At 55.5% G+C, this 241,929-nt stretch overlaps 11 protein-coding genes and 3 long non-coding RNA genes across 35 annotated transcripts; 7 read left to right on the top strand and 7 right to left on the bottom strand.

The window, feature by feature from the left end:
• Positions 1-338: 338 nt before the first annotated feature.
• PLVAP (plasmalemma vesicle associated protein) lies at positions 339-13,298 on the bottom strand. Its single transcript, XM_014781749.2, has 6 exons — positions 12,879-13,298; positions 8,482-8,578; positions 7,672-8,384; positions 5,425-5,482; positions 5,200-5,275; positions 339-1,111 (listed from the first exon to the last, which is right to left on the bottom strand). Exons 1-6 carry the CDS (start codon positions 13,245-13,247, stop codon positions 1,105-1,107), a joined length of 1,320 nt encoding a protein of 439 aa, XP_014637235.1. The 5' UTR covers positions 13,248-13,298; the 3' UTR covers positions 339-1,104.
• A 3,841-nt stretch (positions 13,299-17,139) lies between these two features.
• On the bottom strand, positions 17,140-23,365 carry CCDC194 (coiled-coil domain containing 194). 2 transcript variants are annotated; one of them, XM_014781549.2, is made up of 4 exons: positions 22,551-23,364; positions 21,115-21,211; positions 20,662-20,794; positions 19,844-20,074 (listed from the first exon to the last, which is right to left on the bottom strand). In XM_014781549.2, exons 1-4 carry the CDS (start codon positions 22,872-22,874, stop codon positions 19,924-19,926), a joined length of 705 nt encoding a protein of 234 aa, XP_014637035.1. In that variant the 5' UTR covers positions 22,875-23,364; the 3' UTR covers positions 19,844-19,923. The 2 variants fall into 2 exon arrangements, with proteins under 2 accessions (XP_087299723.1, XP_014637035.1); XM_087443597.1 differs by lacking the exon at positions 20,662-20,794 and having other exon boundaries at positions 17,140-20,074; positions 22,551-23,365.
• Positions 21,744-25,074, top strand: LOC147914657 (uncharacterized). The gene is made up of 3 exons (XR_015555144.1): positions 21,744-21,946; positions 22,247-22,457; positions 23,938-25,074. It is a non-coding gene; the product is annotated as an uncharacterized LOC147914657 (long non-coding RNA).
• Positions 25,075-26,350: 1,276 nt separating this feature from the next.
• Positions 26,351-28,917, bottom strand: BST2 (bone marrow stromal cell antigen 2). The gene is made up of 4 exons (XM_014781548.2): positions 28,534-28,917; positions 27,589-27,664; positions 27,323-27,383; positions 26,351-27,059 (listed from the first exon to the last, which is right to left on the bottom strand). Exons 1-4 carry the CDS (start codon positions 28,900-28,902, stop codon positions 26,942-26,944), a joined length of 624 nt encoding a protein of 207 aa, XP_014637034.1. The 5' UTR covers positions 28,903-28,917; the 3' UTR covers positions 26,351-26,941.
• On the top strand, positions 28,725-38,395 carry LOC147914656 (uncharacterized). Its single transcript, XR_015555143.1, has 3 exons — positions 28,725-28,791; positions 31,386-36,060; positions 37,341-38,395. It is a non-coding gene; the product is annotated as an uncharacterized LOC147914656 (long non-coding RNA).
• Positions 38,396-40,197: 1,802 nt separating this feature from the next.
• On the top strand, positions 40,198-46,632 carry MVB12A (multivesicular body subunit 12A). Of its 2 annotated transcripts, XM_004422977.3 has the most exons (9): positions 40,198-40,365; positions 40,453-40,551; positions 40,686-40,782; positions 41,857-41,983; positions 42,361-42,480; positions 42,557-42,663; positions 42,856-42,917; positions 43,251-43,307; positions 43,477-46,632. In XM_004422977.3, the coding sequence occupies exons 1-9, from the start codon at positions 40,276-40,278 to the stop codon at positions 43,537-43,539; spliced, it is 822 nt and encodes a 273-aa protein (XP_004423034.1). In that variant the 5' UTR covers positions 40,198-40,275; the 3' UTR covers positions 43,540-46,632. The 2 variants fall into 2 exon arrangements, with proteins under 2 accessions (XP_004423034.1, XP_087299724.1); XM_087443598.1 differs by lacking the exons at positions 40,198-40,365; positions 40,453-40,551; positions 40,686-40,782 and adding exons at positions 40,789-41,021; positions 41,104-41,173.
• Positions 46,633-51,849: 5,217 nt separating this feature from the next.
• Positions 51,850-59,461, bottom strand: TMEM221 (transmembrane protein 221). The gene is given in 5 exon segments (XM_087443596.1): positions 51,850-52,031; positions 52,034-52,331; positions 52,333-52,451; positions 55,088-55,173; positions 57,587-59,461. Coding segments are annotated over 5 exon segments (1,023 nt in total). The 5' UTR covers positions 58,057-59,461; the 3' UTR covers positions 51,850-51,981.
• A 319-nt stretch (positions 59,462-59,780) lies between these two features.
• On the bottom strand, positions 59,781-63,581 carry NXNL1 (nucleoredoxin like 1). Its single transcript, XM_004423053.2, has 2 exons — positions 63,256-63,581; positions 59,781-60,081 (listed from the first exon to the last, which is right to left on the bottom strand). The coding sequence occupies exons 1-2, from the start codon at positions 63,579-63,581 to the stop codon at positions 59,781-59,783; spliced, it is 627 nt and encodes a 208-aa protein (XP_004423110.2).
• Positions 63,582-71,193: 7,612 nt separating this feature from the next.
• SLC27A1 (solute carrier family 27 member 1) lies at positions 71,194-106,990 on the top strand. 7 transcript variants are annotated; one of them, XM_087443592.1, is made up of 14 exons: positions 72,787-72,918; positions 83,301-83,576; positions 88,920-89,040; positions 94,011-94,405; positions 94,525-94,686; positions 94,769-94,838; positions 95,572-95,663; positions 95,743-95,852; positions 100,641-100,850; positions 101,892-102,018; positions 102,107-102,244; positions 102,320-102,484; positions 103,143-103,289; positions 105,032-106,881. In XM_087443592.1, exons 3-14 carry the CDS (start codon positions 88,970-88,972, stop codon positions 105,187-105,189), a joined length of 1,845 nt encoding a protein of 614 aa, XP_087299718.1. In that variant the 5' UTR covers positions 72,787-72,918; positions 83,301-83,576; positions 88,920-88,969; the 3' UTR covers positions 105,190-106,881. The 7 variants fall into 7 exon arrangements, with proteins under 7 accessions (XP_087299715.1, XP_087299719.1, XP_087299720.1 ...); XM_087443591.1 differs by lacking the exon at positions 83,301-83,576 and adding an exon at positions 87,737-88,414 and having other exon boundaries at positions 72,833-72,918; positions 105,032-106,883; XM_087443589.1 differs by lacking the exons at positions 83,301-83,576; positions 88,920-89,040 and adding an exon at positions 71,194-71,274 and having other exon boundaries at positions 72,751-72,918; positions 105,032-106,882.
• Positions 78,809-81,076, bottom strand: LOC147914655 (uncharacterized). Its single transcript, XR_015555142.1, has 3 exons — positions 80,853-81,076; positions 80,724-80,761; positions 78,809-79,642 (listed from the first exon to the last, which is right to left on the bottom strand). It is a non-coding gene; the product is annotated as an uncharacterized LOC147914655 (long non-coding RNA).
• A 5,423-nt stretch (positions 106,991-112,413) lies between the features above and the next one.
• Positions 112,414-119,693, top strand: PGLS (6-phosphogluconolactonase). 2 transcript variants are annotated; one of them, XM_004422974.2, is made up of 5 exons: positions 112,418-112,873; positions 116,457-116,564; positions 116,985-117,086; positions 117,325-117,465; positions 119,340-119,693. In XM_004422974.2, the coding sequence occupies exons 1-5, from the start codon at positions 112,436-112,438 to the stop codon at positions 119,475-119,477; spliced, it is 927 nt and encodes a 308-aa protein (XP_004423031.2). In that variant the 5' UTR covers positions 112,418-112,435; the 3' UTR covers positions 119,478-119,693. The 2 variants fall into 2 exon arrangements, with proteins under 2 accessions (XP_087299714.1, XP_004423031.2); XM_087443588.1 differs by lacking the exon at positions 116,985-117,086 and having other exon boundaries at positions 112,414-112,873.
• Positions 119,694-122,936: 3,243 nt separating this feature from the next.
• NIBAN3 (niban apoptosis regulator 3) lies at positions 122,937-137,178 on the top strand. Of its 12 annotated transcripts, XR_015555140.1 has the most exons (16): positions 123,014-123,153; positions 124,437-124,567; positions 125,733-125,858; positions 126,459-126,573; positions 128,109-128,276; positions 128,895-129,010; positions 129,091-129,195; positions 129,396-129,558; positions 130,305-130,495; positions 131,380-131,538; positions 132,655-132,771; positions 132,848-132,955; positions 133,738-133,849; positions 135,239-135,322; positions 136,483-136,654; positions 136,776-136,920. XR_015555140.1 is itself a non-coding variant. In XM_087443584.1 (15 exons), exons 1-15 carry the CDS (start codon positions 123,099-123,101, stop codon positions 136,974-136,976), a joined length of 1,941 nt encoding a protein of 646 aa, XP_087299710.1. In that variant the 5' UTR covers positions 122,937-123,098; the 3' UTR covers positions 136,977-137,178. The 12 variants fall into 12 exon arrangements, 8 of the variants coding, with proteins under 8 accessions (XP_087299710.1, XP_087299711.1, XP_087299704.1 ...); XM_087443584.1 differs by lacking the exon at positions 136,483-136,654 and having other exon boundaries at positions 122,937-123,153; positions 135,239-135,312; positions 136,776-137,178; XM_087443585.1 differs by lacking the exon at positions 136,483-136,654 and having other exon boundaries at positions 122,937-123,153; positions 136,776-137,178.
• Positions 137,179-138,484: 1,306 nt separating this feature from the next.
• On the top strand, positions 138,485-157,226 carry COLGALT1 (collagen beta(1-O)galactosyltransferase 1). Its single transcript, XM_087443587.1, has 12 exons — positions 138,485-138,767; positions 139,942-140,052; positions 140,782-140,899; positions 144,814-144,948; positions 146,027-146,231; positions 147,385-147,504; positions 151,893-151,969; positions 152,046-152,152; positions 152,696-152,828; positions 154,084-154,211; positions 155,210-155,416; positions 155,580-157,226. The coding sequence occupies exons 1-12, from the start codon at positions 138,505-138,507 to the stop codon at positions 155,845-155,847; spliced, it is 1,872 nt and encodes a 623-aa protein (XP_087299713.1). The 5' UTR covers positions 138,485-138,504; the 3' UTR covers positions 155,848-157,226.
• Positions 157,227-169,140: 11,914 nt separating this feature from the next.
• On the bottom strand, positions 169,141-221,690 carry UNC13A (unc-13 homolog A). Of its 2 annotated transcripts, XM_004422973.3 has the most exons (43): positions 221,665-221,690; positions 220,933-221,032; positions 218,968-219,085; positions 217,192-217,315; positions 216,495-216,568; positions 215,641-215,695; positions 213,863-213,898; positions 211,038-211,245; positions 204,859-205,380; positions 204,241-204,349; positions 202,403-202,449; positions 200,777-200,855; positions 200,608-200,613; positions 200,067-200,138; positions 199,558-199,777; positions 198,597-198,824; positions 197,779-197,920; positions 197,486-197,655; positions 196,395-196,510; positions 194,932-195,095; positions 194,385-194,535; positions 194,005-194,073; positions 193,609-193,698; positions 193,259-193,393; positions 191,538-191,671; positions 190,238-190,323; positions 189,922-190,048; positions 189,080-189,176; positions 188,573-188,716; positions 187,806-187,889; positions 187,167-187,244; positions 186,850-186,938; positions 186,240-186,392; positions 184,759-184,882; positions 183,788-183,793; positions 182,147-182,185; positions 180,989-181,018; positions 179,614-179,670; positions 179,147-179,227; positions 178,161-178,308; positions 174,185-174,277; positions 173,300-173,459; positions 169,141-171,715 (listed from the first exon to the last, which is right to left on the bottom strand). In XM_004422973.3, exons 2-43 carry the CDS (start codon positions 220,935-220,937, stop codon positions 171,415-171,417), a joined length of 4,971 nt encoding a protein of 1,656 aa, XP_004423030.2. In that variant the 5' UTR covers positions 220,938-221,032; positions 221,665-221,690; the 3' UTR covers positions 169,141-171,414. The 2 variants fall into 2 exon arrangements, with proteins under 2 accessions (XP_004423030.2, XP_087299703.1); XM_087443577.1 differs by lacking the exons at positions 180,989-181,018; positions 182,147-182,185; positions 183,788-183,793; positions 200,608-200,613.
• Between the last annotated feature and the right edge of the window lie 20,239 nt (positions 221,691-241,929).

Here is a 241,929-nt window from a genome sequence, read left to right as displayed (position 1 = left end):
CTTTTTTCCCCCACCTGCTGGGTGCAATGTGATTTCTCCACATTCCTCTCATGTGTTTTCCCCGGCTACCTGCTCACTTAGTGCTAGGCGAGTTGAAGTGCTCCCAAAGTGGAGCCCTTTCTCACAGCCCATGTTGCCACAAACACAAAACAGAACAAACGTCCTGAGACTTTTGCCATCTTGTTCCTGGAATCATTTTGGCAAGGAGGAGTTCCTGCAGTTCGTGGGGGCCGCGGTGCCTCGGCGACTGCTGGCAGTTCCTGGAGGGATCTTTGCAAACCTAGACCAACCACAGCCACAGATGGGTGAGCTGCTTTTTCAGAAACTGCTTTTTTAATATCTGCTTATCAATTATTTTTCCATTGCTCTCCACATATGGGGGGAAGCTGGTGTCCCCCTGCGTTTGTTTCAGGTTGAAGGGTCTTCTGGCCTGGGATGCTGGGAGAGGGTTCCCTGGCTTTCATCTTCTTTCTAGTCTTTTCTTGCTCACGGCCATGTCGTGCCTTTTCAAAGCAGAAATCACGACGCTGGAGCCTTCGAAGGGGTTCGATAACGTTTATTTAGTGCCACTAACATTTATACGGGCCACAGGCCGGGCTGGAAGGGAGTGAAGGGGCCGCTGTCCTCCGGGCTATGAGGGAGCCCTTGGACTAGACGCTCCCTGGCTGGGGGGCCTGGAAACTCTCAGGGGGCGGAGGTGACCGTCTTCCTGCTCTCACTTCCCGGCCCGGTGCAGGGGTGAGGAAGCGTCGGGGCGGGAGATAGGAAGCAGAGAGGGGCGGCGGGGCTCAGGGCTGTGCAGAACAAGGGTGGAAGGCCGGGGGTGCGCGGCCGGTGCGTGGACGTGCAACGTTGGGGAGGGTCGGGCAGAAAGTGTGTGTGACGTCACTGCGCCGTCTGGGACGTCCTCCGGGCCTGGGGGAGGGACTGCGGGCGAGTACGGGGGCTGCAGGGAGGACGAGCGCGGGGCGCGGGCCGAGGGCGCCCGCTTTGGTGGGTGTGCGGGAGGTCGGCTGCGGGGGCCTTGGCGCGTCGCTCTCGCTGCACCGTGTCTGCGCACAGGCGAGTCGGGCCACCCCGCGGTCCTCGAGGCCTGGGGCCTCCTCAGCCACTAGGGCAGGAAGGAGACAGGAATACAATAGTCAGCCAGACAGACGGAAGGACAAACGTCGCCCACGCCTCCTCCTACCCCGGGCCCCTTCTTGCCTGCTAGAACCCTAAGGCTCCTTCAGGGTTCAATCTCCCCTTAGACTTCTCCTTGTCGAGCCTCTCTGGGACGGTGGACTGAGATGGTACCCCCTCATTATACAGATGAAGAGACTGAGGTTCAGAGAGGCCACCTCCTGTGCTCCAGACCTCTGCTGCAGTCTGTCTGACTCTCCTTTGCTCCCTAAGGCCCTGGAGATCCTGGGAGTTTGCCCCAAAGCCCCTGGACCCCCCAGCCCCAGGCAGGGCCTCAGTCTCCCTCTTTTGTTTACACAGAACTGACCTAGGGCTGGCCCCTCACTCATTCCCAGGAGTGCTTTTCTAATGAGCCTGCCCCTACTCACATGCTCTCCGTGGCTCCCCAGTGCGCCGAGGACCAAGCCAGAACCTTTCTATCTGGCGTTCAAGGCTCCACCCAGTCTGCCCCCACCGGACCTCCCCTCAGGGACTCAAACCCTGCCAAAGTCCTTGGAAATTCCAAGAACCATCCTTTGCCTCTCCCCATGCCCCCCTTTGCAGGAGGCACCCCGCTGTCTGGAATGCCCTTCCCCCTCTTTGGCCTGGCAAAGGTTCTTGTGAGGGGTCAGCGGTTGGCGCGGAGGCTGCTTCCTGGTGGGGGAGGTGGGGGGCCTCTGGCAAGTCCCACCTCCGCTGGCCCCTCCCTTCCTTCCCTGCCTCTTCCCTGGGGCCCGAGCCAGCTCACGTTCCTGACTCTGGCACCCCCCCCCCCACCCCGCCCGGCTCCAGCCTCTGTCCTGGGGCAGGCTTCCCCTGGCTCTGGGCCAGCCCTGACATGCATTCTTCACTCCCATTGCCCACCCGCCTGCAGGGAGGGTCAGCCCTGGGCAGTGTTCAGAGATGGTGGCTCCTAAGGCCCCAGCATGGCCTGCCCTGACCAGTGCAGTTGCCTTCACCCTGGTCCCTATCTCCCACCTTCACCCCCAGTAGCGACCAGAGGGCACCTGTAAATAGGAGTCAGGCCGTGTCCTCCTCTGCTCATAGCCACAAGGCCCTGGCTGATCTGCCCCTGTTGCCTCCCTGACCTCATCTCCTCGAACTCTCCCCCTAGATTACTCTGCTCCAGCCACACCAGCCTTCTCACTCAAACTCACTGAGTGGGCCTGCCTCAGGGCCTTTGCACAGGCTGTGCTCTCTGCCTGGTGCACGCTTCCCAGGATCTGCCCCGTGGCTCCTCCTTCACCTCCTTTAGGTTTCTGCTCAAATATCCCCCTCCCTTGGGGCAGGGAAGCCTGCCCTGGCCCCTGGTGGAAAATTCCAACCTCTTTATACTCCCTCGTCCCTTTTCTGTCTCTCCCATCAGCAAGGGGCCAAATAACAGCTCTTTCATCTGGTCCATCATCGTCTCCCCCACTAGACTGAGCCCCACGAGGGTGCAGGTTTCTGTGCCCCATTCCTCCATGTCCTCAGCACCTGGCAGCTGCTCCATAAATACGGGTTGAATGAACACACGAACCGTAAGCGGGATGGCACTCAGCTGAGCGGCACTCTGTGAGCCAGCTCAGAGCCGGGCCTGGACTCCCGCCTTCAGCCTCTGAGTTGTGACTTTTGCCACCTCCAGTCACACGGCCCCAAACCAGTATTCACTTAACATTTGTCTTCACATCAACTGTGTGGTTTTTTTTAATTTAAATTGATTGCCAAAGAACACGCAGTCTTACCCAGTAAAGGAAAGCTGGTGCGCTGCCAAGAGAAAATGACTTAAAAATGTTCAATTAAAAAGCAAGACCCAGAGCCGGCATGGTGGCATGGTGGTTAAGTGCGCATGCTCTGCTTCGGCAGCCCAGGGTTCGCAAGTTTGGATCCTGGGCACGGACCTACACACCGCTAATCAAGCCACGCTGTGGCAGCATCCCATATACAAAATAGAGGAAGATGGGCACGGATATTAGCTCAGGGCCAATCTTCCTCAGCAGAAAATAAAAAAGCAAGACCCTGGGCTGGAGCCCGGCTGATGCTGGCCCTGGGTCTGCCCAAGCTTTGTGAGCACAGGAGCTTCGGAGTCCGGGGGCGGCAGGGTGAGTCTGCAGCAGCGCGGCCTTCCTCGAGGCCCAGAAGGAGTAAGAGGAGAAGGAGTCCATCTCCCGATCACGGGCTAAGTGATTTGATGCTGACCTCGGATCTGGCCCCTCCTGGGCGCATCCAAAACGCAGATGTTAGGATTCTAAGACCCAGGGTTGCCCAGTGAGGGCTGCCGAGCCGGGACTCGAGCCCAGAGCTGATGCCTGGGGCTGCTTGTCCCTGGCCCTCTCTAGGGGGAAAGCAAATCAAGGCCGGAGCCCAGCGGGCCCAGCAGGGCCCTCCCGAGAGCCTGCTGAGAGGTGGGAGGGCCAGGCCCAAGTGCAGCATTGTTCTCTCACAGGGACGTCATTCGGGGTAAACAATGTCTAGAGCTTCCCTGTTCTCAGCTGGGCCCAGACAGACCTGGGCCGGGAGCCTGGCTCCGGCTCTGACTCGCTGACGCACTACCCGGCTGATCACTTCCCTGGGGCCTCAGTTTCCTTCTCTGAGAAAGGGGATAATAATAGAACCTCCTTCCTTGCCATGATGGCTTCAGGCCAAGATGGAGAAAGGAAAACTGTTTGCTCGGACCAGGGTCTTCTCTCCGCCCTCCCGCTTCCCTCTCTGCAGGCCGCAGGAGCTGAGGGATTCCCCCCAGGCAGAGCCATCCAGAGCGAGGGGACCAGCTCTGCAAGGGGGTGAGCCCCCTCCAGAGGGCTATGTAAGAGGAGGCGCAGCGCACACGGGGCTGGTGTGGAGGGCCCTGGGAAGCTGGCGACAGACCTCTGGGACTCTGGCCCCGAGGCATGCGCTTAGCACCCTGAGGGTGAAATGGAGCCAGGCTGACAATAGTTTGCTGGCAAAGCCGTTGAAGGCACAGGCTTTGGGGTCAGAGGGATCTGACTTAAAATCCTGGGTGCCTCCCTGAGCCTCAGGTCCTAAATGACAACGGGAATGCCTGTCCCAGACTCCTAGGTCAGCGGCGTGGTCCTGCAGGCGAGCGTGGCTGCAACCCTGGAGGGGGCACAGGGTGTTCTCGGGGCCGTGAGGTCACCTTCCCTGTGACGCACAGGGTCCAACGGATGACTGGGCCCCAGGGGTGGTGAGGGGGGCACAGGCATCAAGCCATGACCAGAGTGTGTGCCAGGCACCTCTGATGCTCCCGCTGAGGCCCCTGGCCCGTGCTCCGGCCATGCGTGGACAGCACTTCACGGCGGGCACAGCATCTCCATGCCCTTGGTTTCAGAGGCCCCTTGTTTTTGTAGAGGTAGAAGGTGAGGCTCAGAGGGTGGAGTGAGAAGCCCGGGTCACTCTGCGACGCTGCTCTCCCTCCTTCCCCCCTCCACTCCAGCCACCCTCCCCCACCTTAGTCCGGCCTCTGGGCCTTTGCCCTGGCTGTTCTTTGCTGCTTGGACCCCTGTTCCTGCTGCCCTCCCCCAGGCCGTCTCCTGCCTATTTTCCAGCTTAAAGTTCCCCTCTTCACTGAGGCCCTCCCTTGCCTGTCTGGAATCCAATTGCCTGGGTTCCTGTCCCAGCTCTGCCACTCCCTGGCTGGGTTACCTGGGGCGGGATGCACACCCTCTCTGTGCCTCGCTTTCCTCATCTGGCAAGCGGGGATAACAGCAGCTTACCCACTGATTAGAGTTGTGAGGATTAAATGAGTTAATAGAGCAGAGAGCTTAGAATGGTGTTGAGCTCACAGTAAGTGCCTAATAATTGTAGGCCCTTGGTCACTCTTCTTATCATGGCTCCTTCATTGTCTCTCTTGCCCACTACTCAGGGAATTTCATGAATAGAACTGTGTGTGTCTTGGTCACTGCTGTGTCCCCAGGGCCCGGCATAGGACCTGGTATACAGCAGGCGCTTAATTAAGGAAGCAGCAAGTGTGAGATGAGTCTTCCTCCACCCCTAATCCTCTCCCCAGCCTTGTCCAAAGTCCTGAGACTGAACGTCTCAGCCTGCCCAGTGCCTCACCTGGCTGCAGCGCTGCCTATAGAGGGCCGCTGGGACTCCAGGATCCTCCTCTTGAATTCCTCCAGGCCAGCTGGGTCTGCCGAGAGAGGGAGGGGTCAGGCCCGACGAACTGCCTCAGTAGCCCCCGCCTACTGAGGTGGGGGCAGACAGGGCGGGCGACGGGGCTGGGATGGGCTACAGGTAGAAGGACCTCCCCACCGCCTGGCTCTGCCCTCTGACACTCACCGATGGGCTGGGGGTTGGGGGCAGGGCCCACAGGTCTCGGCACGGGTATTGGCTGCGACTGTGGGAAGAACGGTAGAGACAGGTTGGCAGAAGCCAGGACCCCTGAACCAGAGTGCCAGCGAGCCTTCTGCCCCTCTGTGCCCCTGGAGCCCTGGGTCTGAGGTCCTTCCAGGGCAGAAAAACAGATCCCCGTGGAGAAGCGCACACCAGATGATGATGTGCGATCACCTGCACCCACCTGCTCTCAAATGATGGGGACTCCAGGGACTGCTTCCCTTGGCAGCCCCCCAGAGACCCTACTCTGCAAGGCTGGCCTGCCTCGGTCTCCATTATAGCCTCAGTGCTACCTGACCCCAAGCCATGACCCCCACTGAGTCCATCCAACCAGCCCAGCCCCCTCCAGACTGAAGGCGCCCCGCTCTGTGAGCCTCGATCCTCAATGCCATCCGTCAGACACCCCTGAGCTAATCCCCCCAAACCTGAAATTCAAAGCCAGTTCTAATCTCTGTCACCTAAAATCTGATCCCGACGTGGAAACAGAACGTTCCTGGGAATCAAACCCTGATCTAAACCCAATCCCAATGACAAACCTGATCTGACCACAACTTTAGATCTTTGGCCCCAAGCCGTTCTCTAGACCCGGCTGCCATGAAAACTCCACCCCCCAACCCCATAACCCAGCCCCAGCCCTGGGCTCCACCACGGCCACCCACAAACACCTTCCCAATGCCATGTGCAACCTCAACTCAACCTCAGACCCCAACCTCTACCTGAAATGGAATGCCAACCCAGCCCCACCCTGAGATCAATATCCACACAGCTTCTACTCTAGACCCAGCCTTGACCCTCACCCCAACCCCAATATACCCCACCCTAACCCAGGGTCACCTAATGCTTCACCTCAAATATATCCCAACACCAGCCCAACTCAACCCCAACAAGCCACCCTAAACCCAACCAACCTCAGCTCCTAACCTGTGGCCAAGACCAATCCCAATCCTAATGCTCGTGAAATCCTAAATCCACTCTTGGCCCCAAACTTCCAATCATCTGTAGACCCACCAGCCATCTGTACCCACCTAAGCTTCAACTCCAGTTTCTTTTTTTTTTTTTTTTTTTATAGAAATGTTTTATAGAGTCAATTCTTTTTTTTTTTTTTAAAGATTTTATTTATTTTTCCCCCCCAAATCCCCAGTAGATAGTTTTATGTCATAGCTGCACATTCTTCTAGTTGCTGTATGTGGGACGCGGCCTCAGCGTGGCCGGAGAAGCGGTGTGTCAGTGCGCGCCCGGGATCTGAACCCGGGCTGCCAGCAGCAGAGTGCACGCACTTAACCACTAAGCCACGGGGCCGGCCCTCAACTCCAGTTTCAATGCTTCAACTCAACCCAATCCCAGAGCCACCGACACCCAGCCCTGTGCCCAACCACCACCCTGCATGTGACTCCTGGCCCAACTTTTAACCTTTTCTCACAATCCAAACGCCAAACTCAACCCCAACTCTGACTAATGACATCGTAGATGGAGCCCTACCCTTAATCCAGACCCGCTCTAAACACAGCAGTCCCCGAGAACTCACCTTGACCCAGCCAGAAGCACAAGTTCTGCGTTTACCTCAAGCTTCCTCAAGACCTGCCTTAGCCCACTGCCACTCCCTATCCTAACCATTGCCCCTGCTCCTTCAGCGGAGCTCAAACACATCCTAACCCTGACACCAACCTGCGGTGAGTCCCTAGTCCTAACCCTAAACCAGTTCTGAGGCCCTCCAGCTGCCCTAAACTCAACCCCAATCCTTAACCCTTTCTCAATGTCATTCCCCACTCAAACTTCACCAACCTTAATGCCGATCGAGTCCTGCGTTGATATCTAACCACAATCCAAAAGCAGCTCTGGACTCGATAGCCACCTACGTGTGATCCCCGCCTCAATGCTAAATCCACCCTCAATGCTTCAACTCAGCCTGAGCCTAAAGCAACTGAAACTCTAGACTGCTCCTCACTCAACCCTGGACCCCACCGCCACCCACCTCAGACTCCCGTCTTAACTCTACACCCTTTCTCAACGCTGTTCCCCCTTCCAAGGCCGCCCCAATCCTAACGGCAGTGAAACTCGTGAGTGAGCCCTCACTAACCCACCCTAGATGGGGAGGCTGATCTCAAACCCAGGTTCAACCCAAGGTCAGCCTCGCTGCCGACTTGGTCTCTGGCCCCGGGCCCGAGATGGCCCGAGTGCGAGGCCCCCGCCCACCTTGGCCTTGATGCAGGTGTCCAGGGCCGAGTTGCTGCCGGCCAGCTGCATCTTGAGCTGCTCCACCTCCCACTTCTTCTCCTCCAGGAGCTTGGCCAGGCTGTCCCGCTCCTTCCGCAGCACCGCCTTCTCCTCCAGCACGAGCTGGGTCTGCCGGGCGCACTCGGCCTGGAGCTTGGCCTCCCGGGCCTGAGCCTCCCTCTCCGCCTTCTCCTTGGCCTCCTGGCTGGCCCGCAGGCCCCGCTCAGCCTCCAGCTTCTGGCGCTGGAGGTCCGAGTTCTCGCGGGCCACGCGGTCGATGCCAGCCCGCAGGCTCCGGGCCAGCTCCTCCACCTTGGCGCTCATGAGGGTGGGCATGTGGTCGCAGCTCCGCCGGATGGAGGCCACCTCCGAGCTGATGGGATGGTACAGGCTGTAGCCCAGGTTGTCAAGGGTGCGCGGGATGATGGAGTCTCTCCAGAGGTTGCGCAGTTCCGTTTCAAGCTTGTCCTTGTCCAGTGGGAGGCAGAGGGCCTGCACCTTCTGCAGCCGATCCTCGGCCAGCTGCCGCTCCTGCTGCTGCTGCTCCTGGGCCCTGCCGCACTCGACCAGCTGCTGCTCCGCCGTCCGCTTGCTCAGCGTCAGCGCCTCCTTGTCCTTGGTGCACACCACCTTCTCCTTTGCCAGCTCCACCTCCAGCGTCTTGATCTTCTGGTTCAGCGTGAGAAACAAGGCTACAGGTACAAGACAATGAGACTCAGGCAGGTTGGGGGCTACCAGGAGACTGGGCAGGGAGTCCACCCCCCACTCTGCACTGCCCGTGCCACTCACCATCACAGCTCTTGTTAGTTTCCTTGAGTTGCTCCTGACATTGCTTCTCACTCACGATGATGGCGGCCATGTACCGCTGGTTGCTCATGTAGATCATCTGTTCGGATGGGACGCGGGACAGAGCTCAAAGGCTGGCCCCTGTGGGTCCCCCTGCCCCCCGGCTGTCAAGACCCTCCCGGCTGGGGCCCCAGATCCTCCACCCCGTGGCCTGGGTTGGCCTAGTCACGAGGGCGCTGCTCCTTTATAGGGGGTGCTGGTCTGATTTTCAGAAGTTGTTACAGCTAATACTTTTTGGCAACAAAAAGGAAAGGAGCACTGATACATGCTATAACTTGGATGAACCTTGAAAACGTTAATTCACATTTATGGTCAACTAATTTTTGACAAGGATGCTATTATGAGCTGAATTGTGTCCCCCCTCAAATTCATATGTTGAAGTCCTAAGCCCTCCGAATGTGACTGTATTTGGAGACAGACTTTAAAAGAGGTGACTAAGGTAAAATGAGGTCATATGGATGGGCCCTGATCCAATATGACTCGTTTTAAGAGGAAATTTGGACACGGACCTGCATAGAGGGAAGACAACGTGAAGACAAAGAGAGAAGACTGCCAGCTACAAGCCAAGGAGAGAGGGCTGAAACAGATCCTTCCTTCATGACCCTAGAAGGAACCAACCCTGACAACATCGTGATCTTGTGTGTGTGCGAAAATAAATTTATGTTGTTTAAGCCACCTGATTTGTGGTACTTTGTTAAAGCAGCCCTAGCAAACTAACACAGTGCCAAGATCATCCCATGGGGAAATAAGAGTCTTTTCAGCAAATGGTGCTGGCACAGGTGGATCTCCACATGCTAAGGAATGACCCCTACCTCACACCAGATACAAACATTAGCTCAAAATGTATCAAAGACCGAAATATAAGAGCTAAAACTGTAACTCTTTAGAAGAAAACATAGGTGTTAGCTCTGCATGACCGTGGATTGGTTTCTTGGATACGACATCAAAAGTACAAGCAACCAAAGAAAAAGAGAGAAATTGGATTTCATCAAAATTAAAAACTTTTGTGCTTCAAAGGACACCATCAAGAAAGGGAAAAGACAGGGGCCAGCCCGGTGGTGCAAGCAGTTAACTGCGTGCGCTCCGCTGTGGCACCCCGGGGTTCGCAGTTTCGGATCCCGGGTGCGCACCAACGCACCACTTGTAAGGCCATGCTGTGGTGGCATCCCATATAAAGTGGAGGAAGATGGGCATGGATGTTAGCCCAGGGCCAGTCTTCCTCAGCAAAAAGAGGAGGATTGGCAGATGTTAGCACAGGGCTGATCTTCCTCACAAAAAAAAAAAAAAAGAAAAGAAAAGAAAGGGAAAAGACAACCCATAGATGGAAAAAAATATTTGCAAATCATATATCTGATGATGGGACTAGTATCCAGAATATATGAAAGTAAATTCTCACAAATCAATAGTAAAAAGACAACCCAATTGCAAAATGGGCAAAGCATCTGAATAGACATTTCTCCAAAGAAGATATACAAATGGTCAACAAGCATGTGCAAAGATGTTCACTGTCACTGGTCACCAGCAAGTGCAAGTCACAGTGAGACACCACCTCACAACCATTAGTGTGGCTATAAGTAAGACAGAACGAGAACGGACAGTGACCAGTGTCGGCGAGGATGTGGAGAAACAGAATTCTCAGATAGTACTGGTGAGAAAGCAAACATGGGTCAGCCGCTGTGGAGAACAGTCTGTCGGTTCCTCAACAAGTTAAACATAGAATAACAATATGACCCAGCAATTCTGTTCCCAGGGATAGACCCAAGAGAAATGGAAGCATATGTCCACTCGAAAACTTGCACACAAATGTTCATAGCAGCACTAATCACAGTCATCAAAATGCGAAAACAATTCAAGTGTCCATCAACTAGATGAATGGACAAAATGCAGTCCATCCACACACTGGAATATTATTCGGCCATAAACAGGAACGAAGCTCTGACACACGCTACAACGTGGATGAATCTTGAAAATATCACGCTGAGTGAGAGAAGCCAGACAGACGCAGAAGACCACATTGTTTATGATTCTACTTAGATGAAACATCTAGAGGAAGCAAACGCACAGAAACAGAAAGCAGATTAGTGGTTGCCGAGGGCCGAGGACGGGCAGAGGGGTAGTGACTGCTAATTGGCAAGGGGTTTCCTTTTAGGGTGATAGAAATGTTCTAAGATTAATTGTGATGATGGTTGCACAACTCTGTGAAAGTACTAAAAATTATTGAACTGTGCACTTTAAATGGGTTAGTTCTATGGCACATGAATTATATCTCATCGAAGTTGTACAGTTTTTACAATACAACAAAGGCTGTGCCTTCCAAACTTTGGAACAGAACCCTCCGCAGAAATAGAACAACCACAGATATGAAGAGAGCAAAGGGTCTGCCTTTCTGCCGCTCCTCATCCTTCCTCCTTTGGAAGCTGGCCCTGTCTGTGCTAATGCCCTGGGGTTGGGGGAGGCCAGAAACAGCTCTGGAAGTTCCAGTGACTTCTGCTTTCAAAAGTCTCAGCCACAGAAGAGGAAGATCTGCAGATGTAGACAAAGTGAGATGGATCCCAACATGATGCGGAAGAGGTGTCCTTCTAGTTGGAGGAAGTGACCAAAGGGGGTCCCAGGAGGCTGCTTCTGCCACCCTGACACAGGTAGGTTGGGGCAGACCCCCAAAACAATCACTGTGTTAAACTCTCCTTTCTCTTCCTGGGTCTCAAGGCCAGAAATATAGTTACTATTGCAGAGAAGTTAAGAAAAATCGTGTTTCTTAGCACCGCCAGAACTGGGCAAAGACCAAGATTCACCTGCTACCATCAGACACACAGGGTTACTCCCCAGCATCAGCGCCCCTCCGGGGGGGCGGTGTGCAGCCCGGAACCTGAGGAGCCCCAGGGTCGGTGGAGAAAACCCTGAGAGGCTCTAGCCCAGAGGAATTTGTGAACTCGAAGGGGAAAAAAAGCTATGGTTTTCAAATTTTAAAGTTATAAAGATCCAGATTCTTAGATTTCTAATATTCTGTGAAGGGGGAGTACAGGATTCTGGGATGCGTGTGTGTGTGTGTCTAAACTTTATGATCCTGGAATTCCTAACGGCTCCTGGGCCGGATGGCCTTGCGTGTCCTGGAAGATCCTGATGGGCCAATTCCCAGGACTGAGAAACCTGAGGGCTCACTCTGGCCGGGGGGAGGCCTTAGGGGTACATGGTCCTCTTTGGGGATCTGAGGGGGACCTGCCCTGTTCTGGGGCCTGTGGGGACCTGCCCTGCCCTGTCCTGGTCTGAGAGGGGACTCATCCCATTTTGGGGGCATAAGGGGGGCCCACCCTGTCCTGGGGATCTGAGAGGACCTGCCTTGCCCTGGGGGTCTGAGAGAGGACTCACCCAATTTTGGGGGCATAAGGGAGACCCACCCTGTCCTGGGGGCCTGCAGGGACCTGCTCTGCCCTGAGAGTCTGAGAGGGGAGACACAGCCCTTCCCTGGGCAGGTCTGAGGGGGGCCGTGCACATCCTTCCTGCCCAGTGACGTGGGGCTGGGTGGTCTGAAGCCCAGAAGAGACCTTTCCTTCCCACTGCCCCCTGCCCCACCCAGCCAGGTCACCTCCTCTGGGAGAAACCGAGGCTGCCCCCGCCCAGCCTTCTCTCCTCCTGCCCCCCATCTCTCACCCCATCCCAGCCGAGGCCTGAGGAGAGCCCCCTCTCCTCAGTGTCTCTTGGCAGCAGGACCTCCCAGAGGAACCGCGTGTGTGAGAACACAGGCGACTGTTGAGTGACTTTGGCAGGAGCTGGGGGTGTGAGGGGTGCCCGTCTCCGCAAGACGCGGGGCTGCCTGTGTCTATCCCCTTGAGAAAGCTGCCTCCTCTCTCAGGCCTCCATGTCCCTGTGTGCAAAATGTTTACAGCTTCTCCCTGCCCCCTGGGAGTCAATGATGAGATAATGTTTCTGAAGCAGATGCCCAGCGTACGGCAAATATGAGCCGTTCATACTTATTATTACTGAGTAAGAACCAAATGCTCTGAGTTTTTATTTAGCCGGTTCTTACTGGCAGCTAGTACGTGCTGGGACATTCTGGACGCCTGACACATGTGAAGTCAGGGCCCAGGTCTGTTAACAGACAGGATGCCCAGTTAAACTTGAATTCCAGATAGACAATGAATAGTTTTTTTTAGGATCAGTATATCCCAAATATTGCATGAGATATACTTACTCTACAAAACATGCATTGCTTATCTACAGGGACTCCTCATGGCAAACGTAGGGTCTGGGCCATCCCCATCTCAGGGATGAGGGAGCTGAAGCTCAGAGAGGTGCTGTGCCCTGCCCGGGGCCCCAGGTGAGGGTCCGGCCCGAGGCCTTACCAGGTCGGCCTGGCACTGGCGGAAGCTGGCGTTGATTCGGTCCAGGTCGCGACGGCCGGTCATCAGCCTCTGCATCAGGGTGTCCCTGGCGCTGGTGGTGATGTTGAGCTCCTTGGACAGGTTGGCCTGGGTGGCCGTGAGCCCCACGACCTGGCTGTACAGGCTCTCGGCCCGGCGCTCGGTGGCCTGGAGGTTGGACTCGGTGCTCACGTGCGCGTTGCCGTAGACCATGAAGAGGACGAGGCCCAGGATGATGAGGGCCTGGATGAGCGAGACGAAGAGGAAAAAGTAGCGCAGGTAGTACCAGCAGCCTCTTGGGCTGCCCCCCGCCCGCGAGTAGGGCCCCCCGCGCTCCATCGCCAGCCCCATCTGCTCCCGGAGCCTGCGGCTGGGTGCCCGCGCTGCTCAGTGGCTCGTCTGCCCCGCCTGGCCCCCGCCGGGGGTGTTTATATTACTCCTCTTAATACTTCCTCTGCCTGGCTCCTTCCTGGCCGGGAGGAAACGGGGGTTGTGGGTTATCACAACACTCCCACCCGGGCTGTGAAGGATGGGGGCACGAGGCACAGCCAGGCCTCTGATTAACACTGGGTGGGGTGCCTGCGGGGTGAGTTGGCTTCCTTGGCCTCTCTGAGCCTCAGTTTCTCCCCTGCCCTTGCTCTGTGCCAGGTGCTGTTCTCAGTACTTGCTGTATATTATCTCACGTCCTCGTCCCGTCGTGTGGAGGAGGAAACAGGCCCAAAGAGAAGGGACGGCCCCTGGGTCTCACGCTGTTAGTTCACAAAGCTGGACTCACCTCCTGGCGGGCTGGCTACAGATGTGTGCCCGCTCCCAGGCAGTGCTGGTTACATGAGCCAAGCCATGCTAAGCAGGTGGCCCAGGGCGGGGCACGCTGTGAGGGCTTCCCGGAGGGCTGATCTGTGGGTGGCAGGGGTGCAGGATCCCCAAGCTGTCATCCTACTCAATGCCCCACTCACGTATGTGCTTAATAAGTGCTCTGGGAGCAGCATCACCAGCAGCAATGGCCTTGGAGCCGGGGAGAGCCGGCTCGGCCCGTGTGAGCTCTAGTGAAGGGCTTCTCCTGTCTGTGCCTCAGTTTCCCCCTCTGTGGGATGGGTATGCATGGTGTCTAGGTCGCAGGGCCAGGGAGGGGCTTTGAGAAAGGACTTGCTGTTATTATTACTATCACTTCCTGCTCACAGCTTTATTTGGGGGCTCTGTGAGATGCTGAATGGGAAATGCCGGATAGGTGGGGGTTGAGTCTCACTGTGGGTCAGCCCTAGGTGGGCATGGAGGGGATTTGGGGACCAAGAAGCAAAGGATTCTGGGTGTGCCCTCCTGCCCATCCCCCCTGAGCCAGGAGCTCCAGGGAAGCCCTCCATGCCGGGTGACGCCCAAGCGCCACAGGAAGTGTCGGCCCGGCGGAGAGGGGCCCTCAGTCCTCAGAGACAGAGCAGGACCCAGTCCTTAGCCCCACAGGGTCAAGGTTGGCAGGAGGGAGGGATGGGGCCCAGGGGAAAGGGGCAGGGAGCTTGAAAGGAGGCTGGACCCTGGATGAGTGACAATGACACAATTGCCGCCCACTGACTACGCGGGGCACAGCAGGGTGAAGGCTGCAGCAGGGGACCCATCCCCCCATCGGCCAGGGTAATGGAGTGGGGGGCAGTGACCGCGGGGAGGGGTCCTCCAGGGTGGTGTTCATCAAGGAGGCGGGGGTTGGGCCGGGAAGGAGGAAGTTCCCAGGGGTGGGCAGGAAACCCCTGTCTGAACTTTGGCCTTTGCAACTACCCGGTGATTCCTGATTCCGGACCCTTCCCAGTGGCTAGTGGGGGGAGGTGGGTTGGGGGCTGCAAGTGGTGCCCAACCAGCGATTTCGCTGGGTTGGCCAGGCCCACTCAGAGTCCCAGGAGCAGCGTGGGAGGAGGACATCTTCCATCTGCCTTAATGGGGCCACGTAGGCAGAGCGAGCACATGCTTACAGTTGAGGGCCCTGGAGGTAAGTTCCAGCCGTGCCACCTACCGCTGTGTGACCCTGGACAAGTGACTTCCTCTCTCTGAGCCTCGGTTTCTGCTGTCTAAAGTGGTCACCAATTTGTCCTCCAAAGAGGTTGTTTCCATTGACCCCCCCCGCCAGCAGTGTCTAAAATCTCTAAAAACAGACTTTCTTTTTTTTTAAGATTTTATTTATTTATTTTTCCCCCAAAGCCCCAGTAGATAGTTGCATGTCACAGCTGCACATCCTTCTAGTTGCTGTATGTGGGACGCGGCCTCAGCATGGCCGGAGGAGCGGTGCGTCGGTGCGCACCCGGGATCCGAACCCCGGGCCGCCAGCAGCAGAGCGCGCGCACTTAACCACTAAGCCACGGGGCCGGCCCTAAAAACAGACTTTCTGAACACAGTCTGCCTACATCCCTGGCCAGAAAATTCCAGAGGGAGGAGGCGAGCGGCTGACTGGTCCTTGGATTCACATGAGGTCAAATGCATCAGCCCTGATATGAGCGTTCAGTTTTTTCCTGAAAACAATTTATCATGTTCACAGGAAATTTTGTGCATGAATCCCTCTGAATTCCCCTGGTGGGTCATCACAAAATCAGCCCTTGATTTTAAACTTTTTCAATTTGGTTTTATTTGTTTGTTTGGGCAGAGAAGGGAAAGCTGTCATTAGGAAGCCAACTCTGTGTCACTCTCTGAAAACTGAGACTGAAGTTCTCAAGGAGACACGAGGTTTTTAAAACCTCTCACAGAACTTCAGGTAGGTCCTTGAGCAAGTGATATTTCTGGTGAAGAAAAATTTCAGCAAAGTTCAGAAAACCCTTCACTTTTATGTCAATGTGTTTGGTTTTTGGTTAAATTCAAGTGAAATTAATTTTTGTGCTTGTGGAGGTGCCAGAGAAGGCAAAGAGAGCCCTTTGAAGAGGGACAGACTGTCCTCACTGAGGCTTCGTGTGCCTGGTGATAAAAGGTGGCCGACTTTCTTACCTGGAACTGGGGATCCCGCGAGGTCAGAATGCTGCTGTCCCAGGTGCCCCTCACCCACAGCTGCACTGGGGCTTCCCATTTCTGTCCCCCACTCCTGTCACTGCAGCCACGGGAGGGGGGCTCCTGGGTGACCATGAATAGGGGAGGCCAGTGCAGGGACCTGCCAGAGTGTGCTGGGAACAGAGGTGGAGACATAGAGATAGAGAGAGACAGAGAGATAGACAGAGACCCTGAGTGATAATTAGACAGGTGGAGAGAGGAAGGCAGAACAGAAGGGCATGCTGGAGGCTGGTCCTGTGGCGTAGGATGCAAGTGGGGCCCGGGAGGCAGGTCCCACTGGGGAGTACTGTTTGCTCCCCTGGGCAGCCAGGGGAACCTCAAGGCAGCCTGGGGCCTGGGCCTATTCTCCACAAGTAGCTCCCAGTCCTTACCTACTCCCTGTCCTGTGGCCTCCCAGGGGTTCAAAGCCCCCAGCCTCTGCCCTCCCTCTCTGACACCAGATCTGACTGTGCCCTTCCTGGTCACACACCTGCCATGGCTCCCCATTTCCCTCCATCCCTGGAGTTGAAATTCACAGTCTGGCAGGTAGGGCCAAGATGGAGACAGCAGAATGAGTGAATAACAATGATCATGTTTTAGGTCCCATTTACAGCCCTAAGCCCAGCCCTCTATGTGGATCAGCCCTTGGACCCCATAGCTGCACCATGAGGGGTCTTAAGTCTCTGGGGCCCCAGACAAGGCGAGGCTCTCTCTTGGTCTCAAGCTCTAGATGATTCCAGAAGGAGAAGCCATTTGCTGCTCACTTCTGGATTTATGCCAGGGTTGGGGGGTCTCAGACCCACGGTCCCACCCTCCCAAGTTCTCACCCGTCAGCTGGCAACAACCAGGTCTGCAGGCAGGGGCGACTCCTGGTGGCCGGATCCCTCCCCTCAGCCTCACTTCCTCCTTGGCGGAAGGGGGGGGCCTTCAGTTCCCCCTCCAGGTGGGCCCCCTTCCAGGTAAAGGCTCTGATCAGGCACTTCCAAGCCCCAGTTGGTGGGAGGATAATGAGTAGGACTGGCTGAGGGGGGATCAGAGTTCCAAGGGCTCCTACTCCCCTCCCTACACCAGCCTCTTAGGGATTTTTCAAAACAACTTTTAATTTATTTTAATGGTAATACATGTGCATCATTTTTAAAATGCAAACTTTACAAAAAAGGATACAAAGGAACACAAGACTGCCTCCCATCCAACCCCCAGCCCCCTGATTCCCACCCCAGAGGCCACAGCTGTGACCAGGGTTTCCTTCAAAGAGATTTGGATAAAGTCTCCCCTCATCCCGCATTTTAAGATATGTACACAAATTATCACTTTCCTGCTTTTTATATTAATGTGTCTTGGAGAAGGTCTGCTTTGGCCTTTTAAACAGTTGTATAGTATTCCATGGTGTGGATAGACAGATACTAATTTAAACAGTCTCCAGTTAGTGGACACTGAGGTTGTTTCCAATTTTTTGCAGTTATCCAGAATGTGGTAATAATTTCCTCATTCCTCCCCCGCCCCCACTCTGTCTCCTTTTTAAAAGTAAACTTTTTATTTTGGAATAATTTTAGATTTACAGAAAAGTTGCAGAAATAAGTTTAGATTTACAGATAGTCGCTGATCCGCCCTCACCCAGCTTCTTCCGTAGTTAGCATCTCATATACCATGGTTCATCTGTCAGCACTAAGAAATTAACCTTAGTACATTACTACTAACTAAATTCTAGACATGATTGGATTTCCCTGCTAAGTGTTTTCCTGTTCCAGGCTGCATCCCGGTACTGTGCAGTTCATTTAGTCCATCATTCTGTATGCATGTAAATACGGCTGTAGAAGAATTGTTGGAAGAGGAATTGATGGGCCAAACAGTATGTGTCTTTTTAATTTTGAGAGATTCTAGAAAATTGACCTCTCCAGCGGGCGTACCAATGAGCAGTACCCCCAGCACCACGTGGGATTGCTTATTTCCCCACAGCAGTGCTGACACAGTGTATGCACAAACTTTTAACTTGTTTTTTTTTTTTTTTTAAAGATTTTATTTATTTATTTTCCCCCCCAAAGCCCCAGTAGATAGTTGTATGTCATAGCTGCACATCCTTCTAGTTGCTGTATGTGGGACGCGGCCTCAGCATGGCCGGACAAGTGGTGCATCGGTGCGCACGCGGGATCTGAACCCGGGCCGCCAGCAGCGGAGCGCGTGCACTTAACCACTAAGCCACGGGGCCAGCCCTTGTTTTTGTTTTTATCTTTGCCAAATGATTGGGTAGAAAGTGATACCACGTTGTTGTTTCATTTTGCACTTCTTTTCCAGGAGTGAGACTGGGCACCTTTTTTGTACTTTTCTATGAACTGGCTATCGATGTTCTTTGCTCATTCTTTTATTGAATTGTTTTTAGAAAATTAATTTATAAGAGCTTCTTACATAATAAGGAAATTAGTTTATTCCCAAGAATAAATAACTATCTGAAATAGGATCTTTCTTTTCTTCCGAAGGATTTTCTAGCTGGTTGTTTATGTACAGGAAAGTTTCAGTTAATTCTCCTGCGTTTTATATGTATAAAATCATACCACCAGAAGATAATATTATTAGACTGAATCACTTCTGAGGCATTCCTGCCCCAAATGCCAACCTGAAATTAATCATGAGGAAACATCACGCAAACCTAAACTCTGACTCCACAAAATAACTGGTCTGGGCTTTTAAAAAATGCCAATGTCATAAAAGGCAAAGACAGATTGAGAGATGTTCCAGATTAAAGGAGATGAAAGAGACTTATAACAAGAGATTCTCTTGTTATAAAGGACATTGTCAGAACAATTGGCAAAATCTGACTGAGGTCTGTAGATTAGATAACAGTGCTTTATCAATGTCCATTTCCTGATTTTCATAATTGTACCACGATTATGTAAGAGAATGTTCTTGTTCTATGGAAATGCATACCCAAGTATTTATGGGTAAAGAGATATCACTTCTGCAAGATTTTCATAGTGGTTTAGAGACAGAGAGAGAGAGATGGATAAAGCAAAGGCAGTAAAAGTTAACATTTGTGGAATCTAGGTGAAGGGTATCCAGGAATTCTTTGTACTAATCTTCCAATTTTTCTGTAAGTCTGAAGTTGTGTCAAATACAAAGGTAAAAGACAAAAATAATGTGAAATTGAGCCATATGAAATTGTCTATATTTCAATTATTTTTGACCTATATAAAGAGTGTTTTCATATGAGTCAACCTATAAATCCCCTTCTTCTTTTCTAATATTCATAGCTTTTATTTCTTCTTCTTGTCTAATTGCATTGGCTACTACCTCCAGAACAATATTAAACACTTGACAGTGGTCATCCTCACCTTGGCCCTGATTTTGATGTTTTTTTCCAGAACTTTTCTCATTTAACCCATTAGTATGGTGAATTTTATTAACAGACTTCCAAATATGGAACCATCCTGGCATCTCAGGCATAAGTCCCCTTTGTTGTGGTGTATTTAAAAAATGTGTTACTTGGTTTTCTTTGCTAAAATTCCATTTGGGAGTTTCCTACCCTCCTCACAGGAAGAGGGGTCTGTAGTTTTCCCATTGTGCCATCTTTGTCAGTTTTTGGTGTCAAGGATAGGCCAGCTCTCTAAACATGATTCCAATCATTCATTTTACACCCAAGGTAACCTGAGGTCCGGAGAAGAGAAGTGACCCTTCCAGGTCACTGGAGGAAACATCAGTGTTTCCTTAGGTTGGACCCTAAGTCCTCATGTCTGCGGGATGAGGGCAACACTGTCCTTAGAGGGGACTTAAGTCCCAGATCAGCACTATCACACTGTGTGACCAAACAGACCTCGGTTTCCCCATCTGTAGAATAGGCACTAGGTGGTCGGGGAGAGAGGGTCGAGTCTCCTTTCTGCACAGTTTTCGTTCAGAGCGGCTCCTGGGTCTAAAGATGAGCGTTGATGGGTGTCGACTGGGCATCTCATCCAGCGTGGGCACCTCTATACGTGTCCCCGCTGGGCCTCTACAGTGTCTGTCCTCCTGGCCTCGAGCCCCCATCTTGCTGGGAGCTGATTCACCCTCGTGCGCGCCGCGCGGGCCGCCGGCAGCCCCCCGAGGATCCGGGGCGAGAGCGCGAGCGGGGGCTGGGCCGGGGTCGGGACCCCGAGCGGGGCCGGGGGTGTAGCACTCTGCGCTGGGGCCCCGTTTCGGCTTCCAGGGCTTTACTGCCGGGAAGGGGGGAGGGGCCCGTCAGCACCTGAACCCCCGTCCCCAGGGATCCCCCAGCACTATTCCGCCCTTCCTAGGAACCCTACTCCCCAGAGATCTCCATCCTCCAGGATCCCCCATCCCTTCTCCAACTCCAGCCATTCCCGAGACCCCTTCCCAGGGTCTCCCAGCCTCTTCCCCAGAAGCTCTGCCTCCAGACCTCACCCCGCCCGTCCGTCGTACTCTCTTTTCCTTGCACCCTTCTCTTCCGCTCCCCGCCCCTCCCCTGGACCCCCCCACATGCGCCCGATCCTAGGGACCCATGCCTCCAGAGTGCCGACCCCAACCTGGGGATTCTCTCCCCCAGGTAGCCCACCCCCTCGCCACCTCTAGGTTCCAACTCCAGGACCATCACTCCGACCCTCCCCTCACTCCTCTCCCCAAGGCCCCGCCCACACGGCCTCGCCCCCTCCTCCCTCCCCAGCGACCCTTCCCACCTCTCGCTACCATCCCCAAGTGATGATTGGCGGAAAGAACGAAGCCTTGCGCAGCCATTGGCCGCACACCCCGCCCGTTCCCCCCCTCGGGCCCGCCCCTCACTCACACGCGCTCGCGTAGCGCCGCCTCCCGGGCCGCGCAGGCTTCGCCCTGGGCCTCGGCTGCGCGTGCGCGCCGCTGCGCCTCGTCCAGCCGCCGCGCAGACTCCGTGGCCGCCGCTTCCCAGCGCACCAGGGCTTCTGCGGGCGCAGGAGGCGGGGTCAGGCGGGACACCCGGAGCGCGCCCCGCGCATAATATTTGCATAACTTTTGTGGGTCATTTGCATAGCTGTTCATAGGTTTGCGTTGCTTTTCCGAGTCGTTTACGTGGCGTTTGCATATTTGTTGCGTTTGTATTGTTTTTGTGATGTTTGCATGGCCTTTGCATGTTATGTGCTTTTCTTTCATAAGTTTTCGCGTTTATCTGCATGTCATTTGCATTATGTTTGCACCTGTGCGTAGGAACCTTCTAGGTTCCTCCCACCTCAAGCCCTGCCCACCCCCTTGCGCCCCAACACACCTGTGAGCTCCCCGTTCTCGACACCCATCTGGGTCCCCTGTGCCTTGGCCTCGTCCATCTCAGTCTTCAGTGTCATCAGTTGGGTCTGAAGCAGGCTCTATGGAGTGCAGGGAACAGGGGAGGGGAGAAGGAGTAAATTGGCCCCGCCCTTTCTAGGGGAGATTGAGACGACCCTGGGGTCCCCTGGGCTTTACTTAGAATGACCTTTGAGGTCCTGTAGTTGTGAAACACAGAAGTGGCCGCTGAAGTCTGGGGTACCGAGTGGTGACAGCTGCCTGCGTAGTAGGAGGTCTCTCCACGTCCCCAACCCCAAACCACCGGGACGTGGAAATGGTTTCGGGCTGCGGTCCCACTCCGGCTCCAGTCCCGGCTAAATCCAGACGCGCTAACCAGGCTTTCAAACCAACGCAAACTAATTTGGTGGTTGACAATGACTGGGTTTTTGGGGTATGCTTTGTCACCTAGGTGAGACATTCTACAGAGCAACTGGCCTGGCCTCCTCAGAGCATCTTCCGGTGAGGGGCGGAGCCAGAATTTGAACCCAGGGCAAGCTGCTCTTAGCCTCGGCTGCTCCAGGCCCTTCCCTTAGGCAGGCAGGAAAGAGGGAGGGATCTGTTTTGATTTTTAAAATTCACACACTGCCAAACCTCTGCTGGGCCCGGTACACAGTAGTTCCTCAATAAACGTGAATGGTTGGGACTTGGAAGATGGTTCTTCTGCTAGGTTCAGGGCTGGGAAGGGTTAAGAAAGAGTTTGAAGGGGGTGGCCAGAGGAAAAGGGAAGATCTGACCGGTACCTCCCCAAGAGGCCAACTTTAGCCTCCTAATTACAGGTGACATGAATGTCCCTCTCTGGAAATAGGGCTGCTGGAACAGGCTGGGGGTGGTGGTGGTGGTGGTGTGAATGGGAACCTTGGGGGAGGGTTAGCACAGGGCCTCCCCAGGTGGGCTCAGGGGTCTGGGGCCTCCCTAGCCACCACCGTCTATCCGGCAAATAGCAGAGGACAGTGGGGCCTTCTTGGTCAGAAGGTAGACTCAAGGGTGAACTGACGTTGTAGGAGTGGGAAGGGATTATGGTGCTATTCTTTTTTTTTTTTTAAAGATTTTATTTATTTTATTTTTTCCCCCCAAAGCCCCAGCAGACAGCTGTATGTCATAGCTGCACATCCCTCCAGCTGCTGTATGTGGGACTCGGCCTCAGGATGGACGGAGAAGTGGTGCCTCGATGCGCACCCAGGATCCGAACCCGGGCCACCAGCATCGCAGCGCACGCACTTACCCACCAAGCCACAGGGCCGGTCCTATGGTGCTATTCTTATTCACCTCCCTCAATTGAAGAATTCGGTAAGCCGAGGCACAGGGGGGAACGGTGGGGATGTGGGTGCGGGCCCTCTCCCCCACATTCTGGATGCCCCAGCCCCCACCCCGCCTACCTACCTGGCGGCCCTCACAGGCCCTCAGCGCTTCCTCCAGCTCCAGACGGACGCCCTCGGCCTGGTCCAGCTGCCCGGCCAGGGCCTCCTCGCGCTGGGCAGCCTCTGCCAGCCGGCGCCGCAGCTCCTCGACCTCGGGCGCCGGGGTCCCGGGCGGCGCCGTGGCGTTGGCCCCCGGCTCCGGGCAGCGAGGCCCCCGGGAGGCCGAGGCGGCCAGATTCCAGGCCAGCAGGGCCGAGCCGGCCGCCGCCGCCGCCAGGAACACGGCGGCCCCGCACAGGGCGAGCGCCCGCCATGCGCGCCCCGGCTCCGGCCCCAGCTGGGTCATGCCGCCCTCCGCAGCTCTGGCCCCAGACGGCCACGAGCATTTAATTGGCACCTTGGGGCGCCAGGGACACCCACAGTTCCGCCCCTCCCGGCCGTGGCTTCCCGAGTCCGTTGGGAGGGGCTGGACCCCCGCCAGGGCCTGCCCAGGCTACCCGAGCCGAGACAGGACCGGGGGTCCTCGGTGCCCGTCCTGCCTCTGCATGTCACGTGCTGTCCTCTGAGCCTCAGTTTCCTCAGTTTCTCCCTCTGGGAAGTGAGGATGGCTGTAGCTCCTGCCGCTTAGGGCTTACTGGGAATCACATCAACACATCCGCGCAAAGCCCTCATCTGCACAGGGGCGCTCCGCCAGGTTCCAGCGGCATATGGTCCCCGTTCTGTTCATGCAGAAACTGGGGCTAAAAGACGGGAGGCTACTCGACCTACTGAAGTTGGCCTGGCTCAGGCTGCCACACTTTCTGTGACTGGCTATGAGGGCCAGAGGGTAGACTTGAGGGTGGACCAGCCCCATCTCCCTGCCCGGTCTCCACTAGGCCACCAGGGGGCGATCTTACAACGTGAATCAGATCCAGGCCAGTCTACCCTTTGGCCCCCCCCCCCCCCCCCCCCCCCCCGTCCTCTTCCTCCCCCTTCATCTCCTCCCGCCCTCCTCCATGTCCATTTCCCCTTCCTCCTCTTCTTCCTCCTCCCTACTTCCCCCTTTCATCCCTACCCCTCTATCTCACCCTCCACCCTTGCCCCCTTCCTTACCCTTCCCCTTCCCTCCCAAGGCCCCCCCATCATGTCTTTGCCTCATTTCCTCCTTGTTGCCTCCCCCCAGCCCTCCTCAATTCTCTTCTGGCAAGTGCATTCTCACCCCAGGGCCTTTGCATGGGCGTTCCCTCTGCCTGAGTGCCCTCTCCTCCCTCTTTGCCCAGCTAGCTGTGCCTTAGCAGCTCTTTCCACCAGCCCACCGGTGTGTGCTCCACCTCCAGAACCATCCCTCTTCCCCACTAACCCAGGCCCCTTTGGATCAGCTCTCTCAGCTCTGCTGTAACTTTACATTTTATGTGTTTGACTGATTCTAGGCTGCCTCCGCCATCAGACTGGGTGAGCCCCTGGAAAGCAAAGCCCGCATCTGCCTTGTTCCCACTGCCAATGCATGGGCCTGGCACACCGTAGTCGTGCAGTAAACGTGAGCTGGGCGAACACTGTGAACTAGAATCTCAGTGTCCTCCCCAAGCCACATGAAGAAACTAGAACCCAGAGAGGCCAAGTCTCAGGCCAGGGACACACAGCAGCTGCTGGTCGCTGCCAGATTCCTGCTGGGGCTGGAGCCTCCTCAGGCCTGCTGGACCCTTCAGTCCTGACTACTCAACCCCTGGCCGGGTCACAGCCAGCGAAGGAAGAGGGGAATTTTTTAGGAAGAAGTTTATACCTGGGCCATCGTGTGGGGGTTTGGGGGAAGAAATTGAACAGGTCGAATCCATAATATTGGGCAAACATGCCCCCCTCCATCAGCAAAACACAGCCCCGGCGCTGGGGTGGAGGGCAGCACTGTTTCGGGACATCCCAGTGGCCCAGACTGGGGTGGGGAGTGGAGGATGGTGAAGGCGTGTTGGGGCACCGCTGTCAGGTGGGAAGGCTTGCTTCCTGGGAATCGAGGGAACCTGCTGGAAGCAGAGGGTTCAATTGCCTGAGCAGCTGAGGAACCCTGAGCAAGCCCGGGCACTTCCCTGGGCCTCAGTTCCTCATCTGTTACAATATGAGGCAGTTCTATATACTGAAGTCTATGGAGAAGCCATTCTGCTTTGAACTTGATTTGGCCTGAATTTTATTTGAGCCAAAGAAGCCTGACTTGTGGCCTGTCAAACCCACTTTGTCCATCGGCTTTGATCATCACCCGACAGTAAAGACCGGACACTTTGAAGATAAGAATTGATGGCTCGCTTCTTGTGACGCCAGTAATCTTTGAAGATAAGTCTCTCTTCCCGTGACACCAGGGTCATGTTGACCCGATGTGTCCATGTAATCTGTAACCAAAACAGCTCCTTAACCCTTGAAAGAACGCACCCCTGTCATGTTTGGTGCCTGGCTCTTTGTTTGGAGATGGTATATAACTGCTGAAAACCACTCTTCTCCGGAGCGTTTTCTTCCCGCGCAAAGGCTGCGATTCCCTGCCGGGCCACTGTCCTCAGTTTAGCTTGAATAAAACTCTCCTCTCTTCTCTACTATAGAATAATTATTGATTATTTGTGTTGGCAGTTAGATGGGGCTGTTGGGGGGTGAAATGATGCGGTCATTATACAGGACTCCACGAGCTCCTACTGAGCAAGCTGGGGACTCTGACACGAGGGGGCCCACACCTCACCCTCTAGAGCAGAGTTCCTCACCGGAAGCGATGCTGCCCCCTGGGGACACTTGGCCAGGTCTGAAGGCATTTTTGGGTGTGACAACCTGGGGTGGAGGGTGCTACTGGTAGCTGGTGGGTGGAGACCAGGGATGCTGTTCAACCCCCTGCAGTGCCCAGGGCACCCCCCCCCCCACAGAGGACAATCCAGCCCAAAGGGCAAGGGAGCTGAGGCTGGGAAAGCCTGCTCAAGAACTGTGGGCTGAGGAGCAGGTCACGGGGCTGTGAGGCCGGAAGGAACTTGACAAGGTCAGGGAGCAGAGAAATGGTCAGGGAGGGTAGAGCGGGGTGAACAGGGGAAGTGAGGGGACCAGAGCCAGAGGGGCCTGTGGCAGGGATGGTGTGTGGGGGACCCTGGGAGGACAGTGGGAGCCAAGGACGGGGGGTCTCCTGCACATCTGGGCTGGGGACTGTGGAACCTGAGGGCAGTGCACAATTCTGGGAATCCTAGTGCCCTGGACAGGAAGTTGCCTGAATAATAGTTGGGATTCCAGGAAAGCTGAAGGCAGGAAGATAACAGAGGAGGAAGGGATTATGGGGTATGGGAGGACCCAAGAAAGTGGGTGAGGGGTCTATCGGGATGGTAGCCCTCAATTCTGGAGAAGCAGACAGATTCTCTGGAGGAGGGCTTCCCGGAGCTGGGTACTGCAGGATGAATAAGAGTTTGCAGGATGGAGGAGGGAGGGACATTGTGACAAAGGCCTGGTCTGTGTGTGTCTGCAGATCCAGGTTTGAATCCCAGCCCCGCACTTTCTGTGGGAGGAGTTTGGGAGCCAGGACGAGGTGTCCCTCCGTGTCCCTTGGCACAGCCTGTTTCCTCACTGGAACCACGGGCGTCAAGAGAAGGCCAGTGAGGAGATGAGAGGAGAACGCTCTGCCCGCAGGGAGTGCTGATGAGGGTATGGAGTCTGTTAAGATGATCCCAGTGGAGAAGGCCTGGGAGGCAGTTGGGTGGGGGGGGGGTGCTGGGTGCCTGGGAACATTCTGGATCAGGGAAGGCTGGGTATGGACGTCAACGATATCCACCCTTGCTCGAAGGGCAGGCCCCAGATGCTTGAGGGTGACATAATGACACTCCAGGAACTTCAGAGTAAAGTCTTTCCCCCGAAAAGGGGTGTTTACTTTTTTGGAGCCCAAAGACCCCAGAACAAAGTGACCTTCCAGAAACCGTGACAACAAGAGGCAGGTGCCCCCACACTATGCCCTGCCCAGCTCTGGGGGGTGGGGGAGGCAGCCCTGGGCCAATTCTGCTGCTTCCTCACCCCCCAAGGTTGCCCCATGGTCCCCCTAGCGATGCACCACAGACCCCCACTGCTACTTGGGTCCCCCCTCCCTCCCCCTCAACAGTGCTGCAGCGTGGCCCCTCAGAACTGCCAGGTCAGGGAAGCCTCCAAGGTGGAGGCAGAGAGGGAACCGGACCAATCCAGATTGTGACCTCAGAGACATCATAAGAGGGACTTAGGGCAGACTCGGGGCAGACAGAACACGGGCGCCCTGCCCCAGGGCCCCCTCCCTCCCCACTGAGCTCTCTCATCCTTCCCAAGACCCTCTCCCCTGCACCTAGCCCTCCACCCTGCAGGCAGGCCACCTCTCCAGACCCTGGCCCTCCCCGACGCCCTCCCTCCCCTCCTCAGCTTTCTTCTCCCCAGGCCGCCCTCTGCTTAGGGCCGCTTCCTGGGATCTCAGCGCAGCAGAGCCTGGAGGCCTAGGAGCAGCAGCACAGCGACCACCAAGGGGCTGAGGCCGTTCAGGGAGCTGGCGGAGTCGTTGTTCCCGCCTGAGGCATCATCATTCCATTTTCTAGGGTAGAGAGGGGACGACTCAGGCAGCTGGCGGGCCTGGCTCCCCCAGCTCTGGGTCTGCCACCCCCTCGGGATCTCCCCTCCAGCCCCCCCCCCGAGTCACTGGGGAGGAGAGTGACAGTGGCCACCCACGGCTGTGTGCACGAGGGACAAGGCTTGGACTCAAACTTCGCCCCCTGCGCGATGGGGGTTTTCGGAACACAGGGGGTCCTGGCTCGGGTAGGGTGAAAGGGGCGTGCCCGGGGGGGGGTGGTCTCGGACCGTAGTCGCTCCGCCTCCGCCAGGGCGTTCTGCAGCTGCTGCCTCAGAGCCGACATCTCCTCTAGAGACAGAACCAGGGGGCGTGTCTATGTGGTGGCCACGCCCCACCTGGCCCCACCCCAGCCCCACCCCTACCCAGCCTCCCCTTGGAAACCTGGTGTGCTCCTTCACACCCTCCTCTGGATTCTGGCCCCGTCCGTCTCTCGCGACCCCAACCCTGGGACCACCCCCACCCCCACCATGGAAATCTGGCCTTGGGTTCTCACCCTCAAGCTGCAGCGCTCGCGCCAGCTGCTCCCGGCTGTGAGCCTTCTCCATCTCCAGGGAAGCCCTCAGGGTCACCTGAGACGGAGATGGGGGGGGTGGGGGGGTGGGGGGTGGGACACAGGCGGGACGGGACGTACGGACGGTCGGTCGGACACTGGAGTTCTGTTCCTGGGGGTCGGCTGCTGTCCCTGGGCCCTGGACCGCCTCCCCAGGCCCTGAGATCCCAGGAGCTCAGGTCTAAACCCCTTTCAGATTTCCCTTTCTGCACCTCAGACTCCCACCTTGAAGAATGGCCACAACCTCCCACCCTCCCAGGCCCACCGAGAAGGGTGTGATCCTCAAAATGGGAGTTTTAAGGCCCCTCACATGGGAGTTCAGAGGCTCCCCATGCCCAAACCCTAGGACAAATTTCCAGATCCCCTGGGCTATTGCCCAAGAAGATTTTGAGGCCTCCCTGACCCCCAAACACAGAACACAGGGAGATTTCTGAGCCCAAGTTAGATGTCCAGTGGGAGTTTCAAGGTTCCCCATATCAAGACCCATGTGAAAGGTTCAAAGTCGCTCGGGGATGTAGGGGAAGTATCACAAGCCCATTCCTTCTTCAGGGCCTGGTGAGGGCCCCTCCCAACCCTGAGAGAGATTTCTACTCCCCCAAGCCTGGTGCCCTGGGGAGTTTCTGGCTCCCCCATGCCAGTGCCCTGGAATTTGAAGATTCTCCCACATCCTAGTGGGGATACTGAGGCCCCTGATTTGGGTGCCCTGGGGAGTTTTAAGGCCCTGCCCACACCAGCCCCAGGGAGAGTTTAGAGGTCCCCAAACCTTGGTGGGGAAATTCAGGCCCCTGATATGGGGGCCTGGGGGCAGTTTCAAGGGCTATGTCGATCTCCACCTAGACCCTGGGGCCCCCGAGCACAGGGCCCTCTCTAGGAGTTGCAGTGGCTTACCACAGTCTGATTGCAGGTGGCGGCCTGGGCCTCGGCCCCCCGTAAGACTTCCTGGGCCCGGCTTAGCTGGTGGTCCAGAACGTGGGTGACGTTGCGACACTCCTGCACTGCTTGGAGACCGTCCCTGCAGGCCTCAGTGTTGGCCCTGACAGCGAAGATGATCATGGCCACAAGCACACCACCCCCCGCCACCACCAGGAGCAGCGTGATCCCCAGCCACCTCAGCAGCTGGTGGTCCCCCAGGGCCGGCTTCCTCAGGTGCTCATCCATGGGCACAGGACAATAGTCATAAACAGTGGGTGCCACCCAGATCTGCCCCTGGATGTAGAGAGCTTGGGCAGGAGTTAGGGGCTGCCCCCTTATTAGCATAGGAGCTGTCCTGACCAATGACAAGTTCCAGACAGTTTCCTGACCTGGAGGCTCTTAATGGGGCATCTGCAGGCAGAGGACTGCTGACTTTCAGTTTCGGTTTCCCAGAAGAGAGGTGGGTTTTTCTGCCAAATTATGGCCTCAGGCTCTTCTGGGCTGGGTGCCAGCCATGAGATCCTGTGGGAAGGGAGTTGGGGTTGCCTGGGACACCCCATCTCAAGTCCCTGCCCTTTGGACTGCTATTGAGGGTGACAGTTGCATTACTGAGTGCCCAGTGCATTGTGTTCATCTGTACCACAACCTGAAGAGGCAGAGGCCGGCGTTGGTCCAGTCCTCAGTTCAGTGGGTCCAGTTCACAGTGGGGAAACAGGCTGAGAGGCAAGTGGTGGACTAGGGGCAGGGCCTGGGTCTGACCCAAGAGGCTGGGTTTTGTGTTCAGGGGTCTCCGTGGTGACCCAGCAGGGCTTCACTTACCATAGAGGGCACCACAGGGAGCCATGGAGGGTGTCAGAGGAGGGACTGGAGCCTGACGATGGGGGGAGAGGCTGGGGCTGGCCCCGCGTGGGTTCCAGAATCTGCCCCTGCCTACAGGATGCCAAATAAACCCTCGGAACCTCCGTTTCCTCCTCTGTAAGTGGGACAATAACAAGAGCAGCCTCATCAGGAGGGGCCGGTGAGGAGCTGCCCGAAAGTGTCTCAGCGTGCAGTCGGCGCTCAGTGAATGCTTGGGCTGCGCCTGTGGCTCAGGGCAGGAGGAGAGGCGGATAACCCAGAAACAAGGCCGTGGAGCAAGGAGCACATTTTGAGGAAAGGCAGTTGGGTCCATTTGGGACACACGGAACCAGAAGGTTCTGGGGGGCATCCGGGGAGAGGCCCCAAAAGGCGGCTGGACCCTTGAGCGAGGCCCAAGGAGACTCAGGCCACACTGCCCTCCCCTCCTGTGGTCAAGGGAGCCAGAGCTTCCTGCTGGAAATCAGCCTGATTACAAGCTTCCGGCCGCCGGCTCTGACAGCCCGTGGGCAGCTGTGTGCGTTTCCTGTGGCTTCTACAGCCATGGCCTGACCACAAGCCAGATTCCAGCCGGATTCCCTCGGGTGGGCCATTTCCAGTGTTCATGGTCAGCTGAGCCAGATGGAAGGCAGGGGCCAAGGGCAGGGCGCAGGCCTCCCAGAAGGCCTGGAGAAGCAGCCCAGGTCCCCAGTCGGACATCCCTCAGCTCAAAACCCCCCATTAAAGCCACTCAGCAGCCAAATGACAAGAGATGAGGGACGATCTTGCTGGAGAGGCCCAGGGGGTGCTTGTGTGTCCCATGAGCAGGGGCCCCTCCCTGGCTGGGACCCCAGGAGCAAAGACACGACTCTTGGCAAAGCCGACTTATTTGAGCTGCACGGTGCTGGCCTTCAAACTTTAGGGTTGGCTTGGGACCCCGATTTTAGGTCAGAGCCCAAGGTTGTGTGTGAACAGCTCTGCCTCCCTGTGGGGCCCAGCACAAGCTATTTCCCCTCAGCCTCAGTTTCCATAGCTGTAAAATGGGGATAATAATAATAGAACCTTTTGGGGCCCCTCTAAGTTTTGCACCGCAAGGCAACCACCTTACTCACCTCACTCTAGTCCCCGCCCTGCAAACAGAAAGTTTGTGGTTTTTCCTCTAAAATTCCAAATGGAAAGTAATACCACCATTCTTCTGATTTTAGCTTCGTTATTTTTTTTTGAGAATCGTTTTATGTTAGAATAGTTTTAGATTTGCAGAAAAATAATGAAGACAGTACAAAATCGTTCCATATATCCCACACCTGGCTTCCCCTATTTTTTACCATCTTACATCAGTCTGGCACATTCGTTACAATTAATGAGCCAATGCAGATACATTGTTATTAACTCAAGCCCATGCAGGATTCAGATCTAAGGTTTTCTGTCCCAGGAGCCCACGTCACATTTAGTCATCATGTCTTCTGGGCTGTGACAGTTTCTCGGACTTTCTCGTTTTTGAGGAGAGCCGGTCAGCTGTTTGTAGGATGGCCCCGGCACAGCAGACAACGATTGGCCTCGACAGTGCCGAGGTGAGAGGCCCTCCCTGGGGGGGCCTTAGTGCAGGTCCAGAGTCAGACCTGACCTCAGATTCCCCTCTGGCTGGGACCCGCTTCTCGGCTTCGCTGGGCCTGTGCTGCGTGTGACAGTGGGCCCCCCCAGGTTATGAGGGGGTTGAAGTCCATCAGCATATGAAAAGTGCTTGGCTCAATGCTGGTGCCATCTAACGAACCTGTGAGAGCTCATCCTTGTTAGCATCTGACAAGTTTTGGATTTGATGGAGTGCTCTCCTCAGACTGAATTCCCTGAAATGCAGTTATTGGGTCCCACGGCCCTGTGTCTCCCTGGCTCTCTCTTTTCCTAAAGAGGAATCCAGAATTTAGTCTGATGCTCGCCCCTGTGGTGAGTGGATGCTTGTCTCTCCAAGCGTGTCACAGTTCTTGTTTTCCTTCCAGCTCCTTCCCGGACCCCGTCCCAGCAGCACCTGTTCTTAGGCAGTATACTCCTCCATCTGCTGTAAGACACACCGGCTCCAGGGTGTCCTCCACCCACTGCGGACATGGCCTGGGGCCACGGTTCAGTCAGCACCACCTTCTCCGTCCCAGCCTCTCACCCAGCCCAGGCTGAGTGTGGGCGTTCAGAGCATGTTCCTTGTTGGAGGAGGTCGTCGAGAGGACCACCCGAGGCTCCTCACCCCCTCCCCTGCTCATGGAATATACGTCCGCCCACTGTTCCTCCACTAGGAGCCACGAAAAGGCACAACCGTGAGAGAGCTGTGTGTCGTTGAGACCATCTGCATGTAGATGTGACTGAGCCCTGTTAAGGCCTCTATATAAACTCCTAAGATTCTGGCGGGCGGGTGTGAGATCTACTCGTCTTGTGGCGGCCAGGACAAGCCTCGTAAGTAAGTTCCCCTGCTTATTAAACCTGCCACCTAGCGATCTGGATTGGCTGCCTCTTCCTTCGGGTCCTCCCTTCCCTCTGCGTACAGGGCCAGTTTCAGATTTCCCCCTGGGGAATTCTGAGGTTGTGAAGCAACAACTAGCGGGCCAGCCAGGAGCCTGAAGAGGTGGTCTTGGGAAAGAGGCATATCCGCAGGGGAACTCCCGGGTTGGCCATCTACCTCTGTGTGGGGAGGGCTGGCCATGTGTTAGATGCTTGTGTTACCTGGCCCACCGACCCCATAAGCCAGTAACTGCAGTCCTGCTCAGAACAAGCCTGACACGTTCTCTTCAGCTTACAGGAAACCACAGCGAGAGGAAGGAGGAGATGCTGAGACATACAGTCCAAACCCGTCAACACTGGGTGAAGGCAACATGGCAGCCTGACTTGCCCTGACCTGGACCCCGCAGCTCATTACACGCTCATTGTAATGCATTACCACGCTATACAACACACCCACCAGCCCGATGACAGTTAACAATTGCCACGGCAACGGCAGGATATAGCCAGATAAGGAAAGAAAAGAGGTGGCACCCTTGATCCCCAGAAAAGCCTGCCCATGTCTCTGAAAACTATGAATTTTCCTCCCCTTCATTACCTGGACCCCTTATAACAGCTGCTTACATGCCCCACGAGCTGAGAAGTTGATTTGTGAACCTAGTGCCCACTTCTCCATTCTTTGGCCATTGAATTGAAGCTTGTGCCGTTGACTGCTCAGCTTCAGTTTCGTTTCAAGTCTGCGACTCTGAACAGAAAAGAACTCTCTGGGGAGGGGACGGACTGTGGGTCCCTCCTCAGAGCTCCTCCGAATGTGAGTCCCACCGGAGTGAGGTCAATTTGGTAACACTTGTGGACCATCACGTGAGTGCAGGGACACCCCGCAAACACTGGCTGGTGTAATGCGCTCGTTTAAGGAACTGCGCATCGTGCACTGCTGCGAAGAAAGGAAACGCACGGCTGCCGCAGTGGGCTGGTCTCGACTCTGGGCAGTCCGGCTGGCCCCCGATGCCCAGCTAGAGGCTGAAGCTCAAGTTAAGAAGTTGGAGGAAGAGCTGAGGTCAGAGAAGGATGTGTGGTGTCCCCTGCTCTGCTACCCTCGGGCTGGCAGACTGGAGAGCAGGAGGGTCAGTGGGCCTCAGCGTGCCATTTTGCAAAGCTAGGAAGGCACGAGCTGCCTCAGATTAAGGTCCGAGCACTTGTGACAAAGCCTGATTGGGACACTACGAGGTGGAACCCCTGGGAAAGTGAGGAGAGTGAAGAGGAGGATGTGGTGGTGATTGACTTGACGGCGAGTGGAGGAAGCGCCCCGCGTTGTCCAACCCCGAATACAAAGAAAGACAGACCACAGCCACAGCAACCCCCGCCCGCGGGGCCGCCCCAGTGCAGGGGATGAGAGAACGTGCTCCCACTGAGCTTACTGACACAGCCGCCGAGTTCCAGCGTAACCGAAATCACCGGGTCTGTCTCTCGGCGAGTGTGGAGCCAAAAAGCACAACCAAGGCTGAAGTGAGTGAAGAAAAAAGACGTACTGCTCGCACAAGCAGTGGAGGACATCGAGGATAGCTCCCAAAGAAGCGCCCACCCCGCCCCAGCTTAGTGCCGCTGGAGACTCTATACTGGTGAGTGCGGAGCATGTGTCACAGCTGTGTGACAGCGGGGCCCGGTCAGGGGGCACGTGCCCGACATCATGTACCGAGCTCAATGCAACATGCCAGTACCTACCAGGTCTAAGGTGACTTCTGGACACCTAGAGCCGGAGCAGTTTGCAGGGGGCCTGCTGCAGCCCTGTCCGTCTCACTGCAGGACGGCACCATCTGCAGAAACAAGGGCATCGACTTCTGGAAACAGCACATTCTGTTTTCTCCTTGTCTGGAAAACATTTGACAAACTATGTTTAGTTACGGATCAGATTTTCAGTAACCCTTTCCTGGCCTGGTTTCTGGTCACACCAGCAGAAGGCCAGGGAGAGTACCCAGGTGTGGTTAGTGCGGCTGTGGGGTACGGGGGGCGATGGCATTTCTGTGACTGGGCAGGAGGCAGGGAAAAGGAGAACCCTCACCACACACCCTGCCCTCTGGCGGCCTGCACGGCACTCAGGGGTTCACGGTACTCATTCCTTGAGGACTGGACTATGCTAGTCTGCAGGGAGGTGTGGCCCAATGAGGGGGACCGCCCCGGGCACGTGGGACCCTGGCAGTCCATAGAGGAAGTACAACGCGTCCTTAGGGAGTTGGGAGTGAGAATAACCATCTTTGCCCCGTCTTTGAGGGCCCTGAGCGGGCCACATTCATTGCAGGAATGGAAGCCAGGATCCTCCAGTCTGCCCCAGCACCTGGTGGGTCTCTGATGTCCGTGCTGAGCCGGGCCATGGGACAGGACATTTATGATGTTGGGTAGTCCTTTGCTGATCCGGAGGAAACTGACAAACCCGGGGAACAGATACCGGCTGTGGGAAAGACCCGAGACAGGGAGGGAGCGCAAGAAGCCAAAAAGCCATCCCAGTAGTCTGTAAAGTGCCTGGTAAAGGTAACCCGGGAGCAAATGTGGTTTGACCTCATTGCTGCCGGAATCCCCCTGAACAGACAGACCCGCAAGCCCATGCTGTGTTGGTCGGCCGCTGCCATCCTGATGCCCCGCCCGCTGCAGCTGAGGCCTCAGGGAGACAGTCCTATTTGGGGTGGGCGCCTCCCATGCCCAGGGACAGGGTGCAGGCCCAGATGGCCTCCAGGTGAGGGCGCTGTGGGCGACCGGAGGCCCCATGTGAGCTTACTCCTCACTGGTCCCCAGAAATGACACAAAGTGTTGGCTCTGGCTGACACTGGAGCCAAATGTCCTCTAACATATGGTCACTCTCAGAGCTTTTCTCCCCCTCTGTGCCATTGATGGGCACGGAGGGCAAAGGGTTATGCCAGAAAGGTCCCTTGACACTGCAAACTGGGCGTTCTTCCTCACGAGAACATGAGGCTTTTATCTCTCTGGTACCAGAGAACACATGTGGCACTGCCATCCTACAAGGTCAAACTCCGCAAAACTGTATTGGCGAATCCCACCTCCGGGTTAGAGTAATCAAACCAGTGCTAAGGGGGAAATGCCGACTGGGAACCAGTAAGTCTACCATCCTGCCAACGAAAAGTGGTAACCTGCAAACAGTATAAATTGCCTGGGGGTGGGGCATCAGGAAATAGGAGAGACCGTGCACCAACTGCACCGAGTGGGTATCATACGCCCTGCCGGTAGTGCCTTCAACAGCCCGGGAGGGCCGGTAACAGAGCCAGATGGCTCATGGCAAGGACCGTGGACAATGGAAAATTGAACAAGGTGGCTGTGCCCCACACTGCATCTTGGGTTCCTTGCCCACAGTCCTAGAAGTACACCGTGCTGTACTGGACTTAGCAACGCTTTCTTCAGTGTCCCCTGGCCACTGAGTCACAAGATCAATTTGCCTTCACGTGGGAGAGACAACAGTGGACCTTTCAAGTGCTTCCCTGAGGCCACAGGCACAGCCCCGCCACACATCATGGGATGGCAGCCCGAGCCCTGTCCCTGTTCTCCTTCCCATGTCAGTGAAATGCGCCCATCACATTGACAGTACAATGTTGACAGGTGAAGACTTGCCTCTGCCGCAGGGCACTCTGCAGACTTTGCTGGAACGTCTGCGAGGGAGAGCACGGGCCGTGAACCTGAAGAAAATTCAAGGCCCAAGTACCAAGGCAAAGGTGTTGGGAGTCTTTGATGGCTAAGACGCGTGTGACCCAGAAGCTGCGATTGGCAAGGTGCAAGCCCACCCATCCCTGAGGACGTGAAGGAGGCAAGCTTTGCAGGGATGGGTGGAGGGCTTTACTCCCCGCCTGGCACAGTGCCCCATCCCTTTGCCGCCTGTGAAGGAAGGGCACGTCTGGGGCTGGGGCTCAGAGCCGCCAGCCGCCTTTGAGAGGCAGAAATCCTAGGGGAGCAGATGACAGCTCTGCACCCCCCAAGCAGGCCGTCATCTGAGTTAGATGTCTCTGCGACTCGGAAGGCGTGGTGGGCGCTGTGGTAGAGACAACAGAAGGAGAAAGTCCCCCTAGGATTTTGGTCCCCTCTCTGGAAGGGCGCGGGAACCTGATGGACTCCATAGAGCAACAGCTCCCAGCAGCGTCTGCAGCACTCCTCGCGGTGGAGCCTCTCGCCGAGTAACAGCATAGTGCGGTAAGAAATTCCCTTCCTGTCACAGCAGGTGAGAATGTGTTCCCGTGCCCCACCTCTGCCCTGGCGCACGCCCCCACGTTGACTAAGTGGCGTGCCTGTCTGCAGCAGAGGAGCACCCTGTCCCCCACTGTCTCTAGCAATGTGGGTGCTCCTAGGCCCTGTAGCTTGTGTGGAGCCTCTAAATGCCTCTGCCCCTAACCCTGTGGTGGCCTCTGCAGCCTGTAGAGAAGGAGTGGGGGAGATTCCCGCTGATGCCTGGTGTACAGATGGGTTTAGTAGGGGCAACCCGTCCACGGGAACAGCAGTTGCTATTCAGCCCAACACTGACACCATCTGGATGGAAACGGGAATGACCCACTGCAACCAGCGGGCTGAACTCAGAGTGGTCTGGTTGGTGATCACTCAAGAGCCCTGGCTGTTCACCCTTGGCACTGACAGTTGGGCTGCTCTAAAGGGATTAACCCTTTGGCTTGGACAATGGGAAGCCGGGGGGGGGTGATCATGAATAAGCCTTTGTGGGGTCAGGATATGTGGAAAGACATTTCAGTCCACTTGCCAGAGCCTGAGGTGGCCCTCACTGTTCTCCACGTCCCCACTCATAAGGTGCTGACACCCCCCGCAATCAGGAGGCTGATGCCCTAGCTCCGGTAAAAGCCCTAGAAACTGCCCCTTCAGTAGACACCGCAGACTGTGTGCATAGGAAGAGCAACCATTGCAGTGCCGAGCAGGGCAGGGGCAGAGGGCAGGCAGATGGCGTATTACCAAGGATGCTGATTGCCCTTGAAATACAGTGACTTGGTTAATGCAGTCACAGCACGTCCTGTGTGCTAATCAATGCTCCAGGCCCCCAGTCTGGGGCCGTCCACCAGGGTTCCCAACTGGTGAGGATGGGCAAATTGATTATATTGGCCACTTCCCTCTGAGCGAGGGTTCTAAATATGCCTGGATTGTGTGGACATCGTGTCTGTCTTAACCCAAACTTTCCCTGTCACCATGCAAGCCAGGCTGCCACCATTAGGGGATTAGAGAATCTGAGTTCGACTTCATTGACTAGACAGTGATCGGGGGGAAGGGGTCACATTTTAAGGGTCATGATATGCAAGGTTTGGCAAAAGAAGATGAGATCAAATGGAGGTTCCATCTCCCCTATAACCCACAAGCAGCAGGGTTGGTATGGAACATTAAAGCAGCAGATTAAATTACTAACAGGTAAAACCACTGTGGCCAGGTGGACTAAAGTACTATCACAGGCTTTAATAGATTGGAATGATCAACCACAGGGCCCGTTGCCCCATGTGCCAGACTGGGGACCCCTGCTGAGACAGCCAACACCGTAAAGACATGGAAGTCACGGGAGACAGCCGTTGCCCTGACTCTGACTGTGGATCAACCTGCCGTGCTGCTGAGAATACCAAGCCTGTCACTCCTGGGAAAGGCGTCCTCTACTGGAGTTTGCAATGGGACGTCTCACTGGGATGGGTGAGTTACTTTGCACCCCTGGGTGAGGGGGAAATACTCATTCTCCACTGGGATCCCATTGTCCTGCTGCAAGCCCGACCTGTGGAAACACACTATACCTGAAATTGAACACGCACATCGAAAGAAGGGAGGAGGTGAGGGGTCCTGGGCTGGCATATCCCACCCCCAGGCCATCTCCTCATGCCTCCCTCCGCCAACATGTATGGTATGCACAACCAGGTCAAGTTCCTAAAGCTGCAGGCACATTAACATCTCAGGCTCTGGGCACACTGCAGAAGGGGGGCGGGCATGTGAGATTGCAAGAGCTGGTCACGTGAGGTGGAGTGTTGGAGAAGGTCCTGGAAAGGATGTGACCGTAGGCTGACCCTTGAGCTGCACTCAGCCAATCGGAGACTCATTACCTCCCTCCCCTGTCCTTGGAATGTACCTTCTGCCCACTGTTCTCACACTAGGAGCACTTCAAGTTCACAGCCTTGAAAGACCGTGTGGTTGAGACCATCAGGACTGTACATTTGACTGAGCCGCATTAAGGCCTCTCTATAAACTCTTAAGATTCTGGCAGGTGGGTATGGAGATCTACTCATCTTGTGGCCACCCAAGACAAGCCTCGTATATAAGTTCCTTTGCTTATGAAAACTGCCACCTACCAATCTGGAATGGTCTGCCTGTTTCTTTGATCTCTTCCTCCCCTCCATGTTACAGCAGCCAGTTTTGAATTTCACCTAGGAAGCTCGTGAGGTTGTGAACCAACATTCCTCTTAAGCAATAGGAATAAAGGGTGCTTCAAGGGGAACCCACAGTTTGTTCATTTCTGTATCTCATTATTGGGGCATCTTTTCCAGGACTTTTGTGTCTAACGGGCATTGACATTTGCATTTCATTTAATTTTCATGTCACTAAATATTATTCTTCTTTTGATCCCCCTCCCCCCACCAATCATTTCCAAATATAAAAACCATTCTTAGCTCATAGGTCACACAGAAAACAGGAAGTGGGCCAACCCATGATATTGTAGAAAATCTGAAAATATTCAAGAGTAGATAATATTCTGTTCCCTAGTTTTCCATATTTCCTCCCTGAGGAGTGTAAAAGCATGTCACCATACTAAATACTTTCGTGTCTCATTTTTAAAAACTAATTGTATCTGTGAACAAGTCCTCAAGTTATACCGAAGATTTCACGGCTCATGGTGGTCCATATTTTTCGTTATTTGAACTAACTGCTGACAGAAAAAACAAACAAATGGGACTACATCAAACTAAAAAGCTTCTGGACAGCAAAAGGAACCATCAACAAAACGAAAAGACAACCTAACGATTGGGAGAAGATATTTGCAAACCATATATCTGATAAGGGGTTAATATCCAAAATATATAAAGAACTCATACATCTCAACAACAAAAACACTAAGAACCCAATTAAAAAATGGGCAAAAGATCTGAACAGACATCTCTCCAAAGAAGATATACAGATGGCCAACAGGCACATGAAAAGATGTTCAGCATCATTAATTATCAGGGAAACGCAAATCAAAACTACAATGAGATATCACCTCACGCCCGTCAGAATGGCTATAATTAACAAGACAGGAAACAACATGTGTTGGAGAGGATGTGGAGAGAAGGGAACTCTCATACACTGCTGGTGGGAGTGCAAACTGGTGCAGCCACTATGGAAAACAGTATGGAGATTCCTCAAAAAATCAAGGATAGAACTACCATATGATCCAGCTATTCCACTGCTGGGCATTTATCCAAAGAAGTTGAAAACACCAATGCATAAAGATACGTGCACCCCTGTGTTCATTACAGCGTTATTCACAATAGCCAAGACTTGGAAGCAACCTAGGTGCCCATCAAGGGACGAATGGATAAAGAAGATGTGGTATATATACACAATGGAATACTACTCAGCCATAAGAAACAATGAAATCTGGCAATTTCTGACAACATGGATGGACCTTGAAGATATTATGCTAAGCGAGGTTAAGTCAGAGGGACAAGGTCAAATAGTGTATGATCTCAGGAATAGAAGACAAAAACAACAACAAACACCTAGAGACAGAGATTGGACTGGGGGTTACCAGAGGGAAAGGGGGGAGGAAGGAGAGTGAAACAGGTGATTAGGCACATGTGTGTGGTGATGGGCTGTAATTAGTCTTTGGGTGGCGAACATGACGTAACCTACACAGAAATGAAAATATGATGATCTACACCTGAAATTTATACAATGATATAAACCAACGTTACCACAATAGAAAAATAAAAAAATAAATTAACTGCTGCATAACCCATGAAAGTTTCCTTTGACCTGACTTCCTAGAACTGGAATTTCCAGTTCTTCATATATCTCGCCCAAATTTCCCAGAAACACAAATTTCCGCGAGCCATTTCGGCTGCAAGCAACTCTCGGGGGAACGCAGATCTTCTTTGCAGTGAGCGAGTCAACCGGCGCTGTGCAGGGACATTTCCGGCGGAAGTTGCTGTGCGTGAGAAGGAAGCGAGATAGTTTTCCGCAAACGCCTCTCAAGGGGGCCCCTGGGCGGGCCATGAGTACGTGGCTTCAGGTCGCCACGCGATTGGCTGGCGGCTTTCCAGGCACGCGCATACGCTCTTCGGCGCCCGCCTTCGCAAGGCCGTCTGGGAGTTGTAGTTCGGACTCTTGCCCGAACGAGGCCGTCGGGCGGCGACTCGGAGGTCCGAGGCAGTCCCCCGCCTTCCGCGCTTGGCTCGGAGGATGGATCCCGGGCCCGGGCCCGACGCAGCGCCGCTGAGTGGCCTGGCCTGGTCGTCGGCCTCGGCGCCCCCGCCGCGGGGATTCAGCGCGGTGAGCTCCGTCAGGAGGCGGGGGTTGAATGGGGGCCGAGGCGGCCGCAGCCGGGTGGGAGCCGGCCGCTGATCCGTGTCCCCCTAGATATCCTGCACCGTGGAGGGCGCGCCCGCCAGCTTCGGCAAGAGCTTCGCGCAGAAATCTGGCTACTTCCTGTGCGTCAGTCCCTTGGGCAGTCTCGAGGTAAGGGGCGCCCACCTTCGGGTTCCCCGGGGTCCGCCTACTCCCCCGTCCATTCGCGTGGCCCTGTGCCAGGCGCGCCGTCCCCGCTGCTGGGTGACTCTCGCTGTCGTGCCCCCCACCCCCCACCTCCCCAGAATCCGCAGGAGAACGTGGTGGCCGAGATCCAGGTTCTGGTGGACAAGAGCCCCCTCCCGCCCGGCTTCTCCCCGGTGTGCGACCCCCTGGACTCCAGTGAGGCCCGCGTCGGAGGCGGGGTGGGGGGTTGCCGTGGCGGGGCGCGTTTGCGTCCCTGCAGGGAGGACCAGGAGGGAATGGAGGGACGACAGGCGCGCGATCTCTGAGCCTCTGCCGCCCCCTCGATGCACTGGGTGATGACGGGTTGGCTGAAGACTTGGAGCCCTGTTCCAGGGCGGGGCGACGTGCCCTGCCCTGCCCTGCGTAAAAATGCGATTGGCACAGCCTGTACTAGAGTAAGAATTCCGTCTACGCGAGCCGTTTTATTACTGTCATTGCTACATCTTCTTACGTGTAGCCAAGCTGAACCCCGCGCAGTTCTTTTTCATTTCCAGGCTTTTGCACACGCCGTGTCCTCTGCCTGGAACATCCTCTTCCTACCCGTCGGGTTAGCTGATACTTCGTCCTCCCCGCCTCGCCTCTCCTCTTCCGGCTTCCGGAGCGTGGTGCTGCCCTCCAGCCCTGACCTCTCCGCTTTCTAACCACCTGCCTCTCCCTGCCTCCCGCCGTGTCTTGTCACTTAATTTGATTCTCAGGGTATATCTGTTGATACTCGACTTGGCAAACGTTTACTGTAAAGGGCCGGATAGTAAATATTTTAAGCTTTGCAGGCCAGATGATGTCTGTTGCAAATTTATTTTTTTTACAACCCGTTAAAAATGTAAAAACCATTCTTAGCTCTTGAGCCTTACAAAAACAGAGCTCGGGTGGGATTTGGCTCCTGGGCTATAGTTTGCCGACCCCGGAATTAGAGGACTGAGGAAAAATGAGGTTTGGGGGGCCAGGATGGGCTCCCAGTTCTGTCTGATTCCACAGCTACCCCCCCTCGCTGTGGTGCCCACGCCCACCCCATGAATGCTCCTCCAAGCCACCAAAGATGAGCCTGCCCCAATGGCTCCTAAAGACTCCATGGAGTCCCCTCCTATGGCTATTCCATTCATGATTCAACCACCGCCCTAACGCCATCCAGGTGGCTGTCTTAAACAGCGCCCTGGCGAGCATCATCTTGGAGCATCTTTGGGCCCCTTCCCTACTTTTCCCTCTTCTCACTCCCCTGCCCCCCACTCGCAGAGGCCTCCGTGTCCAAGAAGAAACGCATGTGTGTGAAGCTGGTGCCCCTGGGGACCGCGGACACGGCTGTGTTTGATGTGCGGCTGAGTGGGAAGACCAAGACGGTGCCCGGATACCTGCGAGCAGGGTGGGCTGCCCTGCCTCCCGCCTGCCCTCCCAACTCCCATGTCTGCCCTCTGACCCTCAGGGACGCCTTTGAGTCCTCTTGTCCTTTCTGCCTCCTCTCTGTGCCTCAGTTTCCACACATTAAAATGGGGACAGTTGTCCCAACCTCGTAGGGTCATCGTGAGGAGTAAATGTGTTGATGTGTCTGAAGTGTATAGTATGGAGATCAGACCCAGCAGTATGAGTTAGTATGTTGCTTAGGGTGTGGGCTGAGATACTGAAATGAAAATCCCCAAAGGCGGGCTCCCCCAGAGGCCCAGGTCCCGCCCTCCTGCCCGGGCAGTTGGTCTCAGCCCTGGCTGCACACTGAGCCAGAACCACTCCCCTCCCCCCATCTAGGGACATGGGCGGCTTTGCCATCTGGTGCAAGAAGGCAAAGGCCCCTCGGCCGGTGCCCAAGCCCCGGGCTCTCAGCCGGGACATGAGGGGCCTTTCCCTGGACCTGCCCGGCCAGCCCAGGTGAGTCCTCGGGCTCGGGGATGGGGTCGGCCACGGAGGGGTTCAGGCCTGACCCGGGCTGTCCCACCTCCACCAGCAGGGGCAGCTTCCCGGAGCGGGTGCTGTCGAGGCTGGGCTCTCGAGCTTCCACGCTGCGGAGGAGCGACTCCATCTACGAGGCCTCCAGCCTGTATGGCATCTCAGGTGAGCGCTGGGCGGCAAACGGAGGTGCTAGACGGTTGGCGCCACTGGCCCAAGGTCGTGGGGCTAGGAAGGGGCGGGGCCTGGGCTCCCCATTCTGTGAAGACTGGGGCAAACCAGGGCCTTCAGGGTGGGCGTCTCGTGTTGGGTTGGGCAGCAGGCAGGCTTCAGCTCCTTCCCCCCTGTTTTCCTCAGCCATGGATGGGGTTCCCTTCACGCTGCACCCCCGGTTTGAGGGCAAGAGCTGCGGGCCCCTGGTGAGTCTGGGCCCTGGGGAGCCTGAGTCTGCCCTGCCCATCGCCTTTCTAGGCTCCAGGATGTGGGGAGCGTCACCCGTGCATCCAGTGGCCCACCATGGAGGCCCCTGTTCCTGGGTTGGGGGAGGCTGAAGGCCAAGGTGGGGGCTGGAGGGTCTCGGTCCTGGAACATGGGAGTCAGGAGGGACAGCTGGATGCTGGTGGCTAGAGGCTGTGGCAGGAAGGGGGAGGGGATGTTCAGGCAAATATTGAGGGGGACCCTCCTTGAAGATGAGGAAATGAGGGTTCCAGGTTGGGGTCTCTGCTCAAAACTGACTTGCCCCTACCTGCCAGGCCTTCTCTGCATTTGCCGATCTGACCATCAAATCGCTGGCGGACATTGAGGAGGAGGTGGGTACAGGGCCCAGGATGGGGTGCCAGGGGTGCCGGGACTTCCACCAGGCCACTGAGTCTGCCCCAGCCACACAGCACCTCCCACTCAGTCCGTAATCCCCACCCCCTCACCATCCTCCGGCACCCCTGTGGCCGCTCTCTCACTCTGTGCTTTCCCCTCCCCCAGTACAACTACGGCTTCGTGGTGGAGAAGACAGCGGCTGCCCGCCTGCCCCCCAGTGTCTCGTAGCCCTTCGCCAGCCCCAGGGAAGAGCCCCCTGCCTGCCACCTCCGGCCGGGCAGCTGCCCGCGCCACCCCATTTTGGGAACCTTGGTGGTGCAGGGCATTCTGGACCCTCAGCCACCTGGCAGAGCTGCAGCCCTGGAGGGGGGGACCGACCTGTCTGCTTGGTGATGGGGTTTCTGCCCCTGGGCCCTGCAGGGCAGGGGTGGGGGCTGGACGAAACCAGTGCCTTCTAGTCATGCGTGTCAAAACTCTCCTGTGCCTGGAGGCCACGCGGGCGTCCTCCTGGCAATAAACATGGCCCCGTCCCGGCTCTCTGGTCCTGATCCTGGCCATGGCTTCTGCGGCTGGCAGTCCTCACCACGCACACTGAGCAAGCAGGTGAAATCGTGGCATGGAGGCAGCACTGCTGTGGCTCCGTTCACAGAGGGGAAACTGAGGCTCAGCGGGTGCCTGAGCCCGGATTCTAGGTCACAGAAAGGACCTGGGCCCGCCCGCCTGTCCATCATTGCACAGAACAGTGATAACAGTAATGGCCGCCGTTTACCTCACCTGGACCGCATCCCCGTCCCCGAGGCGTTGTCTCATTCTGTCTTCCCACAGCCAGTGGGAGGCCCCGGTTTTGTCGCCAGTTTACAGATAGGGAAACCGAGGCAGGCTAAGGTCACAGCCAGGATTCAAACCCAGAGCCTGCGCTCTTAACCCGCACGCTGTTGAACGCGTCCCTTTTCCTCCGCTGTGTGGTGGATACATGCAGTCGATTCTCATTATTCACGGCAAAATTCTGTAGAATCGGGAAAACTGAGTTAGGAATTAGGGAATACTGGATTCCTGGAGAAATACTGAGTTAGGTTCCCGTGAGCCTCTGGCCACATTCCTCAGGGGTCAGTTCACAGCCTTGGTCTGCGTGCCCCTGTGGAAGGGTGCCCTGTTGTATGTTGTTGATCTGCAGCAGTGACCTCACGGCCAGCAGCGCTGTGACTCGAGCCTGAACAAAGTGGATCCAGCCCTGTCTCCACAGGGCCCAGCCGGCCTCCTCACACGCAGGGACACCAGACAGCACTCTGCACTGTGCTTGGGGCCTTTTTAAACAGCGAAATCACCAACGAAAAGCACAAAAATGCAAAAATCGTGGCACTCAATAGACCTGGGAAAGGGCACTTATCTACATACAGTCTGAGAGCTGGAACCAGAAGGCAGAGCGTCACCTTCTCCAACTCAGATTGTCCCCTGCTCTGTGCGTGTCCTCCCGGGACCACGAAAGCACCACTGAGTGTTGATTTTGAGGTTACAGGTACATTTTAGCCCATAGGAGAATTTCCAAATACAGAATCTGCAAATGGTGCGAGTGGACTGTCTGTTAAGTACGCTGGCCCAGGCTCACACACTCCCGAGTCTGCTGCTTCCTCTCCTGCCCCCTCTGCCAAGGTCTCCGTAGTGCCAGGGTGTACAGGTTCTGCGGCAGTCAGGCTAGCCCCAGATCTCCGTGGCTGAGAAAGGCTAAGGCTTGTTTCTCATCCACACCATGTGCCTGTGGCAGGGGGGCAACAGACTGCTGGTCGTGCTCGAGGAAACATGCCTGAAGGAGTGGCCACCCTGTCGCCAGACAGTGGGAATGGACTCAGAAAAGTCTCCACTGTGAGTTAAGTGCTCTGGCCAGGAAGTGCCTGTCAAAGTTCTGCTCATAGCTCATTGGCCGGAACAGGTCTCTGGCCAGAAGGGATGTACCACCCACCCAGGCACTTGTGTGTAACATTCCCCTGGGGATGTGATGGAAGGCACAGCCCCGCGCTGGGGTCTGAGGGGGAAAACAGTGAGCTGTCCTGGAGGGGAGGTCAGGCAAATTGTGCCGCCTGTCCCACGCACTTGGGCTGCCCTGGAAAAACTAGGTCTCTGGTGCTGAGACATCTCCCCGCATCTCCCCCTCCGGGCACAGCCAGCACCTGCCAGGTCCTGCCCAGGCTGCTCTGGCACCGGCCACAGAATCTGATCCGGCCGGGAAGCAAAGGCTGTTTGTTCTCCCTGGCCGCCTTCTCAGCCATCCCGAGACCAGCCCCGGATCACTTTCCAGGGTGTCGGCATGTGACCGGGGGCTGCTGGATGACCTAGGCTGGCCTCGAATTTGACTGGACCGGCCATCATCGCCGAGCCACTGACCCTGCAAAATCCCAGCCCTCTGAGCCCTGCCGGGCCAGGGACAGCCTCATGAAGGGGCCAGAGAGTCCCCGTGGAGCCCCTGCACCACTCCTGATGGGTCACGTCAACACTGATAGCTCCAGCTGAGCTTACGTCATCTCAGGCTACGGAGGATGGAGCCGAAGCTCGTCCTCCCTGCATTTGGCTCGCTCCCGGGCGCTGAGAGCCAGGCGTCACTGGGGCCTGGGGACCGAGAGGGAACTTCTGGAGAGACGTGGTCCCAGCTCCACTGCTCACTAGCTGGTGACGCTGAGCAGTGGCCTGACCTCTCTGTACCTCAGTTTCTCCATCTTTACAGTGGGAGTCTCAACGTTCCTCACTTCATTGGATAGTTCTGAGGGAGAACGCGTGTGGTGCTGTGTCTCTCCGCTGCCCCTGCTGATGGTTGCAAAGACACTTCCTGGCTCTGACAGGCCTTCTCAGCTGGAAGCCTGAAGTTCAAGCAGGGTGGATGGAGACTGCAACTCCTGGTGGCTTCTGCTAGTGGCAAACCCCACACTTCCTGTATTCATATGTCACAGAGCCCAGCTTCGGCCCCTCCTGCCCTCTCCACCCCCAGATCAGAGCACCGACCTGTGTCAGCCTTGACGTCCCTTTGGGCCCCCTCCTAGCCAAACCCCCAAAGCTACTGTCTTCTACCCCATCATTTGTTTTGTCTGTTCTTGAACTTGATATAAATGCAATGCCCCAGTGAGTCCTCTTCTGAGTCTGGCTAATTCTGTTCAATGTTATGTCTATGACATTCATCGGGGTGTTGCCTGTATCAGTAACTCCCTGTTTTTGTTGCTGAGTAGTAGTCCACTGTATGGATGTGCCACAGTCTGTTCATGCATTCACCTGTTGATGGACAGCTGTGTTGTCCTCAGTTCTTGACCCCTGAGTAAAACTGCTCTGTGCACTCTTGTACGTGTCTTTTGATGAATACACACTCATTCTCGTTGGGTAGGTACCTTGAGTGGAAATTCTGCGTGGTAGGGGAGGCCTATGGTCAGCATTAGCAGATATGGCCAAGCAGGGTTCCAAAGCCGTTGTAGCAATTAAGCCGCCCACCTGCAGCGAGTGAGAGTTCCAGTGGCTCCACGTCTTCAGCAACACTTGGCATTGTCAATTTTGTTGATTTTGCCTACTCCTCTCACCAGAGTTTGAATTTCTTAGCAATCCTGTTCACTCTGGCCAGCCTAGAAATGTGAACTGGAAACAGATGATTTCCTGCTGGGTAGAAAACACCCCTTTCCCCTCTTGCTCATTCACCTGCACTTTTTGTCTTTGGGGAGAATGTGCAGAGAATTTACAAGACATTAGGTAGCTTTTGGGATGGTCCCCAAAGATCATGGCGTCCTGGCGTTCAGGCCAGTGTGACCCCCTCCACTGGAGTGTGGGCCGGACCTAGTGACTCACTTCCAACCAATGGAGTACAGCCAGGGGCATGGGGTGTCACTTCTGTGATTGGGTTATAAAAGACAGTGACTTCCAGCTCCTTGCAGACTCCCTCTTGCTGGCCTTGATGAAGCACCCTGCCCTATAAAGAGGCTCACGTCACAGAACTGAGGGTGGCCTCTGGCCAACAGCCAGCAAGGAACCGAGGCCCCCAGTCGACAGCTGTCGAGGACCCGAATCCTGCCCACAGTCACAGTGAGCTTGGAGTAGATCCCACACCCATTGAACCCTGACTGCAGTCTGAGGAGGAGGACCTCTCCAAGCTGAGCCCAGATTCCTGACCCACAGAAGCTTTCAGATGATAAACGTGTGCTGTTTTGAGCTGCTACCTTGTGGAGTAATTTGTTACTCAGCAAGAGCTAACTGATACAAGTGAAAAGGATATTCAAGGATATTCTCAGGGAGAGAAAATGTGCTGGGTTTTCAGGTAGCATTCATATGATGCTCTATTTATCCTAATAAACTCAGTTTTGCCTCTCAGGTGGTCTGAGACTAAGTTCAATTTGCACTGTACTTAGAACCATCCTGAAGATGGAGGGCTCATGAAGTCTTTTCAAAATACTTTTTTCACCCAAAATATCTTAAAAGGTGTTAATAAAGTGTTCGTTGTGTTCAGCAATCTCCTTCAAGGTGGCATCTGGCCTTCCATTCTAAATGTCATCAGCACAGAGGACCCCAACTCCATTCTGCCACTTTCTGAAGATTTTATGTGCAGAAGTAAAGGAGAGAGACCAGTTGTTGTATTGAGGGGTCAACAGTGGTGATACCTGTGTGATAGGCAGGGTGTTTGGCACACGATGGTCATCCAAAAATCTTAGCTCTTCTCGACCACAAATAGTGCAGTTAAGTGCCTCCAATATCCACTCATGCCTGCTGTTGCAAAAATGCAACACAGCTGGAGTAGATGCTATCTGTGCCTCCCTCCCCATCATCGCCTCCACATTCCTCTCTCCATGATGAAGATCACTGCACACATCAGGAGTGTGCAGAGCTGGTGCCCAGGGAAGGCCAGAAGTGTGAGGGGTTAATTCCTCCAGAAGCAGCTCTCAGCCAGTGCCTGATGGAGGTCAGAGGATAAACACCCCAGCCCCTGAGTCCCTGGGGTGGGACCTGGGACCCCAGCTGGACGAGACCTGGTTGCCCACAGTGTTGTGTGCTCATTGGTGCCCCCTGCAGGGCTCCAGGGCCCCCTGAAGTCACCTCCCAGGCAAATGAATAACATCCCGGAAATCATCTCCGGGTCTAATGACCCCAAATCAAGGCGGCATCTTTGACAGATGTCGTCCACACCCCAAAAACCCCAGGATGCCGACAGCTGCTTGCTTTGCGAGGCCTGTGGAATTACTGGAAATGTTGATGCCTTTTCCAATTTGGTCCTTGTAGCTGTGTTTGGTGGGTGGGGGAGGTTATCTCATTTTATGAAGAAGGAAACAGAAGTAGCAGGTCACACGATTGTTCCCTGAGCCAGGGCTGTCCCAGCTCCTGGAGCGCCAAACCCTCATCAGATACCCGGGACATGGAGAGACCTGAGCATTTGCCTGCAGCCCCAGGACCAGCCTCATCCCTCCTCCCCTGACTCTGGCCAAGATACGAAGATGCTGGGCGCCCGTCTAGGGCAGTGCCCATGAGGGGGGGCAGGCTTCAGTGGGGACTGTGGCCTCCCAGCCAGCCTCCCAAGTTGGAACCTCGCAGAGATTCCAGGGCTCCAGTTCTGGGTCCCAGGAGGATGAGCAGGGCTCAGACTGGGGTGAGGTGAGCGGATGCACAGGGCACAACGCCTAAGGGGCGCTCGTTTCACACTCAGAGGCCCGCCTGCGCCTGCAGGAGCCTGCGGGTGAGCGCCTGCTGATGTTTTCTCAGTTGAAGTGAAAGTCACACAGGGGCGGCCTGGTGGCGCAGCGATTAAGTGCACCCACTCCACTTCGGCGGCCCAGAGCTCACAGGTTTGGGTCCCCAGCAGGGATCAACGCACAGCTTGTCAGCCATGCTGTGGCACTGTCCCATATAAAGTAGAGGAAGATGGGCACAGATGTTAGCCCAGGGCCAGTCTTCCTCAGCAAAAAGAGGAAGATTGGCATCAGATGTTAGCTCAGGGCTAGTCTTCCTCACAAAGAAAAAAAAGAGGAAAAAAAGAAAAAATAAATTCACACAACACAGAATTCACCATTTTAAATTGTACAATTTATGGGCCGGCCCCGTGGCTTATTGGTTAAGTGCACGCTACGTTGCTGGCAGCCTGGGTTCGGATCCCGGGCGCGCACCCACGCATCGCTTCTCTGGCCATGCTGAGGCCGCGTCCCACACACAGCAACTAGAAGGACGTGCACAACTAGAAGGATGTGCAGCTATGACGTACAACTATCCACTCGGGCTTTAGGGGAAAAAATTAAATAAAAAAAATTTAAAGTGTACAATTTAGTAGCATTTAGTGCATTGATTATATTGTGCAACCATCACCTCTATCTAATTCCAGAACATTCCATCACCCCAAAAGAAGACCCTGTGCCCATGAGCAGTTACTCCCCCCTCCCCAGCCCCTGGCAACCACTAGTCTGCTTTCTGTCTTTATGGATTTGCCTGTTCTGGACGTTTCATGTAAATGTGTCTGTCTTCTCTCACCCAGCATGATGTTTTTGAGGTTCATCCACGTTGTAGTGTGTGTCAATGCTTCCTTCTTTTTTATGGCTGAGTAATATTCCAGTGTGTGGATGGACCACATTTTGTGTATCCTTCACCTGTTGATGGACATTTGGGTTGTTTCCACCTTTTAGTGATTGTGACTAGTGCTGCTGTGAACACGTGTGTACAAGGATTTGTTTGAACACCTGTCTTCAGTTCTTCTGGGCTTCCTTAAATTTTGCACCCCCACTCTAGTTTCTGGCCTTGGGGACGAGTTGAGGCGTCCAGCTTCTGGTTCCCCTTACCAGTCCAGGGGATGAGGCATTCCGTGCCCACAGCCAGCTGGGGTCCTTCCTCCTGGCGCTTCTCTCTCCCCCACCCTCAGAGCCCCCTGGGGCCTGCCCCATTCCAGAGAGTTCTCAAAAATGGAGTCTCCAGTGTGTCCCAGGTCCCTGCTATGTCCAGGACCCCTATGTGACGGGAGTCCTCACCACTGCCATGTGTTCTCACAGAAGTGGCCTCACTTCTTGGGCCTCAGTTTCCCCATCTGTAAGTGGGGTTTTTGTGAGGAGTGACTGAGGCCAAGAAAGCGCCTGGCACCTTCCAGCAGCACCAGGTGTGTGATGAAGAAGTGACACGGATTCTTATTTTATCCTCTTCGTTGATATTTATCATGCTTGCCAAGAGCCCATGCTTACTGGTGCGCCACGTGCCAGGGGCCAGGCGGGGCGCTCGCTTGCGTTAGCTCTTCGCCCACTCCACCAGCCAGGAGGAGGTCTGTGCAGCTTCCTGGGGCCCAGGGGGGAGGTGGCCGAGGCCAGCAGGGCACCCAGGTCTGTGTGATCTGATCAGCTGGGTCCCTGCTGGGCACTGTCACCTCTCTGCCCATTGGGAAGGGTCCCAGGGGGGCTTCGTGCCACTGTGTGGCTGAGCCTCCTCCACTCCCTGGGCCCCGGAGTCCCTGTGTGGCCCAGGAAGGGACTGGTTGGGAGACTTCTGGGGACACCTGTCTGTTTTGGGGTGGGGGTGGGGGCCAGGCCATCCCCACCCTCAGTGAAATTTACATGCGTGAAGATTTGTGGGACATGGGTCCCAGACTGGGGTCTACAAAGGCATACCCCTACCCCCACTCTTGCCCTCACACCCCACTCCTGTCACCCCACCCCTCACTCCAGGCCTGGGCTTGGCCACACAGCACGTTTGGATGTGGCTCAAGTGACATGGAGACAGTGAGTCGGAGTTTATTTGCAAGTGGTGCAGGACGGGAGGGGGCCAGGGCCTCTGGAGACCCTGGGGCTCCGTTATCCACTCCCAGCCCTGTCAGATCCGCGACCCCCGAAACTGGCCATCCACTGGCCTTTCCCTGTCCCCAGGCACCCTAATCGACAGCGGCACAGGGCTGCATTGAGGACCCACTGTGCACAGGCCCCCAGAACGGCTGACACCGAGTCTCACGGGATCCCCAGGAGAGGTACTGCCCCCCACCACTTTACAGATGAGGAAACTGAGACACAGAGCAGTGAAGCTCTCAGCATGGACCCACAGCCAGGAGTCTGTGTCCGGCCCTCCAGGTGCACCCGTGGCCCTGGGCTGCTCTGAGTTCAGCACACACAGGTTTCAAATGCTCACAGCCAAGAAGGAGTCGCAGAGTCTGAGACTTGCACTGTCAGCAGCATGGGGGTTACAGGACCCGGGTTCGAATTCTGGCTCTGATGCTCAGTACTGGCCATGGGACCCCTGGGGAGTCACTGCCCTCTCTGGGCCTCAGTTTCCTCATCTGTAAAATGGATAGAGACGTTTAGAGAACCACTGCCTCAGCCCCACCCTCCCCTCCTGCCTATAACAGAACCTCATTTATCTGGTCAGCCACATTTCCCAGCCTTCCCTGCAGGAAGGTGTGGCCATGTGACTGTATTCTGGCCAGTGAGGTATAAGCAGAAGGGTCCCAAGACCTCCTAGAAGACTTCCAAAAGATCCTGAGCCAGCCCTGGCCTCTGCCTTTCCCTCTGAGTTAGGAGGTGAAGGCTGGAGCCCTGGCAGCCATCTTGTGCCAAGAGGCAACATTGAGGACAAAAGCCAGGGATGCCGTGAACTGAGAAATCAAATCATACTGCTACTGTGGGTGAGCCTGGACTTATCTCTACAGGGTCCTCTTCCCGCTGTCTGACACCAGGTCTCTATTCCGGATCTCTGGGCTCACACCAGTGTGGAGTCCTTCCCTGAGCCCCCAGGCCTGTGGCCCAACAGCTGTGCATCTCATGGGTGACCCCTTCCCAGTGCACCCCACTGGCTGACAGTGTCCGGCGCATGAGAGGTGCAGGCAGGCTGCTCTCTCGGCCTCCCCCCAGGTCTGCAGGTGCTGTGGCAGTAACTGTGGGTCTGAGGGAGTCCCCAGGTTCTGGGCAGAATGAGTAGGGGGTCCAGCGGTGGGTACCCTGCTGGGGCTGAGCCCCGGCGCTGGTCTTGGAGACTTCAGCAGCGCGGATGGGGTCATCTTCAAAGTGCGGTGGGGACAGCTCATGGAGGCCATGACGGGTGGCCCGGGACAGCTCGGAGCAGAGTGTGGGTCAGCACAGCCACCAGGACCAGGGCACCTGCGCCGAGGATGGAGGCGGCCGCTGCACCTGTCTCGATCTCGAAGAGCAGCAGGGAATAGATGGACAGTGCTGGGGAAACAAATGGCTCCAATTTATTCAGTCAACAAACGTTTGCTCCCCAAGCCTTGAGAGAGCTCCCCCAAACCGGGGAGCAATCATAGAAAACCATACAACATGACAGGCACATAGATCAACTCATCTAATCCTCTCGCACCCCACAGATAGATCAACATGTCCATTTTACCATAAAATGGTAAATTCTGTTATGTATACTTTACCACAATTAAAACCCAGATCTCAGGCTTTCTGAATCCCTGTGACTGACCTGGAGTGACTCACAGCCCCTCTCTGGCCTCAGTTTGCTGATGGGAACGAGACAGTTGGTGACCTGATCTTGGGGACCTGTGCTGGCTCTCTGTTGCTCTACCCAGCATCCGGTTGGCACTATTCTTTTCAGTGGAGACTGTCCTGTAGGACATTTAGCAGCTTCTACCCACCACATACCAGTAGCATAACCCTTCCCCCACCCTGTCGTGACAATCAAAAATGTCTCCAGATATTGACAGATGTCCCCTAGGGGCAGAATCGGCCCCCACTGAGAACGGCCTGTCCAGTCCCTGCCCCTGCCCTGGCTGCGGGTCTGGGAGCACTCACCCACCCCTTTGGCATCAGTGAGGTGTATGGTGCTAGGCCTGGCCAATCAGAGCATGGCTTCCCCTGGTTGTAGTGATTGGAGCAGGGCTATCACATGACCCAAGCTCAGCCAATCAGAGTCAGCCCTGGGACTTCTGCTTGGGCTACGGGGATGGAGGAATTTTCTTACTGCAGCAGCTGGTGCACCAGTAGGACTGAAGCGCAGAGCTGATGGAGGACTTCTTGGCGCTTTGTGGGCTGTTTTTATGCTTTCTCTGGCTCTGCACTAATTTATTTATTTATTTATTTATTCCCCCAAAGCCCCAGTAGACAGTTGTAGGTCATAGCTGCACATCCTTCTAGTTGCTGTATGTGGGACACGGCCTCAGCATGGCCGGAGAAGCGGTGCGTCGGTGCACGCCCAGGATCCGAACCCGGGCCGCCAGCAGCGGAGTGCGTGCACTTAACTGCTAAGCCACGAGGCCGGCCCTGGCTCTGCACTCTTGCTTTTGAAGATGGCACACTGCATCATGTCTGACATATTAAAGTGAGGCCAAGGACTTTTTTTGCTCTGAACACTTTTAAAAAGGTCTTTATAATGATTCTTTCGGCTCTGGTTAGCAACAAATGGATGATTGGCTGGATGGGCTCGAGAATTCTTGCTGAGTGAGGTCACCTAACCTCAAAAAGAATCTAAAGGGGAGCTAAACCAATTCTTAATTTAACGCTTAATGAGGCTGACGTAGTGACCTTTTTTGCCCTTTGTGAGTTTTCTTGTCTTTAGGAATGAGGATATTTTATTCTCCAAGTCTCCAACATTTCTGTTGGCCTGTGAAAAGGCTCAAGGTCGTAAGCATTGTGTCAAAAGCACTTACAGGTACAGGCGTCTTTCTCAGGGGACAGCAGGCGAAGAGGGGAAGCGAGAGAATTTTTTTTTTTCTTGGTGAGGAACATTGTCCCTGAGCTAACATCTGTGCCAATCTTCCTCTATTTTGGTTGTGGGACACTGCCACAGCTTGGCTTGATGAGCGTTGTGTAGGTCTGTGCCCATGATCTGAACCCACGAATCCCAGGCCACCAAAGCAGAGCACATGAACTTAACCACTGGTGGTATACCAGGCTGGCCCCAGTGAGAGGCACTTCTGATGACCTCATTTGAGCACCTGGATCCAGCCATACCTGAGGCCAACAACCCCTGATCTTTTTAGATATACACCAGCCCATCCACTCTTCTTTTTGAAAAACCCACCTATGGAGTATTTTATTAAGTCAAACAACAAAAGTTATGCAGAACTCCCTCCACTTTATATACAAATTCCCACAATGAACCCAAGCTCACATCTCATCAATAATTTTAAACATATCTTCTAAACTTCTATTTCTCTATTGTGGGACTAAGAAAAAAAACAGTAATAGCAAATCTCTTTTTTTTCATTCAGCTGAATATTTTTTTCTTCCAGTGACACAGGTTGTTTATAGCGCTGCCAGGGATCTATGTCTCATTCAGCACTGAGTTTGCACAACCATCAACACGTTTTTCAGGATTACAACACAATATAAGAAGTCAGGAGTCTCTTTAAAGAAACTTGATGATTTGATTTCTTTACCAGCACATGAAGATAAGAGAACATCAATCTAAGAGAAGCTATTACTGGAGGTTCTGCTATTTGTAACCAAAACAGTTTTGCTAAGGCCAACACTATCTCCAGAAACCACCAAGGACATGGAGACTTTTGTTCAAGCCAAATGTAGAAAGCTGATGAACCGGAAGTGTTTTGAAGACAACCACCATCTGTGGAAGCCCCCATGGGGTCAGATGCCATCCATGGGCCTTGATGGGGATTAACTCAGAACCCCTCAGGACTTCTCCGAGGCAGGACAGTTATCACCCCCACTGTACCGATGAAGAAACTGAGGCACCGAGGGAATGTGCACAAGGCCCCACAGCAAGGAGCGCCAGAGCTGAGAGTTGAACACAGGCAGGCTGACTCCAGAGCTGCCCAGTTATGGGGCCATTATCCCTCACCCAAACCCAGGGCCCTACACCCCACGTTCTATCCCCCAGCACACACCTGCTAAGTGGACGGAGACCCCACAGCAGAAGAGGCCAAGGGCCATGTGTCTGAGGAGGCAGCAGTCATAGAGAAACCAGTCAGACCTGGGTGTGGGCGGGGGCAGGAAGGAAAAGGGCTCAGCAGGTGAAGCTGGTGGGGGAAGGCCAGGGAGGAAAGGGAGGGAGGGAGGCCCAGCTTTGGGGCATCTGAGATCTATGTGAGGACCCAACCATCCATCCATCCATCCACCTCTTCACGCATCCACCCACTCATCCATCTTTCCAGGTAAATGTCCACCACGATTTACCACCCATCCATCCCCATCAACTTTTCAACCATAGAGCCATCCATCCATTTAACCATGCCTTATTTTTTATTTTTTTTTTTTAAAGATTTTATTTATTTATTTTTTCCCCCAAAGCCCCAGTAGATAGTTGTGTGTCATAGCTGCACATCCCTCTAGTTGCTGTATGTGGGACGCGGCCTCAGCATGGCCGGAGAAGCAGCGCGCCGGTGGGAGCCCGGGATCCGAACTCGGGTCGCCAGCAGTGGAGCGCGCTCACTCAACCACCAAGCCACGGGGCCGGCCCTAACCATGCCTTATTAATCCATCCATCCATTTATTTCAACAGCCACCATCTATCCATCCATCTATCCATCCATCCATTTGCCAGTCACCATCCATCCACCCATCCATCTATCCATCCATCCGTTCTCTACCCACCCAACCATCCGTCATCTATCTCCCATTCACCATTCAACAATCCAACTATCCATGCCTCCATCCGTTCCCCACCCACCCATCCATCCATCATCCATCTCCCAGCAGATCCAACCGACCATTCATCTGTCCATCAATCCATCCCTCAGTCACCACCCATCCCATCCATCCACCATCTATCCCCCTCCCTCACAACCCATCCATATACATCAGTCCATTCCAACATCCAGCACTCACGAAGCAGCTGTTATGTATGGACACTTGCCAGACACATGACTCCCATTATTTTACAGACCATAAGCTTATTTGGGAGATGAGGAAGCTGAGACTAACTTGCTACCAGTGATGACAGAAACAGAGATTCCCGGGGGCTGACACCGACAGAGGACTTGGTTTTGACCTGGCATCATGCTATGTGCCTCAGCTGTGTGCACTCCCTCCCTCCTCCAGTCTCGTGAGATCAGGCACAGAGGCTGAGAGCTTCCATCCTCACTCACCTCCCACCAGCACAATGGAAGTGGCCTTCCTCCTGGTCTCCCTGCCACCTCCCCTCCTGGCCCCTTTTCTGCACAGTGGCCAGAGGGAGTTATTCCAAACCTGTCAGATCACAGCCCTTCTGCTCACAGCTCTCTTAGGCAGAGTAAAAGCCCAAGTCTTCCCCACGGCACAGGAAGCCCTACATCGTCCAGTTCCTCCCCCTTCCTGCCCTTATCTCCTCCTCCAGCCACACCAATCACCTCTGTCTGCCTCTAACACCCTAAGCTCATTCCTGTCCCATGGCCTTTGCACATGCTGTTCCCTCTGCCAGACAGTCCCCCAGATCTTTTGCCTCCTTCCCTCCTTCAAGTCTCAGCTCAGGCTCCCCTGATGGCTCCATCTCACCCCTATACCCTGTCCTTCTCCACCACATCAGCCCATTTTCTTTCCTTCCCAGCATTCGTCACCATTTGATGACATTGACCTGTTTTGTTTCTTTATTGTCTGTGACCCCATGAGGGCGGGTCTAGGTCCGCCTGGTTCTTGCTGTGTCTTCCAATGTCCAGGCATTTCAGCACACCTCGAACTATGGGGTGGAGGGTGCACAATGGTGGAAGGTCCTATTTGCTCAAATCAATGAAATCTTGGACCAGGATCCTGGCTCCCCTCCCCCAGCATCCTGGAAGGAAACACTGGGACGTGGGCCAACCGAGTCCTTGGCTCAAGGAAGGTTTCTCACTCCACATTCACTGCCCCGATAGACGCCTCTGTGGCACCCACGTCCCCGAGCTCCAGTGTCTCGTGAAGGAACCCCACCCTGAGCCTGGGCACAGGGTCTGGCTCTACTGGATTCAAGTTCAAATCCGGCCCACCCCCTTCCAAGCCTGGCAGCCTGAAGAGAGCAGCCTCCTCCGTCTGAAACGCAGTTAAGAAGGGAGACAGCAGCACCGCCGTCTGGGGCTGGCGGCCTTCACTCAGCTCATCCGCGCAGAGCGGGAGGCACGTAGGACTCAGGGTTCCGTAAATGACGAGCCTCTCAACACTGGGGCTAGCTGACTCGGCCCTCTCTGAGCCTCAGTTTCCACATCTGTAAAATGGGGTCGAAGCAGTAGTCGTACCTGCTGTAAAATTTCAACAAATATAGGATGGACAGAGAGAAGACAGAGGGAGGGACGGATGAACGGAGGGAAGGAGGAAGAGAGGGAGGGAAAGATGCCCGGAGGGAGGTAAGCAAGGTCTCCCCCGGCCTGAAGCCCGAGCAGGGCAGCGGGTCGCCCAGTCTCGCCCGGCCCCAGCCGGCGGCGGGCCGGTCCTCCCACCTGCCGGAGCCGGGCCCCCGCGCCAGCTCGGCGCCCAGGTGGCCGCAGAGCGCGGCGAGCAGCAGGCAGGCGAGGCCCAGCAGCAGGGCGAGCGTGGCGAGCGCCCGGCTCCGCGCCCGGCCCGTGGGCGCGCGTCCCGCCTGCGGGGAACAGCAGCTGCGCGCCCAGCAGGACCAGCGCGGCCAGCACGCGGCCGCCGTGCGATCGCGCCATGCTGGGGCTGCGGCCCGGGCCAGTCCAGGAGTCGGAGGTTCGGGGGGCATCCGGGGTCCCGAAGGGGGCGGGGCCGTGGGGGTGTCTGAAAGGCAGGGGGCCACAGGGGGCTCGGGCTGCCGGTCGCGGCAGGGACGAGGAAGCTCCGCGAACGCTGGGAACAAGGTCTTTCCTCCTCTCTCCGGGCACCCCGCGGGCCGGCGGGGCGGGGCCGGCCCCGAGGCCCAGCCCCGGAGCCCCCAGGTCCCTAGACTCATTAACGTGCCTCCACCCCCGCCCGCTGCCCTAAGCACCTGTTTGATTGCTTAAAAAAAGAAGAAGAACGAATTTTTAAACAATTCATTTTGATATTTGGTCTCTACCTGCGGACCTTGCAATCGGCTGTGCTTCCCCGTCGCTCAGCTTCTCTCAAAGCTTTGCAGAAACGTCGCCTCCTCCGCCAGGCCCTCCTGGACCGCCGCCCCGCGGGCACCCCGTCCCTCGCTGCTAGGCTTTGCTCTTCCCGGTGCGGTGGGAAGAGCAAAGAGCCGTTATGGCAGAGTCGGACGCACCCATTTCACAGATGGGCCTCACTGAGGTTCACAAAGAGAAAGCTGTTCCTGGAACCTGAAGCAGGTGGCATCACCCACCTGAGCCTCAATTTCTTTACCTGCCGATTGAGGGTAGGGGTGAGCATGAAACGAGGCGCTTGTCCAGTCCTCCGGCCTCTACAGCATCCCAGGCCGCAGACTCACCGCCTCCTAGAACGCCTTTCCGGAGACTTGTGTGCAGGAGGAGTGGTTTACATCTCATTTGCATGCTTGGCCCCACCCCAGGACGCGCCTCCCCATACCGCCGCCAGGGGGCGCCAGAGGCAACGCGAAGAAGTTGGCGCGCGGAGCGACCTCCAGCTCTGCTTCTTGGCGGACCTGCCCCGTAGGACCTGGCCTTTATTGTCATTTTCCAGAGGAAAGACGGGAGGCTTAGACAGGGGAGGTGACTGTCCTACAGTCACACAGCTGGGAAGTGGCTCTGGAATGAAGTTTTTGATTTCTATAGTTTGCGGTGTCCCCCGGGAATATTCGGGGTTCACCAGGGACAGGGAGACCTTGGGCCTCGCTGGCGGTCCGGGACCCCAGCACACACGGCACCGAAGATTGAAATGCATCCCGTGTAAACTGTAAATCTGCTGTTACAGGATTGTTGTAATTTTGCGTATGAAATATGCGGGCAACTCATTTCATGTACGATGGGCTGAGCGTCCTCAGCATGACTATTTGATTTTAGTCTGCATTTTCCCATTTTGGAGCTATTAACCACCCCACCTCCCCCAGGTCTTCAAAATATTTCTAGAGACCCTCGAAAAGCTCTCCCTAACTTCGCCGCCCCACGCGGAAGGCTCGGACGCGCGACTGGAGGACCAGGACGGGGCCCAGACCCGTGCCCTCCTGGGGAGGTCTCATGCGGGGACCTCCGCCAGCCGCCTCGCCCTAGGCCCACCGTCCACCTGCGGGGCTCAGAACAGGTCCCCCAGGTCCCGCCCTGCTTCTCTCTGGGATCTCATCACGGACCCCGGCCCCTCCTGGGGGGTGGGCCTCAGAAAGACCGTCCCTCTCCCCACCTCTCGGCCGTTGCTCCCCATCGGGGGAGCTCGGGACGGCGCCTCCGCCGCACCTGCTCCTGGTAGTGGGCTCAGAGCAGAGGCAGCGCCCTGGCCCGCGCTCCGGCCTTGCGCTCGGTCCTCCCCTCCTTCTGGCCCCAACTCAGAACTGCCCCCTCCCCTCGCCCCCCGCCCCCCCAGCGTACGGCTCGTCACGGGTTCCCCCCTGCCCGCCAGCCTTCCACCTCGCGGGGCTCAGAGCAGCCCCCGGGCCCGCCCGCCACTGAGCGTTGAGTGCGCAGGTCACCATAGACACGCCCTCCGTCCGTCTGTCCTCCCCCACTAGGAGGTCAGAGCAGCCTCCGCGCCCCGGCCCCGTCCTCCTCCTGGGGCCCCCGGGGGTCAGAACGGCGCCGCCGCCCCGCCGCCTCCCCCGCGGCCGCGTGCGCCCCGCGCCGCCCGGTCCACGCGGTACTTGCGGCGGCGCAGCGGCTCGGTGAGGCTGCGCGGCGCGGGGTCGTCCAGGTCCTCGGGCTGCAGGAAGCTGCGGTCCAGCACGTCGGCCGCCTCCCGCCAGCTGGCGAAGCAGGCGGGGCCCCGGCGCCCGATCTCCTCGGCCGCGTCGCGCGTGAGCACGTCCCCGCCCGGCGTGAGCACCACGACCGCCGGCAGTCGCTCCACGGAGAACCGGCGCCCGAGGTCCCTGCGGGGCGGGCGCGTCAGTCCGGCCGGACCGCCGGACCCGTGACCCCGAGCCGGGGAGCCCCACATCCCTCCTCCCGGGACTGACTGAGCGCTGGGGACGCCCGGGGACCAGGACAGGCCGGCCCCACTGGCCTCCGCGCTGTGCCTCTGACATCCTGGCCACGCTCCCACCTCAGGGCCTTTGCACTGGCCGTGCCCTCCGCCTGGAGCACTCTCCCCAGACATCTGCGGGTTAAGCCCCTGTATGCTGCAAACACCCAACCTCAAATGGCAACGCCTCGCCTTCCCTCTGCTTGCAGCTCCTCTCAGCATCAAACACACTGCATAGTTTATTTATGTCTCCTGTTTATCGTCCTCTCCCACAGTAGAATGTAGCCCCACTAGGCACGGATTTCTCTCTCTGTTCATTGGTATCCCCAGTGCCTGCAACAGTGCGGGCACACAGTAGGTGCTCAGGGGACGTGTGTGGGATGAATGAGTGACTCCTGAGAAATGCCATGAAGAAACATTAAGGGGGCCGGCTCGGTGGCGTAGTGGTCAAGAGCGCATGCTCCCTCTCGCCAGCTGGGGATTCACAGGTTCTCAGGCTCGGATCCAGGTGCGGACTGACGCACCACTTATCAAGCCGTGCTATGGGGCGTCCCATATAAAGTAGAGGAAGCTGAGCACGAATGTTAGCCCAGGGCCAATCTTCCTCAGCAAAAAGAGGAGGATTGGCAGCAGATGATAGCTCAGGGCTGGTCGTCTTCACACACACACAAAAAAGAAACATTAAGCTGGGTGAGGGACTCATGGGCAGGGAGGCGCCTCCCTGAGGGGGCGACCTTTGAGCTGAGATCTGCAGGATGAGGAGGGGAAAACTGGGGGAAGGGTGGCCCAGGAAGAGGGCACAGCCCCAGCCGAGGCCCGGAGGCGGGAGGGAATCTCAATCCACAGGCCTTGCAGGGTCATGGTGAGGAGCTGGGATTTTGTCCTCAGTGTGAGGGGAAGCCAGTGAGAAGCCATCCACAGCCCCAGGAGACTTCAGACCAAACCTCGCATCTAGGCCGGAACCTGCTCAGTCATCGTGGAGTAAAGGGGGCAGTCAGACTGGCCACATCGCCCAGAGTTGGTCATTTCCACCCACTGGGTTCTTGGGGCCCCTTCTCCGGGCCTCCACACACAGAACACACGGTACTTGCAAAATCCCATGGGAGTAGGTGGCCAGACTGAGCAAATGGAAATACAGGACATACGTGCACTGCGGGGACACACTTATACTAGAAAACGACTCGCTGCTGCTGTGACACCCGTGTAGCTGGGCCTTCTGTGTCTTCTCCGGCAGCGCCGCGTGTGGGCAGGACTCGCTCCCTGTCTGTGCAGATGCCAGCCTGGGAGAATGTTCTGTCGGGAGGACCCTGCCTCAGACCAGGGCAGCATTGGGCTGCGACATCCCCGCGCTTGCACTTCTCCCCAGGGAGGGCAATGTCGCCAGTCTGGGGGGAGACCGTCAGCTGAGAGTGCCGAGCCGTGGGGGCAAGCGAGCGCCCAGACCCGATGATGCTGGGTGAGGAGGAAGGTCTCCAGGCCAGAGACTCCCACCTCGTCATGTAACAAAATTTAATGAAATTGGTAAAACGTCATGAAGGCTGCAACTCACTTTCTTTTCTTTCTTTCTTTCTTTTTTTTTGTGAGGAAGATCAGCCCTGAGCTAACATCCATGCTAATCCTCCTCTTTTGGCTGAGGAAGACTGGCTCTGAGCTAACATCTATTGCCAATTGTCCTCCTTTGTGTTTTTGTTTTTTTTTTTTCTTTTTCCCAAAGCCCGAGTAGATAGTTGTATGTCATAGCTGCACATCCTTCTAGTTGCTGTATGTGGGACGCGGCCTCAGCATGGCCGGACAAGCGGTGCATCGTTGTGTGCCCGGGATCCGAACCCGGGCCGCCAGCAGCGGAGCGCGCGCACTTAACCGCTAAACCACGGGGCCAGCCCCTGCAACTCACTTTCAAATAGTCGGTGCAAACTCCCCCCGTGTGTAGATGAAGCCAACATGGCAAGATGTTAATACCTGCCGTGGGTTTCACTGTATGCTTCCTCCAACGTTTTGGTATCTCTGAAATTTTTCATAATAAAAAGTTCGGGTTTAAGAGGAATGAAAGTCGGCTGGCCCGTGGTGTAGCGGTTAAGTGCGCGCACTCCGCTGCTGGCGGCCCGGGTTCAGATCCTGGGTGCGCAAGGACGCACCGCTTCTCCGGCCATGCTGAGGCCGCGTCCCACATACAGCAACTAGAAGGATGTGCAACTATGACATACAACTATCTACTGGAGCTTTGGAGAGAAAAAAGGAGGAGGATTGGCAATAGCTGTTAGCTCAGAGCTGGTCTTCCTCAGCAAAAAGAGGAGGATTGGCATGGATGTTAGCTCAGGGCTGATCTTCCTCACAAAGAACAAAAAAAAAAAAAAAAAAAAAAAGAGGAATGAAATCCTTACTGTGGACAAGAGGAAGTTCTAAAATAGCCACAATCTAGGACACTTTGTTGGGCAGCACCTGGGAAAGCTTGGCTCCAGCCGCCTGGTCCTCAGCTCCAGGGCCCTCCGTGGCCCCAGCTGCTCTGAGGCCACGTCCACCAGTGAGGTGGCGTCTGGGGCGTGGCTCCTGTGGTGCCCGCTGAGCTCTCACACTGGGGTCACTTACAGTCCCCTGGATTGGCTGTTCTTTCTCTGACGGCCTCCGAGCCTGTGTCTGAGCTGCGCCCTCCGCCTGGACACCTTTCCCTTTCCTCACTCTTCACCCTCCTATCCTCCTTGTCCTTGGGGGTCTCTCTTTAAAGCCACTTTCTCAGAGAAGCATCCCCTGGCCCCCAAATCTCAGCAAGGTCTCCCCATTCTATTTCCATGAGGTGCCCTCCATCTGTCCTCCTGAACACTACTGCAGTTTGTTATTAGATATTTCTTGAGTCTTTGTTTCCTGTCTGTCTCCCCTACTACATTGTAAGCTCCCTGGGGGCTGGATGGAAACGGGCATGTGCCCCCCCCCACCCTGTGCCCCCTAGTTCTCAGCATGTGGCTGGCACACAGGGGATGCTTATCAACTCCAGATGGAACAGATGCATCAATAAGCAAACACTTCACTTTCAGCAGAAACAGCCTCTCTTCCAGGAAGCCCTCCCTGACCTCCCCTCCCACCTCACCTCCTCAGGTCATCCTTGAAGGGCAGGAAGAACCACTTCTTGGGCATGTCCCTGAGGAACAGGTCCTGCTGCTCCTCCGTGGGGTCCTGGGACACGTATACCAGGGTCAGCTGGGCCGCCCGTAGCACGTAGAACTCATCCGTGAGCCGCACGAAGAAGTCCCTGAGGACCGGTGCGAAGGCCTGGCACCGTGGGCACGAGCCGGCGCCAAAGAACAGCAGCAGCAGCCGGTTCTCCAGCCAGCGGCTGAGCTCAGCCTCTGTGTCTAGCTCATCCTGGGCGCTGTTGTTGCGAATCAGGACGCGGCCGGAGAACAGGGAGGCCATGGCAGCCCTGGCTGGGTGCTAGGGACAGGGCGGGGGGTCCTTGTGTGGCCCTGGGCTGCTGTTGGCTGCTGTCCCGGGATTAGGACTCTTAGGAGGCCAGTTAGGACCTCACTAATCTGCCTAAACCGTGACCTGATTCTGCGCTGCCTCCGAGGGCAGGACAGCCCTCCTTCTCAGGAGAGAGCTGCGAACAATTGCATTTTAAACAATGCACAGGAGCCAGCCCTGGTGGCCTAGTGGTTAAGATCCGGCACTCTCGCTGCCTGGCCCGGTTCGCTTCCAGGTTGTGGAACCACACACCTGTCTTTCAGTTGTCATTCTGTAGCGGTGGCTCACACAGAGAACCAAAACTAACAACTAGGACACACAACCTTGCACTGAAGCTTTAAAAAGAAAACAAAATCAAAAACTTGAAAAAACACACAGGATTGCAAAGGAAACCAGTCATACTGACACATAGGTGTGAAAGTATTTTATTAAATTGTGACGTGAAACTCTACGTGCTTCCTCATGAGTGCGTTAAGTCATCCTGATTCACGCGGGCTCTAGTAATTACCGTGATTTCTAAGTTGAGATGAGGAGGAATAATATTTCGAGTGGTCTGCCTGCAATGACGAGGATGTGAGACGAAATTATCTTTGATTTCAGCAGGTGACAAAGTCACAGGGCCAGCCTATACCTGCTTTGACAGGACGTGAGAAAACATGCTAAATTTTGGTTAGAAGTTAATGAAAGTAAACATGTATTTTTATTCTGCACGTTCCTGCATTCTGTCTGGACAGCCCACCTTAAGATCCTCTGGTGTGTAGGGTTGAAAATCATGCCCACAGTATTTTGCAGCTGCCTCACAACAGGAGGTGGAAACTAGCTCCCCTTTCATTGAATCCAGGCTGGCTTCCAGACGTGCTCTGACCAAGAGACTGTGGCAGAAGGTGTGAGTTTCGAAGATAAGCCTTATCTCCCGCCTCCCACTCGCTCTTTCTTGGAATGCCACCAGCAGATGCCCCATGTAAGGAAGCCAATCTAGGCAGGGCTTGGCAAACCTTTTCCATAAAGGACCAGGGAGTCAATATTTTTGGCTTTGTGGGCTATACAGTCTCTGTTGCAACTTCAAACTCTGCCACTATCTTGCAAAAGCAGCTCTAGACAATATGTAAATGAATTTATGCATCTGGGTTCCATAAAACTCTACTTACAGATGCTAAAATTTGAATTTCATAGAATTTTTGCATCACCAAATGTTAGTCTTTCAATTTTTTTCAACCATTCAAAAATGTAAAAACCATTCTTAGTTCGTGGTGAGCTGGGTTTGGCCTGCCAGCTTGGGTGAGAGGCCACATGGAGGAGAACTAGAGGCCCAGCCACCAGCCAGCATCAACTGCCACATGTGTGAGGGTCAGCCCAGCCACCAGCAGAATGCAGCAGAGTGACCGAGCCAGGTGAGACCAACAGAGGGACCGCCCAGGCAACCCATGGGGTCCTGAGAAGCCATCAATCCCTGTCCTCTGAAGCCACTCGGTGTGGGTGATCTGCTATGCAGCAACACCCAATCAGAACACCAGGTCTAGAGGATGCTTCTGGGCCTAGGAAAACATGAGAGACTCTGAAATAGACTTAGTACTGGCTTTAAAGAATAAAAAAGGAAACCACAAAATCCTCATTCTCAAGAGTTTAATTCAGATTGTCAGGGCTTTGTGAATGTGCCCTTTCTTGGTACGTCTCTTTTTCACTCCATTTAGAAATAATTTCCTGGTCTGGTTTTCCTCAGTCTGCCACAATGCTGGGAAGTCCCGGCGTGCTGAAAATTCAGGAAACTACTGAGAGCAAAATGATCTTGTTAACTTGGAAAACCTCAAAACATGTTTATTTTCGGATAGTCAAAGAATTGCAACACGGGATACACATGCTATAGCAAACCATAGGCAAATTCTGAAAGAAAGGAGGGAGTTGCGTTTATAGGGAAAAATGGGGAGTAGGGCGGGGCTGTTCTAAAGGAAAGTCCATTGGGAGAAAGTGACAGTTCAGGCCAGCAATGGCTGCTCATTGGCTGAGCTGCGGCATTTCTCATTGGCTGGGCTGCGGCATTTCTCATTGGCTGAGCTGCAGCGTTTCTCATTGGCTGAGCTGTGGCATTTCTCATTGGCTGGGCTGCAGTGTTTCTCATTGGCTGAGCTGCAGCGTTTCTCATTGGCTGAGCTGTGGCATTTCTCATCGGCTGGGCTGTCACCAGGTGGGGAGAGAAATCTTTCTTCAGTAGTAAAGTAGTTTTACTTCCTGTGGGAGATGCAGACGTCCATCTCTTCCTGTTTGTGATTGATGATGTGTGATGGGGGTGAGAGTGCCCCCTACAGGCTGTCCTGACCCAGTTTACTTAAGGTTCTTTTATTAATTTCCACAGTCTTAACAATGGAAAATTCTTCTATGATGTTTATGAGGTGCTGAGCTCCTGTTTTCAGAACAGCTCTACAAGGTCTGTGCAATTTATCCCATTTTACAGGTGAAACACAGAACCTTGGAGAAGTTGATTTTGTGGCGGAGTCACCCAGCGAATGACGTGTGTTGGACTGCAGAGCCAATTCTAACTTGACTGGGGCTTTCATTTATCCCAGCATTCCAAAACTGCAGAACCTCTGCTGTTAGGGCCCAGATCATTGTTTGTTCTGTGCATTGGAGGATATTTAGCCACATCCCTCGCCTTGACCCACTAGATGCCGGTAGCACCTCCCCTTCCCCCAGTTGTGACGATTAAAAATGTCTCCAGATGTTGCTCTGGAAATTAGTAGAAGAAATCTTAATTAAATTGGAGCCGGGAAGGCCTGTAGGGGGCGCTCTCACCACCATCACACACCATCAATTACACCAAACAGGAAGAGAGGAAGCTTCTATCTTGAGCAGGAAGTAAAACTACTTTACCACTGTAGGAAGATTTCTCTCCCCACCCAGCAACAGCCCAGCCAATGGGAAACATCACAGCTCAGCCAATGAGAAATGCTGCAGCTCAGCCAATGAGAAATACCACAGCTCAGTCAATGAGAAATGCCACAGCTCAGCCAATGAGAAATACCACAGCTCAGCCAATGAGAAGCCATTGCCACCCTGAACTGTCACTTTCCCCCGATGGACTTTCCTTTAGAACAGCCCCTCCCTACTCCCCCTTTTTCTCTATAAAGGCAGCTCCCTCCTGTCTTTCCAGATTTGCGTATGGTTTTCCCATAGCATGCACATCCTGAATTGTAATTCTTTCAGCTGTTCCTGAATAGACTCGTTTTGAAATAAAATAGGCAAATTTGCTTTTTTTTTTCCTGAGGAAGATTCACTCTGAGCTAACATCTGTGCCAGTCATCCTCTATTTTATATGTGGGTCTCTGCCACAGCATGGCTGACAAGTGGTGTAGGTGTGTGCCTGGGATCCAAACCTGCCAACCTGGGCAGCTGAAGTGCAGCATGCTGAACTTAACCACTGTGCCACAGGGCCAGCCCTGCAAATTTGCTTTTTAAGTTGACATTGCCAAGTGTCCCCAGGGGGCAGTTGAGAACCACTGCTCTAATCCTGTATCCTGTTGTAGTGGGTTGAATGGTGGCCCAAAACGAGATATGTCCAAGTCCTAACCCTCAGAACCTGTGACTGTGACCTTATTTGGAAAAAGGGTCTTGGCAGATATAATTAAGTTAACATTCTCAAGACAAGATCATCCTGGATTATCTAGGTAGGTCCTAAATCCAATGACGTGTTCTTATGAGAGACAGAAGAGAAGAAGAGACAGACACACAGAAGAAAGCCGTGTGAAGAGGAAGGCAGAGATTGGAGTCATGCAGCCACAGGCGACAGAGCCCCCAGAACCTGGAGGCGGCCAGGAAGGCTCCTCCCCTAGAGCCTCCAGAGGGGATGCGGCTGCTGACACCCTGATTTTGGATTTCCGGCCTCCAGAACGGTGAGAGAAGAAACTTCTGTAGTGTTTTTTTTTTTTTTTTTTTTGTGAGGAGATCAGCCCTGAGCTAACATCTGCCAATCCTCCTCTTTTTTTGCTGAGGAAGACTGGCCCTGGGCTAACATCCATGCCCTTCGTCCTCCACTTTATATGAGACGCCGCCACAGCATGGACTGCCAAGCAGTGCGTCGGTGTGCACCCGGGATTCGAACCGGCGAACCCCGGGCCACCACAGCGGAGCGCGCGCGCACACTTAACCGCTTGCGCCACCAGGCCGGCCCCAAATTTCTGTAGTTTTAAGCCACCTGGTTTGTGGTTGTTTTATGCTGGTCTCAGCCTATCAATAACCAATGTTATGGTTGGATGGCCCTTAGGGTTATTATGATTGCAAGACACCCTTCAGCAATAAATTAGGAAACTTTGAAAAAATAAAGGTTTATTACTCACAAGATCTGGAAATTACACAGCACCCATGGGGCTGTTACTGCCCAAGTGCAGGTGGGGTGACTGCAAGACATGCCAATAGTCCAGAGGCAAGGAGGTAGGAGAGAAAGGGCTTTATTACAGCTTGCTAGCAAGGGGAAGATGGCCAACTCATGTCCAAAAGAACCATCTTACAGGACAAAGACTACAGGCCAGTTATATTGGGGGCTGGTCTCCTGGTGGGGGCACCCATCTGGTCTCTTGGTGGAGGCAGACATCTGGTCTCAGTTCTGGGCAGTCTTTTGTTTTAGTGGATACGCATCAGAGACTGGAGCAGCGCCCTCTACCCTGACCTCTCAGTCGTCATTGATAAATAAATGGCGAGCAATAGGATATATTGGAGCATATGAGGAAGCCATTTGGTGTAAAACTAATTCAGCCTGACCTTGTTTTTCCAAAAGGGCCAGATGTGGCCTTTGAGCATGCGTTGTACATCTGCTTTAAGCATTTACTATGTCACAAAGACAAGAACAAATGCCCTTAAGATAAAGTAACTTCCCCCACAACAGCATTTCCTTAAGGATAAGCATCTCTCTCTCTAGGCTAGGGATTGATTGCTGACCTGCTGTGACCATCCAGCTGGAGACCACAGACCTGCTACCTGCTGTGTTCACCACAGCGATTGTGTGAGTCACTGTGCCGGCTAGGCAGGCTAGACAATCTCGTGACTGTCGTAAAAGGGACATTCCAATCATAAGTGATACATGCTCTTTGACGGTATATAACCACTCTGTACACCCCACTTCTTTGGTGCCCTTCCTTCCTTGGGGAAGGAAGGCCCTGGGCTATATGGTCCTCAAATTTGGCTGATAATAAACTCTCCCCAATTTTGATTTATAGATTGGTTATGGATTATTTGCATTGACATCATTGATGATGGCTGTCAGCATAGGCTCTCTGCCCAGGGGTTATCACATTCCTAAGGAACTCAAGAGAACAAAGTTATCGACTTATAGTAGCTGGGAAGGGCCACAAAATCCACAGAGCATGTCTGGTTAGTTAGTCAGAGGTCATTGAAAGTTACAATAGGGTTTCTTTTCTACAATATGGCTTCCCTCATGTCAACCTTGTCTTGAGCTGGTATCAGGGCCACACAGTGAGGTCTAGGGGCAGAGGCAGGGGTAAGGTGGAGAGGGCATGCACATGTCCTGGGGTTCTGCTTTTATTGGGATGGGGGTGGGAGCCTAGGGTTTCATAGGCTCACTCTTTATTGGGGAATTTAAAACTTAAGTAAAACATAAGAGCGGGAATTTAAAGTGCGGAAAGAGAAAAAAGAAAAAAACAAAAACAAAAAACCCAGTGGCCCAAATGGTTACTATTGAAATCAACCAAGACCTCTAAAACAAAGGCACTTCCATGGGGAGGTGGCCCAGCTCTTTATCTTGTCACGGGGCTGGCAGTGTGCTTGTTCAAGATAGCCCGTCCTTGAAGCGAGGCCTCTTGGAAGTGCATGCCTCCGCAATCAAAGCTGCAGTTGGCACTTGCATTACAAAAAGGAAAACAATAACAACTGTTGGGGCTTACACTACAGTGGTATTTTGTTAGTGCAGCCACAAGAAACTAGTATCTTTATCGGGGCGGGCACTTGAATTTGGCAGAGAGAAACTGTTCATATTCTATATTCTACTTTAGTGAATATATTCTACTCATTCTACTGTTCATATTCTACTTTAGTGAAATCCCCACCATACAATCTTTTGGTATTTTATTTTTAATGTATGTTTCATTTCTCTCCTTCTGGAAAGTTCCAACAACTCCCTTTGCTGTGGCCTGCAGGCCCTTGTGGTCACATCAGGCTGTGCCCCAACACCTACTATGTGCCTGGCCAATTCATTCTCCATATGAGAAGCCCGTGCAGTGAGCAATCAACAAATATTTGAGGCACAGTGCTCAGGGAGGCAGGTTCCCCAAGGTGCAGAGGGGAGAGGTGACAGGTGCAAGGCTGGAGAGGGGCAGAGCCTGTTTTGCCCCCCTGTCCAGGCCTCAGTTTCCCCTTCTGTGAAATGGGGATAGGACTATTCCTTAATGGCTCATCTGGAATCCCTGGGCAGTTGTGTTTTGGAATTGGCAATTTTTTGTATATTGGGAAGGTAACTGAGCGCAGAAGCAAAGGGAAAAATGAGGGATAAATAGACATACAAGGGACAATTGAGCACTGAGAACAGCCTGGGTCAGCGCAGGGGGAGGGCATCCCTCTACTGGAGTTCTGGCACCATCTTAAGAAAAACTTGGGTTTCCAGAGCCTTTTGGATGGCAGGACTGTGGACTGACTGTGGGGAGAGGTAGAAGATTGTCACAGGCGCTGCTTAGTCAGGGGTCAGTAGACTTGGTAAGATGGAGGGGAGGAGAAGGAAGGAGGAGGAGACTGGGAGACGGGGAGGAGAGGAGGAAAGAGGAAGAGGGGAGGAGGAGGGCAGCGGGAGGGCAGGTGAGGGGAGTGGAGGGGTGGGGAAGACAGACGGTGCAGGGAGGGGAGGAGGGGACAGAGTGGGTGGGGGTTGAAAGGGGAGGGGTGGGAGAAACATGAAAAGGGGAAGGGGATGGGATGAGAAGAGAGGGAGGAAGGCTAGGGAAGAAGGGAATCAAGGTAAAAAGGAGGAGGGGGAGGAGAAATTGAGGGAAGAAGGTGAGGGGGGAGGGAGAACAAGCACTTAGCCCACGTTTGTGAGTGAATGAATCTCAACCCCAGCCAGTGTGACAGCTCCAGCCCTCGGGTTTCTGTACCTGTAAAATGGGGTGGTCACAATAGTGCTACCTGGCAGGACAAGAACGCCGCTGTACTTACTGGTCATTGCTGAGTCTACTGACCCCTGGCCAACAAAGTAGCAGACCAGTGCTGGCTCGGGGCCTGTCCTCCGGATCTGCCTCCTCGCTCCCATTCCACCCACCCTGGGCAGCCCACAGGGACCAATGGCAGCGTGGAGGGGTGAGCGCCTTCTCCACCCTGTCCTCCAAACGGCGCTGGGGGCAGGCCCTGGCCGCCTCCCAAGGAAAGTACTGGCAAGGTCGGCCAGGCAGGGCAGCTACCCAGCCGGGGGTGGGGGTGGGTAGCGGTAGAAGACGGGGAGCTTGGAGGGAGGGATCCGAGGCAGAGGTCCACATGGGCACAGTGCAGGCAGAGCAGGGCCCAGGAGTCTGAGAAACAGATGTGCCCGAGGCCCACCTGCCGTGCTAGGTTTGGGTCCTCTGTCTTGTCCTCATTGTCCTCGCCCGCCTCCTGCCTGAACTTCTGGGAGCCCGCGAGGGAGCGGCCAAGGCTGAGGGTCTCTGAGCGGCTCCAGGTCAGCCAGGGAACAGGGTGGTGGGCAGCCAGGCCAGCAATGGCCCGCGCCTGATCTGGAGGAGGGCTTTCGGGCCTCTGAGTGAGCATTTAGGACTTTGGGGTGCAAATAAAGGACTCGTGGAGCCTCCTATGGGAAGGTGGGAACCTGGTGCGTGGATTTTGTCCTCTTTGGGCTCCTGGGTGTTACACTGAGACTTAACTGACAAGATTTGGGGATATGGATTTGGAATTAGCTGGGTCCTTTAAATAGGTCTCTAAGATTGAGGTGGGGTTTGAATTAGAACCTTCTGGGGCCCCTAAGCTGTGAGTTTAGGACGCCCCGGGTCCCTGCAATGTGTGTTTAAGACCGAAGAGGCTTTGGGGCTTGCATTTAGGACAAGCTGGGGCTGGGGCAAAAATCCAGTACAGGCAGGCCCTGAGTGTGAACTGAGATTTTCCGGTTCCCCGGGCTACGGATCCTGGATGCCATCTAGGTCTCGGGCTGGGAGCGCCCGGGAGCCACTCCGAGGAGCTGCGTGACGCACGCGTTCCCTAAACTCACGGCTGGAGGTCGGTGGAGGGGAGGAGCTTGGTTGCCAGGGAGACAGCGGCTGTCTGCGCCGGGCCGTTCTAGCCCCCGGTCTCGTTGGCCGTTGCCTCTCTGGCCGCAGCGCCCTCTCTATGGTCGTGGCTTCCGAAGGAGGCAGGCTTCGGCTACGCGGCTGAGGGGCTGTGAGCCAGGGAGGTCGGAAGAGAGCCTTGGGGCGGGCCTGGGAGGGCAGGTGGGGCGGGGCCTAGGGCGCTAGGTGGGCCGGAGTGAGGCCCGGGGGTGGACAGTGGGCCAAAGCCTGAGGGCGCGGCCGGTGGCCAGGGGTGGAACCCGGGCATGGGAATGTGGGCTAGGCCCGGAACTGGGGGCGGGGCTTGAGCTGGAGGGGCGGGGCGTGTGCTTATGGGCGGGGCCCAATGTGTGGTGGGGATTGGGGAGAGGCGGGACCTGGACGAAAGCCCAGGACTGTGGCTGGACACGATTGGGGACAGGAAGTGGGGGTGGGTACTGGGACCAAGGACAGCGGCTAGGTCGTGGCATGGGGGCGGGGCCTGATCGAGTGGTTGCGAAGGGCCTAGGTATGCGGTGGGGACAAGGCTTGGGAGCCAAGACTTGAGGGTGGAATTTGAGTCCAGAATCTCGCAGTTAGTTCAAGGCATTGGGCAGGGCGTGACAGTGACTGACGGGGGTGGAAGAACTGCGTGGGCGCGGCCTGTATTAATGATTGGCAGAGAAGCCTGGGCCGGGCTAGGGGCAAGGAGGCCTGCGCCCAACGTGGGACGAGGCGGAGTCTGGCCAGAACGTGGCCAATCCCGGGCATGGGGCGGGGTCTGGCTCGAAGCGGGCGGCCTGGGCTCGCCCAGGGGGCGGAGCCGGGGTCTGGGGGCGGAGCTCGCCGAGGGGCGGGGCCGAGCAGCCCGCGGCCTCAGCGCTCTGTCTCCGCAGGATGCGGGCTCCGGGTGCGGGCTCCGTCTCCGTGGCCTCGCTGGTGCTGCTATGGCTGCTGGGGCTGCCGTGGACGTGGAGCGCAGCGGCGGCCCTCGGCGTGTACGTTGGCGGCGGCGGCTGGCGTTTCCTGCGCATTGTCTGCAAGACCGCGCGGCGGGACCTCTTGTGAGTGCAGCCCGGGCCTGGTCCTGGGTCGCGGCCCGGCCGGGGGCAGACTGCGCGCCCTGGGGGCGAACAGAATGGGGCTGCATGGGCGGTGTCGGGGACTCTGAGGGCTTGGGGGAGAGGTTTTAGAGATGGGGCGGGGCTTGGGTGAGGGCGGGGCTGGGGCCTGACTGGCGGGTTGGGGGGCTCTGAGGGGACCTGCTGGGGACAGCTTGAGGGTCTCTAGAGGTAGATTAGCTGAGTAGGTTTCAGGGTTCTTGAGACTGCTTGGGAGACCTCAGGGGACTGGAGCACAACTTGGGGGTCTTTGGGCAGCTGGTAGGAGTTCCAGAGAGCTGGGACTAATCGGGAGGTCGTGGGGATTTGGGGGTCTCTGTGGGGCCTTGGTAACTGGGAGGCCTCTGGGGGCTCTTCAGGGACTCTGGTAGGTCCCTAGGGGTTCACAGGAGAGACCCAGTGGTTTCTGGGGACTACCAAGACACTTTGAGTCTTTTTAGAGCTTTTTTTTGGGGGGGTGAAGGGGCTTCTTGGGGTGTCTGTAAAGGACTTAGGGTCTTTGAAGGGTGTGTGTCTTCTCAGGGCCATTTACAGGTTTCTCTGTGTGTGGGGCGCTCTTTGAGAGTTTGGGGTCTGTGCGGGACTGGGGGTTGTTCAGGGTCCGTGGAGAGGTTGCTGTATAGCAGAAGACCTGTTGGGGTTCTCTGGAGCCTGGGATCTCTGGGGAGGGATTCTGGTGTGGTGTGCAGGCATCCTTGGAAGGTCTGGGGTGTCTCTGAGGGGCTTGCTCAAAGAAGCTGTTGGGGGTCCTCTTGGGGTATCTCTGGGAGGGGATTCCGGTGTTGTGTGCAGATATTCTTGGCCAGTTGTTTTACTTGCAAAATGAGTTTCTTCAGGAACAATCAAAAGAACTGCAATCTGGGATATGTAGGCCATGGTAGACTATAGGCAAATCCAGAGAAATGAAAGAAGGGGCTTGCTGTTATAGAGGAAAAGGGGGAGTTGGGAGGGGCTGTAATAAACAAAGAGTCCATTGGAGAAACCTGGGAGTCCAAAGTGTAAAGTCTTCTCATTGGTTGGTTGCTACAGCCTCTCATTGGCTGGGCTGTTGCTGGGTGGGGAGAGAAATCTTCCTTGCTCCTGCCGGGTAGGAAAGCGGAAAACACCTTCCTGTCTGAGATGCAGGCGTCCAGCTCTTCTGTTTCCGGTGATTGATAATGTGTGTTACGGTGTGAGAGCTCCCTAACAGGCCTTCCCTACTCCAATTTAGTTGAGGTTTCTCTTATTAATTTCACGTTTTTCCCTTTGGCTGAAGATCTTTCTCCAAAAGCATAGCTGATCAAGAGTCAGGTCTTCTGGGGCCGGCCCAGTGCCGTGGCACAAGTTCATGCGCTCTGCTTTGGCGGCCCAGGGTTCGCAGGTTCGGATCCTGGGCACAGACGGCCGCACCGCTTGTCAAGCCATGCTGTGGTGGCCTCCCATATAAAATAGAGGAAAATGGGCACGCATGTTAGCCCAGGGCCAGTCTTCCTCAGCAAAAAGAGGAGGATTGGCATGGATGTTAGCTCAGGGCTGATCTTCCTCACCAAAAACAAAAAAACCCCAAAAACAGTCAGGTCTTCTAAGTCTGGTAGCCTTTGTCCCTCAGTGCCAGGAAGGACCTTTCCAGGTTGTCAGGTCCTGCCTCGGAGGGAAAGTGCATGGACTAGAAACCATTTAGGCTACATTTGGGTAATAAGGAGGGGTAGGAGGGAGAACTCTCAGGCATTTCTTACCTAAAGTCTATATTTTTCCGAGGTTGTAAGCGTTGGCAATCATCTCGAGGTGCTGGGTTAGCATCACGTTATTCGGTACGTTATCTTTACAAAGGTTTGATAGGCAATAAGTACAGAACTTTACAATAAGTGTGCAGAGTAAGATTAAGAGCATTACTATAAGCCCAGTTTTCAGGATGGTTCTAAACCAGGAGCCCAGACCTGAAGGTACCCAGCTCAACAAATCAAAAGATAGGGGATTGTCAGGTGAAATTGGTTGTAGCCAATGTCCTTGCTCTCTAATCTTGTGTAATTGGGTTTCTACTTCCCCAGAGGCATTTATCCACGTGCAATAGGAGGTGTTCACCGCTGCACAGACACCTCCTTGCTCAGCAAGTAGGTAATCAAGAGCTATACGATTATCCAAGACTACCTTGGCCAATGAGCTAAGTGATCATTGCTGAACTGAAACTGCTTTGGCTGTGGAGTTGGCCAACTCTTCTAGTGTCAGGAAGAGATTTTTATGTATTCACTGGCACTCACTCTGATCCACGGAAAGAAAGCTTTCTCCGTGGAGGCAAACCCAGAATCATACATGCCTTCTGGAAGTTCTCGTTTAAGGCAGTTATAGAGGATTAATGCGACAGACTAATGAGAGGCCTCTGTTTGGTTATGCAGATAGAGTAGGACAGTGGACACAGCAGAGGTACACTGTCCTTGTCTTCTCCAGCCGTTAAGGCAATTAATTGTTCAAGCATAAAGGACATTACCGAAACCTCCACGTACAAAGATGTAGCCAGGAGGTGTACGTAAGGCTCCTACATAAGTGACAGTATCTGTGGACCCACTCACTGGCATGGAGGCATTAGCACCATTTAACCGAGGCTCAGACATTGTGTTGTTACATACCAAGAGATTGCCTAAATATATGGGTATGTCAACAAGTTTGCAAATGGCCCAGTTTACATTGACGGCTCCACAGAGTTTCTTATATAGATATTCGCGAGCTCTCATTTTCCCATCTCAGGGTTGGATTAGACTGAAGCAAGAAACAAGGTTGGGTGGGCTTAGTATCCTAACTTTATAGAAGGGACCTGTAGAACAATTTAGGCATACAGTGGCATTTGGAATTTCAGCAAAATTACTTATAGGGCGAACTAAGGAATCATTGCTATCTTGGACAGATGAAGGTTTTTGATGACAAATCCAACAGTTGGAGAGGTTTCTCCCTTTCACAATAGATTGGGAAATGCCGACAAGGGCATTGTCCTTCCAAGAAAGAGAAGGAGAAAATAAAGCGAGAGGCAACAGTGAGAAAAGGGTGTACAGGCCTGGTCTGGTCCTCTTGGGAAAGCTGTCTGCCTCAGGTGTCAGGTGTTGGCCGCTTCTCTTCCTCATCCACTTGATTCAGAGGTCCCCGCGTTTGTACAGGACCAGAGGTCAGGTGGAGCCTTCTTTAGCTGTGAGATGTGTACCCCAGCCTCAAGTCTCTCAAGTTTGGCAGCCATCTGGCTAGTGAGGAGGACCTGGTCTAGTCCCTTCCAAGGAGATGTAAGGGCATTAAAAATTTGAAACGTTAATTTGGAGAATCATAGCGAGATATTTGAGGAACTAGAAGAATTTGGTATTCAGTCCAGCTTGCGGGTGTAACAAAACCTTAAAGACAATTAGTAGGACTAGAAGCTAATATCGACAAAGGTGCAAACATAATTTCTCTCTCCATGGTTACCCCCATTTTTATCACAGTAAAACTAATTTGTTTGTATTAAACTTGGCCTGATTATTTACATAAATGTAGCAAGAATAGTGACTGACCGTATAAGCTCTTTTTAAGATTGCTTTGCTGGAAACTTGTAAGCAAGGTACTAGGCTGATTTTTTCCAAGCAGTTGCTTAAAGCTGTCTTGTCATATCTGAGTCTACATATATCTCTCTCAAATATGACATTCTAGTCAAAGCCTTGGTAATGTGTCCAGTATTTCCAATTGTGTCCTGCTATAAGGAGAACAGACTCATTGAGTTTATGCAAATTTTTATATTGTCATGAAAAGAATACATAAGAGTTTCCAAATTCTGGAGGGATCAGGTAGGGAGAAAAAGATAAATGCTTCAACCTTTGTTGCAAAGATACACTTTCCCCAATTGCTGTAAGTTATGGATAGCTTAAAGGAGAGGAGAAAAGGGGTGCTTCACATCTGGAAAAGAAAACATTAAAGCAATCAGTTTTCCATGCGAGTTTTAGAAATTCTTACCCAGCTCAGTGTTATGATCTTAAAATTATCAAAAACCTGTATTGCAGAGTACTTGTCCAAGTCTTTTCCATGAATCTCTGTGAAGATGAAACATTTGTAAGAACACTGGAGTAAAACAACAGCTGTCTGTAACTGACAGAAGACAAACAGAGAGCACTGGGTGAGGGTCAGATGAGGGGTCATTATAATGCACTTGACAAGGAAAGTGGGGATTTTTTGTGACATACATTTTTAGATAGTAACTAGAATTAAAAGTGATAACATATCTATTTGACCAAAGTAACAATAAAAGATTTCAAATGCGAATACAAAAGGTTACATAGTTGTAAGCAAAACTTTAATATTAAGAAGACTCAGTTTTCCTAAGTAAGTAAAGACCTGATAAGAACAACACAGGAAATTATTTTGATAAAACGCAAAATCTCTGCTTTCTAGGCATATTACTTAAAAGGTAAAGAAGCTTTCACAATCTGTTATCAAAAGCAGATTAACAGTCCAAGAAAACCTTGTCCTTTTAACAGAAAAGAAAGCCAAATTTTAATTTTGCATCAGCTTACTTTTGCTATTAAAACTCATTCACTCAATTAAATTGTTCCAATCTTAGCCAGCTTGACTACATATTAAATTTTTTTTCTAGAGATTCTTTTTCATCAACCTTTTCACTTTTTTTTTGTTTTTGTGAGGAAGATCAGCCCTGAGCTAACATCCATGCTAATCCTCCTCTTTTTGCTGAGGAAGACCAGCTCTGAGCTAACAACTATTGCCAATCCTCCTCCTTTTTTTCCCCCAAAGCCCCCCAGTAGATAGTTGTACGTCTAGGTTGCACATCCTTCTAGTTGCTGTATGTGGGAGGCGGCCTCAGCATGGCCGGAGAAGCGGTGCGTCGGTGCATGCCCAGGATCCGAACCCGGGCCGCCAGTAGCGGAGCGCGCGCACTTAACCACTAAGCCATGGGGCCGGCCCTTCACTTTTTTTTTACATTCAGACTTTGTTGGGTTTTTCCTCTTTCCTATTCTGAAACCATCAGCTTCACTTTAGGACAAAATTATTCTCTTTTCCCTCAACAAAAGTACATCTCTATTCCTCATACCTTCTTCTACTGAAACACACATCCTACTTTCCTTGCATCCAGAAATGTTTCCCTTTTTGTTTTTAGTAGCTTTAGTTACATATATTAGAATTCTTAACACGTAGAATCCTTAACTCCTAGAGAAAACTAAGACGTAAGCAATTGTGGACTGGCAAATTTATAATCTTTCAATGTGGCACAAGACATGGTTATTAACAGATCCAAATTTATCTTTAGTTTCTTTGCAATAAAATGCCACAAGTAGGTAAACCTATGTTCCGTAATTAATGTTTTAGTATTTTATCTTGTTTGGAAAATGATCCAGATATTCAATGAAATTCCATCATTTAATTTAGCTTAGCAAAACTCTAAAGTTTCAAGTTGCCAAAAAGATTTTGGAAGCTATTTTTCAAGTATACATACCATAAAACATAATTATTGCACCCAAAAACTCTTAACCAATTTTCATCTACCTAAATCGTTTGTTCCCAGCAATTATGTTTAGATTACTCACAAAACTTCATGTGGCATTAAAGCAGTTAGTCATCATCTTAAGTTATTGTTATTATTTTATTTTTTTTGCTGACATATTTTATAACAGAGATAACATGAACTTAATAAACCCAGGTAGGTTGAAATATGTGTGTCTCTGCATCACATTCACCATTGGTAACTAAAGACATGCCTGTTTTTTTTTTTTTTAATTGATGTTTTAATAGTTTTTAACATTGTGAAATTTTGGGTTGTACATTTTTGTTTGTCCATCACCATATATATGACTCCCTTCACCCCTTGTGCCCACCCTCCACCCCCACCCCCACTGCCCCTGGTAACCACAATACAGTTTTCTCTGTCCATGTGTTGGTTTATATTCCACATATGAGTGAGATCATACAGTGTTTGTCTTTCTTTTTCTGGCTTATTTCACTTAACATAATACGCTCCAGGCCCATCCATGTTGTTGCAAATGGGACGATTTTGTCTTTTTTTATGGCTGAGTAGTATTCCATTGTATATATACACCACATTTTCTTGATCCAGTCGTCAGTCGAGGGACACTTAGGTTGCTTCCACTTCTTGGCTATGGTGAATAATGCTGCAATGAACATAGGGCTGCATAAGCCTCTTTGGATTGTTGATTTCAGGTTCGCTGTATAGATTCCCAGTAGTGGGATGGCTGGATCATAGGGCATCTCTATTTTTAATTCTTTGAGGAATCTCCATACCATTTTCCATAGAGGCTGCACCAGTTTGCATTCCCACCAGCTGTGTATGAGGGTTCCTGTTTCTCCACGTCCCCTCCAACACTTGTTGTTTTCTGTCTTGGTGATTATAGCCCTTCTAAGGGGCGTGAGGTGATATCTTAGTGTTGTTTTGATTTGCATTTCCCTGATGACTAGTGATGTTGAGCATCTTTTCATGTGCCTGTTGGCCATCTGTATATCGTCTTTGGAGAAGTGTCTGTTCATTTCCTCTGCCCATTTTTTGATCGGGTTGTTTGTTTTTTTGTTGTTCAGTTGTGTGAGTTCTTTATATATATAAAGAACTCCATAATATTATGGAGATCAACTCCTTGTCAGATGTATGTTTTGCAAATATTCTCTCCCAGCTGGTGGGTTGTCTGTTCATCTTGGTTCTGGTTTCAAGACATGCCTGTTTTAATTAGACCAACAACCTTAAACTAGCTTTTATTTACTAAAGATTAATCCTAGATCACGTAAACTTGGAAAGCATTTGGGTTAGTTTCTCTTATATTTCTGAGATTTATGAATACTTAATTTATAAGGAGTTAATTTCAAGCCAATTAGATAGAGCTCTTTTAGAAATGAATTTTAGTAATACTGTCCAGAGGTAAAAAAAGAAATATCACATCTCTACAACACACATACATAGACATACATAACATACAGAGCTCTTACAGCTTTTATTTAAAAAATTTTAGCTATGTCTCAGGTACAAACCTCAAAGAAAGAGTTGGATCCAAATTGTATTTCTGGCAGATAGACCTAGTTAAGGTTGCCTGCTCACCTGGCCAAAGAGGTTTTTTTTATTTATTTATTTATATTTTTTTACTAAAGACTCTTATTCGCATGTCTTCGCACGTCAAATTCTAGAATTATTTCCCCCTTTTGAGAAAAAGAAATTCCAGCATGGTATTTTTCTAGGAAATCGTGGCCTAGTAAATGAATAGAAGTGGAGATGCAGAAGAGAAAGAGGAAGACGCTGTCGGGGTAGAGCCTGAGACAAAGGAGCCGGGGGACAAACAAGGCGGTGCTGGGCTGAGGCTTGAGCACAGGATGGACAGCATATGTCTGGAGACAAAGAAGAAGTGGGAGGGGAAAAAGAGGCTTCCAATTTGGTTTTAAGAAAAACAAGTTTGGGGAGATCAAAAGTTCCCCATGACGGCCATTGTAATTCTGGACGCCCTTGGTTTGTTGGGCCCGCTGACTTAAAGTGCACATGTGGATGCCCATCCACATAAACCCGACTGGGGCCCTGATGGAGGGCTGCCCTCAGAACATTTAGATGACTGGGATCTCACTTCTTAAATTCTTCTGAAAACTCAAGAAAGTTGCTAGAGTCCTACCCCTGATTCCAGAAGGATGTTAAAAACAAAAGAAAGCTGCTGGATTGCCATCCCTGATTTCAGAAAGAACCTGAAAACAAAAGAAGATTCCTGGATTCCCAGCTAGCCCAATCCCCACTGTGTGCTTCAGAAAATAACAGTACTCACCAAGGATGAAGCCTTGAACCCAAGGACGAAGTCCTTCCCTGGAAAAGACAAAGCCTTTCCCAATCCCGAATAAAGCCGAGAGCTCAGAGCACGAAGGGAGCGGGGCTTGGAATCTGAGAGGAGACTCACCAAATAGGCAACGGCTCCTGGAAGTAAGAAGCACAAGGCGCTCGGCCGGGTACCTTGCTAGATTCCGGGGTCATCATCTCTTGGGGGTTGCCTCCTTTGGATTCCAAGTAAATTGGCCAGTTGTTTTACCTGCAAAATGAGTTTATTAGGGAATAATCAAAAGAATTGCAATTCAGGATATGCAGGCTGTGGTGGACCATAGGAAAATCCAGAGAAACAAAGGAAGGGGCTTTCTTTTATAGAGGAAAAGGGGGAGTTGGGGGGTGGGTTGTAATAGACAAAGAGTCCATTGGAGGAGCCCGGGCTTCTCATTGGTTGGGTGCTGCAATCTCTCATTGGCTGGGCTGTTGCCAGGTGGGGAGAGAAATCTTCCTCCCTCCTGCTGGGTAGTAAAATAGAAAACACCTTCCTGTCCCGGGCACACGTGTCCAGCTCTTCGTGTTTGGAGTAATTGATGATGCATGTTAGGGGGTGAGAGCGTGCCCTGTAGGCCTTCCTGACTCCAGTTTAGTTGAGGTTTCTCTTACTAATTCCAAAGGCAGCTGGTAGGAGTTCCAGAGAGCTGGGACTGATCCGGAGGTCCTGGGGATTTGGGGGTCTCTGTGGGGCCTTGGTGACTGAGAGGCCTCTGGGGGCTCTTCAGGGACTCTGGTAGGTCCCTAGGGGTTCACAGGAGAGACCCAGTGGTTTCTGGGGACTACCAAGACACTTTGAGTCTTTTTAGAGCTTTTTTTGGGGGGGTGAAGGGGCTTCTTGGGGTGTCTTAAAGGACTTTTAGGGTCTTTGAAGGGTGTGTCGCCTCAGGGCCATTTACAGGTTTCTCTGTGTGTGGGGCGCTCTTTGAGAGTTTGGGGTCTGTGCGGGACTGGGGGTTGTTCAGGGTCCGTGGAGAGGTTGCTGTATAGCACAAGACTTGTTGGGGTTCTCTGGAGCCTGGGATCTCTGGGGAGGGATTCTGGTGTGGTGTGCAGGCATCCTTGGAAGGTCTGGGGTGTCTCTGAGGGGCTTGCTCAAAGAAGCTATTGGGGGTCCTACAGGGGTGAAATAGGTGTTGCCGGAGATTTCCACGGGAGCAATATCAGTAAGAGCCCCCCAGGAGGGAGCATGTGAGCGCCTGCTGTGGGTCTGCCAGGCGCAGTGCCTTTGCGGGCACTCCCTCCTTTCGGGATCCACGGTGAGGGTGAGGAACTGAGTTTCCGTGAGTGAGGGTGAGGAACTGAGTTTCCGTGAGCGGCGGGGATGGTGTGGAGCTGAGAAAAGTTCCTGCCAATTGACTGGTTCCGAACCTTCTAGAACCCATCCCTTCCTCCTCCCCTGCCCTCGTTCCTTCTGACGTGCGGATCTGACTGCACCGTCTGTTCACACACCCTCCACTATCCCCATCCTCTGCGGGAGAAGGACTCAGCCTTTAGCTGCTGACCTCTCCCCTGCCCACTTGCCACTCCCACCTCCATGTTCACCTGGCCCCCAGATCGACTCGCCTTGTCAGGCTCAGGCTGCTTCCTCTGCCTGGAACACACTGGGCTTCCTTTTGCCTGCTGACACTTCATGATGTTGCCTCCCTCAGGGCACCCTTTCCTGAGTTTCCTGCTCAGCTCCCTCCTGTGGCTCCTTGTTGCCCTTAGAATCTAGACCATAGGAGGTTCCTGGTCATGTCCCCAACCTCCTCTCCTTTCCTTTCTCACTCTTCCAGCTACACTGGCCTCCTTGCTGTTTCTAAGCAAGCTTAGCCTTGTTTCAGCCCCAGGGCCTTTGCACTTGCTGTTCCCTCTGTCTGGATCACTTTTCCTCTGCTCTTCATTTTTGTCATGCCATGGCTCACATGTCACCTTCTCAGAGAGCCCTCTCTGCCACTGCATCTCTGTAGACCCTCCCACCTTGTTGCTCTCTGGCACAATGGCCGACATTTAGAGGGCTCCCTCTGCGCCAGGTACCGTGCAAAGCATGACTGCTTCAAGCCCTCCCAACAACCCCGTGAGGTGGGTGCTCTCTTGTTCCCACCCTATAGATGAGCAGACTGAGGCACAGCGTGGTTTTGTCACTTGCCCAGGGTCAGAGAGGTGGCAAGTAGTGGGGGCAGGATTTGAGCCCAGGCAGTGTGGCTCCAGAGCTCGGCTTGTAGCCACCAGCAGCATCCGTTGTTCGTGATTATCTTACGCGTCTGCTTTCCTGCCTTTCAATTCTTGGGTTTCTTTCCCCCCCTTAGACTGTGGCTCTGTGGGTCCCAGATGGAGACCTTGGTCTTTGTGCCCCTGGGGGCCTGGCCTCCGCTCAGGATGGCACACCGAGGAGCACAGGATACCTTTGTTGGTGGGCAGGCCTTGCCTACCTCATTGGGCTCTGCGCCATGCAGCCGGGGCCTCTGCCCGGCTCTGTGTCCCCTGAGACAGGGCAGGAGCTGGGTCCACTCCGAGTCCCTGACACAGGGCCTGACCCACCTTTCTGTAGGAGCAGCCTTGAAGATGGCCCCACCTTCTGGTCTTCACACCCTCGTCTGATCTCCCTTGGAGTGTGGGCCGGACCTAGTGACCCACTTCTAATAAATAGGACCCAGCAGCAGTAGAGGGCCGTTCCTTCTGAGGTGCAGTCCTGAGAGGACGGTGGCCCGTCTGGAGTGCTCGCTTGGATCTCTCCGGGGAAGCGGCTGCCAGGAGGTGCAGCGGCCCTCTGGAGAGGCCACGTGCATGAACTCAGAAGTGGATTCTCTCCCCATGAGGCTCTGAGGTGAGTGCAGCCCCAGCTGACACCTTGACTGAAGCCTCGCAGAGACCCTGAGCCAGAACCAGCCAACTAAGCTGCTCCCGGATTCCTGACCACAGAAACCAGGAGATAATAAATGTTGTTTCCAGCCGGTAATTTTGGGGCAGTTTGTTAGGCAGCAATAGCTAACTATTGCAGCCTGTTCTGATGCTCTCACAGTCCTATAAAGAAGGACTAATCCCATTTTACAGGTTGGTGAACCGAGGCACAGAGAGGTGAGGTCACTTGCCCAGGAGCACACAGGACGGGAGGGGCAGGGCTCTGGAGTCTGTGTTCTTAGCCGCTGTGCTGTGCTGAGGGGGTGGTGGGGACCACATTTAGACCCCGGGTTCAGAAAATATTTAAGCACCCTGCCCCAGTTCTCCCAACTCATCCTGTATTGCGGCATGAAATCGGATCATGTTCGGCCTTGGTTTTTTCCTGTCGCTGCGCCCTGGAGCTCGGGGTGAAAACAGGAGGGCCAGAGGAGCAGAGGGATGAGAAGAGGACTTGGGAAGGGCCAAGAGGCAAACAGTGGCCTCTTTGTCCCAGGGTGGGGGTGGCTCAGGCGTGTGGCTGGAGCCGAGCACTGGAGCCCACTGCCTGCTGGTGTGGGTGTGCTGCAGAGAGGCCGCGGGCGCGAGCAGGCCGGGCGGCCGTGAGGGCTGGGCCCGCGGTGCTCACGCTGCCCGAGCATGGCCAGCTGCAGCCGCGCTTCCTGTTTCTCCTGTCGCCTGTGGACGGGGAGCCCCTTACAGGGGCTGCTTCCTGTGGTCCCCGGCCTCCTGCTGGCCCTCTCCCCATGGCGGTCCCGCCAGTCCTCTCGCGGGGTCATCCAGGGTGGCAAGGGGGTCGCTGCTTCTTTTTTAAACTTATGGAGGTGTAATTGACATATAACATTACATTAGTTTCAGGTGGCCGACAGAATGCTCCGATATTTGTATATATTGTGAAGTGATCACCACATAAGTCTAGTTAACATCTGTCACCATGCGTAGATACAAAATTTTCTTTCTTGTTATGAAAACTAAGATCTACTCTTGTAGCAACTTTCCCATGTGTAATACAGTGTTACTAACTGTAGTCACATGCTGTACATTACACCCCAGGACTTTATTTTATAGAGGGGTTGCTTCTTAAACAGATTTCCACCAGCCCCTTACTGCAGCCCAGGATTCTGCTTTCTCCCACCCCCCTGGGGGCACCGCCTCGTATCTGCTGCTCCCCAGCTTCCAAACATGGGGTGATTTGGTCTCTGCTCCCATTTTTCCAGTCTTTGTGAGTTCACACTTTAGAAAAACCTCCCTTTACTGGCTGTTTTGGGGGAGGCGGTGAGGCCTAGTGATCAGTCACCGTCTGGGTGTGCGATCTGCCGTCTCTGCCACGAGATCACTCCTGACTTTCCCACTTACCTCGAGGCTCCTTCCTCCTCCAGGTGCAGTGGGGGCACCGTTCTTGTGAAGGCTGAGCGGTCTTCCATTGTAAGGATGAGTCGCTGTTCATCTACCCCTCCTCTACTGAAGGACATTTGGTTCTTTCCATCTTCTGCCCATTGGAAGCTACAAATGAATAACACTGTCATTTCCCCCATGCGACTTTAATGTGCCCAAATCAATACTCCAATTAGTGGAATGATCCGGAGCCGTGGAGAGAGATTCCCAACACTGTGCTGTCTCCTCACACTCTGCTTCACTCCCTCCTCTCCAGCCTGCTCTCTTTTAAACATGCCAGTCTCCTTCCTGCCTCTGGGCCTTTGCACTGGCGGTGTCATCCACCTGGAATGATTTCTCCCAGCTTTACCCACGGCTGGCTCCTTCTCATCCTTTCAGACTCAGTGTGAAGGTCGCTTCCTCTGAGAGGGCTCCCCTGCCCCCAGGGATAAAGTCTGTCCTGGCTTTATCTGATCACATCTTCCTGTTGTTTCCTTCTTAGGAGACTTATCATAAAACTCTCATTGTTTTTGTTTGCTTTTTCTTTGGTTATTAACTGTCTCCCCCTCCCTAGACTGTAAACCCCACAGGAACAGGGATCATGCCTGCCTTTGTCACTTGTGTGTCCCGTTCCTGTCATGATATCCAGTGTGTGGTGGTGCTCAGTGGGGGTGCACTGCATGAGTGGATCAGCCTCTCCTGGGAGGGGTTCTCTGTGAGAAGGCTTTTGGCTGTTAGTAGTGGAAATCCTAACCAGAAGTGGCATTGATGGTAAGGAACATTTATAGCTATGTGTAAACATGGAGTTGGGGCATGAGGTGGCTTCAGTTTGCTCAACTCATGGCTCAGTGTGTTGTCATTGACCCAGGTTCCATCTGTTTTTCTGCTCTGCTATCCTCACTGCGAAGGCTCGGCATCTCTGGTTGGGTACCCTCACGGTCTCATATTGGCTGCTGTGGCTCCAGCCATCACATGCTGATGACAGCTTCCCTGGGCAAAAGAAAGGGAACATGGCACTGCCATGTCCCATGTTGCAGGGGTTTTGAAAGGGGCTGATGTGTTGGGGGGATGTGTATGAGTTGGGCAGTTTTATTTTATTTATTTATTTTTTGGTGAGGAAGATCAGCCCTGAGCTAACATTCGTGCTAATCCTCCTCTTTTTGCTGAGGAAGACTGGCTCTGAGCTAACATCTATTGCCAATCCTCCTCCTTTTTTTCCCCACAGCCCCAGTGGATAGTTTTATGTCATAGCTGCACATCCTTCTAGTTGCTGTATGTGGGACGCGGCCTCAGCATGGCCGGAGAAGCAGTGTGGTGTGTCGGTGCGCGCCCGGGATCCGAACCCGGGCCGCCAGTAGTGGAGCGCGCGCACCTAACCGCTAAGCCACGGGGCCGGCCCTGGGCAGTTTTAGAGTTGAGGGAGCCAAGGGGGTGAGTAGGCAGAGCTAAATTTCCAGGGCTTTGAATGCTGAGAGGAGGAGTGTCCTGTGCCCAGGGGAAGGGTTCTGAGCAGGAGAGCAGCACAGCTAGGCTGGCCTGCACTGAGGAGGAGGAGGGTGGCTCCATGAGGAGGGTTTGAGGCAACCAGGCAGGCACTTGTGCCCTGACAGTGGGAATGGAGACATTGTTCCCCTGTGGGGGGCACTGGGCTGAGAGCAGTAAGCAAGACAGACCAATGTCGGAGATGAAGCGCGGTGTCTGCGTTTCACGTGGCTGTCATAACAAAAGGGCACAAACAGGGTGACTTAAGACAACAGACATTTATTCTGCCACAGGTGTAGACACCAGGAGTCTGAGATCAAGGTAGGCAGGGCTGGCTCCTTCTGGAGGCTCCGAGGGGGACTCTGTCCTAGGCCTCGCCCCCAGCTTCTGGGGGCTGCCGGCGGTCCTTGGCAGACCCTTGGCTGGCGGTGGCGTTGCTCCCATCTCTGCCTCCGTCTTTACATGGCCTTCCTCTCTGTGTCCGGGCCTCCTCCTCTGTCTTTTATAGGGACGTTTGTCATTGGATTTAGAGCCCCCCCTAGTCCAGGATGATCTCTTCTCAAGACCCTGAGCTTAATGACATCTGCAAGGACCCTTTTTCCATGTCTGGTCACAGTCATAGGTTCTAGGGTCAGGACTCAGACACATCTTCTGGGGGCCACTGTCCACCCCGCTACGCGGGGAGTGGGGCCTGGCCCAGGGCAGAGCCGGGAGAGCGGGAGGAGGTGACTGCACTGGTCCAGTTGTGTGCAGTGGGGGCCAGGCTGGGCTGCTGAGATGGTCAGATTCCGGAGAGTCTGCACTGGAGAAAGTCGCTTGTTCAACCCATCCCTGAGGACCTCCTGGGCGCCACACCCCATCTGGGCTTGGAGGACAGCATGGTCACCGTGACATGCTGTGAACACGTCAGATGCTTTTCCTGTCCTGTGGAGCCCACAGCCTAATGAGGGAGAAGGACAGCTGAGAAGGAAATGAGGAAATAATAAAGCATCAGAAAGTGACAAGAAGAAGAGCGTGGGGGGAGGGGCGGGGACAGTGGGTGGCTACTTCAGCCAGAGTGGTCTCAGCAGGGCACCCTGCACAAGTGGTCAGACAAGAAGGAGCCAACCTTGTAAAGACCTGGGGGAAGGAAGAGTGTCCAGGCAGAGGGAACAGCAGGTGCAAAGCAGAGGCAGGCCCCTGCTGGGCAGAGTACCGATGGATCCTTCTTATTCAAGCCTTCTTCTCGGCCAGGCACTTGATACACTTGGGCGCTGTCACGCTGAGAATGGCACCGATCCCCCATTGACAGACGGGTCACTGCTCTGGGCCCCGCTTCCTGTTCGTGAGTAGCGCAGGGGCGGTACCGATGCCTCGTGTAGCTGGAGACACCTTGGGGTCAGTAGGCTCAGCCTCCTGGTGTTCCAGGTAAGGAGGCCCAGAGAGGGCTGTGTCTGCCCAGGCCCCACAGCTGGTAGGCGGTGGAGTGGAATTTGAACTCCAGGCCACTTTCCCTTCCCCTGGGCTGTGTCGGGGCTCCCTGCTCCTGCCGGGGGGGCACTCGAGCAGTCGGTGTTTGCATGAGGCCCTCAGATGACGCCCTGCCCCCTCCCCTGGACCTTCCCCGGGACTTCCTGGGCTGACCCCTGCTCTCGGGACTTGCTTGTTCCTCTCTCTTCCTTGCAGGGTGGGTATGAATCAGGTTGCTGGGCAGATAAAATGCTAATTCACTTCAGATTTCTTACTGACTGCGTGCCTCTGTGGGGAGAGGATAGCAACAGAGTTTACTGAGAACCTAGGACGTGCCAGGCCCCATCCTCCAAAATCTGCGTCCACCTCTTTTGTCCCTACAGTGACCTAGGAGGTGCAGGATTTTATTGTCCCCATTTACCATGAGGCCCAGAGAGGGAAGTACCTGCCCACAGCTGCCGTGTGAGTGTCCTGGGGCTGCCACAACAAATTATCATAAACTTGATGGCTTAAAATAACGGGCACTTGTTGTCTCACGGTTCTGGAGCCCAGAAGCCCGAAATCCACGTGTTGGTAGGGCATGCTCCTTCTGGAGGTTCTGGGGGAGGACCCTTCTTGGCCTCTTCCAGTTTCTGGGGGCTCCAGGCGTTCCTTGGCTTGTGGCTGCGTCCCCAGTCTCTGCCTCTGTCTCCACGTGGCCTTCCCCTCTATGTCTCTGTGTCTCCTCTTCTCACAAAGTCACTGTCGGTGGACTGAGGGCCCACCCGGGGAATCAGGATGACCTCATCGCCTGCTTACCTTAATTACATCTGCAGAGACCCTGTTTCCAAATAAGGTCCCAGTCTGTGGTTCCGGGGGAACATGAGTTTTTGGGGACACTCTTCAACAGCTGCAGTCACGCAGGCAGAGGGGGCTGGGCTGCGACTGAGCCAGCCTGTGAGACACCAGCGTCGTCCTCACTTTCCAGGCCCCGTGCTTGGTGCCGGAACTGCAGCCCTGGACGCGACAGACAGACAGATGGGGAGCCTGCTCGCCTGGACACAGACAGCAAGTCCAGGAAACACTGAAGGCAGACCGCCGTTTGGATTGTGAGGCTCGCTCTGAAGGGGTGAAATGGGCCGGAGGGCATCAGTCCCCACGGCTGCGGACGAGCTGCCCAGAGCCTGGGGGCAAAGCAATGGCCACTGTCACCTCCAGGGGCTTCTGAGGGTCAGGAGTTCAGATGTCGCCACCTTGTCTCTGCTCTGCCGTGTCTGGGGCGTCAGCTGCAAGACGCAAAATCTGGGACGAGAATCACCTGAAGTCTCGTTCCCTCGACGTGTTGCCAGAACAGTCGTATGTGCCTCTCCACGTGGTCTGGGCCTCCTTACAGGCCGGCGCTGGGTTCCAGGGCCAGTGTCCGGAGAGCACGAGCAGGCCTGCGTGCCAGGGAGGGGTGTAGCCTCTTCGTGCTCCAGTCCCCAAGGTCACACAGCGTCACTCCTGCCACTTTCTCTTCCTTAGAAGCGAGTCCCCGAGTCTGCCCACACTCAAGGGGGGAATCGAACCCACTTTGAAGGGAGGACCGTCAGAGAGTTTGCAGGCGTATTTTAAAACAGTCCCAGTGATCCAAACTGGGCGGAGCTGGGAGGGCCTCTCTCAGCAGGCGACAGTGGAGCTGAGAGGTGAAGGATAAGAAGGAGGCCATGAGGGGCCTGGGGCAGTGGAACTTCATGGGCAAAGGCCCTGGGGCAGGAACCTTTGCTGTGCTGAAGATGTGGGAAGGAGGTGAGAGCAAGCTAGGGGAATGGAGGGTGAGGAGGCAGGCAGATGATGGGGCCAGGCCGTGCAGGGCCTCACGGGCCACAGAGATGGGAAACAGTGGGAACCTTCAGAGGGTTAACACATTATTTTTGGGGGTCCGTCCCGGTGGTGCAAGCGGTTAAGTGCGCGCTCTGCTGCGGCGGCCCAGGGTTCGCCAGTTCGGATCCCAGGCGCGCACTAACGCACTGCTTGTCAGGCCATGCTGTGGCGGCGTCCCATATAAAGCGGAGGAAGATGGGCACGGATGTTAGCTCAGGGCCAGTCTTCCTCAGCAAAAAGAGGAGCATTGGCAGATGTTAGCTCAGGGCCAATCTGCCTCACCAAAAAACAAAAACAAAAACATTATTTTTTGAAGAACATTTTATTATGGCAATTTCTAAGCCTACAGAAGCAGAGAGAACGTAACGAGCCCATGTGCCCGTCTCCCAGCCTCCATGAGCGCACGCATGTCTCCTCGTGTCCACCCACTCCCTCCTCTGTCTGACCCCATGGCACATCCCTTCTTCTGTTGGTTTTCCAGAGTGTATTTCTGGGAGCCAAGGACTCCCCTTTTCAACTTTGCTGTAATACAGTCTTCATGGGTTTCGTTCATTCACTCATTTTTACTGTAGTAAAATACACGTAATATAAAATTTATCATTAGTGGCATTGAGTACATTCACAATGTTGTGCAACCATCTCCTCCGTCTAGGTCCAGAACATTCCATCACCCTAAAAGGAAACTCCGTCCCCATGAGCAGTCACTCCCCATCCCCCTCCCCCAGCCCCTGGCACCCACCAATCCGCTCTGTCTTCAGGGGTTGTTTTTGAGGTGTAATTTACATAGAATAAAATGCACCCGATCTAAGTGTACAGTTGGGCTTCTGACAAACATCCACACCCAGGTGACCACGACCATCAAGATACAGAACCTTCCCGTCTCCCCAGAAGACCCCTCCTGCCCGTTAGCTGTCAGCATGCCGCCCTTGCCCCTGTGATCGGACTTCTCACCCGGATCAGGGTCACCTGTACACAGTGGGTGCTCGCCCTTGGGGGGATGAATGGAAGAGTGTGCCTCTGTGCCGGGCTCTGGGCCAGGGGCGTGGACACAGGCCTCCGGCCTCTGTGTACCAAGCGCCCACCACGTGCTGGGCTCCTGGTCAGATGCGGAGGACGTTGCCTCTCCCAGGCGCTCTCCCCTGGCCGCTGCACACGGAGGCTCTGACCTCTCTGATTGGAAGCGGTGGTTTACGTGGAGCTCGTCAGCTACCCCGAGTAACAGGGTGGCACCCGGAGGGGCCTCGTGGGCGAGGCCGCCAGGACTCCTTGTCCTCGCTCCTCACGTCTGTCCCTGTGCCTGGCCCCTCCGCAGGGCGGCCTTGCCCCGAGACCCTGCCCATGTGTGGCTGCCCCCGCTCTCGGCAAGCATCCGGGCAGGCCTGGGCAGTGCTCCCTCGGGCTGCAGGGGTCAGGCCTGGTCCGGGAGCCCCAGACAGCTCTCTCTCCCTCCAAGACTGTCCATGGGGTTCACTGCACGTCCTCCACTGCTGTCCCTCCAGGGCCTAGAATGAGACAGACGTGAGTCCCCTTCCACCCAGAGCAGGGAGAGAGCCCAGGGGCGATACAGTAACTGAGTAAACTGCATATGGCGTTTGAAGGCCATGAGTGCCGAGGTGAGAAAAACAAAGCAGGGACCAAAGAGGGGAGGGCAGGAGGTGGTGCAGGAGCAGACTTGGGTCCAGGAATGGCCACCTGAGAGGGCTGCAGTTGAGGCAAGACCTGACGGAGGTGGGAGAGGAGCCATGTGGATGTGGGGGGAAGAGTGGTCTAGGCAGAGGGCACAGCCTGTGCAAAGGCCCTGAGGTGGGAGCATGCTGGATGTGTTCAGGGAACAGCGAGGAGGCCCACGTGGCTAGAGTGAGGGAGTGAGGGGGAGGATGGAGAGGGAGATGGATTGGGGGGAAGATGAAGGGGGTGGAGGGTCTGTCCTGGTCACCGCTGGGTCTCACCTAGCATGGGCCTGGCACACAGTAGGTGCTCACCGTTTGGGGGATGAATGGAAGAGTCTGTGCCTATGTGCTGGCTGCTTGGGAGGGAAGGCACATGGGGCTGCAGGTTCAGGGGCGTGGACACAGTCACCTGCTCTCTGTGTACCGAGCGCCCATTACATGCCAGGCTCCTCGACCGACACAGATGTCACTTCCCCGGGCGCTCACAGCCCAGGGGGGAGCGGACCCATGACTGGGTGGCTTTGCACAGGGTCTTTGATGGGGGAGTATAGGCAGGCAGGGAGGGCTCCCGGGGTGGACAAGGGAACATTCCCTGAGCCCAGACCCATTTGTGGGAATCTCTGCTGTAATGGGGGAGCAGTGAGCACGGTACAGCCTGCCGATCCCTGGAAGGCTTCCTGGAGGAGGTGGTGAGGAGGCTGGGAGGACCCCAGGGAATGGCCAGGCATGGGGGGCTACACATAGCTCAGTGTGCTGGCAGGTGGCATGTGTGAGGGTGCTAAAGTTGAGTGGGGTCCAAAGGGCCACAGAGCCCTGGTCCCTTCCTGGGGGCAGCTGGAGGGCATTCCCGGGGCCCCCAGGGTAAGCGGCTTGACCCAAGCAGGAAGTCTCATAAACCTCATCAGAACCCTGACCCCTTGTTTTTAAAACCTCTAGGTGTAGGCAGCTGTGTGGACCCCGTCCATCCTCTCCTCTGACAGACTCTGCCTGCCCACCCAGGACCTCGCCACCCTCTTGTCCGATCCCCACCACACTGCCTCTGCTCTGCTTCTTAAATGCTCCCTGTTCCCCAGGCCCATCCCCACCCCAGGGCGTTTGCACTGGCTGTGCCCCTGGCTTCACACCCACGGCCACTCCGTTTTGCTTTCTGAGGCCCTGCTCAGACTTGACCTGCCTGCCTCTCTGGAGGGCCTTCCCTGCCCCCGCCCCGGCCCATGTCACTGTGACTGCATTGCCCATCAGGGCCTTGTCACCATTCAGTACCTCCCTCACGCTCGTTCATGTACATGGAGGGGGTCTCTCTCCTGGGAGGACTGTGAGCCCCTGGGTGGTGGATCTGGTCATCTTTGAGCCAAGACCCAACACATAGTAGGTGCTGGTCCACACTGGCTGCCTGCATGCATGAAGGAGGGAGGGAACGAGTGAATGTCAGTGCTGAGGTCTGCTGGGGACTGTCGAGTCCAGGGCTGTGAGGAAGCCACTGCAGGAAATCAAGGAGGCACAGGGGAGGCAGCAGCGGGTGGGGGGTGGGGGTGGGCAAAGGATGGGTTTGATAACAAGTGGTCACTGAAACTGTTGGGACACGGTGGCCAGCTGAGGCCGAAGTGGGGCAGAGTTGAGACCATGCGAGGTCAGGGCAGAGCCAGCTGCTGTGACAAACAGGCCCCCGCTTGTCAGTGCATCCCCCAGCACTAGGTTACCTCTCAGAGCCAGGGGCTGGCATGCAGGGCAGGGAGCCAGATGAGCAGGGAGACTTCGCATTGCTTGAGCTCCTGCACCGAGATACCCTGGATTTCTTGGTTCTGTGATCTCAAGCAATTTTTGTTGGCTTCAAACAGCAAGAAAAGTTCTTGTCTCACTCATCTAACAGCCTGGTGTCAGTGGCGGCTGCTCACCTGCACAGTCATTCAGGGACCTGGCTCCTTCCACAGGGTTCTGCTGCCCCCTACGGCCTCCGATGCCCTTGCATCCACTGGCAGGTGGGGCAGGGGAGTGAGACACCTGCCACCAGGGCCTCTCACCAGCAGGTCTCCTGGTCCCCCCTGGGGCAGAGGCAGCCCCTCCCCTGGGCCGGGGGGCGCATGTGCTGGACGGTTCAGCCATCTGTGCCTAGTGCCATCCAGTGACCTGGGGGTGGGGCAGCCGCGCAGCTCAGGGCCGGACCCTGGGGCCTGTCGGGGTAGGCAGAGCACGAGGCGTCCGGGCTGGAGGCGGTAGGGGGTCAGGGTAGAGCGGTCGGGACATCCCAGGAGAGAGAAACAAGGATAGGACAGGGCCCTGGCTCCCTCAGAGTCGCCGAGCAAACTGGGGTGGAGGACAGGGTGACTGCTTTACAGTGTGTAGCCTGGCCGGTTGGTAAATGGCCCTTTGCCCTTAGTGCCCCGAGAGACCCAGCAACCAAAAGGTCCTCCTGGAACCCTCGCCGCCCGGGGGGTGCAGGGACCTTTTCCTCCGCCTTCTCCAGATGGGGATGCCGAGGCTTGGGGCGGTCTCCAGGAGGCCGGGCAGGGCGCCCGGTGACGCCGTCCCCTCCATCCCCTCCTCAGCGGCCTCTCCGTGCTGATCCGCGTGCGCCTGGAACTGCGGCGGCACCAGCGTGCCTGCCACACCATCCCGCGGATCTTCCAGGTGGTGGCACGGCGGCAGCCCGAGCGCCTGGCCCTGGTGGATGCGGCCAGTGGGGCGAGCTGGACCTTCGCGCAGCTGGACGCCTACTCCAACGCCGTGGCCAACCTCTTCCGCCAGCTGGGCTTTGTGCCGGGTGACGTGGTGGCCATCTTCCTGGAGGGCAGGCCTGAGTTTGTGGGGCTGTGGCTGGGCCTGGCCAAGGCGGGCGTGGAGGCCGCGCTGCTCAACGTTAACCTGCGGCGCGAGCCCCTGGCCTTCTGCCTGGGCGCCTCGGGTGCCAAGGCCCTGGTCTTCGGAGGGGAGCTGACGGCGGGTGAGGTGGGGTGCGGGCATCGTCTCGGGGGGGCCTGGGGCTGCCGGGGGCAGGGAGGTGGTGACCCTAGGCCTGGGGGGCTGCCTGTCCGTGACCATGCGCTATGCTTCGGGCCGCAGCGGTGGCCGAGGTCAGTGGACAGCTGGGGAAGAGCCTGCTCAAGTTCTGCTCTGGAGACTTGGGGCCTGAGGGTGTCTTGCCAGACACCCAGCTCCTGGACCCGCTGCTGAAGGAGGCCTCCACAGCCCCTCTGGCACAGCCCCCCTGCAAGGGCATGGACGGTGAGTCCAGGGTGGCCCGCCCCCCGCCCTCGCCAGTCCCACCCGTCCAGCCCCCAGTCCCCAACCCTCGCGTCTCCTGCAGACCGACTCTTCTACATCTACACGTCAGGGACCACGGGGCTGCCCAAGGCCGCCATCGTCGTGCACAGCAGGTGAGGGGCCCATGGGCATTGCCCCCAGCCCTGGAGAGTGACTCCCGGTGGTCTCTACAGCCTGACCCCTTCCCACAGCTCCTGTTGGGGTCTTGTGGGCCTCCCGATCCCAGTCTGGTAAAACCCCAGCCCATCTCAGGACACAGTGCTGCCCTGTGCCCATCCTTGGCCTCCTGCTGCCCCCACTCCTGCCCCCAACGGCCTTGCTCCCCTCAGGGGCTACAGAAGGTTTAAAATCTTAAATCCCACCTCACCTGTGCCCAAACCGTCCTGTGCCCACCTTAGCCCTCAGAATAAAACCCACACTCTCGTTGTGTGGCCCCTGCCACGTCTCTGGTGCTGTTTTCCTCCTCTCCACCCCTCCTCCTTCCTCAAACCTGCCAGGTTCCTTCTGGCCTCAGGGCCTTTGCATGTGCTGTGCCCTCTGCTGGGCGCCCTTCCCTAGCTCGCCCCCACAGCTCCTTCTCACCATGTCTCAGCTCATGTGTCACCTCCCCAGACCAGATACCCTAACCTCCCTGGCTGTGTCACTTTCAGCCCCTCTGTCCCTTCTCCCTGTTATAGTCCTCATGGCACCTAGTACCATCAACAGTTATTTTCGCTATCGGCTGCACGCTCCTCTCCCACCCGCAGCTGGCGCTGCCTGGGTCCCTGCTGTGTCCCCAGGTCCCAGCACGCGCCCCCCCATGCCCTCGGCGATGTAGGTGCCAGCCCTGTACCCCTGCTCCCGCAGGTTCTACCGCATGGCGGCATTCAGCCATCACGCCTACAGCATGCGGCCGGCGGACGTGCTCTACGACTGCCTGCCGCTTTACCACTCGGCAGGTGGGTGGGCGCTCCGGCGAGGGGGTGGGGTGGGGGGGCCTGGAGTCCCCAGGACCCCTCACCGAGCCGCCCTCTGCAGGCAACATCGTCGGTGTGGGCCAGTGCCTCATCTATGGGCTCACCGTCGTCCTCCGCAAGAAGTTCTCGGCCAGCCGCTTCTGGGACGACTGCGTCCAGCACAACTGCACGGTCAGCCTCCCCCCGCCCCAGCCCCACAGCGCCTGCTGTGGGCGGGGACAAACCTTCCACGTGTGCACTCATTGGATCCTGTTACCTGCTTGGGAGGGGGCAGAGGCGGCACATCCATTTTGTGGGTGGGGACACTGGGGCTTGGGGTGCAGCTGGGATTGTGCACAGGCGGCCTGAGCCCCCGAAGTCCTGTGCCCCGAGGGTTTTCTCTGCTGGTGGCTGCAGGGACGCAGAGGAGTGGGTGTGGTCGGCACCGGGGCGGGTTAAGCCCACAAGGCGCCCCTAGGGCTTCCCGGTGGGGAGCGGATGCACGGAGTGGAGCCCATCCACTGTCCTGGAGAGCAGGCCGGGGAAGGCTGGGAACACAGTGCTAGCGCCTGCCTGCAGAAGAGCAGGGCTGTGGAGGGCAGAGAACGGGCTGTGTCCAGGGACTGGCACGTGGGCAGGTGGGGCCAGAGAAGTCCAGCCGCCTGCCCGGGTCACACAGCCACGCGGGCCGGGCCCTGGGCATCCTAGGGCGCCTCTTGGGGTGAAGACGGTGCTCTGCTCCACTTTTGTGGATTTCTGTTTTGCTGGGAGGGGTCTTGGGGAAAATCGCTAATTTGAATCTTGAAATGCAAAACAGTCTGGCTTTTTTAACTTAATTATTGAGAGTTGCAAACGTACATAAACGTGGACAGAAAGTATAGGGGTCGCCGAGCACCCGTCACTGGCCCCAGGAGCCATCAGACACCCAGTCCTGCCCCCCGCATCCTTCCTTCTGCATCGTGGTGAGGCAGCCCCCAGACAGCAGTGTTTCCTGCATAGGTGTTTCAGGAAAACTGAAAGATGAGGACTGGTTTTTTTCTTTTAATTGAGATAAAATTCATGTAACGTAAGATTAGCCATTTTAAAGTGAACAGTTCAGTGGCATCTAGCACATTCACAATGTTGTGCAACCACCACCTCTATCTAGTTCCAGAACATTTCAACACCCCAGAGGGAAACCCCATCCCCATGAGCAGTGAGCAGTCCCTCCCCATCCCCCACCCCCAGCCCCTGGCACCCACTAATCTGCTTTCTGTCTCTGGGTTTGCCTGTTCTGGACGTTTCATAGACATAGAATATGTGACTTTTTGTGTCTGTCTGTGAGGACTGGTTTCAAAATAAAAGAATTCAAAGCAGAGTCTCAAATTGATATTTGCACACCCATGTTCGTTGCAGCATTATTTACAGTAGCTAAAACGTGGAAGCAACCCAAGTGTCCATCGATTGATGAATGGATAAACACAACGGGGTCCATCCGTACTGTGGAATATCATTCAGCCTTAAAAAGGAAGGAACTTCTGACACGTGTGACAACATGGATGAACCTTGAGCACACTGTGCTCAGTGAAATAGGCCAGTCACCAAAGGACAGATACTGTGTGATTCCACTTATATAGGTCCCTAGAGGAGTCAGATTCACAGAGACAGAAAGTAGGATGGAGGGTGCCAGGGGCTGGGGCAGGGGGAGTGAGTGTTTAATGGGACAGAGTTTCAGTTTGGGAAGAACAAGTTCTGGAGGTGGATGGTGCAGATGGCCGCACACCAGTGTGAATGTGCTTAATGCCCCTGAACTGTGCACTTACAAATGGTTAATATGGTAAATTGTATGTTATATGTATTTTAACATAATAAAAAAAAGAAACAACAAAACCATAACCCTAGTACCACCCTCACAGCCCAAAAGTGACAGCGATTGCTCGGCGTCATCAAGAACCTGGGCAGTGACCCAGTCCCGTGTCTCACCATGTCAAAAATGTGTTTTTTCCTTTGCTTCTATAATCTAAAAAACCAATAGAGAGATAAGACCCACACATTGTGGCTGGTGGATGTGCCTTATCAGCATCCTTTTGTCTGCAGGCGCCCCTTGTGTCTCTGTCTCGCCTCTCTCTTGATTTGTTGTGGAGGAGATGGTGGTGTGTGTCCTGCAGTGCTTTGCCGGGTTGGGTATTGCGGAGCACCCCTTCACGCGCTCCTCCGTCTCTGGGGTCTTCTGTACGTGGGGAGCCGGGTCCAGCACAGCGTTTCTCAGCCACGGCGCTGAGGACATCTGGGGCCGGATCACTTGCCGTGGGGGCCGACCTGGGCACCACAGGGTGTTGAGCAGCGTGCGTGGCCTCAAACCACTAGATGCCGCTATCACCCCACCTTCCAACTCGGACAGCTAAAATGTGTCCAGACATTGCCAAGTGTTCCTGGGGGACAGAACCACCGTGGTTGAGAACTCCTAGTCTAGATATTTGATCAGCTTCAAATTCAACTTTTTTGGCAAGGATTCTTTGTGGGCTGTGCTGTGTGCTCCCACTGGGAGTCCCGTGGTGTCTGGCAGTCCCTCTCTCTCTGTCCTTCACACACCACTTTGCCTCGGGTGCTGTTCCCTGTCTCCGGGCTCCTGATGATTCATTCTGTTTCCTAGAAGCAGAATTTCTGTGTCCAAGAGAAGGCACGCAGTAAACAATGAGATGCTGTTTAAGGAATGGAGGACGGGCTCCTCCAAGGTCGAGTTTAACAAGGATGCCGAGAACACACGAGATGCACTTGGTTCCGATTCCCGCCTCATGGCCGTGGGATGGGGAGACTGCTGGGCTGCTGTTTCTTTTGCAGCGGCCTCAGGCCCTGGCCCGCAGTCTAGCCATCCTCCCGGGAGGTGGCAGATGGGCACACAACTGGCGACTCAGCCCATCCTCATCCGTGGGCACCTTTGTCTTCCCACACCCACTCGAGTGTGTGCGCTCGGGGTGCACCCTGACAGGGGAGTCGTAGTGGGCATCCTGGTCGCTGATCTGCTCCCAGCTCCTGTCCAGGTGTGGCCCTGCAGACTGGATGTCATGGCACGGGGCACCCGGTGTCTGCCTGTCTCAGCTGACCCAAGTTGTCTTCCCCTCAGCCCTGGGTCTGTCTGAGGGTCCAGGCCAGAGGTAAAGTTCAGCTGTTTGCTCTCAGTGTGTGGACGTGGCCACGGCAGCACCATTGTCACCATCAGCTGCCTTGGTCACAGGTAGGTTGTCCCTCTCCCGGTCTGATTTCTGAAGAGGACAGTGAGAGCTGTTCAGAGCATGGCTGGGACTACCTGGTGGCAGCCTGGAAAGTGGCTCTGTATTTAAGCAGGACTTTGTCAGTTGAAAGGAACCAAAACCCCAACCCCAACCTAAACCCTGACTTTCCTAAAGAAAGGGATTTATTAGCTCATGGAACTGAGGAGGCCACACAGTGACAGCTTCAGGCATAGCTTGATCCAGGTGGGCCTCAAGCTCTCTCTATTTCTTGTTTTCTTCCTTTCTCAGTGGGCAGCTTCCTCCCTACCTCTGCCTCTCTAGGAAGGTTTCCAGCAGCTCTAGTAGAGAAAGAGTCTCTCTTCCTACTAGTCCATCAAAAGTCCCAGGGCTGATTCTCATTGGCCTAGCTCTAGTCACATGGTCATCCTTGAATGAAGGATGAGTGGCTGGGAATGGACTGGGTTTATTGGCCAGGCTGTGTCACGTGTTCTGTCTTGGAGATAAGATGGGCTGGACCACACCCAAGGCATCTGGGGTGGGGGTGGGGGTCCTGGAGGCAGAGGGAGAGAACTTACCACCACCCAGTTCTGATCTTGCCCCACCCTGGGCTTACCTCCTCGCCAGTAGACAGTGATCTGGGTAGGCTGCTCCCCGTCTCTGGGTCTCAGGGCCTCCATCTCCAACATGCAGTGTTGGGAGGATTCAACAGATGAGTCAACATGCAGAGTTGGGAGGATTCAACAGATGAGTTCTGTGCTTGGTGGGGGTAGGGGTGGGAGTTTGTACGTTTGTTTATTCATCAGATACTGAGCAAGTGCCTGCTCAGAGAACACCTCTCAGCGAGACCTGAGGGCCCAGCTACATCCAGGGGAAGAGTGTTCTAGGCAGAGGGCACAGCATGTGCAAAGGCCCTGAGGAGGAGCTGGGTGTGGCAGAGCTGAGTGAGCGTGAGAGATGGAGGGAGAGGCAGTGAGGGCAGGGGCCAGATGGAGTTGGCCCCAGGCAGAGATGTGTCCTTCCTCCTGTGAGTGAGGGGAGCTGGGAGCACTCTGAAGCTGTGATGATCAACATGTCAGTTAATTCTGAGCATGTAACTGCTTCACTCCGGCTCTGGGGCCAGGATGCCCAGATTCAGATGGAATTCTACCACTTATCAGCCCAGGTCCAGTTTACTTACTGTCTGTGAGCCTCAGTTTCCCCATCTGTAAAATGGGGAGGGTAATCATTCAGAAGCCAGCCCAGTGAGGAGGACTCAAGGGCACCTGAGGTGTCCTGGAGATGACCCCAGGGCGTTGGCGCCGTGAGACCGGGAGGGAAGGAGCCCTGCAGGAGGCGCCACTGAACAGGTGACTCTGTGGGCCACTGGCCTCAGTCCCTCTGCGGACCTCGGGGAGGCGCCCTAGAGCACGCTCCTGAGAGCGGTGCCCGCCCCGGGGCGGCGCGGTGGGCGGCCTGGGCTGCGTGGCCCAGGCTCTGGGCTGAGGGTCGCCTTCCTGCCCTGCGTGCGGCGCCCGCGATGTCCCCAGGGAGCGGCGTGGGGGGATCGAGGGACCGCGGAGGGGCGTGGGGGGTCCGATGCGTGCGCTCGAGGGAAGGCACTTCCAGGCCCCTCGCCAGGACTGAGCGAGCGGAGAGGAGTAAAGGGCCTGGCTGTTCCGCTGCCACCATCATCCGTAAGGCCGTTTGGTTCCTAGCGCCCAGTTCGGGGGCGACCCGGGGTCGGGCAGCCGCCACGCCGGCGGCCGCCCAGCGCCCGCTCCCCCCGCAGGTGGTGCAGTACATCGGGGAGATCTGCCGCTACCTGCTGAGGCAGCCGGTGCGCGAGGCGGAGGGGCGGCACCGTGTGCGCCTGGCCGTGGGCAACGGGCTGCGGCCGGCCATCTGGGAGGAGTTCGCGGAGCGCTTCGGCGTGCGCCACATCGGCGAGTTCTACGGCGCCACTGAGTGCAACTGCAGCATCGCCAACGTGGACGGGAAGGTGGGGGCGCCGGCTGGCCCGGGCGGGTCTCGGGCTGGAGGGCGCCTGGGGCAGGCGAGGGGTGCTCCCGGCACCCCGGGCGCGCGGGGACCCTCCTCCAGTATGCAGTTTGTCATGTGACTGTCACCCTTGAGTTCCAGTCCGCGGTAGCGCTGTGTGCCCCAGGCAAGTGCCTCGGCCTTTCTGAGCCTCAGTTTCCATCTTCAGAGGTTGCAAGGGAGAGCAGGGCTCTGCGGGACCCCAGGACGAGGTTGGGGTGCTCATCACTTCCTACTGAGCGAGCCAGGCAGGCTCCTTGGGCCTGAGTTTCCTCATTTATAGAAGGGGGTAACAGTTCATTGGGTTTGTTCTACTCACCCGACATCAAGAGGTCAGCACAGGGCCCCACCTTGGCAGGCTTTCCGCAGACAGATGCTTTCATGATTAGCAGTTGTTAGCATCTCCATTCTGCCTCTTCCTCCTGCCTCCTCATCAAGCCCCTGGCGCCCCACCACCCCGCCCGGGAGGGATAAGGACAATAATAACAGAGCAAGCGCGGGGGGCCGGGATTCTTTCTGTCTGGCAGGCTGCTGGGTCCCCAGCACCTGAGAACACGATGGCTCCAACTGTGTGTGTCAGTTGACCGGACAGCCCAGAGGACACTCGGGCCGTGCTAACAGGCTGCGCCGCAGCGGTGTGCCAACCCCAGACGGCAGCACTCGCCCAGTAGTCAGGCATTTCTGCTCCTGAGGCTGAGCCAGGCAGCGGGGCGCGCAGAGGCAGTGGGCAGAAGCTGTGCCAGAGTCCCCACTACCTGCCGCAGAGAGTTTTATGGACCAGGAAGTGGTGGGCGGCTGGGAAGGTGGGAGGCTGGGCATGAGGCCTGGTGGGGCAACTTGCACTTGATACCCCCCTTTTTCAGATCCCTCAAGGTCACAGAGTTGGGGTGACATTCAGGGTGCTCATTCCAGACCCTGGGGCAGGAAAGGCAAGGTGTCGGGGGTGGGGGAGGACGCTGGGCTGCCATGGGCTCTTTGCTGACTCAGTCTACCCCCATCCCAGGTCGGCTCCTGTGGCTTCAACAGCCGCATCCTGCCCCATGTGTACCCCATCCGGCTGGTGAAGGTCAATGAGGACACCATGGAACTCCTGCGGGATGCCCAGGGCCTCTGCATTCCGTGTCAGGCCGGTGAGTCGGGGCCCACCCAGTCCCCCAGGGCGCTGGGGCCTCTATCCCCTGCCTGCCCAGCGCAACCTGAGTGCAGCTTCCTCCCCAGGGGAGCCCGGCCTCCTTGTGGGCCAGATCAACCAGCAGGACCCACTGCGTCGATTCGATGGCTACATCAGCGAGAGCGCCACCAGCAAGAAGATCGCCCACAGCGTCTTCCAAAAGGGCGACAGCGCCTACCTCTCAGGTGTGCAGACCCTGGGGGCTGGCTGTAGGGATGGCAGGCTGCCGTCTCACCTCCTGCTCTCCCCTTCTCTGCTAGGTGACGTGTTGGTGATGGATGAGCTGGGCTACATGTACTTCCGGGACCGCAGTGGGGACACCTTCCGCTGGCGTGGGGAGAACGTCTCCACCACCGAGGTGGAGGGTGTGCTGAGCCGCCTGCTGGGCCAAACAGATGTGGCTGTGTATGGGGTGGCCGTGCCAGGCAAGCTGGGGCTGTGGGGGTGGTCTTAGGGTATGGCAGCCCCAGAGGAGCCCAGCCAGGAGGAGCTTGGAGGTACAGGTGCCCTTGGGCAGTGCACAACCTGGACAGCTGTACACGACAGCTTGGGTGGGAACACTGGATCCGGAGTCACCCCTCATGGGTGATGTTGAGCCTCGGTTTCCTCATCCAGAAAATGAGATTACAAAAGTGACTCTGAGGGGTCAGCCTGGTGGTGTAGCGGTTAAGGGCGCGTGCTCCATTGTGGCGGCCCAGGGGTTCACAGGTTCAGATCCCGGGTGCGCACCGACACCCTGCTTGTCAAGCCATGCTGTGGCAGCATCCCATATAAAGTAGAGGAAGATGGGCACAGATGTTAGCTCGGGGCTGATCTTTCTCAGTAAAAAAAAAAAGAGAGGAGAGTTGGCAACAGATGTTGCTCGGGGCTGGTCTTCCTCACACACACAAAAAAGCAAAAGCGACTCTGTCTCAGGGTTGCAGGGAGTGCAGCAGGAGCTCAATAAAATGCTTGCTGCTTCGGCAAGTGTTATCCCAGGTGGAAGGGACTGGAGGTCAGAGGCCAGGGGCCACTATTTGAGGGTGTGTCTGTTCCCACAGTGGGGTGAGTGGTGGGTGTTCTCAGCCGAGCCTCTGTCTCCAGGAGTAGAGGGCAGAGCAGGCATGGCAGCCATTGCGGACCCCCACGGTCAGCTGAGCCCCGATGCACTGTACCAGGAGCTACAGAAGGTGCTGGCGCCCTACGCCCGGCCCATCTTCCTCCGCCTCCTGCCCCAAGTGGACACCACGGGTGCGGCCCCCTGCCCCTCTGTTTGTCCGTCCATCCGTCTGTTGGTTCAGCAACCATTTACTTATTTGTCCTGCTTCTGGCTCCTGTGCCAAGTCTAACACTTGGTTTATGGCCAGCGGGCACTGTGGGCTCATGCAGGGCCCTTCTCTTGTTTTATTCATGCAGTTAGTTATTTCCATTCCTCACTCCCACCCCCACTAGGCATCCTGAAATGTGTGGTGTGTTTCTTCATTTTCTGTATTTTTCTGATGACTGGGTAGTTTGAGCAACTCATCTGGCACCTCTGAGGTTTCCTCTTCTGTAAATCACCTGTTCGTATCTTTCGCCCATCTTTGCATTGCCTCACTTTTTGATTTACAGGAGTTTGTAATAGTCTAGGTATTAATTCCTTAGTGGTTTCAGACATTGGAAGTCTCTTTTCCTATTTTGCAGTCTAACTTAGCTTTGTCCATGGCAGCCTTCATCCAAAAGAAACCTTTAATTTTGATGCAAATTTATCCTTTTTAAAAAAATTTTATGGTTTGTACTTTTGAAGTTTTGTTTTTTTATTTATTTTTTTTGTGAGGAAGATTACCCCTGAACTAACATCTGATGCCAATCTTCTTCTTTTTGCTGAGGAAGATTGGCCCTGGGGTAACATCCGTGCCCATCTTCCTCTACTTCATGTGGGGTGCCCCCACAGCATGGCTTGATAAGCGGTGCATAAGTCCACACGTGGGATCCAAACCTTCGAACTCAGGGCCACCAAAGCAGAGAGTGTGAACTTAACCACTACGCCACCGGGCTGGCCCCTGAAGTTTTGTCTTTTTAAAAAAACCTTCCCTGGGCCGGCCCCGTGGCTTAGTGGTTAAGTGTGCGCGCTCCACTACTGGCGGCCCGGGTTCGGATCCCGGGCGCGCACCTACGCACCACTTCTCCGGCCATGCTGAGGCCGCATCCCACATACAGCAACTAGAAGGATGTGCAGCTATGACATACAACTATATACCGGGTCTTTCGGGGGGGAGGGGGGGAAGGAGGAGGATTGGCAATAGATGTTAGCTCAGAGCCGGTCTTCCTCAGCAAAAAGAGGAGTCTTAGCATGGGCTGATCTTCCTCACCAAAAAAAAAAAAGAAAAAGAAAGAAAAAATAAAAAAAATTAAAACAAAACAAAATAAAACCTTCCCAGCTCTAGAGCACCCAGGTATCCTCCCTCGATTTTTTCTGCTAACCCTAACCCTTCGCCTTATCTTTCATAAAACTCTTCTTTAATTGTCCCCTGCAGGGAGTGCAAACTTTTTCTTAAAGACTCAGAGAGTAAATATTTTCAGTTTTGCAGGCCATACAGTCTCTCTTGCAACAACTCAGCTCTGCCATTGTAGTACAAAAGTAGCCATAGACAGTGTGTAAATGAATGGGTGTGGCTCTGTGCCAATGAAACTTTATTTACAAAAACAGGTAGTGGGCCAGATTTGGCCCTCAGGCCACATGTTGCTGACCCTTGACCTACTGTGCGACAGACCCAGCCCTGGTCTCCTTGGGGGTGGACAAGAGTTTCAGGCTGTGATGGGAGTGGTCAGGGAGACCTCCCTGAAGGAGGGGGCATGAAGCCAAGATCTGAAGGACAAGGGGGATCGGGCAGGCAAAATGGGGAGGAATGTTCCTGGCCGAGGGGATGGCCTGTGCAGAGGCCTGGAGGTGCAGCAGAGGATGGTGAGTTGAGGGTCCCCACCCTCAACCCCCCTCACATCCACCCCTACAGGCACCTTCAAGATCCAGAAGACGAGGCTGCAGCACGAGGGCTTCGACCCACGCCAGACCGCGGACCGCCTCTTCTTTCTGGACCTGAAGCAGGGCCACTACCTGCCCCTGGACCAGGGTGTCTACACCCGCATCTGCTCCGGTGCCTTCGCCCTCTGATTCTTCTCCTTTACCAGCCAGAGACCCCCAGCGAGGCCCGGAGAGCGAGGCGGCTTGAGGCAGACAGCCCTGCCCGGGGGCGGCCGAGCTGCACCAGGTGGGGCCGTCCTGGGGCCGAGAAACCGGAGCCTGGACTTCGGAGGAGTGGCGTCTCGCTCCCACCTTCACCCTCCTCTCCCCGGTGCCTGCGCTGCCCTCCTCCCGCTCCGCGTCTGTGCCAGTCTCTCCTCCCTGCTTCTCGGCCTCCCTCAGTCCCGCCGGCCCTCACCTCTTTCCGCTCCCTCCGTCTCTCCTCCTCCCGCCCTGTTCTCTCCTGCAAGGACAGAGTGGACATTTCCTGGGGTTGTGGCCTGTACAGGGCCAAGCTGCCCTCCGGCCTCCGTGAGTCATCCCCGCGGGGCCCTAGACCCAGAGTGGGGTCTCCCTCCCTCCCTCTCAGCTGTGCCTTAGCGAGCCCCACCTGGCCCAGGCTGCTGTCTCCAGGACATTGTAGCCTTGTCTGTGTGAACTCCAGGCAGGCCCTCTGGCTTCCCTGCTGAACGGAGGAGCCGGGGGTGGTCTGCCCGGCCCTCCTGGCTGCAGGGGGGCATTGGCAGGGGACCTCCAGGTCAGCTGGAAATCTCTCCCAGGCTGGGCCAATTGCCTTTTGCACTTCCCATCCCTGGTGGGTCTCCCCTGCTCTGCTTGCCTTTTCTGATGCCCCAGAAGCTTCCAGAATTGACTGGGACCATTTGGATGTCACCCCTGCCTGGGTGTCCACGTTCAGGTTTCTCCACGGAGCTCCTGCTGGAGGGCCCCAGAAGGCTGTGTTGGATGGCTGCTGGGCCCACTGCTCAGATGCTCAGCCCCGCACAGGACTCTTGGGTGTCCCCATCGGCGTGGCTGCTGGTGGACCCATGGGAGTGGCAGAAGTGGGGTGGGGGAGGTCTCCTGCCTGGAGTGGGGTCTGAGATGGCCTCTGCGGCCTTGGGGGTGCCAGCCTGTTGAATGTCCCCACTGGCCTTGCTAGTGACAGCTCAGACCCTGTGTTGGTGGTGACATCTCAGCCCTGTCAGGATGGCTCGGACATCCCCACTGGCTTTGTTGGTGGCTCATCCCAGACACCCATCGTTAGGGCGGGCCACCCAGCCCGCCCTTCCGCCTGGCACTGGACGAGCGGGGCCGGTAGCGAGTGCCCCTGCGCTGTTGCACATGGGCCTTTCCAAGCACCGAGGTTTCGTTTCCGACTTGAGGTTAAGAAATAAAGCTGCAGGGCCGGCCCCGTGGCTTAGCGGTTAAGTGAGCGCACTCTGCTGCTGGCGGCCTGGGTTCGGATCCCGGGCGCGCACCGACACACCGCTTCTCTGGACATGCTGGGGCCGCGTCCCACGTACAGCAACTAGAAGGATGTGCAGCTATGACAGACAGCTATCTACTGGGGCTTTGGGGGGAAAAGATAAATAAATAAAATCTTTAAAAACAAAAAGAAAAAGGCTGCAGTGCGTCGTTGTCTGTCCCGTGTGGCACGGAACCCTTTCTGAGTTGCAGAAGGCTGGGAACACATGCTCGCCTGACACAAGCAAGACACACTCGGCCTTCTCTTGCTGCCCCCTGTTGCCTGCTCCCCCGCCTGCAAGGCCTGGGGGCCAGGGCATGCCGGTTCCTGCTGCCTCCCTGTAGCCTCTGGGGCCTCCCAAAGCCCTGTGCCAGCCTCCGTGGTCCCAGAAGAGGGCCGGCCGGCCTGCCTGTGTTTCCGGCAGGTGCGCAGGATGGCCCAGAGGTGCCCTGGAACGTCTGGCTGCCCCAGGAAGGGTGCCCCTCTGCGTACGGGGCCAGCAGGTGTGGCCATAACTGGGTGAAAGCCTCTGGGCCCGCGAGGGTGACTGTCTGAGCTGGGATTCGAACCCAGGACATCAAGCTTTGGAATCTGTACTCTCAACTCCCACCTTGTGCTGTCCCCTCCTGAATTAAAATGTCTGTCTCCTCTGGTCTCCACTTCAGGAGACAGGAAGAAAGGCTTGTGATGACAGAACCTTTGCTGGAGGGGCACTGAGGGAGCAACCTTGGGGATGCGTGGGGGTGGACGAGGCCTTGGCCAGCTCAAGGATGGACGAACCATCCAGGTGTGGGGCTGGTCCTTGGACCCCCCAGTCTGCAAGGAGATGGATGCAGGGTGGAACATTAGAGATGCCTCAGGGCGGGGGAAGGATCTGCCAGTGGGGATGGAGCCCCCTGGTGTGCTGACAAAGGAAGTGCATCCTGGATGACATCCCTTCAGACGTCACAACCACCTTTGAAGGTGTCATCGTGGTCCCCGTTGTACAGATGAGGAAACTGAGGCACAGGGAGGGGGAATGAAGTCACGCCGGGGGCTTCTGGCAAGACAGTGGCCCAACGGGGACCTTTCTGTTCCAAAGCCTGCAACTCTGGCTGCAGCAGCCTAAGATGTTATCTCTGGGCTGGTGAGAAAATAATCCTGCTGACTCTAAGGATCAGGCTCGATCAGGCTCTGTATTTGTTTTTTATTTTTTTATTTTTTTATTTTTATTTTTTTTAAAGATTTTATTTATTTTATTTTTTGCCCCCAAAGCCCCAGTAGATAGTTGTATGCCATAGCTGCACACCCTTCTAGTTGCTGTATGTGGGACTCGGCCTCAGGATGGACAGAGAAGTGGTGCCTCGATGCGCACCCGGGATCCGAACCCGGGCCGCCAGCATCGCAGCGCGCGCACTTAACCACCAAGCCACAGGGCCGGCCCTGTATTTGTTTTTTAGATTGATTAATAGACTTTATTATTTTTTTTGTGTGTGAGGAAGATCAGCCCTGAGCTAACATCTGTGCTAATCCTCCTCTTTTTGCTGAGGAAGACCGGCTCTGAGCTAACCTCTATTGCCAATCCTCCTCCTTTTTTTTCCCCCCAAAGCCCCAGTAGATAGTTGTGTGTCATAGTTGCACATCCTTCTAGTTGCTGTATGTGGGATGCGGCCTCAGTGTGGCCGGAGAAGCGGTGCGTTGGTGCGCGCCCGGGATCCGAACCCGGGCCGCCAGTAGTGGAGCGCGCACTTAACCACTAAGCCACGGAGCCGGCCCAATAGACTTTATTTTTTAGAGCAGTTTTAGGTTTACAGAAAGATGAGTGGAAAGTACAGAGAGCTCCCGTCTACTCTCCCACCCCGCAGGCACCACTCTTTCCCCTCTTATTAACACCTTGCATCGGTGTGCTGCATTTGTTACAATTGATGAGCCGATGTGGATACATTATGATTAACTCAAGCCGCAGTCTCCTTTAGGGTTCACTCTTGGTGGTGTACATTCTGTGGGTTTCAACAAACGCATAATGACCTGTATCCGCCGGTCTGTTATCATACAGAATAGTTTCACTGCCCTAAAAGTCCCCTGTGCTCCATTACTTCATCCCTGCCCCCCAGCCCCTGGCCACCCCTGCTCTGTTTACTGTCCCCATAGTTTTGCCTTTTCCGGAATATCATACACTTGGAATCACACAATGTGTAGCCTTTTCAGACTGGCTTTTTTCACTTAGTGAGATGCAGTTAAGGTTCCTCCATGTCTTTTGGGGGCTTGGGAGCTCCGTGTTTTTTATTGCAGGTGAGAAGCTCTGGGACTTGTCCCCAGGGGCCCTCGGTAAGGCAGGGGGAAAGCTGGGATCAGAGGGCACTCTGCCCCGAGCCTTTCCTTTATGGAGGGGCTGGAAGGATGTACACAGAGGGGATGTGTTCCTGGGATGTGGGAAGAGAAACTCACCCCAGCCTGGCAGCGACGTGTGGGCCCTGAGAGGCAGGGCTGAGCAGTACCTGAGGGTTGAGGGAGAAGCAGCAGCTGCCAGAGGGGGCGTGAGAAGGAGCGAGACTTGGGGCGACCAGAGCCTTCCCAGGAGAGGCGACTGCAGGCTGAGTTCCTGCCCCACACCCTTTGAGGGTCGCCATCACTCCAGGGGAGAGGCCACGCTCTGGCCAGCACTGCCGTCCTGCAGGCTCTTTTCCTTCTCCCACAGATGGTCATTTCCAGCCTGTGTCTGGCTTCCTTGCCTTTGCCCCTGCTGTCTCTTGTGCCTGAACCACTGTTTTACCCTCTGTACCTGGCCAACTTCTACTGGTATATTTCTTAATTAAGGTATCATTCACATACCACAAAATTCTCCCTTTTAGATTGTACAATTTAGTGGCTTTTAAGTTGTGCAACTGTCACCTCTGTCTGGTTCTGAACATTTTCATCACCCCAAAAGGAAACTTGATACCCATTAGAAGTTGCTCCCCATTCCTCCTCCTTAGCTCTGACAACCACTAATCTGCTTCTGTACCTATGGATTTGCCTGTTCTGGACGTTTCAAATACATGGGATCATACACTGTGTGGCCTTTTGTATCGGGCTTCTTTCACTCAGCATGATGTTTTTAAGATTCATTCAGGTTGTAGTTCATTCCTTTTATGGCCAAATAATATTCCATTGTATGGATATACCACATTTTGTTTAACCATTCACCACCTGATGGCATTGAGTTATTTCCACTTTGTGGCTATTGTGACTATACTGCTGTGAATATTCATGTACAAGTCTTTGTGGGAACATATGCTTTTAATTCTCTTGGGTATAAACCTAGGCTTGGAAATGCTGGGTCATATGGTAACTGTATGTTTAATCTTTTGAGGAACTGCCAGACTGTTTTCCAGAGTGACTGCACCATTTTACCTTCCCACCAGCAGCAGTGTATGAGAGTTTGAACTTCCTGTCCCTGCCAGCACCTCTTATTGTCTCATTATAGTTGTTCTCGTGGGTGCAGTAGTATCTCATTATAGTTTGGATTTGCACTTCCCTGATGGCTAATGGGCAGGACAAATTTTTTTTTTTTAATTTTTTTGGTGAGCAAGATAGCCCTGAGCTAACATCCAATGCCAATCCTCCTCTCTCTCTCTTTTTTTTTTGCTGGGGAAAGTTGGCCCTGTGCTAACATCCACGTGCATCTTCCTCTATTGTATATGGGACGCCGCCACAGCATGGCCTGACAAGCAGTGTGTCGGTGCGTGCCTGGGATCTGAACCTGCGAACCCTGGGCCGCTGAAGCGCAGCGTGTGCACTTAACCACTTGTGCCAACGGGCTGGCCCCTGCAGGGCATCTTTTCATGTGCTTATTAGCCATTTGTATATCTTCTTTGGGGAAATGTCTATTCAGAACTGTTGCCCATTTAAAAATTGGGTTGTTGGGCCGGCCCCTGGCTCAGCGGTTAAGTGCACGCGCTCCGCTACTGGCGCCCTGGGTTCGGATCCCAGGCGCGCACCGACGCACCGCTCATCTGGCCATGCTGAGGCCACGCCCCACATACAGCAACTAGAAGGATGTGCAGCTATGACATACAACTATCTACTGGGGCTTTGGGGGAAAAAAAAAGTAGGAGGATTGGCAATAGATGTTAGTTCAGAGCCGGTCTTCCTCAGCAAAAAGAGGAGGATTAGCAGGGATGTTAGATCAGGGCTGATCTTCCTTACACACACACACAAAAATTGGGTTGTCTTTTTACTGAGTTTAAAGTGTTCTTAATATATTCCGTATTCTAGACCCTTACAAAACATATGATTTGCAAATTTCTCCTATTCTGTGGGGCGTCTTTTCACTTTCTTGATAGTATCTTTTGAAACATATAAGTTTTTGTTTTGATGAAGTGCAGCTGATCTGTCTTTTGTTCCTTGTGCTTTTGGTGTCATTGTCTCACCGAGCTCATAGATTCACACCTCTGTTTTCTAAGAGCTTTTTGGTTTTAGCTCTTACCTTTAGGTCTTTGATCCTAATTTTAATTTTTAATTTTTGTATATGGTGTAAGGTGGGGATCTGTATTAGTTTTATATGTAACAAATTACCACGAATTTACTGGCTTAAAATAACACCAATTTATCTTACAGTTCTGAAGGTCAGGAGTCAGAAGCAGATCTCACTTGGCTAAAATCAAGGTGTCTTGATTATTGTAGCTTTGTAGTAAGTTTGAAATCAGGAAGTGTAAGTCCTCCAATTTTGTTTGTTTTCAAGATTTGTTTTGGCTATTTGGGGCCCCTTGCAATTCCATATGAGTTTTAGGATCGGCTTGTCAATTTCTACAAAAATGGCAGTGGGAATCTTGACAGGGATGGTGTTGAACCTGTAGGCCAATTTGGGGAGTACTGCCATCTTAACAATATTAAATCTTCCAATCCGTGAACATGGGATGTCCTTCCACTTACTTGTATCATCTGTAAATTTTTTTCAGCAAAGTTTTATAGTTTTCAGTGTACAAGTCTTGCACTTCTTTTGTTATATTTATTCCTGAGTATTTTATTCTCTTTGATGCTATCGTAAATGGAATTTTCTTAATTTGCTACTGATTTTTTTGTGTGTGGGTGTGAGGAAGCGTGGCCCTGAGCTAACATCTGTTGCCAATCTTCCTCTTTTTGCTGAGGATGATTAGCCCTGAGCTAACATCTGTGCCCGACTTCTCTATTTTGTATATGGGACACCTCCACAGCATGGCTTGACAAGCAGTGCATTGGTCCACGGCCAGGATCTGAACTTGCAAACCCCTGGTGCTGAAGCAGAGCGCACGGACTTAACCACTACACCACCAGGCTGGCCCCCCAGCTACCGATTTTAAAGATGCATTATTTATGCAAGTTTTGTTGCACTTACTACTCTACTGAACTGTCTGGTCCGGAGAAGTGGTCCAGCCACCTAAGTCCACCAGGCCTTCCCCCGCTGCCAGCCCTCTCTGCCCATGCTATTCCCTGAATCTTCTCTCTTATCAGCCAAGGCCCACTTGCCTCAGTCTGGGAGCTTCTCCAGGCAAGGGACCGGATGGAGGATTCTCCGGGTCCTCAGAGAGACACAGAGAACCCCACCAAGCATTTGCAGAAGGAATTCCACAAATATGTTTTCAGCCCCTACTCTGCGCCAGGCACAGCCCAGGGCGCTGTGGAGCTATCAGTGAACAAAATAAACCCGCTCTTATGGAGCTTATTATTTTAATGAAAGACAGAGACAACAAAGAGCAACAAGATAAATACGTTAGAAGGTTAAGGAACTTCCAAGTCCACCAAAACGCGCCCTCTTCCAGGAAATCTCGCGTCTCCTCCCTCCATCCCACACACCCCTCCTCCCCTTCTTGGGGTCCCCCGGCTCCAGGTTCCTCTCTCCGGCCCCGCCCTGAGACCAGGCGGTTGAGAGCACTTGCGCCAGCTCGCCCGCCGCAGCCCAAGAGAGAGCTCCGCGCGGCGTGCCGAGAATCAATGAGCGCGGCCCCACCCACCGCCCGGCCCTGCGGGCGCTTCACTCGTGGGACTGCGCAAGTGCCAGAGGCGGCCACTGGGAGCGGCGGCCCGGCGGCCTTCGCACAGGCGCGCTGGCGGCCGTGGGAGCGCTACCGCCTTCCCGCCGCCATGGCCGCGCCGGCCGCCGGCGTCATCTCGGTCTTCTCGAGCCCGCAGGAGCTAGGCGCGTCGCTAGCGCAATTGGTGGCGCAGCGGGCGGCGTGCTGCCTGGCGGGGGCCCGCGCCCGCTTCGCGCTCGGCCTGTCGGGCGGCAGCCTCGTCTCGATGCTGGCCCGCGAGCTGCCCGCCGCCGCCGCCCCCGCCGGGCCCGCCAGCCTCGCGCGTTGGACGCTGGGCTTCTGCGACGAGCGCCTCGTGCCCTTCGAGCACGCCGAGAGCACGTACGGCCTCTACCGGGTGAGAGCTACGGGGGTCGCCGGGGGTCACGCCGCGAGAGCCGCGCCCGCCGCCTGAGCCCAGCTACGGGGCCGCCGGGGGTCATTTCGAGAAGGCACGCCCATCGCCTGCAACCCACCACGGGGGTCACGCAGGGTCATACCGTGCTGTCTGCCTCTATCTGGACGGGAGCTGGGAGTGGTCGGCTGGGCGCCCCGAGCTCCCACCTGGGCCACGCCTCCACTGCCGCCCGGGTGGGCCGGTGGGGGCCGTGAGTCCGTCGTCGTGCTTTATCCGGTGGCCTGGTAGAGGGAACGGCGTGGACAGAGGCGGGGAGGTGAAGCGGAGTGGCCCATTCCGGGGACCTGGAGCAGTTCAGGCGCCGCAGCCTCGTGGCCTGCAAGGGCAGTTAGGGAAGAGCCAGGCAGGAGGGAGCTGGTGTAGAGCCTGGGCCTCAGTTTCCCCGCCTCCAACCTCGACGAGTGCTCAATGGTCTCCACGCAGCTTACAGCGCTGATGACCTCCGATGACCTCCGGGCTCATTATTTTGAGCCTGGGCCCTGGGCTCCTATAGAATCGGGGGACACGCCCCGTTTTACAAGCAGGGAAACAGGCTTGGAGGAGCCTTGGTCGACCCTGGGTTGGTCCCCCGCCCCCCCTCCACTACATCTGAGTCAACCCACCCTGCTCTGGAGGAAGAAACCCGGCCAGGGGGATGTGGGAGGGCGGCCTCCGTGGGAGCTCTGTCCTCAGTCCTGGTGTGGTGTTCTCTTTGTGTACCAGCCTGAGCTGGTGGTGGTTGTTTTCTGTAATAAGGAGGAAGGTTTACCATTGCCAAGTGCTTCATTCACCTCATCTCAGGAAACCCCACAACAGCCTAGGAGGCGGGGGCTGTTAGTACTCCATTTCATAGATGGAGAAACTGAGGCCGGAAGAGACCTTACTACCTGCCTGCCCGAGTCACCTAGTGACCAGTGGGGGAGCCCGGGTTTGAACCTAGACCTCCAGACCCCTCAGATGGCACCTGAGACACATCTCAGGGGCAGGGGCCACTCTTAGCATCCACCTTCCTGTGTATCTTCCCCAAGAGCTTAATTAAAAAGTGGGCTTTTGGGGGGCCAGCCCAGTGGCATAGTGGTTAAGTGCGCATGCTCTGCTGCAGCGGCCCCGGGGTCACAGGTTCGGATCCCGGGTGTGCACTGACGCACCGCTTGTCGGGCCATGCTGTGGTGGCGTCCCATATAAAGTAGAGGAAGATGGGCACAGATGTTAGCTCAGGGCCAGTCTTCCTCAGCAAAAAGAAGAGGATTGGCAATGCATGTTAGCTCAGGGCTGATCCTCCTCACACACACACAAAATAATCAAAAAGTGGGCTTTTTCTCACTTTGTGTGACTTTGAAAAACTTTTAATTTTTTTAAATTAGAAAAACTATGCTACTCAAGTAACAAAATTCTAACAAAACAGTAAAAGAAAGTTGCATAGATGTTCGTTGCATGTGCCTGTGCCCAGCGCTGGGGACACGGTGGGGAGCTGGGCAGTTCTCTCATGGGGCTCAGTGGGGCACCGGGCACTGACACGCACGGTGGTAAGGAGGGAGGTCCCCTCAGAGCATTAATGTGATGCAGTGTGGACCAAAGACAATAGTGTGAGACAAGGGAAAGTGCCTGGGAAGAGGGGGTGAGCACCCTTCAGCCAGGACGTTGAGGGGTGGGCGCTCTGAGGAGGTGACATTTAAGCTGAGCCCTGGGGGGTGTGAGGACCTGGCCACGGGCAGAGCTGGAGTAGCGGGTACAGCAGAGGCAGAGGCAGAGGCTGTGGGGTGGGAACGAAGGTGGGGTAAGGATTTGCTCCTTCTGCTGGTTCCCCTGTGATGGGAATCACGTTAGTTCCCTGGAACTGCCCTGACAGAGTTCTACAGACTGGGGGGCTTAAAACAATGGGAGTTTCTTCTCTCACAATTCTGGAGGTCAGAGGTCCAAAATCCAGGTGTGGCAGGGCCACGCTCCCTCCGGAGGCTCTAGGGGAGGAGCCTTCCTGGCCCCTTCTAGTTTCTGGGGCTCCAGTGTTCCTTGGCTTGTGGCCACATCACCCCAATCTCTGCCTCCATCTTCACACAGCCTTCTCCTCTGATTTTCTCTGTGTCCTCTTCTTATAGGGACATCAGACATTGGATTTAGGGCCCCCCTAATCCACTATGACCTCATCCTAATTACGTCTGCAAAGAGCCTTTTTCCAAATAAGGTCACGTTCTGATGTTCCAGGTGGACGTGAGTTTGGGGGGCCACTAGTCAGCCCGTTAGAGGGATGCAGAGGCACCCCTCCTGGAGGACAGACTCCCGGCCCCTTGGGGCTCTCAGCGTGAATGTTGTCCCACACACCCTGTGCCGTGGCCTGCTGCTGCCGAAGCCAGGGCTTTGTCCACTGGAGAGGTTCCCCAGCGCCTCCAGGTTTAAGAGAACGGGCCCCATCAGCCAGCAGTTCCACTTCCCGGAAACTGCCCAACCGACGCCCCGGCCTTGGGCTCCCTGGAGGCCCAGCCAGAGAAGGAGGGATCCGCTCTGAACCTATAGGGAGAGGGCAGCTAAGGGGGGGACTCAGGTGACAGAAAAGCGGCACCCGTGCTCCCTCCTGGCTTTGCTCAGTGCCATCCCCGTGGTAGTGTGAAGATGAGGGCGTTGGGCAAAGCAGAGACGTCTCCAACAATGGATCTGATGGTGTCCCTCCACAGCTCACACGCCCTCCTTGGCTCCCCATTGCCTTCAGTATAGAGCCCACACTCCTCAGGCCAGCATTCAGGTGGTCAGCCCTGTGAGATGTAGTGGGTTTACCCCACGTGACTGCCACCTTCCCCTTCTGCTCCAGACAGGCTATATTTTTGCTGCTTCCGTTTTTCCTTTGTGGCTCAGCTTGGCATTGCCCCGGCTGAGCTAGTCCCTGCCTGAAGGGAGGCTCGGCGTGGGGGTCGCCAGCATCTGTCCCAGGGCAGATCAGGCCCTGGGGCTCGTCTCAGTGGGAGGGACCTGGAGCCCTCCACCTCGCGGGAGGCCTGACTCCAAGAGCTTTTGTGTTAAAGCCACTGATCTGAGGCTGGGGCGCCTGCTGTGTGCTGGGCATGGGAACCCTGTAGTGGCAACCCAGAAGAGAAATCAGTGCTTATCACAGTTACATGCAGTGCCCCCAAGCAGCAGTGAGAGGGAGGTGCAGACAGGGGTGGCTGCTTGGAGGAGATGGCCTGAGGGATGTATAGGAGTTTCCCAGACAGGGGCCGCAGCTTATGTACAGGCTAGGGTGGGAAGGGCCTGGTGGAGGGCAGAGAGGGGCTGGGTTTTATCCTGAGGGCCAAGGAACCCTGGGGGCTTTGAGACAGGGCCATGGTGTGGCCAGATGGGTGCAGGCGGGGGCCGAGAGGCCCCCAATCAGAATGGACTTGAAAGACCTCTGGCAGAATGCCATTGGGCTCCACAGGGACCCCAACTCACACAGGAAGTGGGTGTAATGACAGTCGCATCCTCACCTGGAGGACGCGGGTGTCACATTTGGAAGCCCTGCTCCAGCGAGAGCTGTGCATTACCGTTGGTGACGCTGTCCCTCCGTCTGCCACAGACCCACCTGCTCTCCAGGCTGCCCATCCCCGACAGCCAGGTGATCACCATTGACCCCCAGCTGCCCGTGGAGGAGGCGGCCGAGGACTATGCCAAGAAGCTGCGACAGGTGAGTCCTTTGGGGCAGCTGCAGGGAGGCCTTGTCCCCCAACGGCTGTTCCCAGGGCGAGGCGACAGCCCTGCAGGTGACACTGCCTGATAGTCACCAGAAACTCCCTTGGGGGCAATGGGCAGACCCAACCCGCCCTGGGCAGAGCCCTTTGAGGATCCCCCCTCAAGGGTGCCTCTGATGCTCTGGTAGTGGGCCTGGGTCCTCACATCTTGGGGATGGTTGTGTCCCCAGACTCTTGTGTGGTGGGAGAGGTGGAACGTAGAGCCTCGTAGATTAGAGTCCCTCTTTTCGCAGGTGAGGCTGAGCATCACTCCCCGTGTCACAGCCACTTGCAATTCTTTTTCTGACCACTCTCTCTTTGTGTCTTTCGAGCCTCTCCCTGACAACCTCTCTGGATGGTCTTCTTCCTCCACCCAGGCCTTCCAAGGGGACTCCATCCCAGTTTTCGACCTGCTAATCCTGGGGGTGGGCCCCGATGGCCACACCTGCTCGCTTTTCCCAGACCACCCGCTCCTGCAGGTGAGCACGCCCATGCAGGCCCTGCTTTCCCCGAGCCCTGGCCTCTGTTGTCTGGGGCTTCAGGGCGAGGCTGCATCCTTCTGAGCCTCAGCTTACCCGTCTTAAAACAGGGGCCTTAAATCAAGTTCCATGGCGGGGCGGGATGACAGATGGACTGTGCTGGGCATGTGTGCACCAATACTCAAGAAGTTGGAAGGATGTTGTTCTCCTTTCTCCGCCCTGGGGCTCCCTCCTCCAGGAGCGGGAGAAGATTGTGGCCCCCATCAGCGACTCCCCGAAGCCACCACCACAGCGCGTGACCCTCACACTGCCCGTGCTGAACGCAGCCCGAACTGTCATCTTTGTGGCGACCGGAGAAGGCAAGGCGGCTGTTCTGAAGGTAACGGCTGGGGGCCCCATTCCCAGGCAGGTCATGGGCATGTGGGCCCAGGGGTAGAATGTGACCCCACCTGCTCTTGTGCTAGAAGCACCAGATCCCAAGATGCTTCAGTAATTCTTGGGTTGAAGGGAAGATGGAAACTGTGATTACAGGCTGGTTAGGAATGAGCGATTATGAAATGAAATTGGTGAGATGAGCCCAAAGCTGCACTCAGAGGTAAATTCACAGCATTAAATGCATTTAAAAATACATTAAATAGGGGCCGGCCTGGTGGCGTAGCAATTAAGTTTGCGCACTCTGCTTCGGCAGCCCGGGGTTCGCAGGTTCAGATCCCAGGTGCAGACCAACACACTGCTTGTCAAGCCATGGTGGTGTCCCACATATAAAGTAGAGGAAGATGGGCACAGATGTTAGCCCAGGACCAATCTTCCTCACCAAAAAAAATAAATAAATAAAAATAATAATAATACATTAAATAGAAAATAGTTGAGGGTGCCGGCCCCACGGCGGAGCGGTTAAGTGCTCGCACTCCACTGCTGGCGGCCCGGGTTCGGATCCCGGGCGTGCACCAACGCACTGCTTGTCATGCCACGCTGTGGCGGCGTCCCATATAAAGTGGAGGAAGATAGGCAGTGATGTTAGCCCAGGGCCAGTCTTCCTCAGCAAAAAGAGGAGGATTGGCATGGATGTGAGCTCAGGGCTGATCTTCCTCACACACACACATAAAAAAAATCAGAAATTAATGACTTGGTTAATATACTTAACGAGTTAGTGGTAAACAGATCCAAAAGATAGACCCCTGGCAAAGCTAATCAAGAGGGAAAAACAATCATATGTAGTAGGAATAAGTAAAAAAGTAGGAATAGGAAAAAAGGTATAGTTATGAATAATGTTTTAGGAAAATATAAAATAAGACATTAAAAGTAAAGAAAATAAAAAAATTTTAATTGCCATCATTGAAAAGACCAACAACTATGGAAGAAACTGGAAATATTTTTAAAGGTAAGTAAATAATAATTCTCTCCCCCAAAACCTTGGGCCCAGATGTCTTCACAGAGATGCTTAGAGTTGGGGTTTGGGAGGCAGACCCTAAAGAGTCCAGTGGACAGTGTCCTTGCCAGAGATGCGCAGCCTGGCCTTGGGCGTCCACTTAACCCCCAACACCTCAACTTTTCCATCTGCGAAGTGGGTTGGGAGGACCCCCTGAGGGTTGGTTGAGTTGGTTCCAGCTCAGAGTCCGCTCGCCTGAGGCCACCCTGGCTGTAAAGTGAGGGTGAGAAGAGGTGACCTCCCAGGGCTGTAGTCAGAAGTGAGTGAGCTGACGGATGCAGAGAGCTTGGGGCAGGCTGGCCGGCAGGAAGCAGTATTTCTAATTCCAGCTAATCATGAGGTCATGTCAGGGGCCAGCACACCACAGCCAGCGGGGTCAAGTCCCGCCTAAAACCCCTAAAAAGAGGTTTTACGTTTCTAAGCGGTTGGGGAAAAAGTCGAGAAAGAATAATATTCCTTGACGTGTGAAAATTCCACAGAATTCAGACTTCAGTGTCCGTAAAGACAGCAGTACTAGAACCTGGCTGTGCCCGTTTGTCGCTGCATCACCTGCCGCCATTGCTGCTCCGTAACCACAGAGCCGAGTGGCTGTGACAGACGGGGTGTGACTGCAGAGCCGCCAGGGGGGCTCTCCGGTCTTTGCAGGAAAGGTGTGCCAACCCCAGTATCAAACAGTCACAGATGACAGAAGGGAAGGGACCTGTCTCTGCTGGTCGTGTGAAGCAGGAGCAGCTGGAAGGGTGGCATCAGGTCTCGAGAGCAGCAGAGTCTTGTCTGTGGGGGGCCCGGGTGCGAGGCCTCATGCCCCTGCCCTCCCTGCACAGCGCATTTTGGAGGCCAAGGAGGAGAACCCGCTGCCCGCCGCCCTGGTCCAGCCCCACACCGGGAAACTCTGCTGGTTCCTGGACGAGGCAGCCGCCCGACTCCTGACTGTGCCCTTCGAGAAGCATTCCACTTTGTAGCTGGCCCCGAGGGACACGGCAGCTGGGACCATGAGAGGCCCGAGCGGCGGGACCTTCGGGAGCTGGGCCCCGCCGCCACCACGCTCCCGGCTTCCTTTCGGAAAAGCAGCATGGTGCCACTGTAAGCCGATGGGTCCGGCTTCCAGCCCTGCCTGGGGCTCAGCCCACGGCTCGGGGCTTTGGGTGACTCAGTCATTAAAGGGGCGTTTGTTTGAAGTCTCTAGTGTCTCGTGGTCCTTGGTGGGCAGCAGAGCCGGGGTGCCCAGGCTGAGCACCTGGTCTGCAGGCCTCGTCCCAGCCAGCGGAGAGCAGGAACGGGCACCCCAGATGAGTGTCCTAGGGCTGCCTCAGCGAAGTACCACCGTCCAGGGGCCTTAAACAACAGGAGCTGCTTCTCGCACAGTTTTGGGGGCCGGGAGTCTGAGATCAGGGGCGGGCAGGGCTGGCTCTTCTGGAGGCTCTGAGGGGAACTCTGTCCTGGGCCTCTCCGGGCTCCTGGTGGCTACTGGCACCCCTTGGGGTTCCTTGGCTTGAGACACGTCACCCCAGTCTCTGCCTGCATGCTCACGTGGCCTCCTCCCGTCTGTGTCTCTGTGTCCTCTCCTCTTCTGATAAGGACACCTGCCATTGGATTTAGTGCCGCCTTAAATCCAGGAGGAACTCATCTCAAGGTCCTTAACTATATCTGCAGAGACCTTTCTTCCAAACAAGCTTCCATCCTAAGGGTCCAGGGGTTAGGATGTAGACACATCTTTTTTTTTTTAATTGTGTTAAAATACACATAACATAAAATTTACCATCTTGACCATTTGTAAGTGTCCAGCTCAGTAGTGCTACGCACATTCACATGGTCGTGCAGCCCTCCCACCATCCGTCTCCAGGACTCTTCATCGTCCCAAACTGAAACTCTGTCCCATTAAACACTAGCTCCCCTCCCCCTCCCCCAGCCCCTGGCACCCTCCATCCTACCTTCTGTCCCTGTGAATCTGACTCCTCTAGGGACCCCATATAAATGGAATCATACAGTATTTGCCATTTTGTGTCTGGCTTATTTCATGGAGCGTAGCGTGCTCAAGGTTAATCCATGTTGTAGCAGGTGTCAGAATGTCCTTTTTAAGGCTGAATAATATTCCACTGTACGTGTACACTACATTTTGTCTATCCATTCATCCACCTGTGGACACTGGGGTTGCTGCCATGTTTTGTCTACTGTGAGTAATGCTGCTGTGAACATTGTGTACAAATATCTCTTTGAGACCTTGCTTTCAATTCTTTTGGGTCAGAAGTGGGATTGCTGGATCTTATAATTCTGTGTTTTAACTTTCTGAGGAACTGCCATACCATTTTCCATAGCGGCTGCACCATTTCTCATTACCACCAACAGTGCACAAGGGTTCCGATTTCTCTACATACTCGCCAACACGTGTTGTTTTCTGTTTTTTTGATAGTAACCTGTGACATATCCTTTTGGGGGACACAATTCAACCCACTACCCGCTTGGCCAAGCCTCCTGCACACACAGGGCTGGTAGCGAGCTCTGCTAGCAGCCCCGCTGCAGGCCTGCTCAGAGCCTTGAATGTGCCGAGGCGCCTCTAGCCTCCACTGTGCCAGGGCTGCAGCGTTTTCCTGGAGAGCGCCTGCTGGCAGCCCACCCGGCAGCGGCCCCTGCTCCAGGGGCTGCAGTGGGGGAGCTGGTGGCCGCTCAGGCCACTCAGCCATGCTCGAGCTTTGCCAGGTTTGGGGGCGGGGGGTGTCCCACAGAGGCACCTGAGGGGACGTGGGAACTGAAACCTCGAAGCCGAAACCACAGAAAGTGACGTTTCCTTCAGGTCTGGTGTGGGCGGTCACTCGTGTGAGAGGAGCAAGTGCGACGGGCCGAGCGGAAACAGTCGAGAAGGCAGTGGAGAGAGCTGGGGGGAAAGTAGCCCGGGGCGGGGTGCGGTGCGGCTCAGCGACAGCAGGTGGCCGTGACCCCCGCAGCTGCCGAGAAGCCAACGGAAAGTGAGGAGACGAGCACAGACCTGCATGGGGCCCCTGCTTGGGGCGTGTCACCTCTCCTGTGCCCCTGTCCCCGTAGCAGCAGCCAGCTCCACTCCAGACCTGCCTGGGGCTCCCCTTTGCCTGCAGAGTGAAGCCCCCCCCTTCTTACTGGTCCACGAGCCCCCGTGTGGCCCCTGCGACCCCCCACTCTCCTCCCCTAACATCTGCCCCTCACTCCCCCCTCCAGCCCGCCCACCTTTTGCTGTTCCCAGAACCCGCCAGGCGCTGTCCCACCTCGGGGCCTTTGCCTGTGCTGTGCCTGCTGCCCGTGCTCTGTCCTCCAGCTTTTTGCAGGGCTTGGGCCCTTACTTCCTTCAGGTCTTAGTGCAACATCACCTCCCTGACCTCTCCCTGGCCCTAGCATTTTCTACCCGCTCCTGTTCCATTTTTCTCCCTTACCCTTATCATCATCTGACAGTTTTGTGAACGTGCCCACCAATGGTCTGTGGGGGTGGATCACGGTCTGTTTTGCTCATTTCTGCATCCCCAGCACTCAGCTCAGGGGCTGGCATGTAGTGATGTTGAAAGAAGAAATGAATCCTGGGGCATTGGTGAGGATTACAGGTAGATGTTCCCAGTGGCTTAAACAAAATGGAAGTTTAGCTCTTTCTCTGAAGAGAGGCTATCCAGGGCTGGTGCAGCAGTGTCATGAACTCTTTGGGGACCCCACTTCCCGAAACTACGCCATAGTTTTGCTATTGTCATCATGTGGGTTTCACCTCATGGCCCAAGGTGACTGCTTGTGCTCCAGCCATCATGTCCCATGTTCCAGCCACTGGAAGTTGACACTCCTCTCATCTGAAAGCCTGTGAGACCCCCTTTAGATCACAATTCAGCCTGGAGTGCAGACCCTTCCTCACTCCCTCCCTTCCCCCCTGCCTTTCTTCCGTCACAACCACTGAGGGCTGCTCTGTTCCAGGCACTGGAAAAAAAGGTGAAGGAGTGGGGAGACCCAACAAACCCGACCCAATCCAGTGCTATATGCACCGATGGATGACGGGCTGGCAAAGCAGGAACACAAGAGACACGCCCCGCCAGTCCAGGGCACAGCAACTGCTCCCCACCCACTGTCTCTGCCCCAGCACTGCCCCCAGGGACTGGGGGTGTCTGTCCAGGTCTGTCTCCCCAGCCTTGGGGCTCCTGGGGGCTGGGCCAAGGCTGGATCCTCTGGGGACCCAGCATTGCCCAGCATGGGGTAGGCACAGCAGGGGTGGGCACCAGGATGTAGACCTGCATCCCTGCCCACCCTCCTTCCCTGCCCTGGGACTGCCCCTGGGCCCTACGGAAACCACCAGCTGTGGGGGCCTCAGCCCTGGGAACCGGAGGACGCAGGTGCAGGGTGGGGCGCGGCAGAGGGCAGAGCGGGGCGGGGCGGGGGGTGGGCACCCCCACCCCCCCCACACACACAGACACCCCGGACCACGCTCTGGCTTCTCACCCCCGGCGGCCGGTGTCCGCAGCATCCAGGCCCCTCACAGGCCGCCCTGCTCCCGGAGCGCCCCTGAACCCAGGAACCTGGGCGCCGTGCGGAGGGGAGAGGTGTCTGCTTTGTCTCAGGGGAGCCCAGGAGACAGCAGCAGGATGGGCGGGCGGCCCTCAAGCCCCCTGGACAAGCGGCAGCAGCAGCACATGAGGGGTGAGCGGGGCGGGAGTGGGTCGGGGCTGCGGTTGTGAGGTGCAGGGGATGTCGTGTTGATGTGAGGTCTGGATAAGCAGTGAGTAGTTTGTTTAGTATAATAAGTCCCAAATGTTGCATGATGGTATACACGTGCTAAAAATTATTCCTTATTTACCTGAAATTTAAATGTAACTAGTGTCCTGTATTTTTATTTGGTAAATCTGGTAGCCTTATTCAAGGCATGGGTTTTGGGTGGAGGGTCATGGGCCCAGGTGGGAGGTGCCCCAGGCCCAGCCAGATCTCACAGATGATCCTCTCCCTGCAGGGATCAGCAGGCCCCTCTGTGTGGACCCCAGGGACCGAGTCAGTCTCCGATTTCAGACTAAGAGGGGCTGGTGCCTTCCATCCTCCATACACATGGTTGAGAACCTACTGTGTGTTGGGCACTGGGGACACAGTGGGGTTGGGAAGGGCCCCACCCTTGTGGGCTCATGATCTAGACCAGGAAAGAAGGTCAAGTTATCATTACACAAATGGATTCAACAAGTTACTCTACAGAGTGTCGGGATTTTTTTCTGTAGTGGCTTAAACAAGATAAAGATTTATCTCTCTCCCCTATAGAGGGGTACGGAGTCAGGCAGGTTGATAAAAGTTAGACACCCGAACTTCTTCCACCTCATGTTTCTACCGTGTGTGGCTTGTGTGTCTGAGGTCACCTCATGGTGCAAAATGGCTGCTGAAGCTCCAGTTATCGGGTCCACATTCTAGGCAGCAGGATGGACATATATTTTACATGCAGTCAAGTGCAAACATCTTAGGGGAACAGCTTGAGGAACTTTAACACCTGTGTGATCACCTCCTAGATCAGGGTGCAGAACACTTCCATCACCTCAGAAAGTTCCCTTGTGCCAGGGTGGGGCTTTTAAAAGATTTTCAAAAACCTTCCCAGGTAAAGGGCAAGAGGAAACTTTCAGGTGGGATGGATCTGTTCATTAACTTGATCGTGGTGATGGTTTCACAGATATGTACATGTGTCAAGGCTCATCAAATTGTATACTTTATGCAATTAAAGTTTACTGTAGGTCAGTTATCAGTTAAGCCTGAGTCGCTTAGCTCCCCTCACCATGTGGGTGGAAACCGGCAGTTGGGGGTTACGGGTGAATGGAATTCGGAGCATGTCTTGTTGGGCAGCTCTGGGGTCAGGGTAGGAGCCCACAGGTGGCTTCCCTACCGGCGCTGCCCTCCCCCGGCAGGTCCTTGGGGCCTGATTCTGCTGCCTCGCCGTCCCCTTGTCCCTCCAGGCCGGGTGGACGCCCTGCTGAGGAACTTCCTGCCCTGCTACCGCGGGCAGCTGGCCGCCTCCGTCCTGCAGCAGGTCTCCCGCGAGCTCGGCCCCCAGGAGTCAGCCGGATGCCAGCTGCTGCGCAGCAAAGTGGGTGCCGCTGAGGGAGGAAGGGGCCGAGGGGTGGGGCTGGGGGGGGCGCGTGTTCGGGAGCCCCCTCATGCCTTGCCCGCGCTAGAGCCAAGACCTGGGCTCCTCGTTAGAACTTCAGCCACTGGACAAGCATTCACGCCACGGCCAGGGCTGTCTGCTGTGGACGCAGCCCCTCCCGCTGGGACCCTCCCCGACCCGCTCGGGGCGTCGTGGCCCTGGGCGTCACCCCACCCGCAGCTTTTGCCACCTGCTGGTTCCAGCTGCTGGGCTGGGGCGGGCCGATGCTGGGCTCTGCGGGGTGGAGAGGGTTCCCCTCGCTGCAGTCTGAACATTCTCTTTAATACGCGGTTTATACACTCATTATGTGCGTGATTTCTATAGTAACGTTTGAACAATATGATTATGAAAAGTCTGAGATGGAAGAAAAGGCCCGGAATCATGTAACAAACACCTGGGTTCCCGCCACCCTGCCGAAGAATCACAACGTCACAAATGCAGTTGATTTATTCATCAAGTATTGGTCTTGCCGCATCTGTGCCCCGGGCCCTGCTCTGGGCCCAGTGGCAAAACAAAAAGCACACAATTCAGGTGGCCGGGTGGTGAGAAGAGTGACAAAGAAGTGGAAACAAGGTGACGTCCCAGCCTGCCTGAGGGAGGGCTCTGTGGACGGAGGCCGGCCGTTCCTCAGAGAGCTAAACCACACCTGCTCCGTGTCCCCTGGAGCCCCTCGCATCAGCTAGCTGTGCTGCGCCACGGGCGCCACGCCATCCGGGCCTCAAGAACACACCTGCGAGTCGCCCGGGTCAGGAGTCGGCTGCGGCTGCCCTGAGTCCTTTCTGTCAGTGTCCCTCACAGGCTGCAGACAAAACGTGGGCTAGGGCTGGGGGCTCATCTGAGGCTCGAGCGGGGACAGGTCTGCTTCCAAGCGGAGCGAGGATGGCAAGAGTGTCTGCCTCCCGGGGCTGTGGGAGGATCACATCAGCTCATGTTTGGAAGTGCCACAGACGAGAGCACGCCCTGAGCAGGCTTGACACGGAATAGCAGCCCCACTTCAGCAGTGCCTGAGTGCCCTGTACTCGGTGATGCCCAGGACACGGTGGGTGGTCCAGACATGGGGACCTTGGCCCGTGCCCCCGACATCTGCCAGCCCCTCCTCCTGCAGAAGCTGCCTCGAGTCCGAGAGCACCGAGGGCCCCTGACCCAGCTGTGGGGCCACCCACCCCAGTGGCAGCCGATCTTCTGTGTCCTGCGTGGGGACGGCCGCCTGGAGTGGTTCAGCCACAGGGAGGTGAGTGAGTGGCCTGTGTCCCTTTGGCCTCCGGCCTCTCCATCCTGCACTACCCATCCTGGGTTTGGGGTCCAGCTCCCAGCATAGACCCCTCCGCTCTTCAATCATCTAGGATGAATCGAGGTCCCCTGTGTGCTTGGCCCAGGGCTAGGTGACCATCTCCTGCTGTGCTGGGTGGGTAAACTGAGGCCCAGGCCGGGAGTAGGGACTCACTCGCAGTCAGCAGCGGAGCTGAGGTTGAAACCATGTGAGGCCTTTGTGAGTCACGCCTGAGCCCTGCTTCCAGGCTGGGGAACTCCTGCAGGTCACTGTCTCCCTGGGACTCAGTTTCCACCCCTGTGAATTGAGGGGATGATTGTCCACACGACATGGGCTTGAGGATTCGATGACAGTCCTCATACAGCACTTGGGGCTGGCCCCACACGCAGTGGGTGCTGGCGGTGCCACTGTGTGGGAGGGAGAGCAGGAGGGGGCGGGGGAGTGCAGGGGTGGGTGGGGGACTTCCTCAGCTAACCCAAGACCTTACCCTGGTCCCACAGTTGGGACATGGAAGCTATAGTTTAGACCTGTCCCAACCGCTTCTCTCAATGCCTTTTGTAGGAATATGAAAATGGGGGCCATCCCCTGGGCTCCACGGCCCTGACGGGGTACACAGTCCTGACTTCTCAGCGTGAATATCTCCGCCTGTTGGATGCTCTCTGCCCAGACTCCTCAGGTAAGGCTCCCGGGGACCCCAGGAGCGGGTTCCTCGACTTGAGCACTGCTGGCAGTGGGGCTGGACCATTCTGTGCTGGGGGGCCCCTGTGCATTCCGGGGTGTTGAACAGTATCCCTAGCCTCCACCCACTTGGTGTCAGTAGCGCCCCCACCCCAAGTATGACAACCAAAAATATCTCCAGACACGGTCAAGTGTCCCGTGGAGGGTAGCACGGCCTCTGGGTGAGCACCCCAGCTCTAGAAAGGGAGACACCCACTCTCCTCAGAACGAGAGAGTCAGGTCACCGGACCAGAATCCAAGTAAGCAAGAGCAAACACAGTCAAACCTGTGTCAGCAAGCGTGTGCGGAGGCGGGCCCTGGGGCCAGGAAAATCGCGCAGACTTGCTGCGGGGTGTGCTGTCCGGCCCGGCGTTTCCAGGAGGGTTCTCCCTCTGTCCACCCTTCACTCTCACGCCGCCCAGGAATAGGGTCAGGAGCAGCTCGGGCCCCGCGTTGTCTCCTGAGTCCGCAGGAGGCAGCCCCACCACTAACTACCCCATCCACCACGAGGACACTGAGGCTGAGCATTGTCACACAGTACGGGGCAGCAGCCAGAACTGCAGCCTCTGCTTCAGTGTGGAGCCATCCCGATGCCAAGTGACACAGAGATGCAGCAGCGTGGACCGTCTGCAGAAGCGGTGACGCTGACGACGTCGGGACTGCCCAAACACCCGTCCTCTGGGGTCGATCACTAAGTTACAGCCGGGCCCTCAGACAGGAAAGCGCAGCCGCTGAACGTGGCCCAGCCCTATGCCAAGAGCGAGGGCCAGTTATAGGCCGGGAAACGCCACCTCGTTACAAAAACACACGCCACGCAGCTCTGTGCAGGTTTACAAACCTGGAGCGATGTCCCTCCAAACGCCAGCAGCTGTTGTCATCTCTGGGGCTGCGGGGGAAGGGCCGAGTGAGCGGCAACTGCCCGATTACGCGTCTTCCCGCAGTCTGTATGTGCCACTCGGGAATCAGGACAGCACACTGAGGATTCAGGAGACCCCAAAGAGACTAACCCAAGGTAAAGTCCCTCCTCTGTCCTCCCAGCAGTTCTAGATCATTGGTATCACTTTTGAGCCCATGTTACAGGTAGGAAAACCGGTTCAGAGAGACGGAACCTGGGCCCTGCGCAGAGCTGGAAAATGGTGTGGCCGGGTTCCAGTCTGGGCCTGGCTGACCGCAGCGCCCCGTGGCAAGCAGGGCTCAGGTCGCATGCCGGCTGGGATGGATTGCTGGTGGTGGCCCAGGCTGCTGCATCAAGGAGCGTGCTGAGGCTGGGAGCAATGCTGGGACGCAGTGCCCACGTCCGCCCTGGGGCACCTCTCCCTGGGGCTGAGCTGGAAGAAGGACAAGGCGACTGAAGCAGCTGGCTGGCGCTTACGCTTACGGAGCAACCTCCTTGCCAGGGGCTCCTCTGAGCGCGTCGTTTATTTTCTGCTGGTGAATGGGTGCTTCTAGAGTGCGCGAATGAGCGAAGATGCACCCTCCTCTATCTGCTTTCAGAAGACCACATACAGGGAGAGCCTGCCCCCCTCCTGGAAATGCCCGTTAGCTGCCCCCTGTTCCTGCAGCACCCTTTCCGCCGGCACCTCTGTTTCTCTGCAGCCACCGGGGAGGCACAGCATGCCTGGAGGCTAGCCCTGCAGGGTGGCATCCGGCTTCGCGGAACAGGTGGGTCCCAGGAACGGCTGGGCAGGAGTGGCTCCGGGTCTGCCGTCGGATGGCTCTGCCCCTGCTGGCTGTGGGACCCTTTCCAAGCCTCAGTTTCTTTATCTATAAAATGGATCATTGGGGGAGATAAAGGGGACAACAGGCAGTTATGAGTGGCCAGGGCTGTGATGGGGACACATGGGCCCTGTGGAAGCTTAGCCTTGGGGATCAGGGAGGGCTTCTCAGAGGAAGGGATGTCATAGCTGGGGTCTGAAAAAGATAAGGGGCCAGCCAGCTAAAGAAGGGGAACAGGACTGACACATACAGTTGAGTAGGTTGTTGACTGCACAAATGTACCTAACAAGAGGGGCAGCTGGGGACTGCAGTGCTGCCTGGGCTGTGACTGCCCTCAGGGGATGCCTTTTCCTAAATCGTATAAGCACCTTATGGGCTATGGATGGTCTTGGGGGGGCGTGTTCCCTGCAGAGGGCACTGCCTGTGCAAAGGTCTGGAGGTGGGTGAGACTTGGGTGTTGTGGGGCCTGGGGAGGAGGCGGAGGGCTTCCCCCTCAGGCGATGGGGAGTTAGGCAGACGTGGAATGGGGGAGGTGTGGCCGGGCACTGAGGAGTCGCCACTCAGTCCTGCAGCGAAGCCAGGCCCCAGCCGCCCGAGCCTTCCTGGAGGCCGTTCGGCTCTATCGGCAGCACCAAGGCCACTTTGGCGACGACGACGTGACCCTGGGCTCGGACGCCGAGGTCAGTGCCGCCCGAGGCCGCACCCCGGACCTCCAAGACCCCTGTCGCCGGCCGCGGCGCCCACGCCCCCTCTCCCGCAGGTGCTGACCGCGGTGCTGATGCGGGAGCTGCTGCCTGCGCTGCGAGCCCAGACCCTGTCCGGCCTGCGGGGGGCCGGCCGAACCCGGGCCTGGGCCTGGACCGAGGTATGCGCGGGGTCGCGGAGGGGGACAGGGACACGCGGGGGTCGCGGGGCATGGGGGCCGGATCCAGGCGCCCAGGTTCCCCCTCCCCACGACTGTCGCCTGAACTCTCTCCCCGTCTCTCTGCGTCTCTGTCTCTCTCTCTCTGTCCCCCCACCCCCGCCCCCTGGCCCGTGTGGGGTCCGCTGGACGGGTCCGGGCAGCTCCTGGACGCTGTCCACGCCGCTGTCCTGGCCGGGGCCTCCGCGGGCCTCCGCGCCTTCCAGCCAGAAAAGGACGAGCTGCTTGCGGCCCTGGAGAGGACGATCCGCCCCGACGTGGACCAGATGCTGCGGCTGCGGGAGGGCGTGGCGGGGAGGCTGCGGGGTGAGCCCCGGGGCGGGGCCTAGACGGGGAGGGCGGGGCCTAGAAGGGTGGGCGGGGCCTAGACAGGGGCGGGGCCTGGGCAGAGGGGGCGGGGCCGGGAGCCTGGGAGGGAGAAGGGGAACCGGGTGTAAGGGGCGGGGCCTGGAGCCTAAGAGGGAGGAGGGGAACAGGGGTGTAAGGGGCGGAGAATGGGCGGGGAGGGGCGGGGCCGGGAGCCTGAGAGGGAGACGGGGAACAGGGGTGTAAGGGGCGGGGCCAAGAGTCTGAGACCCGAAGACCCGGCGGGGCATGGAGGGCGGAGCCCAGGTGCGAGAATGGGCGTGGTCTGGAGCCTGGGGCTCCAGGGGGCGAGACCAGGGCAGGGTGAAGAGGAAGGGCAGGGCCGTGAGAAGGGGCGGGCCCGGGACGGAGCAGATGAGGCCGCGAGAGAGGGGCAGAGGCACTGGCAGTGGCACGTGTGACCTGGGTTGTCCGAGTTGTCCGGGTCAGATGGCAGAGGTGGCTCCCACTCTGCTCAGTAACAGAGAGAACTGGATTGGAATCCGGCCTTTGCCTCTCTGGCCTGTGCCTTTGAGTAGGTACCCACCACGCTCCAAGCCTCAGTTTCCTCTTGTGTAAAGTGGGTAGAAGAAGGTGCTCAGAGTCTGTGCTCCCGTCCACCTCACGCTGCTGAACCCAGGGTCGCCCCCCCTCTGTGTGTGGAGCACCTCGCAGAGGAGACCCAGGCCAGTGTCTTCCACTCCCAGCCTCGGTCCAGGGCCCCCTGGAGTCGTGCCTGCGCGGGAAGGTGGCCACGCAGCTGCCCCGGGTCACGCAGACGCTGGTGAGCACCGTGGAGGCCACACTGGCGGCAGTGCAGACCCTCCTAGCCCAGGGCATGGACCGCCTCTCTCGCCACCTGCGTGGGTGCCCCTCGGGCCTGCGGCTGCGTGAGGAGGTGAGCTCCAGTGGGTGGGGGGGGAGGCATCGGTCCATGGCCAATGTATTAACTTTACAGGAGGGTTCCGTGAACCTTACATCTTCCTTGTTTGAAAACCTTTTTTGAAAATGTTCTCTGAACTTTGTTCTAGGCTGCTTTTTACTTATTGTGGACCACCATGCTATATCGTCATTGGGGCACAGTTTAAAACGTGGGGGGAAAGGAGTAAGATGACAAGAGTAGCATTTTAGCAACATCAGTCTGGAGTCAACTTCCCCCAAACCCCTCCTCCTCCCCTTCCTCTGTTTGGCCACAGCCCACCCTCATCCCCTGAGCCAGAGAATTCTACTCCATGCAGGTCAGCTCAGTTCTTCTGATGTTAAATGAGCACCTACTGTGTGCCAGGAAACTTTCAACTGACTAAGCCTCCATTTCATAATTGCCTCCTCCAGGAACTTTCCCTGGTCCCTTTCTGCATCCACAGCCACCTGTGCTTCCCTCCTCGCAGAAGCGTTTACACACCATTGTGGTTGTTTGTCTACAGTCTATCTCCTCCAACTTTTCCGTGAGCTCCCCAAGGGCTGGATTACTCCATTTCTGCAGCCCCGGGGCCCAGTACAGAGAGGGCATCAGGCGGTGGGTGTAGGTGCGACAAGGGCTAAGTGTACCCATTTCCCCTCCGTCCTACCAGCACCCCATGTTATCATTTTTTTAAGGTCTTACTGTTTTATGTCCATCAGATTGTACCTCACTGTTACTTTATATGCATTTTTTTGGTGACAACTGAGGTGGGATGTGTTTCCATTGGTGCTCCTCCTTTGATTAATTGGCTGTGGGGTCCTTGGCCCTGCGTTTCCATTGGCTGATGGTGCTTTTCTCACCTGACTGCCATTGGAGCCCAGGTTTACGCATTTGGGGAGATGCCGTGGGACCCAGAGCTGATGCAGATCTGCTACCGCGAGGCTGAACGGAGCCGGGGGCGCCTGAGGCGACTAGTGGTGCCATTTGGCTTCTGCGGGACTCGAAACCTGGTGTTTGGGGCCCAGGATCTCGCACAGCAGGTGAGGGGCAGTGGGGGGCTGGGAGGGAGAAGGGGAACAGGGTGGTGTAAGGGACGGGGCCAGAGCAGCAGCCTGCACTGAGCAGGTGCCAAGTGTGTGTGGGAGGACCACGATGACACAGATGACTGGGCCCCGCCTTGCCAGGCTCCCAGTGTCGTGCTGACACAAGCCCATGACCAGACGGTGACCGCACGGGGTGGACAGGGCCGTGGTGGGGATGCACAAGGTGCTGGGGGAGCCCCGAGGAGGCGCTGACCCATCTGCAGGGTTGGAAGACCTTCCAGGAGGAGGGGACTTCCAAGCTGGGGCAGCAGTGGGAGGACTGGGTGGTGGGGCATGTCCTGGGTGGAAGGAAGAGCGTGGATAAGCACTGGGAGGTGAAAGAGCTTGTCTGCATTTGGGGAAAATGAAGCAATTTGGAGATATTGAGTTGTAGGTTTTGAGGGAGGGCAGAAAGGTGGGAGATGTGCCCGTGAGGTGGGTGGGCAGATGGGTCAGGGCCTTGAGTATGGGGCTAAGGGACGGGCTCTGTCCCGAGGGCAGTGGGGAACCACAGCAGGTGTGTGAGCAGGGGAGAAGCGAGACCAGACTCAAGGTTTGGGAAGCCCCGCCGGCTGTGGGGAGCAGGGCTGTCAGGGCAGCAGTGGGGGAGGCAGGGAGGAGGCCTGAACCAGGTAGGGTGCTTTTAGTGGAGAGAAGCGGGGTGTGTTTTGAAGGCCAAAGAGATGGGACCTGCTGATGGACATGGTGAGTGAAGGAGACAGAAATTGGGATGACCCAGTGCTGCTTGGCTCAGTTGTTCAGTTTGTACACTGCACAAGAGTACTCAGCCAAGGAGGCTAAACTCTGGCCAGCTTTCTACTTCCCAGGCTGGGCACCCTGGCACCATCCTCCGGAAGGGAGGGCACTTGTTGCCTGTTTGCATATAGGTCCTCACTGACTGGATGGCCCCCAGGTCCTGAGAGGCGAGGGGTGCTGTTTCTTGAGACCAGGGGGAGGTTGGGGGAAGTGGCAAGTTGGGGACAGGCTGGATGCTGAGAAGGGATCAGCAGACAGGCACAGGGCCAGAAGGCCAGAGCGTGGATACCAGGGCTGTCCCAACTCCTGCTCCCGCAGCTCATGGCCGACGCTGTGGCCACCTTCCTGCAGCTGGCTGACCAGTGTCTGACCACGGCCTTGGACTGCGGCCAGGCTGCGCAGCAGCTGGAGAAAGTCAGGGGCCGCGTGCTGAAGGTGAGGCCCGGGAGGGCGTGGCGGCGGGCCGCATGCTCAGACGGCCGCTGGACCGGCCGCTGGGTGTGTCCTGCAGAAGTTCCGGTCGGACGGCGGCTCGGCGCGGAGGAGGCGCGTGCGCGGGTGGCTGCTGCGCATCTTCCTGCCCTTCGTGCTGAGCCAGCTGGAGCAGAGCTGCAGAGCGGTGAGCCGCCGCGGGGCGTCCGCGTCTCTCTGCGAGGCGGGCAGGAGCTCTCCCTCACAGAGCGACTGGGGCAGTCAGGGGCTTGTGCTCCCCGGGCCCTGGGGCTGGGCCAGGCGGCCCTCCTGGGCTCCCCCAGCGCCCTCTGCCTCTCCCACACCTGCGCTCAGTGCTGGCCGCCTGGGAGCTGGGCGGTCCCGTGCGTCACACGTCAGCAGAGGACACCGGCTTCAGAGACAGGAGGAGGCAGAGGGGGAGTGTGCGTGTGTGGGTGTGTCGGGGGTGCCAGGTGGTCAGGGAGGCTCTCCCTGAGAAGATGAGCCTTGAGAAGCAGCACGCTGACGGCGGGAGCCGTCCGGGGAAGGGCGCTCGGGGCAGAGGCCACAGCATGCTCCCTGAGGCCGGCGGGGCCGTGAGCTGGAGGCACGGTGAGGAGGCGAGCGTGGCTGAGCTGGGGAGCGAGGGGCGGGAAGGACATGGGAGAGGTCCCAGGGCCTGGCGACACGGGGCCTAGGGGCCCTGGGCAGGGGTCTGCCCAGGTGCTCAAGACCCTGTGGAGGAGGCAGCCGTGGGGGCCCAGGAGACCCTGCACTGCTCCCGCTGACGAGGGCGGTGCCTTGTCTCCACCACCCTCGCAACCACCACGGGGAATTTGGGTCAAGGAGTCCATTTGAAAGACAAGGAAACTGAGGCCCAGGGCCTCTCAGCTAATCAGGGTCAGGGCTGGGGCTGGAGCCCGTGTCCCAGCCCAGGCCTCCAGCCCAGCCTCTACTCCCTTGTGGCAGGAGCTGCCTGCACTGGAAGCGGACGTCCTGGCCGCGGGCAGCCCGGCCCTGACCATCGAGGGCGTCTATGAGGACGTCGTCCGGGGGCTCCTGCTGCAGAGGATCGACTGGGGTGAGCCCAGCCCCCAGGGCTCAAGGAGGCCGGGTGACCCTGCTTGTACACTGAGCCTCCCAGGGCCTGGCACCGCTCACCTCCTGTGAACACTGGCCCTCAGCCTGAGGGTCGCAACGGGGACAGAGGGAAACTGTGAGGGGCAGTGATGGAAGCTCCCTGAAGGAGAGGGCATTGCAGCAAGGCTGTGAGGGGTGTGTAGGAGTTCTCAGGATGAGAGGAAGGAAGCAAAATTCAAAAACTGAGGATAGACATTCACATTTATCAATTCAACAACCACCCCCTGTTTTTCTCTGAGCCGGCACTGAGGTCTTGAGAGTTCTTGGACTTGGGGTAGGCCTCTCAGGATCTCTGGGGCTGGGAAGCGGCTCCAGAACCATCTCTTCTCCCTCCCACCTCGTCAGTTCCCTCGTGACCCGATGCCTGTGACTGCTGAGACCTGTGCACTAATGGGATGAGCAGTGTGAGACGGCGACTCGGGATGTCGCGGCATCCGCGTGGCCTACGCAGAGGGCGTGAAGGGGAACGGCAGGAAAGGAGGCTGGAGGCCGCCGGGGCAGACACGCAGGGCTGTGGGTGACAGGCAGAGGAGTTGAGCCTCTTTTGGGCAGGCAGTAGGGAGCCACGGAAGGTGTGTGAGCAGAGGTCAACGGTGGCCAGACTGGGAGCGAAAGAGGGAGGCTGAGGGGATCGTCCCGGGGCCACCAGGAGGATAGAGCCGGCCTGAGGACGAGGCAGGAGCCGGAGTGCCAGAGTTGTTGACCTGGGAGGTCACTGCGTGCACAGGAGGGGCCCAGCCAGGCATGGTGTGTAGAGATAGGAGAGGCACCCCAAAGAGCCTGTGTTTGAAGGACACAAAGAGGAGGCAGGGCTGTACAAGGAGTGGCTGGAGAGGTGGGGGAGACCCGGAGACCCCAGGGCTCTGGGAGCCAGGAAGTAAGGATGAGGACGTGTCCTTGGTTTGTGGGCGTCCAAATAAAAAGAACCGAGTTCCCTTAGAAAAGGGGACATATTAAGTGGAAAAAGGCTGTTCTTTGATTGGAAAAGAAAAATCCGGAAACAGGTAACCTCAGACACCACCCATTCCTGGAGGTTGTACACGTCCTTAGGGGGCTCCATCTTCAATTGATGTGTGATGTCTGCCTGGAGCGCTGTGTGGGGAGGGAGGGCCGGCAGTGTCCAGGCTCAGTGAAGCTGTGGGGATTGGCTAGCAATGTCTGCCACGGTCACGGACATGGGGAGAGGCTTGTGTGAACCACTTGTTGAGGGCTCCTGGCTGAGGCATTTCCTCCCGCCTTTGCCCTCCTGTGGCCTCTCGGGGAGAATGTATGGAAGCCGTGGGATGCCAGGCTTCTCCAAGTGGGTACCAGGCTTTATCTCTTGTTTTAGAATTGAAGAAGGCCCTTGATGCCGGTGACGTGTGCTGTGCTCTGGATCGCTGCTTGGTGGCTCCGTGGGACCAGGTGGGAGCGGGTGAGGCCCTCACAGGTTCTTGGACTATGTCAGTGAACTGCTGGGGGCTGGCGGCCTGTGCAGGGTATACGGGATGGTCGAGAATGTAGGTTCCTGGATGGAACAGCATGCACCTTGTCCCATGGCGTGGCTGGGTTGGCCACGCTCACAGTGAGCAAGGGTGATGGGAGCCACGGAGTGTGTCAGAGCCATCAAGGGACCCTCTGACACGCACATGAATTTGTGTCCCCTCTCCTCTTGCCAGGACTCAGTGGGGCCTCTGCCAGCAGTTGCTGGTTCCCAGCACTTTAGGGGAGGCTGTGGTGATGGGTGCCTTGGGTTCCCTGTGAGCAAGGGCAGCCGGGCCTCCTACTACAGGCCCCCGTGGCAAGCTCCTTGTTGGAACGGTACATGCGTGTAGGGCCCAGGCTGACACTGCTGGTGGTGCAGGGACCCTCCCCTCCAGCCCTGAGATGGGAATGTTCCATGGGGACCTCTCTGAGCTGGGGCAGAAGACAACTGGTCCTCTGGGCAGGATGTCTGTCGTCTGGATGCTCAGCACCCAGGGCAGATGCAGGGATCCTGGAGCAGCTCCCAGCTCAGCCCCCGTGGGTATTGCTGCTGTGAGAGCCTTGTGAATCCACCCAGCTAAGCGGCTCCCACATTCTTCACTCACAGAAAGTCTGAGATAATAAACGTGTGCTGTTTTCAGCGGCTAGCTTTGGGATTATTTGTTAGGCAGCAGTAGCTAACCGATACACTCCCCAGCTGATCTGGGGCAGCATCTCATAGTTGATTGCTGCAGATAAACTGATGACTATTCACACTCACTGGGATTAATGAAGATTTAACAGTCTTAGAAAGACTTCTGGGTGTCAGAATACTTGGGGATTTGCAGTCGGGGATGGGGGATGGTAGATGGGCCCCTTAATCTATTTCACCGAATCTAACTGATGATGGGCGCTTTGCTTCTCGTCTGTTGCACTAACAGCTAACGCCACAGTGTATGAACTTGTACATGCTTTCCGTGGAAGCGCAGGTCTCGGCGGGTGAATTCCCAATGTGAAACCTCAGGGTAGATGGTGTGTGTTTGTCATTTCAATCGCGGTCTCCAGAGCACTCTCTGCCGGGGTCCTGCCTGGTGCCCCTCACCTCTGTGTGGGTGGCCCATTTCCCCACAGGCTGCCCGGGCTGCCAGCTGACTCGGGATTTCTCAGATCTTCTGGGTGAAAACAGTGTCCTGGCTTCACTGTAATGAGCGTGTCCTCGTGGGGATGAGGGCGGGAGTCTTCCATGTGCTTGGAAGCTTCTCTGTGAACCTCTCTTCGTCTCCTTGGCCCACTGATCTTCTAGGTGCTTACAGATTTCTATGAAGTTTTTATTACTAAGCTTCCATTTTCTGAGCATTTATTATGGGCTAGGCACCTGACGTGTCCAATGTTTTGACCTCCTTATGACACTTTCCATTTTACAGATGAGGAAACTGAGGCCCAGAGAGGGACTTGCTCCAGGCGACCAGGCCCCGGTGCTGAGGTCCAGCCACTCTGCCCCCCGCCTACTCCAAGGACATTCCCGAGCTGAATCCTCGCCCACATTCATCCTTGTTCCCAATGGAGGCACATCTACTAGTGGAGTTTCTAAGTCAAAGCATATGCACCATCGCAAGGCCTTTTAACCCCCATGCTTCCACCACCTCCTCTCCAGAAATGCTGTGCTTTTCCCCACTCCCACCAGCATGCTTTGTGCGTATTCTCCATATCCTTTTCAAACACTGGGAATTTTCATAAAAGAAAAAATTGTCAATTTGATAGACACACACACAAATTTCATTATTTTATTTTTAATTTCTTTGATGAATAAATTGAACCTAAAATGTTTATTGGCCATTTATATGTTTGTGGGTTTTGCTTTGTTTTGTTAGTGAATTGCCTACTTTTGTCTTCAGGAGATTTTATCATTTTCTTATTGATCTCTAAGAACTCTTTGTATATTAAGGATATTAATGCTTTGTTATACAGGCTGCAGATATTTTTTCTCAGCTTGCTGTGGGCCTTTGGGGTTTGTTTACTTGCTCCAAATCTTAACTTGGTATCAAGTTTCCCAGCTGAAAGTAGAGCTTTTACTGACTTCCCTCTGCTTGCCAGAAGAATCATCTCTCCACTTGGGGTTGGCAGCTTCTCCACATCACAAGCCTTGCAGCTGCTTCCGGAGCAGGTTCCGGAGGGATTTCCCCAATGTTCTTCTCAGTTCAGGTTTCAGAGGGGGACATGCACGCTCCACGGAGACGGTTTCCTCCTATTCCGCCCTGGGGATCTCAGCGTCCCCCAGGAGAATGAGATTTTCCTCAACTTTCCTGATGTTCGCCCTACTGCCCCTGCACACCCTGAGGACACACTACCTGTACCCTGAATTTTACTCTACAATATTGAGTCTCCCTACACCACTCACGTTCATAAATATACATCTGAGCATCATTCTTAAAACCTATGTTTTAAGAATGACACAAAAACGATCAATCAGAAACTACATGAAAGTGTTGGAAAACAACCCCTTGGTAGCATTTCTATGGGAACGTCCAGCACGTTCAAGCGTCATCGGCTCCATCTGCACACCAACCCTGCGGGGTCGGTCGTGACCGCATTTTACAGGTGGACAAACTGAGGCTCACACAACGAGCCCAGGGGGCCTGGATTTGAAGCCAGGTCTGGGGACGCCGGGGCCCGTGTGCTTAATACACAACAACCCCCGAGGACACCTCAGCGAGGTAGGAACCAGGATGGTAAAACCCAGGTTGCCGCCGAGGAAACTGAGGCTCAGATCTTTCCAGTCCCAGACCAGGTCCTAAGTATCCGGGTCCGCCTGGTGACACAACTCGGGTCCTGTACGCATGGAAGTTGGACAGCGGATCGGGTGGGGGTCTCGGCGGGAGCAGTCGCCCGGAGGCACGGCAGCTTCTGAGCCCAGATACCTTTAAGGCATGGAGCCACGTCCGATTGGAGGCTTCCGTGCGTTCTGTGCCTTTAAGGCCGTCCGGAGGCGGGGCCTGGGAGGCGGGCCCTGGGAGGCGGGCCCTGACGGCTGATTCACGCCGGGCGCTCTCCTCCCCTTTAAGGCGCGCGGCAGGGGCGGGGCCCCGACGGCCTCTTTAAGGCGCGGTCGGCGTCTGCCGGCAGAAAAGCGGCTTAAAGGCAACGCGTGGCGCGATGGCGGCGGCCCCACGCGCGTGCCGGCGGCGCGGGCGGCCGCTCCCGGCCTCGCTGCTGCTGCTGCTGCTGGCGCTGCCGCCTCCGGGGGGCCCGCCGGGCGCCGCCGCCTACTTCCCCGAGGAGCGCTGGAGCCCTGAGTCGCCGCTGCAGGCGCCGCGCGTACTCATCGCGCTGCTGGCGCGCAACGCGGCCCACGCGCTGCCCGCCACGCTGGGCGCCCTGGAGCGGCTGCGGCACCCGCGGGAGCGCACGGCGCTGTGGTGAGCGCGCGCGGCCCGCCGCCGGCCTGCGGCCCCCGCCGGGCGGGCCCTCTGCCTGCCCCCTGTCCCCCTGCCCCGTTAGGGCGGCCCGGACAGGCGCTCTGCCTGCGGGCCCCTTTAGGGTGTGTCGGGCCCCTGCCCTGCCAGCTGGCCCCCCGTTAGGGCAGATCCGGGACCACGCGTGCCAGCCAGGGCGGGGCTTCCCTGCCCGGGACTAACCCCTACCCCCTTGGGAGCACACACAGCTCCAAAGAAGGGGCGCCTGGAGCCCCGGCTGGGCCTCGCCACGGCCCGCTTTGCACTTCCGCTAACGGGGAGTCTTCCTGCTCTCGCTGTTGCCTTGGTTCCCTGCCTTCTGACCGGAGTGGGCCGGTGGGGTGGGAACCAGATGGCCGAGGGGGGAAGCGGATCCTTCCTGGAAGGGGGACGGGGCAGAGCCGCGAACAAGCCTGACTGATGACCTCCCCGCTGCTGCCTCAGTTTCCTCATCTGGAAAACCGGGGTATTAATATAACTCGGGTTGGTTTGTCTGTGAAGATAACACAGTTAATGGGTGTGAAGCCCTGGTCTGGCATCGCGGGCTTGACGCCCAGTGACCGGACCCGTGGTGGTGGTTACTGTCATCCCTGCTCTCCTTGTCTGCTTAACAATTCACCTGGAGAACAGCCCTCAGCTCCCTCCTCAAACTCCACTCCCGAATGTCCTTCTTCCCTCCACCCCAGATTCCCCAGCCCAGATAATCCAACATAGGCTTGGTGCTTAAGAAATGTTTGTTGAATGAGAGAGTGATCACAGCCCGCCATAAGGTGGTGTTGTTCATAGGAGAGAATCGAGGAAGGGGGAGGTGTATGACATATGTGTATGTTTATTAATTCTCGCTTATTTAGTTCTAATGTGGTTGTAAGATCCTAAATGCTCAGTAGTACTAATAGTGTCTAAAGTGTTTTTCCACAATTAGCTTGTCTAATCCCCTCTGCCCGTGACTGCAGAGTGAAATGGGTCCTGCCCTCACTCTGAGGTACACATGAGGGAACAGGCCCAGAGAGGGAAGCATCTTGCCCCAGGCTGTGTAGCTGATGGCGGCCAAGCAGGGTGTGGAGCCCAGGTTGCGTTGCTGCTGCCTGGTCCTGCCTCAGTCTCCCCAACCTCGCTGACTGTCCCCCTCCCCCTGCAGGGTGGCCACAGACCACAACTCAGACAACACGTCGGCCGTGCTGCGGGAATGGCTGGTGGCCGTGAAGAGTCTGTACCACTCGGTGGAGTGGCGGCCGGCAGAGGAGCCCAGGTGAGCGCCAGGCTCTTCCTGGAGCCCCGCGGCGGGACTCGTCTGCACCCGTGCTTATACCCCCCGTGACTCCCCGTGGTCCTGGCACGGAACCCCAGCCCCCAGCCCCTGACTCTCCAGCCCTAATCGCCGGCTCCGGCTCCTCTGAGCGGCCCTCAGCTTCCCCAGCGGCCATGATCCCCCTCTGGACTTTGCCCCTGCCCTTCCCTCTGCCTGGAGTTCCTTCCCTCCCCATCTTCCTGGCGGATGCCCGCCGCTGTGCCCTCTCACTCTCGCCCCAGCACCAGCTCTGCTCCTCAGCTGCCCCGGGGTCCTTTCACCCTGTCAGGGTTTATTTCTGTCCCACCCGCTGCCCAGACCAGATTCTGAGTCTGGGAGGACAGGCTCCAGATTTCCTTCTCCTCCCCCAGTGGGGCTCCCCCTCACCCTCAGGGTCGTCCTCGCGTGGCATAAGCGGCCCCTTCCTCCCTCTCGGGTGCTCTGAGCTTTCTACCCTACAGATTGCCTTGGGCTTTCTTCCTTCTGGGCAAAAAGTAGTGGGGACCCCTGGACCTTCTGTGCCCCTGCCTCTCAGGGACACATCTCCCTCCTATTTTCTCCTCTTGCTTCTTCTCTGCCTTCAGATCCAGCTTACACACCCCCTCCTCCAGGAAGCCCTCTTTGACCACCCCCACAGCCGGTGCTGGGCCAGTGCCCCACGCTTCCCCCATCACGGCTGCCTTTCCACAGGTCCTACCCAGATGAGGAGGGCCTCAAACACTGGTCCGACTCCCGCTACGAGCACGTCATGAAGTTGCGCCAGGCGGCTCTGAAGTCAGCCCGGGACATGTGGGCTGACTACATCCTGGTGAGTTCCCACCGGCCAGCCCCGGCTTGCGGCCAGAGGCCTGGGGCGTCCGAGGGAAGGCGGGGCAGCAGGATGCGGGGACCATCCTTAACCCTGTTTTACAGGGGGGGAACTGAGGCTCTGGGAGGGGAGTGTGTTGTTGGAGGTGACACAGCCGGTTGGTGGAGGAGGTTCTGGTCGTCAGGCTGGTCCCCAGCCATCCGCTGTGGTTGGACACTTGGGTCATCTCCGCCTTTTTTGCCGGCTCTGCACGCCCCATGGTGATGCCCTCTGGGTCATTCCGAGAGAAGCAGGAGGGGGGTTGGGACCGCTGAGGCCTGACTTTCGCTTCCTCCGCCTGGGCCTGCGTGGCCTCTGGGAGGAAGGGGACGTTGAGGCTGAACGCAGTAATGTTGGGACACATGCCCGCAGGCCTTCTGCGAGCTCCTCAGCCTGCCCCCTGACCTAGGAGCCCCTCTCTGGTGCGGGCGGGGAGGGCGGCGCCGCCAGGCTGGCTGCTCTGGAGGTTGGACGCAATAACGCCAGCCTGGCACTGCCAGGCCCGGCTGGGGACTGGACCTCCTTTATTCATCAGTCGACATACATCTGCAGGCCCCTCCCGGGGCCCTCCTCCCACCAGACCCTGGGCACACAGTGGGGACGGGCGCAGGCTGAGCCCCTCCTCCGAGTGTCCGGGAGAGGGGCCTGGCGAGAGAGCAAGCAGAGCTGAGTGAGGAAGCAGTGGAAGGCAGGCAGCCGGCGCCGGGGGAACGGCAGAGAGGCCTCGGATGGCGTATCGGTGTTCTGGGGCGTCTGTGCCGCGGCGGGGGGGTGCAGCTTATTGTCTCGGTTTTAGAGGCTGGGCGTCTGCAGTCCCGGTGTCACGGGGCCGAGCTCCCTCTGAAGGCTCCAGGGAGGGTCCTTCTTGGCCTCTTCCAGCTTCTGGGGCTCCACGCGTCCTTGGCGTGTGGCCACATCACTCCAGTCTCTGCCTCTCGTCACATGCCTTCTCTCTGTGTCTCTTCTCTTCTCATGAGGTCACCAGACATTGGATTCGGGGCCCACCCTAATCCAGCGTGACCGTCTTAACTCACATCTTCATGATGTCTGCAAAGACTCTGTTTCCAGATAAGGTCACAGTCACAGGCTGTGGGTTAGAACTTCAACGTATCTTTTTTGGGGGCCACCATTCAACCCAAAACAGCCGGCATAACCAGGGCGGGGTGGCGAGCGAGCAGAGTCTGGGTGCCTACCTTGAGGAGGGGTCCTGGCGGAGACCTGAAGGAGCAGAGGAGCCAGCCTTGGGGAGCTGAGGTGCAGCGTCTGGGGCAGAGGGGACACACAGGGAGAAAGCGTGGGGCAGTTAAGGCCCGGCAAGGAGGCCGGCGTGGCTGGACTGGAGTGACGGAGGGGGCGACGGAGGGAATGATGCTGAAGTGGTGGGTGGGGGCCGGACTGCATAGGCTGGGGGAGAGATTTGGCTCTTACTGTGAGGGTAGTGGGGAGTCATGGTGGGTGTGTGAGCCAAGGAGCTTGTGTTCTGATTTATGATTTTCAGAAGCTCCCGTGGCTGCCGTGGGGAGCAGGGCCCGTCGGGGCAGGAGTTGGGGCAGCAGGAAGCCAGGGTGGAGGCCTGTATGGGGCAGGGGCTGTGGAGAAAGGCAGGCGGGTTCAGGAAGTGTTCTGAGGCCGAGGGGACAGGCCCTGCTTGGGGACTGGATGTGAGGGTGCCGGGAGGGCCCCACGTCCCTGCGTGAGCCGGCGGGGAGGACGGAGCAGGTTCTTCCCGGGAGCCTGTGGTTGGTGCCTCCTCTGACCATTGTACAGATGGGAAGGTGGAGACTTTGGGAGGGCGGGGGTCTGGGAACCAGGGAGGCAGAGAGGGGCACAGGAGTGCCGGCCCGCCCCCCTGGGCTTTGCTTTCGGTTGAGGTCGGCTGGTTTTCACATTTTTCCCTCAGCAAACGTGGGTGGAACTCCAGGTGCTGGTTCAAAACTCTGAACAGCTTTGGCGAACCACGTGGTGGTGTAACGGGGGCTCCGAGAGTCCACGCGGACGTGAAGTCGTTCGTCTAGTGTTTTTAAATGGTTATTAAAAGGGCCTCTTTTTATAAACACTGTGCGTGTCACTTGTAAGAAAATATACAAGAAAAAATAAGGAGCTTAGGCAAGGAAAACAAACTGCAAACCTTGTAATCCTGCCTCCCAGACATTCTTGCTTTCTGGCTGCCTTTTGTGTTTTACTTGAGGTGCAGTTTACGGAACATAAAATTAACCATTTTAAAGTGTGCAATTCAGTGCATTTAGTGTGTTCGTTATGTTATGCAACCACAGCCTCTATCTAGTTCCAGAGCTAGTTTTCATCACCCCAAAGGAAACCCCGGCCCCCTGAGCAGTCGCTCCCCGTCCCCCTCCCCAGCCTGTGGCCATGCTGATCTGCTTCTGTCTCTCTGGGTCTGCCTGTTCTGGACGTTTCACATAGATGCAGTCTTACCGCATGATGCCTTTGTGTCTGGCTTCTCTCACTCAGCATGAGGTTTTCGAGGTTCATGCCCATGCTCGGGTGTGTGAGAGCTTCATTCCTTGCTATGGCTGAGTGATATTCCACTGTGTGGCTGGAACTGCATTCTGCTCGTCCGTCGTCTGTCGGTGGACACTTGGCTCGTTTCCGCCGTGTGGCTCCTGTGGAAAGTGCTGCTGTGAACGTGCTGCACAGAGGTCCGTTTGAGTCCCTGTTGCTGGTTCTCTTGTCTCTATGTAGGAGTGGAATTGCTGGGTCCTATGGTAACTCTGTTTAACTTTTTGAGGAACTGCCAGACTGTTCTGGCTGTTTGCACTGCATGTGTATTCAAAGGTCGCAAATGCAAACGTCCGCAGAGGCTGGGCAGGGAGAGGGAGCATAACACACCGCACGGCTCGTCCCAGGGGGCAGCCGCCTCCCGTCTCCAGCTGAGGGTTGCCGTGTGGGAAAGCCGTCCCATGTTGCCGGAGAAGGCTGGAATTCTAGTTTTTGTTGTTGTTTACGACCAGTGATTCAGATGTTCCAAAAGTGCCACATGGGTAACAGAAAGCATATCTGTGGACCAGATGCAATAAAAAAACCCCACGTCCTAATAGTTCTGTAATAGGCTGTGACCTGCGTGTTCCCAGGCCGGTTGACGGGAACGGCCTGACCTAGCCATCTCTGTGCCGTGGTTTTCAGTTGCCTGTGCTGGACATCTCCGATAGGTGGGCCGTGCAGTGGGTGCCTCAGTCTGCAGCAGGCGGGGCCAGAATTTCTTTAGCTGACTTGCCTCTGCCAGACTCCTGGCTCGTTCCCAAGTTTGTGGGATAAGCAACATGGCCGAGAGAACATCCTGGTTGTCCTTTCTGGAAGGGATTGGTGACACTGTTTTGGGGGGACCAGCAGGCACCCCCCCCGGTGGTGACACTGTTCCTGGGTTGGTGAATTTCCCTCCAGGCTGCAACAAACAGGTTATCATCTTTTTACCCCAACATTCAAGGTGTTAAAGAAAAAAATAAAAGAGGGTTATGTAAAGATCCTATTTTTATGAACTTTTAATTGGCCTCTAACTCACAGAGAAAAAGGTGTGTTCCCCCAGCCGCTGCCCCAGGGGGCCCGCCCCGCCCGGCCTCCTCATCGACGGCACTGCTGTTGTCAGGTTTCCATACCTGCAGCCACGCGGCGCCCACTGCCACGGCCAGTGTCTCGCCAGCGCCGCGTCTGGGACCCGCTCGTGTTGCGTGAATGGCGGTTGGCTCGGCACTGAGGGCAGCGCTGTCGGTGGAGGAGCCAGGCGGTTTCCAGGGCCGCGGGTGCTGCCCCGCCTTCCGAGCCCAGGACTCCGGCCCCGGCCCCAGCCGCGCCCCAGTCGCTCCGGCCTCGGCCAGGTCGCTCCTGCGGCCCACACTGACGCTGTGTCGGGTGTTTCACAGTTTGTGGATGCGGACAACCTGCTCCTCAACCCGGACACTCTGACCCTGCTCATCGCCGAGAACAAGACGGTGGTGGCCCCCATGCTGGACTCCCGGGCCGCGTACTCCAACTTCTGGTGTGGCATGACGTCCCAGGTCAGCGGCTGTTGGGGAGGGCGGGGCCCAGGGGCTGTGGCTGGAGTCTAACTTCTCATCATACTTACAGCACCATCGTGATGATCCTTAAACAGCTCCCTGAGAGAGGGTCCACGATTGTGTTCTCTACCCCCCAACCCTCACTACTGAGGCAGGAACAGAAACACAGAGAGGGGAAGTGACTTGTCTAAGCTCACACAGCTCGGAAGTGGTGCCAGGATGGGACTTCAGGCACAGCTTGATCCAGGTGTTCAAACAACAGCCCTGTCTTCCTCCATCCCTTGGGTGGCTTCCTGTTCAGACTCCTGGGGAATGATCCCAGCAGCCTCCAGCCAGAATCCTCTCTAATTTGGCCTTGTCCAGTCTCTCCTCTTACCCCTGAACCAGTTACTGCAGCCAGGAACATACCAGGCTGTGATTGGCCAGGCCTGGGCCACAAGTCCCACTCCAGGGTTGAGGGTGGGGTTGCAGGCAAAGCCAGAGGGAGTGAAGGGGTGGGTGTTGGAGCCAGTACTCTGTCCCATCCTGTCTCCTCGTCTTTTTGTTTTGAATTGATGTTCGAGTCACATAGCATAAAATTCACCATTTTAAAATTCAGTGGTTTCTATTTTTTAAAATATGTTCCATAAATTTAAGTGTTATACGCTAACAATTCCAATTTCTAAAGGGAACGAGGAAGAGAGGCCAACTCTAGATTATTCCAGAAGCTTTTAAAACTCTTCTAAAAGATTCCTCCCCACTTCCTTGAAGTCACGCTTCTGACGTTCAACTTCTGTGTAAATCAAAGGATCTCAAATGTCTGGTCCCTTTTCCGGCTGTTTAATTTCTCCCTCAGACACTGCCTTTCTGGGCTGAGGGGCTGGGCTGGGTCTGCTAGTGGGCGACTGTCCCCCTTTGTTTACCTGCCATTGCCCGTCACTGAGGCCCTGGGGGAGACTGTGCCCGAGCCCGGGGCTCGGGAAATGCCAGGGCAGACAGGAGCTGGCGCCCGGTCCTGCTCTCCAGGGTTCCCGGCCCCCATCTTGCGGGCCTCCAGCCTCACCGTTAGGGCCCATGTAAGACTGCCCACCCCCCACAGGGCTACTACAAGCGCACGCCCGCCTACATCCCCATCCGCAAACGGGACCGCCGGGGCTGCTTTGCGGTTCCCATGGTGCACTCGACCTTCCTGATTGACCTGCGGAAGGCGGCCTCCAGGAACTTGGCGTTCTACCCTCCCCACCCGGACTACACCTGGGCCTTCGACGACATCATTGTTTTCGCCTTCTCCTGCAAGCAGGCAGGTGAGCCCATAGGAGGTTGCCATCATGGGGCGTCGTCTGGCTGGTTCTTCGGGATCTGTGCTGAGCAGGTTCAGACAGAGCCCACAGAAGGTTCACAGAACCAAAACTGCAGGGTGCAGGGATGGCTTCAGGTGTGGCTCTATCCGGGGGTTCAGATGACGTCCCCAGGACCCAGTTTCTCTCCAGCCCTGGCTTTGCGGGTTGCTTTGCTCCTCAGCTGTTTAAAACCTATTTATTGAAGGTTATCTCCATCTCAACGTTTTTCTATACTCTCCCAGTTTTCTGTAGTTGAGCGTATATTAATTGGATAATTAGGGAAAAAAACGTTTAAAAGAGAAAGAGAACACAGCCATGTGCTGACTTGTCATTTATTTTAAACCAGAGGCGGGCACACTGTGGCCCTTAAGCCAAATCCAGCCTACCATCTGTTTTTGTAAGACCACAAGCTCAGAATGGTTTTTACGTTTTTAAATGGTTGGAAAAAAAATGAAGAACAGTATTTTGTGACATCTGAAAATTAGCTGAAATTCAAATTTCAGTGCCCATAGGTGAAGTTTCGTTGGCACACAGCCACGCCCCTTCATGTGAGCCTTGTCAGGGTGCTCTCGTGTCCGGTGGCAGAGCCAGGCGCCGCAAGCTGAAGATGTGCACCATCTGGCCCTTTATGGGAAAGTTAGCCAATTAAAATGGAAATCATTTTCACGTTAAAAACTGATATGTCCTCATTATAAAAATGTGAGCCATCTGGAACAGGGCAGGTGCGGGAGGAGGTGGCGTTACTGCCCTCCTGTTGGGCTGTGTCCCCTCTCCGTGCGTAACCATGCCTTTGCTGTTCTCACTATCTGCCGTTTGCTATGTTGCGGAGTCCTGTAGGGACCAGGGCAGCGTGGTGCAGTGCGCTTAAGGGTTCCAGAGTCTTCCATCCTGCCCAGCGACGTCTGGACATCTCTGACTGCCCAGCTCTGTGCGGCCCGGGAGCACGCAGGGTGTAGGCTGCCTGCCTGCGGAGGCTCCATCCCAGCTCTGCGTCCCAGGGGAGCGCTGAGGGGCCTCCGCGGGCAGCTGGGGATAGCAGGCTGTTGGCGCTCCCTGCGCAGGTGGAGGGTGGCTGCCTTGCTCTGCCCCCGGTGTTGACCGCTGTCTCCTGGCCCAGAGGTGCAGATGTACGTGTGCAACAGGGAGGTGTACGGCTTCCTGCCTGTGCCACTGCGGGCACACAGCACCCTCCAGGACGAGGCCGAGAGCTTCCTGCACGTGCAGCTGGAGGTCATGGGTGAGTCCGCCCCTCTCTGGGCCCTCTCACAGCCCTCCCTTGGACACTGATCCAGCGCCTGCTGGGGGCCGGTCCCTTGGCTGGGCCCTGGGGACCTGGTGGGAATAAGGTGGATGGTTGTCCTGCTCTCTTGGAGTGCTGACTTGCAAGCAACTATGTGTGGTGTGCTTGGGACAGTCAGGATAGGCTTCCTGGAGGAGGTGGCATTAAGGTGCAGGGTGAATAGGAGTTAGCAGAAAGAGAATTGCAGCCGGAGGGAGCAGCGCATGCAAAGGCTGGGAGGCTGGAGGGGACGTGAGCTCAGGGAACAGGCAAGGTTGGCAGGGCAGAATGGGGCTAGTGAGCTGGGCAGGGCCGGCAGGCAGGGCCGGGGCAGGGGCCTCAGACACCAGGCCGAGGAGCGGGCCTTTTCCCCAGGGGCAGTTGGGGGCCATGGAGGGTGTGGGAGCAGGGAGGCAGAGGTGTTCACTGAGGAACCTTCAGGTGCGGGCAGTGTCTGGGACACAGCCATTTCAGGCTTTTTCCACACCTCAGACCCACTATTTATTTAATATTTATCTTAAGCAGACATCTTTTTTTTTTTTTTTACTTGAATACATTTATTTAAAAAAGGAAACTACGTGTTTTTACTGCAGTTGCTAGCTTATGTTCTTCTAACACTATGTAAGTAAATCCATAAGCTGTGAGACTAGCAGCCGTCCCTCTGGTGGGCCCCTGAGGTGGGAGGAGTGCAGAGGGCTGAGCTGCCCTCGGGGTTGTTTGAGGAGGGGCTCTTCCCAGCCAGGGTCTCTGTCTGCTCCCCTGTGGGCCTTGCTTGCACAGCCATGTGCGTGCCTGCGAAGGCCTTTCCTCCCACTGCACCGAGGGAGAGGGGCTGGGAGGGCCAGGCCTCTGCCTGGGGCTCAGTCCCACTCTGACCTGCTTCTAGAAGGTTCTCTGTGTGTCTCCCCCTGGTGGCTGAAGATGGAATAGCACCCTGCGCTCTGGTTTGGGGAGACTTTTGGGTCTTTTGAGGTGACGCCTGGAAGCTGCAGGGTCACTAGGGTGGAGGCCCCCCCAGTCCCTACGTGTCTGTTACACGTAGATGCCTGGGCCCAGCCCGCAACCCTCCTGGGCCGCAGTCCTAAGAGGTGGGTCCCTGCCTGTCACCAGCACCCTTCAGGGGCTGGACCCTGAGAAGCATCACTGTGGCTGCCATAGTTTTCCTGGTTTACTGTCCTAGTTTAAATTTTCACGTTTCTATTGTTATTTCCAGTCAGGAAACCGTTCATGCTGCTGTTATAAACTCAGACATGACAGGGGCGTGAATTTTCCGTTTCTCGAGGGCCAAAGCAGAGCACACAGAGCAGACGGGGGGAGGGTCTGGACGTTTCTGACGTTTGTGCAGGTCCTTCCTCGTGGTCCGCATGAAAACTGCCTGTTCTCTCCCACCCATGTGTGGGTCCCCGGACCAGGCTGTGCATGATTTTTCATGAGTTCGAAAATCTTTCTTGTGACGAAGCATCGGCCCTGCAGAGAAGCTCCGAGTGCTGCCCCCTGTCCGGGCACCCCGCAGCTCGCATCCCTCCCCACCTGCTCGTGGCCCCAGGGCATCTTCCCCAGCGGCCCCGTGACCCCACTCAGTGTGACTCCTCTGTGCTGAGTCCCGGCACACGGCGGGAAGGGTGACAGCAGCGTGACTGCTCACACCCTCATCGTCAGCTGTGGGCCAGGCTCCCCTGTCCTGACTTCATCAGCTGATAGGTTTTGCCCGTTTGGTGCTTCACATAAGTGGAATCGCACCGTGTGCCACTCCGGTGTGCGGTGTCTTCACTCAGCATCCCGTCTGTGCCGTCACGGCTGCTGTGTGTGGCTGTGGCTCGCTCCCACGCCTTGCTGCATAGTGTTCCATGAAGGCATTCAGCCACAGGATTGTCCACTCTGGGCTGTGTCACGTCACTTTACCATTCTCCTGAGGGACGTGGAGGGCGTGCGAGAGAGTTCCAGACATGCACCAGTGGGTGTGAGTTAGGAAATTCCACAAGATCGCCCTCACTTCTCACACCAGTTGCAAGACCATGCTCAGGTTTGATAATTCGCTAAAGGGACTCAGAACTCACAGAAGCTGTTATACTCACGGTTGTAGTTTATTACGAGGGAAAGGACACAGTCAGCCAAGGGACGGGGTGCATGGGGTGACGTCCAAGAGAGTTCCATGCACGGAACTTCTGGTTGTCCCCTCATCATGGAGTCATGGGGACAGCACTTCTCCCAGCACCAATGTGTGACAACGCACATGGTGTACTGCCATCCAGGGAGGCTCCTTGAGCCTCAGTGTCCAGAGTTTTTATTGGGGCTCATACATGCAGACCCGGCTGACTGCCCACGTGGCTGACCTCCATCTCCAGCCCCTGCAGAGGGGAGCTGATACCACATGGCCCAAGACCCCCACCCTAAATCACACTGTTGACACACACCACCCAGTGTGGTCCCAGGCCAACAAAGACTCTGTATTAAAATATCAAGGTCACATGGGTTTATACATTCTGTAAATTTTAGGTGTACGTCATTGTATTTTGACTTGTATGTAGACTGCATCATGCTCACCACCAGAAGTCTAGTATTTACCCATCACCATACAAATGTGCCCCTTTCCCCTTCGCCCTCTCCCACCCCTTTCCCCTCTGGTAACCACTAATCTGTTCTCTGTATCTGTGTGTGTGTTTCAAGCAAAGACACTCTTATCAAGCAGGACCTTCCAAGGGCTCCCACCTCCCAGGAGCCAGGGGCAAAGGCCACTCCTCTTTGGGCAAGTTTGGCTTTTCACCCCATAGTGGGTCCGAGGGTTTTACGTTGTTGTAATCACTGTGACGTGGCCTCTGGGAAGACAGCATTGCTCTGCTCCTTCGGGATGCCCAAAGTGCTCTGTTTTCCCAGAACTGACAACAGAGAGTGAAGAGACCCCCACCCCACAACAAAGGGTGAAGAGATCCCCACCCCACAGCCAGGTCTGTTGCCATCCACACCCCTACTGGGGGGGCAGAGACTCAGAGAGAGAAGGGAAAGGGCAGCTGGGATTTGAACCCAGTCTTTGGATCTCAAAGGCTCACCCTGGGGTCTCCAGCTCCTCCAAGGAGGACGGGGGCGACCAGGAGCTGGGAGGACCCTGGGTCGGAGGAAACCCCTGGGTATGGTGTACCTGGGGGAGCTCTGGGCTGCAAGGTGGGAGCTGCAGGTAGGCTCCGGGCCTCACCCAGACAGAGGGCCAGAGTCTGTCCCTGGAGCTCACCTGGGGCCTTTGTTCTTGGCACTGCGGCTGCTACACTCACTGTTGTGCTGGGCTTCTCGGGGCCAGCCTGGTGGGCGGGCAGGGACCTCGCCAGGCTCGCGTCCACCTGTGGATCCAGCCCTTCTTAGGAAGCCAGGATGCGCCAAGACAGGGCCCGGGATGTGGTCTGAGCACTGCTCATGGCAGCTGCAAGGGGACAGCGTGAGCACTCTGAAATCCTGCACGCCCCTTGGCTTGTAGACACAGCCATCTTCCCCTGGTGTCTTCACACCGTCTTCCCTCTGCGTGTGTCTCCGCATCCAAATTTCCCATTTTTATAAGGACCCTAGGCCTGTTGGATTAGTGCCCACCCTAATGACCTCGTTTTACCTTGATCACCTTTGTAAAGACCCTATTTCCAAATAAGGTCACATTCTGAGGTCTTGGGGGTTAGGATACTGATGTATCTTTATACAGGGCACAGTTCAACCCACAGCCTGTGATTTCCTGGCATCTTTTCATGAAACCTCTGAGAGATTTATTAGCCCATTTTATAGATGAGGAAAGCCAAGGCCAGGTCACACAGCTCGCCATCATTCCTTTGTTCATTCAGAGTAATTATTAAGCGCCTGCTGTGTGCTGGGCCCTGGGGACCCAGTGTGAGTGGACAGACCTGGGATCTGTCCTGGGAGGCTCAGAGGAGACAGACAGGGAGCCAGGGAGTTCGGACAGCAGGGTGGGGGTTTGACAGTAGAAGCCCAGGCACTGTGGGGCCAGGAGGAGGTATCTGTACGGCTCAGCCTGAGGAGGTCAGGAGATGTTCCTCCCTCATCAAGAGGCCATCTTAGCTGGGAACTCGGGGGAGGAGGGGAGGGAGAAAGGAAGGGTGTTCTTGGTAGAGGCCCAGCATGTGCAAATGTCCTGAGGTCAGAATGGGTGAGTTTGGGGTGCCAAAAGCCAGAGTGAGTAGGGGTGGGGGAGAGAGACTAGCACCCGTGTCGTGGGTGGCGCCTGGTCAGGCAGGGTCTCCAACACCAGGCTGAGGTGCTTGGGGTGCTATGGATCCGTGGAGGGGGCACTGGAAAGGGGCTGGAGCCCTGCCATGACTGCAGTGACTCCTGGGCTTCTCTCTGCCCTGCAGTGAAGCACCCACCGGCGGAGCCCTCCCAGTTCGTCTCAGTGCCCACCAAGATGCCTGACAAGATGGGCTTTGATGAGGTGGGCCAGGCCTTCCCTGGAGTGGGGGCGGGACCAGGGGCTAGCCAGAGGGTGCGACGGAGGCTCTGGGCCACAGGTCTTCATGATCAACCTGAAGCGGCGGCAGGACCGGCGGACACGCATGCTGCAGGCTCTGAGGGCACAGGAGATTGCGTGCCGGCTGGTGGAGGCTGTGGACGGCAAGTGAGTCCGGCTGGGCGGGAGGGTGGTCAGCACGTGGGTTAGACCATGGTGTGGGGGCCATGGAGGGGCGGGGAGTCTGGCCTGGGAGGGGAGGGTGGACCGCACGTGGGTTAGACTGTGGTGTGGGGGCCGTGGAGGGAGGGGAGTCCGGCCTGGGAGGGAAGGGTGGTCCGCACGTGGGTTAGACCGGGGTGTGGGGGCCGTGGAGGGGAGGGGAGTCTGGTTTCGGAGGGGAAGGTGGTCTGCACGTGGGTTAGACCCTGGTGTGGGGACCGTGGAGGGGAGGGGAGTCCGGCCTGGGAGGGGAGCGTGGTCCGCACGTGGGTTAGACCCTGGTGTGGGGACCGTGGAGGGGAGGGGAGTCTGGCCTAGAGAGGGGCTGGCAGATGGCACTCAGGGTGGACACTGCCCTGGTGTGCCTGGGCACGTCAGGTCCAGGAGGGGTGCTGACAGTGGAAGAGGGAGGGGAGGCTTGGCTGGAGGGGAGCACTGATGGTGGACTCACAGAGTGGGCTTCCACCGACCCCTCCTTTCCGCTTCCAGAGCCATGAACACCAGCCAGGTGGAGGCGCTGGGCATCCAGATGCTGCCTGGCTACCGGGACCCGTACCACGGGCGGCCTCTCACCAAGGGGGAGCTGGGCTGCTTCCTCAGCCACTATAACATCTGGAAGGAGGTGGGTTCTGCTGGCCGGGGGCCCTCCTCAGCCTCCTGCCGGCTCAGGGAGGGAATCGCCTGCACTCCACGCAGGCTTCCAGAACCACAGCAGGACACAGGGCCTCTTCAGTGGAGGCCTCTCCTGACGCGTCACCTGAACCCTGGCGGGGTAGCTCCTTTGTGCACTTGTGGAAGCCACCTGGGGGGGATCCTGGGTCCTGGAACAGGGTATCTGAGGCCTGGGACCTTTTGGCGAGGACTTTTCATGCCCAGCTTCTGTCAGATGTCTGTGGAGCCTGAACTCTATGTTCATCGCTTACTGATAGAAGTAACAGCTATGGTGACATTAACCACCACGGACCCCACACGTTGGTACCCCGTTAGCCTGGGGGCTCGTCAGCCACCCTTGGAGGGAGAGGCTGTGATGAGTGAAGTTACCAGCCTGGGGTTTGAACCTGGGGCCATCAGGTGTGAGGCCAGATGCCACGTCTTTCTGCAGGGTGGGAGGACGTGTGGGGAGGAGCTCACCCAGGTTGCCCTCCTTTCCTGAGATTAATCATGGATAGCATGGGGCAGAGGTTGAGGAGTCCAGGTGGCCCTGGAGCTCGGGGGACCCTGCTTCAAGTCCAGCCCTGCCTCTTAGAGGGGTGAGCTCTGTGAGCAAGGAAGGCACTTCCCAGTCTGAGCCTCAGTTTCCCCACATGACACAGTCACCATCTCAGGGCAGTCGTGAAGATTCAGGGAACGTTTGCCAAGCACCTGCTGGGGACACGACAGCCAGCAAGACAGACCCTCCCCCCCACAGGGGCCTCACAGCCCCAGGAGGTGGGGAGACTGATGATAAACCACAAAGACATAAACTACAATAAAACGAGTGAGATGTGTTTACAGGAGAGGCCCAGGGCTATGAATTGTCCTCAGCTGGCAACTTTGGATGGTGGTCAGGGAGGATCTCCTGGGTGGATGACATTTGAGCTGAGGCCTAAAGGGTGAGAAGGATCCTGCCTGCTGCTGCTTGGAGGAGGGTGTTCTATGTCAAGGGCACAGCCCAGGCCCAGACCCCAGAGTGGGAAGGAGCAGGGAGGCCAGGCTGGGGCATCTGCTGCCAAGTGTGTGAGGAGCTGGTGGCCAGGAGGGAGGTGGATCCAGACAGTGGTGGGGAGGGGGGTGCGTTTACTTCTGTGCTGCTGCCCCAGAGCCTTTAGGCAGAGCTGGCTTCAGGGTCGGGCTCAGCCTTGATCTCCCCGTGACCTGGGCGGGGTGTCCTCCCTCAGGTTGTGGACCGGGGGCTGCAGAAATCGCTCGTGTTTGAGGATGACCTGCGCTTCGAGATCTTCTTCAAGAGGCGCCTGATGAACCTCATGCGGGATGTGGACCAGGAGGGTCTGGACTGGGACCTCATGTGAGTGTGGGGTCTGCTGTGTGGCCTAGACCCTGTAGGCCTGAGGGCGTTTGCAGGTTAATAGGTGGGGCCAACTCTCAGGAGTATGGCAGAAGGAGACTGGGGTGTGGCCTGTGTGATGGGCTCCGTGGTCCTGGGCCTGAGAGCAGTCAGGGCTTGGGGCTTGGCCTAAGGCGTATGGGGTAGGGTCTTGGGAGGATGGCCTGGAAGTTTAAGGACTTGGCTGTGGGGAGGGTGGCTCATCAGGGCTTAGAGACTTGAGTTCTGTAGTGGGTGGAGTGTGGCTAGGATTTGACAGGAAAGCCTGTGGGCATGGCTGAGGAGCCTGGGATGGGTGTGGTCAGGGCTCGGGAGCATGGCCAGAAGCTGGGGGCATGGCTGAGTGTGGAGGTGGCCAAGGAGCTTGGGTCTTAGACTAGCACTAGGTGAGGTGTGGCCAGCATATTTTTGGAACAGTCTTTTGGAATCTGATTATAGGGGGGTTGGCTCGTACTCTCTCCTTCTCTCTCCGTCCATCCTTCCCTCCCTGCCTCCCTCCCTCCCTCTCTCTCTCTCTCTCTCCCCATCCCCTGTGCAGGACTCTGATCCAGGTCTAGGCCCCAGACTCTGGACCGTGCTATTAACGTGAATAGTAACTGTACCCATTCATTCTTGACTATCCTCCTTGCCCTACTGCCCAACAGCCCTCTGAACCCAGAGCATCCCTCTCAGGCCCACTCTCCTTTGTCGTGGCACAGCCTCAGAGAATGTCAAAGACATCCCAGGTCCAAATCCTCTCATGGCTCCCTAGTGCCCTTGGAAAAAACCCACCCTCCTTCCTGTGGGCCCCAGACCCCAGTGGTCCTGCCCCGTCCAGCCACGCCAGCCTCCGCGTTGCTCTCCAAATTTGCCGTGCCCACTCCCACCCTAGGGATGGGCTCACCAGATCCCTGGCTTTCTGGGTTAGCGTTCTCTGGCGAGCAGGAGAAGGGTGACGGGGTGCCAATTCTGCACCCCAGCTATGTGGGCCGGAAGCGGATGCAAGTGGAGCACCCCGAGAAGGCTGTGCCCCGCGTGAGGAACCTGGTGGAGGCCGATTACTCCTACTGGACGCTGGCTTATGTGATCTCCCTGCAAGGCGCCCGCAAGCTGCTGGCTGCCCGGCCGCTGTCCAAGATGCTGCCTGTTGATGAGTTCCTGCCCGTCATGTTCGACAAGCACCCAGTGTGAGAGGGGCTGCCGCGGGTGGGCGGGGGTCTCACTGTGTGGCTGTCCTGGGGGCGGGGGGCTCACAGACCCCAGGGAGGTGTCTTTTCCTCCACCACTTCCTCCCTGCATCTGTCTCTTCCCCTGACCCACTGCCACCCCTCACTCCCCTCCTCCCCCCAGGTCTGAGTACAAGACCCACTTCTCCCCCCGCAACCTGCGCGCCTTCTCTGTGGAGCCCCTGCTTGTCTACCCCACGCACTACACAGGGGACGACGGGTATGTGAGCGACACAGAGACCTCAGTTGTGTGGAACAATGAGCACGTCAAGACCGACTGGGACCGCGCCAAATCCCAGAAGATGCGGGAGCAGCAGGCGCTGAGCCGCGAGGCCAAGAACTCAGATGTGCTGCAGTCCCCACTAGACAGTGCTGCCCGTGACGAGCTCTGAGGGGCAGCAGCCACAACACCAAAGCAGCCATCACAGGCCCGGCCTCCACGTGCTCGCCAGGGTCAGCTGGGCCCCTGTGGGTCCCTGGCAGGCCAGGGGGCTCTCCACGCAGGGCGGTGTTCATCCAGCGTTTGCTCAGCAATCACATGCACGCAGGCAGCATTAATGGGGTGCCTACTGTATGCCAGGAACAGGGCTTCCCACCTTGGGTGGGAACAAGCCAGCATTCATCTCTCTGTGTACCCAACACTTTTTAAGCATTTACTGTGTACTGGGTTCCTGTGTTATGGCAGTGAAGGACGCGTAATTATCCCCTCAATCAGTGATTGAGTCAGTCATCAAGCATTTATTGATTCCCCCCCAAGAATCAGGCACTAGTATACACATTCATTTTTTAAATTAATTCAAGTATTTATTGAGTGCTGACTGTATTTTGAGCACCATTCCAGGCTCTGGGAATATGGAGATGAACAAGACACTTTCATTCATTTATTCAAACATATTGAGCACCTGCTATGTACCTGGTACTTATGATACAAAGACAATTCTTATTGGCTCAGTGCATTTATTGAGTGCCTGCTGTGTTCTGGGAGCTGAGCTCGGTGCTGGGGATGGAAATAAACAAGGTGCTTTTTACTCTTTAATTGGTTTCTCCCCCATACGTCTGAAGAGTGCCGAGTGTGCACCAGGCACTAGTGATACAAAGCAGCATGACGGTTGTTCATTCAGCATCTGATCACACACATGTGCTGGGCCACAGAGATGAACAAATGAGTCCTTTCCTGTCTTCATGCAGCAGGCATTTATTGAATGCCTACTGTGTACCAGACCTGATGGACCCCCAGTGCGGTTGGAGAATGGTTGACTGAGTCTGGTTCCTCCTCGTCCCCTGTCACCTGAGCTCTGTGCAGACAACATGCCCCCACCACCCCAGAAGGGAGGGTGACTCTTCCCCCATCAGGGGCAGCTATGGGTCTCAGTGGCCACATGGACACTGGCAAGCCCCCCTGGACCAGCCCCCTTGGAGGGGGTGGGGGGTGAAAATGGGGGCTGGGTCTCCCGTGCCTGCTCCTGATCCTGTTTGCTTGACTTCCCTGGCCTGCATCTCAGGTGTGGTCTCGGCCTGCTCAGTGGGGCTCCTCTGTCCATTGGTGGGGTCACGTGTGTGGGGCTCTGCATGGGCTCAGCTGCACTGGGGAGCTGACCGTGGCCTGGGCATGTGTTCCCCAGCACGAGCCAGAGGACTTGCTGTGCCTTCAGCCAGAAACGAATGTCAGAGCCAGCCAGTGGTGCTTCGCTCTCTTAGGGGCCACTGCTCGCCGGCTCGGGTCTTGGATGACTTGCTTATTTTTTTATTAAATATTCGTGGTTGGTTTTCATGTGAGTCTGCGTTGTCTTCTTGGTCCAATGCTCTGCTCCCCGCCACAGGCCTCTCACCCCCACCCCTGCTGCTGGCTGAGATGTGGGAGGAAAGCAGGGGCCAGAGAGAAGCTGGCCGGGGAGTGAGCCTGGGGCGGCCTTCAGTAAGAGCCCCCGTGTGCCAGCCGCCCTGTCAGTCTTCCCTGAAATAGCCCAGGACAGAGGGCCGGTCTTCCTCCACCCTGTGGGGCCGCTGTGGTGGAGTCTCAGATGACAGGATGAGGAGGGGGCCTGTCAGGGTTTGGAGTCCGCAGAAAACACCCCAAGATGAGGATTTGAGGGCACGTGGGTTATCCAGGAGGCGGCCCCAGGAAGCCCCCCGGCGGGGGAGGGGGGTGGACAGGAGACGGAAGGGGTCCTGCAGGGGGCACCAACAACCTACTGTGTGGTGGACGGGGGCTGGGGACAGCAGGGAGCATGCGCCTCAGAGGGGCCCCACCCCTGCGGCCAGCCAGGTGGGGTGTTGGTCACACCCGGCGGCAGTTGGATTTTCTGGGTACAGCACTTGAGGGTTCTCAAGATTCTTCAGCCCTTCGCATGCTTGGGCATATGTGAGGCTTTGATAAAAGAACACAGAGGGTGTGTGCTCCTCATGGAAAAATTAGAACACAGCCGAGAAACTGAAAAAGCAGAATTAAATCACACGTCCTTAGAGACAACTCCTAATATTTTGGCAAAAACCCTTCCAGTCTTACCCATTTGCGTGGTGGGAACATATACACTTTTTTTTTTTTTTTTGTGAGGAGATCAACCCTGTGCTAACATCTGCCAATCCTCTTTTTTATTTTTGGTGAGGAAGATCAGCCCTGAGCTAACATCTGCCAATCCTCCTCTTTTTGCTGAGGAAGACTGGCCCTGGGCTAACATCCATGCCCATCTTCCTCCACTTTACATGGGACGCCGCCACAGCATGGCCTGCCAAGCAGTGCGTTAGTGCGCACCCAGGATGCGAACCTGCGAACCCCGGGCCACCACAGCGGAGTGCGCGCACTTAACTGCTTGCGCCACAGGACATTTTTAAAAGGAGGGTTGTGTTATATAAACTGCTGAAACCTTTCTTTCCCCACACAACACATTTCTGTTTCATGAACATGAGATGCAACTGTACGCATTTCTTCAGCAATTTTCTTTTTAAACTTAACAAGGTATCGTGGGCGTGCTGATCAGCGCAGACGTCCCCGTTCTTTCTGGATTGCCGCACACAGCACTCCGGGAGGGGCCGTCGTACTTGACCCTCTGACTGCAGAGCGGCGGCCTGGCCACGAGTAGTGGACACAGCACGTCCTTCCTGGGGACTTTGTGCTGCAGTCAGCAAGCTGGTCCCAGGGTACTGGCTGGGCTCACAGGCACGTGCACGCGGCGTTCAGCAGAGGCCGCCATATTCACTCTTGCGAAAGCCTCTTCATCCCGTGTGGACCAGGGTGGGTGATCCGAGGTTATTAACCAGTCCTCTCCACTGGAACACTGGAGTCGTTCCTCATGTGCTACGGGCGCTTTCCGAATCTTATTTTAACCTGGTGGATCTCACCAGGGGTGATTTGTCCCTCGGGACATTGGGCGGTGTTTGGAGACTTTTCTGGTTGTCACGACTGGGGGTGGGTGCTCTTGGCATTGAGTGGACAGAAGCCAGGACGCTGCTCAATGCCCTACTGTGGCAGAACCGCCCCGTGACAAAGACTGAGCCAGCCCCAGGAGTCCGCAGAACCGTGGTCGAGGCTCCCTACCCCCAGTTCCATTCAGCCTCTTGAAGACGTGAGTCTCTAGAAGGGTCATCTTCATGGAATGAAGTCTACTTTGCTATGAGATACCTCTGATTAAAGCCTCGATTCTCAGGTTCTGCCTCCAGGTGAAGAAGTCAGAAGCTTGGAGGTGGTGCCAGGGAATCTAAATTTTATTTTGAATGCCCCGATCCAGTTATCTAACTCTGATCTTTCCTCTGCTCTCTGAACCTCCAGGAGAACCACATCCTTCTTTCTGGAACATTCCATATATATAGTGTGTATTTTTCTTGCCTTCATTTTATTAATCTGTTATTTTTAGTTGAAAAGTGTTTCATGTTGATGGGAAAACCCTTCAGTTGGTCCATTGGCTCATTGTCTTAGTTTTCTACGGCTGCAGTAACAAATTTCCACAAACTTAGAGGCTTAAAACAACACAAATTTATTGTCGCGTGTTTCTGGAGGCCGGAGTCTGAAATCAGTTTCCCTGGGCTACAGTCAAGGTGTTGGCAGGGCTTGGTCCTTCTGGAGGATCTAGGGGAGAATCCGTGTCCTCGCCTCTCCCAGCCTCTGGAGGCTGCTCGCATTCCTTGGCTCACGGCCCCTCGTCCATCACTCCAGCCTCTTGCTTCCATCGTCACAGCTCCTGCTTCTTCATCTGACCTTTTTCATCCCTCTTATAAGGACCCTTGTCATTGATTACATTAAGAGCCCACTAGAATAATCGAGAATAATCTCCCCGTCATCTCAAGATCCTTAATCACATCTGCAACATTCCTTTTGCCATTTAAAGTAACATTCACAGGTTGTGGGCAATAGGAGGTGAGTATCTTTGGTGGGGGACATTATTGAGTCTACCACATTTGTCCTTTAGCATGGCTGCAGTTGTGTCTGGATCTATGGATGTATCATAATTTATTATGTATCATAACATAGTGTATCAATCAGGATTAAGGCAGGACACAGAAACCACATGAAGTCTTTTAGCAGAAAGGGGTTTAATACAGGAAATTCACAACAACGCAACTGCTGTTGCAGCGTGCAGGCAGCCACAGACTGAGTTGAATGAAAGAATGAGCGTGGCTGTGTGCCAATAAAACTTTATTTACAAAAACAGGCAGTGGGCCGGATTTGGCCCAGGGGCTATAGTTTGCCAGCTCCTGGTGCAGAGGAGCAGGACCCTGAACCACCTCACCAGGGGAACCGAAGCTCTCACAGTGGAGGAAGGCGGGGAGCCAGGAGGTCCTTGCAGCTTCTAACTCAGGGCACACACCCTGTGTCTGTGATCCAGGGATCAGATGCTGCCTTCGCCTCCACAACTGCTTTTCATTGCCTGCCAAGCTTGTCACTGGACGCAGGAATGTGAATTCCAAAACACTAGGTGTTTCCACGCCTGGACCAAGACAGCTCTGGTCCCTTCTGCCTTCCAGACTGCTGCAGGCGCCTCTGCCGGTGGACCCGGACGCCCAGCTGCAGGGAAGGCTGCGAGCACGGCTGCAGCTTCGCAGCCTCTGCCTGGAAGGGGTTGGATTAGGGGGGGTGTTGATGTCAACCCACCACTTCCCCTCATTTATGTGACGGTAAGAATGATTGTGTAACTGTAGCATGCATAATCCTGGAAACCATTGTATGTAATTGCAGGATAAGGAGCAGAGTAATTATAATGCAACATAGTAAGTTATGTAATGAAATGTAGTCTCACACAGATGGTGAATCACATAATTGTGTTACACCCTCCAGGAAACTGAGTGTGCACCTTGGTGACGTCCCTGAGTGATCCTGCCACGTTGGCAGGTGGCGTGATGAGCAGTAAACAGGGGTGGGATAGGGTTGATTGTGGGGGTGGGGGCAAGAGAGGAGGGTGGGGTGCTAGAGTTTAGCCTACAGTTGAGAGAAGCAAGGAGCCTCAGGAGGGGAGGCTGAAGAAGCATGGATTAGGTCAGAGGTGGCAACCAGCGGCCCACGGGCCAAATCTGAGCAGCCACCTGGTTTGGTTTTCTTAAATATTTTTTTGGGGGGCCGGCCCCGTGGCTTAGCGGTTAAGTGCGCGTGCTCTGCTGCTGGCGGCCCGGGTTCAGATCCCGGGCGTGCACCGACGCACCACTTCTCCGGCCATGCTGAGCCCGCATCCCACATACAGCAACTGGAAGGATGTGCAGCTATGACATACAACTATCTACTGGGGCTTTGGGGAAGAAAAAGGAGGAGGATTGGCAATAGATGTTAGCTCAGAGCCGGTCTTCCTCAGCAAAAAGAGGAGGATTAGCATGGATGTTAGCTCAGGGCTGATCTTCCTCACAAAAAAAATAATAAAATAAATAAATAAAATTGGTTTTAAAAAAATATACATTTTTTTATTGAGGTGAAATTCAGGTAACACAAAATTAGCCATATTAAACTGTGCAATCCTGAGGCATTAAGTACATTCACAATGTTGTGCAGTCGTCCGCACCATCCACCTCAAGGACTTGTTCATCGCCCCACACTGAAACTCTGGCCCCATTAAACATGAACTCCTCACCCCCTCCCCCAAACCCTCGCGCCCCCATTCCACTTTCTGTCTCTGTGACTGTGACTCCTCTAGGGACCCCATATAAGTGGAATCATATAGTATTTGTCCTTTTGTGACTGGCTTATTTCACTCAGCATAGTGTCCTCAAGGTTCGTCCATGTTGTCACGTGTCAGAATGTCCTTCCTTTTTAAGGCTGAATAATATTCCACTGTATGGATGGACCACATTGTGTTTATCCGTTCATCTGTCAGTGGACACTTGAGTTGTGTCCACCTTTTGGCCATTCTGTATAATTCTGCTGTGAACACTGGTGTGCAAAAATCTGTTCTATATTTGTTTTCAATTCTTTTGGGTCTATACCCAGAAATGCATTGCTGGATCATATGGTCATTCTATATGTAAGTTTTTGAGGAACTGCCATACTGTTTTTCACAGTGGCTGTGATTCTTTTTCAACTAAATTTTTAATTTATTATTGTTTATTGAGGTGAAATTCACATGACATCAAATTAACCAATTAAATTATACAATTCAGTGGCATTTAATACATTAACATGTTGTGCAATTATCACATCTATCTAGTTCCAGAACATTCCATCACCCCAAAAGGAAACCCCGTCCCCATGAGTAGTCACTCACCATCCCCCTCCCCCAGGCACTGGCAACCACTGATCTGCTATCTGTCTCCTACTGTGGACATCTTATATAAATGGAATCATACACTATGTGGCCTTTTGTGTCTGGCTTCTCTCACTCAGCGTGAGGTTTTCGAGGTTCATCCATGTTGTAGCGTGTGTCAGGGCTTCATTCCTTTTTAAGGCTGAATAACGTTCTATGGTATGGATGGACCACATTGTGTTTATTCATCATCCGTCGATGGACACTTGGGTGTTTTCAACCCTCAGCTATTGTGACTAGTGCTGCTGTGAACCTTGGGACACAAGGATTTGTTTGACTATACCTGCTTGGTTTTCCGAGTAAAGTTCAGTTGGCACACAGCCCTGCCACTCACTGATGTGTGGCTGTGTTTGTGCTACAGTGGCAGAGTTGAATAATTGTGTTAGAAACTGTTTGGCCTGCAAAGCCTAAGATATTTACTATTTGGCTCTTTACAGAAAAAGTTCATTGACCACTGGGTGGATGGGTTTGGGAGACAGGTTGGGTTGCAGAAACCTCTAGTCTAGCTCCAATAACCATGCTCCCCTCCTTCTATAGGAACTAGAACTGTAGTTGGGAAAATGGCCACCCAGAAGGAAGAGTACATTTCCCAGCACCCTTTGCAGCTAGGCACCTGCAGTAACTCGGTTCTGTCCAAGGTCTCCTGGTGCAAGTGATGGTCGCAGCCTCTCGGTCTTGCCTGAAGGGCAGAGATTTGCCCTCCTCTGGCCTCTTCCCCTTACCGCCAGCTGGAGCAGCCGTGGACCCGGAGGTAGAAGAAGCAAGGTGGGGAGACCGGGCCCCCCACGGCCACGTCAGCTCCCGGGAGCGCTGACTCACCGTGGCTCTCATTTTCAATTCCCTGATTACCAAGAGGGCTGAGCATCTTTTCATATGTTTGTCAGCCATCGAGTTTTCCATTCAGGAAATGTCTATTCAGGTATTTAGTCCAGTTTTGTACAGGGTGCGCTTTCTCTCCGACTGCTGCGGAGTTCTCTGTAGACACTCTTCCTTGGCTGTGTGCACTGCAGACCCCTTCTCCCAATGCTCGGCTCATCATCTCATCCTCTTTACAGCATCTGTCAATGAACTGAAACTCTTCATTTTAATGCAGTTGATCATCTTTTCCTATAGGTGCCATTTATGTTTTTTGTGTCTTGTTTAGAATTTTTCCTGGTGCCAAGGTCATGAAGGTATTCTTCTACATTAACTTCTAAAATCTTCATAGTTTTGCTTTTCCCATTCAAATCTTTAAGACACTCAGAATTGGGTTTTGTGTATAGTTTCATGTTGGGTAGGGCAGGGTTTCTCAAATGCTTGAATTTTAATTTTTGACATTTCTTTTTGATGAAAATCACCGGTGCAGCCCCTGTAAACCTGTAGCTGGATCATCCCTTCACCCTATTTCTGATGTCGAATTGTGCTTTGTTGTCACTCAGTTCCAATGCATTTGTTGCAGCGGAAAAACCAGACAAAAATGCCACAGGCTCACAAACCAAAGTCCTGTATGCCTCAGAGTTAGGGCAGCAATCTGAAACCAAAGAGAATGTCACCATGGTTAGGGAGCCCCCAGGTCTGCCCCCAGTCCTCTCTGCCTGGTGTTTGCGCCCTTGTGTATTCTCCTCCTCTGGATGTGGGCTGGACATGGTGACTCGCTCGCTTCTAACCAATAGAATATGAGAAAAGTAATGGGATGTCACTTTCAAGGTTAGGTTGCAAAGGACGTCTCTCTCTCTCTCTCTCTCATTCTGATGAAGCCAGCTGCCATGTTGTGAGCTGTCCTATGGAGAGGCCCACATGACACGGAACTGAGCAGCCTCCTGCTCATGGCCGGCAAGGAGCTAAATCCTGCCAGCAGCCACCTGAGTGAGCTGGGAAGTGCTCCTCCCACAGTCAAGCCTTCACATGAGACCACAGCTCTGGCCAACATCTTGTTTGCAGCCTGTGTGAGGCCTTGAGGCAGAGGCAGATTCCTGACTCAGAGAAAATGTGAGATGATAAATATTTGTTGTTATATGTTACTGTGGTTGGGGACAATTTGTTACATGTGATAGATAACCGATGGATAACTAATACAGTGGCCATCAGAGTGTGGAGCAAGGATGAGGAACATGGCTGGACCTCGGGGCTGTTTACCCAGGAGCCACCATTTGCTTCACGGGCTGGGCAGCCTGGTAGGAGAAAGCACAAGCCCTGAGGGCCAGCCCTGATTGGTCTATGCTGACCACGGTGACCCATCTCCCTTGTCAGCGATTGGTTTAGGAGTGGGCATGTGACCCAGCTCTGGCCAATGGTGCATAAGGGAACTTGTGGAACACGTCAACTCCCTGATTAAAAAACATGTGTGTGGATGAGTTTTGGAGCTTTGACAGCCATCCTGGGATTCAGAAAAATGCCAGTAGAGTCAGAAAAAAGACAGCAAGCTCTGTCCAACCTTGGACCTGCCCAGCCCTCCCTTTAAGGGTATGGCCTGGTATTGCCCGTGTGTCTTCTTCTCACATCCCATTGGCAAGAACTAATCAAATGACTACAGGTAGCTGCAAAGGAAGCTGGGAAATGTAGTATTGTGTTGGCCAGCTATGCCCACAGATGAAGCTTCTATTATTATATTAAAGAAGGGAAGAAAAAGTGTTGGGGTAGGGAGGTGATGAGTGTGGCAACCAGCTTCCTCCACCACAAGAATGTATGTTGTAAATTATAAAATAAACTCCTGCAAAGCCATTGCCCACTGAAGCAGTAGACCTTCATCATGTCATCACACACACTTCCCTGCTGCCTTCTCCCACATCCCTGCCTCTCCACCCCCCAGGCAACCACTGCCTTTGGTTTTGTGTTTCTCATTTTTTTAATCCTTGATTTTTTTGTTGTGTTAAACTACACATAACATAAAATTTATGTTTTCTTGACCATTTGTAAGTGTCCAGTTCAGTGGCATTAAGCACATTCACACTGATGTGCAGCCATCCCCATCATCCACCTCCGGAACTTGTTCATCATCCCAAACTGAAACTCTGTCCCATTAAACACTCACTCCCCCTCCCCCTCCCCCAGCCCCTGGCACCCTCCATCCTACTTTCTGTCTCTGTGAGTCTGACTCTTCTAGGGACCTCATAAAAGCAGAATCACACAGTATCTGTCCTTTTGTGACTGGCTTATTTCACTGAGCATAGTGTGCTCAAGGTTCATCCATGTTGCAGCAGGTGTCAGAATTCCTTCCTTTTTAAGGCTGAATAATATTCCATTCTATGGATGGACCACATTGTGTTTATCCATTTATATGTCGATGGACACTTGGTTTGCTTCCATGTTTCATCTGTTGTGAGTAATGCTGCTATGAACACAGACGTACAAATATCTCTTTGAGTCCCTGCTTTCAATTCTTTTGAAAATCCCAAAAGTGGGATTGCTGGGTCATATGGTCATTCTATGTTTAATTTTTTGAGGAACCTCCGTTCTGTTTTTCACAGCAGCTGCACCATTTCACATTCCCACCAACAGTGCACAAGGGTTCTAATTTTTTCACATCTTCACCAACACGTTTTATTTTGTTGTTGTTTTTTTTAAATAATAGTCATCCTGGTGGGTGTGAGGTGGAATCCTCAATTTTTTAAAGCTTAGTTTCATGCTTATTATTTTTTATTAATCACATTCACGTGTCCCCACACTACCTCTTTGTGGGTGCCTCCTGTGTGTAAATATAAATAGCCAGTTTTGAGCTTTATCAACACGGTGTCATGCTTTTGGAAGCCTTCTGGGCTTGTTTGTTTCCACGCACCATCACACTCCTGAGATTCCTTCCCATCGTCTGTCAGAGAAGCACCCCACTTCCCACAGGATGGCAGAGGTAAGCCTGTCCCTAGTCCACAGATGCCCGAGTTGACTGTGAGACTCCGCGGATCAGGGCAGGATGGTTTATTTCTCGCAGCACAGCAGGCAGCATGAGCCTCGGTCCCCAAACCCCAGAGTGACACGATGTACCACACATGCTCAGGCACACAGGGCCAAGGGCTGGGCACCTTTCGTGGCGGGGGGCAAACAGTCCAGCTCCCCTCCGTCACAGCGAGCTGTTACACGGAAGTCCTGCTGGGTAGCGTGTGTCCCTGGCTGTGGGAACATCTCGGCCTCAGGAGAAGGCAGGTCTGGTTTGGCACAGTCGGCAAGGGAGCGCAGGGACACTCGGGACCCCTGCAGGCTGCCTCTCCTGCCGTCACGCAAACAGTTGGGGTTCCTCCCTTTTCACAGCTGTATACTGTTTCCTGGTGTGAAGATACCACACACTGAGGCTGCCCCCAGCCTTTTTGCCCACGTGCAAGTCTCTGGAGGGGGGAATTGCTGAACTATGGGGTACTTTTGTGGCTCAGCCACTTTTTGCTCCACTTTTAGCCCTTTGGGCTGTTACTTGCAGCCAAAAACACTCATCGACCCCACTCCCAGGGTGGATGCCACGGCCCTGCCCCGGCCCCAGAACTATAGGAACAAGCCCAGATTCAGCAGGGCAGTCCCCGAGTTTCCGGAGGAACCCCGGGCTGAGTCCGACTCCGTGTCTGTTCCCCGGTGGGATGGGGCTCGAACAGAAAGTACAGTCAGCTGTAGAAAAACGAAGTTTCATTCTTTGCACATCTGAGTTTCTGAAATGAGATTCTCACCTGCTACATCAGAAAAACCCGGCAAACACGGGAGTGCAGGTTCAGTTCGGGGGTGTGCCCTGGCATGTGTCCTAATGTGCTTGAGCTAAGAGCAGCAGCTGCCCAGTGTCTGGGTTCCAATCCTGGCTCTGCCCTTGCACAAGATCTTGGCTTGTGGGCCTCAGTTTCCCCGCTCTGTAAAATAGGGCGGTGCTAGTTGTGGGTGAGTCTGTGGGCAGAGGAGTGTTCAACAGTGTCTGCACTAGCAGATGCCACGTGAGTTCTTTGCCAACTTGGGCGTGCAAGGAGGCCACTGCCAATGTCCGAGGCTGTGTGCTTTTCTTTTTTTAATGTCTGCTGTTAATAAAATATTTTTACAGAGACCAAAAAGTCAGAATAGTGCAAAACATCTCAACACATGCATTCATGACCACTTCTTGTTGGCTTTAAACATTTGTTCCAAGTCACGTATTTACAGAGAAACAGGGGCATCTGTGCAGACGCCGGACCGACGGGATGGAATGAAAACAAACAGTGCTGCATTTCACAGCTGCAATCACATGCGAAGAGAAGGCGTGTGGAGGAAGAGCCTCCCTGGACTGTGGCTGGGGTTGGGGCCTTAGGGCCGCCAGGGCCAGGGGTGGGGTCCAAGTCACCCTGGTGGTGTGGCCAGGGACGCACGGGGGACCCTCCGCCCATGACCCGTGCCTCAAGGGAGCCACTGCGGCAGGGCGGGGGCAGGAGATGGGGTGTCTTGACACCGTCAACTTGATTTCTCTCTTTAAAAAAAAAAAGGCAAAGAGAAAAGCAACACGTGTCAGCGAAGACGACTTTGGTCCTTAACAATTCCTAGGAAAGGATGTTCAGGGGGCAGATGGGGTCCTGATGCAGACGGAGCCCCCGGGGAGCTCTCTCCCTCTCCACCTGGGCAGCAGAGTTCAAGGTGACTCTGGGCTGTCCCCACTCTGCTCCGTCCCTCAGTGTCCCCATCTGCAAAATGGACAGCACAGGGGTGGGGCACAGAGAGGGCCCAAGGATTTCTGGTTGGGTGTGAAGTTTTTTGCATCTCTGATGGGGGCATGGGGAGGTCTCAGGCTCTGGGGCCTGATGCTCAGAGGGATTGGGGGACGCAGCCGGCTGGATTTATTTTTTACATAAATCCTTTGAGGCGGGAGGTCCCTCTCCCTCTTGATCCTCTATTGTGCTTTTTCTCTGCTCTCTGTCTCTGCATCTTCCGTCTGAGTCTCTCTCTGCTCCCTCGGGATGTGATCTCATCCTTTCGATTTCTTACCTTCTCTCTCTGTGTCCTTGCTCTGTGTCTCTGTCCCTCTTGGAGGGAGGACTGGCACCGCCCAAGACGTCCCTAATGTTACACCCCTCTACCTTGTCAGGGGCTAACCCTACCTTCTCCTTTCCCTGATCCATGGAAATCTGGGGCCGGTTCCTGGTATGCAACCCCAAGACCCCACCAGGACTCAGGACCCCGGGCACCGCAGGTGAGGTGGCGAAAGCCCAGAGGTGTCATCCGAGGCGTCCACTTGCTGGGTGGCCTGGGAGAAAGCCCTGCTCCTCTCTGGGCTCTGTTCTGATACAGGAACTTCCTGATTTCAGATGCTTCCAGCCCCTGGATTCTTCTCTTGGCTCCTCCTCATCCCCTCTCAGCCTCTCTTACTCTGTCTCCGTGGCTCAGCCACAGTCTGGCTTGAACATCTCCTGTGTGTCCCGCTCTGTGTGGGAAGGGAAGGTTGGTACGGACAGACAGGGACAGACACACACATGAATGCGTGGACACACAGAGACCCCCACCCAAGACATAATTCAAGGAGGCATACCCTCCCTGCCATCCCCCTGTGCCCAGTCTGTGCTGGGTGAACTTGGGGCTCTCGAGAGGCCTCAGACTTCCATCTGGGGAGAGACAGCCTATCACAGACACCACCAGCCCCATGGCATCAGGGACAGAAGGCGGGACAGAGGCTGGGGAAGTCCTGAGGGGGAGCAGAGAGAGTTTTCTACATGAAGGATATTTGTGGATGAGTAGGAGTTTTCTGGGGATAGCAGAGGAAGAAAATTTCCAAAACAATTCTAGCCTGGGAGTCAGAAAGAGTCATTCAACAAATACTCCCTGAGGCTCCCTCTACGTCCTGCCAGTCACTGAAGTCTTTCTGGGCCCACCTCAGATCACAGACCATCTCCTCTCGGGCGTTCCTGGTGTTCCTGACTCTGAGTCAGCCACTTCCCCTACCCCCCACCTCTTGAATGGTCTGAATTTCAAGTCTGCCCCTCAGTCCCCTTGGTGACAGAGACTCCAAGCTCCCCCCTCGCCACTGCCCAGCTTGCCCCTTGCCCCTGGCTGAAGCCCCCCTCTCCCGCTGTCCAGAGTGAGAATCTGTGTCCTAATCTCTGGTTCAGAACCTTCAGTCACCTGAACCTGCCTGAATTTAGGGGACAGCTGGCACCTCCAGGTAAATGAGAAAACAATGCCACTTCTTCCAGAACCTTGGTGTCCCTGTGCCAGGAAACCATCACCATAAACATACAACTCTCAACGCCTGGGATTTGCACGTGGCCTCTGTAGAGACACCAAACCCTTGTGCAGTGCACAACTGGGACAACCGTACCCAGAGGCCCTCAGGCTCATCTAAGGGCAGAGTTTGTTTTTCCTTTTTAATATAGCCTCCAAAAATTAATTTCAGTGTCCTGAGAGCACTCTGTCCTCTCCCCCCACACTGCACTGGGACATTCTCCATGAGGTAGCTAGAGGGAGCTTTTGAAACCTGAAATCCTCCACAGCTTTAAAATGTCCTGGGGTCCCCATGCCTCTTAGGGTAACATTGGAACTCCTTACGGCAGTGTAGGAGGTCCTGTCTGGTCGGATACCTCTGCAGGTCTCCCCAGTCTCACTGGCCCCTCGCTAGCTCAGCTCCAGCCACATCGACCTTCTTGCCGTGCTTCAAGTCTGCCCACCTCCTGGCCTTTGCACCTGCTGTTCCCCCTGCCTGGAGCTCTTTTCTCTTCAATGGGTGGTTCCTTCTCATTTTTCACCTCCTCAGAAAGCCCTCCCTCACCTTTCCCATCTGATGCAGCCCTCACCACTCCAGGAGCCCAGCTACTCATCTCATCCCTCTGTTTTAATTTCTCCCTAGCATAGCACGATCCTGTATTTAGCGGTCTGGCAGGAAAATCCATGGCACACGTGCGATGGTCCAACGTGGAAAAGCAGATCCTGGGCAAAGACAAGCCATGCCAAACTTTCCCAAAGGTTCTGCCTGCGTGCACTAAAATGGGGAAGCTGGGCGCTGGCCAAATTGCCTGCAGCGTGCTGAGGAAGAGCTCCAGGCAGGTGGAGGCCCCGCCTGGAGGCAGCCTGGGGCCTGGAAGTCTGAACGAACCAATGAGATCTTGGAGACTAAGCTCCAAGCATATTACGTGTGTGCACACACCCACACCCACACATCCTTAGAATTTCTGGTCTCTCTCTTTCTGTTCTTTCCTGCCTGCAGAATTCTGGGAGAGGAAGAAGGGGTTGGGGGAGCCTGGGTCCAGAGAATCCCAAATCCTCTCTTTTTTGGCGTGAGGTCAACAGTTCTTAGGGTATCTCCCCGGGGTCCCTCCCGGGGGGAAAGGGCTGGGGGCAGGAGTTTTGCGTGGCAGCCAGAGGTGGGAGGGGGCAGTGGGGGCCTTGGCCCAGGACCCCCATCCCTTATAAGGATTGGGGAGGTCCCCTGGAGGGAGGTTAGCAGCAATGGGGAGCTGTGTCTGGTCATCCAGTCGCAGCCCACCCCTCTATGTGGCACACAAGCCCATAGGCCAAAGGGAGTGGGGACAGGCCGTGGCGCTGGAACCCTCCCCTGAGTCTCAAGCAGCTCTGTGGGCCTCAGTTTTGCCCTCTGTCAAATGGGTGGGTTGAATTCTATGATATGAGGACTGGGTATGTGGGCGGAAAACGGGAGGCAAACCCCCATAGAGAAGGGGGCAGCGCCGGGTGCCCAAGAGCCGTCCCCTCGGCCCCCAGGGTTTGGGCGCCCGAAGGCGCATGTGCTTTTAAAATCTCATCCTCCCCCCTTTCCTCGTTTATTTTTTGCACAAACATCAAAAGGGGCTCTGGTCCACCCAAGGCCCTCCAACCAGCATCCCAGTCACTCCAGACTCCAGGCCACCCCAGGGGGTGCCCCAGGAAGCCCAGCCCCTGACCCATGGCCCGCTCCTCGAGAGAGCTGAGAGTTCCATACTTGGCAATTGGTCTTGGGCCCCAGGGGTTGGGGACCCGTCTTATGGCTTTTCCAGGGGACAGGAGGCGGGGCCTCCCGGTACCAAAGCCCTGGGACCTGGCCTCCTCCATATGGGGCGGGGTTCCCTCCCATCCCAGCTCCAAGGGCCCCCTAGGCGGTGCGGGCGTGGCCTCAAGTAGGGGATGTGGCTTCTTCCTTCCTCGCGTCCTAGGGCGTGGCCTCCCGAGGGGCGGGGCGTCGTCCGTTCACAATTCCCCGGAGGGAATGGGGCTAAGTCAAGGGCGCAGGCGCAGCCCGCCCTCGGCACAGAGCTCGGATGCTCCACATCCGGGAGGTGCCAGCACGCAGGCGCTGCCCCGCCCGCGCGCCCCACGCAGGCGCAGTGCTGCCCGCCCGCGCGCCCCGCGCTAGGGCGCAGGCGCAGCACCGCCCTCCTCGGCGGAGCGCGTGTCGGACTTGAGCTTGACGAACTCTTTGGCCACCTCGTCATTGCTGCGCTGCGACAGGATACGCAGCACCGTGAGGCCGGTGTCGTCCATGTGGATGCGGCGGCCGAGCGGCAGCCAGCAGGCGGCGCTCCCGCGCTGGGCCAGCTCGCGCAGCTGCAGTACGGCCAGCCCCACCGTGCGGTCCTCGCGCGCGAAGCAGTAGTCCTTGACGCACACCTGCAGCTCGTAGCACTCGGGGCCCGCGTCGGCGCTCAGCGTGCTGCGGGAGGGCGGGGCGTGAGGGCAGGCCCCGCCCACAGGCCAGCCCCGCCCCGGCCGGCGACTCCGCCTCCACAGGGGCCACGACCACACTGGGTGATCCTCCCGTTGGCATAACCTCCCACTACAGGTGGGGCCCCGCCCCTGCTCCAGGTGACCCGCCCCACAACCCTGCGCTGGGCCACACCCACACCAGCTGATATCCCACCTCCACCCCAAGTAATGTCCCTGCCATGTCTTTCCTCTCTCCCACCCAACGATGCCCCCACCAGCCTATGCCCAGCCCCCCGCCAAACCACATCCCCACCCCAAGTAACTCTCCCCCCAGGTCCCCCTGGCTAGGCCATGCTCCCACTCTGAGATACCTGAGCCCACGCCCTTGGCTGGCTGGGCTGCTGCCCCCACCACCCTGGCCCAGATATCCCTCCCAGAAGCACCCTGACCAGGCTCCCACCTGAGCCCCAGTTCTCCCTTGGACGCAGTCTCTCCCCCATGCCCCCTAGCCTACCCCTCGTACCCCCAAGATGCCCTCTGTACACAACCCTGCCCTGACCCCCCCTTTCACCATGCCTCCCCCTCCCCCTATGCTTGGACCCCAGTGACACTGGGTTCCTGCACCCAGGTGACCTGCCTTGACGCTGGCTGATCAAAAGCGCCCTGTTTTGGGGCCACATCCACATGGCTCCCTTGCATCCCCCTCCCAGGCTGCACTCCTGCCCACCCCAGGAGACAGCTGCCCCCACCAGGCCCTGCTACAGCTCCCAAGCATGTGTCAGCAGACCTGCCACTCCAGTGTCCTCTGCCCAAGAGCCCTCTCCTGACACGACTGGCCCCGTTCTTGTCCCTCAAGGACTCACACCTCCCCCCAGCTCTGATGCCCTCTTACAGAGCCCTCTGCACTTCTGTCCCCCAAGAATATCCCCCAGCGAGGTATATGCTACTGCCCCAGTCAGCTTCACACCTGATCCCAAGATCTGCCCACCCCCGCCCACCCCGAGGAACCCCTCTGTACACCCTGATCAGACTTATTTATGCCCCGCCAGGTTGCCTGCCCTTCTAGACCACTAATGCCCCTGACCAGGCTCACTCCTGCTCACCAGGAAGCCCCATCTGGATGTGATCCCACCCCCACCCCCATGCTCTGGACTAAGCCACACCCCACTCTGTCCCTCAGAGCAGACTCCACCAGATGACCTGCCCCACGGCCCTGACAAGGCTCGCCCCGCCTCCAGGAGTCCCTGTGCCACGCCCCTCAGCCCCTCACCCGCAAGCCTCCTGCCCCAGCATGAGCACCTTGACCAGACCAGAGTCTCCAGCCCCTTCTGCCCAGACTCGCCCTTCACGAGCCCTCATCATGACGTTACATCACATTCGCCGCCTCCCCTGGGACCTGCCTGTCCCTCGAGGCGGTCACCTCCACCCCCGTGGCCCCCACTGACATCGCTGCTGCACTAAGGTGCGCCCTTCCCAGGGCGGCCCCCCATTCCCACACCCAGGTGCCACTGGTCCACCAGACATTGCTTCTGCCTTGTGGCAGAGCTCCAGCCAGCAGACGCCACCCGTGCTCCCCAACACCCCGACTTACAACTGGAAGCTCTCGTTGTACTTGGGGGCCCAGCTGTTGTTCTTGGATTTGGTCGCAAACTTGCGTTTCTTGTCACTGAGCTGGGGCCCAATGATGTTGACCTCGATGAATGGCCGGAAAATGCCGGAAGTCTGCCACTTGAGGTCATTGGCAGCCACCACTGTTGGGGGAAGTGGAGGGTAGGCTAGTAGAGGTAGAAGGTCAGGCTTCCCCCGTATGTGTTTGTGGTTTTCAAAGCATGTCTGAAAGACTACAGTTCCCAGCATGCTCCTGTAGCTGTGTGGCCATGTGACTAAGTTCCAGCCAATGAGATGTGAGAGGAAGCGATGGGTACAACCTCCCAGCTGTGACTTAAAAGGCAGGGAAAGTGCCCTAAACTACCTCCTTCCCCTGGCTGCAGGCTGGAATGCTGGTGGGGGCTGAGTTCTTTGGGACCCTATAGAGGCGGAAAACACATTAGGGATGAAATTGCAACAAAAGATGGCAGGATCTAGGATCCCCAACACTGTGAGGCCTCCATATCAGCTCTGGCCTGACTGCGCTTAGAGTTACCTTAGAGAAAAATTCATTCTATCTTGTTTAAGCCACTATCTTCGGCCTTGGCTAAAACAGCCCAACCTGTATTCTAATTAACAAAATAAAAGCCAACAAAGGACAGCAGAGCAGAGAGATGGAGAAAGGGGGATTGAGTCCTATAACACTGTTTGCACCCCTAGGTCCAGCCATGCCTGAAGGTGGTATACTTCTGGAATTTTCAGTTTTATGGAAAAAAAATTTTTTTAATGAAAAAAGTTTGTCTTGCTTTAGCGGGTTTGAGTTTGCTTTCTCTCTTAGAACCTAGTGCATCCTGATGAGGCACTCCCCCTCCCAGCTCAGGCTGCTCACCTTTCACTGTGACCTTGTGTTCCCCAGTTCCTGGATGAGTGAAGAGCTCAACGTGGACGGAGACCTCACCCACAGGGTCTTCCACACCTGAGCCTGGGCAGGGCAGGGGAGGATGCTTGGTGTGAGTTTCATTCTTTCCCACCCACCAGAAGGGACCTGGACCCCTCCCACCCACCATGTGCTGGTGGCACCAGGTCATCAGTCCTGACAGGGTGGCACTGAGGCAGGGCTGAGATGGTAGGTGCTTTTGGTTGAGGCCAAGAATCTGGGCTCTGGCCTTTCACTGCCCTGGTGTGTGATCTTGGGCAGATCTCTTAACTTCTCTGAGCCTAATGCATCTGCCCCCTGTTTTTATCATTCCACTGATTGCCATGTTGTCAAAACTCGGTCTTCATCTTACACACCATCTTGGCAGCATCTGACACCCTGGCTTCCTGTGCCTCAGTTTCTCTTCTTGATTGAAACAATGCCACACTCTCCAGGTTCTCATCCTGCACACTAACCGCTCCTCACCCTCTTTTTGTTGCTTCCTTCTCCTCTGTCGATCCTCAAACTGTTGGGGCAGCCCACGCTGCACCCTTGACCCTCTTCTTTCTCTCCACTCCCTCCCCAAGTACTGGACCCTGGAGAATCCTGCTGCTCTACCTTCAAAGTGCATCCAGAATTGGACCCCCTCTCTGCCCTCCATCCTGGCCCCGCCCCATCACTGGCCACCGGGACTACGGCAGTGGCCTCCTCCGGGTCTCCCTGCCTCCTCCTCCCAGCTTCTCTCAATGCACCAGCCAGAGAAACCCCAGGAAGTCAGACTGCATCCCCGCTCTGCTCACGGCCCGCCCAGCGCTCCCATCTCCCTCTGAAACCGTCAGTCCTGTTTGTGACCTGCAGGCTCACTCCTGAGGCGGCCTCACCATCACTTCTCCTGCCTCTTCTCCATCCACTCTCACCCTTGAGGACTCTGCTCCAGTCACACACTTGATAACCTGACCCAGAGTCCTCGCTTCTCTGGAAGTGACAGCTTCTAGGGACATCTTTTATCTTCCCTGCCCCCACACCACTCATCTTTCAATAGACAATCTCCAGTTTCCAGAGAGAAATGCCCCCAACCCTCACCTCAGGCCTAGTGGCTCTGCCCACACTTCAGGTATGGCTAAATGAACCACGGCTGCCCAATCAGAGCGTTTTCTGCCCTTGGTTGCTGTGAGTGGCTCAAAGATGGTCATGTGACTTGAGCTGGGCCAATAGGAGTTGGCCCTGGGACTTTGGCTGTAACTGTTAGGAAAGAGTGTCTCTCTGGCACTAAGCTGGCAAGGCTGTCTCTGCCCAATGAGGGAAGAGCCCACCCCGCAGAGGTCTCAACAGAGACCAATGGCATTGCTGGAGACCCTGGATCCAGCTTTTCCTGATGCCAACACAACCCTTAATCTTTCAAGTTCCAGAGCCAACAAATTCCCTTGTCTGCTTGGGTCAGGGTGACGTGCCCTTCTGTTTCTGGCCACCACAAGTGCCCTGATTGTGTGGTTCTGATGGGGATCATTGGAGGGGCAGCTTAAGAGCTTCTGTCCCTGTTCCTCCCTCTGTGACTCTGGGAAGGGCATCCTGTGGGGTCTGGAGACCTGTGACCACCAGCACCCCCACCAGGCCCCTTCCCCAGCCCTCAGGAAGCTCCCCACACCTGGAGCACCCCATGCATGGGAGGAGGCACAGGGGGAAAGTCGGGCGTGGGGGAGGGAAGGAGAACGGGTCAGTCCAGGATTGATACAGTGCTGGATGGGAAGTGACTGAGGCTCCTGGGGCAGAGGGGCCTGGAGACCTCCATCACCCCAGTACGGGGCAGAGGGGCCTGGAGACCTCCATCACCCCAGTACTGGGGCGCGCACACCCCCTCTTCGCTGCCCACCCCAGGCCACCTTTCTTGTTATCTCGGCCCCCCCACTCCCCAACCAGTCACATGCTCAGCCTCACCACCCCCCAGGCTGATGCTTCACAGCAAGCTCAATCCGGGCCAGAGTGAGGGTGCCGGGGGAGTGCGGGTGGGGGTGAGGGGTCAGACCATGGCCAAAGCTAGTAAGAAGGGGGAGGGGGGAAGTGCTGGGCGCCCCCATCCCGTGGTTTGCTGGCTCCAAGGGGAAGGGTCTTTCCCGGCCTCTGTGCTTGCCCCCTCCCCACCCCGCCTTCCCCAAATCCCGGGTCCCCTGCAGGGGACGATTCCTGGGGCAAGCGGCTTAATCTCCTTCGAGACTCAGCCTCCTCACCTATGGAATGATGGACCACCTTGTGGGGCAACTGGAAGGAATCTTTGCCAGAATCCTCAAGAAATGCTTGGCACAAGGTCTGGCTCAGAGTTAGAGCGTGAAAAATGCTGGTTTTCTACGCTGGGAAAAGTGGCATCAAGAATAATAATAGTAGCCACAATAATAACTAAATAGCTGCGAGAGATTACACGTCGGGAACTGCTCTAAATGTAATTCATCTAATCCTAAAAATAATTCTATGAATTAGGGTTCTTGACTGTTCCCATTTCACAGATGAGAAAACCGAGGCTCAGGGAGGCGGGCGCTTGCCGGAGGCCCCCAGGGCGGAGCAGCGGAGCTGGGGTCTGAGCCCACTCTCGACGGCGCAGGCGCCTGTCCGGGACCCGGGACCCGGGACCTGTCTTAAGAGATGCCCCTCGGGAGACACGGATTCCTGCTGAGTCGCTCTCCTCCTTCCCCGTGTGGAACCAGCAAGCCGTCCTTCCCCCTCGTCCGCCTAGGTCCCCGCAACCGGTCGGGCCTGGGCGGGGCCCCGCAGGCGGGGAGGCGGAAGGACGGCCTTTTACTAGCCGGGCGGGGAGGGGCGCAGGCACCGGGCACCGGGCGCGGGCGGGCGGCGGCGGAGGCACGTACCCTTCTCAGGATAAATGTCTTCACTAAGGGTAAACCTAGTCCCTTTTCCACCATGGACTAATCACCGGGGGAGGTGGAGAAGGGAGGCAGGGAGGGTGGAGGGAGAGACGAGCGAGCGAGAGGCGAGGATGGAAGGCGAGTGTGCGTGGCGGGGAGCAGGGGGGCGCGGAGAGGGGCGGCGAGTGAGAGGGAGGAGAAACAAGAGAGAGACAAACGTCAGCTGCAGGCGGACGGACAGACGGCCTCCCGCTCCGGGGGACACGAAGGACACTAAAAACGGCAGCGTGGACTGGGCACGAAGCTGAGCGCGGAGGCCCGACGCCCAGGGCGGGTCCTCGGCCCTGGGCTGACTAGCGGGGACGGGCCGCTGGTGGCCCCGGGGCTTGGCTCCCCTCACCCCTGCCCCTCCACTGCCGGAACTAAGTCTGGGTCGGCGGCCAAACTTCTCTCCCCCGTCTGCACTCTTAGGGCCAGTTTTGAAAAGTGGGGTCCCCAGAGAGCGGAACTAGGACCCTGGAGTCCTGCCCCCCAGCTCCAGCTGCTGTGTGAGCTCAAAGAGGGACAGGAGACAGGCAAGAGAAGAAAGAGAGAGAGACTTTGAGCAAGGGGAACTCCCTCTCCGTCCAACGCCCCCCCCGCCCCCCCGCCTCGAGGTCGGGGTCCCTCCCATCCCTGGGGCTGTCAATCATTCCTTGGCCCCAGACGTTTCAAAGGTCCCTACCCCAGGGGCCTTCAACCTGTCCTCCAGAGGCCCCTCCTCTGGAGCTGCCAATCATTCTTTGGTCCTCGCAGTCAAAGAGGTCCCGCCCCAGAGCTTTCAATCACCACCTGGCCCCATGCCGTCGTAGATTTTCCCAGGAGATGACAATCACCTCCTGGCCCGATGACGCCAGAGGCCCCGCCCCCATCAACTGTCGATCACTCATTGGCCCCGTGAAATCATGGAGCTCCCATGCGCTCTGGAGCTGTCAATTCGCCCCTGCCCGTGAAGTCACCCGGGAGGTGAGCCCATGGCCGCAGTCCCGGCGCAGGGCGGGGCGGGGCTGCCCCTGTGGGCGGGGGTGTGCGGCGCGCTCACCGGCCGCCCTTACCCTGGGCCGCCTGCGTCTGCACGAAGGTCTTGATGAGCAGGTCGGTGGCCTGGGTGTAGAGGGACAAGGCGTAGCGCAGGGACTGCAGGTCTGGGCTCTTCTCCAGGAAGGTCTTCTTGAGGCCCACGCCGCCCGCGTGGAAGTATTGCTGTGGGGGCAGGGTGGGGAGAGGAGGAGCTGGAGGAACCCCTGCCTGCTCTTTGGGCTACGTCGCCCCTCCTCTCCCCCGCTGCCCTCCGCGGTGGTTCGCCCGATGACCGGGGCTCTTCAAAACACTCAAGTCAGCTACTGCTACTCCCCACCCATGCCTCGAGCCCCTCCCTAGGCCCTTTGTGGCTCCCACCCTGCAACCTCCCAACTGTCTTCCCTAGAACATTCCTGTCACAGGGCCTCTGCATGCACTAAGTTCACTGATAGGAAGGCCCTCCCTCTCCTTCTGACATGGCTGGCTCCTCGTCCTCCTCTGCAAGCTCCCTGTGACCACCCCTGCTTACTATGATGCCAACCCTATTTCACTGTAATTCTCCATCTCAGCAAAACATTCCCTTCAGGGTAGCTGTCATGCTTTTCGCTTCACGGAGATCACAGCCCCTTTCGTGCCTCCTTGTTCTTGCATGGGCTGGGCCCTGCCTAGAATGCTCTGTCTGCTTTGCCTTGTGAACTCCTATGCATTCCTCAAAACCCACCTCCCACACGCCTTTTTCCAGGAAGCCCTTGCTGCTCCGTCCCTGGGCTCCCCCAGCTTCCATCCTTCCCTCTACCCCATCCTAACCCGACAGGGCTGTGCATGTCTGTATCCAGCTGTCCCCCCAAGACTGGGGCTCCTCAGGGCCCTGCCATCAGCCAGCCTGGCACTGGCACAGAAGGGCCATCAGGGAGTGTTTATAAATTGAATGAATGAAGGTGGGTTGGAGCCTAGGTCCATGTCCCACTAGCCACCCCTCTGCCTGCCCCACTTGGGATGGGGTAGGGGTGGGGCCTCTCACCTTGATGGTGTCTAGGGCCAGCTCAACGACTGCACACTGCTTCGGGGTCAAGCTCTTAGCTTCTTCTCGTACCATGTGGTCCTGGATGGATAGAGAGAGGGGGCCAGGTGGGCAGCGCAGGCCCTGCCTTGGGGATCTGCTTATCTGTAGGTCTCATCCCTGTAAAACTCTGAGGAGCTGGAGAGCAGGTCTGTCTTTTCATCATTGTGTCCCTGGCGCCCAGCATGTGACTGGCACACAACAGGTGCTCAATAAATATTTGTGGAATAAACGATTTGTACCCTTGATCAAGCTGTATCTGAAGCTGGACCATGCACATCTTTCCAACACACTGGAGCAAATAAATTGTGCTTAAGCCAGTCTGAGTAGGGTTTCTGTCCCTTGAGCTCACAAGACACGTCACCATTCTGGGACCTCTCCCCCGGGAGCCTCTCCACCTCAATCTCCTGCCCACCCCCAGGCTTCACCTTGAGTTTAGACAGCTGACCCAGCTCCTTGGCTGCATTGAAGATCATCTGGGTTCCCTGCAGGTAACAACAGACAGACCTGGGATGAGGGTGGGGGTCCTCCAGCCCAGTCCCCAAGCCCCTGTGACAACCCAGCCCTGGATGCCTTCTTGGTTCTCGTCCAAAGGCTCTGGGCAGGACAATGGTTGTGTCTGGGGACAGAGGTCTGAAGCCCCCCAGGAAGTGCTGGGGAGGAGGTGGTGACCTTATCCCCGGAAATCCCAGTGCCATGGGGACGCTACCCCCCTCCCACCTTCACTACGACTCCAGGTTTGTGGGACAGAGAAGAGAAACAGACAGAGAGCAGCTGTGAGAGGCGGTGGGTGGGGGAGCCCCGGGTGGTCGGCATGGGTGGGCTAGCCAGCTCCAAGTCAGGGAGTCTTGAGAAAACGCTGAGATGGGCTTGGGTGACACCCCCCAACCCCCACGGGCCCACTCCCTCTGTGGGAGGATTTCCCCAGTAATCTGGGGGCTGTTAGTCTGACCTTTTAAAGGAAGAATCGCCCCCCACCACACACCTCAGTACCCATCCCCTGCTCCTCCCCAGACAGACACCAGCAAGGTGGCATTCTAGTTATGGCCCCATCAAGCCAGGTGGGCCTGGGTTCAAATCTCAGCTCTGCTGTGTGGCCCCGGGCAAGTCACTTAACCTCTCTGAGCCTCAGTTTTGCCATCTAGATGTGGGAAATCATATCTACTTTGTGGTTTAGCAGGGACTAAATGTGTCTTTATTCAGTGTTCACTGCTTATCACTTGGTCTCAAGGTCACGGGCAGTGCTGCTGGGAGACGGGGGCTAGACTGGAAGCCACATGTCCTGCCCCCTCCATCACTGTGCTGGGTGACCTGAGGCACTTCCCCGGCCCTTTCTGGGCCTCAGGTTCCTCCCCTACCTAACAGAGGCAGCAACACTAGCCTGGGGGCTGGGGTGGGGCTGAGTATCAGCGAGGTCACGAGTCCCGCATTACCGCATTATCAGGCCTGGGGTGGTGTGGGGATCCTGGGCAGGGAGGGGGCCGTTTACGGGGGGAGGTTTGGAATCATGCTAACTGTCTACCAGCTGTCACTACTCTTTGTATTCCTTCTCTGTGCTTCCACGAGGCACAGTTACTCAGGAGTCAGCTGTCTGGGCCTCAGTTTCCCCTGCCACACCCTCCTCCCCACCTGCCTCCCCCCACCCTCCAGCCCTCACAAGCAAGCTAGACAGACAAGGAAGAAGAGACCGACAGACGCGTTCACAGTACGCCCCCCGATGGCATGGACCACAGAGGTGGACAGAGGCACGGGTGGGGTGGGGTGGGGTGGGGAGCCGGACAGACAGTGAGAGGCCAGTCTTACATCTGAGTGGCTTGGCAATTTCACCCTGCCCTGTGGAGAGAATCAGGTGGAGGTCAGAGTTCGGGAGGCTGCTGGGAGGATACTCAGTGGGACTTCCTTGCCCCCTCAAAGCACAGTCCCACTCCCCAGCACGTGAGCCCCCTCCCAAGTCCTGGGTCTAATGCTGGGCCCCCTCCCCAGCTAGGCAACTTCCCTTGTCCTCCAGGGGGCTTGGGGCCAGACTCCGGACTACCAGGAGGCCAGAACCAGTCTATGACCGGGGGACAGGTGCCCAATCCCACAGCCAGCCTGCCCCAGGATGGGGCACCTTGGGGAGGGGGAGAGAGGAGGGAGGGCTCGGGGTCTCTCCTCCCCAGCTCCCAAGACCTTATCCCCCAGGTCTAATGCTGAAAGAACTGTCCTAACAGGTGTCACAAGTTCGCTCAGCACAGAGACGCACACCAGGCACATCCGTGCATGTGCAGAGAGTTTATGTGTGCACACACCTGCATCCACATACACACACATGCAGAAGAACTCACACATTAAAACACACATGTGCACTCCAAAACGTCTACACGCGTGTGCACACACACAACCCCGCACACTCGCCCCTCCATGGATGCACACACGTGTACGGCGCCTGGCACACTGAGTGTGCCCCCTGAAGGGCTGAGTGAGGGAGCAGGGAAGCCCTACAACCCCCGCTCGTGAAGCAGAGACCCTACTTGTGTGCACTCGCCTGCACGAGTGCACAGCAAGGGCAACTGCTCACGTGTTGCCATAGCACCCATCTCCTTGCAATAAACACCCATTAGAACAAAAAAAATCTACAAACAAAACAACACATCTCAGTCCAAGGCAGCGGTCCAGTGTCTGGGCCCTTCTCAAAGCCACAGAATTTCAGCTGAGCCCAGGGATAGGGTAAACCCTTTGGATATTGTGAGAGGGTGGCAGCCACTTGCACACACATTTGCTCACACATGCACACACACGCCAAGCCATGTCCCTGGGGAATCACCTTGTTTCTGACTTCTGGTTTTGTGGGACTTGGTTAGACCACGCACCTCCTACCCGTGAGCCCCAGCTGACCTTCCTGCCCATGCCCATGGACACACACATGCACACATGCCCAGACACCAGAGCTCAGGATCTCAGCACAGACCAGGCCCTCATTACCTTTTCTAATCCCTTGCCATGTTTTCTCAAGAGGGTGCCCTGCAGAGACAATGTTACAGGGTGATCAACCTGGCAAGCCACGTGGGTGGGCACCCGGGGCGATCACGCATGAATTCACGGGGACAGGAGGAAAGGGTGCCTGCACTGCACAGGGGCTGGTGACGGGGCTGCATGGGGGAATGTGTGTGCTTAATGACTGACTCTTAAAAGGTGCGAGAGAGTCAGTGAGACGGGAAAGAGAGAGAAGGAGAAATAGAAATACAGGTCCAGAGAGAAAGGAGAGAAGTCACTGCCAAAATATAACTCATTTACATTTATTGTATATATGAGGCTCTTGGTTCTCGGGTCAATAGGAAAGCAAAGGAGCTCCACATTCAGACAGACCTGAATTTGAATCCTGACTCTGGCATATATTTACTATGTTGTCTTGAGCAAATGACTCCTCCTCTCTGAGCCTCAGCTTTCCTCATCTGCAAAATGGGAATAATAATATCCACCTCATTCAAAGGGTGGTCATGAATGTGAGCTGAAATAGCAGCTAAGAGAAGGTGTGGCATACAGGGAATCATCAATAAATGTGAAAAATGTGAATTCCCTTAGCTTCCTGTCCACAAATGCATTATCTGTGGTTAGGTATGCTGCCACTAGGTGTTTACAGCCAAAGACCCAGACTTCAGCCACCAATAAGTAAGATAAGCACTTGTAAACTTTTGACAAAGTGAAATCTTGTAACAGCTTGTCTTGCCCACAAAGGGGGACTCTGAAGTGGTTTTAGTGATCTCTGCCCTCGTATGTCTACATACTATCGCCACCAACAACAACCATAACGTTAGCTCCAACTTACTGCCTCAGCTAGTCACTGAGATGAGCATGTGAACGCATCTTTCCACTTGCTTCTCACAACCCTCAGTGAGTTGCTACAATTAACCCCTTTTTCCAGACAAGGAAATGGAGATTGGGAGGTGAAGCGACTTACCAAGGTCACAGAGCAGAGAGTGGCTGGGCTGGGATTTGACCCCAAGTCTGCCCGACACCAAAGTCAATGCCATCTCCCACGTGGGTGCCTGGGTGTGTGTCTGGCATTCGTGTGTGTGCATGTGCAGCAGGAGGGGTAGATAAGGCCCAGGGGGGCGGTGACGGACAGAGCCTGGGGCCTTGGGGGCCTGCACTGAGCAGCTGAGTAGGGACCCCGGCCGTGACCGCCTGTGTTTTGCAGGGGCTGCTAACAGTTCAGAGCCCAAAGGGGAGTTTAGAGGGGCTGTGTTGACTTTGAACCTCCTTCCGGCTCCAGGAAGAGACCCAGCTATCCTGGCGGCGTCTGAGCATGGGAGGACAGGTGAATCCCAACTAAAGGACAAGGGCAGGTAGGAAGGCGCTGGGCCAGGGATTTGGGAGCGGGAGGCGCCCCCTCCGTACTTATAACGGGGCCGGGTGAGTGGGCGTAGCCTCCCTCCCTCCAGGCCCCGCCCCCTCCCTATGCCCCGCCCCAGACAGACACAGGCACATCTAGGCGGGAGGTGGGACAGCGGGTGGGGGCCGGTGGGTGAGGAGGGGCGCTGGGTAGGGGGTGCAGCCACGCGGTGGGCCGAGTCCAGACACAGAGCGGACGGACAGACAGACGACAGACGGGCCTCTACTTACGATCATCTGTCAGCCGTGAGGGGGCGGGGCGGTGGGGGAGGGGGGAATAAGTCACCATGAGTCTCCCGGGAAGGCCTGGGAGGGGGCAGAGCCGGCACCGAGGGGCAGACCCTGTGCTCCAGCCCAGCCTGGAGGTGCCCTGAGCCGCCCACCACCATCGTTGCCTCTTGGCGGCCCCGGGACCACAGTCCCCAAGCCTCTCCCATCCACCCAGGATCGCCCTCCCACTCTGTGCTGTGCTGTCAACCCCTGTGCCATCACTGTCTTCAGGCCCCCAACGCCTCCTGGGAGGGACCCACCCTCAGCCACACCCTCTGCAGATGTCACCCGTCCCTCCACTCCCACCTGGCAGCCTGATCCCTGGGCATCACTGTCTCTGTTCTGGTTCCCAGAAGGGTCCCAGAGGCACGGTCCTGGTCTCTGTATGACTGCTGACCTCTGCTTGACCTCTCTGACCTTGGATGCTCTCTGTGACCTCTGGCTGACCTCCAGGAGCCCTCTGGTCTATCAGTCTTTGATCTTTGAAGTCTGTGGTGTTTCCCCTCCTTGTCTCTTGATTGACCCCCCCCAAGCCCTCTGATGAACCCGCTGACCCCTATGACCTCTGTGACCCATGGGTGGCCTTGATCCCCAAGCTGACCTCTTGTTTTCTGGGTGACCTATGACCTGTGAATGACCTCTTGACCTACATGTGACCTTTATGTCCCTTGGATGTCACCTGACTCTACTTGGCCTCTTTGACCTTTGAATAACTGACTCCTGAATGACCTCTTTGACCCTTTGATGACTTTTGACCCATGTGTGACCTCTCTGATCTTTGAATGGCCCCACTGATCTCTAGCGGCTTCTATGACCCTCGGATGGCCCTTGTGCCTGGATGACCAGAGCCCCAGTGCCTTTGGCACCAAGTTTTCTGGGCTCCCGCAGGGGAGGTGGCCCAGGTGTTCCCTCTGGCCCCCTGTGGGCCTCACCGTCTGATCAGTGAGGGGCGGCAGGACAATGGTCTTCTCCATGGTGTTCATGACCAGCTTCCATAACTCCTTCAGCACCCGCTTCAGCACCGTCTTCTCGCAGATTTTGGCAAAGAGAGTCAGGCTGCGGGCGAGGGGCAGGTCTGAGACAGGGCCCAGCTGACCCTAACCCGCAGAGCCCTTCCTCTCAACACACGGGCGAGGTGGGAAGGCATTCCATGGACACACAAGAGGGCACAGAGGCTGTGCAGGAACCTCTGGATGGTCTGACGGGGCTGTGATGCAGGAGGCATGTGGAGAAGAGTGAATGGTGGCTGGACATGTCAGCAGGGGCCAGACTGGAAGGGGCCTCAACGTCCAGGAGGAGGGCCTGGGCCTTAGCATGAGGGCAGTGGGGAGCCATGGAGTGTTCAAGAGAGAGACACAGGGGCTAGCCCGCATTCTGCTTCAGCCGCCCGGGGTTCACCAGTTCGGATCCTAGGCACGGACCTATGCACCGCTCATTAGGCCATGCTGAGGCAGCATCCCACAAAGAAGAGCTAGAAACACCTACAACTAGGATACACAACTATGCACTGGGGCTTCGGGGAAAATAATCTAAAAAAAGAGAGAGACAACAGCCAGGCGTCCTTTCGAAAGAATGGACTAGGGGGATAAACTGGAATAGGAAGGCTGGAGACCAGGGACTATGAGGGGGCTGGGGCCGTGCTCAGGAAGGAGGGGAAGGGAATGGTAGGAAGACGGCAGACGTGAGAGGGAAAACAACAAAGAACTCATGGTTGGATGTATGGGGGTTGAAGGAGAGAGGGCAATCCACCATGATCCATCCAGCACCTGACCCACCCAATCACCAAACTTTCTTTAATGCTCCATCCATCTCTTTTTCCTTCCTTCCTCCCTCTCTCTCTCCCTGCTCTCTTTCCTTCCATCATCCCATTCAAGCATCCACCATTCATCCTCTCTCCCTTCCTTTCTTTTTCTTTCCTTCTTTCCTTCCATCATCCCATTCATTCATCAATCTTCCTATCTCCCTTCTTCCCTGCCTTCCATCCATCCTCACATCTATACTTTCAGCCATTTATCCTTATTTCCTTCCTTCCTTCCATCCATCCCTCCATCCAGTTATTCATCCATCCAAATACTTACCCAACTGTCTACCCATCTGTCCATCCATCCTTTTATCCACCTACCTTCCTAAGCATTTATCTTTTCATCTACTCATCTATCTACCTGCCCACCCCTCGTGTCATCTATCCATCCAACCACCATCCATTCATCCATATATGTATTTACTCACCAATCCTGCCAATCATTTGCCCACCCATCTTTCCATCCCTTCATGCCTCCACCCACCCATGCATCCAAACCCTTCCACTACCAACCAGCAAACGCGCCCCAAGTGTCCTCTCCAGGCCAGACCCTGGGTCTCTGAGGCCCCAGCCCCGCCCCCCGGCTGGCCCAGTCCACCCGGCCTGGCTCACTTGCTGTCCAGCAGGTCCATGATGGGCTGCAGCACATTGTCGGCATCCTGGGCCACGCTGCTGCAGGCACTGGCTGGCACGTTGCCCGTGCCCTTCACCTGGCTAAGGATGTCGCCCATCTGCTTGACACATTCCTCGATGTGCGGCTGGAAGCTGGGGATGCGGAGGGGAGAAGCTCGGGCCAGAGTCTCCGGGCCTCTGAGGAAGGACTGGATGAGGCCACAAATGCTGATCTGTGGACCTTGACCTTTTCTCACCAGCATCAGGGAGCCACGGAACACAACTGAGCAAGGGTGGGGTGTAACGGCAGCATCGGCCCCCAGGCTAACACATTTACCTGTGTTGTTCGTTTCATTGCACAGTCCTACTCGGGTACTATTGTTATCAGCATCCCCACTTTACAGATGAATAAACTAAGGCTCAGAGAGGTTAAACGACTCACCCAAGGCCACACAGCTAGTAAGCGGTGAAGCCAAGATTGAACTCAGCTTCGTCTAACTCCTAGCCTGTGGTTTTTGCGATTACATCTGCTGAATCTCTGGATGCCTCAGGTGCAGAGGTCCGGGGGCTGCCCCCTCCCTTCTGCTCCCAGCCCTGGAGGTGCCCCCACCTGGTAGCAAAGACTCGGCTGAGCTCATCCAAGACGTTGTTGAGCTTCACCTGGAGCTCCTTCAAGATGTCACTGGCCTCGGCATCCAGCTGAGGAGGGAGAAGGGACATCAGGTCAGGTTTACAGGGCATCCACATGGCATTTTCCCATCCAACCCAGGGAAAGGGACACCAAGGGGCTAGAGAGGAAACTGAGGCACAGATGGTGAAGCTGCTTGCTTGGGTTAAGGGAGTGGCTGAGCTGGAATTCTTTGGTAGGAGCTCTGGGGCCTGCAGGGACATGGGGATGGTGGTAACCCCACCTGGGCCCCCCCTTACCTCCTTCCCTCCCATGGCTTCGAACATCTTCTCTAGCTGAACTCGCAGCTGCTGAGTGTTGTTCATGAGGATGCAGGGCTGGGGATGGGAACAGAGCAGGGAGTCAGGGCTCAGGACCCCTCCCCAGAGCCTCCCCCACTCAACGCCAGGGACCCTGGGACTGTTTCAGGGTCTGGGTCTGGAGGAAGCTGAGGTCCCATAGGGTCCTCTGAGAATGGAAGACAGTATTTGGGATCAGATTCCTAGGAGTGTTGGAGAGGGGGGTCTCTGGGGACCATCCAGATTTCCCACCTGGGTGGGCAGGCCTGGTAGGTGCAGGAGAGGGGTTGGGTCTCTGGGAGTAGCAGGAAGGGGACTTCTTGTCACACACCTTTATTCTCCTACATTCTCCTTTTATTCTCAAAGCCTTGCACACTTACATACACACACCCTGAAGTCCTCATTCACAACAATAGACAATGGCACACTGAAGGCATGTCCCCTCATGTCCAGATCCCCTCAGACACACACAGTCAGACACACGGACACACATAGTTGGACACACTCACAGACACAGGTATCAGAGCCCAGGGAAAGATGGAGCCCTGGGGGTGCAGAATGGGGCTGGGAGGGGACAGGATAGGGGCCCCCGCAGGTCACCACTTTCTCCTTCTCCTTGGAGCAGTAGGAGGCGAAGTCCTTGGAGATGATGTCTGCATACTGGAGGAGCACGTTACTGATGGTCTGGGGAGGACGCAGAGGGTGGGTGAGAGGAGGGGCTGGGGCGGGACGGGCCCCCAGTCACCAGGTCCCATCAAGAGCCACTAGTGAGATTAGGGATGAACCCGAACTCCTATTAGCACCTGAGATGGACCCCTGGGCTGGGTGAATTCTCTACCCAGGATGACCATCACGACCAAGGGGAGATGCTACCAGACAAAGATGATTATTTTACATAGACCCAGCTCTTTTTCAGAGCAACCAACCATTACATCAGCCCAGTCCCAACCACAAGTATGACTCGATCCCAAATGGAATCTCAATTCCTACTTGCAATCCTCAACCTCAACTCAGTCTAAAGCCAAGCCAACTGAACCTCAACCCCGGTCAATGGTCCCAACCTCCAAACTCACTCCAACGCCCACTCAAATTCTACATAAATCCCAACACTCCAACCTCGACACCAAATACAATTCCAATCTGAATAGTAACCCTAAAACCAACTTCAACTCCATCCCCAACCCCATCCCCATCCCCATTTGGACCCCAGCTCCAAATTCAACTCCAACTTTAATCCCAACCCTGACCTCAACCCCAATCCTGACCTTGACCCCAATCCCAAACTCAACTCTAACCCCAACCTTGACCCTTTCCCACCCCCATCCCCCGCCTGGACCCATCCCTGACCCCCACCCACACTCCTGCACCTTGGCAAACCGCCTCATGTAGTGCCCCACAATCTGGGGGTCGGGGCACTCGAGTTTCTTGATGATCTCAAAGCTCTGGTTGAGCTGGGAGAAGACATCCACCACAGAGCAGGAGAACAGGGCGTGTTCTGAGGTCTGCTGGAACTGCAGAGGAAGGAGGCCGGGGGGAGGAGAGGGGTCAGAGCCAGACAGTGCCCAGAGCCCAACCCTCCTGCTGTCCATGGGGAGAGCCAGAGACCAAGTGCCCCGGGGTGAGATGGATAGTGTGCGAGGCTGACTTAGAGCCAAGACTTATGGGTGGACGCAGAGGCCATGGGGCGGGTGGAGGGTCAGACTTGATGAACTCGCACTCATTTGTTGAATGAACAAAAGACTTTCAACACTGTGAACAAGACAAAGATGGTGGCCACCTTTCAGACTGGCCTCAACCCTAGGGCACTTTTTGCCCGCAAATCGGATCCCAGTGAACCCCGGAGGAAGTAAGGCCCCTACGGGCAGACCGCTCACCCCGTCCTTCTTGTCCCGCTCCAGGGCCCCGTGCAGGAAATCCCGGGACACCTCCTCGTTCTCGTCCAGCCACTGGATGACGAAGGGCTCAAACCACCTGGAAGGAGAGCCCGAGTGGAGTCCCGCCACCTCTTGTCCTCGACTCCCTGCTCCACTTGGTTCTGACCAGGTGCTGGATGGTGCTGGGGCTGGTCCTGCTCTGCCCTGAACTCACCCTGTGGCCTTGAGCGGCCACCTCTCTGCTCCCCTCCCCACCAGGCCTCAGTTACTTTGTCCCTGAAACGGACCAAGTGACCACTGTGAGAGCACAGCCCACACTTGGGAAATCCTGGTTCAGATAAACTGCCCAGGCAAGTGGACTGACCCTCTGGGGTTCTGTTCCTGTATGACAGAGGAGCAGCTCTCCCACAGCGCTGCCATGAGCGTGGGTGACACAGCACACAGGAGGTCCTCGGTGCTTGATGGCCACCTCCCCCTCTTCAACACAGCCCATGAGTCAGACAGCCCCATCACTTATTGGATGTCACCTGGGGCATGTACCCCTCCATTTCCTCATCCACAGAGTGGGAATTACAATGCTCCCGTCTCATAGAATTGTCAAAGGATTAAATGAGAAAAGGCAGGTGGGGCTGCTCCGCGCGGTTCCTGACACTCATGATTATTAATTGTCTGGGCTGGTAGAGGAACCCTCAGTCCAATGGCTGAGAATGGAGAACACTGAGTGTGAGCCCCACCCGTGTCCCTGAGGCCCAGGGAACCCTGAGTAGGTCAGCCCTCCTCTCTGAATCTCAGTCCAGTGGTCAGCACTATGGTTTCGGTTTGGGCCGGGGCAGGGGACTCACGCGGGGTACTCGGGCACGCGGTCCTTGAAGGCAGGGAGCTCCGCCACATACTCGTTGTAGAGCCACTTGACCTTGAAGTGGAGGTTCATGTAGTCGGCGCTCTTGCACAGACGATGCTTGTCATGCTCTGGGGGGAGCGGGGGGGCGGCTCAGCCAGGAGGGTCTGCCACCCTCTGTCTCAGCAGTGCCTGCTCTGGCCATCACTGGTGTTGGACCTCAGGCATGAGGGTCCAGGGCACTCACAGCCTTGGAGGGAACACTGAGCACAGCTACTCACCGTAGGCAGGCTGGGAGACACGGAGGTAGGGAGACTCACCTTCCATGGCATACTTCATGTCCTGGGCAAACAGGTTCCACATCACTTCAGCACTGATTTTACCCACGTTCAGCTCCTGGGGAAACCTGGCAAAGGTCATAGAAGCACGAAACCTTGGCAGATGGAAGCCAGACAGCTCAGGCTGCTTTGGCCTTCCCAGCCCAGAGGGTAGTGTGGGACAGGCAAGGGATCTGGATTCAAGCTCCCTCATCACCACTGAATTGCTGAGTGACTACACTGAGGCCCTGCTTCTCCCTGAGCCTCCACCCACCCATCCTTCCATCCTTTCATCCATTCATTCACACACTCATCCGTCTATCTACCCATTCATTCACCCACTCCTCTGTCCATCCATCCATTCATTCCTTTATCTACCCATACATCCTCCCACCAATCTAACCATCCATCCATTAATCCACTCACCTATCCATCCATCTATCCACCCATCCATCCACCCATCCCTTTATCCACCCCCTCATCCATCCACCTGTTCATCCATCCACCCACCTGTTCATCCATCCATCCATCCACCCATCTCCATCCATCCATCCATCCATCCATCCATCCATCCATCTCCATCCATCCATCCATCTGTCCATCCACCCATCCTCCCTTTGGTCCATCCATCCAAAATCCCTATCTTAACTCCGTACCTAAGTAACCAAAAGATGTTGGCATCCCAGAGTTAGGGGTGCCTTTAGTGCTCACCTCAGGGAGAAATAAAACACAATAGCTCATTCAGCTAACAAAGATGAAACTTCCACAGACATATAAATCCACAAAACAAAACTGGTACACATTCACACACAATTACATGATACACAATATTGTATATTGAAGTGCATTCCACAATTGAACACATATAAACAATTAAACCCATAGACCACAACTGTACACAAAATTAAATCCACACATGTAAGATATAATGTGATTTAAGAATGTAAAACATTTAGTAGGGTATCTAGCACCAATAAATACTCGAACACTGTCTATTATTATTTATGAACCTATACTCACATACAGAATTATATACCTATGTACACACTGTTATTCACACAAATCAACATGTACAAAATACACATCTAATTGCACCAGGATTGTGTACATACACAAAATTTTATGCTTCTGTTTGCAAACTACGTCGTATCTCATCCAGGTGCAACCACACCCACAATTGCCCCCACATATGCAACATTTTATGTGTAATTAGACATGATCGCCTTTACGCATAAGACATAAGCTTGTGCACATGCATACACGATGACCTCCAGATAATCAACTACACAGACACACAACTCACTGGTTGAGGCAGGGAGTGTAGGAATTCTTGTCTTCCTCGATGATGGACACTATGAGAGTGATCAGCTTGGACCAGAAGTCGAGGTTCTTGATGCTGGGGCCCTGTTCCTCCGGGGGAACTTCCCCTTTCTTGGCCTGGAAGGGACAGTGGACATGTTGGCCACAAGGGGTCCAGGGCTGGGGCCTCAGTTACTTCATTCCTGAGGGGCAGGAGGTTGATGAGGAAGGGGTCCCATTAACATGTGTGGTTCAGGTGGGAGGTCTGCGTGGAAAGGAACTGAACTCATGTAAACTAGCCCAAATAGAGCTCATGTCCATGCAGCTCCAAGACATTTAATTAGACTCAACTCACAAAACTGAATGGAACTGAGTTTAGTTGAACAAACTCAGACCACTAAACCAAATGGAACAGAAATAAATGCAAACCAGGCCCACTTAGCTTAACAGATGGCAATTCTCAGAGTTAATTCAGTGGAACTGAACTTGCGCCAATTACGCTGAATGGAGTGGAATTAAATTTAACTGGATCAAAATGAATTCAAATAAACTCAATTGGATTGAACCTAATCAACTTGTCCAAGACCAACAGCAACCTAATTCAAAATAATGGAAATAAAGTGACTTGAACTCAACCCAACCCAGCTTAATCTAATTCCATTCAACCCAAGTCAACCCAATCCAACCCTACCTACTCAACTCAACCTAACACACTCAGGCCAACTCTACCCAACTTTAGTCAGTCAACGGAAACGAACATGCCTAAATGCAATGGAAATGAGTCCAACTCAACTCAACTGAACTCAAGTGTACCTAACCCAGTGACTCATCTCATCCCGACTCAAGCCAACTCAACCCAGTGAGGAACAACTTCAACTCAAGTCGATTGAATGGAAATGAATGATTTCTTACTCAGTTAAACTCAACTCAGTCCAACTCAGCTCAGCTCACTAAGTAGCCAAGAGCAATTTTAACTTAAGTCAACCAAATAGAAATAAATGGAACTAAACTGATTCTAGTTGAACTAAACTCAACCCAATTTAATCCACTTCACCTCAACCCAATTCAATTAAAAGCAACTGGATTTCAACTCAAGTCAACTGAATGCAAGTGAACAGGATGAAATAAAGTCAAACTGAGTTCAGCTGACATGTTATCTCCAGTCAGAAGCCTGAGCTGAGACAGGGGCCGCCTCAGCTCCCACAGCCCCCACGATCCTCCCTCCCAGCTAATCACCCTGGATCGTAAATTTCCGATTTATACACCTTTCTCTCCTAATAGAGTCTAAGCTCCTTGAAACCTTTTTGACAACCTTGGGACATTATATGTGTAGATAAACATGTGTTGAAAGATCTCAAATAAACTGAGTTGAAATAACCAAAACTGAACTCTACTCAAAACCTTCAATTTAACTCAACATTTATTGAACAGTGATTCTATTCCAGGCCCACTGTATTATGCCAAACTCAACTAAGTTTAACTAAAACCGAATTTATGGAGCACCTATTGTGTATCAGGTGCTAAGCACTTAACTACAGTTTATCTAAAGCTTGTATCTCATTAAATCTTCTCTTCAATCCTGAGACGTGGGTTTATGACCCCATTTCACAGAGGGAGATACTGAGGCTCAGAACAGTTCAATCGCTTGGGAAGGTGGCAGATCTGGGATTTGGGCTAGGCTCTGGCTGGCATTCCCACTCCCTCCTGCTGCTCTGGGGTCCTCACTGGGTCTGCCTGGTACTCCCGACTGTACAGCTCGTGGCAGTTGTTGAAGATGTACTCGTAAGTAGAGTTGAGGCAGGCTTTCACACAATCCTTCACCACCTGGCTGGCTCGGGGAGGGCTCTGGAGTTCTTGCACCTGGAGGGAGGGAGATAGGCACGGGTGGGCACAGCTAGGACAGGAGGTACCCAGGAAGCGGCTACAAGGGGTTCTGGGTTCTGCTGTAGCAGTAGGAAAGCAGAGGGTCACCGAGAGAGGGCACCGCTCTCCAGGAGAAATGTTCCTTGTCTAGGAGCTGAGAGTCCTGGAGAATCCTCCCTGGAGAGCTAACGGGACTAGGTCCTCTTTCCTACCTTCATCCGAAAGAAGGTGATGCTGGTGAGAAGATCCACAGTGGATTTGAGGTCCTGGAGTCTCTCTGGGCTGCTGGCTGGGAAGTTATTCTGTCGGAAGGGAGAAGAGAGGCGGGTTATGGAAGAAGGCTGGGAGACGGTGTTTGAGGGAAGACACCAGGGTCCTCAAGTTTCAGGAGGTGGGGTGGGTCAATGAGAACACTTTGAAGCAACTGGGGGGTCTGCTCGAATGCACCAGCACATTGGGCAGCTGCTGCCCGCATATGTGTACACGTGTCAAAGGAACACATTCCACACATTAAGATGGCTTTTCCTACGTGCACGACTGTTGGAACTGTCCCCTCTGGACACACGTGTGCATGGGGGCGGGCAAGTCATCATGCACGCACTTCTCACCCGGTACATGGAGAGGTCGATCCGCAGGGAATTATGCAGCTGGTCCAGGAGCTTGACAAAGCGCTCTTTCTGAGGAGGCAGAGGAAGAGTAGGATGGATGGAAGCGGGGACTTGGGGGTCATATGTAGCAGCTAAAGGTGGCTGCCATATTGGCTGAGCACACACTATACACTAAGTGTACCCCACCCACTACTGAACTGAACCCTCAAAACACTCATTTCCATTCTACAGAGGGGTAAATTGAGGCTCAGAGAGGGCAAGTGACTCGTGCAAAGTCACACGGCAAGTCAGATCCAGATTGGGAACCAGGGAGTCACAGAGTCTGACCAGCACAGGGTTGGGCTCTCCCTCATCCCCTAGCCCTGGCCCCCAGGACTGACCCCGAAGTTGGAGGCAGCGAAGCGGTCTGAGGCGGACACGTTGGTGGAGGCGGTGGTGTGCGCATAGTAGGCATTGATGTTGGCGAGCAGGGTGCTCATGACAGCAGGCACCCCAGGGCACATGTACTTGGAGGAGAGGCAGGCAAAGTGGCTGGTGGGAGGGAGCAGGAGGCACTGGGCCAGGTGTCCAGCCAGGATGGGCCACGTCCCCCAGAATGCCTCCAAGACAGCATCCATGAGTGGCTCCCCCGAGCCCCAAACTGTCCCTTCCCTCTACCTGATTCTGCCCTCCCAGTTTATCTGTCTCCTCTCTGGGATGCCCTGTCTCTGCCTTTAACTCTGGCTCTCGTCCATGTCACCCCAGCCCCCAGCAATGGCACTTTCCTAACCTCCAGGGGAATTACATAACCCTCACCACACCTCCTTCCTCTCTGGCTCCTCCTCCCAAGAACCCCATCCACCCCAGATCTGCCAGTGTCCACTTGGCAACCCACCCACCCCAGTTTCCCGCACCTCACCCTCATGTCCACCCCACCCGCAGCCTCACGTCATGGCTTGGTAGATGGACTCAACGCCATAGCGCATGGCAAACTCGTCCACAATCTCCTGAGCCGTTTCATCGTAGTAAACCTTCCAGGCGTCATCACCCTTGGCGTCTGGGATCTTCACGACCCCATTGTTCTGCACGTCCGTCACAAAGTGGAACAGGTTCTGCCAAAACAAGGAAAAAGGTGTCATAGAGAGTGCAAGAGGGCATGAAGGGTCAGAGATCCCAGGTCTGGCACAGCTTACATCATCTATCCATCTGTTTGTGCAATAATTCATCCATCTACTCTTTCATCCATCTGCCTCCCACCCATCCATTCGACTACCCAAAATTTCACCTATCCACTCATTCATCCTTCTGATGATTCAACCACAGTCCATCCATCCATCTGTCTGTCCATCCGTCCATCCATCTATTCATCCACCCACGCATCCATCAATCCGTCTGCCTGTCCATATATCCACCCACCCACCCATCCACTCAACTATCCAAAAATTCACCCATCCACTAATCCTCCCTCCTAGTAATCCAACCACACATCCAGCCATCCTATCCATTTACCCACAACCTAATCTGTCCACCCAACAATTCACCCACCCATCTACCCGGATACTACAAAATTCACCCATGCACACCTCTAGACTTCCAATAGCTCAACCACACGTCCATCCACCCACCCTTCCTTCTACCCATCCACCCATCCATCCATTCATTCATCTATCCATCTGTCCATCTGCCTGCCTGCCCATCTGTCCATCCATCCATAAATCCATCCACCTACCCACCCACCCATCTAACTACCCCAAAATCTACTCATCCTTCTGTCTAATAAGTCAACCACACATCCATCTATCCCATGCATCTACCCACAACCTAATCTGTCCATCCAACAATTCATCCACCTACCCATTCAACCATCCATCACCCATCTATCTATCCATCCATCATCCGTTTTTCCACCCATCTACTCATCCATCAGTCTATTCAACTATCCAAAATTCACCCATCCACTCTTCTATACTTCCAGGTCAACCACACATCCATCTGCCCATCTGTCTGTCTTTCCATTCATCACTCATTCATCCATTCAGTCATTTATTCATTCAACAAGCTGAATTCTCTCCAGGAGCCCCCAGGCAGCTGGAAGAGACAGACCCAGACCCAAACAGCCCAACCCTGAGGGTTCAGAGCTGGGACAGATGGAAGGACCTAGAGCTGGGTAGTGAGTCTGCCTGGAGGTCAGGGAAGGCTTTCCAGAGGAGGGGCCCTGAAGCTGGACCTTGATGGATGGGGAGTTTTCCAGGCAGAGAGAATGCCATGTGGGACGGCCTCAGGGGTCCAGGGGAGTGCGGATGGTGTGGCTGGAAAGGGGAAGGTGAAGCTGGGCCAGGCAGGAATGGCGAGTGGAGGCAACGTGGGAGGTCCCAGTGAGCTCTGAAGGCAGGGCAGAGCAGGGGCCTCACCTCATGCAGACAGGTGTACTGGACATGGTAGGGGGCCACCTTCTCCTCGCCTTTGATCTCCACACTGATGTGTAGCCGGATGGCACCCGACACAGCGGATTTGTCAGTCCGCTTGTCTGCAGGGCAGAAAGGGATGGCTGTGTCAGAGCTTCTCAATACAGCGGCGAGCTGTTTTAAGGTATGCGTGACTGCAGCCATCCTGGACTCCCCGAAACTAGGGCCCGGGTGTCTCTTCCAATTGACTCCCTAGGCTTCTGTCTCTCCCATTAGACTAGAATTCCTCAGGCCCTGTCGCTCCCTGCACACTAGGGTCCCAGACCTTACTTCAGACTATATTCCTACGTCTGCAACTCCCACTTTAGACTAGGAGCCCTGGGCCCTGCTTCTCCAGGCTCTGCCTCCGCCATCAGATCAAGCTCCTCAGAGTCTACTCACCTTCTTAGGGCTCCTGGGTCTGTGCCTCTATCCTCAGACTAGGAGCCCCATCTTGCTTCCTGCCTCCCCCATCAGAATGGGATATCTAGATCTCCTCCAACCAAACTAAGAAGTTCTTGGGTTCTGCTCACCCCTCTCAGACTGGGTTCTTTCTATGCCTCCAGAATGGGCTTACAGACCCTGCCTCCCCCATCAGATTGGGCTCACAGATGCTACTCAGCTTCTTAGAGAGGGTTCTTGGGTCTGTAGCTCCCCTCAGATCAGGATTCCCAAACTATACTTCCTCCCTTTGACTGGATTCTCCAAGTTCAATCTTCCTTCTTAGATTGGATTCCGGGGTCTGTGCCTCTCTCCTCAGACTAGGATCCCCAGGTCTTGCTTTCTGTCTCTGCCATAAGACTGGGATATGGAGATTCTGCCCCTCCCTTACCCTCCCAAACTGAACTAAGAGGTTCCTGGGTTCTGCTCACTCTCTCAGGCTGGGTGCTTCCTGCCCCCATCAGATCAGGCCCCAAAACCCTGCCTCCTCCATCAGATTGGGCTTCTTGACTAACTCCTCCTGACACTGTGTCTCTCCTCTCCAGCCTCGTTCCCCACTTTGGCTGGCTCCCTGGGGCCCCCTCCCCACCCCCCTGCAGAACCCCACCCTCACTCACCCAGGTTGTACCACACATCCATCTCGCCGCTGAGCGTCCGCACCTCGATGATTGTCTGCCCCAAGAAGTCGTCGGATTCCCTCTTGAACCGCTGCTTCACGCGGGATTTGATGTCATCGTCCTCATCCCAAACGCGCACCTTGATTCGGTCCGAGGAGTTGTGACATTCACTGCAGGGGGAGGGGGGGTGGGGCAGGGGTCAGGCGGCTGGCACAGGCTGGTCTAGGAGCCCCCTTCAGCCACCACAGCAGGGAGCTCCGCTTGGAGGGCGGGGGGCCCTGTCGGGCACTCACAAGTGGAAGTTCTCCTCCCACACGGGGTTCAGGTTCCCATAGATGGTCTTTGTCCGTTTCTTGGTCTTCCCGACCTGGACGGTGACATATGGGTCACTGGATCCCGTCTTGTCCTTTGCCTGCAAGCCCTGGGCACAGACCACTGGGAGACACACAGGACAGAAACAATGTGGGCTCAAGGAGCAAGCCATGCCAAGAACAGCCACTGCCACAGGCTCCAGGCTGCTGCCGGGGATGCCTATGATGGATGGAGGGCTTGGTTCTGGCCTCAGGAGCCGGTGGGCACACCCACTGGGCATGCTGGGCTTGCTGGAGAGTTAACTTTCAGGGAACCCTCAGCCAACAAAGGATGGGAAGGTCCCCCAAGGTCACCCCTGGGTAGGACATTCTCAAGTGTGTGCTCCACACTGCTCCCCTAAGGCCTCCAGCAGGATTGAGCCCCAGCGGCCCAAAGTGTCACCTGCTCATTGGCGCCCCCTGCAGGGCTCCTTCCCTCCCTGCTCCCAGCCTCGTCTCCACATGCCAACTCCCCGACCCTCCCACCCCCTCTACCCCGAGCTTCCTGGGACCACCTCCCTGATAAACCTCTTCTTGAGGTCTGGTTCTGGGGGGCACCAACCAAGATGCACCCAGAGAGTGTCATGCACATGTTGGAGACATACTTGCCCACCCTGTGACACAAATGCACACACACAGACACCGGGAGGACGCAGACACGCTCGGGTACACGCAGCAAAGGGGAGGAAAGGGCGTGGGAGGGAGCACGGGGGCCTGAGGAGAAGGGGCCCCGTGCCCCACTCCGCCCCCCGCGGCCTCACCGGTGATGCTGATCTTGGCCGACCACTTGGACGTGCCGTCCAGCACGCTCTGCTTGACCGCCTTCATTTGCTGCGTGTGCGCGGTCTTGGTCACGGCGAAGATCTCCTGGATGAGCTCGAAGATCTCGGGCTTGTTGCGCTCCCGGATCTTCATGCGGTCCTTGAGCACCATGATGATGTTCTGCGTCCGGTCCTCCGCCCCGTGCTTGGAGCTCTTCTCCGCCGCGCCTGCGGATGCAGACAGCGCCACCGTCCAGAGCGCGCTCCCTCACCGGTGCGCGAACCCCCACTCCCACTCCAGAGCTTCCTCGGCTGCGGCCACGGGCACCATGCATCACCCCCAAAAGCTACAGCTGCTAGAGCTTCCTACTTGCTCTCTGAATCCCGCTCCCACCAGGCCTTTCACCCTTCAATCCCCACCTAACCCTAACCCTAACCCTGACCTTGACCCTAACCCTAACCCTAACCCTGACCTTGACCCTAACCCTAACCCTGAGCCCCTCCTTCCCAGTCCTCCAGTCCGCGTGAGTCCCCTCCCCCTCTGAACCTCCTCTCCACCCCCAAGACCTCTTCCCTTCTCTGACACGTCTCCCCCACTCTGAGCCATCTCCCACCCTAAGGCCCCTGCCTCCTCTGGGCTAACCCAAACCCATTTTGCTGCCTCTCATTAAGCCCGCCCCGTGCACAGTTTAGCTCGTCCCTGAGCCCCGCCCCACCCCTCTCTGACCTTATTTCTCCTTTCCCCTCCTCTGGCCCCCTAATCCTCGCCCCACGGGGTCCCGCCCCGTAGCCTCGCCCCTGTCCTTGCCCCTTCCGTCCCTGCCCACAGCCCTGCCCACCCACCGGCCTGGCCCCGCGTAGCCCCGCCCAGCTGGCGGTCCCGCCCTCCACCCCGCCTCCTCGGAGCCCCGCCCCTACCCACCCCCAGTCCCGCCCCAGCCCCGGCCCCGCCCTCCCTCACGCTGCAAGCAGTCTGCGTTGAGCAGGTCCTGGCACTTCTCGTGGCACTTGACGCCGCACTCGGTGCAGCGCATGCCCTGCCGCGCGATGCCCCACAGCAGCCCCTCACACTCGTAGCAGTAGGTGGGCGTGGTGGCCGTCCACACCTCGAAGTTGTGCGGCGTCGTGCACGAGATGGGGTAGATTAAGGCTTGCAGGGTCTTCTTGTAAACGTGGTTTTTCTGCGGCGAGGGAGGGCGTGCTGCATGGGGCGCGGGCCCGAACCTGGGGGCACTGTCCTGCCCCGCCCTCACCCCGGTGCTGAGTATCGTAAAGTCCCAGTCCCTGCCCCGCCCCACGCTGTCTGTCGGAATCCCTGGGTTCTGCGAGCAGACTGTGCTCGCTGGACGCTGCGTCATCCAATTCTGGAGAGCGAGGACCGCCTGTCTCTGCCATACCTTCCTCCTCTTCCTCCAGGCGCCCCCAGCCCAGCCCACCCCCCAACTGGGGGATGCGAGGGGCCCCACGCACCAGCTCCTCGTTGTTCAAAGTGCTGGAGGCCAAGGCCGAGGTGATGCCCGCTTTTCTGGACTGGACCAAGGACTGGGGCATGGGAGTCATGAGAGTCAATTGACACCCATGGGGTTGTCACCAAGAGCAGAATCCACAGCCAGGGTTTGTGGCCACCAGCCACAGAACCAAGCCACAGCCACGGATAGGAAACAGGTCACAGCAGCGGGAGCAGAACCAGCAAAGAATTGGGAAGTGACAGAGACTCCCAGTTAGAAGGGACCCTGGAAGGTGCGAGCAGCCCCACACCCCTGACTCACCCATCCCCCACCACCGCAGACCAGACTCTGGAGCCACGCTTGGCTATGGTCACCAGCCACAGAGCAAAACCACCAGTCACACCCTAAACCAAGGTGAGGAGTCACCTGCTCTCGTCCCCACCCATGATCTGGGGGACATGGCAAGGTCCACTCCAGAGAACCCATGGGTTGGGGGCTAGTTGGAAGGTCTCAGTGCAGGAGTCTGGGGAGGAGACTCGGGGGCCCAGGTCACCATCACTCACCATGGCCTGAAGCGTCCACGCAGCGTGCAGGGTGGAAATGAGATTACGTTAGTCCCAGGGAACACCTTGCCAGCCCCCAGCCCCAGGTCTGCCACGGGCAGTTGTACAGGTTGAGAACTGCTTGTGGCAGGCCTGCTCTGCTGGGGGAGGGGAGGGTGCAGGCGCTCACCAGGTCGCTCACGAGGGGGATAGGCTTCCTCTTGCGGATGTCTGGCATGCTGTCGATGATGATGAGACCACCGCCAGGGCTGTAAGACACACACAGGGACGTCAAGGGCCCAGGGAGTTCCCCTTCCCCCAGCAGACACCACCTGAGGCCTGGGCAGGACAACTGATCTCCCAGGGTGTTAAGAGTTGAGTTGTGTCCTCCAAAAAGATACACTGAAGTCCTAACCCCCATGACCTCAGAATGCAACCTTATTTGAAAATAGGGTGGTTGCAGATGCAATCATTTAAGACAAGGTTATAGTAGGGTGGGCCCTAATCCAACAGGACTGGTGCCGTTAGAGAAGAAAGACAGCCTTGTGACAACACAGGCAGAGACTGGAGGGGAAACATTTACAAACCAAGGAACGCCAAGGATCGTAGGCAGCTACCAGAAGCTAGAAAGGCACATGTCAGAGGGGCGCCGCCCTGCCCACACCTGATTTTGGACTTCTGGCCTCCAGAACAGTGAGAGAATAAGTATCTGTGGTTTGAAGCCCCCCGTTTGTGGCACTTTGTTCCGGCAGCCCTAGCAAACGAAGACCCTGGGCCTCAACTTCCTCATCTGGGAAATGGGAGACAATGCAGTTGCTCACATTTAATGAAAATTTGAGGTAAGGCAAATCTAAATAATACCCTACAATATCCACCACGAAACCTTTCTTTATACTCAAAACTGGAAATAGGTGTGTGTGTTTAAAATCTATCCTGGAAGGAGTGATTTCAGAGCCGATGGGAAGGAGGGAACCGGAAATTGTTTGTGCTGTCGCCTCTAGGCGGCTTTGCCATAGCTGGCGAATCGGAAAATGAGTGCAGTGGCTGATGCCCCAGGGGGCCTGTCCAAATCCCCTTTACTGAGAGCTGTGCTCATCCCTGAGTCTTCAGGTGTGGCTTCTCTCCAGAAGGTTCTCACTGGCCAACGAGAGAGTGATGCCCAGCAGCCAGCGAGGCTGGAGAAGCCCTGGGGCGCTATTCCCGCTCCAGTGCTCCCTGCAGGACTGGGCAGAGGCTTGGCGCTCCTGAGCTCCGCCTCCGCTCACAGCCTCCCCGCCTGCCTCACAGGGTTCCCCTGACAGTGCTTCCTCCATAAGCCCTCGCACGGGGAAGAAGTTAGACATGACAACATGCTCAATTTAAGACCAAACAACTATTGTAAATGAAAGAGCCAGCACTGCAGCAATCATCTGAGCCATTTAAAAGCAGAACTGAGGCAAAAAGTTCAGCCCAGGATGACCGATGCGTGGTGCAGGAAGCGGGTGTCTCCTCTATCCTGCACTTCTTTCTAGGGGAAGTGGTTTTGAATGACGTGAGTGGCTTGGACAAGGCACGTAGTGCTCTGGATTCAGTTTCCCCACCTGTACAATAGGGGTTGTGGGGCTCCGTGTGTCTGTTTTGAGGACTCTGCGTGTTACTATCTTTGGCTCCCGCCCGTCCTGAGCCCCTGTGACAGTGGCTCCATTATTTCACCACGGCTACCCATCCCTGTCTGCGGAGAACCTCTCCCTGCCCGCGGTGGGCTGAGCCTCTGCTGCAGACCAGCCTCGCGCTCTGGGTTCGAGGCTTCCTCCCGCCCTGAAGCTCCGTTACTCACCCACCCTTGAACCACAGGGACTTGGACGTCTCTCCTTCTCCCTGGGCCTGCGGGAAGGACACAGACACGGTTAGCGTGGCCGTGCCCCACCCCCCCAGGGCAGGCAGGCTCCATACCCACTCTGTCTCCCCTTTGGCTGGGAGTCAGAAGGCCCAGGTCCTAGTCCTCACTGTGTCTCTTTAGGGGGCTCACTGGCTTTCTCTGGGCCTCCGTTTGCCCATCTGTAAAATGGGGAGAGAGGAGATGCTCTCTGCCACCAACCTCAGTGGGCCTTGGTCTCCTCGTCTGTCACACGTGGGGATTTTTTAGCATCATCTCCAACAGGAGCTCATGCTCTACAGTCCTAGGATTCTCGGGGGCTGGTTCAAACACTCATAGGATTCTGTCGTTCTCTAAACGCCCCTCAGCCTCCCTTGCTCATCTGATCTTGTGCCCCAGGGCCTTTGCCCTAGCTATGCCACCTGTTTGTATGCCCTCTGACCTTCTGCACCCGACCAGCCTCCACTTATCATTCAGGTCTCAGTATAGACCCAGGGTCAACACTCCCCACCTCCTGTGCAGCTAAAGGGTGGGAGTAGGGTGGGGAGGGTCCAGGACTCCCTTCTGAAATATTGTTGAAGTAGTTTGGATATCACCTCTCCTTAAGTGTCACCTCCTCTGGGAAGTTCTCCTGAATGCTTTGAAATAGTTTTATGCCCCTTCTATGAAACCCAGAGATCCTGCCCATGTTTATTTTTCTTGTCATATCACTGGTTGCATTACAAGGGTAGCTGCTGTTTTTTTCATTTAATTTGCTGACTTAGTGAGAGTTATTCAATAGATTTATTGCTGTACACTTTTTTCTACCTTTCGAATTTAGAACCATGAGAATGTATTGCTTAGTCAAAAAATTCTATTTTACAACTGATAAGAAATTCCATTTGAAACTTCTGTGGCTCTGATATTTGATGGCCTAAGACTTTGGGAGTCTGGTTAGGATCTCCTCCTGCCAGCCTCACCCCAGTTTGGAAGGTCACCCTAGATGGTAATACTGCTTTGTCCCCAGCCCAGAGCAGGTTGAATGAATGAAGGAATAAATGAATGGCCTCATTCCTACCACCCGTCTGGACAGTCACCCTGACCCTGATGCTAATTCTCTCTTTCATCTAATTCCTTCTCAGATACTGACCAGATCTCAGACCTTTCCCAACCTCGACACTGACCCCAATGTGACCCCAAACACTGACTCTTCCCCTAACACCAATTTTAACCCTGATGTCTGATCTCTGACTGCTGCCCTAGCCCTGACCTGTTATCTCTAACCTCTATGTCTGTTCATGAACGTGACCCCTGACACGGCTATAGCCATGCCCTCAGCTTGATTTTGGCTCCAGGTTCCAGTGCACCTCTCCTCCTTCCCCACAGAAATCTCAGGCTGGGTGGGGGGCTGGGCTGAGCCTTGGTGGGGCCAGTAGTTGGGGCATAGAGCAGGCAGGCACAAGTGAGGCCAAGGAAGGGCCTCTCTGGGGAGGGGTGGGGCCAGGGAGGCCGCAGACAGTCAGGGGCTGGGCCAGGAATGGTGGGGCTAAGGAAAGGCCAGGCTGGGCATGGGTGGGGCCAGCTTGGCGTGGGCAGAGCCACGGAAGGACCAGGATGTACGGTGGCATAGGCATGATGGGTGGGGTGGGGGCGTTGGCGTGGCCAGGCTGCCATGGGCTGGCATGGGCGGGGCTAATGACAGGCCAGAGTGGGTGGGGCAGGGGAGGACCGGGAGGTGGGCGTGGCCAGCCCGCCATGGGCGTGGGTGGGGCGTTGGGCACCACCTGGCTGAGCGTGAGCTGGCTGCTGCTTTCACTCACCTCCTGCAGCTGCAGCCGCACTTTGTTGAAGGCTCGCAGCCAGTTGGCCTTGGCCCTGGACATAGAGTCCTGACCTTCTTGGCCTTCCTCATCCTCTCGTGGCCTGAAACTGAGGCAAGGGGGTTCGTGGGGCTCCAGCACCGGCTCTCCCTCGACCCTCCACCCTCCGAGTGATGCCAGGTCCTCCATGGCCTCCCTGGCCCTTCAGAGACACGATGACTCACCTGTGCCTCCTCTGACGGCCTCAGTGCCCTTCTCCCTTTCCCACGTGCCCATCACCTCTCTGACACCTTTGGGTCCCAGGCTCCCCTTTCCACCCTCCTGGCCCCTGTGACTCTTTATAATCCTATTTGTCCAGAGTCTTTCCGTTGCCTTTGTGACCTCTGCAACCCCAGCAAGCCCTCCAGCCCCTCATAACCCCTAAGATCCCTTCATGACCCCACTTGATCCCCTTTGACTCCACTGAACTGCTTTTGACCTCCCCCCCATCCCATCACCTCTGATCCTGTCCATAAACCCATGACCCTGTGACAACCTCCCCCCTCAGGTCCACGCTGACCCCATCACGGCCCCACTGACTCGGTGACCTTGTGACCACCCCTCAGCACCTCCCGTTACCTCTCCTCAGCCTTGGGGGGCTCAGGCTCTGGCACCCGCTCAGCTGTGGGCCCCTCCTTGGGCACAGCTGGCTCGGGGGCTGCCTTGGTCACATCAGGGGCCTCAGCAGGAACAGCAGGGGCCTTGTCCTCCTTCTTGGGGGCAGCCGGGGGGAAGCTGACACGCTTGAAGTCCTTGGGCTCTGCCACAGCCACCTCCTTGCGCTCAGCGTAGCTGCCGATGTCATCAGGCACCTCCTCCTCCTCCTCCTCCAGCTCCTCCTCATCCTCAGGCAGCTCCTCCTCCAGGAAGTCCTCCAGGTCCTCCTCTAGGTCCTCCTCCAGCTCCTCCTCATCCTGGTCCCAGCGTGGCGAGTCCTGGTAGCTGACCGAGCTGTGGCAGGAGTGGTAGGAGTCGCGGTCCCGCTCGTCCTCCAGCTCGGAGCCCTGCAGGCTCTGCTCGTCTGGCCCCAAGTCCTCGCTCAGCTGCGAGCTGCCCTGGCTCAGCTCCCCCGAGGAGGCGTAGCGGCTGCTGCCTGTGGGGCTGCGGGGACAGGGCAGGGCTCAGGGGCCAGGCTTCAGAGCCACTGCCCACCTTGGCCCCGGTCACACAGGTTCCCTCACCCAGCCATTCACTCAGCATTGGCTGAGCACCTACTGTGTGCCAGGCCCTGCTCTAGGCGCCAGGGAAACAGCCGTGAACAAAAAAGACAAAAATCCCCACTCACATGGTGTTTACCAACTTGGGGGACAGGAAATAAAAGTATATTGATAACATTAGTGATCACTGAAGACCTACTGTGCACTGCTGCTGTCCATGCACTGTGGAGGCTCTGCTCGTGTGCTGGGGACCCCGAATCGGTGTCCTTGCCATGGCCCCTTGGAGACCTAGTGCTCCTGACACTTGAACACAGCTGCGCCTGGCTCTCCATGATCCCCCACCTCAACCTGGCCCTCCCACTGTGGAATCCCTCCCTCCACCAGGGACTCGGGCCCGCCTCCACTCCTTGCCTTGACCTCCCTCCACAGCCGATCCTGCGGCGGGTCCCCTCAGCTCCACCTCGCAAACACATGCAAAATGCATCACTTCCTTGCACCCTGGGCCCCACCCTGGCCCAGGCTCTTCCCTCTCCAGTGGACACCGTCCCAACGTCCACTCCTGTCCCCGACAGCCCCTGTTTCCTGTGGAAGCCACAGAGGGCCTTCTCTGAAGCAGAAACCCCATCACATACCTCCCCGGTTTCAAACCCTTCCACGGCTCCCTAGAGCCCTTGGAATCAAACCTGTGCCATGCCCTGCTCCCCGTGTGGCCCGCCCCTCCAACCTCCCCACCCTCATCCCCCCTTCTCCCTTCTGTCCCCTGCTCCAGCCACATGGGCCTCTTTGCTGTTTTTCCAATATGCTACACTAGTGCCCACCTCTGGGCCTTTGCACTTGCTGTGCCCTCTGCCAGGAACACCCTTCCTCGCCTGCTTTATCTGGCAAAACCCTTTGGTGCCTATTGAAATGTCACTTCTTTTTTTTTTTTTTTAAAGATTTTATTTATTTATTTTTTCCCCCCAAAGCCCCAGTAGATAGTTGTATGCCATAGCTGCACATCCTTCTAGTTGCTGTATGTGGGACTCGGCCTCAGGATAGACAGAGAAGTGGTGCCTCGGTGCGCGCCCGGGATCCGAACCCGGGCCACCAGCATCGGAGCGCGCTCACTTAACCACCAAGCCACGGGGCCGGCCCATGAAATGTCACTTCTTTGAGTGACTCTCCTCCACCATCCCACCAGGTCAACCCCCCCTACCCCCTGTTACATGCTCCTTATATGCACCCTGGATCACACTCGACATGACAGGAAGCAATATCTGTCTCTGTTTCCCTTTCTGCTCACCTTTCCCTCTGTGTCTCTAACTCTTTGTAACCCAACTAAATCAGCGACCCATGTGGTCCAGTCTGGAAGCCATGATGGCATCAAGGAGCATACATCCACCGACGATGTAAAGACTTCATTCAACTCAAGTTCTGTGTTTGCCAAATGCCTTCGAGGAGAGGAGGGCAGGCAGCATGACTCATGGGCCACCACTCACCCCCTTCTAATCGTTCAGTCAGTCAACAAACAGCATTCCTTATCTTAGACACTTCCAACCCTCCTCCACAGCCGGCCCCAGGGATGCTATGGGAATCAAAATGGGGGTTTCTGCCTCTAGTCCTTGCTTGCTAGTTCACATGTATGGCTGCTTGCTTTCTAGGACCCCTCCTTGCAGACAGCAGGGGTGGGCATCAGCAGGTATGACTTGGCTGTAAAGGACTCCATGCTCCTTTTGCTCTTGAATACCTCCGAAGTCACCCCAGCACATTATGGGGTCCCTGGAGATGGGGGCAGCCTAGGACTGGGACCTCACACATGCCTGGACACGTCCACCTGTGACCTGAGGTACCACGTCAATTGCACCGGGCTGTGAGGGGTGGGACCTGGTGGTCATGAGGCTCCTCCCACCCAGGCTCTGACATTCGGGGCCCCAACACAGCTCTGACCCCACTCAGATGCCCCCCCGGTCCCCAAACCCTCGAGCTGGCCACCAAGGGCCTACCTGACCCCCTCCACCTCTCCAGCCGTTAGCTGAGCTGTTTTCTCTGCCTGAAATTCCCCTCCTCGGACGCCTCATTAGTCCTTCAAGGGCCAGCTCCCTGGCACCTTCCTCCAGGAAGGCTTTCCCGCCTCCCCCACCACCGGGTGTCCAGCCACGTCCCCTCCAGCCACGCCCTGACCTGCGGGACAGCATGTCTGTGTCCAGCTCTGTCTCCCAGTGCCAGCCAGCACCAGGCAGGACGGCCGGTGAGTCACTCTGGGGCGAACTCAAGCCATTGCTGCCTCTGCATCCCTTTCCTCTTCTGGACGGTCTCCCCTCCCCACCACGTGGCTGTCCACGGCGAGAGGGGAGGCCTCCTCCTCTCTGCTCCCCCATTCCGTCCCAGGGACGCTTATGACAGACAGACTTCCCCACGGACAGACGGACAAACCGAGGCCGGACAAGGAGAAGAAGCAGCCACACACACATGATGGGAGCCCAGTGGGGACCAGCTCGGCGCACACCCTACTCTGAACTCTGAGCCTCGTTCCCGCCTTTTGAGCCTCAGTCTCCCTATCTGTAAGGAGAACACTCCCCTCTTTTTCTCCAAAAGAAGACTTTTCCTTCTTCTAAAAGAGTTAATATTTTGTTACTATTTGATATCTTATTCTCCTTTCAGCTGTTTCCAATGAGTTGAAATTTTGTTCCAATAATCGCCTACGTCTGAGCCAGCGCATGCGTGCAAATGAATGATGCTTCTGAGCCAGCGTGTGTGCAAGAGAATGATGTTCTGAGTCAGCGTGTGTGTGAATGAATGATGTTCTGAGCCAGTGTGTGTGTGCAAGAGAATGATGCTTAAAAGTGGGAGCAGTTGTGCGAATGGTCGGCAGCTGTCAGGGGGCAGGAGTCCTCTGAAGGCACCGTGAGTAAGGAAGTCACAAACACAGGAGAACGAGATCTCGTTCTCCGTTTTCACCTCCAAGCATCGGGCGGCTCGAGCACAAAGGCTCTGAGTGACGAACGCTAGATCCAGACAAGGGTGACTCCACACCCGCCTCTGCCACTGACTGTGACACCCTGCATACGTCACTGCATTTCCTCGGGCCTAAGCCTCAAACATAAAGAGGCTAGACCAGACGCTCAATCTTTTTTAAAAGTTCCTTCTAAAATATTCCCTCTATAAACTATCCAAGCTCTCTGTGGCATATACAAAATATAGGGAAATTCAAAGTAAAAATTGTTCAAATACCTACAAAAAAAGGAAAAAGCCTATTGGTTGATGCTAAAGATTGACTAAGAAGCTTATGAAGGTTTTCTTCAAGTGGCTTCAGATTCCGTTTTCCCAGCAGAGCTCTGAGCGGAGATGGAAGCGCTTTCTCTCTGCCCTGCCCAACACGGCCGCCACCGGGCACAGGCGCATGGCCCTGGCCACTCCAAAGGCGTCTAGAAGGATGGAAGGACTGAAATCTTGTTTTCTTTATTTTGATTAATTTAAATATAACTTCAACAAGCCACCTGCAGCCACCGCGTTGGGCAGCACAGCTCTGAAAGCCAGTGTGCCCCGTGGCACAGAGATGGACAACGGAGGACTCGTTTCCCCACTGCCCCGGAAAGAAAACGACCCTGAGGGCTTCTCCACATCTCAGCCACGAGGCAAACACTTGTTTGCGTCATTAACCTCGTCGTCAAGGAGGAGCCTACGTGACTATGTTTCATAACTGGGCGTTGCCCTGAGCTTTTGGACCTGGAGTAACACGGGGTGGTTCTGAGGGACCCGCTTCTGGAGACACTGCCAGAGCACAGAGACCGGGGCCCTCTCCTCGGCTGACGTCGCTGCTGCGCCATGCAGAGGGAACCTTGTCTTTGTCCAGCTGTGGGGCCCTGGGAGGCTAACTCTGCAGGCTCCGAGGTGCCTTTCTCAGAGCCGAGAGGCGGTGTGGCTTTGTGGCTGTGGACGTGGACTCAGAAGCCTGCTTGACAGGGTTCAAATCCTGGCTCAGCCACGTACTAGCTGTGTGACCTTGGGCAAGTCACGACCTCTCTGTGCCTCGCTTTCCTTATCTACGTGGGGAGATGAGGAGATGAATCCTCACCTTGCGAGATTGGTATAAGGAATAAGTGAATTAGCTGGGACCCATTAGAACGCCTGGCACATAGTAAGTGCTCAGTTAACTCTCACTACTCCTCTTGCTTAAAGACTAGACACAGCAGGGGCAGGCGGGTGAAGCTGACCCCTGCAAATGCAGAGTCGGAGCCCGTCTGTACTTAAAGTTTGGATATTTTATTCACTGTGGAGTTTTAAAAAATTTCATTGAAGTATAACATATACAACAAAATTTACTCTTATAATGGTGCAATTTGGTGAATTTTTTTCATGGATTTTTTTTGCATTCATTTTGATTTTTTAAAATATTTTTTATCTTAATGACTGAGTTTTTTGGCATCCCCTTAAGTTTTACACTTGAGGCAACATCGAGTGTACGTCGCTCGCCTCCCCCAGTCCTGGAGCTATGGTGTAGGGCTAACTTCCAGCTCCCATTTGTCAGGGTCTCACAGTAGCAGGAGGCCCTGGTGTGTGTGTGAACTGAGCCTAATATCTTAAAGAGATTCTTTGGGTCTATTAATAGGAGCATAGGTTCAACACCAAGGGAACACAGTTCTCAAAATTTTCTTCCTGCTCACTGTTCAATGGAGGAAATGTATTCTTTGGGAAGCAAACATTTTGAAAGAAGACCCACGACAAAATCACACCAAGCCACTCATTGGTGCCCAGTAGGTTCACCACAAACACTAGTCTTTACGATGCTTTACCGCTGGGTGACATCAGGCAAGTGACTTGGCCTCTCTGTGCCTTGATTCCCCCGTCAAATGGGACCAACAATCCTCTCCCGCAGAGAATGAAAGGAGACGATGAAGGGAAGGTGCTGGGCCAGCACTGGGCACACGGTCGGCTCAGAATACTGTTATTTACGCTCTTTACGTGACAGTCACCACCCTAAGTGCTGTACGAATGCTCCCCCTGCTCAGTGCCTTGTTTCTCACAGTTCTGTTTGGAGCCCAGGACCGGGGTGTCGGGGCAGCGAGGAGGGCGGCAGGGGCTGGTTCCAGCCTCGCAGACTCAAGGACAAGTGCCCCGCACCTGCCACGCCGGCCGGGCCACCTCCTGGGCAGGTCTAGGGACAGCCCACTTCCAGAGGAGTGGTGATGGAGGCGGGGCGGGCGGGGCAGCGCCTGAGTCCCTGTGCCCAGCTCTGCTGTCAGGAACAGGCCCAGGGCCACCAGGCGGCCGTCGTTCCCCCACCCCCCTGTGCTGATCCCACCCCCTCCAGTTTGAGAGTCCCAGGGACCAGTGGCTCTTACAGGGGGTGCAAGGAGCCCCCGTATTTCAGGGGAACCTCTCAGGGGCCTCCTGGCTCCCTCTCTTTCTTCAGCCAAAGCGGATCCCCTTGTATCAAGCTTGTGGAGTTTTCTTGCAAGATTTCGGATAAAGAAAGGGCTCTATTGTCTACAAGAAAGTGTAGATGCTGCTTTCCTAGACCCACTTACCCCCACACCCTGCTCCCTCCAGCCCTTACTCCTCGCTCCACCCCAGGAGACAGAGCAGGAGACACACACACACACACACACACACATCCCCTACCTGAGGGCCCGTGGCTCAGAGAACTCCTCATAACTGTGCACGGAGTCACTGTAGGATTCCCGGGAACCCAGGGGTGGCGGGCGGACAGAATACTGGTGGACTGAGGCATTGGGCTGGGATGTCGTGTAATAGGGTGGCGGGATGCTGTTGCTTGTCTCGCTGCGGTAGTCACTGTCTCGATCATCCACTGCACTGTCAGGGTCATCATCTGGAAGAGAGAGGAAGTGAGGGGAGAGAGTGAGGAGAGAAGGGAGAGAGCGAGAGCACACGATGGAGGCCAAGGCAGTCTCTCAGACTTAGGGGGTATTCACCAGCTGCTAACCTAAGAAGAGGAATCTTTACCAGAATGAATGAAGGATCTTGGGTCATGTTAATAGAGGTAAAGGCTTTAGAATAGGGGAGGTGAAAATCTTGCTTTGCCTCATGTGGGTCATACTGGACCTAGAGTCTGGGGTCCAGGGTAAGCCTACAATGTGAGGAGGACAGGGACAAATTGGAGTGTGTCCTTAAGCTCAAATGTGAGAAAGGACTTTGCTAAATTTCAGGCTCTCTGAAAACAAGACGGGTTTTTCCATCAGGCAGTGAGCTTCCCATAACAGGAGTCATGCAAACACTCCGGGAAGTTGGAGTGAGATTAGGAGGACAACTTGGAGTATAAACGCCATTTGACCCTTAGAGATTTCTTATATATGATGATGGGGACCCCAGACCTGAACTCACATGTGCAGGAATGAAGAGGGCTATCTCCCTCAAAAAGGATTAGATTCTTAGGTTGGCAAGACTACCACACACCCAGAATCTATTGCTAAAATGGAACAGGGTGGGGTTGCCAAATTTCAAATGTTTAATAAGAATTAGAGGATATTTTAGTTTGGTTTGTTTTCCTTAGCAAATAGAAAACAAATTTTCTTTCTTCATAAAAAGAAAACATCGTTGAGGGATGTTAGATGTGGTGGGAGAAGGGAGACTCGATTTGTCTAGGAAGCGACACTTGGGGTTGAAAACACAGCGCTGCAGAAACAAACCGACTAAACCTGGATTGGGCGGCCCTGGCAGCTCAGCGGTGGTCTTAACTTACTGGCGATCTCAAACATCAAGGGGGTGGCTTGTACCTTGTAGTGCCTTGGAGCATTTTTGCTCATTTCTCAGATGTTTGCATGTTCTTTTTGCTTTATTGTTTTAACTTTCTCCTTTTTCAGCTAATAGAGTCTGTTTCTTTATATTCCAAAAGTAGGTCCAAATTTTTTTAATGTAGCAAACTGTTAAAAAATTAATTTCATATTTCACGTGGAAAGCTATTTGATTCATTTCCTAAGTGATTTGCCTTTGGGAGAGCGTTCAGTTCATTTTCAGCCAGCAGCACCGGCCTCCCCCAGGTGGTTCTGGTTCCAGGCTTCCCACTGGACTCGGGCCACTGTGACCCACAGCTTTTCATCCTGTCCCGGCCCTACATCACCACCGCCTGACGCGCTGCGTCACGGGCGATGTGGATTTCCTCGAGTCGGATCCTCGAGATCGGGTGGGACTGTGATGCTGGGAAGGCCTGACGTGGGGGCTCTTCTCCCACGAAAGCCGGGACACTTTGTCAATGTCACCAAATTGCCCCTGTGACCAACTTGCTTTCTACCCAGTAATCTGGGTCTGTAGTCTTCAGCCAAATCGACATTCTTTCTACCAAGTTGCCCTCAACTGGGCTCCGATGTTTCCAACCAAATGGCGCAAGGCTGTGTGCGCATTCCCCAAATTCACTCTTTTCTGACACATTGTCAGTTTGGGGGCAAACTGCTTTCTATTGGATCTTTTTGCTTTTGTCCAGACTCTGCTTTTTACCAAATAGTCTTTGACCAAATTGCTGCTTCCGGTAAGTCGTTTGCAGCCACTTTTGCGGTGACGGAACGGCCTGCTCTGGGCCCGCTCGCCTTTGCTCTTCTCAACTCAATTATCAGCTTTTGCCAAATCGGTTTTAACCAAAAGTGTCTTTGTTTTGACTGTATTGTTTGTTTGTGGCAAACCAGTTGTTACCAAGTCTTCTTGTCTGCCAAATGCCCATGCAGGCTCAACTGGCTTCTGTCTGACTTGTTTCTGACAAATGGTTTGGGATCAAAGTATTTGTCAGCAGTGTCCTGGGTGCTGGAGGGGCCGGTGCAGCCGCTCCATGGGACGTGGGGTAGGGTGGAGGACCCCCAGCTTGCGGAGGAGAGGGGAGGAGGCCGGCTCCTGCTCAGACTAGGCGACTGGGTTTCTCCGCAGGGGCAAGATGTGGGGGAAAGGGAGCTATTCCTTAGATAGAAAAATGGGCATCCAATTTGGGGGGTGGCTTGTGTTCTTCCCTGGGGGCAAATTGGAGGAAGGGGTGTGTGTGTGGCGGGGGGCCTTGGGAGCTGAGGTCTCGGGAGTGACATCTGCCTGGGGTCCCTCCCCAGCTGCTCTGAGACCCTCTCCCCTCCCTACCCGTCACCGCTGCGTGACACTGGGGCCCGTTTCCGGGGGAGGAGGAAGGTGGGAAGACAGAAGAGAAGGGAGCCACAGGAGGAGACAGGTTACACATGGGGAGTAGGGGGGGATCCCAGCGCCATCTAAGTGCCCGCTCCTTTCGGGGGAATCCCCCACCCCAGTGGCAGTGCCCACTCCCCACCAGACAGGGCAGGACCCCAGAGCAGACGTCAGTAGCCAGGGCAGGAGGGCACGAGAGGGGTCTTGCCAGTCCTCTGGCGCCAGTGTGCCAGCCACAGGCTCCCTGCTCCCCTGCATGGTGGGGCGGGGCCTCAGGATCCCCGAGGCACCCACCTCCCCGCGGCCTCCCAGAACACCAAGCAGGTACTTACTCTGCTGCTCACCCCAGCCAAAATAATTCCAGTTGCCTACAAAGAGAAAGGGCAGAGACAATAAAAGGGAGCAGGCGGTGGGGACACTCGGAGGGGGGCTCCCCCATCCTCCTCATTCTCCCCATCTCCTCCTCCCACTCCAGAAGCATCCTCCTCGAGCATCACTGTTGCCTTCACTCACCACCTTGGGAGGAAGGTGGGATATCCCTGTGTTTTTGCACAAGGCCACAGCTCAGCCAGGAAGTAACAAAGGGGGCATTTAGGCCAGGATTTTACAACTCTGAAATTTGCGGTCAGCGTTATCCACGCCTTCCCTGCCCCATCTCGTGGATAAGAAAAGAACAACCAAACTGGACATCCTAAATTTTGAAGTCCCTGTTGGGTGGGTTTTTATCATTCTGCTCATTTTACAGGTGAAGAAACAGGGCTCAGAGAGGTGGAGTGAGCAACCTAAAGTCACACAGCGTCTGAGCCTCAGGGCCGGGGAGAGAACCACATCTTCGCCCCTCATTCCCAGCACCTGGCATCTTGGGCCAGAATCCTGAGCCCTCTGACCCATGGCTGCCTTCTCCTTGAAAAGGGGATGAGGCAGCGCCCCCAGAGGACGCAGAGGTAAATGCTGGATATGGATCTCCATTCCCGAACCAAACCCAGCCCTCCTTCAGCCCACCTGCTCCGGTGCCCCTTCTCTTCTGCTCCTGCCCCCACCACAACCTCCAATGACCCCATTCACTGTGGAGGGGGCGGCAGTTCCAGTCGGGGACTTTCTCGATATCACACCCCAAGTTCGTGCAGGAACTGGGTCCCCACCTGCAGTCCCCCAGCCCCGCCCCCACCAGGCTCCATCGTCACCATCCTGGGCATGTGGGGGGACAACCGGCACAGGGGAGACTGTGAGAGGGCAGGAAAGGAGGGCAGGGAAGCAGAGGCAGAAGCAGAAGGAGGGCGGCGGGTGGGTGGGGGCAGTGTCATGAGGGGTTCTGCCCTGAGACTGTGGTATGTTGCTTCCTCCCCACTCTGGAGGGCTCGGAGGGTGCTTTGGGGAGGGACAGCTCCTTGGCCCAAGAAGACCTGGTCTGGGTGCATCTGAGTGTCCAGAGGGCCAGGGAGAATAAACGCTCTGAAAACTCCAGCCCTGAGGGAGGGCGGTAGGTGGAGGACCGTGGGCATCATCATGATGAACAGACGTAGTGCAAGGGCAAGAGAAACCAGCTGGGAGCCCCTCAGACCTGGGTTCAAGTCCAGGCTCTGCCTCCCGCCCGGCGTGTGGCCTGGGCCAGTCGCTTCTCCTCCTGGGCCTCAGTCTCTTCCTCTACGAGAATGGATGACTTTTTGAGCCTTCGTCCGCCGCACGTGAGCCTACTGTGTGTGTGTTGGCAGGACTGCCTGGCAGTGTCTGTCTGCACATGTGGCTGTGGGCTGCTTGGGGGTCTGTGTTGGCCCCATGAAAGTTACAGGCCCTCAGACAGGATCTGATAAATGGAACTGAAGAGTCTGCAAAGTGTTTTCCAAGCCTCCAGACGTCCTGGGTCCCCTCAGAGTAAGGGGGCTGTGAGATGCCCCGTCTCGAAGACAGGGACGCTGGCGTGCCTGAGGCCGCACAGCGAGGCGGGACTCAACCCCAAGGCCCAGGTGTCTCTCCTCTCCACTACACTGTGAGCAGGCACGGTGCCGCTGAGGACCCGTACTTCTGGAGGGCAGCGAACCGCAGACAGGAAGGTTGTGGGAAGGGGACGAGGGGTCAGCCGATGCCCAGGGAGGGATGGAGAGGTACTTACAACACTGGTTGCTGGGGACGGGGAGAGGCCTGTCCTGCTCATCTTGGAACGAATACTGAGGAGGAGGGAAGGAGGGAGGGTTCCTCTCAGGGGAGGCCAGATGCCAGGGCACCAGGACGGTCCTCTGTCCTGTTCATCCTGACTCCCCCTGCCTCCCAGTCCTCTGCCTCTGGAAGAGAAGGACGCAGGAATCCACAGAGAGAGAGAGAAAGAGGGAGAGACACACACAGATGGCGAGAAGCAGAGACAGAAAAAAGAAAAAGAGACGCAGATGAGGGACAGAAACAGAGAGGGAAGAGAGAACTGAGGGGAGGCAGCTGAAGAGAGAAGAGAGAGGAGGTTGGACAGAAGTTACCACCACGTGTGCTGCCCCACCCCACCTTCCACTAAGAGTGTCCTGGTCTCGCCTTCCGGAGACTGCAGAGCCACACGGGGTCCTTGCGCTGTGACGATGCAGACCCCGGCAGAAGGGGTGGCATGGGGGAACAGAGGTAACGGGCCAGGGCTGGTGGAGGAGGGGAGCTTTTAGGAAAGCTGCAAGTGTGACTTGAGGAGTTGAGGTGTGTAGGGCAGAGAGGGGCGTCAGAACTGCTGCAGGGCCCCTGCATCCCCTTGAGGGTATCTGGCAAATGCAGAACTTAAGGTGACTGAAATCACTACGTTGGCGGCGGCCTGTATGTTCCTTGGTGACATCACAGCTTTGACACTGGACCACACGGGTCGCTGATTTAGTCGGGTTACAAAGAGATAGAGACACAGACACAGGGAGAGACAAGCAGAGAGAGAGAACAGAGGACGTGGGGAGACAAAGAGAGCCAGACACAGGAAGAGGAGAGCCCCACCCCAACGCCCACCTCGTCCTGGCCCCGCAGGGCGTTCAGCTGCTCCAGCTTCTTGGCCCAGTAGCGCGCCTCCTCCTCAGGGATGTCTGCAAGCAGAGCCCCGGCTGTGGGCCTGGAAGCCCCTCCCTGCCCCTCAGCCTCCATCAGTGCACCCCGCAGGCCTGCGGGCGGGTCTCGGGTGGGCAGGGGGAGAGGAAGAGAGGACAGGCAACACCCCGAGTCTCCCCCTCCACAGCAGCCTTGGGAGCAGTGGAGGATGGGCGAGGACACGCACCCCAGCATTCCACGCGCAGGGAAGCCGCGAGTTCTTGGAAGGGTGATGTGGACAGGAGCGAGCTGCTTCCAAGAGAGGAGGGGAGGCCTCTCTGTGCCTCTGCCTCTGTTTATCTCTACATCTCTATGTCTCTCTCTGCTCCTCTGTCTCTGTCTCTCCTCCCGTTCCCTGCTCACCCCTGCAGCCTAAGCCCTCACCAAGGACCAGCCAGGACAGCTCAGACCTGAGCCCTGTGGGTCGAGAAGCATCTGCTGCCCGTTGGTGGCCTGCAGGAGCTGGGCGTGCTCTGCACGTGGCAGGCACGTGTCTCTGCTGACTTGCTGCCACCCAGGAAAGTCCTCTGCGGAGAGGACACCTCATCCTTGGCATGAAGGGTCGTCTGGACCACTCAGGCCTGGCAGTTCTCCTGGGACTTGGAGAGCGTCCCCCCCTTACCCAACGGTAGCTCGAAGCGGGTGTCAAGGAGGATGCGGTGGAAGGTGGGGTCCTTGGTGCCGCAGATCTCACTGTCCGCCATGACCACCTGCGAGTCCAGTGTCAGCCACTCTCCAGGGCCCTCCTGGGGGGCAGGGGCAGGTCCTGCTTGAGGGGGCTGGATCAGACATCTGCTGCACGCCAGCCAGCAGGCCCCCTGCTCCCACGCGAGGTGTCTCCCCTCCCCACCTCACCCCGACCCCGAGAGCAAGGGTCACAGCGCCACTTTACAGAAGAGGAAACTGAGACTCAGAGGGAAGGCCCCAGTCCAGGGCAACATGGGGAACCCAGAGGCAAGGACCCAGAGAGTGGGTCCTGCGGGGTCAGGCAGGGGCGGTCACAGCCTTACACAGCCACTTCTCATCCCTGATGAGGGTTTAGGTGGCCCCAGCTTCAGATAGAAGCCCTGATTTTCCCACCATCCAGGGAGGAAACCCCCCCAAGTGAAAGAACCAGTCCCTCTTGATTCAGGGACATGAGCCCTTGAGTAGGTGGGGTTCACGCTGAACCTCAGTTTCTTCTTCTCTCAAATGAGAAAGATGACCTGCAGAATCTGCTTTCTGCAGTCCCAGAGAGAGACTGGCAGGGGTGAGAGTGGTAGTCCAGGGTCCGCTCCACGGGTCACTGCTGCCCCAGGTGACCAAGCCTCCCTCCCACTTGGAGGGGTCACTGAGAAAATTGTGGGTCGTCCTCAACGCTTCCTTTTGGATTCACTTGCTTGGACTATGGCCCCCATTTCCTCCCTCTCCATTCATTCATTCACTCTGGCGTCTCCTCTCTGTCTGGTCCGTGCGGGGCTGTGTCAGGACCCCAGGAGGCCTCTGAGGAACGTCAGTCACAGGAGACAAAGCCTAACGCAGATTCCCCCAGCCCTGAGACCAGGGCGAGGCCAGAGGGAGGGAAAGGGGCTGAGGAATCCAGAGGGAAGTTAGGGAGGGCTTCCTGGAGGGGAGGGCATGGGAACCGGGCTAAGATGGTGATGGAAGGGACACTCAAAGCCCAGAGAACAGCATATGCGAAGGGTCAGAGGCCATCTTCGGGCCTGTAAGGCATGTGGGTTGGGGTGTGGGTGTGGGGGGAGATACGGCTGGCAACATGGGCGGGTGCCAAGGGAGATGGGTGGGGAGGGCAGGAAAGGGTCCCCAGGTAGGAAGACCCTGCTGGGCTCAGCATAGCGAGGCAGAGTGGAGGCCAGAGAGGAGGCCGAGGTTCCCTTCTGGTGTCTTCAGGGCGGGTGGAGCCTGCTCTCTGCAAAAAGTGCTAATTGCCCACAATGTCCCTTCTCCTCTCTTTTATAGGAATACATTTTTAGCTGGGCCCAGGGCTATGCAGCTGAAGACTACATTTCCCAGACTCCCTTGTGGCTAGGTGGGGCCACATGACTAAGTTCTGGCCAATGGGATATGAATGAAGTACCATGAGCAGCTTCCGGGTTGGGCCCTTAACGAGGAGGGCAACTCCCTCCCTTGCCACCTTTCCCTCCCCTAATGGGAATGCAGATATAATGGTGATCCCCCAGCAGCCATCCTGGGCCATGAGGTAGAAGCCACAAGGGGAGAAAGGCAGAGCAACAAGATGGAAGGAGTTTAGACCCTGGTGACTTTGGAGCCGCCACCACAGCCGCAGATATCCACCCAAACATTCCCAGGGGATGGAGATAAATATCCATCTTGTTTATGCCACTGGCCTCTGGGCCCCTCCCAGGGACTCCTCCCCAGCCTTCAGTCCACCACTCACTTCATTGGACTGGCGGATGGTCCGCAAGGGGATCCACACGGTGCCCACCATGGTGTCCCAGATGAGACCCTTGTTCCACACCTCCACCGTCAGTCCCAAATCCAGGCGGTTAATCTCGCTGTGGAGGGGGAGGGGCAGGAGGGGCAAGAGTGAGGGGTGAGACGCAGACAGCCGGTTCCCTCGCATTAGGATACACGGCCAACTGGAGTTCAAACCCAGACCCGTGAATCCTAGACTGGAGGGTAACACAGTGGCTCTTGTTTCACAGAGGGGAAACTGAGGCCAGAGGACTAAGTGACATGCTCAGGGTATCACAGCAGAACCAGGGTTCCAGGCTGGTAGGGAAGGAGTGGGGACAGATCTCACATATCTCCTGCCCCCCAACTCGCCTGGTCTTCCTCAAGCCCTCAGACCCTGAGAACGCTGGCTAAGCAAGGAAGAGGTTCACACACCCTCCATGGCTCCCCAGTACCCCAGCATAAGGGCACTCAGGGCCTCCATCCCTCCCCATGTCATCTCTATCCGGTCAAATGGGGATCCTCCTGAGCACGAGATGATCTCCCCTCTAAGCACCGTCCCTGAAGGCCCCACCCTGCAAATTTGCAGATTTGGGGGAAAACCTTAGTGAACGTCCATTCACTGAAGTTACCAAAGATTTATCTGAAGGAATGTTATCCCTGAATGTATCTGTTGACTGACCTGGTCATCCAGTAACTGGCTTTTGGAGAGTTGGGGACCACCCTGTACCTCCCCCCTCACATCTTCCCTAGAATTGCAGGGCCAGCTCCTCCCTTCTTCTCCAGAAGCCCCTCTGCTCCAGGACCCCAGCTCTTGGTTCTCTCGTGGCCTTCACTACCGACTGTCCCCAGCCGGGCTCTGCGCAGGGCCAAATCCCAGCTCTGCTAGATACAGGCTGTGGGACACTGACCAGGCGGCTTTGCCTCTCTGGCCCTGTTTCTTTATCTGTAAAATGAGGATTACAATAGCACCCTTCCTCCTGGGGTCGTGGGCAAAATGACGTAATCACAACCTCAGAAGAGGGCACGGAGCAAGCTTTGGACCATCATCAGAGTAGACGGGACGTCATATGAGGCCCCGGGGGCTCCAGGTTGAAGGGAGGGTCCAGGTCATGAATTCATTCAGTTATTATGCGAATATTTATTGCGCACCTACTGTGGGCCAGGCCATGTGCTTGGCATGGAGGTCACAGTGGGGACAGAGACCAACTGGGCCCTACCCTCCTGGAGCTCACACTCTGAGGGTAGGGCCAGAAATGTGTCAAAAAATGACACAAATGACTAAAATGACAATTGGTGGCAAGGTCTGAAATTACTCTTCAATTGCATCTTGGGGTGGCCGTCAGGGAGAGCTTCCCTGAGGAGGTGACACAGCTGAGACCTGAAGGTCAAAAAAGAGCCAGTTGGGGGGGGAAGGAAGGAGAGAGAGGAGCAAGTGCAAAGGCCCCGGGGCAGGAACAAGCTGGACTTGTTGGAGGAATGGTGCAGAGGTGGGCGTGGCTGCGGCAGGTGAACTGGGAGAGATGGAGGGAGACACTGTTAGGAGGTGCCAGGGGCGGGGTCTGGGAGGGTTGGCTGGGGGGAGGCGTGTGGGTTTTATTCTAAGGTTGACAAGCCACGAGCCGTGGGCAAGTTTGGAGAGTGACAGGATGTGATTTGCAGTTTGAAAAATATGCCCCTGGCTGCCTGAAGGAGCACAGATTGCGGGAGGCAGATGTCAGCAGGAGGCCAGGGCGAGGCTGGCAGGCAGCGGGGACTTGGCTGGGGGCCTCGAGATAAAGGGAAGAGCTTTGGAGGCAAAGCTGACGGCTGGACCTGGACGCTGGGCCGAGGGGGAGGGAGGGGAGTCTCAGACGACAGCTGGCTGTGCGGCTCCGCCCCACGGACCAGCGAGGGGCCAGACTGAGCCGGGGTGGGCTGTGCGGCTGGGGCTGGCCCGGGGACTCACAACATGAAGTCCTGCTCCCAGCTGGGCTGGCTGCCCCGCACGGCGACGGTCGTGCTCTTGACATTCTGCACCTTCAGGCTCACGTACGTGTGGAATTTCTCTGCGGTGGTGAGAACAGAGGTCAGGGCAAGGGTTGCGCACCCCCCAGACACCGTCCCAAGCTCCAGACCCACTGTGATCCCCCAGGGGCTGCGTGTGCTTGGCGCCGCCCCAGGTCCAACATACTGCTCCGCTTCTGTGCCTGCCCCCAAGGCCAGCCCCCAGTGCCCCCGCCAGCCTCTGAGCACCAGGGAGGGGCCTTGGTGCAGGGACTCGGTGCATGGAACTTGGCGATGCCTAATTCTGCTGCTTAAAAATGACCACGTTCAATAGCCTTAGTTTTCAGCTGGGAAGACTGAGGCCCCAGAGAAGTGAACAAAATTGAGTATAAGAAACTCCCCTCACCTCTCTGAGCCTCAGTTTTCCCACGTGTAGCCTGATCAAAAAGTCCCCACCTTGTTTCTTAGGGTCCTGGGAAGGGCCACTGGCTCAGGGTGAGCCCCACCCCCTGGGGTCTCCCAGGGGGCCAAGGGAGACTGCTGGAGCCCAGGCCAAGTCTGATACGCCCCGCGATGGTCAGCAGACGTAGAGACACTTCACTGGCTCAGCCCCCCTCCCCGGTCTCTCCCAGAGATGGTCAGACAGACAGACAGACAGACAACATAGGACAGGGCAGGAATAGAGACCACTTACCTTGGGCACCATCAAACTTGGCTTTTTTGACTGTGGAGAGAGACAGAGACAGGGAAGGGAGACAGGGGGTGGGGAGAGAGAGGCAGGAGGAGAGAGACACAGAAAGAAAGAGACAGAGATAAGAGCGAGGCAAAGATAGAGCGCAAAAGAGACAGAGAGACCAAATGGAAAAAAAACCAAGATAAAGACAGAGGTGAAATCAGAGACAGAGAAAAGAGACCAGGAGAGGAGGAACAACAAGGAGAGGAAGGAGGCAGGGATGAGAGGGGGAGAGAGAAGAGTCAGACGGGCGCGCACAGGCAGATCTAGGGGCGGAAGGGGATTTGGACCCTGGGAGCAGTCCCTGCCCCTCCGCCTCCCCATCAGACTCCCCACTCCCTAAGCTCCCCCCACCACCCTGAGCTGTGCCTTTACCCACAATTGAACAAGATTCAAAAGAAGGAGCTGGGCAGGTGGCAGGAGAGGCCTCCCACAGGAAGCCCTCCAGGATTGCACAGAGGGAGGAGGTGAGTTGGGGAAGAGGAGAGGGGAGCAGAGAAGAGAAGGACAAGCTCCAACGGCCCCACTCCCCTGTCAAGCTAGAGAGACTTCTCCTCTAATTGTCCAGCTCATTCTGTCCTACCAAATGCTCCCAGGGTTTGGGGTCCAGTGCTCAAAGGCGACTGGCGAGGTGGAACAGAACAGCCCAGAGAGCTGGCTCCATCGTGCACGTAGAGACGTCCCAGAACTGGCCGGGAGGTGGTTAGAGCTTGTCTAGCCCAACGCGCCTGTGAAAAGCGTAACCCGAGTAGATTTCAGGGCCCCTGCGGTCCAGTTTCTCAGGTTTCACATAACCCCACAGCCCCGGGTGATTCAAAGAAATTCTCCTCTGGCTTTTCTCCCAGGATATTAAACTTTCACTGTCAACATCTCTGGCACCATGCAGCTGCACCCAACGTCTCTCTCCACCATTCCCTCTCCACCCCCAACCAAAACGTGCTCCCAACAGAACCCTCTTCTCCAGCTCTCCGAATTTCTTTCCCTTTTTCCTTTTCAAATGAATATTTTCATTTGCATAGGCAATACATGCACATTTTATAAAATCCAAAGCAGGCAAAGATGATACAATAATAAGGCTCATTCCACGCCAGCGCCCACCCTCCCTCGCGGGCACACGACCAGCCCCTGTGGACCTGGGGAGACAGCCCGGGCCTCGGCAGTCGCACGCACAGGCACGGGATTCCATTTCCTGCACAAAGGACAGCCTCCTGTGCCCTCTGAGAAGCTTTGTTTCTCAGTATGTCTTGAAGAGTGTGTGCAAGTAAGTTGAAAGATAAATTCCTAGAAACAGAACTGTGTTTCTGTTCTTTTTTCTCTTTTGAGAGTCAAGTTTGGTCTTTTTCTGGGCAAATGCTTCGGCCTCCCATCTCCAGCTGGCATCTCGGCCTCCATCACTTGACTTTCTGTCTCGAAAAAGCACCTGAATGGAGCCCACGATGAGAGAATTCCCATCACGGCAGGGAAGCGGCGGGGGGCGGACTCTAAACACTTGTCAGTAAATACTGTTTGTTCCCAGCACAGACAGGCAGTGTGCATGTGCGTGTGTGGGAGTGAGTGGGGGGTTGATGCCCAGAAGCACTGAGTGAGCTCCCCAAAGTTTCAGAGCAGGAGAGGGAACAAGCACCTTACGATGCCAACACCAACCTCCCCCGAAAAGACCCGTAAATGCAAACGGACTGGGCATCACCCCCTTCACACTTGGGTCTGGATTTGGGAAGTGGGGCGCAGATGGAGCCCTGGCTGGGCACTGGAGAGGTGGGCACGGGTTCAGCGTGCGGTCAGGTGGAGCTGGGTTCCACTTATGGTGCTGTGTGACTGCGGGCAAGTGAACCCCCCTCTCTGGGCTTCCATCTCTGCCTTATTCCATCTCTGTCTCTATCTCTCCCTGTTTTTCTAGGCCTGGCCTTCTCTCTCTCTCTCTCTCTCTCCCCCCTCTGTTTCTTTCCCCCACACCCAAAATCTGTCACCATGTCCTGTCTTCCTCACTTTCCCACTCAAGGTACATGACTACTTGTGCAAAGGCCCCTCTCTGGACATATGCTCAGCCTCTGTCCCACTGACCCTTTCTCATACCCTCAGCCCCACCCAGCACACAGGGAGCTCACCCCCCAGCCCCTCACCCCTGGAGCACTTAGGACTGTGCCCAGCAGGAGGGAGAGACACAGACAGAGGCTGAAAGGTACACACACAGAGGGACCAACATGGGGAGAGAAGTGAAAAGGAGGGAGGAAGAAGTAGGGGGATAGGGGATAACAAGACATGAGAGTCAGAGACACAGAGAGACAGAAGAGAGAGAAACACAGATTTCCAGCAGGGAGGGCAGGCAGGGGAGACGCTGCGGACACGAGAGGCAGAAGTAGGAGAGAAAAGTTGAAGGGGGACCCTGAGGGCGGTAGGTGCCAGGCCCTGGGGGGATCCGAGGAGTGGGCCCCACCCTGCAGCTCCTGCTCTGCGTTCCCTTTTTACAGACCAGAGACAGGGCTGAGAGGGACAGCCAGTCCACCAAGGACTGTCCTCCATCCTCTCCTCTGGAGGGAGGGTCTCCCTGTCTCCCTCCTTCCAGTTGTTTCTCTCCACTCTGTCATTGTCTTTCTGTCTCTCCTTCCCTTCTCCCTCTATCTCTGTCTCTCTGGTCCCCACTCCCTCCGTCTACCCCCTTTCCTCCTCCCTAAGCCTCCGTGAGCCAGAGGGTAATGGGCTCGTTGGGGTCCACCGGCAGTGGGGGTTGCTGGAGGGCCCTAGCTCCAACAGCTGAGGCCAGGCTCAGGTCCTCAGGACCCTTCAGGGAGTCCAGGGTAAGGAGACCAAGGTATGTTCATCATCGGGGACTCACAGGGAGGAGGGGGAGACACAGGGTGAGAGAGGGGGTCCAGAGGGGTGTGGGGAATCAGGGAAGGGGGCTCAGAGTGGGGAGGAGGTCTCAGGGGGGTAGGGAGCTCACCGTGGGGTATGGGGGATGGGGAGGAGGGGTGGGACTAAGAGAAGGGGGCTCTGAGGGCGGAGGAGGCTCAGGGTGGGGGAGGGGACGCAACAAGGGAGGGGGCACAGAGGGGCAGGTGGTCTCAGGGGAGGGGTCCAGGGAGGAGAGAGCTTGGAGGAAGGAGGGGGCTCAGGGAGGGGCCCATGGGGCTCAGAGAAAGGACCTAGTCTCTCTTCCTCTCTCTTCCCCGTCAGTAAGCAGAACCCTGTCACTGTCGCCTTCACCACCTTCGTCATCACATCCCCGCCCTGCCACCTTCCCCCGCTCACGGCGGGTTGCAGTATCGGGGTCACCGGGGCGGAAGCGCCACCCCTCCCGGCGAGCTCCTGGTCACACGCAGGAGGCTATTTATAACGAGACTCTTTATAACGTGGGCGCAGAGGGCATGGGCGATGTGACGGCGGGGAGTGCGGCTGGGGGAGGCACCCACCGCCGGCCCTCTGACGGGCGCCAGGAGACGCCGCGTCACGCCCGGTCAGCAGCCTGCGCGGCCTCCGCCGTTCCCGGGCCCCCGTCAGCGCTGCGTGATTAACGTGGTTGCACAGGCAGATGCAGATGCTGGCAAAGGCAGAACCGGTGGAGGCGGGAGCAGGAACTCAGGCTCTGCCACGCTCTGGGTCTCAGTTTCTGCATCCGGGAAATGGGGCGAGGTAGGGCTCACCGGTTTCACTTCCCTCTCCTCCCCTTCCGCCTCCCCTCTTCTTCCTTTCTCTTTCTCCCTCTCCCCTTTCATCTTCTCATTATTGGCATCTTCGTTATTACACTATCATTACTACCATTATTATTACCATTAACATGACTAGTGTCACTATCGTTTTTATTATTTGGTTGGGTTCTCAGTGCGCCCCTAGCCTGGCCTGCCCTGGACTCTAACTGAGGTGGGCTCCAGTCCGGGAGCACCTAGCCGGTGGCCTGCCAGGCCGGGGTGGGGTTGGGGGAGTAGAGGATCCCGCCATCAAGGGAAGCAGTCTGAAAGCCCCCTGCAGGACACGCTCACTGAGTGTCAGAAGACACTACAAGGGGGATGGGGGGAAGCATAGAGAATTCAGACACAGATTCTAGGACGCTTGGTAGTTTCCTATGTGATGTCGATGGCGGGCATGCCTTTGTGATAAAGACATTGGCCCCGGGCTTTGCGTCTGAGGGAGATGCATCTCACGGTCCATGGACAGAATGAGCCACAGCCCACATGAAGCCTCTGTGTGAGAAACAAACACGCCAAGCTCCTCGACAGGGGTGTCTGTCCCTGTTGTCTACCAAGCACCACTTAGAACTAGGCTTGGCACATAGTAGGTGCTCACAAATAGTGTTCACTGACGGAATGGCGTCATGTCCTCCTCCAGCAGCCCTGCCCTGAGACCCAGACCCCGAGGCGCAGGCGCTGTCCGCGGTTCTGTAATCGCCTTCCCTGCGCTGTCCGCGGTGCTGAACTCTCCGTCCCTGCCCGTGTTCCTCCAGTGAACTTGGCACCTCTTTTGTGCGCCCCCCCTCCGCCCCCTGTGTACTACTGAGCCCTTCTCAGGCTTGAGAACGCAGTGAGCTCCCAGGAAATGTTCTACACCCATGGATCTCCTTCCAGAAAGCTTTTAGTCCCCATTAATAAAAACATCATCATTGATTTTTCCTGTCTTTGGCTCACACTTATTGAACTTTTCCACAGAGCAGGCATCGTGCCAACGGCTCTGCGTGCCTCATCTCACTGGACAGTTCCAGCAAACCTAGGCAGTAGGTGCTATGGGTGTGCCCATTCTACAGATGGACACACTGAGGAATGAAGAGGGTATGGGACTTGCCAGGATGTGGTGGATTTAGGGATTCAAATCCGGACCTGCTGGACTGAGGATGTCGTGGTTGCAACCTCACAGAGGAAGTCCACTGTATGTGGGAGGAAAGTGGGGTTCATGTTACGGAAGCAGCTAAGATTGCTGCCCTGAAGATGAATCAGAGCCAACCCTGCAGGGCATCCTATGAGGATGGTGAGACCAAAGACCCAGATGCACACCCCACTGACTGAGTGGTATCAGAAGCGGGGCAGTCAGGACAGAGGGATTTGTGAAGGGGGAGAGAAGCAGGGGAACAGCCATGATGAGTGGGGAGATCATGACATGTTTGTTTACCGAGTGGATGAAGTAAGGTGATCCCAGGACAGATTCTCACCCCCTGGAAGGGACTTGGGCGTCTCCCAGGTCCTGGGGGTGAGAGGACGCTCCACTTTCACTCCCCATTCCCAGTAGGTTGTGAAGCCAGGCAGATACACCTCTGGCTCTGTGGCACCAGGCAAGTTGTTGAACCTCTCTGAGCCTCAGTTTTTTTCATCTGTTAAATGGGTTGCTGTGAGAATTAAAGAGAGCAATGAGCCTAAAAGCCCTCAACACTGTGCCTGTAGAATGAAGGATAAGTGGGGGTTGTTGTTGATATTATTATTAGTTGTGGGGCAAACTCACTCTCACATGCAATCACTAATTTGCATGCAATATCCATTTATCAAATATTTCTGGGGTCTTTAAAACATTGAGTGACCTGGCAAAATGCTGTGAGGCATATAGAAATGTCTAGAACTGAATCCCCACCACCACGATTTTTCACACATTTCCCTCCACCTAGACAACCATCTCCTTTCTGCTTAGCTCCCCCTCATCTTCTGAGACCCAGGCAAATGGTGGTGGTGGTGCGGAACAGGGAAGGCTCTGTACGGCCCCTCCCTGGCTCCCCAGCCCTTCCTTGCCCCTCCCACTCTGACCCACCAGCATGAGCCCAGGAGTGGTCAGGCTTTCCAGAGTCAGGTACAGTGCCTGGCACATAGTAGGTGCTCAATTAATGCTTACTGAGTAAATATACAAATGAACTCATGAAGGAACCAGGTGGTGCTTGGCATTTGCAGCCTCAGAACTCTGCCAAGACCTAGCGAGTGGATGGGGGCCGGTCAGCAATGGAACTCCACCGAGATAAAGAAACAAGTGGGGGAAGAGAGAAGGCCTGTACATGGTGGGCTTCCATGTGTTGGTGCAGGGCATGCACGCAAGAGCCTGCTTTTGTGTGCACTCACATGTGTATTTGCTCCTCTTACCAGGGCAGGCATGTGTGTGGACATGGGGGTGTGTGTGCCTGTGTGGAGGGACATGTGCTCATGAGCACCATCTGAGAGCAGGCAAGGCTCTGCACACGTGTGCTGGGGAGTGGGGTGTGACTGTGTGTGGGACACGCTGGCATGTGCGAGCTTAGGTATGTGTGGGCTTGCGGGTGATGTGTTAGGCAGAAACACACTTTGGGGTATGTATATGTGTGTGCTATGCAGTTGTATGGCATGTGTATTTGTTTACTTGCATACATGTACATGCTCATGTGAGACTATGTACATTAGCATGTGTCTGTGTGCATCACCATTTGCCTGCTCCAAGGGGCTGCTCCGAATGTCCAGGCAAGTGTTGTTGTGTGTACACACACGTGCCTCGGCAGGGGTTTCTGTGCACATGCGTGTTTCTGCATTTGGAGCCTAACAGGTATATATGGGTACACGCCTGCAAGTTAGGGCATGAGCAGATTTTTTTTTTTTTTTTTTTTGTGAGGAGATCAGCCCTGTGCTAACATCTGCCAATCCTCCTCTTTTTTTTTTTATCCTGAGTAAGACTGGCCCTGGGCTAACATCCGTGCCCATCTTCCTCCACTTTATATGGGACGCCGCCACAGCATGGCTTGACAAGCAGTGCATCGGTGCGCGCCCGGGATCCGAACCGGTGAACCCCAGGCCCCCGCGGAGGGCGCACACTTAACCGCTTGCGCCACCGGGCCGGCCCCTGCATGAGCAGATCTTTATGTGACGTGGATATCGTGAACACATCAAACACATGTGTTACATCCGTGTGCGTGCACGTGCAGACACACACGCTTGCATTGCAGGAGCCACATCTGTGGTGGCAGACTGTGTCCTGTATACGTGTATGTGTGTGTTCCCACAGGCATGTGTAGTCACAGGCACGTGGTCTTCATGGAGCCTTGGTGGATCCTGAGCATTTCTGTCTGCACAGGGCGAGTCTGGGTATGAATGTGCCAGCCCACGTGTGTGCAGGGACAGGCAAAGTGGATGGGCCCCTGCTTGGGGGGGCAGGTATTTCCTCAACCCCAAGGATGAGCTCAGACCCATGGAAAGCCCTCCAGCCTAGCTCCACTGCTGCCCCTCCCCTCTCCCCTCCCATTCTCCCCCTCTGGGCATCACCCCCATCCCTCCCAGTGCTTCCCCCTCAGCCTCTGCCAGCATTGTACTGCTCCCCTCACACCTCAGGGCTTTACTCCCCACCTCAGCTCCAGCCTCTCCCTCTCAGGAACCCCCTCCACTCTGCTGGGGACTCCTTCCCTGCAAGTTCCACAGAGGCATCCAATACAATTCTTCCCTCAGGCCTCTGTTTCTGGAAGCCTTGCCCTTCTTACCACCCCCCTTCACAACACCCCCGAAGCCCAGCCTCCTGTTTGCGTCAGAGTTAAGGGTGAGATTCCCCCTCCTCACTGAGCAAACCTTCCAGGGGGTGGAGGAGTCAGCCAGGAACAACCACACTGGCCCCCTCTTCCATGCTATCCCCCAAGTGCTGGGCAACTTAGAGGAGAGAGAGAGGCCAATAGGGGGCTTGGACGTTCCCCTCCTCTCCCCTTAGGCCTAGTCTAACCCTCCACCTCCCTCCTCCCCTAACTCCATAGGCCAGGGGCTGGAAGAATTGACATTTGATCTTTCCGGCCCTTCTCCCACCACCAGCCCAGCCCGTCGGGAATGAGCTCAGGGAAAGGAGGCCCCTATCCCTTTAAGAACACCCGCGTCCACGCCGGCCCAGCGCGGCGCGATCTGCACCCGGGAAGCTGCGGCGGCGGGGAGCGGGCGGGCGGGGCTGGGTTTGTGAATGGAGAGGCGGAGGGGGAGGGGAAGGAGGGGGAGGGGCGGCGGGGGCGGTGCCCGGCTCCGGGGCGTGCCCACCCTGGTCCAGGCGGAGCCCGGGGTTCAGCTTTCTCGCTCACACACACACAGCACACTCCCGCTGCCTAAGGTCTCCCGAAGCCTGAAATCTCAGGCTTGGCGGGCACACCTCTTCCCCTCCCACCCCCCCACTCCCAGCCTTCTTGAAGGGAGTAGGAGTGAGAGGGGCGGACCTTAGTCCTTAAAACCCAAGGTTGAGATCGCTACAAGCCTTAACTATCTGTTCGCCACCACCCTGCCGCCCAAGGTCTCCCAGAGCCTGCGTTTCGGCAGGAGGGCCCGGGACGCCTGGGTCCTGATGGGCTGGCTTCTCCCCCACCCCAGCCTCAGAGGTGGGGGGGAATGGTCATGCCCCTCCAGAGTCTCTCTCCCTCCCCCCACCCCAACGCAGAGCGTGGGCCTGGGCGTGGGCCTCGGTGCAGATGGCGTTCTGGCCCCAAAATAGCTCCACCCCACCTCTCCCCCTTCCCTTCGGCGCAAAGTGGGTGAGGTGAGGATGGGCCGGGAGGGGTGCAGGGGGCACTGCGCCGCCAAGCGGTCGGCTCCCTGCGGAGAAGGCCGGATACGCGGTGCGGCGTGCTGGAGGGGGCGGGGAGGGGAGGCCTCGGGCGGGTCCCCCAGCCCCCACTCGGGAAGTCAAAGAGCTAACCGGAAAATCGCCCCCAGACCGCCAATCACCGCCCTCTCAGGACGTAGGGAGGGGTCTCCTCAGCCCCTTGCCAGTCCTCTCCACACCCAGGGCTGGGGGATTCCTAGAGCTCGCGTTTGTCCAGATGGCCAAGCCCCCTTACCCAAATCGTATACGCTTGCGGCTTGGAGACCCCTCCCCCGGCACTCCTCTTTGAATTCCAAGCCCCGTCCGCGTCCATGAGGACCCACAGCACAGGACTCCTTCCGAGTACCTTGCAGGATTCATTCGAACTACCCAGCCCAGCCCAGCCCCTTCCTCAGAGACCCGCTAATAACCTGGTCTACACAAATGCCCCAGTCTAGACGGTTTCCAGATCGAGCCCCAGATCCCTTCTGGCGTCCACACGGGCCCCCGCGTTTAGCCATGCCCACACGACCCCCGGCAGCAGCCACCAGGACCCCCTGAGAGCCCAGCTGCGTCTACACGGATCACCCCCTCAGGCGCCCTGACTCGTCTACCAGGGCTACCGCCTCAAATGTCCAGCCGAGAGTACTCGGGTCACCCCCTCAGGAGCCCAGCCGCATCCACACGGACCCCGAGCCCAATTCGGATTCCCTCGGTACCCCGCCCAGCAGCCTCGCCTCCTACCTCCAACGCAAAGCAGAGACATGTCTCCGGAGTCGCCGGCGGGCCGGCTCTGTCAGGTCGGGCTCAGCGGGCGCTGGGCTGGGTCATGGCCGGGGCTGCAGCCCGCGCTCGGCTCACGCCGGGGCCCGGCCTCCGCCGCCGGCCATCTTGGTTCAGCACCGGGGCGCGGACAGCTCCTGACGTGGCGCTGCTGTGGGGCCGGCGGGCGGAGCCCAGGGACGCCTGATGGGGCGGGGGCGCCGCAGGCTGGGGGGGCGCTCCCCTCCCGGAGGGACGGAAAGCAGCCTCCACGCACGTTCCCTTCTGGTTCTGCGTGTTCTCGTCTCTCCTCGAGTCGCTCTGCGGGCCCTCCGGCTCTCGAGTCCTTTGCTGCCTCTCTGCTCTCCCTGATATCTCTATTCCTCTGTCTCTATGTCTGCGTCTGTCTCTTTGCCTCTGTTCCTCTGTCTCTTTCTCTCCCTGGGTCTCTCTGTTCCTCTGACTCTTTGTCTCCCGGTCTCTCAGTCATGTGTCTCCCTCTGAGCCTCTCTCTGTCCAGTCTCTCTGTGTCTCTGCCACGTCCTTTCTAGGTCCCTGTGTCTCTGTTTCACTCTCTCCAAGCCATTCAGCCTGTGAATCTTTGCACACACTCAGACTGGGTCCCATCCTTCGCTCCCTTATGTAACTGGCAGAGTCCTATTCATCCATCAATGCCCAGTTTGAACATTCCCTGCTCCAGGAAGACTTCCCTGACTCTCTCACACTGAGCCTTTACTCTACCTTCTGGATTCCCCCAGCCCCCAGCCCTTCCTCTGGTCTGGCCGCGACTCCCCCACACACAGCTCTGCTCCAAGCCTTCTCCACGTATCTAGCTGGGCAGTGCCATGTGGGACAGCGCCCTGCAAACCTGTGGACGGTGTATCTCCAGTGCCTAGAGCAGCGCCAGAGGCTGAGCCCTGCAGAGCTGCCGCCCCCAGCACACAGGAAGGAGGTGCATAAACACGGAATGTACAGGGAGTAGTTGCAAGTGAGGCCTGTGTTCAAAACCCAGTTATGCTTCTAGTCACCAGCATGACCTTGGACAAGTCATGTGACCACTGTGCCTCAGTTTCCCTCTCTGTAGAATGAGGACGATAACAGGACTTGCCTTACAGAGTTACAGGAGAGATTATGTAAGTTGACACCTGAAATTGCTTGGAATAGTAATGAATAATGTTAACCATTGTTGTAACTCTCACTGATTTTGTGTTTCTTGCTTATCGACTAGCTATAGGTAAGGACTAAGGAGCAGCAATGACAGGCTTGAATAAAGAACATCACCGTTGCAGCTGAAACCCGTGGGCCTCTCCCCTATCTCTTTGTCCCTCCCCTCAGAAAGAAGAGCTACCCCAGATTGTGTTTTTTAATCCCTTAATTTTCCTTAGAGTTTTACCCCATATTATTTATCAGCAAACAATACATGGTTTGGTTTTTTGTGTTTTTGAACTTTATGTAAGTAAAATAAAATGTTCACATTCTTTACTGACCTGTTTTGTTTGCTCAACATGATTCTGCTGATATTCATCTCAGTTTCTGTGGGCAGCTGTAATATATGCATTTTCACTGCTGTATAGTATTCCTCTGAATGAGTACACCAGTGATTATTTATCTGTTCTCCAGTTGGTGGACCTTAAGATTGTTTACACTTTGAGTTTATCACAAACGAAGCTTTTATGACCATTCTCAGAAGTGCAGGCTGGTGCACACAGGTAAGGATGGCTGGATCATAGGACAGCCACCTGCTCAGCCACACAAGATAACACCAAATTGTTTTTCGGGGCCATCCCGGTGGCACAGTGGTTAAGTTCAGAGTGCTCCACTTCAGCGGCCGGGGGTTTGCAGGTTTGGATCCTGGGCGCGGACCTACACTGCTCATTGAGCCAGTCCTCCTCCATATATGTGTAAATATACACATATATGTATAGTGTCCGTGTGGTTCCAGCAGTTCACAGTGTCCAGCACCACATAAGAGCTCCTTTGTTCCACAGCCTTGCCAACACTTTGAATTGTCCAGGATTTTGATTTGTGCCAAAGTGGAGGGGTGAAACAGTGCCGCATTTTGGTTTTGATTTGCTCTCTGATTGTTCATGAGGTGGAACTTTTTATGTGATTATTGATTTCTTCGTAGGGTGAAATGCCTGTTCAAGTCTTTTATTCATTTTTTAAAATTTGACTGTCTTTTCCTATGGATTCGTAGTTCTTCATCCATGTTAGATATGAATCCTTTGTTGGTTTCGTGTGTTGTAAAAATCTCCAGTTTTGTGGCTTGTTTTGATTCTATTTATGGTGTCCTTTTCTGAATGGAGGCTCGTATTTTTTTAAATAAACTTTTTATTTGGGGAAAATTTTCGACATACAGAAAAGTTACAGAGGTACAGAGCTGTGACAGGGACAGAGAGTTCCTCTATACCCCTCACCCAGCTTCCCTAATGTTAACATCTTGTGTGTGGTTACATGTCAAAATGAAAACCCAGACACTGACACCTTAGTAACGGAATTGCAGACTGCATATCTCACTAGCCTTTCCACCAATGTTCTCCCCCTTCCAGGATCTAGCTCAGGATCCTACATCGCAGTTAGCCATCTTATCTCCTTGGTCTCTTCCTATCTGTGAGTAAGGCCTTTCCTGTTTGTCATGACCTTGATGCTTTTCAAGAGTACTGGTCAGGTATTTGTAGACAGTCCCTTGATTCTGGTTCAGCTAATGTTTTCTCATTATTAGACTGGGGTTCTGGGGTTTGGGGGGAATATCACAGAGATGGGGTTCCCTTCCGGTCACATCACATCAGAGGTCCCCGATGCCCACATGACATCACAGGGGGCGTTAACTTTGATCACCTGGGTAAGGTGCTGTCTACCAAGTTTATCCACTGTCAAGTTATTATTTTTCCCTTTCCCTACTCTGTTCTTTGTCAGCAAATCACTAAGTCCAGCCCACCATCAAGGGGAGGGAATTATGCTCCACTTCCTGGAGCAGAGTATTTAGGAAGCTCTCTCTCTTTTTTTTTTTTTTTGTGAGGAAGATCAGCCCTGAGCTAACATCTGTTGCCAATCCTCCTCTTTTTGCTGAGGAAGATTGGCCCTGGGCTAACATCTGTGCCCATCTTCCTCCACTTTACGTGGGACGCCACCACAGCATGGCTTGACAAGCGGTGCGTTGGTCTGCGCCCGGGATCCGAACCTGCGAACGCCCGGCCACCAAAGCGGAGCACGCCAACCAAACTGCTACGCCACTGGGCCAGCCCCTAGGAAGCTCTTAATTTTAAATTCCTTTTTTTACTGCCATATAATACACATAACAAAATATACCATTTTAACCATTTAAAGTGAACAATTCAGTGGCACTTAGTACATTCACAATGTTGTGCAACCACCACCTCTATCTAGTTCCAGAACATTCCATCACCTCAAAAGGAGACCTGGCACCCATTAACAGTCACTCCCTATCCCCCTCCCCCAGCCCCTGGCCACCACTAATCTACTTTCTGCCACTGGGGATTTAATTTAAAATTCTTCAACTTGGTCAATCTTTTCCTTTGCAGTATGCACAGTGTCTTTTTTTAAATTGAGATATAATTGACATACAGCATTATATTAGTTTCACATGTACAACATGATTCAATATTTGTATATATTGTGTAATGATCACCACATAAGTCTAGTTGACATCCATCATTATACATAGTTACACATTTTTTTTTCTTGTGATGGACACACACTGTGTCTTGTGTAAGGAATTCTTCCCTGCCCAGCATCATAAAGACATGCTCATAGCATCTGCTACAGTTTTAGATTTTTGTCATTTACAGTCAAATCTTGGCCTCTCTTGGAACTGAGTTGGGAGTGTGGAGTGAGATAAGGGCCAATTGCATATTTTCCATGTGGACAATCAATTATTCCAATACCCTTTAATGAAACTGTCACAAAGAAAGTTTTCATACCTGTGTGGACTTAATAACGGGCTCAGATCAACCAGAATGTACACGATGCTGCAGGGTGTCTGCCCCCAGGGTCTGCTCTGGCTCTTTCCCGTGCCGGGGACATTTATCCCCGTGATGGAGCTTTACCTTCGAGGTCTGCCAATAATGCCAGTCACCCCATCTTGTTCTCCTTCTTCAGGAGCATCTGGGTTATTCTTTGCATTTTTCTCAGCTTGTTGGGTTGCATGGAGAAAACTGGTTGGGACTTTGATTGGAATTTCATTGAATTTATAAACCAAATAGGGAGAATCAGCATCTTCTGTGACATTGACTCTTCCAAAGGTCAAATACAATGCCTCTTCCCATTTACTTATCTTTCAATAAAGCTCACAACTTTCTCCATAAAAACCTTGCACATCTTTCTGTTTTACATTTATTTATAGGTGCTTTGTACATTTGATGCTACAGATAAATGGCCTGTTTTAAGATTACATTTATTTTACCTGTTAGTTGCAGGAGCATAGAATGTAATTGGCTCTAGCATCTAACGAGTTTTCTTGACCATTTGTAAATCCAGTAATTATATCTGCAGATTCTTTGGGGTTTTCATTGTATACAATGATGTCATCTGCAAATAAAGACACTTTCTTCCTTTCCAGTCCTTGGACCTTTCATTTCTTTTTCCTGCCTTACTGCACAGGCCAGGGCCTTCAATACAGTCTCAGACACCATAATAACAGGCATCCTTGCCTTGTTCACCATCTTAAAGAGAACATTTCAATATTCACCATTAAATATGATATCTGCTTTAGGGTTTTTTTGTGTGTGTGAGGAAGATCAGCCCTGAGCTAACATCCTGCTGAATCCTCCTCTTTTTTGCTGAGGAAGACTGGCTCTGAGCTGACATCTATTGCCAATCCTCCTCCTTTTTTTTCCCCCAAAGCCCCAGTAGATAACTGCATGTCATAGCTGCACATCCTTCTAGTTGCTGTATGTGGGACGTGGCCTCAGCATGGCTGGAGAAGCGGTGCGTCGGTGCGCGCCCGGGATCCGAACCCGGGCCGCCAGCAGCAGAGCACGCGCACTTAACCACTAAGCCACGGGGCCGGCCCTGCTTCAGGTTTTTAATAGAAAATCAAGTTAAACAGGTCTGCTTTCATTTCCAGTTTGCTAGGATCTTTTATCTTTTATCACACGTGGGTGGTGAATTTTAGCAAATGCATTTCCTGCACCAGTGGGAAGCCTATATAACTTTTCATCTTTGATCTGTTCATGTGAGTTACATTCTCTCAATATGTTTGATGTGCATTGGTCTCTCCTATTCTCTGTCTCTCAGAGACAGAGACCCACACCTCTCTGTCTTCTTCCACCAAAGCCCTTGATAAACTGATCGCTTAGATTCAGTTAGTGTTTAAGCCCCGGTGCCCCATTTTGCTCCCACCGATAGCTCTGCTCATTCCAAAGCTATTTATTTGAGCCATCTCATCTCTCCATTTAATTATGCTATGCTGCCTCCATCTTTCTCCTGCCCTCTCCTCTCGGCAGCTCCCTCTTCTCCTGGTTCTCCTCATTATGCATCTACATTTGTGTCTTTTGCAAACTCTCTCAGTCTCTCTCTCTCTCTGTGTCTTTCCATCTCTCTTCTCTCTTGGCTTCTGACGTCTCGCTCTCTCTTCACCATCCTATGAAATCCACAGAGAAATCATCGACAGAGAAATGATGGGAGATGGTGCACAACTGATGAAAAGTACAACCCTCCCCCCACACACACGAGGAGAGCCCCCCCCAAACGCACACATGCCCTTCCCGGCCAGCCGTCTGAGCTCCTAACCATCCACAGGGACCCTGCTCTTATCAACACTTGCCCTTCCCCCACGTCAAGAGCAGCTATGGAGACATCTGGGCTTGAACGAGAAAGTTATCCCGCCATAGCATCAGCTGAGCTCAGCTTTTTAATGGGGAATGAGCAGAGCTTCTTCTAGAAGCTTCAACCCAGGGCCACTCAGCTTGGTCTTCAAGTAAATTCCTAATTCTTAGTGGGTACATCGGATGTCTCTGGCACTGTGTGAGGCTCCGTGGAGGGGACAGATACGACTCCGATGTCAACCAATCTGTTCAGCAAACATTTGCTGGCACCATCTGAATGTTGGCAACTACTCTTGTCACCAGGTTAAATCGAGTGACATGGTCTCTAGCACAAAAGTTAGAAACAAACAAATAAGCATGCACAGAGGAAATCAAGGAAAATGAGGAGGAAAACCAGGAGGGTCCCACAAGGGAGAGGAATGGTGGAGGAGTGGGTAACTGCCTCCTGCAGGAAGCAGGACCATGAGCTGAGACCAAAAGGAGGAGAGGGAGCCAGGCGGGGGAGAGATGGGGAGGGGCATTCAACACAGACAGCAAAGCAGGTACAAAGGCCCTGAGTGGGACCGTGCCTGGTGTGTTGGAGGAAGACTGAGGAGGCTAGTGTGGCTGGTACAGAGTGAGAGGGGGCAGATGGGCAGGAGCTGCGAGGGGCCTAGGGGGTATGAGAGAGAGAGAGAGAGAGAGAGAGAGAGAGAGAGAGAGAGAGAGAGAGAGAGAGAGAGAGACTGAGAAAGGGAGACTATGAGCGAGACGGAAAGATGGGGCCTGAGCCCTTCAGAGCAGGACCTGGGCCCAGCAGGACCTGAGGCTCCATGGGCATCTTGTCGCCTCTAAGGCCTTGCCCTCATTCATGGCCCCCAACCCCCAGACCCCTCTCTGATGCTCCAACTACACTGGTACAGGGTGACTGCCCTGTGCCCTGTGTGTCAGCACACAGTAGGTGCTTCAAAAATGTGAATGAGTCAGTACACGATGGAGCGAGAGATGGATGGAGGGAGGGGGAGGAGGGGGGCAAGTTGGCAGGGGTATAGACCAGGTGGGGTCTCCTGGCCACAGGGAGGAGTGTGGGATTTACTCGAAGGGTGATGGGGAGCCATGGGAGGGTTTTGAGCAGAGGAGGGACACGATCTGACTTATGACTTTAAGAGTCCTTCTGAGGCTGCAGGGGAGCAGAGAGGGTCAGGGCAGGAGTGTAGGTCGCAGGAGGCCCAGGCAGCATCCAGGCAGGAAATGGTGGGGCCCACGGGGGTGCAGGGAGAGTTTAGGTTCATTCTGGAGCCTGAGCCTAAAGGACCTGCTGAAGGACTGGATATACAGGTAAGAAAAGAGAAGAAACCAGAATGAGTCCAGGGTCCAGGGCCTGGGCGGCTGGGCGATGGGGAGCCACCCACCATGCACACTGGAGAAGCGGCAGGTCTCAGGGCAAGAAACAGTGTTTTGGATTTGCTGAATCTGAGACGCCTACAAGGCCCCCAGTGGGAATACTCAGTGCTGCTGGATATTTGGGTCTGAAGCTCTGGGGAGGGGTTGGGCTGATAATACGAATGGGTTAGACATCAATAAGAGATGGGGTGTGGCCACTTGGGACAGAGTGTAGACAGAGGGTAAAGGGCCACCTGGCTTCCAGGATCAAAACTAAGACTCCAAACCCAGGGGTCCACCCTCCACATGCTTGTCCATCTCCAAGTCCAGGCCCTGTTATCAGGGCAGCAGGCGATGGTCAGTGCAGGGAACATGGACTTCAGAGCCCCTGGGTCTGCCATACACTCGCATCTCTTCCCCCTGCAGTTCTGTTGTCAGTGGCCTTGCCCCAGGTACTGGGGCAGGGTCGGGGGGGAGTACTGAAGGAGAAGTAGGACATGAGTCCTGTGTTCAAGGTTATTATAATTGGAGAGGGGAAGAGTACTCATGCGGTTCCTGAAGGCCTACTGTGTGCTTGGCAATGTGCTGGGTGCCAGACATACACTATTTCCCTTAATCCTTTGAAACCCAAGGAGGGCATGATATTGTGCTCACTTTGTAGATGGGAAGACTGAGTTCCTGAGAGTTTGGAGGGGCAGGGCTGGGATGTGAAGTGAGGTTGGCTCAATTCTCAGAATAGGCCATTTCTGCAACACAGGTGTTCCTGTAATCATTCATTCATTCAACGAACACAGCCTGGATCCATACCCATGCCCATGCCATGCCCAAGGTTGGGGGTCCTACTTGGAGTCTAGGAGGCAGGTGTGGGGCAACAGAACCCCACCTCTAAAGTCAGGGCTGGGACAAAGGAAGGGAGAGGGACTTGGGGGGAAGGATGCTCTGACTGGGATGTTGAGGGGAAGCTGGAGAGCGAGGAGGGCTCATTAAGCACTATGGGAAGTGGAGGAAGGGCATTCCTGGTGATACTCGAGCAATGGGCTCGCTCTGCTCACCGCCATCTGAACCAATTGAGCACAATGAGTTAGGGAGTGAGAAAGGAGGTTTAATTAGATTAGATTAGCCTGCAAATAGGAAGACGAGTGACTAATCTCTCAAGAACCCATCTTCAAGGATTACAGAATCTTGAGGCAGTTCTATAGGGAAGATGGGCAGTGAGGAAGGGGTTCAGAAATGTACGTGACGGACTCCAGGATCCGTCACTGTTCTTTTCTTCCGTCCACGACGATGAATATTCTACAGTGTTCTTTCTGGAGGCCTCCTTATTCTCTGGGAAATTCATTAAAACTGTTAAGAACAAAGCTACCAGAGTACCCCAGCAGGGGCAGGTGCACAGGGCCAAAGAGCCACGAGAGCGCGCAGCAATTATAATGACCACATGCTGGAAAGGTTTCAACTAAGAAAGGGTCATTTAGTGTAACAAGATGGCCTCCCTTATGTTCACTTACAACATGGCCTCCCTTATGTTCACTTACACTGGCAGAGGGCATGATGAGTGCAAACGCTCTGAGGCTGAACCTCCTCATGGACCAAATTATGGCCCTCATGCCAGCGGTGACAAAGAGAGATCGATGAGGGCAATCTTGGTATAGCACCTACAAAATGGGGATAAAAACATAATTGTTTCCTAGAGAACTAATGGTACCAAGGCAGTGCTGACCCCTTGCAAGTTCCGGGTCCTCACCCGCAGGCTGTAAAGCAGAACTAATTGGAGAAAGCGATCGGATTGGATTAGCCTGGGGAGGGCAGATAATGAAAGAGAGCAACTGATCAAGAGGATGAGGTGAGGCGGGACATACAAGGGGGCAAAGGGAATGGGATAGGTCCAGACAAAGTGGGGGGCGGGGCTCTGGGACAGAGGCGGGGACTCAGCCCAAAGTCCCCAGAGTGACCAGCAGGGGTAGCACCAGGCCAATGGGCGATCCCAGGGCTTGGGGGCAGCCTGGAGCCAGGGACTCTCTGGAGGGAAGTTCATTTATTTAACAAGGACATGCAGCGTTCCAGGCGCTGCGCAGAACTTGACAAATGTGAGCTTCTTTAATCCCCCTAATGGCTTTTACAGATAGGGAAGCTGAGAATGAAAACATTAAGTCAGGCACCCAGGGTCACACAGCAGGCAAGTATCAGAGCTGGGATTCGAACCCAGGTAGCTCAGCGGTGGCTCTTAACCACTATACTCTACTGGCTCTCATTCTCCCAAATCCCCTCAAATGATAGTTTTAAAAAACAAAAAAGCAAGAGCTCTCTCTCAATATTATTGAGCTCTTCTTGTGAACCTTACTTATGCACCATCTCCCCAGGTGTGTATCGTCATTTCCATTTTACAGCTGAGGAAACTGAGGCACAAAGGAGTGACGCTGGGAGCCAGGGTGGTGCTACATCTGACATGAGAATTCCAGGAGCGTGTGAGACCCGTCCACCGTTGGGCCTGGGTCCAGCTCAGGGGAGGGGCCAGCGGGAACCCCAAGACTCTGCCCTCTCCAGCCTCCAGGCCACTGCTGCCACCACTGCCCCTAGCCAAGCCCCTCAAAGCGCCCCAGCTCAGGGCTGCCCCTTCATTCATGCCACCCCTCCGAGTTCTGCTTCCCCACTCCAGACTGGCTGGAGACCCCTGGACCTCACCAGACTAGGGGGAGTCCCGGGCTGGGAACACTCCAAGCGGGACGCCAATGCTGTCACCTTTGACAGGCGAGAAAACGGCAGATCAGAGACGCCAAGGCATTTGCCCAAACTGCGCAGGCAGTGCGAGGCACAGCTGGGCTTGAACCCAGGGCTTCAGCCTCTCATGCCTCTAGGACTACCACTAAGGCATGTCATGCAGGGCTGCCTCAGCCCCTCGGGTCCTGGGGTCCCAAGCACTCCAGGGTCCTGGGAAATGTCTGAGACCCAGATACATACACACTTTGGCTCCAGAATGCAAAAGGTGAACGCACAGTCCCTGTGAACTGGTGTTTCATTATGCTCAAGAGCAGGAGGCAGCTTTACTGGGCTTAAAGTCGGTGCATCTGAAAACAGGCCTGGGGCTAGATATGCTCTTTTTGGGAAGACCCAGCCAAAACGCGGTCAGCTGTCTACTCAAGAGAGCTACCTGAGGCCGGTCGATTTCCAAAGCAAAATGACAAATTACAAGAATAACCGGGTAAGCGTTTAGCACGCGCCGGGGCTGCATCTTGTTCCGAGTGTTTTAACTCGTTTAATTCCCACAGTGACCCTACTAGGTGGAGGCTGCACGGGTTCAAGCGATGGGGAAACTGAGGCACCACGAGGTCGCACACCTTGGGAGGGACACAGCTGGGATTTGAACCCCACTGGGCTTGGGATCTGCGCCCTTGACCCCTGTGTTGTCCTCAACATTATGTTTCACGGCCGGGACCCTAGTGGGGTGGGAGATGCGGGTACAATAGTGACAGTTTGACTTGATTGGGATCTGGTTGTCGGAACACGGCGCTGCCTGGGAGTCCACACCTGGACCGGCGTGGAAAACCAGGTCGGGATCCATAACTTCCCCCTCTCCGCCCTCCCCTCGCCCCTAGAACTGCGAGCCACCCATGCAGGTCGCCTCCGCCTCTGAACCTGGATGCCCAAGACAGGATGCAGCTCCGCCCCTGGCCACGCCCCTGTGACCGCCGCTGATTGGATCAGGGCGGGTGTGACCGCTACGCCAGCCTTTCAAAGAACAGTGGCGGCCAATGAGAGGGCGCACCTCGGAAGCTCCGCCCACAAGGCCCTTCTTGCGCCGCGATTGGCCCTCCAGCCTCCCCGTCGCCTCTCGAATCCTCCTCCA

This window comes from Ceratotherium simum, chromosome 18 (genome assembly GCF_057802395.1).
Source record: "Ceratotherium simum simum isolate JZ-2026a chromosome 18, ASM5780239v1, whole genome shotgun sequence".
NCBI classification, from domain to species: Eukaryota; Metazoa; Chordata; class Mammalia; order Perissodactyla; family Rhinocerotidae; genus Ceratotherium; species Ceratotherium simum.
Note: the sequence above shows the minus strand (reverse complement) of the source record. Positions and strands in the feature narration are given on the sequence as shown.

Coding starts and splice junctions, on each gene's coding strand:
- PLVAP (XM_014781749.2), bottom strand. CDS start 13,247: ATGGGGCTGGCGATGGAGCGCGGGGGGCCCTACTCGCGGGCGGGGGGC. Junction 8,579..12,878: donor GCCAGTGCCAGGCCGACCTG/GTAAGGCCTCGG, acceptor CCATCCGAACAG/ATGATCTACATGAGCAACCA. Junction 5,276..5,424: donor CCCCAACCCCCAGCCCATCG/GTGAGTGTCAGA, acceptor CTCTCTCGGCAG/ACCCAGCTGGCCTGGAGGAA.
- CCDC194 (XM_087443597.1), bottom strand. CDS start 22,874: ATGACCCAGCTGGGGCCGGAGCCGGGGCGCGCATGGCGGGCGCTCGCC. Junction 21,212..22,550: donor GGGCCTGTGAGGGCCGCCAG/GTAGGTAGGCGG, acceptor TGCACTCCATAG/AGCCTGCTTCAGACCCAACT. Junction 20,075..21,114: donor CGAGAACGGGGAGCTCACAG/GTGTGTTGGGGC, acceptor CCTTCCCGGCAG/TAAAGCCCTGGAAGCCGAAA.
- BST2 (XM_014781548.2), bottom strand. CDS start 28,902: ATGCTAATAAGGGGGCAGCCCCTAACTCCTGCCCAAGCTCTCTACATC. Junction 27,665..28,533: donor CCACCTGCAATCAGACTGTG/GTAAGCCACTGC, acceptor TCTCCGTCTCAG/GTGACCCTGAGGGCTTCCCT. Junction 27,384..27,588: donor GCGAGCGCTGCAGCTTGAGG/GTGAGAACCCAA, acceptor TTCTGTCTCTAG/AGGAGATGTCGGCTCTGAGG.
- MVB12A (XM_004422977.3), top strand. CDS start 40,276: ATGGATCCCGGGCCCGGGCCCGACGCAGCGCCGCTGAGTGGCCTGGCC. Junction 40,783..41,856: donor GTGCGACCCCCTGGACTCCA/GTGAGGCCCGCG, acceptor CCCCACTCGCAG/AGGCCTCCGTGTCCAAGAAG. Junction 43,308..43,476: donor TGGCGGACATTGAGGAGGAG/GTGGGTACAGGG, acceptor CCCCTCCCCCAG/TACAACTACGGCTTCGTGGT.
- NXNL1 (XM_004423053.2), bottom strand. CDS start 63,581: ATGGCCTCCCTGTTCTCCGGCCGCGTCCTGATTCGCAACAACAGCGCC. Junction 60,082..63,255: donor TTCAAGGATGACCTGAGGAG/GTGAGGTGGGAG, acceptor CCCGCCCCGCAG/GGACCTCGGGCGCCGGTTCT.
- SLC27A1 (XM_087443589.1), top strand. CDS start 72,752: ATGCGGGCTCCGGGTGCGGGCTCCGTCTCCGTGGCCTCGCTGGTGCTG. Junction 72,919..94,010: donor ACCGCGCGGCGGGACCTCTT/GTGAGTGCAGCC, acceptor TCCCCTCCTCAG/CGGCCTCTCCGTGCTGATCC. Junction 102,485..103,142: donor GTATGGGGTGGCCGTGCCAG/GCAAGCTGGGGC, acceptor CTCTGTCTCCAG/GAGTAGAGGGCAGAGCAGGC.
- PGLS (XM_004422974.2), top strand. CDS start 112,436: ATGAGCGCGGCCCCACCCACCGCCCGGCCCTGCGGGCGCTTCACTCGT. Junction 116,565..116,984: donor ATGCCAAGAAGCTGCGACAG/GTGAGTCCTTTG, acceptor TCCTCCACCCAG/GCCTTCCAAGGGGACTCCAT. Junction 117,466..119,339: donor GCAAGGCGGCTGTTCTGAAG/GTAACGGCTGGG, acceptor CTCCCTGCACAG/CGCATTTTGGAGGCCAAGGA.
- NIBAN3 (XM_087443584.1), top strand. CDS start 123,099: ATGGGCGGGCGGCCCTCAAGCCCCCTGGACAAGCGGCAGCAGCAGCAC. Junction 129,196..129,395: donor GGGCCTGGGCCTGGACCGAG/GTATGCGCGGGG, acceptor GGGTCCGGGCAG/CTCCTGGACGCTGTCCACGC. Junction 133,850..135,238: donor GCTGCAGAGGATCGACTGGG/GTGAGCCCAGCC, acceptor CTCTTGTTTTAG/AATTGAAGAAGGCCCTTGAT.
- COLGALT1 (XM_087443587.1), top strand. CDS start 138,505: ATGGCGGCGGCCCCACGCGCGTGCCGGCGGCGCGGGCGGCCGCTCCCG. Junction 144,949..146,026: donor GGTGTGGCATGACGTCCCAG/GTCAGCGGCTGT, acceptor CACCCCCCACAG/GGCTACTACAAGCGCACGCC. Junction 146,232..147,384: donor CTTCTCCTGCAAGCAGGCAG/GTGAGCCCATAG, acceptor CTCCTGGCCCAG/AGGTGCAGATGTACGTGTGC.
- UNC13A (XM_004422973.3), bottom strand. Junction 204,350..204,858: donor CCCCCCAAGGCTGAGGAGAG/GTAACGGGAGGT, acceptor CCCTTGCCTCAG/TTTCAGGCCACGAGAGGATG. Junction 200,856..202,402: donor TCCCTGTGGTTCAAGGGTGG/GTGAGTAACGGA, acceptor TGTGTCTTACAG/CCCTGGCGGTGGTCTCATCA.